The sequence below is a fragment of the Gopherus flavomarginatus genome, chromosome 2, assembly GCF_025201925.1.
Source record: "Gopherus flavomarginatus isolate rGopFla2 chromosome 2, rGopFla2.mat.asm, whole genome shotgun sequence".
Classification (NCBI taxonomy): domain Eukaryota; kingdom Metazoa; phylum Chordata; order Testudines; family Testudinidae; genus Gopherus; species Gopherus flavomarginatus.
The window spans coordinates 63,952,739-64,241,096 of NC_066618.1; the positions used below are offsets into that span (position 1 = coordinate 63,952,739).

At 42.9% G+C, this 288,358-nt stretch overlaps 4 protein-coding genes across 10 annotated transcripts; all 4 read right to left on the reverse strand.

Moving 5' to 3' along the window:
- Positions 1-15,731: 15,731 nt before the first annotated feature.
- OSBPL3 (oxysterol binding protein like 3) lies at positions 15,732-151,334 on the reverse strand. Of its 6 annotated transcripts, none has more exons than XM_050938600.1 (23): positions 151,237-151,334; positions 101,327-101,571; positions 88,383-88,499; positions 88,162-88,215; positions 87,826-87,939; positions 86,469-86,636; positions 77,098-77,224; positions 76,256-76,359; positions 75,459-75,551; positions 74,533-74,683; positions 70,371-70,501; positions 63,287-63,394; positions 56,860-56,994; positions 56,035-56,128; positions 50,018-50,268; positions 45,982-46,119; positions 42,144-42,207; positions 30,048-30,126; positions 26,282-26,426; positions 24,670-24,814; positions 23,870-23,996; positions 20,059-20,181; positions 15,732-17,498 (listed from the first exon to the last, which is right to left on the reverse strand). In XM_050938600.1, exons 2-23 carry the CDS (start codon positions 101,447-101,449, stop codon positions 17,402-17,404), a joined length of 2,688 nt encoding a protein of 895 aa, XP_050794557.1. In that variant the 5' UTR covers positions 101,450-101,571; positions 151,237-151,334; the 3' UTR covers positions 15,732-17,401. The 6 variants fall into 6 exon arrangements, with proteins under 6 accessions (XP_050794557.1, XP_050794556.1, XP_050794558.1 ...); XM_050938599.1 differs by lacking the exon at positions 151,237-151,334 and adding an exon at positions 149,983-150,123; XM_050938601.1 differs by lacking the exon at positions 151,237-151,334 and adding an exon at positions 149,685-149,773.
- A 46,848-nt stretch (positions 151,335-198,182) lies between these two features.
- On the reverse strand, positions 198,183-200,887 carry LOC127044200 (cytochrome c). 2 transcript variants are annotated; one of them, XM_050938779.1, is made up of 3 exons: positions 200,782-200,887; positions 199,785-199,961; positions 198,183-199,550 (listed from the first exon to the last, which is right to left on the reverse strand). In XM_050938779.1, exons 1-3 carry the CDS (start codon positions 200,819-200,821, stop codon positions 199,402-199,404), a joined length of 366 nt encoding a protein of 121 aa, XP_050794736.1. In that variant the 5' UTR covers positions 200,822-200,887; the 3' UTR covers positions 198,183-199,401. The 2 variants fall into 2 exon arrangements, with proteins under 2 accessions (XP_050794736.1, XP_050794737.1); XM_050938780.1 differs by having other exon boundaries at positions 200,712-200,825.
- An 11,403-nt stretch (positions 200,888-212,290) lies between these two features.
- Positions 212,291-250,618, reverse strand: C2H7orf31 (chromosome 2 C7orf31 homolog). Its single transcript, XM_050938632.1, has 9 exons — positions 250,485-250,618; positions 243,343-243,519; positions 239,060-239,131; positions 229,155-229,184; positions 223,061-223,245; positions 219,776-219,864; positions 217,833-218,007; positions 217,485-217,576; positions 212,291-213,149 (listed from the first exon to the last, which is right to left on the reverse strand). The coding sequence occupies exons 1-9, from the start codon at positions 250,616-250,618 to the stop codon at positions 212,319-212,321; spliced, it is 1,785 nt and encodes a 594-aa protein (XP_050794589.1). The 3' UTR covers positions 212,291-212,318.
- A 22,926-nt stretch (positions 250,619-273,544) lies between these two features.
- NPVF (neuropeptide VF precursor) lies at positions 273,545-279,048 on the reverse strand. Its single transcript, XM_050938751.1, has 3 exons — positions 278,911-279,048; positions 276,519-276,901; positions 273,545-273,803 (listed from the first exon to the last, which is right to left on the reverse strand). The coding sequence occupies exons 1-3, from the start codon at positions 279,046-279,048 to the stop codon at positions 273,707-273,709; spliced, it is 618 nt and encodes a 205-aa protein (XP_050794708.1). The 3' UTR covers positions 273,545-273,706.
- Positions 279,049-288,358: the final 9,310 nt, after the last annotated feature.

Below are 288,358 nucleotides of genomic sequence, written 5' to 3' on the forward strand. Positions count from 1 at the left end.
ACCAAACTGTGACAAATTTCTGTTACCAATCTATCCCTCGTGTCAGGTGATCAGGCTGACACTACAGGATCGTTGGGGGAAGATAAAGAAAACACACCATATAACTGAATTTTAAAGCTTCATTAATAAAATAATAAAACAACAGAGAGTGTTGGGAACGCTCCCTCATCACTCGGGAAAACATTAATGCCCAAGCCCCTTTCATACCCACACACGTACGTCCAGACTGGCCACTTCTGTGTATAATGTTCAGAGGAGGGGGAGAGGTGGACAGGAGATTATCCTGTATACAGCTTGTCCAGAATTTCCAACATGCTTTTGCTCTTGGGAGGGCTGTTCTCTTACACCCTGGAATCTCCTGCGGTGTCTCTTTCAGAGATTCCAGTGCAGGTTGGCTGCCTGTGGCTTCTTTGGTGTCACCAAGCCACACCGACTCCACGGTCACAAAGGCACACTTACTGGACAGTTAAGCTTTGCAAATGTAATCTCAGTTCTGTAACTTGTATTGCCTTTGGTTCGCCTCTGTCTATATTTTTTCACAGCCAGCTGGGGCCGAAAGCAGCCCCTCCCTGCACCAAGCACAGTCTGCGCTGATTCCTGACCCTGAATGCAGAGCAACCCCCCCACCCTTCCATCCCTGGGCCAAGATGATTTTTAAATTAACCCATTCCTTTCCTCAATAGACAAATTTGCTCACGCTGTGTCAGGGCTTTTTGGTGATTAAATGCTCCTCTTCGATGTATGATCTTATCTAGATTGAAGTACCTTCTAATGGGCATTGTTTAGATGGATTTTCATGCATGTAAATATTCCAATTCTCTAAATACCTGCAGGTTGTTGAACCATAATGTACGTACATGTAATATGCTGGGGTACTCTTAGGGGGTAAGATGGAATGTTTAGACTGCCCCTCACCCATTTTCCACTTACAAACACAGGGAGGGTGCCCTGTCCGCGCTAGCGGCTCATAAACTAAGGATTTTTCCCTACAGGGTACTCACACAGGAGAGGCTAACGAGGATGGCCACGACCCTCCTACACCTCCCTTCAGCAAAGAGCGTCGGCTAGTCTCTGGGAGACGGCGCCGCTTACTCTGATTGCATCCAGTGAGATGATCAGACTGTCAGTAGCCCACATGGAAAGGAAAGGGGAAGGGAAGATGGGTACACACACTCCTAGACCCAGGCAGCTTCCTCACCGGACGATGCCAGGCCGAGTCAGCCCACCATGGGTCGGACCTCCTAAAGATCCGCTAGTTACTGGGCTTGCGTTAGAGTAGTCCTGGTCAGGAGCTTTTGCTTCACAGGGTACTCTGGGCGTCTTCCGGTAACAGTCACTCATACTGCCCCCCTCCCCCCCCCCTTTTTTTTTTTTTTTTTTTTTTTTTAACCAGAGCTTTTCATACAAACAGTTTCAGAACCTACCTGTTCACTGACAAAACAGAAGTAATTGTACTGTAATTTACTGATTCTTCAGGTGGCCACCTTTCCTGACCCTTTATTTTGTACTGAGGCCAGTCCACTGTACAAAACCTTTGTAACCTAGTTTTGGATAACGGATCCGATCCAAACACCTTCCAATTCTCCAGAATGCATTCTAGGGGGGAGCACCTTGCCTTCCCCACCTTGCTCTGCCCCTGCACCGTGTCGCAGGTAGATGCTGGGCGTCCCCAGATCCTAACAGAGAGAGTCCGGACAACCGGACTGTTCCTACCTTATCCAAGGGACCGGTTCCTCACCGTCGCCCGGGACCGGTTCCACACCGTCGCCCACAACTGCTTCTCCACTATTTGAGCGCGTTGCACCGTTGTGCCCTCTGGGGTCGCTCACACCGCGTCTCCGCCGAGGCCCCCGGTGAAGTCACCGGTGTGCACTGGTCGTCGGTTGTCACCGCGATCCGTTGACCTCCAGGAGGGATCCAGGCAAGGCTAATTTTTGCCTCAGCCCACCCAGGGACGCCAAAAACTGTTGCAGACACAGCAGTGCCAGAGGCAAGCAACAGTGGTTCGTTGCCTAGAGTGCTTAAGCGCCAATAAACACACTAGGGTGGAGAAGCAAACAACCAAATTTATTTGAGCTCAAATAAGGTGCCAGAGAGAAATAACAATCTCAGATCCTGCACACAGCACACAGGCAGGGCAGGAATATTTATACCCTTCTTCTTGTATTCCTCTTCTGATGCTGACTAGCTGATCTTTCACTCCCCTGTACTTTCCCATCCAGCTGCAGTATCCTTTCTCAGTCAATCTTTTGACTTCTCCCTTCCTCCCCCCTCTCTGCTGCTGAGACATGTACACAGTATCTTAAAACGGCCTTGAGCGGGCTTTAGCCGAGCTTCAGTGTATTACAGCAGAGAACTGGCTGTTACAACCAAAACTAACTGCTAACACTACATTTTTGCAGCTGTTAGTACATTAGGTTACACAAAGTGTTTAACATGGAGCAACACTGGTTCATTGAGGCCTAAAACAGAAGGGCTTCACTGACACTTGTGGTCTATCACCTTTCCGAGTTACCTAGGGTTATGCCAGAGTGACACCAACACCCTTACATAAAAATAACCATTTAAAATAATCTTTAATACATGACAACTGTTTACACGTGGGTTCAGCTAAACTTGTTTTATTCTCAAAATTAGAAGCTGCAGGAATTCTTTATAACAGCTGCAACATACAATAGTGCAATTGATGATATGTTTAGGCATTTATTAAGTTTTAACAGGAAAGCTAGTTAACATTTTGGCACAGATCCGCAAAGGTTTCAAAGGAAGAGGGAGCCTACTTACCTTTGATGATCTAGGCCTTTCTAACTCCTTGCTGGTTTAAGATCTTACTCAATGGAGTCTTGCCCTCAGTAGCAGCCTGGGCGGTACTGAGAATAACACAGTAATGGATGGCTGAGAAATCTATTTACAGCAAGTATATTTAACTCATGAATAAAACACCCATTAAATGGAAAGGAACCTTCCATTTTAACTTCACTCATCTTTACCACTAACCCATAGTGATTGCAAGAGGAACCAGATTCTGTTGAGGCGATGGCTTTCATCAGTTTGTATTATGGGCCAGATTCTGCTTTCATTTATATGGTTGTAAGTCCCAGATAACCTTACTGAAGTCAACTGAAGTTAATCTGGAGATACTGGATGTACTACTCAAAGCAGGATTTGGCACTGTGTATTGATTATTTGTTAAGCACTAGCAACATACCCCAAAACTAGGGCCATGTCTACACTTACCGGGGTTGATAAAGCTCTTCGGTCAACTCTGGTCAGGGCAGGTGCAACCCATTAGGCGATATAGGCGGTCGCCTAGGGCGCTAGCATTTGAGGGTGGCACTTCGAGTCCTTCGCTGGCCGGATCTTTGGCCACCCTAGTCGTCGTCAGCATTTAGGCAGAGGGACCTGGGGTGAGGGGCACGAGGAGGGCCGCCTGCAGCAAGTAAGGCGGGGCACAGCCCGCAGGAGAACCACTCCCTGCCGCAGCTCACCTCTGCTCCGTCTCCTCCCCTGAGCACGCCACCTCTGCTCCGTCTCCTCCCCTGAGCACGCCACCCTGCTCTGCTTCTCTCCCTCCCAGGCTTGCGGTGCCAAACAGCTGATTTGGCACCGCAAGCCAAGGCGGGAGAAGTGGAGCGGCGGTGGCGTGTTCAGGGAGGAGGTGGGGCAGAGGTGAGCTGGGGCTGGGAGCTGCTGCACGGCTCCCTGGGCCAGGGGGAGCTGCCATGGGGGGGAGGATGCCTTAGGGCGGAGGGAGGGGAGAGCTGCCACAAGGCTTGGGATGGGGGAGGGGCCACAAGGTGGAAGTTTCGCCTAGGGTATGAAACATCCTTGCACCTGCCCTGACTCTGGTACTCCACCAGAGCGAGAGGAGTAAGGTAAATCGATGGGAGAACGTCTCTCGTCAGTGCATCATGGTGTAGACACCGCAGTAAGTTGACCTAAGCTATGTGGACTCCAGCTACATTATTCATGTAGCTGGAGTAGTGTAACTTAGGTCGATTTACCACCTTAGTGTAGACGAGGCCTAAGAAAGGTAGAGTCCCTGCCCTGAGGAGCTTATCCCCTAAACAGACAACACAAGAATGTACTCAAAAATGCAGGTCAGAGGATGGTGCTAACTTAGGACCCATTTCTGCTACCCTTACTCACTATGAACAGTACCTTACTCATTCCTGGAGTAGTCCATTGGTTTTGTGACTACTCTAGAAGTAAGGAAATACTCAAAGTGAGGGACAGGGTCAGACGCAGGTCTTCAGGCATAGATTGCTTGTTTTAAAGTAGTACAGTGATCACTTTTACTAACGTAATTTAGCATTTGTGGACTTCTGAACAGTGAGTTTTGGGGAGGATTTTTAATGGAGAGAAAGAGTTAACTACGGGTACACTGGGATAGGGGTGGGTGTCCAGGCAGATGGGGCACCAGAGAGAAACTAAACTGTATGAGAGACAACTGTAATTTGTGTCACTTTGGCCATGTCTACACTATTTGTCTACACTATTTGTGGGCCTTTAAGCAGTGAGTTTTAGGGATGATTTTGAATGGAGAGAGAAAGAGAGTTAGCCACTGGTACAGGGATGTGTGTCCAGGCAGGAGAGGCAGCAGAGAAAAACTAAATTGTACAACAGACAACTGTATTTTTTGTCACTTTGGCCATGTTTACATTACTGACTAAATGGGCATCACTGCAATTGATGGGTCTGGATTTAGTGGGTCCGGTGAAGACATGCCAAGTCAGAGAATCATAGAACTGGAAAAGACCTCGAGAGGTCCTCTAGTCCAGGCCCCTGCATTCACGCCAGGACTAAGTATTATCTAAACCGGTGGTTCTCCAACTTTTTTTTTCCACGGACCACTTGAAAATTGCCAATGGTCTCGGTGGACCACTTATTAAGCTTTCCAAATGTTGTTTGTACTATTAGCTAACTATTGAAAAGCACTTTGGATAAAAGTGCTATATAAAAGAAAAACTTTTTTTGTTCTACAAATAAAAGTGCACACCTCATATTTTAATATCAGTAGTCTTACCTTTCTAATGCGATGGATGAGCCCTCTCTCCTCCGCCATGGCAGCTCCCAAGCTGGGGCTGGGAAGGAGGGAGGTCTCTCCCACTCACCCCCCTCCTTCCCAGCCCCAGTTTAGGGGCTGCCTTGGGAAGGGAATCTCCCCCACCACAGCAGTCACAGAGCTGAGGAAGGGAAGGAGGGCCATCTCTCCCTGGCAGCTGCAGTGCTGGAGCTGGGGAAAATCACCTCTTTCTCTGGCCACCACAGCCCTGCTCTTCCTACATTCCCCTCACCCCCTCTTTTCACCCCACGACCCCCTCCAACTCACTTGCTATTCCCCCCAAGGCCACCAGGACCTCACCTTACATGTGCGTCTTCTCCAGGGTCCAGGCACCTAATTAGTGGAGCCACACCTGCATGGCTTCCCTAATTAGGTGGGTGGCCCTTCATTGCCTCGTGCACCTGTGGGGCCACACATACCTTAGTGGGAACTATCCACAGACCACCTAAATGGAGCTTGCGGACTACTGGTGGTCCACAGACCACAGTTTGAGAACCTCTGATCTAGACTATTCCTGACAGGTGTTTGTCTAACCTGCTCTAATAATAGAGACTTCACAACCTCCCAGGGTGATTTATTCCAGTGCTTAACCACCCTGACAGGAAGTTTTTCCTAATGTTCATCCTAAACCTCCCTTGCTGCAATTTAAGCCCATTGCTTTTTGTCATATCCTCAGAGGTTAAGAATTTTTTTTTCTCCTTCCTCCTTGTAACAACCTTTTACATACTTGAAAACTGATGTCCCCTCTCAGTCTTCTCTTTTCCAGACTAAACAAACCCATTTTTTTCCCCTCATAGATCATGTTTTCTAGACCTTCAACCATTTTTGTTGTTCTTCTCTGGACTCTCTCCAATTTGTCCACATCCTTCCTGAAACGTGACACCCAGAACTGGGCACAATACTCCAGCTGAGTCCTAATCAGCACACGTAGAGTGGAAGAATTACTTCTCACATCTTGCTTACAACACTCCTGCTAATATATACCAGAAAGATTTTTTCTTTTTTTGCAAGTGTTACACTGTTGACTCATATTTAGCTTGCGATCCACTACAAACCCCAGATCCCTTTCCGCAGTACTCCTTCCTAGGCAGTCATTTCCCATTTTGTATGTGTGCAACTGATTGTTCCTTCCTAAATGGAGTACTTTGCATTTGTCCTTATTGAATTTCATTCTATTTACTTCAGACCATTTCTCCAGTTTATCCAGATCATTTTGAATTTTAATCCTATCCTCCAAAACACTTGCAACCCCTGTCAGCTTGGTATCATCCACAAACTTTATAAGTATACTCTCTATACAATTATCTAAATCACTGATGAAAATATTGAACAGAACTGGACTCAGAATCAATCTTTGCGGGACCCCACTCGTTATATCCTTCCAGCATGACTGTGAACCACTAATAACTACTGTTAGTCTATAAAGTGCCACAGGACTCTTTGCTGCTTTTACTCTCTGGGAAGGATTTTCCAACCAGTTTTGCACCACCTTATAGTAGCTCCATCTAGATTGCATTTCCCTAGTTTGTTTATGAGGTCACGTGAGACAGTATAAAAGTTTTACTGAAGTCAAGATAGACCACATCTACCTCTTCCCCGCTATCCACAAGTTGATGACTGGAGAGTGCTTTCCCATGGATGTCTGCAGTCCACCTCCTCGAGAGGCGGAAGCTGTGTCGACGGGAGAGCACTATCCCATCGACATAGGTTGAGTTACAGTGGTGTCTATGGTATAACGTGCATAACTTGGCTAGACTTGCAGTGTAAGTGTAGACCAGCCCTTTCTTTGGTCACATTATATGTGAGGCATAAGTTTGTACATGCTGCTAGTGCATCAACATTATAATACAACATATAAAGCAGGGTGGTGTAATTTAGTCTTTATAGAAGATATGGAGAAACCCAAACAAGCTGGATGTATTGTGACATGCTGAAGTTGCACACCTTGTGATGTGCCTGTAGAGAATCTGAGCTGGAAGAGTCTTAGTTCATAAATTTGCTAGAAAAACTCTAAACAAAGTGGTTAGTTTACTTGTGCCAAAATTTTTCACTCCTCTCAAAACAAGAGTGATTTATAAGGCTACCCAGTAAGAGTAGCCATACATATACTGCATCAATGCTACTGTTATACTCCTGATTTACAGGTTTTGTTTAAATAAAAATAAATAAATAAATTTACTCATAAAACCAGCAAAAATATCACTGACTATTTACTTCCAGGAAGATTTTTTCCAGGTCAGTTCTGATTGCTCTATTGCCCAACCTGAAGGTATTTGCTGGGTAACAACCAAGGAACAACATGCTACATGACTAAGGCTGTATCAATGAAAAATAAGCTGTTGAAATTCTAGGGTGCCAAATACAAGTGTGAATGAGGTCCATTGATAACTTATCAAGAGCCATAAACAAATTAAAGGTGTCTATTTTGTGGGGGGATGTGGAAAGCAGTGCCTGAACATTTTCTACGTAGTTAACACTGTTAAATCAATACAGAGCTATGGACCTTTAATCTTACTTCCTTCTACTACTATATCTCAGCTTAAAATAGTCATCCTTAAAAAGTCAGCATTTGCTTGCACAATGGTATTTGAGATACTGAGACTAGAAACCTATGGCCACAGTTGGCAAATGTCTTTTTATAATGACAATCACTCTACACCCAATAAATATACACAAAGTATGTTAATGTATATGGCTGTAAATTGTGAAATTAACATTCAGTAAATTAGAACCATACAAGTGTTTACCTGGTCTTTATTTGCACTCATTAAAATAAAAAACATTAAAAGGGGACAGAAGGGTGGATTTGAGGTGTGTCATTGTTCAAAAATCCTGCTACACATTGGAACAACTACAGGAGCAGAAACTGGCCAGGGTGTGCAATGGGAAGGCGTCTCAAACACTGTAGCCAGACTATATTAGGTAAAAACTAGAGATGAGCTTTAGGACTTGTGAAACCCTGCAGCCACTCCCTCCCCTCTGTCCCAATATGGGAAACAAAATAGTTTCTAACTCTAGTTTCAAAATAGTTTCAACAAAAAGTTTAACAAATGCTGTTGCATTTTGGTCTAAAGTTGGAAGTTTTCCAACCAACTGTAATACAGTCATGCTAAATTCCATTAGAAAAGCCATGATATCTTTCAGTGGCTGAGAAACCTAGCAGTCCCTTAGTCCCTAATTCACTTGAATGATTGCCTCTGGGAATTTTTTTTTTTTTTTTTTTATTTTGGCAGCTATAGCTACATCTAGGGATGCAATTGCCTTGCGTGTGTACCTATGCTTGCACAGTTCTCACTGAGCTAGCACAAGTGTAAACAGCTGCATAGCCCTGGCAGCACAGATAGCAGCAGCGGAGGGATGGCTTAGCCATACTGAGTACAAACCTGCCTGAAACCGGTGGCTCGGTACTTGCTCCACTGCCGCTACCTATGCTACCATGGCTACACTGCTGTTTACACACATGCTAGTTCAATAAGAGCTAGTGTAAGTATGAGTAAGCAAGTCGGGGAAATCACACCCCTAGCAGGAAGCCAAGTTTAGAGGAACTGAAAGTGTTCCTACCCGCTCCGCAATACCAACCCTCTTAATGTAAGTTAGCCCATTAAGTCCAGTATATAGATGCCAAAGAATCATTTTAGCAACTTTCTCTCACATCTTCAGGCCAACCCCATGTCCAGATATGGTCAGTTCAGATGGGAGTTGGTTACATCTGGAGAAGCAACTGTTTCACAGGCCCACCCAAAAAATGCCAAGATATGCTCTGATCAACATTTCAACAGATTAACGAGATTCTGTTTACCAAGAATAGTAGGGTGGATTGATTTAGATCAAAGTGATTGAAATCGCCAGTTTTAATCAATTTAAAATCAATTTTTATGATTTCAATAGATAATCCATTTTAATCTTGTTTGCATTTGTACTTTGTTTTCCTAAAGAAAGGTCTATTCTCTTAGTTAAGTAACCATTAAAACATGTTCATCTGCAACTAAATATAGACTTTACATTACATTTAGAGCTATACTATAGCTATGCTATATCTATACACATTTAAGCAATTACCTCGCTAAACTCACATTTATTCAGATTCTTAACTTGTACATTTTTGTATTATGCATTTCTTACTTACTAGATTTTTTTTTTTTTACTTGTGATTTGTGCCGAGGTCTATTTGGATAGAAATTAAAATTCGATTTAAAATGCACAAAACAGCTTTTTTTTTTTTTTTTTTAACAAAATAGTTAAATAAAACCCTTATGTGCTGGATACAAAAAACTCTTATCAAGAAGGTTATCAAATCTTTTGCATTTTAAATCAACTGAATTATTAAACAAAAGTACACCTCTACCTTGATATAACGCTCTCCTTGGGAGCCAAAAAATCTTACCGCGTTATAGGTGAAACCGTGTTACATTGAACTTGTTTTGATCCACCGGAGTGCGCAGCCCCGCGCCCCCGGAGCGCTGCTTTACCACGTTATATCCAAATTCATGTTCAGGGCCGGCTTTAGGAAGTGCGGGGCCCAATTTGAACATTTTCGGCGGGGCCCTGGCAGGGATGATTAAAAAAAAAAAAAACTTGTAAAAAATAAAAAGCCTTTTATATCTTCCATGTATTATTTACTTTCCATAACTATATGAATAATACAATTATATATTATGTACATTGCATCATATATGCTGTTGATTGCTTATTAATGACCGCCATTTCACATGAGTGGGTCCCTGCCACTCTCTGCGGGTGTGCACATGTGTGGGTCCCAGCTGCTCCCTGCCCCCCTCATTGAAGCAGGTGTGCAGAGTTACTGCCCTGGGAACTGCAGGTCAGCAGTGGACATGGGGCTGGCTGGAGGCAGGGCAGGGGCTGACTGGAGGTAGGGTCTAGCTGCAGGCAGGGCAAGGGGTGCAGGGCTGGCTGGAGAGAGGGGGGTGTGGGGTGGGCTGGCTTCAGGTAGGGCCACAGGGGGATGCAGGAGGGGTTGAGAGGGCTGGAGACAGAGGAGTGCGGAACTGGCTGGCTTCAGGCAGGGGGGTGCAGCAGGGATTGGCTGGAGACAGGGCAAGGAGTGCGGGGGGTGGGTGTGGGCAGGGCGGGCAGGGTGTGCAGGGCTGGTGCGGGCAGGGCTGCGTGTGAAGCTGGCTGGCTTTGAGCAGGGCCACAGAGGTGTGTGGCAGGGGTTGGCTGGAGACAGGGCAGGGGGTTTGGCAGGGGCTGGCTGTGGGCATTGGGTGCAGAGCTGGCTGCAGGCAGGGGGGGCAGGGCTGGTGCGGGCAGGGCAGGGGGTGCAGCAGAGGCAGCTGGAGCCCCTGCCCTTTAAATAGCCCCCAAAGCTCCCGCTATCCCAGGGCTCTGGGGGTTATTTAAAGGGCCTGGGGCTCCCCTGCTTCTGCCCCACCCCTGACCTTTTAAATAGCCGCGGGAGTCCTGGAGAATACATGGGGGCGGAGGGGGGCTCCGGTGGCTATTTAAAGGACGGGGTGGCAGAGGCAGCTGGAGCCCCCCGCTATCCCAGGGCTTTGGGGGCTATTTAAAGGGCCCAGAGTTCCAGCCGGGAGAGCGGGGTTGTGGGGCGGCTTGCCCTGCTCTGGCCGGGGCTCCAGCTGGGAGAGCGGGGCTTGCTGTGCTCCGGCCGGGGCTCCAGCTGGGAGAGCCAGGCTGTGGGGCAGCCGCGCTCCCGCCGGCGCTTTGGTTAGGGGAGCGGGGCCATGGAAGGCTTCAGAGCAGACCGCAGCCGGGGTAAGTAAAAAAAATTTAAAAGGCGCTTAAGGTGCAGGGCCCTCTTAGGCGCGGGGCCTGATTCCGGGGAATCAGCTGAATCTGCCTAAAGCCGGCCCTGTTCATGTTATATCTGGCATTGCATCGAGGTAGCGGTGTAGTAGTATCTAGTGAATTGAATGGATTGTTTCGGTTCACTAGGCCCTTCAAGTTTTTAGAATTAATAGTTCTCATCCTCTCACACCCAGTCTTTTATTCAGAGCTTGGAAGTGGAACATAAGCTTTTTACTTTTTCAACTCCCATTTGGTTTCTTAACTTTGAATGAATTAGTCATTGAACTGAACTAGTTGAATAAACCGAAATGAAGAAATGTTCTCTCTGTACTGCAGAAGAAGCTATTGATGTCAAAACTGGTTTAAGCAGCAAAGATCCTGTGGCACCTTTATAGACTAACAGACGTTTTGGAGCATGAGCTTTCGCGGGTGAATACCCACTTCGTCAGATGCATGTAGTGGAAATTTCCAGGGGCAGGTATATATATGCAGGCAAGCTAGAGATAATGAGGTAGTTCAATCAGGGAGGATGAGGCCCTGTTCTAGCAGTTGAGGTGCGCTAACCAAGGGAGGAGAAACTGGCTTGCCAATTACAAAACCATTCACAGTCTTTGTTTAATCCTGAGCTGATGGTGTCAAATTTGCAGATGAACTGAAGCTCAGCAGTTTCTCTTTGAAGTCTGGTCCTGAAGTTTTTTTGCTACAGGACGGCCACCTTAAGGTCTGCTATAGTGTGGCCAGGGAGGTTGAAGTGCTGTCCTACAGGTTTTTGTATATTGCCATTCCTAATATCTGATTTGTGTCCGTTTATCCTTTTCCGTAGCGACTGTCCAGTTTGGCCGATGTACATAGCAGAGGGGCATTGCTGGCATATGACGGCGTACATTACATTGGTGGACGTGCAGGTGAATGAACCGGTGATGGTGTGGCTGATCTGGTTAGGTCCTGTGATGGTGTCTATGTACATCGGCCAAACTGGACAGTCGCTACGGAAAAGGATAAACGGACACAAATCAGATATTAGGAATGGCAATATACAAAAACCTGTAGGACAGCACTTCAACCTCCCTGGCCACACTATAGCAGACCTTAAGGTGGCCGTCCTGTAGCAAAAAAACTTCAGGACCAGACTTCAAAGAGAAACTGCTGAGCTTCAGTTCATCTGCAAATTTGACACCATCAGCTCAGGATTAAACAAAGACTGTGAATGGTTTTGTAATTGGCAAGCCAGTTTCTCCTCCCTTGGTTAGCGCACCTCAACTGCTAGAACAGGGCCTCATCCTCCCTGATTGAACTACCTCATTATCTCTAGCTTGCCTGCATATATATACCTGCCCCTGGAAATTTCCACTACATGCATCTGACGAAGTGGGTATTCACCCGCGAAAGCTCATGCTCCAAAACGTCTGTTAGTCTATAAAGGTGCCACAGGATTCTTTGCTGCTTTTACAGATCCAGACTAACACGGCTACCCCTCTGATACTTAAAACTGGTTTAAACGTTCAATGAACTCTGATTGCAGATGCTTGGACATGTTAGTGATTTGACTTTCTGTAAAGATTGGCAGCACATGTGAATTGCTTTTTTTTAAATTCAAATTTTAATACATTTAGTAAAGTTAAGCCATAACAAGTTATCATAATTTCAAATTATAAATAGGCTTGTTTTTTAAAAATAACTTTTACTTAATGTAATTTAAACAAAAAATCTGATTTTTTTTTAAGAAACATTAATTTTTATCCAACCTAAAAAATAGTGGTTATTTGTGAATTAGGACCCTGATTCAGCAAAGCACTTAAGTAGGGTTTAAAAATGCAGTTAAGTGCTGACAAGATAACTGCAACATCAAAGAGATAATCAGTGTGGGGATTAAGAAAGGAATGCAATGACTAATGATATTGTTCACTTCCATTCACAATACAATGGCTCCAAAGTACCTCTTCTACTTCCAAAAAGGTTGTCCTATATAAGCTAGACTGCAGTTTAATTCCCCTAAAATAATTACATACTAAAAGGTGTGAGTGTGAGGAAAAACTATTTAAAGTCTAACAAACCCACAACTGCAAAATGGCCAGTTAAAACTTCACTCCTGAAATTCTGCAAGTATTATAATTAGATATTTTGGTTTGACGTTTACCGCTTTTCTGAAATTCAGTGTTTGTTTTACGCAATTGATTCATTTCAAAATGTCTATTATTACAATTTTTTAGAAAATAGAAAGGCATGCTTCCCTATTTTCGCTCACATTTTTCTCCCAGTTACAATGTTTTAATTCAGGAGTCTGCTGTCAATTAGCATTGAAAAGTCTGCAAAACTGAAGTAGTGACAGCTCCTAATTTCTCATGAGCATATTAGGAGACTGAATCAGTTCTTTTCAGCGTTCATGTTCAAAACACCACCACAAGTAGCTTCAGATAGTTGCAGGAGTTAAAACAGAAAGCCAGAATCCCTATCTATAGCTCATAAGATATACAAGACCAGCTAAAGCCCTAGAATAGAGGATGGTAGCAATGATACTTGCTCTTCATTTATGTTAAAGATGGATGTCTATTTTAACAGCTTCCTGGGTTTTGTGTGCTGATGTCAGGGCCTTTTCAGTTCAATGCAGTTTTTTTTTTTAAATGGACAATATGAAAGGAAGAACCAAAGTTTTATTCTTACTATGCAGGGAGGAAGTGTGACTACATATAAATCTAAATTAAAACAAAATGTTATTTGTTTAGTCATTAAAAAGAAAAGCTACATTATACTTCAGGAGACTGGTGTGAATTGCATGTTCATCTTGCCATGAATAATTGCTTACACATATGGGCCATGAATGTGTTTGTGTACACAATGTTTTCAAGGAATTTTTCTTCCAGATCTGAATATATTTGTAATTAACTAAAGTATCAACAATTAGAGTCAGCTAGCTGTATATATGCTGCAGTGGAAATGTGGTGTAAGAGAGAGACCCCACAGCTCTAATTTTCTCAGTAGCTTTACCTTTCCCAATAGTTAACATTCATGCTGCAAACCTGGGAAGCATACAATGAGGAGGGATTGCCAGGTGCAATTGTTTTGCTTTGATATACAAGAAATATTCTTGATTCCTTCAGTACCACAGTGACAGGCACAGTGTAAGAGCCTGAGTAGTACAATATTAACCCACCTTCCTGATCCGGGAGTTTTTCCTGAACGAGGAGTGAAGGATTAGGCCTGTGTACTGAGTCATTGGCAAAAAATGAATTTTTGCCTCAGCTTAGGTCCTAAATCATCCAGGGGGGTCCCAAACTGTAGCACATTTACCCTCAGGGTACACAAAACATCTCTGGGAGGCAGTACGTGGGAGAAATTGGTGGATCTTATTTATTGTATTTTTGCAATAGACTAATCAGACAAAGCTTTAAAAAACTCTATGGGAATTTGTTATATACACTACGGTAGTTTACTTCAAGATGTACCAGTGAGAACACATACACAGAACCCTCACCTCTAATCACCATACAGCATGGGTTCAGTTGCCTAGCAACTGTCAAGTCTGAGCTCATAATTTAGGGTTTTTACCCCCCTCCCAGTTGGACACATTGCACTATATCTGTAAGTAAGAGTGAAATATGGACAGATGGCTAAAGACAGGTTGTCTTAAGAAGAACATACAAAGTATCAGTGATGAGAAGGGTAGGGGTCCACAGGCAGCTGGTAGATCTGGAAGGGGATACGCACTAAGAAAAGTTTAGGAACCTCTGATCTACACTAAAGATTTAAAATGGTCAAAAATATCCCAAAACAGTATTGTCAACCCACAGTGCTCAAAAATAATAAGTCAAACCTCCCCTGCCCCCAATCATGAAATTCTCTTATGAAATCATGGGATTTTAAAACAATGACACATTTGGGGTTTAGTTTGCCTTCTGGAGTCTGAATCTTTAGGAGTTTGTGAGAAAAGCTTGAGAAAACAATCATGAGAGCTAAAAATATTCCTAAGCAGACTCACGATAAAATTGTAAGAGTTGGCAACACTGCTTAGTTGTATAAACAGCCTGTTGCTTGGACTCCATTAACTTACGGTTCTTGAGCCAGCTTTTGATTATTAATGAATTAAACATATTACACAGATTTGGAAAAAGCCAGACAGCATGCAGAAGGTACAATAATGGTCACATCCAATAGCTATGGTGACACTTGTTAATTGTGACACTGAAACACCACCGTCATCCCCTCAAATCTTCCTTGAGAATTTTCTTTGTTAATTTTGTAGGAAAATAATAGTGATGGAAAGATTCTATTTGGAATGTTTGATAACTATTGACGGCAGGGACAACTAGAACATGGAGACGACCTGGCCTGCTGATTGGGGGGCAGGGAGAGAGGGCATTTCAGCAGTGTTACTGAGCATGCTCGTTCTGTGAGCAAGCCCAGTACAAGCCAAGTAACTAATCTGGGGGGGAGGAGGGGTATGTGACCCCCTATGCCCTCCCCCCCAGGCATATCCTCTGATCTAGAAGTAGCAATGAATTCTTGAGCCAGCTTTTGATTATTAATGCAAAAATAAACTAAGATGGAGATGCAACAGGGGATTGGACTGCGCAATTCCCGCAACTCTCTCTCAAAACAATCCAGTGTTATGCCCAATGGACCAGTTTTCCTGTTGAGTCAGAAAGACCAGGTTTCACCTGCCTCAAGCTGAGCCTGTATTATTTCAAATTGTTGACTTTAAACAATTATTGTGTCCTGCATCTTTAAAGGCCAGATTAAAATAGAAGAGAATAATGCTTGAGTAACACTGTGCAAATGAGAGAAAGGCTGATTTGCAAAAAGAGAGTTAAGCTCCTAAGGTAGCAGCTGTGGCTATGAAATCAGTGGAGTTTTAGAGGTACTACCAGGCAAAATTAAATAATACATTTAACTGACATCACAGAACAGTTTTAAAATGCAGTTTTATATCACTTGTTTAATGTTATACATGATACAATAAACTTGCAGTAAACAGATCCACTATTTAAAGAGTTTTCTTTAAGACTGCATCAGAACACAGTAAATTGGAAGTTTTTCAAAGCTGTTGATCTCTCTTAAGTCTTCATCTCCCTTAGCTGCAACTTACACCAGTAATAAATTGGTTAAACATAGCAACAATTTTTGACTCATTTCGTGTTTTAATTTGTACAATCTCAAAACCTCCACTAATAATTTACCTTTTTTTTTTATTTTGAAAATTTAAACCAGTTGAAACCTCTCAGTGTTGTTACCACAGAGAGTCTCGCACAGGGTTTGCATGCAATAGATCTAGAAGAGGTGGATCAGGCTTGGGGTCTAGTTTGGCCAGGAATGTAAATGGTTTTGAGAATACAATTTGTTTTGCTACATGTGCTACTGTATTACTTTGATTTTGAGGGAAGAGGGAACACCCCACCACCTCCACTCAAATGTGTAATATTCTATACATCTATTTTCTGCAGTAGTTTGATAGACATACTTCTGATATGCATGAAAATACTACTTATGTACAAAGAGTACAGAAAAAAGAGATACAACCAATTTAGTGCAAGACACTTAAATATTTATCTGAACACAAGAAGCAGTTAAATGAAGATCAATGAGTCCATACATGTAATAAGGCAGATGATCTTTTTTTTTTTTAATACAAGATCTTAAATACACTGCTTATAATAAGAGGTAGAATGTATCAAAAATTTATTTAAGAAAACATCTGTTAGTCTTAACACAACAAATTTACTAAGTTTTTAAAAAGTATCCCTGTTGTGATTTTTTTTAGATAGATAAAAGAAGTCCAGCTATGGAAGCATTAGATTTCGTTCTCTATGTCGATTTTATTTACTGGAAAAGAGAGAAAGGTCTTCTTTCATCTGGACAGTGCTCAAGCATTAACCAAGACCTTTTTGGGGCTGTACATTTGAAGATTCCTGATGAGAAGATTTGGTGGTGATTCCTGATCTTCTAGTGTTACGAGTAGCAGGGTAAAATTGTCTAAGTAAGGCAGGAGAATCACGAATACAAGCTCACTATTATCCCTTTCAATAGTGACAAGCAAATAAAAACAAGAATTTATTTAATTTCTACAGAAAAAAATAAAAAAGTTTATTCAGACTCCAGCATGAGCAGACTCGCTTTGTTTCAGTAATTAAAAGCTGTCTGAGGCAAGAGAGAGCTGAACTACTCATTCCAATCTTAGTAGCCCACTTAAGTTCACGTAACCATGGCTTCCATTCATGTTTCTTAGCACAGCCAAGAGAGGCTGATATTTTCTCCTTTATAATTCAATAAGGCATACATTAAAACTGAACTTGCATTATTACCCTTTGGAAAAGTAGTGTTAAAGCTTCTTTTTCTCTCCTTCCCAGCCCAGCCACTAACATTCAATAATGTTTATTTTATTAAAAAGTTTATAAAAAACAGTTTTTTATACATTTCAGACAATCATGGTAACAATCAAATAGTAAAGAAATCAAATGAGGAAAATATATGTGTCAAATTCTAAATGAAGCACTATTATAGAAGGTACGCAAGGTGTGAAGCAGTACACACACACACAAATCAGAAATACAGCTGAGCCTCTTCTAAGGTCCTCTTTCACCAGAGAACAGGATTGTCCATTTTGGAAAAACCAGGGTCTTTTCTAAGATCCATGTATGTTCCATTGCTCACCCAGGAGTCATCTGTGGATTTCCTGTCAAAAGATTAAAGCAATTTCCTGAATGTATAGTTGAAGCCGACTTTGTAGTTTTGCTGCCCTTTGCTTTCTTGGTCCTGCCACCCCATGTTAGGTCTTAAGTTACCTGATTTTCAGAGGGGGTAAGCACCCATTGTTGGCTGGAATGGTGAGTGCTCAGCACTTTTTAAAATCAGGCTCTAGGCTTCCTCCTTGCCTCCAGGTGCACAGCCAACTTCCTGGAAACCCTTGTGAGGATGGTCTTCCTAAATGATCCAGGATATTACTTTTGTCCCCATTCTGACTGTCTGAATCTGGAGGAGTCTTTAACTTCACTCCAAGAATGGCTTATAGCACTAGTTTTTACTGTGGTAGTTCTTAAAGGCCTCAGTCAATGGTCAAGGCCCATGGAGTTAGGCATATAGACAGGTCCTGCCCTGAGAAGATCACAGTCTAACTTTGGTTATAAATGTTCTACATTAGATTAAACAGCCATTTATTCTAAAATTATTTTAAATAAAGCCAGGTTTCCTTATTTTAGGAGAGAGAGAAAATCCAAGTAATCAAAGGTAAATCTATATCTGATCTAGGATTCGGGTAACAGCCTTGCTAGAGATTTTAGCCTACTGATTTAAACCAAAGCACATGTCCCTCATACTCTTAGAGTGGCTCTACCTTCACGCTGACCTGCTCTGGCTCTCTGTTAGAGCTCACTGCCCTCATAATTACACTTCTACCAATATACATTTTACATGATATGATCCACCTTACTCAATATTTAACCAAAATTTGTTTCTCCAAGTCAAGGGGCGTTCCTGCCTGCAATCTGCCTTTGTGGAATATTGAATAGATCAACAATGTCTTCATATTAAAGGATCTGGGGCAATGCACAATTAAACAGTACTTGGGTATCTTATCTGCTATACTGACTTGTTAACCTGCTGGAGGCAAAGTTTGCTTCCCTTTAGTCAAAATCAAAGTTACCATCTGATGGCATGGCTACACTTGCAGATGTAGAGCGCTGGGAGTTAAACCAGCCCTTGGAGCCAGCAGCAGGGAAAGCTCTGCTGTGTGTTCACACTGTGCAGCATATCCACATTAGCAGCTCTTGCAATGCCGCAATGAGCAGTGCATTGTGATAGCTATCCCAGTGTGCAAGTGGCTGCAGCGTGCTTTGGAAAGGGTTTGCAAAGCCTGGGGGGAAGTGTGTGTCAGCATGCTATCTTTTAAGTTCAGACAGTGGCAGGGGGAAACCTAACATCAGCCCCCTCCCTCCACACTTACCTGCTTCTGCAGCAGGAGCATTCCACACTTATGGTTTGCTTTGTTTCCCGGAGCAGATAAGCATATGGGCTGTCAGAAACAGAGCTTTGAAAGGGGATATCCACATGCCTGCAGCCGAGTTCAAAACAATGACCAGAGTGGCCACTTGACTTCAGGGGATTGTGGGACGTTTCCGGAGGCCAATCATAGTGCAGTAATGCAACATGTCATTCACACTGACACCCCGGCACTCCAGCCAGGGTACAGAAAGCTCTGTGCTGCCTGTGGAGGTGGATTACCAGGGGCACTCCAGCCACAGGGTCCGGGTGCTCTAAGTGCCTTGCCAGTGTAGACACCTCAGGAGTTAGAGCGAATTAAATCAGCCCCGGGCTCCCTATCTTGCAAATGTAGCCAAGGCCTTAGTTTAGTAGTTATAATTGATATTGGATGATCAGTGGTTAACTCATCCCAAATCCTCATACACACAAGGAATTTTTTTTAGTCACCTCTTTATATGTACATTGTAAATGTTCCTACGTCTCTCTCTCAAATTCCCCCTCTGAAAGTAAGACACCTAACCCCACTGCAAAGAATTAATTCCTCATGAATCCCCAGGCCTTTTGCCTAAATATATACCAGTTCTACTCTGAATCTGGCCTCAACCTTCTTACTAGACCTTGAACCAAGGACACGGCAAGTAAGCGCAACGTTCTCTCCAACATTCACTTTTAAACTTGTAGTCACCAAAGCCTGCGTTAGCCATTTTATGTTATGAACGCAAAGTTTCTCTCTCCCCCCTTATATAGACAAAACACAAAATGATGTAAGTGACTTCACTGCCTGCGTAAAGTGTCAGATTGCTAACCCAAGAAAAACTTGCTGCACATGGAACTCCTGTGAACTTCATTGGGAGGGCTATGCACAGAGGGCTTACACAGAGCAGGTGTCAAGTTTAATCCTTCCACTTCAACTGTGCACCTTAACTCTTACTCAGAGAGATGAAAAGGCAAATTCATTCCCTAGGCAAATTCAATCTACAGCTTCGGTATGGAGGCTGCCAACTGAGATTGTATTTGTAATCCCAGAAAACAAAACAAAAAAAGGTTTAGAGATGTCATGGAGAAGGGCATATTTGTTCCTTGGCTACTAATCTAACTTTGAAGCAAGTTTATATGGCCAGGTTCCAAAAAAACATGACTGTAAAAGTTGACTCATGGAAATAAATACTCACCCCCTGCCCCATGGTGGAACAAAGCCAGTGCTGTGACACAAAAACTTCACTAAATTACAGTATCTGAAATTTGTTACATAATACCTGAAAAATCTAGGTTGATGCTCCAGGTTGTTTTCTTCTAGAACCTTTCGCCGTTCTCTCTGCAACTGTTCAATCCTCTGCTTTTGCATTTCAGCTCCTTCAATATTCCCTTCCTCTAAAAACCTATAGTACACAATGATATAAGAGCCAATTGGTGCTTCTACTTTGTTTTTGCGATGCCCTCCCATTGACTCAAAGTTTCAGAATCTGAACTCTAAAATCATGCAGTTTGTAGTTCAGCTTTTGGGAACAATTAAATCAGCAGAGCAAGATTTTTCATTCACACAAAAGGAAAGTGATGCAGCAAACTGGGAGGGGTTGCAAACGCTTTGGAGGACAGGATTAGAATTTAGATTACATTCAATAAAAGACAAGTGCAAAGGACCATAGACAGGGAGGAAAAATCCAATGCACAAATAAAAAAATGAAATAAATGGGTAGGCAGCAGTATTGCAGAAGAAGATCCGGGTGTTATAGTTGATCACAAATTGAATATGGATTTCCACCACATCTTCAACAATCACCACCCGTCCATCAAACACTCTCTAGAACATTCCCACACCAGCGTCATCTTCAACAACAGAACCCTACAAACAACTATATACAAGAAACCCACTGATCACCACACTTACCTCCACAGATCGTACTATATCAAGAAATTGGTTTCTACAGCCAGATACCACAGAATATGCTCCAGAAAGAAAGTCCAGGATACACACCTAAACATACTTAAAACTGCTTTCCCCAAACAAGGACACTCTGCCAGAGAGGTAAATCGCATCATGGAATGGGCCACCCAAATACCCTAGGAACACCTGTTTCAATACAGAAAAAAACCCTCACTAACAGCACAGCCCTAGTTGTCACCCAGCACATAGGGGTTCCAGTGTGGGTGGTGTCACACAATTACAATCCATATTTGATGGGGACCACATACTGAGGAAACCTTTCCTGAATCCTCTCTTCTGTTCTTCAAACCACCACCTAATCTTACTAAGCTCAGCATCAGAAGCAAGCTCCTCACAGGCCAGGACACATTAACTCAGAGTGGCACCAGATCCTGCCAGAACAATAGACAAAACCTGCAGACATATCTCCACTGCTATGATAATTAAGGCTACAAGTCTTTCATAGAGTTCGGGGAAGTCACAGATTCAGTGACTTTCTGGGACCTCCATGACTTCCGCAGCTGCAGTGGCTGGTGCAGATGACCCTAGAGCCGCCTGAGCACCTGGAACAGCTCGCTGTACCATCTGCTGCTCGGCGGCCCCAGGCAACTGGTCCCAGGTGCTGTCCTGGAGGAGCAGCAGCAGGGCCACGGGCCACCCCGCAAGCCTATAGAAGTGCCAGTGGGTTCACGGGCCATCCCCCAGCATCCACTGGAGAAACACCCCCACCTCATAGCACCCAAAATTTAGTTAGGAGTATTTTTAGTAAAAGTCATGGACAGGTCACTAGCCATGACTTTTTGGTTATTGTCCGTGACTTTTACTAAAAATATCCATGACTAAATCATAGCCTTAATGATGATCAATACCCCCTCCCCAACACTCTGTTCAATAACCATGGGTTCTACACATGCTTATCATAACATGTGGTGTACCTCATCCAGTGCATCAAATGCCCCAACAACTATATGGGTGAAACCAGACAATCACTACACTCTTTGATGAACTCACACAGAAACATGATAAAAAGACAAAACACCGTATCACCTGAGGATGAACACTTTTCACAAAGCGATCACTTCGTATCTGATCTGACAGATCCTCAAAGAAATCCTAGAGAACACCTTCAAAAGACAAGCCTGAGAGCTTAAATTCCTAACCAGGGCCGGCTCTAGCCATTTAGCAGCCCCACGCACGGCGGCACACCGCAGGGGGCGCTCTGCCGCTTGCTGGTCCCGTGGCTCAGGTAGGCCTCCCGCAGGCATGCCTGCAGACGGTCCGCTGGTCCTGCGGCTCCGGTGGAGTATCCGCAGGAGTGCCTGCGGGAGGTCCACCGGAGCCGCGGGACCAGTGGACCTTCCGAAGGGACGCCTGCGGCCCTTTTGGCAACCGGCAGAGCGCCCCCCGCGGAATGCTGCCCCAAGCACGCGCTTGGCGCGCTGTGGCCTGGAGCCGGCCCTGTTCCTAACTCCACTAGACTCTAAAAATCATGGACTCAGATACTGGCTCCTTACAACACATGTATAACACCCCTGACTGCAAACCCTTAATTGCCTACTTCATTTTAAGTGGTTTCCCATAGCATGTGTGAATCCCATATGCTTAATCCGTCTCAATTTCTTATATTTAGCTCAGGCACTCTGGTCATCTTTCCCAGACCTGAAGGAAAACTGAGAAGCTGAAAAGTTTTGTCCCTTTCACCAATAGAAGTTGGTCCAATAAAAGATTACCTCACCTATCTTGTCTCTCTCAAATTGAATATGAGTGAACAATGTGATCGTGTTGTGAAAAGGAAAATGTCATTCTGAATTTATTACCAGGAGCATCATATCTAAGATGCAGGAGGTAATTCCTGCCCCTCTACACTCATCAATGGTGAGGCCTCTGCTGAGGTACTATCTCCAGTTTTAGCACCATACTTTAAGGAGGATGTGAATAAACTGGTGAGAGTCCAGAGGAGAGTAACAAAAATGGTAAAAGGTTTAGAAATCAGTGTCTGAGGAAAGGTTGAAAAAATTGGGCATGTTTAGTCTAGAGAAGAGAAGACTGAAGGGGAACATGATAATTCATGTATGTAAAAGGTTGTTCTAAAGCAGATAGTGATCAACTGTTCTCCATGGCCACAGAGTCACAGTAGTAATCAGCTTAGTTTGCAGCAAGGGCAATTTAAGTTAGGTATTAGGAAAAATGTTCCATCCATAAGGGTAGTTAAGCTCTGGAATAGGTTACCTAAGCAGGTTGTGGGATCCCCATCACTAGAGGATTTTAAGAACGGGTTAGGAAAACACCAGTGAAAAGGTAGTGTAGGTATACTTAATCCTGCCTGAGCTCTGGAGGACGGACTAGACCAGTAGTTCTCAACCTTTCCAAACTACTGTACCCCTTTCAGGAGTCTGATTTGTCTTGCGTACCCCTAAGTTTCACCTCACTTAAAAACTACTTGCTTACAAAATCAGACATAAAAATACAGAAGTGTCACAGCAGACTGGAAGATTTCTGCATACCCCCAGCAGTATGCGTACTCCTGGTTGAGAACCACTGGATTAGATGACCTCCTGCAGTCCCTTCCAGTCTTACATTTCCATGATTCTATGAAAACAAATTCCGTAAGGCCATGTCTGCACTAGGTTCTCTCCCCCCGGCTCTTAAAATTACCCATTTTTGCAGTTCTGCTGGAAACTCAGACAAGGCACTGATGGCTGTCAACATTTTTAACACCATAGCCAAGATTTTTCAAAAGATTTTAGGGCAAAGTCTCAATTTTGGAGTACAAATAGCAACATTTTAAAGGTGCCTAACTTTCAGAGAATGCCAAGCACTCATCCACTGAAAAACAAGACCTTTTCAAAGGTGCCCAAAGTCAGGACCCTCAAATGAAGTCATCCCCCCCCCCCCCGAAAAAAATCACATTGGAAAATCTTGGTCCATAACAACTAGACCCGCTCAAAGCCAGGGGTTAAAATGCTTAAATCTGATCTACGTTAGTGCTTCCACCACTGCTAGTAGTAAGTGGAGCAGCACTGGTGCAAGCAAAGGTGGGAAACAGAAGAGTCTATTCTAACGAGTCCAAGTGTGGAATAAAAAGCGACTCCATAAGGAGTAAAGAATATTGTATGAAAAAATGTATATGCAAAACATGTTACCTTTGGTCTGGCCTAAATCGTGTGTCAGTAGGTGGTAGGAATGGCCTACTCTGTGGGTCCAGTTCATTTAACTCTAATGCAAACTGTGTAAATCCATAACACTGCTCATAATCTTTAGGCATGGGATCTAAAAAGAAGCATGTATAAAGAATGCAAATTAGGCGCTTTTTTTTTTTTTTTTTAAAGAAGTCCTGCTATTTTAACATGTTAAGGCTTTAAAGCTCACACCACTCCAAATAGCTTCCTGGAATCTCAGTCAAAATAAAAAAAAAATGAATAAATTACATATTGCAGAAGGGCATGACTTTATAGCTTGATACCATTTTGGAGAGAGATGGGTGTAAACCATCAAACTTTGTGGGAGTTCATATTTGAATCCGATTGCAGAACTGAACTTTTTTGGGCTCATCTTTAAATTTTTAAGTACAGGCATCCATTAAACATCTTCAAAAACTTAAAAATATTCCTTTTATTTTTCAGAAATAAACCCCTCACACCTTACACTTGCCCAAATGTGGAATCGAGACCCAAAACCTGGAGAACACAGTGCAGAAAGTGAAAAAAATAAAATCCATGATTAGTTTCTTTACCAAAAGCAATATCTGAGAACTCTAATTACACAATTTAGCTTTTCAGATTTAAGTTTTACACATTAGAAGCAGAACAGCCAATTTGTGCACAATAATAATAAACCTGGGCCTAACATGTAGCATGAGATGAAGTATGAACATAGGGGTAAATTCATTCTCAAGCAAATTTAAATTCTGCACAAGAAAGTGTTGATTATACTGGTTACTAACTTGCTCGCCATATGCAGGTTGGTGAAGACTGGGTCCCACAGTATATACTCTCGTGCCATTTCCCAAAAAGCCGATGCACTACTTTCCCATCTCTGTCCATGACACTGCCTTCAATCTCATGCATATTAGGATTCCAATATTTTGCCTATAGTTAAAATGAACAGAAACAATATTGCTGCAAAGATAGTAGGATGAGCTATTTTGCCATTTAGATGTGTTATTGTGTAGGACTCACGTAAGGATGCTTTTTCTTAAAGAATAGCTATATGTAAGATCTGGGAGACACATCCATTCATTTTCATCTACACTACACAGTGTTACTGACATCAAGCAACCCCCAGTAATTTTAACTAGTTGACTTGCAAAACTCCTTTAAATGTTTATAAAAATCTCTGAAAGTTCCATTTTTTTTTTAAAAGGAAAAGTTAAGGTAAAGCAGGGATTGGACTTTGATTTTACAAAACCCAAGGCAGAACCAGAGATGGGTCAGATCCATGGCCTATTTTTCTAAACTCCTTCACTTCTACAAATTTGAGAGAGGGGTTGATGCTCAGGTAAATTGTCCCACTTTTAGCCAGTTTACAATGTAGAATACTAAGATTTCCAGTACAGCTCAAACTTTAAAATCTCAGCTCCAAACACTGTATATAGTGTCTCTGTAATTTTTCAATTAAAAATAAGCATTTGAAAATCATTTGAGTGCTACCTAGAAAGTGACATAGACAGTACTCCTTGGAACAAATCAACAAAAAAAATGAAATTTCAAAGGATGTTTTACAGTAGTTTATTTTCCCCTGCTGCAGATGCATGCAACTGCACTTACCATGTGGATAAAAGGGATGAAACAAACACTTGCTCCAAGAAACTTAGATAAGGAGAACCAGGATTTAGGTAAGTATCCCAATAGGATATGCAAAAGTCTCTCTCAGGTAGCAACCAGCCTAGTCACTAGATGCCTTACTGGGTTTCTAGTTGCTATGGGCTTCCAAGAAGTCATTTTAATCCACTGTTAATATAATTTTAAATTGGATGGTCAGGAGTACTTCATGTCTCCTCCTGAAGCACAAGCCTTACACAACAGCCCAGCTAAGCTAGTACACAGTGTACACAAAAGGCAGGCGCAGAGTACAGACTGCTCCCCTTGGACTGCGAGTGCCAGTTCTACAGCTGCTGGTAAAAAATAACTTGAGAGCAAACAGAACAGACTGCCCCACAGGGCTTTAGTGAGAGGTATGTGGGGAGTCCCCACTAGTGGATACCTAGTGCCTGTCTTTAGTCAGAGGCAGCTGGAAAGTACCCACTCTTCCCTTATCCTTGTAGTTTCTTTCCATATCTTAGGAGTCTCCTCATACCAAGCAGCAACTTTTACTTTCTGCCTGGCCCTCCCTAATGAAATGCAATTCTTTTAGCGTTCTATTCTCCTCTCGATGGACAAAAATCTCCAACACACCAGTGTCAATTACAATTAGATCCAAGTGACAATGTAATCCATAAGCAGTTCAAGGAACAAGAGTACCCTGCTGGACATGACTCTACTATATAGCATCCTCCTTACAGCAGCGCTCATTAGAAAAAGTATGATCAACAACGCTGCGGTGAGTGAAAGTCACACCTTTAAGAAAGTCAGTTTGCAGAGACAAGTGTCGTCATTCAGGTTTTTGATGATGATCTCTCCGTAGTGTTCAATCCATTTTTGCCCACTTAAGATGTTATGGATACAAGAAGTCACCTTATTCCACTGAAAATGGTCTCTGAAACTTGAAGCAAGATAGAGAGGTGAATGATGCCATCCCTAAAATAACCAATGAACTCATAAGAATGACTAATGGAGGAATTCTCTTATTAAAAAAAAAAAAAGTAAAATTAGTCTTTCCAAATGCATCAGTCTTCTTTCCCTTTCCCCTCTTTCTCCCCAGCAAGCACAATGACAACAAGAAAATCCATTTCCCTGAAAAACCTTTGCACTTCTGGTGTAAACCATAGCATTGAATTCAGATAGTTTTCTTAGCTCATCCAAAGTTAAAAAAACAGTGCTCATATTGCATATAACAATTGGTTAAGGGAAGGAGCATTAAAATGCCCATTTCGTTAAGTGTCCACTGTTCACAGTCCCTCACCAACATCCAGGGCCTGACAAAGCCCGCTGACGTCAAGGGGAGTCTATTGACTTCAATTCACTTTCAGTCATGCCCTCACAGCTTGACACTAGGTAAGAGCATAACACAGACTTCATTCCTGAAGAGGCAGTTGCATATGATAGCAAGAGCAAAAGGAAAAAATATTAACAAAAGAAAATAACTAACAAGGTAATTATATAACATTAACATCAATATTCCAAGGAAATTCTCCATTGTTAAATGCTCAGCATTGTTTTTAAAAATGTCTGAAAATGAACAGTTAAAGGAAGGTTGATAAGTGTTCAAATATCCTCTCAGTTCTTATGGTCTCCAATATATATGCATATTTAAAATACCACATTGGACACTCCAAAACCAACCTCAATTCTGCCAATCTTCAACCTATAGAAACCTTCCTGCAACCAACACTACACTGAATACCATTTTCATAGGGTCATTACCTGCAAACTGCATAGGGCCCACAGACTACCTTCTAGTTCCCCAGCCCAAAACCACTGATATCTTGCCTCTTACCCTCCAGCCCAAAACCACTGATATCTTGCCTCTTACCCTCCATCTACAGATTTCTCTCTCGCCAATTCAGACTTTCCACTATAGACAAGAGACCACGATATATCATCTCCTAGTCTCCATATACAGTCCGGAAACATCACCATTTCCATACCCATAATTCTACTATGAGGCAGAAAGTCCAGTTTATTTACCTTATCTCGCTCTGTGGAATGGAACACCATTACCCTCTCTATTTACCCTCAAAAATGTGAGGCAAATCACAGCCTTCTAATACTATAGAATGTCATATCTTTACCCAATCCATTGTACACAAACCTTCATGTACTCCATTCATTACAACAAGCTAGTACGCTAATAATCAAGGAGTGGAAAAAGGAGTTGACATACCTGTATCTGTAGAATAGATTCAGTTTTAGTCAATAATTGCAAAGAATTTGAAAGTTCCAATTAAGATATAAACTTATTCCAGATCTGCAAACACAACCCGAGATCTGAAAATCAAACTGGATTATATTGTCCCTCACGTACCAGTATCATCGCTGGTAATAAAGTATCTGAGGGCCATATCATGATCTCAATAGCAACAATGAAGACTTAACCCCACCTGGGCTCTCAGATACCAGGCTGAGTTTACAGTTGTGGTAGTTTGGTAAAAATATTTTAAAAATTCTGAACTGAGCAAATTTGAGACAGCATCATTGAGACTCCATAAACCTGGAACTCCAGAATACCATTTTATGCAATAGCTTTTCAGACTAGAAATGCATTTTAAGTGACTTTCCCCAAATCACTCAAAGTGGAGAGAACTAGGAATATTACCCAGTTATCTTGATTCCCAATCCTGTGCTTTAACCATTACACTATGCTTCCTTATCTAATGTTTGCCCAAACTCCTTCCCTTTCCTCCAAATCTCTCTATAAATCCACCTGTTCCATTAATCATTTCAGTGACAGTGATGCATGGTCATGAGTTTGCTTTACATGACATTATTCAGGATTGTCTTTAAAATAGAAGCTTTTGGGACAGGGACCCACGCGGCAAAATAATGAAGAGGATGGCACAGTATGCCAGTTGGACAGCATCATGAACATTTACAGTGATATATAAATTATGTTCACAGATTTTACAAGTTGTGTTGCCAAGGAAATCTAGGACATCAAAAGACAAAGAAGAGATGAAGAGGAAAGAAAGTACACAGAGGCAGTGTGAAGAGAGGAACTTGGTAGGAGTACACTTGTGAATATTTCTCAGGGAATAGTGTTGGGGAAAGGAACCCCACCTTTAAGTCTTACAGTAGATTGCCAGACAGAAAAATGGCTATTGCTGCTTCTATAGAAACCAGGGAAAGTGGGAATGGTGTTTGAGGGATCAATTCCTTCCTTTTTGCCCTGGTCTTTTCAACTCCTCCTGTATTCTCTCTCAGTTTTAAAATAATTCTTCAGATTAAGATTTTCTCTCTCTAGCTCTTAAGAGTCCTGTGCGCTACTGAGTCAGTAATTCTAGGACTCAGAAGAGAGTCACTGCTTCCCAAAGGTGCCAATTCAGCAGAACAGGGGACAAACAGACTAGCAGGGGCAGCAAAGATAAAAGGACCTTTCAGTATCAAGGATACTTTTTAAATTACAATGAGAAGAAAGGAGATGGCGGCCATTCAAATAACCCTTCACTGGGGCTGTTTGGCATAAACAAACCAAACTACATGGAATCAGGGTAGGGAGCAACATCATTTTGCTAATGAATTCAGGTTATGAAGAACAATTTGTGAGAATGATTTTAGGCTTTACTTTTGTGGGTTCTATTTCACAGATCTATGTATACTCTTCTTTATGTACCACACAGCACAGAGTCAACTTAACAGGAATAAACTAATAAATGTGGACTTAATCATCTCTTCAGGATAAACCTAATCTTCTTACTTCACCACCCCCTGAGCCTAGACAGGAACTTGATGTAGTGTTTGCATTGCCAGCTAATAGATACACATTTTGTTTAATCTGTATATATGTACAAGCTTTGTCTGTCTAGCCAGAGCTTTTAAATGGCTGGTTAATTCAGTTTTATTGTTTAGGGAAATAGCAGGTTTAAACGGAACACTGCTCAAAACTTTAGACCCCTGTTGTGCAACAAAAGATTGCAATAGGCCAGATTCTAGCATGGCGTTTTAATCTTTTGATCTAGTAAATGAGTACTCTGTGCCACAGCAGCACAGGAACACCTTGTCTATTTCTTTTCTTTTTAATCAAGATATTAATTAAGCACTGAAGCTGTGTAATTCATCACATTAGCTGTTGATTTCACACACAAGAATATGCTGCTTTTGCTATTTCTTAATAATAATAATAATAATAAATTATTATTTATATTGCAGTAGGGCCCAGAATGATATTGTTAGGCACTGTAGAAAACACAGAACAGAGTCCCTGGCCCAAGGAGCTCTCTCATTAAGGGCAGTTAATATAGCCAAAGAAAAAAAGAGCCCATGACCTCCATATACTACAAGTACGAAGCCTGCAGCCTTCCCTTAAAAAAAGGATGAATTAATTTTCTCACTAAGTATTTGTTAAACAATTCTAATTGTGTATGGACAGAAGAGCTGCTAAAGGATTTTAGACTTTACCGATAGCAAAGGCTCTGAGAGGTATACTACTGTACTGTAGTTGGGATTCTATTTTGTAAATGCAGCCCTGCTTTGTGTGTGGATAGTAACGTGTTGATGCAGCACTTACGCTGGCAGAGTTACATGTGTTGTACCAACTGGAACGATTTCCATGGACTTTCCCCAGAATTTGTTTTTCCATCTCACATCTGAAACAGAAAAACATGGACACATTTAGCAGTAAACACAGGTCAATAAAACTATTTCTGAGCGGAATTATTTTGAAAAAGCCTGATGTAATAAAGTGTTTGAGATACTAACCAAAGCGTCAGCTATTGACCTGCACAGCTCCATATAGTTTTGCATTTTTCCAAGGGATGCATGTCTAATATTTCAACCAGAAAGTCAACGCCAGAAGTAGAAGAAAATGAAGATATTCTTTATGAGATTTTGTTCAAATGAATGGAATTTGAATGAACAATTCCTAGATAACATATACTTCATTCACACTTAATATTTTATTAGAACAAGGCCATCTCCAAAAGCAAAGCCCGTATTTCAAGGAGATTGACTTGTGAAACACACACAACGATATGGCTTCTGACCCAGTGCAAGATGGTGCAGTTCTGGGGTGCAAGGCTGGAAAGCTGGTGGGGGAAACTGGCTAGAGCCTCTCTGTTGCTGGTTCATGAGTGGCTGGGAGATCATTCCTATAACTCAGTTTGGTGTGTCCCTGCCTGGGGGATGTGTGCAAGTGCAATACATGTCAAAAGGTTTGTAGCTTGGCAACAGCATCACAGAAAGAGGTATGGCCTAGGGTTCCCAACTTTCTAATTGCACAAACCACACACTCTTGCCCTGCCCCATGCTCCGAGGCCCCGCCCCTACCTTCACTCACTTTCACTGGGCTGGTGCAGGGAATGCAGGAGGAGGTTCAGGATGCAGGCTCTGGGAGAGAGTTTGGGTGTAGGAGAGGTTTCCAACCTGGGGCGTGGGTGCGGGGTCTGGGAGAGAGTTTGGGTGTAGGAGAGGTTTCCAACCTGGGGCGTGGGTGCGGGGTCTGGGACAGAGTTAGGGTGCAGGAGGGGGCTCCAACCTAGGGTATGGGGGTTTGGGATGTGGGCTCTGGGAGGGAGTTAGGGGGTTCAGACTGGGGCAGAGGGTTGGGGTGCAGGAGGGGGTTCGGGGTCCAGCCACATGGCGCTTACCTCAGGCAGTTTCCAGTCGGCGGTGCAGTGTGGCTAAAGCAGCCTGCCTGCCCCGACTCCGTGCTGCTCCTGGAAGCGGCTGCCATGTCCGGCCTCTAGGCAGAGGTGCAGACAGGCAGCTCTATGTGTTGTGCAATGCTCGCCCCCACAGGTGCCGCCCCTGCGGCTCCCATTGGCAGCGGTTCCCAGCCAATGGGAGCTGTGGAGGCAGCGCTCGGGGTGGGCGTAGCATGCAGAGCTTTCCCGGTCACTTCTGGGAGCTGCATGGAGCCAAGGAGCCTGCCTTAGCTCTGCTGCACCGCTGACCGGACTTTTAATAGCCCGGTCAGCAGTGGTGACCAGAGCTGCCAGGGTTAGTTTTCGACCAGGCACTCTGGTTGAAAATCAGATGCCTGACAACCCTAGAGATAATCCCAGGTTGGTGGGACAGAAGACTCAGCAGTCCACAGTCTAGGTTGCACCCGGGAACCCTGTCACATTTAAAGACCAGTATATACTGGAAACATCAAGAAAAACATAGCATGAGAATCCAGAAAGTTTGGATAACATTTGTACCAAATGAAGAGTTAACTGGAAGCTATACCTATGGTAGTCAAGGCACAGATACTGCAATGGTAGGTGCTTTAGAAGAATAGAGAGCTCCAGCAGATATCAAAGGTCTCCTTAACATGTGACAGTGGAATAGGCAACCAAACGTTTCAGTTTCATAAAGGGGAAAAAAAATGGTTCCCACAATACACAGCATGGTCAGAACCCACTCCCCTGCCTCACAAAGTTTTAGTGATGTCATTAAGGAGAAATACGTGTCAGAGTCAGCTTAGAGGACAAAGTTACAACAGAAAAGGCAAGGTAAGGTTGAGTGGGGACAGAGGAGCAGAAAGAGGGAATAGTCTTCAGAAGACCCCTCACACAAACTGTCACTCAGTATCCAGTTCCTCCAAAACACACGAATGACCAAATCCCAGGAACCATTGCTTTCTCGAGAGGAAAGGAGTCTCTTAAATTTAGAAACCCTGACATACTCCATCCTGACAGCCTTGCCAGGCTCAGCAAGCTTTGGACTAGACCAAAGTTCCCTCCTTTTAGCAAAGGAGGATGTAGGATTGGGAAACATTCACACCATACAAAGAACTTTCCTCACACACTAGCTGCTTTAAAATTAAATTTCTTGGTGTTTAGAGTTCCACACATGATGAGGACTGTCCTGTGGAAAGAGATGGCAGCCTTAGCCCCTGCATTCTCCTAGCAAAAGTCAAAGTGTTGTCAGAGTTCTCTAACAGCTCATCCGACCACTTTTTAATGAACTACATGTGCCCTGGTTTTGTCTTCTCAGGTACCCAAAAGGAAACTTTAGATTCTCAGTTACAAGGCCAGATTCTTTCTGGAGGAGCATTTTGTTCTCACAATGCACAAGATGTTATCATAGCCAGAGATGGTATTTAACAAAAACACAGTCAGCCACTTGTATCAGTGTCTTCAGTTTTAATAGACAGTTTCTGCCTTGCCATGATGATACTATCTAGTCTTCCCTGTATATTGTCCGGTCTCTTTTGCCTGAACTTTTAACCATTAGCTATTTCAGGTCAAGAGACCCGTGCTCCATGCTGCAGAAGAAGGTGAAAAATCCCCAGGAGTTCTGCCAATCTGCCCTGGAGGAAAATTCCTTCCCACCTCAAATATGGTGATCAGCTAAACCCTGAGCACGTGGGCAAGACTCACCAGCCAGCACCTAGGAAAGAATTCTCTGTAGTAACTCAGATCCCACCCCCTCTAGCGTCCCATCACAAGCCATTGGGCATATTTATCACTAATAGTCAAAGACCAATTAGTTGCCAAAATTAGGCTATCCCATTATACCATCCCCTCCATTAACTTATCAAGCTTAGTCTTGAAGCCAGATATGCCTTTTGTCCCCACTATTCCCCTTGGAAAGCTGTTCCAGAACTTCACTCCTCTGATCGTTAGAAACCTTCATCTAATTTCAAGTCTAAACTTCCTGATGACCAGTTTATACCCATTTGTTCTTGTGTCCACACTGATACTGAGCTTCAATAATTCCTCTCCCTCCCTGGTATTTATTCCTCTGATACATTTATAAAGAGCAATCATATCTCCCCTCAGCCTTCTTTTGGTTAGGCTATAACAAGCCAAGCTCTTTGAGTCTTCTGTCATAAGACAGGCTTTCCATTCTTTGGATCATCCTAGTAGTCCTTCTCTGTACCAGTTCCAGTTTGAATTCATCCTTCTTAAACATGGGAGACCAGAACTGCACACAACATTCTAGATGAGGTCTCACCAGTGCCTTGTATAATGGTACTAACATCTCCGTATCTCTACTGGAAATACCTCGCCTAATGCATCCCCAAGACCACATTACCTTTTTTCACAGCGATATTACATTGGTGTCTCAGTCATCCTGTGATCAACCAATACCAACCAATCAACCTTCTCCTCCTCTGTTACTTCCAACTGATGCCTCCCCAGTTTATAACAATAGTTCTTGTTATTAATCCCTAAATACATGATCTTGCACTTTTCACTATTAAATTTCATCCTATTACTATTACTCCAGTTTACAAGGTCATCCAGATCTTCCTGTCTGATACCACGGTCCTTTTCTGTGTTAGCAATACCCCCCAGCTTTGTGTCATCTGCAAACTGTATTAGCACATTCCCACTTTTTGTGCCAAGGTCAGTAATAAAAAGGTTAAATAAGATTGGTCCCAAAACCGATCCCTGAGGAACTCCACTAGTAAGCTCCTTCCAGCCTGACAGTTCACCTTTTAGTATGACCCACTGTAGTCTCCCCTGTAGCCAGTTCCTTATCCTCCTTTCAATTTTCATATTGATCCACATCTTTTCCAATTTAGCTAATAATTCCCCATGTGGAACTGTATCAAATGCCTTACTGAAATCGAGGTAAATTGAATCCACTGCATTTCCTTCGTCTAAAAAAATCTGTTACCTTCTCAAAGAAGGAGGAGATCAGGTTGTGTCATAAACAGATAGTCAGGGGTTAATGTCTCTTTTACCTGTAAAGGGTTAACAAGCTCAGTGAACCTGGCTGACACCTGACCAAAGGACCAATCCGGGGACAAGATACTTTCAAATCTTGGTGGAGGGAAGTCGTTCTTTGTGCTTTTTGGGTTGTTCTTTGTTCTCTCTTCGGATTAAGAGGAGCCAGTTGTGCAACCAGTTTTCTCCAAGCTTTCTGAAACAATCTCTCAGGTTCAAAATAGTAAGTAATAGCTAGAAGGCGGAACAGTCTTTTTGTTTGTTTTCTTTATTTGCAAATGTGTATTTTTGCTGGAAGGATATTTTACCTCTGTTTGCTGTAACTTATACTTAGGCTAGGGGGTAAGGAGTCCCTCTGGTCTATGTAAAGCTGAGACTCTAAACATTTTCCATCTTGATTTTACAGAGATAATTTTAACTTTTTCTTTAATTAAAAGCTTTTCTTTTTAAGAACCTGATTGATTTTTTTTTCTTGTGTAAAACCCAAGGGGATTGGGTCTGAACTCACCAGGGATTGGTGGGGGAAAAGGAAGGAGGGGGGGAAGGTTAATTCCTCTCTGTTTTAAGATTCAAGGAGTTGAATCACAGTGATCTCTCAGGGTAACCCAGGGAGGGGAAAAGCTGGGAGGGAGAAGGAGGGGGAATGGTTTATTCCTCTTTGTTTTAAGACCCAAAGGGGTTTGGGTCTTGGGTTCCCCAGGGAAGGTTTCTGGGGGACAGAAGTGCACCAAACACTATATTTTGGTTGGTGGCAGCATCATCAGATCTAAACTAGGAATTGAGCATAGAGGGGTACATGCAGGTCCTCACTTTCTGGGCGCTAAAGTTCAAAGTGGGAATAAGACCTTGACATGGTGGCACAGCAGTGGGAAGTCTAGGACCCAAAAGCCAGTGAGTTTTTTTTTGTCTCTCCTTTCTAACTGCTTGGAAAGCAGTCTGAGAGGGGGTTCAAGTTGAAAGCAAATGCCAGTAGCATTTTTTTTCTCTCCCTGCTAGCTGCTTGAAAGCAGGCTTAGAGAAGTGGGTTTTAAAACTAAAGCCAGTGAATTTTTTCTTCCTCTCTCCTTTCTGGCTGAGGAATAGCAGCCTGAAGGCAGAAGGTGTTAAGTTCTTTAACAAAGGTCTTCGTTAAAAAGGCGGCAAGCTGTGAGCCAACAGACACCAGCAAAGGGCATTTGCAAATGAATTGTTATTTTTCTTTCTAACTCTTTGGGCATAAATAGTTAGAAAGTTTCTGTAACCAAGCAACCCTGAGCTGCAGCATTTCAGGCAATAAGCTGCAGAGGGCACAGCCAGCACAAGAAAGCAGGAACAATGAGTTCCAAGGAATGGGCAAGATCGGATGCAGAAGAACAAGCCAAAGAAGCTGCCCACAAGAAAGACATAGAAAGGAAACAAAAAGAGATAGAGATAAGAGAAAGAGAAGAACAAGCCAAAGAGGCGGCCCACAAAAGAGAACAAGAAGCCAAAGAGGCGGCCCACAGAAGAGAAATAGAGATCCAAAGGGAGTCCCACCAGCGGGCCATGGACTTAGCAAAGACTAAGCCAGATGTTCCAGCCAACCCTAACAACCCTTCTCCAAGTACTGTTCCCCATCCCAGGAAATTTCCCACCTACAAGGCAGGTGATGACACTGAGGCCTTCTTAGAAAATTTTGAAAGGACCTGCCATGGGTACAACATCTCTGAAGACCAGTAGATGATAGAGCTGAGGCCACAGCTCAGTGGACCCTTAGCAGAGGTGGCGGCTGAAATGCCTAAGGAATACATGAACAATTATAAACTTTTTCAAACCAAGGCCAGAATCAAAATGGGGTTAACACCTGAGCATGCCTGTCGGCGGTTCAGAGCCCTAAGGTGGAAAACAGAGGTGTCATTTACCCGACACGCCTACCACATTGGAAAGAATTGGGATGCCTGGATATCAGGAGCAAATGTTAAATCTCTGCCAGAGCTGTCCCTCCTAATGCAAATGGAGCAGTTCTTAGAGGGTGTTCTTGAGGAAATAAAAAGGTGCATCCTAGATGGGAAGCCCAGAACTGTCACCGAGGCAGGGGAGATTGGAGCCAGATGGGTGGAAGTGGCAGAAAAGAAAACAAGCTACTAGCAAGGGGAGCGAATATCACAGGGGGCAAACAGAAAATAAACCCTATCAAAGAGGGCAACATAAGACTCCACCTACAACCCAAGGAAAACCCCAGACTCCCTATTCTCCCACCTCACCAGTCTCCAGCAACCCACCTCAGTCCAATGACCAGTCAGCTGGGCGATGCTTTAAATGTAATGAACTGGGACATATAAAGGCCAACTGCCCAAAGAACCCCAACCGAGTGCAGTTCATTACACCACCATCACACCAAAGATGCCCAGGCCCAGATGCCTCTCAAATACCCTCGGAGCGAAGGGAAACTCTGAGAGTGGGCAGAAAGAAGGTTATCGCGTGGAGAGACACGGGGGCACAAGTGTCAGCTATCCACCAATCCTTAGTGGACCCCAAGTTCATCAACCCAGAGGCCCACGTGACAATTTATCCCATTCATGTCAAAATCTGTAGACTTGCCTACAGCTGAACTGCCTGTCCAGTACAAAGGCTGGTCAGAAATGTGGACTTTTGCAGTCTATGACAATTATCCCATTCCCATGCTACTGGGGGAAGACTTGGCCAACCAGGTAAAGTGAGCCAAGAGGGTGGGAATGGTTACACACAGCCAAGCCAGGTAAACTTCCAGACCCATCCCTGTTCTCGAGCCGTCCACAAGGGCCCCGTCTGTGTTACCAGAGACCCAGACCCCCTGCCAACGACTGAAACAGCCACAGTGCCTCCAGTCCCAGAACTGGAACTGGAAAAGCAACCAGCACCAGAACCGTTACCAGCACTGACGCCAGCGCTTGCAAATCCATTTGCAACCCCAACGCCAGAGGGCGCCAACGGGTCTGAACTGGCAGAAGCAGCAGACAACCATACCCAAGAGTCTCTCAGCCAGAGCCTGAAATACCACCTGGTGCACCAGTGGAGAGCGGTGCACCAGCAATGAAAACAACCCCATCACCTACATTGCTTCCAGAGGGACCAAGCCCAAGTCCATAGTCTAAGGAGAAATTGGTGTCTCCAGCCTCAAGGGAACAGTTCCAGACTGAGCAGGAAGCAGATGACAGCCTTCAAAAACCTTGGGTGGTGGCACAAAGCACCCCATCGCCTCTCAGCTCTTCTAACCGATCCCGATTTATTGTAGAACAAGGACTTTTATACAAGGAGACTCTTTCTGGTGGACACCAGGAAGACTGGCATCCTCAAAAACAGTTGGTAGTTCCAACTCGGTACCGGGGAAAGCTCTTAAGCTTAGCCCATGATCATCCCAGTGGCCATTCTGGGGTGAACAGAACCAAAGACAGGTTGGGGAAGTCCTTCCACTGGGAGGGCATGGGCAAGGACGTTGCCAACTATGTCCGGTCTTGTGAGGTGTGCCAAAGAGTGGGAAAGCCCCAACACCAGGTCAAGGCCCCTCTCCAGCCACTCCCCATAATTGAGGTCCCATTTCAGCAAGTAGCTGTGGATATTCTGGGTCCTTTCCCAAAAAAGACCCCCAGAGGAAAGCAGTACATACTGACTTTCGTGGACTTTGCTACCCGATGGCCGGAAGCAGTAGCTCTAAGCAACATCAGGGCTAAAACTGTGTGCCAGGCCTTAACAGATTTTTTGCCAGGGTAGGTTGGCCCTCCAACATCCTTACAGATTCAGGAACTAATTTCCTGGAAGAGACCATGAAAGATCTGTGGGAAGCTCATGAGGTGAATCACTTGGTTGTCACCCCTTACCACCATCAAACCAATGGCCTGGTGGAGAGGTTTAATGGAACTTTGGGGGCCATGATATGTAAATTCAACAATGAACACTCCAATGATTGGGACCGAGTGTTACAGCAGTTGCTTTTAGCCTACAGGGCTGTACCACATCCCAGTTTAGGGTTTTTACCGTTTGAACTTGTGTATGGCCACGAGGTTAAGGGGCTGTCATAAACAGATAAGAAAAGTTAATAGCACAAAAGTACTTTATATCTCTGACTGTAAAGGGTTAACAAGTTCAGTAAGCCTGGCTGTCACCTGACCAGAGGACCAATCAGAGGACAGGACACTTTCAAATCTTGAGGGAGGGAAGTTTTTGTGCTGTGCTGTTAGTTTTGGTTGTTGTTCGCTCTAGGGGCTCAGAGGGATCAGATGTGCAACCAGGTTTCTCTCCAATCTCCCTGATACCAGTTCTTATAGATTCAGAATAGTGAGTACTAGGTAGATAAAGCGAGTTAGGCTTATGTTTGTTTTCTTTATTTGCAAATGTGTATTTGGTTAGAAGGAGTTCAAATTGGTATTTTGCTGAAAAGATTTTAATTTGTACTTGTATACTTAGGCTGGGAGAGTATTCCCAGTGTCTATAGCTGAAAGACCCTGTACCTATTCCATTTTTTTAAATTTACAAAGATCATTTTTACTGTTTTTCTCTTTAATTAAAAGTTTCTTGTTTAAGAACCTGATTGGTTTTTTTTATTCTGGTGAGACCCCAGGGGACTGGGTCTGGATTCACCAGGGAATTGGTGGGGAGAAAGGAGGGAAGGGGGAGAGGCTAATTTCTCTCTGTGTTAGGATTACTTTTTCTCTCAGGGAGAATCTGGGAGAGGGAGAGAGAAGGAGGGGGGAAGGTAAATTTTCCTCTGTTTCAAAGAGTTTGAATCACAGTGATCTTCCAGGGTAACCCAGGGAGGGGAAGCCTGGGAGAGGCAACGGTGAGGGAAAGGGTTTGCTTTCCTTGTGTTAAAATCCAGAGGGTCTGGGTCTTGCGGGGTCCCCGGGCAAGGTCTTGGGGAGACCAGAGTGTACCAGGCACTGGAATTCCTGGTTGATGGCAGCGCTACAGGTTCTAAGCTGGTAATTAAGCTTAGAGGAATTCATGCTGGTACCCCATATTTTGGACGCTAAGGTTCAGAGTGGGGAATTATACCATGACAGGGGCCATTACAGTTGGTGAAGCAGCAATGGGAGGGGTTTGTGTCTTCTCCAGGAACTAACATTCTAAACTTTGTAAGCAACCTACAAAGCACCCTCCGACACTCTTTAGCTCTTGCTAAAGAAAGCCTAAAGGATGCTCAGAAAGAGCAAAAGGCCTGATATGATAGACATACCAGAGAGTGTTCCTTCAAGGTAGGAGACCAGGTTATGGTCTTGAAGGCGCAACAGGCCCATAAGATGGAAGCGTCATGGGAAGGGCCATTCACGGTCCAAGAGCGCCTGGGAGCTGTTAACTACCTCATAGCATTTCCCAATTCCTCCCTAAAGACTAAAGTGTACCATGTTAATTCTCTCAAGCCCTTCTATTCCAGAGACTTAAAGGTTTGTCAGTTTAAAGCCCAGGGAGAAGATGACGCTGAGTGGCCTGAAGGTGTCTACTACAAAGGAAAGAGTGACGGTGGCGTGGAAGAGGTGACCCTCTCCACAACCTTGGAACATCTGCAGCAGCAACAGATCAAGAAGCTGTGCACTCGCTTAACCCCATTGTTCTCAGCCACCCCAGGATGGACTGAATGGGCATACCACTCCATTGACACAGGTAATGCTCACCCAATTAGAACCCTACCCTACCGGGTGTCTCCTCATGCCCAAGCTGCTACAGAACGGGAGATCCAAAACATGCTACAGATGGGTATAATCCACTCCTTTACCAGTGCATGGGCATCTCCAGTGGTTCTGGTACCCAAACCAGATGGGGAAATATGCTTTTGCATGGACTACCGTAAGCTAAATGCTGTAACTCGTCCCGACAACTATCCAATGCCATGCACCGATGAGCTCTTGGAGAAGTTGGGACGTGCCCAGTTCATCTCTACAATAGACTTAACCAAGGGGAATTGGCAAGTACGGCTAGAACCTGCCAAAGAAAGATCTGCCTTCATCACTCATGCAAGGGTGTATGAATTTAATGTCCTTCCTTTCGGGCTGCGAAATGCACCTGCCACCTTCCAAAGACTTGTAGATCATCTCCTAGCAGGATTGGGAGAATATGCAGTTGCCTACCTCGATGATGTGGCCTTTTTTCTGATTCATGGCCCGAACACCTAGAACACCTGGAAAAAGTCTTTGAGCGCATCAGGCAGGCAGGACTAACTGTTAAGGCCAAAAAGTGTCAAATAGGCCAAAACAGAGTGACTTACCTGGGACACCAGGTGGGTTAAGGAACCATAAACCCCCTACAGGCCAAGGTGGATGCTATCCAAAAGTGGTCTGTCCCAAGGTCAAAGAAACAGGTCCAATCCTTCTTAGGCTTGGCCGGGTATTACAGGCGATTTGTACCACACTACAGCAAAAATCGCTGCCCCACTAACAGACCTGACCAAAAAGACCCAGCCGAATGCGGTTAAGTGGACTAATGAGTGCCAGAATGCCTTTACCCAGCTTAAGGCGACGCTCATGTCTGACTCTGTGCTAAGGGCCCCAGACTTTGACAAACCTTTCCTAGTAACCACGGATGCATCTGAGCGTGGTGTGGGAGCAGTTTTAATGCAGGAAGGACTGGATCAAAACTTCCATCCTGTCGTGTTTCTCAGCAAGAAACTGTCTGAGAGGAAAAGCCACTGGTCAATCAGTGAAAAAGAATGCTATGCCATTGTGTATGCCCTGGAAAAGCTACGCCCATATGTTTCGGGACGGCGGTTCCAGCTACAAACCGACCATGCTGCGCTAAAATGGCTTCATACTGCCAAGGGAAACAACAAAAATACTTCTTCGATGGAGTTTAGCTCTCCAAGATTTTGATTTTGAAATTTAACACATTTCAGGAGCTTCTACCAAAGTAGCTGATGCACTCTCCCGTGAAAGTTTCCCAGATTCAACTGGTTAGAAATTGTCCTTGAAATGTGGAAAATCTTGTAGTTTACACAATTAGTAGTATATGTAAAGGTGCATGTGTTTTATTAATCTGTTTATTCTAAAGTTTTAGGAAGAAATCACAGCCAGTGTGGTTCCACACTGTCTGAGATTTGGGAGGCGTGTCATAAACAGATAGTTAAGGGTTAATGTCTCTTTTACCTGTAAAGGGTTAACAAGCTCAGTGAACCTGGCTGACACCTGACCAAAGGACCAATCCGGGGACAAGATACTTTCAAATCTTGGTGGAGGGAAGTCTTTGTTTGTGCTTTTTGGGTTGTTCTTTGTTCTCTCTTGGGATTAAGAGGAGCCAGTCGTGCAACCAGTTTTCTCCAAGCTTTCTGATGGTTTGGCACAATCTACCTTTTGTAAAACCATGTTCTATTTTGTCCCAATTACATTTTCCCCTCCTTTCTTAAAGATAGGAACTATGCTAGCAATTGTCCAGTCATACGGTACAACTCCTGAGGAAGGTGGGGTCTTTGCACTCATGTTGTTGTTTTTTTTTTTTTTTTTTTTTTTTTTTTTTTTGAAGAACTGGGAATCCCATGACAGGAGCTAAGGAGTCAAACCACACAAACATCTGCCAGGTCGTAATGATTTCTTTCTCCCCTTATGGTCTCAGTTTTAAAAAATGGTACATAGGTTTCTCCATTGTCTTGGACAAATTTCTTGGGCTTGGGTGGGGGTGGGGGGAAGAGTAGAATTAAAATGTGGCAAATCCTGCAAATGAATCAGACCAGGCCAAGGTCCTAGCCCCTAGTTTCTAGTTCTAATCACATTTTTCATTTTTTAAAAAACTTGAGATGCAACTTTTCCCAAAGCTTTATTTAAGCTACAGAACAACATTTCCATATTGTTTTAGAAATGCAGATGTTTGTACTGGTAAAATATCATTGGTTATTGTTCAGGAATGATTACACAAACACTATAAAAGGCTTGCCACAGTCTAGGGGCTGAAATTGCCTAGAGCAGTTCTAATATTACTTAACAGCTGGGGAAGCCTGTCTTTCTTGATCTTCTGGATGTTTAATGTGAGACATAAATGAAGCTACTATGAAAATGACAGCAGTAAATTAAAAACTAAAGAATTACCTTGCCAAAAAGCAAAATTCACAGATTCAGCATGACATGCAGATATTGGTGGGTGATGACTGACCTAATTGGAAGAAGGGGAAAAAAACGCATTAACATTTACAAGTTCATTTCAATCTGCTTAAATGCCTTGTTTTCCTTTCATAATTTTGTCCTCTAGGGGAGCTAGTAAAATTAACCAATAAGCACTGATGATTACAAAGGGTTGCGGGAAGAGGGATCTCAAGCAAATATTAAAAAGAAAAGACCTGTGACATTTGTGGGTTGGGTGAACTGTTAACTGCATGTGTTGCACAGGGTCACTAATGTGGTAATTACATATGGCCTGAGAACCCAAGAACGTATTACCAGTAGCCACAAACAGATGTGCAGAAACAAAGGATCAAGTTCACCTCTGGTGTACGCAGAGTAAAGGGAAAGTTGGCCTCATTTTCAAAGGTGCAGATACCCAAAAATCCCATTAAACTTCCATGGAAACTGGTGCTGCTCAGGACCTCCGGAAAAATTAGACCACATAACCCCATCTCCTAACAATAACTGCTACAATAAACAGCCTTCTGCATTTGTTCTTCCTAGCATAAAACCTCAACCACAGCATTTCCTCAGTATTGGGCTTGTGCAGTTGCGTAGACCTGAATTAGGGAAACCGCCAAATAACACAGCCAGTGTTGGGTGGGGAGGGAGGGAGGAGGGGGAAAGTGACGTAGCAGAGCATGAAAGAGAGGAGTGTGGTAAAGCAACCACACAGAGTAGAAGCAGCAGCCATCACCCTCACATTCATTTCTCAGTAGATGCAAGTAGGAACTGTGCTAAATGACAGACATTCAATGCCACACAAGTAACAGGAATAAGACAAAAATGTATTTTCTATCAAGAGTAAATGCACGCTACTTGGAGTCACATTTATGTTTTAGCTGGACATGTAAATAATGCAATTTATTTTCTCCCGTTACAATTTCTCTTATTCCTTATTAAATCCTTCTCTGTTTTTTCTATAAAGGCATTCAGGTCCTTACTGAATACCCTATTGTGGTGAGTCTCATATATAGCTAACCTTTAGCACTGTCCTAACCCACATTGGGGTGATAGTCTCCTTCTCAGATGGCACTGCATTCCCCCAAGTTTTTAGCCCCTCTATGGGCTAAATATTTACACTAGTTACAGAGCAGAATTATCCTCATTTATGATCTGTATTATAGTAACACCTAGAGGCCACAACCAGGGGCTGGCAGACACACGGTAAGCAACAATCCCTGCCCCAAAGAACTTTCAATCTAAATAGATCAGACAAGAAGTTGGCTGCCCTGCTTGCTGCATGTTTTGTTCTTCCTGTTGTAAGCAGAGTCAGGATAAGCTCTACCCTGACATCTGGTGGAAAGAATTTCAGAGAGTGTATTTGCATAGGCACGCCTACCCCATCCCATGCTGCCGAGCTGTGGGACTGCTTGGTGACAAATGACTCACCCTCAGTTGGGTGGTACTTGCTAGACAAGGGACATGGGTTCCAAAACCCAGTGAATTGAGAGAGGCTGGGGACAGGTATCTGTGCCTGGTGGTGCAGTCTCCTTGTGGAGCCATAAGCACCAGTTCCACCCCCTCCTCTCTCCACTGTGGAATGTCAGAGTTGATTTTTTTTTATTCCCTCAAGAATCTAAATACAGGTTACTGAGCTGAACTCACTTTGGGCTAATGGTGCACTAGCACTGGGGCTCCCCCACTAAGAGCTGAGATCACTAAGAGTTGAAATCACTGAAGAGCTGAAATTACTGACCTGAGAGCACTGAGTACTGTGCTAACTAGTAGGGGAGCCTGAAGCTATACTGCGGAGCAGAGCAGCTGGCGGAGTGGAGCAGTTGTGGGGACGGCTGGAGCGGATCACGGGACAGCTGGTGGCAGCGGAGCAGCTGGCAGAGCGGAGTGGCTGTGGGATGGGTGGAGCGGCCCACAGAGCGAGCGGAGCCGAGCAGTTTGCAGAGAGAACTGGAGCAGCTCATGAAGCAGAGCAGCTGGTTGAGCGGAGCAGCTTCTGAGGACGGCTGGAGGAGCAGCGTGGAGCGGCTGGTAAAGCGGAGCAGTTCGTGGAGAAGGCGGAAGCAGAACCCACGGAGAGGCAGGGCAGTTGGCCCCGGACCACGTAAGGTGCCCCTTTCTACCCAGGCTGGGGGGAGGGACCTCTACAGATAAACTCTCGAACTCTGGGGTGGCATTGACCAGAGACTTTTGGGTTGTTGGACTTTGGGGTGATTGAACTTAAAACCCTAAGGGGAAAAAGGACAGTGCCAAATGTACTTGAGGTGGGTTTTTGTTTATGGGTTGTGTTATAACCCTGTTTGTGGTGTTTCTCCAATGGGATGCCGCATTGATTCCTTCCTTTATTAAAAAGATTTGCTACACTCAGACTCTGTGCTTGCGAGAGGGGAAGTATTGCCTCCTAGAGGTGCCCAGGGGGGTGTGGTATGTAAATGTCCCAGGTCACTGGGTGGGGCTCGAGCCGGTTATGCATTGTGTTACTGAAACGGAACCCCTGGATACTGAACCCGGCCCTTGTTGCTGCCAACTCAGAGGGGCAGAAGGGTTACACTGTATTTCTCTGTATCTGCCAACTGCTCCCTCACCCTCTTGCGAGTAAATTCAGTGTATTATCTTTCATTTATATTTAACATACTGCACATAGTGGGGTGTTTCTGTCAGATAAAGCCTCCATGATGGTTCTTAGATTCCTACCAAGTTCGAACAAGCAGTTAGTATTTTTATTACTTGCCTTATTAGGGTTGCCAATTTTGGTTGGATGTATTCCTGGAGGTTTCATCACATTAAAATCTTCAATTCCTGGAGGATCCAGGACAATGGCAACCCTATGCTTTATACATGGTAGCAGGGCAAATCCTTCCACATTAACTCAAATTACTGTGACATTGCAACAGCAGGCCTGATTCACTGCTTCATTACTCTAGGCTGGTTTTATGTCAGTGCAATTTCCACAAATCAGTGGGTTTCATCACCATAAAACTGGAGAACCAGGAACACTAATGGAATTTTAAATCTGATACTTGCCCTACCCATTCCCATATTTCCATCTCAGTAATGTCTGTGACTCATCTCCTGAGGCTAGGTTAAGATTACATAGCACTTTATTTTATCCTCTGTTTAAGATCTAGTGTTCAGGTTCTGCTTTTACAGTTTAAGAAAAAACTTGTTTCGTAATGGATTGTAATTTAGGGTTGCCCATGACCAAAGTCCTACAATATGCACAACTTTTCCCCAAGACTTTTTAATCACATCTTGATGAGCTGAAACAGTTTTTAACCTGTTACTTCAGTGAATACCATAGTAACCAAATCCCTTCTCCTCTTTTAATTTAGTGCTTTAATAACCCCACCTGCTTTTGATAATGCCCAGTTTTCAACCTGGTATTATACTTCCTATACTTTAGTCATTTTCCTGTCTGGAGATTATTTGCAGAAATACTCTCATTGCCCAGCCGTATATGGCCTAGTCCAGGCCGGTTTTCAATAAGGGCAGCTGGATTTTTCCTAGAGACGTTCTTCTATTACTTCAAGTAGATAAGCTTTTATTCCTTGCTTCCTGGCCATAAACTGGTGTGTAATGTTAGCACTTCTATAATGGCTGCTACCATGTCCCACCCCAGAGGTAGCTACATTTTAGCAGATAGTGAAGTGCTCTCTAGAGTTTATAATTCTGCAATGTCTTCTGAAGATGCTATATATTACTTATGCCCACATTCCGAGGGGAGCCTCAGAGGACTGCTGCCATGCACACAGAATTAAACAGTCTGTCAAGTGACCAGTGAGACCGTTAAAGGCACAATATACAGTACCTGTTCTGAAAAAAATTGGAAGCCCTTATCTTCCCGGACACACTCATAGGTTTCTCCAAGCACCGGATTAAATGGCTTACTCCCAGCCCTGTAGTAACTGGACGCATATGCAGATACTGCAAAAGCAGCCACGTACACCTGAGAATAAACAAGATTTTGCTTAATTGGTCACTAACAGTTTTCATTATAAATCTTTCTCTTTTGATTTTATGCACAAAAGAGGCCTCATACAGATGCCAGATACACATATTTGCAAACTGCAGAAAAATGTAGTGTATACCTATTGCAAGTCAACCTTTAACACAAGCATTGAGGTGTGACTCAGAGTCATTTCAAGGCCTTTATTAAAAATAGGAAGGATTCAAATCCATAAAAGATTTAAAATATACTTCAATTTTTCCTTTCACAACTATGCAGGAAAAAATGAAATCAGAGGCACACACCAAAAACGGGGAGGGAGGGAGAGAGAGAGAGACTGAGAATGCTGGATCAAAGAATACTAGTGCTGCTAGTTTGCAGTGTTGTAGCCCTGTTGGTCCCAGGATAAGAGATACACGAAGGCTGTGTCTATACCAGCACTTTTGTCAGCAAAACTTCTGTTGGTCAGGGGTATGAAAAAATACCCCAACTGACAAAAGCACCGGTAGCTATGTCAGCATGTCCCACTGACATAGCTACCACCACTCATTGGAAGTGGTTTAATTATGCCAGTGGAAGAAATTTCTCCCACTGGCTTAGAGCAGCTATACAGGAGCCCTTACAGCGATGCAATTGCAACAGTACAGCTGTGCCGCTGTAAGTGTAAGAACATAAGAATGGCCATACGAGGTCAGACTAAAAGTCCATCTAACAAAGCAGCCTGTCTTCCGACAGTGGCCAATGCCAGGTGCCTCAGAGGGAATGAACAGAACAGGTAATCAAGTGATCCATCACCTGTTGCCCATTCCCAGCTTCTGGCAAACAGATACCATACCTGCCCATCCTGGCTAATAACCATTGATGGATCCCTGAATTTATTTAGTTCTTTTCTGAACCCTGTTATAGTCTTGGCCTTCAAAACATCCTCTGATTATGTCTACACAGACAAACTATTAGTCCATGGGTGATAGAGTGTTTTTGCCTTTTATCATTTTGCTGTACGAGTTCTTTTGAAAGCATAGTGATTATCTGGTTTCACCCACATAGTTGTTGGAGCATTTGATGCACTGGATGTGGTACACCATATATCTGACCTCTCAATCCTCATCTTCAAAGGAAACCTACATGACATCTTCAGAAGACAAGCCTGGGAAATTAAATTAATAACTATGCTGGACATTAAAAATCATGGGCTTAACAATGACACTGCTTTTATGGCTCATTTTATGGCCAGGACTTCATTTTAATTGTTTTTCTACAACATGTGGCCCCTTAATGCTTAACAATCTGTCTGTCTCATCTTATCTTCTCCAGAGCTGAGAAAGCTCTGTGAAGCTCAAAAGCTTGTCCCCTCCACCAACAGAAAAAGATTGGAAAGCAACTCAGACTATGATGCCAATTTAAAATGTACATAAAAATGGTACTTCTAAAAAATCTCTTTAAACAAAATACCATTCCAAAGAACAGAATCCAGTAAATGAGAATCTGCTTAAAAATCAATTTCAAATTTTATATTAGAAAGCGTCTCAAAACATTAACTCTAAATTGTGGTCCCTAGACATAAAACCATATCCTTTGTACCCTACCCCTAAAACATGGGGAAAGGGCTCATCCCTCTGTAAGGTAACAGTTTACTGGTCTGTTTAGGTTTCTGTGTGGGGTCACTAAGACTATGTCTACACTAGAAAGCTGACAGAGCGGCTACACAAGCTTTGCCGCTATGCCAATGGGGGAGAGAGCTCTCCAGTTGACATAATTAAATCACCCCCAATGAGCAGCAGTAGCTATGTCGGCGAGAGAAGTGCGTGCAGTGCACATCATCACTTATGCGGCTCGGGGGGTGGAATATTCACACTGCATAGCAACATAAATTTTGCCGACATAAGTGGTAGTGTAGACATAGCTGGTATGCACTATCATTTGTCTATTGTGTGCTAACCTTTATCTTGCCAGTTTCCTTTACAATAGCTGGAGATACTAATCCCCCCAGAGAGTTACTAGCACCTCTGCAGAATTGAACAGTCTGGGGAATGAAAACTTGGGAGGTTAGTCTGTAGACCTTGACTTATCTCTCCTTTCCTTCACTGCCTTCCTCCAATGAAACTTCCTCCCCTTTTCCTTTCCTTGGGAAAACCCTAGAACGTGCTGTAGATGTGCTCCCTCTCAAATCTCAGCACCTCAATCCGTAAACAAAACACTCAGAAGTGGACTACAAGGTAGTGGGATTTCAGGACAGTCATTAACATTAACTCTGCTTTTGGGGTTTCTCATGCTGGAGAATTCCCTCTCTTTCTTCCCAAATGTAATTTCTCTGAAACCCGAGGATCAAAAAAAAAAAAGGGTCTTGCCTTTACTTCCTCCTAAAAAGGCAATTACTTATTTCCCTTTTAATACACATTCTCAAGCAAAGAGAAGAGAGAAAAGAATGTCTATTGATAATGGACCTTAAGGCATTATTTACTTTGACCTAGACTCAAGAATACCTCTAGCAGAGACAGCAGAAATGAGAAAAGATCTTTAAAATGGGATTAAGTTTTTGTTATATAGAATTTAAAAAAAGTTTCTGTTCAGGATTGTTTGGATACAGAAAAGAACAGTGACACTTCACCACAAAAGCCATTGAGCTGAAGTGTTTATTCACTGCAAGGGACACGGCAAAGAATTAGTTCCAAAACATTAAGAATGCTAATAAGGGATTTTAAACCAATCAGAATATATTTATAGACTTAAACATTAATATGAGATTACACTTAGAAACAAGGTACGATTGAAAGCAGTTTCTCCCTCCCTTACCTGCCAAGTTCTGAATTCAGAGTTCTGTCTTTTCAGTAGCAGACAGCACATGCACACCCTAGCCAGCCCAGCAGTGCTGAATTAAGTGGTTAGCCCAGGAAATGAAGAAATGTCAAGTCCCATCTTGGCCGATAAGTAAAAGAGAAATGTCTCTTCAAAAATTTCATTTCAAAAGGGTATTTGTGTTTTGACCAAATATGCATCTCTTTCCCAGTCTGAGATCTCAAATACTTTATGGAGACTCAAAAAGCTTTACACAACAAGTCTGATTAAAAAAAAAAACAAAAAACAAAAAAAAAAAAACACACAGTTGCTCATTCTGTTAATACTATTGTACTTAACATTGTGTTGGAAGACCTAGCACGTGTCCTCACAGAGGTGATGCGTGGGGGGAGGGAAGGGGGAAAGAGGGGGAGAACATGCGGGATCACAGGCATCCCCCCCTCCTGATTTGCTGTTTGACTTGTACTGAGCATGCTCACACGGACTGAGTATGCTCAGGTTTCAGCTGGTAGCCGTGTATCAGCAAAAAAACAAAAAGAACAAGGAATACTTGTGGCACCTTAGTGGCTAACAAATTTATTTGGGCATAAGCTTTCATGGGCTAAAACTCACTTCACTGGATGCATGGAGTGGAAAATACAGTTGAAAGAAGAAAGCTGCCCTCACTCTGCCTCCTTCCCCTACTAATTGGCAGGCACAGGTTGTCTGTGTCCCCCATGCACGGAAAAAGACATTGCCAAAGCAGAATAGATTTGTGCCATTTTTGTTAGTTGGGGAAGCATATTAGTTCCACAACAAAACTAAAAACACATTTTAAACCTTTCAGAGAGAAGACAGCAACACAGACCAGAACTAAGCTTCTTCCTTAACTACATTTGCAGGAGAATCAGATACCTGAGAATGGCTACTCTGTTACGAAAGTGGAAACAGATCACAGGAGCTAGTTATGCTTTCTTTTAAAAACCTGCCCTTCTCAGCTGTAAGCACAAGAAATGAAAAAAAGTAATTTCTGGTTTCTTAGGCTTAAGAAAATCCATTGTGTTCTATTTCAGTTACATCTCATGTTGCTCAGTATTGGAGAGGTTTTTTTTTTTGTTTTTACCATCCTTTCAAATGAATTCGAGGTACGTGCTGCTTTATCCAGAAGTTCGCTGTATTCCAGTTCTTCACAAAGTCGCTGAAGAGTGTTAAGTGGCTCATTTAACTCAACAGGCATGGCCACTTTGGAGAGATCCTTCCCTATATTGTTTTTCAGGATATTCCATAGGCTGATGTTACTGCTGTTAGGACACGGAGCCGGCAAACACGTTCTCCGCTTGGAATGGCTTCCCATTCCACTTTCAGGAATGCAATCTGGAAGGAAATACCAGGAGCACATTAAGCAATTCATTGTTTTCTTACAGTATCATCTCTTGAAATCACTATGGCTGTATTAAAGCATCAGCAATTTCCTTATCTTTCAGACAACGCTTCACTCCCCATCTGACTCAAATATTGACTTGTGGTTTGAAGATATCTGCTGTACACTGATCATTTAAAACAAGGTTTTAAACCGAGCAAGTTTTACTGAGATATACATGAAGCATAAATGATTGAAAAGAATCCCTTGAGATGCTCTGGAAAAGCCTAAGAGTACATCTACACTGCAATAAAACGCTCACTGCTGGCCCACGTCAGCTGACTTGGGTTGTGGGGCTCACCCTGGAGGGCTATACAATTACAATGTAGACATTTGGGCTCAGGCTGGAACCCAGGCTATGGGACCCCAGGAGAAGGGAGAATCCCTGAGCCCGAATGTCTACACTGCAATTTTATAGCCTTGCAGCCCAAGCTCCACAAGTTTGAGTCACTTGCCATAGCCCAGCCACCGGTGTTTTAGTGCAGTGTAGACATATCCACAGGCACTTAGAAGTTACACCTCTATAGAGCACATATTAGAACTATCTTGTTTTACAAGAGACGGATTTGTGTACATTTAAGTAACATAAAAACGCCTTCCTGAGATATCTTCAATTAAGCTGACATTCTTTTCAGAAGACAAAAGTGTGCTTTACAGAACCGAAGTGTGACACTACCTCCCCCATCATCTCTTTATGCTGATTTGATGGACTCCTCATATCAAGAAAAATCTGTTGCTGTAGGCAAACACCAGATATTTGTTGGCAGGCTTTTCCATGATGCTCATCCAAGTACCCAAATACCTCAAACACTACTGAATTTAGCTTCACAACACACCTATGTGCTGGAGAAGGCCACAGGAGGGCTATGAGCTTACTTGACATTCAAAAGGATAACTCGCACATCCAAGAGAATGTGTTGGTGTCAGAGCAATCTGGGCACAATAAATAGTTCCAAGTTTTATAGTAAACGACTTGATATAGATTTAAAATAAAGCCCCACCACAGGGATAAGCCTTAGCCCAGGGGTGTGTCAGAATATGAACTGGCCCAGGTAGATTACTTGACTTAGCTATACCCTCATCCCAAGCCATTAGGTATATCCTTCTCTCACCCCTCCCGCTATCTTGCCATCTTATTTTCAATCACCCTGAACAGTGTCTGTGTTTCTACAGCACCCATCTCTGATCCTGGGACATTTGGGGGCTGCCTTAGTACATCATTTCCTCCTTTTCCATGTTGTCTTCCCCACATGAGTCTTCGAGGCCATGTCCCACTCACAGAGGGATGGATACCACTGCCTCCGTAGCCTGTCTACATTTTGCCTGAAATAGCCAGAGAAGTGTTGTCCATGAAGATAGAGTCAGTTCATTTTTAAAAAGTTTCCCCACTTTGTACTAACACCAATAAAACTCCACTGGTGCCTGCAATAGCGAGATGGTGGTAAAAATAATAGTGGCCATCTACATTACATTTTCTAACTCTGCTTAGAGCATGCCAAAAATGGCACTGTAGAAAAGCGGCACCTGTCTGGGACTAAGCTATTGCTGCCAACTTTGCCAGCACTGTTCTAAGGGCATCAGTGAATTTCCAGAAAATTGTCAGTGCACACAAAGGTCATAGTGCTGCACAGAGCATTCTGCCTCTGCATTTCTCCCAGACACCGATTACCTAAGAATGAAGGACCAAGTTTGAACTCTCATCCCTGCATGGTAGCTATGACAAACACCACACGACAGCTGAATTATAATTTATTGCACATTATTTTCCTGCCTACATGCAATCTGTCATAATACTAGTTTGCATAAAAAACTGCAAGATCCAGAATCTGAGAGCCCACCTGGGGTAAGGAAACAATTAACATACTTGTATGACTTCCCTTTCAGAAAGCGGTGACTCAGACGCTTCCCTTTCAGAAAGCGGTTGACTCAGACGCTTCCCATGGGAGAGGAAGACAATTAACATCCAAAAAGAAAAGAAAAAAAAAACCTCAGCCCAAAGGGAAACTGTTTTCCTAGACTCCAGCAGGGAGGCGATATCCTTTGAATAGGTAACAAAAGTGCTAAAAATGTATTCTGGTTCAAAACAGCTCTTTGAAATGGGATGCTATCACACCCTTTGAAATCCTCAGATTACATAGCAAGGACTAATCAACTGAACTAAATAGTTTGGGCTACATCCTCAGCTGGTGTAAATTGTTGTAGCTCCATGGAAGTCAACAAAGATGTGGCCTATATAAAGCAATACAGACAACTGTAAATACATCAGGGCATACATAATCTGAGATAAACAGCAGATGTATGGTCTAACCACGCTAATGAAGGCTTGACACCAAGGCTAGCTTTTTCAGTTGGGCACTTACATCCATACTTTAGGCGCCTACATACAATGTTCTATTTCCAGAAGTGCAGATTTTTCAGTGGCCACTGGTTTTCATTTAGAGTTGTGGGTGTTGAGTACCTGGGATACTCAGGAAGCTTCTTTCAATGTCTAACTTTAGGAATATACATTTGAAAAGTTTGGTGATGGTTTTCTAGAGTTGTAACACACGGTTTTGCTACACAGTGAGGGAGATAATGGACATGCTGAGCTGTCTTGAGAGCTAGATTTTAAGATCTGATGGGACAATTATGATCAGCTAGTCTGATCTCCTGCAGAACATAGGCCACTGAATTTCATGAAGCATCTCTTGTATCAACCCCATAACTTCTGGTTCAGCTAAAAGCATATCTTCTAGAAAGTCATCCAATCTTGATTTAAGCTGAAGTGGCAGAGGGAGAACAGGGAACCAGGAACTCGGCATGCACAAAACTGCTAGTATAAAAGTTATAGTTCCAACTTCTAACCTTTGTAACCAAATAGTAACTCCTTAGTGCAGCTTTCCATGGTCCAGGACAAGAGAAAAGCGTATGTATATGGATTTTGGTTTTAGGCATTTCTTCCAATTCTCTTTTTTAAAAAGAATCATTTTGAATGAAAAATGCAAGGCCCTCCATGCAATCAGCAAGCTACTTAAAATGAACATAATTAGGGCTGTCAAATAATTAAAATTAAATGCAATTAATTGTGTGATTAATCACACTGTTAAACAGAATACCATGTATTTCAATATTTTTGGATGTTTTCTACATCTTCAAATATATTGATTTCAATTACAACACAGAATATAAAGTATACAGTGCTCACTTTGTTTATTTTTGATTACAAGTATTTACACTGTAAAAAACCAAAATAAATAGTATTTTTCAATTCACCTAATATAAGTTCTGTAGTGCAGTGGTTCTCAAAACTTTTGTATTGCTGACCCCTTTCACATAGCAAACCTCTGAGTGCAACCCCCCTTATAAATTAAAAACACTTTAGAAATTTAAACACCATTATAAATGCTGGGTGCAAAGCAGGTTTGGTGTGGAGGCTGACAGCTTGTGACCCCCATGTAATAACCTCACGACCCCCTGAGGGTTCCCGATCCCCAGTTTGAGAACTCCTGCTGTAGTGCAAACTCTATCATGAAAGCTGAACTTATGAATGTAGAATTATGTACAAAAAAACCTGAATCCAAAAATTTTACATTGTTTTATTTTAGATCCTGCAAGTCCACTCAGTCCTACTTCTTGTTCAGCCAATCACTCAGACAAACAAGTTTGTTTACCTTTTCAGGAGATAATGCTGCCTGCCTCTTGTTTACAATGGTACCTGAAAGCGAGAACAGGCATTCTGATGGCACTGTTGTAGCCGGCATCACAAGATATTTACATGCCAGATGCGCTAAAGATTCATATGTCCGTTCATGCTTCAATCACCATTCCAGGGGACATGCATCCATGTTGATAACGGGTTCTGCTCGATAACCATCCAAGCAGTGCGGACCGACCCACACTCATTTTTCATTATCTGAGTCAGATGCAACCAGCAGAAGGTTGATTTTCTTTCTTGGTGCTTTAGATTCTGTAGTTTCTGCATCAGAGTGTTGCTCTTTGAAGACTTCTGAAAGCATGCTCCACACCTCATTCCTCTCAGATTTTGGAAGGTACTTCAGGTTCTTAAACCTTAGGTTGAGTGCTGCAGCTATCTTTAGAAATCTCACACTGGTACGTTCTTTGTGTTTGTGAAATCTGCAGTGAAAGTGTCCTTAAAATGAACAACATGCGCTGGGTCATCATCCAAGACTGCTATAACATGAAATATATGGCAGAATGCAGGTAAAACAGAGCAGGTGACACACAATTCTCCCCCAAGGAATTCAGTCACAAATTTAATTAACACATTTTTTTTTAACGAGCCTTATCAGCCTAGAAGCATGTCCTCTGGAATGGCATCTGAAGCATGAAGGGGCATTCAAATGTTTCGTATATCTGGCACATAAATACCTTGAAATTCCAGCTACAAAAGTGCCATGCAAATGGCTGTTCTCTCTGTAAATAAGAAGAGGGCAGCATTATCTCCTAAAAATGCAAACAAACTTGTTTGTCTTAGCAATTGGCTGAACAAGAAGTAGGACTGAGTGGACTTGTAGGCTCTGAAATTTTACATAACTGCACTCAAACAAAACGTAAAAAAAAATCTACATTTGTAGACAAAATTTCAGGACAAAAATTGCACTAAAGTACTTGTATGAGGTGAACTGAAAAATACTATTTCTTTTGTTTATCATTTTTACAATGTAAATATATGTAATAAAAATATACAATTTGATTTCAACTACAACACAGAATATATGTAAAAACAGAAAAACATCCAAAATATTTAATACATTTCAATTGAATTCTATTGGTTAACAGTGCAATTAAAACTGAGCTTAATTTTTTTGAGTTAATCTCTTAAGTTAACTGTGATCAAATTGACTGCCCTAAACACAATCATTACCACTGCAATCAAGAGAAAACAAAGGCTACGTCTACACTACAGACCTTAGAGCGATACATCTGTACTCCTGCAGCTGCATTGCTGTAAGGTCTCCTGTGTAGCCACTCTGTGCCGGACTAGAAAGCTCTCCCACTGACCTAATTAAACCAACCCCAATGAGCAGCGGTAGCTATGTTGGTGGGAGATGCTTTCCTGATGACATAGTGCTGTTCACACTTCTATGTGTGTGTGCGCGCGCATGCACACATGTATGTGTATGTGTGTACATATATAATTCATATCAGTCCGGGTTGTGTTTTTCACACTACTTTCCGACAAAGGTTTTGCTGATGTATGTGCTAGCGGGGACAAAACCAAAAAGAGAAAAGTATTATGGTCATACACCAGGCCGATCAGTGTACAGTTATTCTCACATAACAAAATGCAGCTTTTATTAACTGTAACTATTCTTTGGATTTGAATGATATGTAAGGGGACAAGTTCGTACTGAAGATTTAGAGTGATGAGAAAATATTTGCCTTTCAGTGAAGAAGAGATGCCCCTGGGGTTAGCTACTCCACAGGGTCCCAAGGTCATGGAATGAAGCTTGGGAGCAGCTGCAGGTCTCTGCAGAGAGGTGACACAGATAGCAGACAAGTGTCTGTGCTGATACACAGCAATCCTCACACCTTAAAATGATCCGGGCACAGTTGACTGCACAAAGATTATCCAAACTACACTACTCCAAAAACTGTTCAATCTGGTATCACAAATTTCAAGATGTAGACATTGGCTAGTTTTTGCTTTTCTTTTAAGATTTGATTTCTGGTAAGAAAATGCCTCTTTTCAGAATAGGATACAACAAAACAAATCTTACCCAAAGTCTGCCTTTCATTCTCAACGTCGTTACTTAGGTTATCCTCAGAGATGTTATCACTTATATCACTGGCATATGAGTCATCATCTGATACCTGGGGAGGGAAGGAAACAACGTACATTTATATATATAAATAAGTTTGCAATATGCTACTCTTGACAACTGTTATGATCATTTGTGAAATTAATGGAAGAAAGATCTGTATTGTTTGCACTGTTTCTGTGTTGTATAGAAGCAATAGGTAAACCTAGAAATACGAATAGGTGTGCAGATCAGAGATCCATCACTAAAAAGATTTCAATAAAATAATTCAGTAGTGATTTATGAAGGCAAAACTTGTTTTCTTTGATCCTGAAAATTTAGATCAGCCTTTCTTGAAATCTAGTCTTATCAACTTTTTGGAATTTCATGAAACAGAAAAAGTTTAAAATTGTATGCTGCAAAGTAGCATCTGCCACAGGTCAATCTACAGGTGCCGCAAGAAAAAAAAAACAACAACGTACAAATGCACAATTGTTTGATAAAATTTCTTGCAACTCCTGTAGGACGACTCAAGACAGACACTGCAAAACTACATTCCTTATACTTTCTATTTTAAAATCAGGCGTGCAAGCTACATTGCCTGTTTTCCCTCTTCAGCCACCTCCCTTATACTTTATTTTTTTTAAGAGTAGCAAACAATTAAGTGTATGTGACTTTGAAATCCTCCAAAATATTTCATTTGTGGTAGATCAGCAAGTTTGCAATTACCATGCAGAAAGATGAAAGGTTAAATATGTCGAAATAAGCTACATCAGAGAGATAGTCTGATATTTGTTCTCAGACCTCGTTTTCTGAAGAACTTGCAGACAGAAGGACTTCTTGAGCATCAAAAAACTCTGACAGCGAGTCCGTGACAGACAGTCTACTTTCATTGGAGAGCTGGTGAACCAGGCTTCGACTTCCTTCTCTTGCATTTTCCTGTTTAAAATAAACGAACAGCTTTTAGGGAAAATATGGTAATTAGCAATGTGCACATGTAGGTACAAACCAACAGATACACGACTCAAAGAGGGCTTTAAATGTTGCCACAGATGAACGCATGCACCCTGCACAGTTTACTGTAGGAAGCATGCATTGCAGAGAGGGGACAAGCTACCAAGTGCAGAAGAATCAGACACACAAATGACAAAGTGAAGCTCAGTAATGTGTATTTTGCAGAATTAGTTACTGCTCTAGAATATGCATTCCCCTCCCCGCCAAGAACAGCTGTTAAAATGTTACAATAGTCAAGTGATATGTTGAGCTAAATGTATGTGCGTACAAGCCGTACATAGCTTCCCCATGAAAGGAAAGCAACTACAAAACCTCCATGTTTATTGATGTGGACACAACAGCAAATGGGGACAGACATATGCATGGAATTAAGCAGCAGCCACAACTTCTATTAAACTTTAACACAGGAGAGGGGCACTAGCCAACCATCACTCAGACTCTCCTATAGCAGGCACCTATTTGGTTCCAGTGCAGGGGTTACAGGGCTCCTTACCAAATAACCCACAATGTGGGGTGGCTCTCTCCTCAGCCTACCCTCCACCCTCTCCCTCCCCCCGAGGAGGCAGCTCTCTCAGAGTCCTAGCAGCCTCCCTACCACAAGGGGGAGGGACTTTGCAGCAAGGTGGGGACCTCAGCCCACAAGGTCTCACCCTATTACATGAACCCAAGTTCCATCACCAAAATCCCAGGACCTTTACCTCTGGGAACTCTTCATTTTATTCTCAACTGCACTAGAAACCAGCCACAGGGGGCACCAGCAACTAGCCCCACCCAGTCATGCAGCCTGTTATCACAACCGCTGCCCAATCCATGCTTGCACATGTTGTAGCCACACGTCAGCGTCTCCATCTGGCCATTATTTCCAAAAACTCCTGGTTGATTGTAATGCATGTGACACTAAATGTAACAGACTCTCCCCTAGCCTCTGCAAATTAGTCATTTATTTCCGCTCAAGCCTTGTTTAAAAACAAAATGTTCAGTGCATTGGCATACAAAGATTTACAGGAGCCAAAAAGTATTCTGAGGGTCTCTCTTTCCTAGCTCTCTTTCGGCTGCTAGGCCACTTATGCAGTGGTAGTACTACACCCAGTCTTCATGTGCAGCATCCCGTTAATGAAGAATATCATATTACCAAGGCTACTTAAAGGAAATAGCCTTTGCTGTGGGATTCATAGCAGAATTTATAGATTATAATGGGGATTTGATTGTCTTGTACCACAGCAAGTCTTAAACAGTCTTTGTGTACTTGGCACAGTGACGCTATTGGCAAGCTAGCGATGGCAGGAGAAGCACCAAGAGACTCATTATTTTAGACTATCTACTGGGTATAGAGAGGGAAAAGAAGTGGGTAGGAACCAGTGTCCTTGTTCTCAGCACCTCCACAGCTATTGGAGAGAACGGCAAGGGGGCTCACTGAGCATGTTACTGCCCTCAAATTTCATTCTGCATATACCTATGATTATTGTAAGACCCAATATAGTGGAACCTACTTAACTAACTGGTAGCCTAATAAATGACTGTCCCTGCTTAGATAACTGTCAGGAAATACACTCAGAGCAATGAGTGTTACTGACTGAGCACAAGATAAATAGCACCCATCTTCCCCTTATTCCATCATCTACCACCTTCGTCTGACCAGGGCAACACCAATGTCCAACACCAATGATTACCACCTTCTTCGATGCAATTCAACCATTGCTTCCTCAGGGTCTCTTTTCCTACTTCCCTCTCCTGCTATGCTATCTTCCCCAGGTCCTCTTCATTCCCCATCGATATGTATCCAAACCAGCAAAGCTGTGCTCCCTGGATTCTGTCAGCCACATCACAGACTTTGTGAAATGAAAGCATTAGGATGGAAGTCAGTCACTCTCTCTTTGTGTGACTCTTTATTGCGTGAAAATCTCATTTCAAACACCTGTAGCAATTGGCCCTGCCATCTCTTTACAACCCATGCTTCTGAATCAAGTAGCACTGCACGGCACACCACTGTTCTATACAATTAGGCTTTTAGTCTCAGTGGCCTGTGCTTGTCATTCACGAGCCAGCACTCTCCAGTCTGGACTGTATCTCACGTTCAAGCTTGCCATCTCCTGTAACACAGCCACCAAGGTATCTGAATTGGGCAGTTTGGTTTAATGGTACTCCATTAAACTCTATATCCAGTTTCCCTGTGGCATTTTATGGATCCAAGTAACTTCAGTCTTAGGCATGGGATGGAAATGAACATGACTGCTTAGCTGGTCATACCAACGGTTTACTATTTCCCCATGGTCTTATTTTGAGGACGCCCTTATTGATGCATCATTTGCATAAAATAGCTTCTCACCTTTTCCCACTGGGATGCTTTTGCTGACGTAGTCCATCAATATGGTAAACACGAGCAGACTGAGGGGTCAACCCCCGACGCAGTCCAACTTTCACTTCCAAACATGTTTTTGGAACAAGCGCCTTTTGATCATCATGCATGCGCCATAATTATTAAATTATCAGAAACTCCGTATTTCCTCAGCACTGGTATGAGCATCGTTCTGTCCACTTTATCAGGTGCCTTTTCTAGGTCTATAGAAGCCCAGAAGTGATCCTGTTGGTACTCTAGCCCCTTCTCTATCACTTGCGGAATGACAAACATGGCATCTATGGTTTCTCATCTTTTCCTAAAGCTGAACTGTCCTTGTATGAGGATGGCTTCCACCATTCTCCTAATCCTAGCATCTAAGATATGCTCCAGTATCTTCATACCGTGCAGCAGTAACTTTAATCCATAATAGTTTCCACATTCACAGATGCTTCCCTTCTTATGTATTGGGATCAAGATAGACTTGCACCAATCTTGGGGGAATATCTTGTCTTGCCCAGACTGTTTTTAGCCACTCTGCTCATCTATTTTATGCCTCTCTCTAACCCAAGATTTTCACCAGGTCCACAGTCACCTCATCAGGTCCCACTGCTTCACCGTTCTTTATTTTCTGGACTGCATTTCTCACCTCTTCATTATGTCAGGCTCAGGCACCACATTAGGCTCACATATGGGCAACTCCACTGAAAGCGGGTTGCCTCATTTCATAAAGACTCAGGGTATTGTTTCCACCTCTCCTTTGCTTGTTCAGGTGTTACTAGCAGTCTCCCACAGTTATCATTTACAAATGGCGTTGCAGCACCATCTTCCTCCTCTCTGAATCTCATTTTTGCAATGCTACAGTAGTCTTTTTGCCAGCCAACTGCAGGTCGTTTACAAGCTCATTTTACAGACTGTCTAGGGCACAGTCTTTGGCCTTCACTGCCTGCTTGGCAGCTTGCTTTGCTTCTCTGTATTCACTTTCACTTGTACTCTGGATTCGTTTCTTTTTCTTTATGCACCATTTTCTTATTTCTGATTGCTACCTGCACTTCAGGAGTCCACCACCATTCCTCTTTCTCCCTTCTTCCCTCTCCACACCCCATCTTCATTGTCCACCTCCACAATCCATGTTCTTTTGAGGTGGTTCCACTCCTCTTTGGATGATGCCAAATCTGTTTCCAGCTACCAACCCTGTACTGCTTGCCCAAACATCACTGCTATACTCCATTATCTCCCCACACTTACTTTGTTTCTTTTGAGCTGATCCTCCTTTTGAGGATAAAAAGTAGTACTAGCCCACTATTATCTGCAGATATATTTGCAATAGTTTCCAGGGGTCTGACAGTATGAAGTTTTCATTCTGCAGCTTCCCTATTTTGTTCTAATAATCAAATCTCTTATGTTTAAAAGAATGTTTAGTGCTTTATATTTTTAAAGGAATGCATTAAGAACGTGAAGTGCACTAATGCCACATATCCATGATGTCCTGATGAATTTGGAGGAATGCTTAATTGAGGTGTGTTGCCATGGGAGCTTATGCCAGTCAATAAGATTCTACTGTACTATGAAATTCTGTACAATATCAGTGAACTAACATACAAAACAGCACCGATTTTACTTATACAATTGTGAATAACAGAAAAAAGGGTATAACTTCACAATAGTTAAAGCTTCATAATCTTCTCCTTTGTCAGGAGGTGGAAGGTATCTAATAATCAATGTCTTACAGGAAGACTAGGAGAACTGTTGTTCCTGGGACTGCGTACATGACTGAAAACAATATAAAAAGCAACAATATGAACTAATTAGTCCCATCTGAGAACATGGTAGTTTCTTACAATTTACTATGTTGGAGTTTTATTTTCTCTTCTTTACTTCATAAGACTCCAAGATGAGCAATAAAGTCATGAGCTGCTATATGGACAAACTAAACTTTTACTCTAAGCCTTGAGAAACTAGTCCCCCGCCCCCACCCACACACCACTGGTTTGATTTCTACAGGATCTATCATCATAATTTGTTACCAAAGTGCCATGATTATACTGGAGAGTGTAGAGAGCATAGAGAAGCTGTCACTGAGTCAAAACCCAGTGACACCATACAGTCAAAGTAAAAATAAGTGCCATATTTCTGGAGTACACCTCTACCCCGATATAATGCTGTCCTTGGGAGTAAAAAATAAATCTTACCGTGTTATAAGTGAAGCCACATTATATCGAACTTGCTTTGATCCGCAGGAGTGCGCAGCCCCACCCCCTGAAGCGCTGCTTTACCGTGTTATATCCAAATTCGTGTTTTATCAGGGTTGAGGTGTATAACCATGGCCAGAGTGCAACTGGAGCTTGAGTAAGACATCCTGCCAATTTCTGGCATCAAGAGACTTAGGATGAATAAAGTTACCCATGCTATGAAAATTCAATACTTCTCAGCAGGATATCATCAATTAGCACCCTCCAAATAAGTTAGATTTACCCTGAAAAATGACACAGGAAGCTTAGAATGGCAAAGTAGTAATATCTTTGAGTGCACTTAAAACCAAATTTTGTACAGTGGCCCTTTCTTACCACTCCCACTGCTCTAGAGTTCACTGATCTAACAGTCTTCCAGAACACATTTAACTAGAAAGGAAACAGGTCCAGTGTAAGTGCCTTGCTCCTTGAGCTAACTAGAACAAAGCCTGAGCCAAGTTATGGACAATTTGTGAATGAAACATTACATAAATAAGAAGAAAAAAACCCAAACTTATTTAGGCATCTACTGCATGGTACATACATTGCTTCAGCACTGACCCACTGTCATGGCAAGGCCTTTTATGTATTAATAAGAAAATCTTTTCAAGACTAAGAGTTGGTCTGAGATAACCAACTATCCAGAAGAGCTATTATACATTTTTGAACCACTGTTCAAATTCTCAGGGGGATAAAAAGCAAAGGCCACTAGCACAATCAATTACACTTTAAAATCTACAAGCGTGACCAAAATCCAGCTCAAATAGTACATTATACCAAGACAATGGAACCGACTGAATGATGAAATAAATGTCTTAAAAAAAAAAAGAAATAAATACATTGCATTTTGTTTTATATCCTCTGTAATCTCTCATTCAACTTCTAATGAAACATTCACTGTACAATCACTACAGAAATTTCTTTGATGTATCATTTAGGAAATCCACCAGAAACAGAACAGGAACACACATGCGCGCACACTCCGTTTCCTTCAAGGGGTAACTTTTTGATTTATAAGTGACATTTGAGACATGTAGGGGACATCCTAGCTACATACAAGGAAAACTAAATTGCTAAAACTGCTCAAATCTCATTTTTTCCATTTTTTTTAAATAATGACCCATTTTTGCATATTATTAGCACTTATTTAAAAATATAACTAGCCCTTAATGAAACACTCTGGCAGCTGATGTTCTGTACTAACAAGGAGTCAAACCAAATTCAATAGAACAAAATACATCCAAAGCACAATACTTAATGTATTTTATAGTAAAGTTACCCTTCCCCTCCTAAAATTATTTGGCTTCTGTGTTAAAGCTGCTATACAGGTATCAGTAGCAACTAGGGACCATGAGATTGATCAAGGAAAACAGACAGCTTTGAGAGAAAATAATGCCAGATAGAATGATGGGGTGACTTTGCTCATGCTTAAGGCACCAAAAAGCAATGGAAGTGTTTAGGAAAACTGTTCTAAATTAATACTGCACAATGCCACACCATGTGAGCCACACACAAGGGAAGAGGAGCTCCTTTTGCTAATACAACTCACTGTATGGGGAACAAAGGAACGGGACAGTCCACAGCTATGCAACAGTCTAAGTATAAGAGTTTGCAGTAACAGACACCACTGAAATAGGAAATCCATACCCACCTTCACCAAATCGGGACTTGATTTTGCATTAGCTGCTGAATCAAGGAGCATAGATTCGGCGTGTATTCTTTGTAACCGGTCTTTAAGATCTGTGTTTTGTGCTATGGCCTGGAACATTTAACAAAAAATATGGGGCCATAAAGTTTTCTTAGCTAATGTAGACAGTGGCTTTATTATGTAAAAGGGGCAGAAGAAAACTTTGAATGAAGCAGAAAAAAAGAAAGTCACTAGATACATGACCTGTTCTTGATCCTGCATTTAATAGATCACAAATGCTTCAAACATTGCTCCTCTCTCAAACACGAGTTTTTTTTTTGGGGGGGGGGGAAGAATTCAAATAAACAGAATGGGGAGATGGGAAATCTTAGGCCACCAGAGGCTATATGTTGTTTTTTTAAAAAGTTTAGATGTTATTTTATGGGTTATTTTTCCCTTTGAGGTCTCTTCCTCTATCCCCCTCTACAACCAATCCTCTCTAATCACGCACTGTTAACTCAAACTATTTTCCCCAGAACTATAAAGCTGTGCAATTAGAAACATGCATTTCCCTTTCAGTCCGACATAAAACACTTCCCTTCACTTGCCACTGCATCCAGACTACTGGCACTTTTCCTAAAATCATCCTCACAGCAGCCATACAGTTGGCTTTGCTCCTATAAAACTTCCCCAAATCAGCTTCCTTCTGCTGCATCTCAGCCTGTGGGTTATAAAAACTACGCAACTTGGGCAGGGATGGAGCAAGCAGTGTTACAGAGCACAGGACAGCCTTATGCACCAGAGGCCAAGTGTGTTTCTCCAAGAAAGAACTCTAGTGATGGCAGAGGGACAGTTCCACTGGCAGCATGGCTAGAACACTGGGGAACAGAAGTGAAAGTGAGGAAAGGCACTTTTAATATTTTAACACTTAAATTCAACAACATTAGGTTTTGTTCATGTAGTTTGCGCAAGATCAAACAGGATGATGAAGGAAATGGGAGTAGCTCTGTCTTCCTCAAACTGAGAAAGATACTGTGACTTTTAGTGCAATTATTTTATTACCAAACATTTTGAAAACATATATACAGTATTTCATTTTTGAAATTCGTTTTCACTAACAGTTAAAACACAAATTTCTCCATAACAGTGATAATGGAATGCCCCATTCTATACTCCATTTCAGAAGCAGATATCTCTTCAAATAAATAGATAATAAAACAAAGGTGATCTATTATCCAAAGAGATCTGAAAAGAAACTGCTTATATAGCATGACAACACTATCAAATGAGAATGTTTTCTTTACATTTAAACATGAGTTGGTAGTTTTTAACTACTGAAGTAAAAACAGAAGGGGAGGCTAGTTCACTTGTTTCCGTCAGGATGCCTCAAACAAACAAACAAAAAACCTTATACCAGGTACCTAAGACTCTGACAAGTATTTCCTTACCATTTCATAAACAAGCTAAGTTATTAATTTTAGGAAGGAAACATTAAAAGGTTTGCAGAGGCAGTGTGAAACATTTCCTTCCTGATATTTACACTTCTGGTAATAGAGCCTTCATTAGTCATGACTTCTGAGTGTGTGCTTTCGCTGCAGAAACTGGATGCCATTGAAACTCAATACCTGGCAATCACATCTTTTTGGCCATGGCCCTGGTTAGTTCCCAAATGAGTGCTTTTGAAGCTGAACTTACAACACAAAACCCTGTAAACAACTTCACTAATAAACTTGATAATTGGAAATAAACTTTCCCTTAAACAGCACATAGAACATTTAAATAACTAACTGCACAGCTACCTTGATATAACGCCACCCGATATAATATGGTAAAGCAGTGCTCCGGGATGGGAGGGGGAATTGGGCTGCACACTCCGGTGGATCAAAGCAAGTCCAATATAGCACGGTTTCACCTATAACACAGTAAGATTTTTTGGCTCCCAAGGATGGCGTTATATTGAGGTAGGAGGTGTACATAGAATTGGTTTTGAGGGGTTTCAAGGGGAGCATCAATGCCAGATAAAATGTGAAGTCTACAGTGTAATCTAAGTGGGTTTGATGGACTAGTGGACACACCATTTCCCAGAAAGGAAGTTTTCAGCTAAGAACATTCAATTCTAGTTCTTAGCATTTCCACTAGCTCTGAACTGTCTGGGGAGTAACAAACTAAGTAATAAGATAGGGCAGGTTCAGATAACAAAAGCATATATTCTATATATTAGTGCAACCCAAAAAATAAAGTCATTTTAAGGAGCATATGTATGGACTGCCTCTTGGACACACTCACTTTCAAAATGTGGAAGACTGTATATCAGCTGCATAACGTGTGGTGAATGTAGACATGGATAGCTAGGTGGCCTCTGCATATATGTGATGTTGCCCAAGACCTCCCAACCCCGGTGGCTGATACTCACCTAGTTTAATAGTTATGATCCTTTTGGGAACTGGATGCACAGAGATGATTGCAATGGTGTATAAAAGAAGCTTCCATCATCACAGATACCAACATTTTGAGACATGTCTGACAACTGATCTTTTGGGGAAGCTGAATGATCTGATTCTGGAGTCTGATTAACCCTTCCTCTCTTAGTCTGTAAGTATTATGAGGCCTCCTGTGGTGTATTTCCATTCTGAGGCTGGATAGTCTCTTTTAGTGTCTTGTCTTCAGGTTTGTGTGGATACAGTACTCCGAGAGAACAATTAAGGCTTTGGCTGTTGGTTCCCTGGATTCTTGAACAGCTTTGGTTCATCCTGAAATTGATAGAGCAGAGGGCCTGACAATGTCAGCTTAATAATGACTGCCACCAGTGCTTAATTTGTAATGAAAGAGGTGCTAGGGCCAGGGCTGGCTCCAGGCCACAGGGCATCAAGCGTGTGCTTGGGGCGGCACGTCGCAGGGGGTGCTCTGCCGGTTGCTGGGAGGGCGGCAGGTGGCTCCGGTGGAGCTGCCGCAGGCGTGGCTGTGGACAGTCCGTTGGTCCTGCGGCTCCGGTGAACCTCCCGCAGACACACCTGCGGCAGCTCCACCGAAGCCGCGGGACCAGCTGACCGTCCGCAGGAACGCCTGCGGGAGGTCACTGGAGCTGTGGGACCGTGAGTGGCAGAGCGCTCCCCGCGGCGTGCCGCCGTGCTTGGGGCGGCGAAATTGCTAGAGCCGGCCCTGGCTGGGGCTCAAGCAAGTTTTTTATATTCATAACTGATTTAGCAAACTGAGGTGTGTCGGGATGCTGCCCTGGCAAAAATTCATTACTGTCTGCCCCTCAGTAGCTTTATGAAGCTTTTGGGGTTTTGTACAGGTATAGGTCTAAACTGTATGAGAAATAGAATCTCAATGACCTCCCTGAAAACTGGAAATGCTTCTGGCAGGTCCCCTGCAGCAAGGTAATAGTCTCTTGGGATCTTGCAGTTTCCTATTTTGAATCTGGATTTCTTTATCCACTTAATAAAGGTATTGGGAGTTTAGTATAACCATCACTCTCCTGGGTCTCTTCCCATATGAAGAAGGTGGAGCAATGCCAGGAGACTCTTCTGATCAGATGGGTTCTATGGCCCTTAGAGGAATAGAGGCCATTTATCTTTTGGAAAGTTTGATGTTTGTCAGGGCTGAGTGAAGTATGGAGAGGGAGCTGGGAAGAAGTCTAGCACATATCCTTGCCACAAAATCTCTAAGACCCTGGTGTTTATTGTTGAGGCTGTCCAGCTGGATCACAAAGAGAATTCAATTCTGTGTTTAGCCTCACTCATATTCTCCAGTTACTGTGCAGCATTTTTTAATCAGGAGGAGGAGGGGGAAAGACAGGGGGAAAGACTGGTGTTCTTGTTCCAGGATTTTCATTATTGGATATCAAACATTTTCTGGGGAATCTCTGCTACAAATACAGCCAAAGGACTGTTTTCTATAACTGAGTTTGAAATATTTCCGTTGGCTCTTAGAATAATTTGACAAGGATCATTTGCATGTTTCTATATTCCTTGCCAGCACTTTCTCCAGTGTTTCCTGGAGATAGCTGTCTCTTTTCAGTATCTCATCCAGGAACAGGTGCAGCTGAATTTCTGACAACCCTATTATGGAAATGACCACCAGGCAAACCACCTTTCATCTGCAAGCTTACAGGAATAATGACTGGCTTTTTCAATGAGTCTCTGATGTTCATGGTCTCAGCCACAGTAGCCTCCCCTAACCACTGTTTTGCAGACCACAGCCCTGGGGTGAAAAACACTGCATATATTTAGTGTCTTATGAAAAATGTGGACACTGACATTATCCATAAAAGGGCAAAAAAATCTTCTGGGTTGATGAGAGGTCTGTATTTTTGAGATTTCACCAGTACACCACCACTCTTGCAAAGCAAGTAGATGTCAGTATTTGATGATGAAGGCCTCAGAGTCCTTAAAAAGCATATTTTCAGTTCTTGCGTGAGTATGTTTACTAGAAAGAAAAATCACCTTCTGATGGGAGCACTATGGCCCCAGCTACGGAAACCATCACTGAGTCTTCTTTCAGGATCTCGACCAGATTTTTCCCCCTTTGATCCTGGATTTCGGACACCTCCCTTGTTTACTCTTCTCCTTCCTCTTCCACCAAGAAATTCCTCCTCTGATCTATTCATGATCTTTTGAGGGGGGAGGGGGGTCGGGAAGAAATAATGGAGGAGAGAAGACAACACAGACACCACCAAGAAGCAACGAGTTGGAATTCAGAAGGTAGGTATTTATCTTTCCCTTTCCCCTTCAACTGGCAGGATATAGAGCACTAGCTATTACTAGTCTACAGTGTCACATAAGCAAGGGACAGGAAGAAAAAGAACTGACATCTTAGCTATGTATTCTCTTCCTGATTTTCATGGTCCGCTGCAGAACGTTGTCCTTCTTGTAGTGTTCAGCCTAAGGAGAGGGATTTCTCTTTGATTATTTGCTCTTCTTGGTCTGTTTGTGAAGGACAGGATCATTGCCTTCTCAGCAGGAGAGAGTACCTTCTGTTTGTGAGCGGAGTGCCTTTTATAGGATTTAAGGTAGGAGTGAGTTTGTCTTTCAGCCTTCCTCTCTCCGGAGCCAGGAAGAAAGTAGAAGTGATTTCTCTCTCTCTTTAAATCTGTCTGATCACCTTTAGAGCCTACTACTCTGAGCACCAGGGGCAGCTCCAGTCAACAGCACACCAAACGCGTGCCTGGGGTGGCAAGCCACAGGGGGCGCTCTGCTGGTCGCCACGAGGGTGGCAGGCAGGCTGCCTTCGGCGGCATGCCTGTGGAGGGTCTGCTGGTCCCGCGGCTTCGGCGGACCTCCCGCAGGCAAGCCACTGAATCCGCGAGACTGGGGACCTCCCGCAGGCAAGCTGCCGAAGGCAGCCTGCCTGCCTGCTTGGCGCAGCAAAATACCTAGAGCCACCCCTGCTAAGCACTTAGCTCAGGCTGTCCAGAAATCCCTTTCAACATCTTGGTAAGGACTGTGAGGATTTTGGCTGGTGCTCTCTTTAAAAGGAAGAAGGTCTTAGCCAGGAAGAGTTTTGGTACTTCGATCATAACTGCTGCGCTCTTGATGTGTACATCCACCCTTCCAAATGCTTGTAAAGGAAGCACCTGACTTCTTCCTGAACATTCCCTGCTGCATGGGATGATCAGGTTACTGCTGTAGCATCACTTTCTCTGGCTTTACAGGCAGAGAACAGATCTCAGTGGATTCTGAGCTGAGGAGTGTGGAACTTCACAGACGGAGCACTCTTTTCGGTGCAGCATTCCTTTCTTTTAGCCCTATTATGCAACAGCAGGGGATGGGAGCTGGTAGAGTGTGTTTCACAGGGAAATCCAAGAGGAAGCAGCTGAAGATCAATATTTAGCCTTTTAGGAAAAGGTTACACACTCAACTGACTGTTCACTCTGCACAGAGAGCCTAAACTAAGCATTCCCCCCGCCCCTTACAGATTTTAAAGTAATAAGAAAATAATTCTGGACAAAGACAGCTTGTACAGCTGTGACCTATCTAGCTGTCAGAAGCAGGTCTCATGGGAGCCAAACAGAAAGGTGTGGTCAAATGAACACAGCTGGCATGCAAGAAGCTTCAGCTGCCTCTGGTTTCTGTGGAGAGAGGAAGCAGCTAGCAATGATGCTATGAGCTAGAAATTCTTTCCATAAACAGAGATTCTGGAAAGTGAATGGTAGTTATCACCTATGCGAACTCTAGCTGTGCACCTAGTTCTATCAGTTCACCCACAGTAGAGTTACCACTGCCTCCAATCAGAAGACTGCAAGATAAGTTACAATCTAAAAGAGTGATAATGACAACTCCCCCTTTTCTGAAGATCAACCACTGTGAATTTCAGGAGTTTGATCAACAGTCTTGGGAGCGGAAATCTCAAAATCAATCTCAAAGTGACTGCTTGAGACTCAGCTGGTGCTAGTCCAGGGGTTGTATTTTATAGTAGCCTCTTCTTCACCAGAATCCAGTGAAGAAAGTTGATCAATGCAAAATTATAAACAAGCATTAGAGAAAGCAGAACTACTGTTTTTAGTTGCATTTCAATTCGTTTAGCATGGGCAGCCAAAGGCTTCAGCTGGCCAAGAAATGACTTTAGGCCAAAGCATGGTGTGCAATGCCTGACTGCTGTAATACAAACCTCCCCACACCTTGGTGGTAAAAATAAAATAGAAATTCTAAAATTAGAGTCTGCTCTCTGACCGTTCTATTTATAATGCCACACGGCTTCCTAATTTCACAGCTAGGATTATGAATAATTTCACAGCTATGATCAAATCGGGTTATGCAGTTTCCAACTGCTATTTATATTGTTAGTATAATATGAAGCACCAAATTAGAGAAAAAACAGTAACTCTGGATCACTGTCAAACAGCAGATCTGATTTAACAGAATATTTCCAATACTTAATAAAATACACAATAGATTAACTCTTCACAGTAACGTCCTGTTGATTTGAGGGCACTATCCACACCTCCAAGGTTTGGAATAAGTGGATTATATGAAACACCAAATACATAGTTTGTTTGCTTTAGTATGAATAAGATACGAATGTAACGCAAGATACTGAAGAATGAGAGATTTTATGAACAGTTACAGCCAATCCCTCTGAATTTCACTGAGCTTGACATATTACTTACGGCTGATAAGGCATTCTTCAACCCAGCTATTTGTGCAGATGGAGATGAGGCTGCATCATGTTCCAGCAGCTGCTTCAGTTTCTCTCTTTCAACTGAGATTGTACTAAAAGCCGACTTTAAGGTGAAGTAAGCTTAAAAAAATTAAAACAAAACAAAACAGACAGTTAGAAAAATGCCACCAGATGTACAGTAAGTTGTGAAACATTTCAATGCAGCTTAATATACAGTGACAAACAAGACTTGTGGGGACAGAGCACTAAAGATAGGCAAGGTTACCCAAGGTTAAGACCTGGTTTTTTACTAGGAAAAATGCTTATTATTAAGGCTCTACTTGAACTGGATGATTGTCAAATAATTACTGCTGAGTTATGGACAAGACATAGAAATAAGTAAAGTAATAATGGACTTTTATTAATTGTGGTCATTTGGAAAAGCCAGTGAAGACTTTTTTTTAAGAAAAAATTTGCTGGTACAATAAAACCCCTCAAATGTTATGTTATGCCTGCTAATTTTTTTTGATAACCAGACATTTTGCTGCAAGTATATTACAGTTAATGCACGGGGTTGACAATGGGAGCCTTGGCTGTCAGCTGCCTGGGATGGCCAGGGTTCCCGCCATCAGCCAGCTGGCTGGCAAAATTGCCTGGGTAGAAGCCTAATATTGAAGAATCTGCAATTTCCACAATATTGCAAATTAAGTATTTATTAGATGCCAAATGCCCTGTGCTCCTGTATTTTCAGAGTCAAAGTATTATGATTCTTTATTATAAATGGTAGCATTGTAACTGCAGGTACTACAATAACTTGCTTCCCTTCCTCAGTATGGATTTAGTCTCCAAACACTTGAGGATCTATCCTACGTTCCTTGAAGAAGTAACATTTCCAGTGGAAAAAAATCAAGGAGACATGCTAACCTGGGCTAACTGATTCACAGGGGAAACAATCCAGCTGTGGACAGGCTATTAGTTTGTTCAAGAACAGGGCTCGGTGGTGTTGGGCCATGCTGTATTTATCGGTGTGGGGATATTTCAATTTAAATTACAAGAACTAAATGGACCAACTACAAGATATTGAATTTGTTTAGTAGGTAACTTGCATGCTATGGAAACTTCACACTTCTATTTCCATTCCTACCCCTGTGTTGTTAACTTCAAGCGTTCACAAATCATGAGCAGGCCCCAAAATTTAATGAGATCAGCTTAACAAGCATAAGACTTCAAGTAGTAATACATTTTGGAATCCTTTTATTTGCCTTCTGTTTTTTGAGGGTACATGGGTTAATTTTTTTCAAGCTTCTTTTCAACCGGGTTGGCCAGAAACTTGTTAAAAACACTGCATAAGAATTACGGCATTCATTTGACTCCAGGAGCTGGGGATTTATGGTAGGACCAAATTTCATGAGACTTGCAACAAAAGTGTGAGAGTTGGCAACACTGCATTCACGTGCTCACAGAGGAGGTGGGGGCCTATGATTTGAGAGAAGTGAGGATGACAGAGCCAAAGGAAAAGATAAATGGAGAGGAAAGAAACTAGCTCTATCAAGGGTACGTCATCACTGCAGAGTCAGCGTGGGCAAATCGGCACCCGGGCCAGCCTAGCTCATGTGAGAGTGGTCACATTGCAAAGTTGTACTTAAGTTACTGAGTCAAGACTGGTGCTGCACTCATCTGTATGTATCACTAGGACTTCTGGGCACACATCCCATGGTTCTGAGCACTGCAGTACATTAAACTGCTGAGTGAATCGTAGGAGAACTTGTCTGTCCTTCTAGGCATATAGGGGTCGGGGAGGGGGAGAGAAACTGTGGGAGACATTGGAGAAAAATCAGTTCTTGACTGGCTCAGCCTCTGTCCTCACTGAAAAGTGGACAGGTTACCATCCCAAGTTAAAGCTTTACCCAGGCCTATACCACTGGCTGGACCAGTTAGCTGGTGGTATAAGACACCACCTCAGATCAGGGGTGTGGATGGGAGAGATGTTGGGGCAACACACGAGTAAGAGCCCAGGTTTACACTGCAGTGAGAAAAAAGCTCTAAAAGGGCTTGATCATAAAAGGGGATGAACGTTCACAATTCCCAGTGACCATCAAAACAGTATGCTGTACGCTCAGCCCCTACTGGGAGGAAACCTACAGTGCTGTACAGCCAGCTCTGTCTATGCTGTCAGTGCATTTTTTGAGTTAAAACCAAGGGATCAGACTTAGGTACTGGGTCCAAGAGACTTGCACTCAAGATTTACAAAAGGGACTAGCGGTTATAGGTGCTTAACTTGAAAAATCTTTGCCTATAGTTATGACGAAGAGAAGATACCCTAGTCATAATTCTAACTACTTTGTGTGTCATATGCAGTGCAAAGCCTATGGAAGCCATTTATGAAATACCACTCAATTTTATAGTGGTAACTAATAGCAGAGGAATAACTTATCACATGGAAACAAATGGAATGTAGTGTTCTAACAGCACTGTGCAAATCTGATTTCCAACCCCTGTGAGATATACCAGAGCAATCTTCTTAGCATATGCGCAGTGTGCCTGAGACGGTTCTGTTTGATATTAAAAATCCTCTCCTCCATTTAAAACATTATTTTCCTATTGCAGAAGTATAGATGAGGCAGTGTGAAATAAAGCAGCATTAACATAAAAGTGTTACATACCCTTCATAAAAAAGGGTATTAAATGACACTGAGCCAACAATCACTCCAGCAAAAAAACAGGTCTAGCACTTGGGTTTCTAGCATAAAGCCTATAGCCATGATACATATATTTTTATTTCTAAGAGGGCAATATTTCTGCCCCAATTATCTCAAGGAAGAAGATTCTTAAAACATCTTATTTGGTGCTACTGCATTTTAAAAAACATATCTAATTTTGACCCATTTTATTTTGCAAAGCTCAATGGTGAGAGAGTTCACTTATGTAAATACAGTATCTAAAACATACCTCCACCACAGGGGAAAAACAAATGAGGAACGTTTATGATAACGTCACAGCATGGCCAGGGAAAGTGGGTTTTCTGTGAGATGTCCTTATTAATGGTGGAACACTTCAAAAAAAGTTATTTAATTTCTCGTTCATAAAATACTAATAAAATAAAATGCCAGATCCTTACAAGGACTTTCCTTACCCTCTGCCAAATAAAAAGATACTGCTAGGGTTGTGACAGTAGATGGGAGAGAGACAGAGAGAGACTGGCTATTTCATGTTAGTGAAGTATAGCTATGGAAAAGAGTTTTGGCAGAGAAGGCTGTTCAGTGGCAGCTTGAGCTAGCCCTCTGGTTGCTTACTATGATATTTTACTCTTCTGTATTCACTAAAAATAGGTTACTACCACAGCAACCCTTGCATCACAAACGTTAGCTCTGAAATACTGAGAATCACCCTGAATGCATACTGTGTGTGTACACGCGAGTGAGAGAAAACACACGCACGAGAGTGAGCAAGTTGGCACTCTCTTGCTCATACACACAGGTACAATATACTGCCGCATTTATAGAAACTGATTTTATGACAACTGCTTCTTCCCAGGATAACAGTCTCGAGCAACTACATATGAAACTGGGGGGAAAAGGCAGGCCACCATCATTCAACAAGGAGTGAAAATTCCAACAATTCCATTTAGACTGGCTTATTACTCTGAGGTCACTGGGTTTGATGGGGATCTGCCCTTCAAAAGAGACCACTGGAGTGTATTATGAACTGAAAAGCAGCTAAAGGAAAATCGAAGTCAATTTAAAAGGAATCAACTTAAAAAAAATATATACATGAAATGAGTTTCAATTTATGTATTACGTATAGAACGCTGCAGATCTGCGAATATTTGCTTTACAGCCACGGATTGTAGATCAGATGTGGATATATATTTTGCATTGCACAGGGCTCTAATTATGTGAAACCATAACATTTTCTGGACTTGGACAGGGCTCAGACTGTACTCTGGTTCCAAATCTGAAGTTTTGAAGAAAAAAATTTCATAGTTAAGCTACTATTTTAATGATCTGAACCCACCGCATTTCAGTGCCTATCACATCTTGGGAAGCAGGGGGATGGGATGCGAAGTTATCCAGGACTCAAGAATTTTTACATAAGCCAGCCTCAGATATATCACTATTATTTTAGCTGACACTTCACATAGCCATAAAAGAAACACATAGAATCTCACTCACCTTTATGTGCAATGTGACACAAGTCTTCTTGCATTTTAGAAAATTCTGATGTTTCACAGCCAGAGTAATTTTTCTCTTCCCCAAAATCTATTGTAGATAAATTAGGATTGGAAGCATGCAGTCGCATGGGGGCAGAAAATACTGTAGGTACCTACAAGGAGGATATTTACAGTTGGTAAAATATGACAAGTCAAAGTTTTACATTCACTTTGCAGACAATGTACAATTAGGCCTTAGACAACAGCATGGGAGGAACAGCTGTTGATCAGCAATGGTTTTTTGCATGCCTCCAAGAAGATGGGAAGATGACATTGTTTAACATCTCAGACGAACGTGGAGAAGAAAGGCAAGAGTCTGAGAAGAATGGTGGACGTGTTGTGATCGGCGAAGTCTTAATGACAGCTGAAGACCGATCAATCCAACTGATCGAGATGAATACATTTGGCAAACTACAGAATAGGAGAGAGCATGCTCAAAGGTTTCAAACTTGGAGATGTGACAAAAATTTAATGGAAACATTATTTTTGGTCTGAGGAGTGTTGTAGAGAATTTTGTTGTACCATGGTTTAAACTTGTAACTCCCCAACAACATGGATTTGTGGAAGCCACTAGGTAAACAGACAGTTAAATAGTACTGTAAGATTTGCAATGGCTTCTGAACCCAGAAATGGAGGCTCAGTTGAGACCACGTGTGAAATCTTGACCACTTTGAAATCAATGGGAATTTTGCTATGGATGTCAAAGTTGTCAGGATTTTGCTCAATGACTATTTTGAGTCCCAGGGGACTGTGAAATCCAATCTCACATATTACGTGATTTAGAAGGATTCCAATTTCCTTACAAGTGCTAGAGCAAGAAAGGATCAATAAGCAAGTAAGTATTTTGAGAAAGTTGGGTTCAGGCAGGAAAAAGACTGTTCCCGTTACCTGCAACATTCCTTTAGCGTCTTTCCCAATTACTCTAGACCGCCACCTCCTCTGAGTTCTTTTTTCCTTTTTTGGACTTTCAAAAGATCCACCCTTTTAACAACACAGGGAACAAGAATAACGATAGGTGTCAAAATAATACTGCTAAGAAGAATCAACATCTTGACACCCCTCCCACTTCCAGGAAGTACAGTATATACTCATTCATAAGCAGAATTTTTTTTTAGTAAAAAAGGGAAGCCCCAGAGAAGAGGGGTCAGCTTACCAGTGGGTATAGGGAGGGAGAGATGGGACACAGCCCCTCCTCCCAACAGAGGGAGGAAGGAGAGGCAGCACAGCCAGCAGAGCCAGAAGGGAAGAGGCGGGGCCAGAGTCTGCTTTTGGCCACACTGCTCTCCCCGCAGCCTCCAAAGCAGCTGCAGGGCCGTGCCGCCCAGCGTGCCAGAGTAGCTCCAGCTAGGTCAGAGATATCTTTCCCTGGCCCTCCCTAGATAAGGTGGGAAGGGATGGGATGGTGAGGGGAGAGAGTGTGGGGGTCCTGCCTAGGGGTGGGGTCATGTGGGGAGTGGTCACAGGGTCCCCTGACCCCCAGCTTCTCCCCCACAAAAAAAATTTCCCCACCAGTTGCTGTCCCAGCCCATCAGGAGCCAAAGTTTGCTGATCCCTAAATTATAGGGTCAGCTTATGAACGGGTCATAAAAAATTTCCATTTTTACTTATCCATCTTTGGGCAGGGGGGTTGGCTTATAAACAAACCAGCTTATGATCAAGTATATATGATAATTTTCACAACTGACCTGCATGGCATTTATAGCAGGTGCTGAACATGTCCTATGGAGAACTTCCATGCTCTGTAACAGCTGGCTCATTTCCATTAAATATGTGTGACAATACGAGAGATCTGTTTTGAAAGAGAAAATATTTTCAGTTGCTCCCAAGAAATGGAGACATGGGAAATAAATTTTTTCCATGCAGTTAAAGTCTTACTTTGATTCACTTGTTTTTGCAGTCTAGTTTGTAGAGAATTGGTGTCAGCAGCAGAAAGATTGTTACCACAATTTGGTATTAGTCAGCCCCCTTAGTGGAGAGGGCAATGATGTCACAGGCTTGGAGACCGTACCCCTAGAGGTGGGTCCTTCTAGGTCAGGATAGAGGCATATTGATGGGGCAAACTTAAACTGCTGCTTTTCACGTATTTTTGTTCTATAGAGAAATAACTTCAAAAGAACGTCAAGCTCTTGGACTGTAAATATGTCTGGCACTTGTGATGTTCACTAAGGCCCAAATTTTTAAAAATGGCTAGGAATTCTGGATGCTTCAATTTCTGGGTGCCTAGTTTGAGACACCTCAAAGCCTGATCATCAGAAGATTGGTGCCCAAAACTTTCTGAAGAAGTCAGGCGCCTTTAAGAGGTCTCATGTTGGCTACCCCAAAATGGAGGTACTCGAAAATTACTATCCCTTTAAAATGTGGACATAATTCACTTAACCAAAAAAAACAAACAAAATAAGAATGCTACCACCATCATTTTCAGAGGTAAACACTACATGAGACAGTCCTTACACAGTCAGTCAATTCCAGTTACATTCAGGAAATCTAAAATAACCTAACAGTTTAAAGTTCCTTCAGATAACATTACCTTTTGAGCATTTTTCCATATCCTCAGAAGACTGTAGCCAAGGGGGAATCCTGGCCTCACTACTTGGACAGGAAAACTGTAAGCTACTTCCAATTTGCAATGAATTCTGTTTTGTCATGCTGCCTGCCTGTTCCAAAGAAACAGAAATGAATTATTAATACAAAGACAATCTATTATTGTGGTGAAGATACATTATGGCATCGAGATACAGAGGGCCAGGTTCAGACACTGGTGAAGATTACATGCACCAAAAGGTGTCACAAATATATGAGCCAACAAAGAAATACACATTTTTTATTTAATACCACCCCTTATGGATATGTGAAAATCTGAATAAGGGAGTAAGCTGACTAGCAGCTAACAGCAACAGAAAGCCAAATACAGACGAAAATCAACAAGAGTGAGGTTTGCTGAAAAGTAGATTTAAAAAGGTTTAACACTTGAAACCAGAGTAGTAAATTGAATAACACATCATCTGCCTTTATATTCTCCCCATTTCCGACTCAGCAAAACAAGGAACAAACCACGAATAGTTTAAATGTTAGGAAGATTTTAAAGAAAGGGGGGCAAGTTTCACCAGATGTTATCTGAAGAACTGACTAATGTTCATATTCCTATGTTTAAAGGTGGTTGGTTGATAATACTCTTATCCTATCTAGAATAACTGCAGAAGAACTTATTTATACAAGTGCCTAAGCCTTTTTTGGATCACAGTAAGCTTTTTACCCTCAGTAGAATCTTGGAGGAGCAAGTTCCCCAGGCTAATTTATAAGTTTCATAAAACATTTATTTTAAAATCCATTTTAAATATGTTGCTTCCTTTGAAATTTCATCGTGTCCCCCCGTTATTCTAGTATTATGAGAAAGGTTAATTGGAAGGGCCTAGAGGATCTCTATCACCTATTTTATATTCTGCTTTCATGTTACCTCTTGCTCAGCCCCTCTCTAAACTAAGCAATACAAGCCTTAAATCTATCTTCATATGAAAGTCTCTTCCATGCCTTTATATTAATAAGCTTGTTCCCTTTCTTTAGTCCTTTTTACTTATGTGGGTGGGAAGAAAACTGAACACTATATCAGTTGACACTATTGATTTCATATACTGGCATTAGAATAAGTATTAAATACACCTTGTTTAGTCAGAACCAAGACAGTAAATATCAATTAGTAACTTTATCATTAATTCATGTTTACAGCTGCTCTAGTTTTTTACATCACTGAAGAAAGCTGTAGCCAGCCATATGTATTAAACATGTTACTCACCTTTTGGAATGTACAGATGGAGTTTATAAAGATGTACAATTTAGAACAACTTTGTACTTTTACTTTCCACATTTACTTCTCCAAAATTTGTAACATGAAACTTACTTTTGCCCTACAATTCAAATACAAATGCGGTGGTGGGGTGAGGGGGAAGTTGCCAAAAGGAGACAGGGAAGAAAGAAGCAAGCGCTTTTATAGCTCAATCTAGCTGGACACACAGACTTGCAAAGAGAACGTTAACCCTAAGGGCTGGTCTACACTACGGGGGAAAATCGATCTCAGATACGCAACTTCAGCGACGTGAATAACGTAGCTGAATTCGAAGTATCTAAGATCGAATTACTCACCGTCCTCATGGCGCGGGATCGATGTCCGTGGCTCCCCATGTCGACTCCGCAACTCCGTTCGGGTTGGTGGAGTTCCGGAATCGATATAAGCGCATTCGGGGATAGATATATCGTGTCTAGATATATCGATCCCCGAGGAATTGATTGCTACCCGCCGTATCAGCGGGTAGTGAAGACATAGCCTTAGAATGCAAACATTCTACAAGCTATTAAAATGTGTAACATTAACATTGACCATGGGCCAAATCTTCTTGGCATACCTCCACTGACTTCAAAACTGGGTTAATAAATTGGAAGTACACTATAGTATTTCATATTAAAAACAAACAAGTTAGGTTATTGTACCTCTGGTTCTTCAAGTTGTGTTAACCATGCAAGTTCCACTCTTGGTATGCATGTGATCGGATTCTTTCAGGCAGCAGCGCCTGTTGGAGGAACCTCTGTGCTCTAGATATCCTTACATTTTCCCCACCCTGCGTTCATAAAGGGTGGAGTGGATCCTCAGTTTCTTTGCCAATACAGAATCCCAGAGGAGTAGGTTTCTGCAGCAGTGGGGAAGGAGGGCAGTTCGTAGAATCCACACAGATAACACACTTCAAAGACCCACAGGTACTGTAAGGTAAGTAACCATTCTTTCGAGTGATCGCCCATAGCAAGCAGTTGTCTCTGCTCAGAAGTGGGTAGTAGGAGTCCTACTTAAAAGAAGTGATTGCAGGATAGCCCTGCCAAAGCAGGAATTTGATCTTGACATCGCTACAAAAGAATAGCATCTTGTAAAGGTGTGGACTAATAAAAATAAATAAATAATATAGAGAGATATCTATGTCATAGAACTGGAAGGGACCTTGAAGGTCATTGAGTCCAGTCCCTTGCCTTCACTAGCAGGACCAAGTACTGATTTTGCCCCAGATCCCTAATGGCCCCCTCAGAGATTGAACTCACAACCCTGGGTTTAGCAGGCCAATGCTCAAACCACTGAGCTATCCCTCCCTTCTGAGTTCCCTGTATCTGCCTTACAGATTTCAGAAATAGGGATATTCTTCAAACATGTAGCAGAGGCTGCATGAGCTCTAGTGAAATGAGCTTGAATGCGCTTAGGGAGTTGGCTCTAGCCTGGCTAAACTCATAACTCGTCCTCATGCAGTTGGAGACCCACTTACCTAGCCTGAAATGACCCTCCCTGCAAAGGCTACAGACAGTCTAGGTATGTTTCTGTATGGCTTTGTCCCATCACTGTAAAGAAACAGTGCCCTTACTCCATCAAGTGAGTGAAGATTTGCTTCCCCAGAGGTGAAGCGAAGCCTGGGGAAGAATACTGGGAAATGAATGAATAGGTTCACCCAGAATTCTGAAATCGCTTTGGCTCAACGAGGAAGGGGAGAGGAGAATCCAACAACCCTGCTAATAGTATGTTGAGGTCCCAAGGGGGAGAAATACATGAACGAGGGTTCTTAACGAACCTGACCACTGTAAGGGGAAAATACGTTCCTATTCAGGGTCATATCGTAAGTGCAGCTATTGCTACCGCATGTAGCTGATAGAAAGTCAAGATTGTTCCAGGGCTAGTAAACAGTCCAATATTGCTGAAATGGGTGTTGTCAGGGGAGAAAGCTGGTGCTGAAATGTCCAACTGGAATACCTCCTCCACTTTGCTTTAAATCAGTTCAGTGGAGGCTTTTCTACTGTAGAGTAGATTGTTCTGAACTCCAGCTGGACAACTTCTTTCTAGGCTGCCAGATGTAAGGAGGTTGGGTCTGGATGCAGGATCTGACTATTGTTCTGTGAGACCATATCAGTCACAGCAAGTCATGTGCTTGGTGGCTGTGTTGAGAGATTCGTCAGATCCAAATACCAGAACTGCCTGGCTCATGCTGGGGCTATTCTAATCCTCAGTCCTACCTTTTGCCTCAGTTCCTAAGAATCTTCCTTATCATGAGGATCAGCAGAAGAGCACAGACAGGTCCTGATGTCCAGGGGTGGGGAAAAAAAAAAAAGCCTCTGTCATGGGCACTTAAGCTGAAGCCCCCGCTATGAAACAGAATGCCTGACACTAGTCACGGTCTGTGGCAAACATCTACTTCCGGGAATCCCCACTTGTGAGAGATGTACTGTACCACTAGTTGTCTGAGAACTGTCTGCTGAGTTGATCTGCCAAGCTCTTCTGAAGGCTGGGATGGTATACAGCCAGTGGTGTGATTTGATTCAAAATGAACCAATTTCAGAGCTGCATGCTGTCCTGACAGAGCAAACACACTCTTGCTTCCCCTTGTTTGTTGTCATAGGCAGGGCCCTACCAAATTCATGTCCATTTTGGTCAATTTCATGGTTATAGGATTAAAAACAAACAAACAAACCCATAGATTTCCATGATTCTAGCTATTTAAATCTGAAATTTCATGATGTTGTAATTGTAGGGGTCCTGACCCAAAAAGGAGTTGGGGGGACAGGGGGAGCAAGGTTATTGTAGGAGGGATTGCAGTACTGTTATTCTTACTTCTGCACTGCTGCTGGTGGTAGCGCTTCCTTCAGAGCTAGGCAGCTGGAGAGCAGCTACTGCTGACTAGTAGCCCAGCTCTGAAGGCAGAGCCGCCGCCAGCAGCAGCACAGAAGTAAGGATGGCCTGGTATGGTATTGCCACCCTTACTTCTGTGCTGCTGCCTGAAGAGCTGGGCCTTCAGTCAACATTTGCCACTCTCTAACTGCCCAGCTCTGAAGACAGCAGCGCAAGAGTAAGGGTAGCATTGTATGGTATTGCCATCCTTATGTGTGTGCTGCTGCTGGCAGGGTGCCACCTTCAGAGCTGGGTGCTTGGCCAACCGCTGCTGCTCTCCGGCTGCCCAGTTCTGAAGGCAGTGCAGAAGTAAGGGTGGCAACATCACAGCCCCCCAAAATAGCTTTGCAACCCCCCTGCAACTCCATTTTGGGTCAAGGATCCCCAGTTTGAGAAACACTGGTCTCCTCCGTGAAATCTGGGAAATCTAGGAAAAAGCACACGAAAGACCAGATTTCACAGTCTGATGCATTTTTCATGGCTGTGAATTTGGTAGGGCCCTAGTCATAATGTATAAATTGTGGTATTTATCTGTCAGGAGTTAGATTGTGGAACTCTGGAGAAGAGGCAGGAATGCTTTGAATGCCAGGTAGATGGCTGTGAGCTTTAAAACATTTTGTGTGGAGATCAGCTTCTGAGGGGACCATAGGTCCTGAATTTGAAGGTGATCTAGATAAGGTCCCCATCCATGAGTGGAGGTGTCCATCCCCACAGTCTGAGTAGGTAAAGATGCAGAGGGTCTTTCCACCAGTTTAATGAGAAGAGGGCTTCTTGTGGGACCATGACCATTATGTCTATGTGATGACTGCTGTAGATACACAGATTTCAGATACTCTTGTATAGAGTGGAGATGAAGTCTGGCAAACTATATAATTTAGGTTCATGAGGCCATAAATCCCAGGTAAGTTCTCATGGATGCTCTTGTGTGAGCTTGAAGCTGGAAAGGTAAGCTCATTAACTGGAATCTAACACTGCTCCTATAAATGCTATGCTTGTAGTCTGAGTCAGTGTGGATTTCTCTCCGTTAACTTTGAGGCCCAGTAAGGCAAAGAGCTTTAAGGTTACTTGGATTCAAGTTGGTCACCTATTGGGGTGATCTTTCTTGGATCAGTCAGTTAAGATGTGGGCAAATGTGGATTCCTTGTCTCCTCAGATGAGCAGCCACAACTGCAAAGCATTTGGAGAATGCCCTCTCCTGTGTTCCTACCAAGACTCTAAGCCATTACCTGTGAGCTGGATGATTAGGTGTCTTGCCAGTCAAGAACCACAAACCAATCTTGAGGCTCTGATGAGGGAAGTCACCATCCTGAATCTGAAACAAAATTACTTTGTTCAGACATTAAAGGTCTGAGGCATCCCCTTTCTTCTTTGGGATGAAAAAATAGAAATAGATCTCTTGTCCCTGAAGGCACCTCCTTCACTGCTCCCAGTTGTAGAAGGCAGTCCACTTCTTGCTTTAACAGTATCTTACGAGACAGGGCCCTGAATATTGACTGGGGAGGAGGGAGGAGAGGAAGGGGTAGGAAGAGTTTGGAACTGGAAAGAAGATCCCTTTTTTGCAATCTCTAGGTGCCACCAGCCCAAGGTGATGCCAGTCCAGGATTCAGAAAAAGAAGATGTGGTTTCCTTTTATACCCCCCTTTGGCAAAGATTCCAGATGATTCTGTTGGGCTCTGACGTTGGCATCAGACTTGCTGCCTGGTGGACACCACAGTGTGTGCAACAGTAAAGAGAGGGGCAAAGGGTCATCTCTAGTGGAACTTCTTCTATATCTTTCTTGTGTCTGAGGTCCTCTGGGGCTGACAACAGTATTAGGCAGAGAAGTACTGCTTGAAGGATGATTGTTGACATGTTTGCTTCCTTCTTTGGGCCACTGTGTTCCAGTCTCAAGAACACAGAGTTGCCCTCAAATCTTAAGGAATGGAGGGTCTCATCCATCCTAAAATTAAGAGATTCACTGCCTGCCAATGGAAGGTCCTCGATTGTTGTTTAGACCTCCCAGGGGGTCCCTACAAAGCCAGGAAAACCTACTCATTGCCACCAATGTGGCCATATTACATTATGTCAAATGTGTTCAGCACAGTCTGTCAATTGGTCCTCTAACAAAAGGACCTTCATCTTCTCTTGATACACTTTTGGATGCTTATCTACAAGCTAGACAATTTATCCTATATTTGGAGAGGAGGGCCTGATAATTAGTTATATGCATCTGGATACTGACTGATGAGTATACCTGACACCTAAAGAGGTCGAATATCTTTGGGGTCTTCATTTGGGAGGTCCCTGTTTTTATGTTTCCTGGACAGTGGCCACTGCAAGCAAACCCAGTAGTGGGAATGAATGGAAATATCTAAATTCCCTGGAAAGGAACTAGTATCTGAAAATGATCTATCGGTTCGCTTGGGTGTGACCAGAACAGATGTTGGGTGCTCCAAGAGTCCCTCATTTTATGGGCCTGGTGAGCCTGCCAGGTGTGGAAAGGTGTTAGATGTTCATGAGTTGATATGGTTTCTCCTGTACCACTTCCAGTAGTATATCCAGGGTCTCTGCCACGTTCCTGGAACACCCTGAAGTCATCCACTGAGGAAGACATAGTAGGATTCACTGCCTTGTCTAGGGAGGATGCGGAGATGGCACAAAGGACCAGATGTTTTCCCCCTTGCAGCTAACGCTCTTCCTCACTTTCCAACTCTTGCCTTACCAGTATTTGAGATCGCACTAGATAGCATGGCTGGATCGACCTATATTGCCTTTTCGGGAAGGAGGATCTAGCTCTGGAGACAGTAGAAGATGCAGGCTTTCTACAGAAATGCTGGAAATGCTTTCTTAACATGATGAACTGATAACTCAGAAGCTGGTGGCTTGAAAATCACCACCTTCAATCTTTTAAAGAGGAGTGACTCAGGTACTGGGCTCACAGTCAAGTCACTTGGGTACAGTGTATGCTTTGGGTACCAAGATAGCTAGCACTGAGACACTCTGTTTTGAGATGACTGGTATGGAGATAATAGGTACCAGGCCTCTGGGTACTGAGACACTGTGCCAAGGCTCTGGATACTGAGGTACCCAGTGTTGAAACTGATGCTGAAGAACCGGTAGAGAGAGAGATCCATAGAGTCTGGGAGTACTGATGATGCTGTCTTGGAAATTGGTACTAGGGTACTTCAAGAGGTTTGTTTATGCTTTTGGCTCTTAGGAGATTGAACCTAAACTTAAGTCTAAACCAAGCCAAACCAGAATTTTGATGGTTTACGTCTCTGCTTGCTAGGCCTGGGAGCAGGTGACCTGCACCTAACTTGGCCCTGCAGTGGTGCTCTTTTCTGCCCATCAGAAGTTGTCAACCCTGGAATAGCAGGCGAAGCTCCTTAGAAAAAGTGGTGGTGCAGATTAGAATCTTGGCTCATCAGTGCACTAATAGAAAGGGGCTGCCCAGAAGACATTGGTCCAGTTCTGCCCTTCCTTCAGTGTCCCAGGCAGAGTGGATCGAACTCTCAAGGTGGAACAGCTCCAGATGGGCTTCTCTAGTTTTCCAAGTGTAGCTAGAGAAAGAGTGACGCTTCCCCAAAACACTCTGCATGTCCCTATCCTACACAGAGTAGGCACCAGAAGTGTCCAGCATTGACAGGTCTTAAAGTTTCTGCTATATTGGTAGGATGGGTGCATCTAGCCTAAACTGATTTTTTTTTTTTAAACAAATAAGGCAATAACTCACTAATTATTTACTAGTTAGAGTGCTAGCTAATTAACACTAGCACCGTATACAGAAAAGCAGGCAAACACTGCAGGAGTTTTGACTTGCTGCCACAGGTGGTAAGAAGGAACCGAGGGACCCATTCTGTCCTTTATTCACGGGGAGTGTGCGCCTATGGGGCGGTTAGCACAAGGATATCTACAGTGCAGACGGGACCCTAATAGCCACTGCTGGCCAAAAGAATCCAGTCTCTTGCACACAGGGTGCATACGTGTGAACACTAGAATCTGTGTGGACAACTCATCTTAAAGACGAAAATTTAGTGTCAAACACATTGGCAAATTTATGATTTACAGCTTTATCATCACTGCACATTTTTAAAGGAAGCCTAAATATTTATCATAATATTGGATTGCTAATGTTTTGCAGTTTATAGATACTTTATGAAATTATTTGCTAAGTTTTAATGTTAAACCCACAAATTTTCACCACTGTAGCATGAATGGACAAAGCTTAAATTTAAGTAAAAAAATCTAGAGTTACTTTTCCCATTCTGACAGCAAAACTCATGTGTACCAAAGATATTTATTATGCAACCATTAACAGATTATAACTTTTCCAATATTGGTCTTGTTACTGTTTAAATGAAGCAAAAGAAAATTATATTTTAATAAAACTTTAAACATGATATTAAAAAAACAGGATAACTTTACAGTATTCTAGAGTAGTGGTTCTCAAAATAAGGACCTGGGGTGCCCTGGGGGGCTGTGAGCAGGTTCCAGGTGGTCCACCAAGCACGGCCAGTGTTAGACTCACTGGGGCCCACAGCAGAAAGCCAAAGCCTCACCACATGGGACTGAACCCTGGGGCCCTGAGCCCTACCACCTGGTGCTGAAGCCAAAGCCTGAGCAACTTAGCTTCACAGGAGCCCTTGTGACATGGGGGTCCCAGGCAATTGCCCTGCTTGCTACCCCCTTACAACCCCTAACACTGATCCAGGCTTTTATATGCAGAAAACCAGTTGTGGTGGGACAGGTGGTCTATAGAATTTTTCTAGCATGTTGGGAAGGGGGGCCTCAGAAAGAAAAGGTTGAGACTGCTCGCATTAGATCATTTTACTGTTTACATCTTACATCAACCTTTACCCAACCAAAAACTTAATTACGGTTTTTACCAGGGGCGGCTCCAGGCACCAGCACACCAAGCGCATGCCCGGGGCAGCCTGCTGATCGCCTGAGGGCAGCAGTCAGGCTGCCTTCGGCGACATGACTGCGGGAGGTCCGCCAGTCCTGCTGTTTCGCTGGCAATTTGACAGCGGGTATGCCAAAGGCATGGAACTGGCGGACCTCCCGCAGGCATGCCACCAAATCCACGTTACCAGCGGACCTCCCACAGGCATGCCGCTGAAAGCTGCCTGACTGCTGTGCCTGGGGCAGCGAAATAGAGCCGACCCTGGTCTTTACACAAACGGATAGAGGAAATCAAGCTACAGTAATCCTTGATGAAAGCTCATCATTACCTTTCTACTTGAGACAGAGTCGAACACACTGGGTACAGAGTCTGCAGTGGAGGACGCCAGGAAGAAATTATTGATATCATGCGGAAACATAGCAATTTCATTTTGACGATACATTCTGTGGTGCCGCAGTTTTGCTACCCATTCGTCAAACAGTTCCTGAGACTTCACCTACAGAAAATATAGTTAAGTTATATGACATGAAGTCAACCTTAAATTACTAGACAAAACTAGGTTTTATTTTTTCCCCATTTCTTACAATGTGGCCACAAGGGGTTCTGAATTCTTGACAGAGCATCAATAAAGTGTGCCTGTTAAATAGTACTCTTCACTTGCCTCAGTACAACATAGAAAAAACTTCATGGAGCAGCTTAAGAGGAAAACTATGTTAGCTGAAGTTTCTCTCTAAGGTCCCAATTCAGGAAAGCACAAAACAAATGTTTGAGCCCATCTCTATTCAGGGCAACACTGACGCACCGGCTTAAGTCTCCTTGACTTCAATAGGACTTAAGCACACACTTAAGTTCTATCCTAAAAAAGGGGTACCTTACTAAATAGGGCCTAATATTGTGAACTTAAATACAAGTCTTGTAAGCCTGTCGTCCAGAGGACAGGCTCACCTTAGACCCACAGAAGCATGGCAGCATTAAATCTGAACACATGCCATAGTTGTGTATTTTCAGTTTTACGTCCAAACTTATTTGCTTTTAAGGTTAAAAAAAATCACTTAATCTTAGTTAAATATAGGCTCTGTGGCTTTTACACATTTAAAAAACAACATTAGCTATATATTTTAAGTCAATTTAGACCATTAAATCAATAGATAAACTTAACTTTCAAACTACAGAATATAGTCACAGATAATTAAGAAGGAATGAATTTATTTTATGTTCTATTAATAGATTAGATAAGTACAAGTACGCTCACATAATGGAAAAGATACAAGAGCGCACAACAGCAGCATGCAATTACTCTGGTCTATATTTTCTCCTCACATTTGTCTCACAAAAAGGAGTAACTAAATTTAAGTATAAAAAATTGCTGCCAACTATGAGACTGTTTTTGACAAAATTTAAAGTTAGAGAAAGATTTTAAAGAAATTATGAATTCCAGAAACCAAACTACAGTAAAACAAAGGACAATTTGCTTCTCAGCAAACTATAAAGTTTGGCCACATTTGACAACTGCTACAGAATTTAAAAATGTTTTTCCTTTAAGTTACCCAACATTTCCAGCACCCTTTATTAAGAGGCCAACAGCACACACCCACGCACCCATCCACCCTAGGTGCATCACAATATTTTAATATTTTTACAATTTAATTGGTAAGATACAGAATATAATTGCCTTGAAGAATTACCTTTAAATGGTATATGTATTCTTCGGTATCTAAATCTATACATTTTGTTGATTTCTTTACAGACATCACTGAAAGTCCAACATCAATGCAGCCATGCAGCTTCTCTCTCTCTACCTGCAAAAAAAGAAAGATTTTACATAGAAAATTAGCATTAATGCCTGAGGCAGGGTAGGAGAAGAGATGCATTGACTGGCAGGACCAACATTTTTAATTCATCTTGTACGTTAGAAATTCAAAATCGTTCCTCTTCACAACATGACCCAAGACATGGTATTCATATAAAACACCACAATATCAAGGGAGGGGAAAACAAACTCCCCCCAAAAAACCACTTACATCAGTTTGACACTTGGCATACTTCAAAATTCCTCTGTCCAAGAAGAAGTATCTCTGTAATCAGAAATACAAAGAAACCTTTTATAGGAGAGCAGGAAATGATACAATATATTCCACTAAAAGGGCATCTTCTGCAGTTAACTTTTCAACAACAAGGACAACACATCAAGTGAGTTAAGTTTAATCTGCAATTAACCCTAAGATACACAGTTCTTTCCTACCTTGTGCCAGCCTTTCAGAGGCCATTTCCTCTTTTTCAGCAGGTAGCCTTCCTGTTTCTGTGGTTCCTGGATATAATTCATGACTCCTCGCAGTCCTTCTACAACTTCCCAGCTGTCCTATTAAAACACAAAATCCAAACCTGATTTGATTTTTTTAAAAAAAGGAACAGAATTAAAACATTTCTCTGAATAAAACCCTGTGAGACCACAGTCTCAGACTGAGACACAACACAAAGTAAATGAAATGCAATTTTTCCTGTCACCATGTCTCATTGAATGTATGTGCTTACCAGGATTATTTACATATAGTACATAGCCACAGGGTATGCCACAGTTTAGTATAAAACCTTTATCAATATGGGCAAAAACAACCCCTACTGAAAAAGATCTCATCAGTGCATCATTGCCTGTAAAGTTGACCATAAAAACCTAGATTTCTGGCACATTCTTCAGCACACATGAGCAATTCAAGTCTCCCCTCGGCCCCACCCCGTACACACATGCCAAAAAAAACCAAACAAAACCAAAAGCTAGATGAGCAACAAGTACTGAAACACGCAAAAGGCCGGTGCAAAGGAGGAAAAACTATATGAAAATGCCAACAGAAAACGCTTTCTTCTTCTGCATGGCAGTACTAAAGGAGTGACCTTGAAGTAATTTGACGTACAGGCGGGAACAGAGCTGCTGCTGATTGTATAATTTTTGTTCATGATTTTTTATTTATAGGAAAGTGTTAATGAAAGTATAACAACTTCCCAGATTTCTGGCCAGAGGATCCTCCTATAAAAGTAGTGACTTTGGTTCAACTATCATTGGACCAGACATTTAATCTAATCTTTTTGGTTAGGTGTTTATGTGAAAAATATTCTTTATATGGGGGGAAATTTATTTTTCACAGTTGGATATGCTCTTTGTGTCATAGCCACACATTTGGCAGGGGTGGAGGGGGAAAGAGGAGGACGGAAAAAAGAGAGGGAGAAAAAGTCTAGATAATCTTACCTTTACCTGCTGGCTTTTAATGATTTGGGACACTACTGTAATGGAATACACTGACCCTATCAAATGACAGCAGGAAGGGGAATATTTAGGTACCTGACTTCCCTACTTAAGTTATACAAAGGAGTAACATGCAGAAGAGTCACATAGCACTTCCCTGACCCAAAAATATCTTAAAAAATTCAAAAAACTGTATTTGTTCCATTCCTCTATTTATTCTGGAGTTCAAACAACTCTGGGTTGCAAAAGATTTTATATCTAGAATGCCCAACGAGAGTTCAGTCTGAACCATCACACTGCCCCTTTGATAGAGCTAAACTAGAACAGCATATAGAGACAAGAGGTCAACAAATATAGAGGTATACTGATCCTTAATTTTACGCAACATTAGTTGACATGAGAGCTGTAGTAAATACAAGTCTCAAGATGCAATAACTCACTCTCCACAATCCTTGGGAACCTAAGTAAAGCAATATATTCATTAATAAAGTAATTATGTAGAATAGAAAGATACTGCAAAATAGGCATTCCATAAACAGTTTAAGCAAAATGATTACCCCGTTTACCTGTGTCCCTAGTGAGGATTCCTCCATTTGTTCCACTATTTTCCCTGTCTTGCCCTTCAGGACAGTTTCCTGCACTGAGAATCAGTACTCCCAGCATTAAACAGTCCACAAGAGTTAGAAGGGTGGTGCTACTCAGTTTTCATCATAACACAACACATTAAACTCTCAGTGGGATTCCACAAACCAAAGATGAGCTAAAATGTCCAGTTTCCCTAAATTAAATTCCTGTTATAGGAAAAAAGTTTTGCATGTTGCCCCTTGTTGGTTCTGGCTCCTTTTTTGGCTGCATTACAGAAGACTATTTTCCTCACCCCTTCCAATCTGGAATATTTTTACATGATTACTTAAATATTTGTAATAAAGACTTATAAAAACATGGTTTTCCTTACTAGAAATCAGAAGTTATGCTCCATGTTCTATCCTTTTAATCTTTCCTCATTTGGGCTAGATTGTAGCTTGAACTATACATCCACAGGAGACCCTCTGCCCCCTTATCCTTCTAAGTAAGTTACCTAGACCTTTGATCATGGCACACAGAGCTCACTTATACCCACCCAGAGCAGGTGGACATGGAGTGGGTGGTGAATTGGTGAACCCTTTGTTCCGTCCTCCAATGAACCAACCAAAATTGAGCCAGAATAGTGGGCATTGTAGTTTGCTTCTGGGTGAGGATGACAGCAAATTACTACTCTTCTCCCCTGGAGCAAGGATGAAGCAGAGAGATAACTAGGCCTCAGATGGGTACCCCTGAAGCATAGGGCCTCCCAATCAAGCAAGCCAGCCCTTAGTTCAGTGGCTCTCAACCTTTCCAGACTACTGTATCCCTTTCAGGAGTCTGATTGGTTTTACGTACTCCCAATTTTCACCTCACTTTTACGTACTCCCAATTTTCACCTCACTTACAAACTATTCGCTTACAAAATCAGACAAAACACAAAAAGAAAAAAGTGTCACAACACACTAGTACTGAAAAATTGCTTACTTTCTCATTTTTACCATTATAAAAGAAATCAATTAGACTATAAGTATTGTACTTACATTTCAGCGTATGGTATATAGAGCAGTATAAACAAGTCATTGTCTGTATGAAGTGTTAGTTTGTACTGACCGTTAGTGCTTTTTATGCAGCCTGTTGTAAAACTAGGCAAATATCTAGATGAGTTGATGTACGCATACGCAGAGGTCTTCCAGGGGGTACTCATGGTTGAGAACCAGGGCCTTAGTTGAATATTTACTGCTGGAGATATATGCAAACACTAAAGCAGACTATAATTTCATAAATAAAGGTGTTGGGTTTTTTGGAATTTTTTGCAGCACGTAGAGGTAGGTCTCAGAGGGAATCCCAACGTGTATTAACATATACTCTTAAAAGTCAAAGAAAGTGTATGTTCCACCATCTTTTCTACACTAAAGCTGATTGAGTCTATAATGAAAATGACTCCATGGTGACACTGGATGCAATGCTCCAACCTCTAAAGATGGTCTATTGACTCTTACATAATCCCAACAATTTTAAATCATTGAAGAGGCAGGATATTAGGAAGCAGTCCCTGGGAACCTTAGCAGATGCTGTACAAGGCCATGAAGCTGGAGATGATCATCTGCTGTAACAGAGTCCTGTAACAGACTGTCTTTCCTACTTAGTCTTGAAGGTTCTTTTGCCCAGTGAAGTGGTGCTACACTTGGTTTGGAAAAAAGTCAAGGCTTTTTTCATGTCAACATCATTCTGCCCAAAAACGTTCTGATTTCATCCAGGATTTTTCAGTAAGTTTCTCAGGCTAAAAATTGAAAGCAACTCAAGAAGTTGCTAAAGAGCCCCAGGCGCAACCCCAGAAGAAAGTGCTATGTAATCCTGGTACCATCTGGACACTAGTCTGGCCTGAGGCTGTTTGGCAGCTGGGTATAAGGAAGTCCAGCATCACACTGCACCACTCAAGGTTTAGTGACTAGTCCTAAACCTAAACAACATCTCTGCACCACTGGAGCAGCTCCAAGCTGCCCTCATCATATAACAGTGAAGTGGACATGCGTTACAAAAGCGTTCAATCATTTAATTTCATTCTAGCTTCATCATTGTAATCTGACTAGGCCACTGTTTTGCGCAGTAGCTGGACATAAGCCCATGTAACTGGGCAGAAAGCATTCAGTTATATAATGTAGTTAACTGAAACACTGCATGCAACAAGAGTGTAAGTGTAGTAGATGACAGCAAGTGCTGTTTTGAACTGGAAATCAGTGATTTTCAATTTACATTAGTTAAGTAACGGGAATACATTAAAATGTCACAATTATATTAACTGTTGCAAAAGGTTTAGTGTGTGGATAAGGAGGAATTTTCCACCAAGTTAGGCTTGACAAGGGTTGCTTTCAGATTTGGTGCTCAAGAAAAAAACCTAGAGAAAAGCTGCTGGATTTAACTGAAGTTTTCCTTGGCTGGAGAGCCTACCAATGTAGCTAAAAGATTGTAGAAATATCAAGTACATTTTCAGATTTTTATTCTTGGAATGAGCCAGTTGCTTAAGAATTTTATTGGCTTTCCCATCAATCAGATTACTCCCATCAGAGAAAAAAAATTCTCAAGCAAGCATTATATATGGCAACCGTTACCCACTGCTTTAGCCAAACATACTGGATAGCAGCCTATAATAAAAAAGAATAAATCTGATAACTGAATTACTACTGAAGATGGAGTCTTCTTAATGCACTACAGATTGTTTGGGGTTTTTTTTTGACAAGTGTGGGGAAGTCATCACCTGGGTTCAGTCCTCATGCATTTTTGTTAAGCATAAGCAGAGAATAGATCTGATAGGTCTTCAATCTTTTGGGTGGCAAATAATTTCCAAAGTGTAGGAGGTTTAGAGTACTTTCTACTGATCTAATGGTCATAGAAGAAAACTAACCAAGCATGTTCACATAAGCTCTTTAGCAAACCACAAACATCTTGACTTGGGATGGTTGGGAGAGAAGCTGAACCTTATAATTTCAAATTAGTTATTCACAGTTAAATCTGCACTCCTCTCAACCAACAAGAACATATTGAAAAGGATCAGAGCATAATAGAGCTTGTGCCTGATATTTTCCTCAAAACACTATCCAATTTCCAGGTTGGAATACATCTGAGCACATTCAAAGGGCTAGGAAGGGAATCAGGACACTTGTATGTGGTGGGGGGGAAGGTTACAAAGAAGTGGAGTCCACAGGTGAGGAGAGGGTCATATTGGATGGGGGCACATGAGGTGATAAGGAAACAATAGAAAGAAGGGTCATCAAGCTGCATCAATTTGGAGGCGTAAACTTGTTTGCAATAGCTCAAGTAAATGCCTTAAGGGACATCATACACTTCTTGGCATGCTCTTTGGGCTGAGGGTGATTGTTTGAAAAGCTGAGATCAGGAGAGGGGTCTTCTCAGATCTCATTTCTCCAAATCTGAACAGTTAGAGCTGGCATCAGCGCCAATAGGAATCTGGATTGGAAAATGCAAGAAAATGCTTTTAAGGTCACAAGACTTCTTGTTTGAACTTTCAAAGATATGTAGGGTGACTGGATGTCTGGTTTTTAAAGTGACAGTCCCGTATTCAAGCCCTTCTGCAGGTGTCCCGACTAGTGGTTCCTGCTGCTTGTCAGATCCCTGCTTGCCAGCCACCTGCCCAACAGGGCAGAGTAGCAGGTGGGGATGGGGGTGGGTGTGTAAGGCTGGTGGTGGGGTGAAGATGCAGCATGTGGGGCCGGCTGCTCCCCCTGCCAGTCGGTCAGTGCAGCTTGCACTGCGTGCTGGCTCTCGGCCAGCAGGGCCCTGCCCCCGCCCCATTTCTGGCTGGCACTGGCTGCGTGCTGCAGTGGCTGGTGAGAGTGAGCCAGCACCAGGCAGCAGCTGGTTATGTGTTGCCTATGCTGCTCACCCATTGACCGTTTATATGCTCCCCCTCTTGCTGCTCTCTCCCTGCTTTACCTCCAGTCCTGCTGCTCCTCCATATCCCACGTCTCGCTCCCAGTGCTGTGCAGAGAACCAGTCCCTGGTCAGAGCATTCAGCTTACAAACAGCTTAGCCAGCAGGCTCCTTTCTTCCCCCACTTCCTCTGGCTGGGTTGGTGCCCCGGGAAAACCCAAGACCTTCTGATTTGGGGCACTGACCAGGAGAAGCCCTGCATGTGCCAAAGCCCTGCATAGTGCTGGTACAGAGAAGCCTCTCCACCCCTCAGCTAAGCTCTGGTGTGGTGGCGGGGACAGGGAACGATTTCTAGCCTGTTCATACCCCGAACCTGCAGGCTCCATAGCAGCTCCCAAGGCAGGGGCTTATCACCATCTTTACCCCCCAGCCATCCCCCTCACTGCTGGGTCCTGTCCTCATGGAGCATGGGGCTGCTCCATCCCCTGGGCACTCTCCCCCGCTGGGCCATCTCTCTGGCTGGGTTCACTGAAGCCCCTGCAGTTAGGCTCCCTGGACCCTGGTGCACAATGCATCCTTAGGCGTTAACCCCTTCCTGCCCACACTGTAGCCAGGAGATGACTAGGTTATGTTGGTGGCCAGCAACCGCCTGGAGATGTTAGTTGCCTTTCGACACTGTGTAGCCAGGAAGAGACAAGCTGCTCCCAGCCACACGGGAGTGGTGGGGTGGGGGAGAGATGAGCTCTGCAAAGACACAGGCCAGGTTATTCCCCCCACTCCCTTCTCCTCCCCTGTCGCTGGATGTAGCTCCCATCCCTTCACACAGTGCCGAAAAGCTGCTGCTGGCCACATTCTGGTGGAACTCTGGCAGAAATCGGAGGGAGGGGACATGTGACCCTGTATGCCCCCCACGTGTTGCCTCAGGAAGACCAGGTACCAGAAGAGGTGGCTCTTTTCCCACAGGCCCAGCCAGGCATGGGCAGGGATGGTCGGTCACTCCCATAAACCTCTCTTACACAGCAGGAGTATGTGTGTGTCACCCCTCCCAGTGTGTGCACATGGGGAGGGGACGTAGGGGTGTGTGTCATCCCTCCCCATGTGAGCCCTAAAGTCTTAAAGATAAGCAGGTAAATAAAAAAGCCAACTACACAGTATTTCTTTTTAACAGAAGATCAGTCAACTTAATGTTAATTTGAATGTTTGTACGATTGCCATTGAACTCGCATGAATAGAAGTGATTTTACAGGTGTCCTGTATTCATCACTGGGAAATATGGTCACCCTGGTGATATATGGCAATAGGGAAGGGCAGCTTCAATATGGTTAGGGTGAGAAGTGGGTGATCACACAGGCACTAGCAGGTTCTTGTTCTGCAGTAATAATCAACACTTGAGCAACTGTGCAAGACTTCAGACATGTAGAAGGTCCAGGAATCCAGTAAGTCCCAGATGAACCCTTGATTTCCTTTGTCTCGCCTTTCCTTTTGGAAGATGCTGCGATGAACTGGGACTGTGCTTACTGCGGTCTGTGAAAGCTGAGTGGGGAGTGTTGGCCTGGGAGGATGATCTGCATGGGGGGGATGGCAGACTTCAGGGAAGATACCTGAGCATGTAATGTGAGAACCCAGGAAGCGGTTAGGGAACAGGTGACACCTCTGCCGGGAAGCTGAGCAAAGGCTGGTGGGAGGAGACACTGGGGAGATTGAGTTGCAGGGGCTGGCTCAGGGATGGAGGGAAGCACAGACAGGGCTCTGACCCCCCCAATGGGGCTGTGGTGCTCCTGGAACCCCAAGATGGACCTAATAGAGGAGGGTCCTGTTGTCTGTGCCTGCAATACCTGTTTTGGACTGTGTTCCTGTTGTCTAAATAAACCTGCTTTACTGGCTGGCTGAGAGTCATGGTGAATCGCAGGAAGCCAGGGGTGCAGGGCCCTGACTCCCCCACACTCCATGACAGATGCAATTTTCCCTTGATCTGAATCTTACGCCCCTTAAAGAGCATACCATGCTGAATAGAATGGACCTGATGTCTGCAATTTATCCACAACTTGTCTCATCTCAAGAAAAGAAAAGAGAGAAAAGAAAAGAATCTGTGGTTGTATGCTGCTAGAAGGAACTAGTGCAGCTAGACCAGGGTGTGTCAAACAGGCATCGCCACTTGTGCAGGGAAAGCCCCTGGCGGGCCTGGCCAGACCAGTTTTTGGTTTTTTTGTTTTTTTTTACCTGCCCCGTCCATGGGTCCAGGTGATTGGGGTTCCCACTCACCGCGGATCGCTGCTCCAGGCCAATCGGAGCTGCTGGAAGCAGCGTGGGCCGAGGGACTTACTGGCCACCGCTTCCAGCAGCCTCCATTGGCCCAGAGCAGCGATCCGCGGTGAGTGGGAACCGCGATCAGCCAGACCTGCAGATGGGGCAGGTAAACAAGCTAGCCCAGCCCGGGCGGCGACCCGTTTGAGAAACCCTGAGCAAGACAGATCTGCTCAGCTAATGATCTTAAGACAAAGGCAAATAAATCAGTCTGGCTTCTGCATGTCTGTTCTAATCTGTCTGAAATAGTAGAGGGGGAGCGTAAGATTTCTTCATAGTTGCAGGTAGAATTTATAGCACGTTCTCTTGCTGATTCTTACCCGTGCTGGGGACTCAAAACTAAGGTTAAGTTTGAAGAAGCTCAAATACATTTAAAAAAGTCAATAGCAGCAGCAGCACAGTCCATGTCCAGCCAGGTGGGGTGCAAAAGTGAAATGCTGCTGCAGAAAGCGACTACAGTTAGAACTAATATTGACTTCCTTGTGGATCAGCATCAACACAGAACGAGCAAAACCACTGCCTCTGATAGCAGCGACAACTAAGGCCAAGAACTGAGGAGGCCAGCACTGGAAATCTGCACTGCTGCAGTCTGGGTCAGCCATGGAACAGGCATAAAGCACTTTGGTCTCAAGGACTGTTAACCTGGCATTAAACTAACTAGTCAAATAAAAGCCCTTGATTTTCTACAACACAGCGCACCAGAAACTCCTCAAGGCTAGATTTTTGTTTCTGTGAAAAAGAATGAAGTAACAAGTTTGAATAGCTCTCAGATAGATGCTTGAATATAGCTGATAACAGTGCCAGACTTCCTTCTAGTATAAAATGCAGTCAGATGTACTGCATGTTTTAAAGTGCCAAAAATAGAAAGCAGCTTTGTGGAGGATAAGGTTTTGCTTTAGTTGCTGCTGATGCATGTTATGGTTCATAAATTTGGCAAGTTACTGAATTTTCTTTCTAATACAAGATTTTTTTTAATATAGCTCTCTGTGCCTTTCCTTACTGTATCTGCTTATTTCACAAGTTTATTTATTGCTTTCCCATCCACACTATTTATTTTGAATGTGTCAATTTTAAACTTTAGAGATAATGAAGTTTTTTCCTCCCTCACAAATATTTAGAATTATGGCCTAGTGGCACATGTTATACTGCGTTACTGGGGGAAGGTGTGGAAATGGAAATCACTTCACACCAACTACTGAGCCTTAAAGGGTGAAGGTTGGTCCCATTTCCTGGGAAGGGATTAATTGTCAGTGTTTTCAGGGTAATGCTGCAAATGTATTCAGGCTGCCAGAAACAGGGCACTAGAATTAGCGACCGAAGGAATGGTGTCCTAGACCGAAAGTTCCACAACCCCACTTGAACCAATCTCTCAAGCCATAACAGTCTCTGGCCTGCATCATGGCGATCTTTACATAAAAGTGTTGCCAGTGCCATATGCTGCTCTGTGGGAAGGAGCAGTCATGCCACATCAGACTAGAATACTTTGATCCCAGGAGGTGCCTGTATTCCACCAGTGGCACAATACCTATACTCCCACACAATTTCCCTTTCTCTGGGGCCCGAGTGCACTTGCAGTAGCACTCCCTGCTTGCCTGAGTTTGAGAAACTGGTAACACATACCCCACTACTCCACAAAATATCTACCAAGATCCCTTTCTCCCCTGCGCTTTGGAACAGTTTCTTTCCACTTATCTGATTAATGGAATGTCCTGCCCTGTGAGATCAGCTGCAGAGATTCTGAGGCAAAGGGGAAAGAGGTGGGCAGCCAAAACTGTCTTGATATAGCAGATAAAAAAAGAACAGCTCTGACTGAAGCAGATCAGGAAGGAGCACATGGGTGTACAGGGAGGAGGGGGAATAAATTCCTTACTGGCATGGAAGAAGGGGAGAATACCAGATGATTAGAAACAATATTCTTCACCTCCCCACAGAGGATCTGAAATTGAAAGCTACAGTTTGGGGGCTCCTTCTAATAAAAATAGTGGAGTGTACTCTATTTGTCCCTCTTGGGCTCTGCTGGATCTTTTCTTTCAGCTAGTGTGGTTTTAGTTCCTATAGTTTTATGAAACTACTTTGGTAAAAAAAAATTGTTTTACAAAAAACAAGCAATGTAAATGCTGTAATTTAAGCAAAATTGCATCAGTGATGGAGACGAAACCTAAATGCCTAGTAAAAATAACCAGTCTCTTTCACTTAAAGGATTGATATTCTCTCTAGAGATGGGGGAGGAGGGGAATGTCTAACTGATGTCTGGACAGTGGCAGGGATGGGAATGCACCAATTATTCACCAGTTAGAAGGGTTTGGGGAGAAGAGGGCAATTAGTTAGCAATGTGATGTGTATTCTGTCAAATCCAATTGATAGTACCATTCATGGGGAAACTCCCCAAATAATCCAGCCTCATACATTTCTACTCCCCGACAAGTTACCAAAAAACCCACCAAATAACGTTCAGGGTGGCTATCAGCAGCATCACGTTAAAGGGTGAATGAGCAGATTTTGTGAAGACTCCTAACTCCTTTTCTTTTCTGGGCGCTCTCCCTCTCTCTGCAAGAATCAACCTCAGAACCCATTTAAATTGAGCTATATAGGGATTACTCTCTCTTCACTAGCACCGAAACAGTTAGAGAACAGAACATATTTCTATTTAAACTTGAACAGCAAGTAATCTAGCAGCATACCTCCCCCTTCTCAGTTGCTCTACAATGTGTAGAATACTGCACTGTTTGGTCCAAAAAGTGTCTGTCTTTTTCATAAGCAACAGAAAGAAAAGAAATATTTTCCATAACATTGCATTATTTTTTGAATTTCATGAACACTTGACGGTCCTACTTAATATGTTAACTTTTAAGAGTTAGATGTGATCAAGCCATCTTAGTCAAAGCAGATGTCTGCTCCAATTTTATATTTCTTATATTTCACACTTATTGGTTAACAGGAAGATATACAAATGGGAAAGACAATGTTTGTGTATAATCAAAAAATGTTTAAAATATTCCACACCACAGATCTTGATTTGTACAGTCTAATGTAGAATCAGTCATTTATGGCACACCATCATTGTGGAATTAAACAATGCGCACCAGTAACATAGGAGTCAAACAAGCTCACTTCTGGGAACTCAGACAATTGATGCTGAAAATCCACCAATTCAATTCAAAGTACTGCATTTTTGACAGGAATAGACTGTACTGGGAGAAGACCTCCTGATCTTCTGCTTGTATCTGGCAGTTGAGTAGAGCTTTCTCTCAAAGTGTCAACTCTACAAAAGTTATTATATTTGCTCCCCCTCTCCCCCAAAAAGGGAGAGAAATTATATAAAAAATATCTGGCAAATTCATTTTTTTTTAAAAAAAAATCCTTCAGAAAAGATTCACTGCCATCCATACTTGATAGAAATGTATTCCTAAAGAGCATGTTAAGAAATTAACATTCTGCATTTCAACTATATAAAACACAGTATAGGCCCCAGCTTTCAGCATTCATCTTTCACAGCTCAGGTTGATAGCATGCTTTAATGGTCACATGTTCTACCAATTATAGCAAAAAAAATTCTGTTTCTGACTCTGATATTAACTTTCTCTGAGGTTTCGGGCAAGTCATTGAACTCTCATGCTCCAGTTTCACCATGTGTGACATTGGGATAACATTCACTTGCAGTGTTGTGATGATTAATTACACTTATCAGACTCTTTGGAAGAGAAAAGGTTTAAGTATTAATCAAATGAGGAAGATGGTATATTATAGAATTTCAGGGTTGGAAGGGACCTCAGGAGGTCATCTAGTCCAACCCCTGGCTCAAAGCAGGACCAATCCCCAGACATAATTTTTGCCCCAGATCCCCAAATGGCCCCCTCAAAGACTGACCTCACAACCCTGCGTTTAGCAGGCCAATGATCAAACCACTGAGCTATCACTAGGTCTCATTCTCATGAGGAGGAAACATGAATTGTGGTGCCTTCTGGATGCAAGTGGCATCCAGCTTTAAACTTCCATCTCACTTGACCTGATTGCTGCAGCTGAGCAATTTGGCCAGTGTTTAACAGACATGTCTTGGGTGAAGGCTAGATGGCTAAGACAACCCAGACAAAGGTTTGTAGACTGAAGGTATGCTCCATGTGCTAGACTTGTAATCTTTCCACACTCAGCGCTAGCTTCAACTATATGCTCATATACGAAACACTCCCTTCCCCAAATTCCTGTGTGCAGGCTACCCAGACTGAGTCAGTAGACACAGGAGTAAGAGTACACAGCACCAACTCCCTCACAGCTACACAATATGCTACCACTGGGGTGACTCTCTCTATGGGAGATTTAGGGGTTCTAAGCACCAAACCACAGAAGCCAAGCATTCAGCAGCAGACTATAGGCCAGGAGTGAGCAAACTACAGCCTGGGGGCTACATCTGGCCCTTCAGACATTTTAATCCAGCCGCTGAGCTCCTGCTGGGGAGCGGGGTCAGGGGCTTGCTTTGTGCGGCTCCCGGAAGCAGCGGCATGTCCCCCCTCCGGCTCCTACGTATACAGGCAGCCAGGGGGCTCCGGACGCTACCCCCGCCCCAAGTGCTGCCCCTGCAACCTCCATTGGCCAGCAAATAGGAGCTGCAGGGGCGGTGCCTGTGGATGGGGCAATGCGCAGAGCTGCCTAGCTGTGCCCCCACATAAGAGCCAGAGGGGGGATGTGCCACTGCTTCCCAGAGCTGCTTGAGGTAAGCGTTGCATGAAGCCTGCACTCCAACCCCTTGCCCCATTCCCCCCCCTCCTGCATCCCAGAGCCTGCACCCCCAGCCAAAGCCCTCATCTTCTCTCACGCTCCAAACCCCAGTTTCATGAGCATTCATGGCCCACCATACGATTTCCATATCCAGATGGGGCCCTCAGGCCAAAAAAAGTTTGCCCACCCCTGCTGTAGGCACACTGCATCTGGAGAGAGAGCACAGCATTAACTGAATTCCTGGTTGCCCTTCCCAATGTTATAAGTATCTGCTACTCAGTAATGTGTGTTTATTTCACTTCACTGAAGACAAGATGCTGCCACTGGCAAAAAAGTGGAAAATGGAAAACAGAAACAAGTGCACAACAGACCCTTAAACACAATTTTGTTCAAGGCCACTAGAACTGACCATTTCTCCTAATACTTTGAAGTCCCCCTCCCCACCCTAAACAAACAGGAGCTAGTGAAGTTTACTCTACCTGTCGACTTCCCTGCTTAGAGGAGCAGCTGCTGGTACTTCTTGAAGGTGACACCACTTTCTGGGACACACCCAAGCTCTTTTCTTCACTCATGATCCCAGAGACGGATTGTTTTGTGTCCATTCAGTTAGAACACCATCCGAAGGGAATTAAGCAAGTGTATTGGAAGACATGGGAGAGAAAGGCAAGAGTCATTGTTTTCCCATAAGCATTCCAATGGCATCCTCAGGGCCCCAGGGAGATTCCTAAGAGAAACAAATCAAAAAACACATGAGCATCAGATATTGTCCATGTTATTTGGTTACATGAGTCAAGAATTCATAAGACAGCCTGTGGTAATGTAGTTGGACTGCACTGCTATACGTTATTAGAAATTAACTTAACTGCTTTAGGATAATTTTCAAATGTCAGAGAGAAACAAAACGATGGGTTTTAACTACTTGTTTGAAAGTCATACCACCATCCAACTGCCGATAAAGAACACAGTTTAAATGCAGCATCAAGTGTCTCTTTAAAGATTAAATAATCCCATTCCTTGAGAATTTAGATACAGAGTACATTTGCAATTCCAGAAGTTTCTTTCATTTTAGCCAAGAATTGTGCAAACTTAGCTATCTACAGGTGGGCATGACTAACTGTACCTGGCGTTAGAAATTGGTAACTATGGGCTTGTCTACATCACAAAGTTGCAGCGCTGGTGAGGGGGTTACAGCGCTGCAACTTAGGAGGTGTACACATCTGCAGGGCATCACCAGCGCTGCAACTCCCTGTTTGCAGCGCTGGCCGTACTCCCGTTTTGTCTCGGGTGTAGAGGATCCAGCGCTGGTGATCCAGCGCTGGTAATCAAGTGTAGACACTTACCAGCGCTTTTCTTGACCTCCGTGGAATAAGCAGGTATCCCAGCATACCTGAGGAAGCCTCTGGTAATCAAGCTGGTCTCCTTCCCCGGTTTGCTCTCGCGTTCCCCGAACCCCGAGCAAGCAGGTCTCCTTCCCTGCGGTTTGCAGGGTGGTTCGGGGAACGCGAGAGCAAACCGCGGCGAAGCTGGTCTCCTTCCCCGGTTTGCTCTCGCGTTCCCCGAACCCCCGAGCAAGCAGGTCTCCTTCCCTGCGGTTTGCAGGGTGGTTCAGGGAACGCGAGAGCAAACCGCGGCGAAGCTGGTCTCCTTCCCCGGTTTGCTCTCGCGTTCCCCGAACCCCCCTTGAAGCCGCCCAACAGCGCTGCAGTGTGGCCACATCTAACACCACTTGCAGCACTGGTTGCTGTAAGTGTGGCCACTCTGCAGCGCTGGCCCTATACAGCTGTACTAATACAGCTGTAACAACCAGCGCTGCAAAATTGTAGATGTAGACATACCCTAGGTCACTTCTGTAACTAAGTGAGTGGCAGGAAGGTTAATTAATAGTTCATCTAATAACAGTGGTGGCTGCAGTGTGCGCAAAAAAACTTGATGGAAATCCTGAATGACGGATTTGCAGTGTTGGCAACAGTTGCCATGGCAACAGTTTTTCACCCAACAAAGGAGGCAACAAAAAACAATCATTTTTCAAAACCTAGGGGGAAAAAAAAGTATTATGCAAATTGTATATCACTTCAGACTTGACTGCTCATAGACAAAGCAGCCTAAGAATTTCCATGGTAGGAGGAAGGGCTTACCAAAGTAAGGCAGTTTCTACACCATGGAGGATGATTTTATTACTGATGTAAATGCATGTGACTCCAGTGCCTTAAATAAATAAATAGTTGTGCCAGCTTACAGTAATGTTTTAGCCTCCTCGTGCACTGAGCAGGGTTTTTTTGTTTTGTTTTAAAGGCTTGAAAAACACATTCATTCAGAGAAAAGATGGATTAGAGCAACCTGAGGAAATGGAAAGGCTTAAGGCACACATTTTTAAGGAATTCAAGTTTCCTTTTTGAAAAAGCTAGTTCTTTAAAATAAGTGTCCAAATATAACCTAATACAGTGTGGTCTTCCCCAGATCTTCAGACAACATCTCTCTGTGCTGCTCTAAACTGGAATTTAGATGTTCTTATCAGAGGATCTTTACAAAGATCAATAATGTATTCTCTCTGTAAGAAAGACTTACTATAAAGATTCTACCAAAATATCCCGCTTTCCATCTGAAACACGGTATTTTTCTTACCTAATTCACCTTTAAATGAGATACTTAGCTTAAAAATAAAAGTTACAGCAAAAATAGCCCTACCATTCTTTAAAGTCAAATTAAAACAAACCCCACCCCCTCCCAAGACTGGATGGCCCAGGCATCTGATAATAGTCGGGGGGGAATTTTTTTTTCCCTTTTATGTGACTACTTCATATATGAGCCAGATTAATAGCGACTGAACATTGCTACCATCAGATTCTACAATGAGTGAGGTATAAGAAATAATATGGCATATAGAACAGCTGTGTGGTGAACTACATGACAAATTGGGCCTGGTCTATACAGTTATTACTGATTTAAACAGTTTTGATTAGGGATGTTGCATTTTGAAGAAATTAGGTTCTCCTGCTCTTATTTTGGGTGACATTTCCCTCCTTTGCCTTTTCATCAAGGTTAGTGCTTTTAATATCTATAAAGCTCACTTTACCTTGGTTTTAAATAGTTGACTGAGTTCACACAAAACATGTCTCTCTCGATCAGTTTCCAGCTCCTTTGTAAATCTTTTAAATGGCCATTTTACAAAGATGACAGTCTCTCTTTACAAGCAGATGCTTAAAAAATATTTTTTTTCCATAAAAGGAACTTGAAACTGATTTAGAAAAAGTTAATCAATCATTCATGCACCCTTCTACCCACTCCAAAGTCCAATGCAGGAAATGCTTTTGTAACACTGTTAGAGGGTGACTGCTCCCCACTTGAAGTTTCCCACTCTTGTGGTTTGAAATCACCACTAACTTCTCTGTTAGTTGGCTAACATACTTGCAAAATGGCAAAGTTTAACAGTTCATGACCACAAGCAGGCTCTAATTTACAAAGTGCACTGAGAGTCTATTGAACCATCACTGTCAGGACCCAGCCAGGAGATTGAGGCACATTAGACCTAAATTCTATGGCAAATGCTCCCAGATTTCTAAAGCATATTACTAAACACAGCCGTGCTGAATTCTGGGGCAGCTTCAGAAAATGTTTTTTAATTCAATAAGAAAAGGGATAAGATAATCAGTACCATACTCCTATTATTTGGTTTGGAGTAGGATTGCCAACTTTCTGATGGCAGAGTTGTTCAGTTTTGTGCTATGCCCCTTCTCTAAAGCCCCATCCCTGCTCACTCCATCCATCCTGCCATCACTTGCTCTCCCACACCCTCACTCACTTTCACTGGCCTGGAGCAGGGGTTTGGGATGCAGGAAGGGGTGAGGGCTCCAGCTGGAAGTGCGAGCTCCAGGGTGTGGCCAGAAATGAGGGGTTCAGAGTTCAGGAGGGGGCTCTGGCCTGGGGCAGGGGGTTGGGTTGTGTAAGGGGGTTTGGGCTCTGGGGTGGGGCTGGAGATGAGGGATTTGGGGTGCAGGAGAGAGCTCAGGGCTGGGGCAGGCAGAGGGGGCGCAGGAGGACTCTGGCTGCGGGTGTGGGCTCTCGGGTGGAGCTAGGGATGAGGGATTTGGGATCAGGAGGCTCTGCGTGCTGCCTGTCCCCACAAGTGTCACCCCCACAGCTCCCATTGGCCGTGGTTCCCGGAGCCGGCACTTAGGCAGAGGGGCAATCAGGGGAACCTCCCTGCACTGCCCCTGCCCCAGGGGCCAGAAATGCGCGCCGCTTCCGGGAGGTGTGTGGAGCCTGGGCAGGCACGGAGCCTGTCTTAGCCCTGCTGCACCGCCAACCAGACTTTTAGCGGCCCGGTCAGCAGTGCTGACTGGAGCTGCCAGCAATCCTTTTTGACCAGGCATTCTGGTCGAAAACCAGATGCCTGGCAACCCTAGTTTGGAGTCCTGAAAGAAATGAGAGACTCTACAGCAGTGGTATTCCTCAAACAGCAAGTTTGTTTTTATCCTCCTTAAATTTCCCAATTTTATTTATTGAGAAGAAAAAACCCAAACAATGCCATCACACATAGCAAAACAGGAGCAGGCTTCTGTGATCAGCTCTGAACAAGGTAGAACTGTGGGGAAGATTGGAAATAAACAGTGCCCTCTGCCCCAGATTTTTTCTGTTCTTTGACTGGTGCTTCCAAATGATGCTTCACAATGTCATCGACCGGCTGAGGAATTCCAGATTTGTGCGTGAGAGATTGCAGAAACCCCTGCATCTTTTGGTAATCTTTCTGCATTCTTTAACTCTCTCCTTCATGAAGTTTATGATTAGTAGCTCAAGGTCTTGTATTTACAACTGACGTGCTCTTCCTCCAAGACTTGGCAGCCGCTGTGAAAGCATGAGGAAGAGAGAAATCAAACATGCCCAACAACGACAGGGCTTTTCTGTGATGTTTTGCTTTAGATCACCGCCTATGAAACTTACCGCCACAAAAATATTAAAGAGCCAAATTGTCTTACTAAACTGTCAATCAATCCTTCAGTTACACTAAGGAATTGTCTATACAAACAGTTATTTCACAGCAGGGAGGCGTGCAAGCTTTGGGTGGACAGAGACCTTGGGTTTTGTTTTTCTTTTTTTTGGGGCGGAGAGGGCGTGAGGCTTCCTCTACAGTAAGGGAATGGGTCACTTGCTGGTTTGAACTAGAATAAAATGGTGGATTCCCTGTAACTCGAAGATCTTAAATCAAGATATGAGGACTCTAGTAACTCAGAGATTATTGGCTTATTACAGGAGCAGGAGGGTGAGGTTCTGTGACCTGTGATGTGATGTGCAGGTGGTCAGACTAGAGGATCATGATGGTCCCTTCTGGCCTTAAAATCTACGACATTAGCCTACCATGGAATAACTGTGTGGACCCTGCTGATATGCATTAAGAGTTTGTCCTGTTTCAGAGGGGACTCCTCTATCTGCTCCTAGAGGTTATGAAATAATTATAATTTAAAAATAACCAGTCTAATTTTTCCTATATTAAAACTAAAGCAACTGGTAAAAATATGTCAGCAGATACAGTTGATAGACTTCCACTTCCCTTAAAAAGGCACCAACTTGGAGATTCTAGTTCTACTGCTGAAGGGTTCACTAATTCAGGACAACAATTTAACGTTTGGTTTTATTTCTTGTATCTCTCAATGCTACAAACTCACTGCAGAGTCTCAATGTCCTTATAGCTCATGGCAGAAGAAAGGGAGAAGAGATGAAAGTTAGAAGAAGCTGGAAAATGGTAGTGTGAAATCACTGTCATTAAGCAGGGCCGCCCAGAGGATTCAGAAGGCCTAGGGTCTTCGGCAACGGGACCTTCACTCGATCTGGGTGTGTTCAGCAGCACTAAAGGACCTGCTGCTGAAGACTCACCAAAAACTCATTGAGGTCCCTGTGGGCCCCGGGGCAAATTGCTCCATTTGCCCTCTCCCTCCCCCCGGGCAGCCCTGTCATTAGGAAATTTTGTTATTGTTTTGAAAAATGGAGACTTGCAGCTGGCTCAGAGTTAATTAGGGTAAAAAGTGCTATTGTGAGCATTAAAATGTGGAGACAGAATAAGATGCAAGTTTTGTCATTGAAGTCCACTTTATGAATGGAGGAACACGGAAGACAAAACAAAACGCCACCAATGGAAGTCATTGCAGCACTCCTAGTGCACTAACCTTTGAACATTAAGTCAGCAGTTTTCTGTGTGGTATTATTTTAAAATAATACATTTAGCTCGCAAACAAAATTCTCAAATTATTTTGTTGGATAAATGTTATACTGGAGATGAAAAAACAAAACAAAAACCAAATTGATTTTGCCCTGAAAGTCAGTGTTAATCCAATTAAAGTGCTTTCATATCTACCTAGCCTATTTGCTGGAAAATGTGTTTAAACTTCTTTAGTTAGGTGTTTGTACAGCATTTAGAACACGGGGGTTCTGGTCCATGACTGAGGCTCCTGAGTGCCACTGTAATATAAATGTACTAATTCCCCTTGCCTAAACCCTTCCTTCAGTCCTGGGTCAGGCTTTCATAGTACCTAGGCACACTATTTTAATGAGGAAAGTTAGTTTGTAAATAACCTACTTATCTTCAAAAAGCAGAAATCATTTAAAGCCCATTTGGTAGCTGATAGATAATGCTTGTAGTTAATCACCCATGACAAAAGAATGAATCAGGAGAAATTAGAACCTAAGGAACATCCTGCTAGAATAAGTCATAAGGAAAATATCAAAGAAAAAATTTCCTCAATGCCAAGCTTGTTCAGCATCTCGTGGAGTCAGACAAGCATGTCTACTGTTTCCTTAACCCTTGGGTTAATGGTCCTTCATACTAGCAAGATATTACATAAATTCAAAAGTAAGTCAATGTGTACTCTAAAAATATTTTTAAAATTACCTCCTTCCGCCCACCCCAGAAACTGAGTATTCAATGTATGGTGTGACAAGGATAATTGTCATGTGAATGCATCAAACTGGCATTAATTTTTATCCAAGGAGACATCCAGAGTATATTTGTATGAAATATATTACATATATAGTCTGCACTTATAAATATGTAAATGAGGAGGGGTAGGAGCCATGACATTAGTGACATACAAAATTGCAAGTGGTAATGGCTGTATCATACATCTAATCAACTCACTCATACTAGCCATGTGATGCAATTGATAAATGTAGCTGAAAATGAAAGCATGTTAAGTAATATCAACAAAGTTACCTCCAGCCAGTCTAAATAGGCCTTAAGAGTTTAAAATAGCCTCATGGCTACATTTGGAATTTCAAAGCGCTGCCCTGGCAGCGCTGCGGGAGCGCTGCCGCGGCAGCGCTTTGAAGTGTGAGTGTAGTCAGAGCGGCAGCGCTGGGAGAGAGCTCTCCCAGCGCTGCATGTAAACCACATCCCTTACGGGTGTCGCGTGCAGCGCTGGGAGCTGCTGCCCTGATTACAGCGCTGTAAAGCGTCAGTGTATCTTGCAGCTCTCAGGGGGGTGTTTTTTCACACCCCAGTTGCAGCGCTGTAAAGTGTGAGTGTAGCCAAGGCCTTAAGACTCTTGCCTAGCAGTAGGCACCACACTGCACATAATGTAGAAGGCCACCAGAACTCAAGAGAAGCCTCCAGACAATCACGTGACAGCTGATACACAAGATACATGCAGTGCTCAAGGCTGTTACATAAATAGGGAACTCAGACAGAATTATTCTGAAGCACTCCCTTGCAACCAATTAACGCAGAGGTACTAAAGATAGCTGCAGCAGAAGGTGCATTTCTTACCCTCAGCTAGAGGCAGTGCCTTCTAGTAGCAAGAAACAGAGAAGATAAAGCAGCATATTGGAGAACAGTATTTGTAGTTTTCAGTGAGGAAAGCAGCATTTGAAAGTGATGTTGTAACTCTTTATGGCATACATCCACTACATCTCATCTCACTTCTTCATCTACAGTCAGAATGCTCTGAAGTGATCACTTACCATACTTAATGATTAGAACCCAGAGATGGGGTTACAGATGTAAAATGTTTACCACTAAGCTTCCAGATTTCAACAGTGGCTGGTTGCTCTTTTTTTTTTGTTATCTCTTACTGTTTAAAACGTTGTTCTGTTCTGTTCATTAAATACACATCTTCCATTATTTCCCCAAGGCCTACTCCTTTTTAAAGCAACAATCTCTCCCTCATCCCAGATTTCTAAGGGGTTATTTTAAACACATATCCTCTAGCCCCCATTTCAATATGCACAGTCTGATGAAAACATATCTAAACTTTGATGTTCAGTGGCATGACTTCCCATGGCCAGATGCCAGCAAAATAAATCAGCATGTTAAGCTGGTAGTGTCTGTGCATTGAGACAATGCCACTTCTCTGCCGCTTAGAACTCTGGAAGCATCAATGTCTTTTTATCGATGGACAATGGAACAGACTGCCTACAGAGGTTGTAAGCTCCTTTACTGGAGATTTTCAAAAGGAGGCTGCACAGCCATTTGTCTTGGATGGTTTAGACACAACAGATCCTGCATCTTGGCAGGGTTAGACTTGATGATCCTTGTGGTCCCTTTTAACTCTATGATTCTATCATTTCACATCAGAACCTACTGGAAAGCTGTAGAGAAAAGGGGGTGAGGAATTCTCTGAAATTCTTCACGAAACTCCCCGTCTACACCTTGATGTGCAATGAGAAAAAAAAAAAGAAGGGGGAAAAAGCAACATGGTGTGCTTATGACACACGTAGTTCCAGGGTTATTAAAAGGTAAGTCAATCACAGCCTAGAGATGCTTCAGCCACTTCAGGGAATTGCATATACACCGCTACCTTGATATAATGCCACTCGATATAACACAAATTTGGATATAACATGGTAAAGCAGTGCTTGGGCAGCGGGGGCTGTGCACTCTGGTGAATCAAAGCAAGTTCAGTATAATGCGGTTTCACCTATAACACGGTAAGATTTTTTGGCTCCCAAGGACAGCGTTATATCTAGGTAGAGGCGTACTTATGAAAGGGTTCTGGGCTCTTCGGTAACTTGCCTAATGAGCCCCTCTCTTAAACAGTAATATTGGGCATCACTCTCAGTAGCACTGTTTACTTTTTCCAGCATGTCTTCTGGAGGCAATAATTCGGAAATAGTGAGGGAACATGAAGGTTTGAGAAGATTGGCTATCTATCCTAGGAATTAAATATTGCCAGGAAGAATGGATTTTCTTCCAATTCCTACTGGAACTCTGCTACGTATCTGTTGAGTGGGCATCACAGGAAATTTTTGAAAACGTTGGAATTTCAATGAAAATAAATTAGGAAAAGAAAAAACTGCACTTTTTGCAGATTTTTAGTTTTTCCATTCTTTGAGCAGCTCTATCACCACCTAGGGTTTTAAAACCTACCACCAATGAGTGTGATAACTAGACACAGTTCTTCCTTTGATTTATAGAAGAAATATTGAGTTGTGGATCAAACTGTCATGGTTTCATTTCTCTTTGCTCTGCTCACAGTGAGGGAGTTACTGGAGGATCTCACCACTTCAATCAACTGCACTCATATGTGGAAAAGTTCCACAGCTCTTCCCTTAATGCCAGGAAATATTTAAAAAAACCCTCTAAGAACTCTAGTTCAGATACAATGATGATGAGCTAAACATGACATAAAATGGTCTGAAAGAGTTCTTGAACTTGTATCTGAAAATTTCCCCCCCTCATTAAATTAATTAGTGGGCCATGGGACAATTGCAACAATACTGCGTTTACAAAACGGGCCACGGTGGGAAACAGGCCAGCATGCACAAACATTTACTTGCTGCAAAGGCCCAAATCACGCAAAATACTGAAACACATGCTTAAATGTGAGTAGTTGCATTAAACTTACTGCAACAGAACACCAAGGGATTTCTCATATGCTTAAAGTTAAGCATATGCTTAGGCTTTTGTGGGATTGAGGCCTACATTTTTTTGGTGTAGTTATAGGTGGAAGGGAGTTGCCCAGAAGCGTACTTCAGAATAAATATATATTCTGTAAGCTCCATTCAACAGCACTCAGGCAATGAGAAATGGCGACAGGAAAACATTTTCCCCTCCTCCTATCTAATTATGGTCCTTCCTTCCCACCACCACACCCACTATCAATTTTCCCACTCATCAGTTTTATTTTAGTGTGATTACATCTCTCAAATTATGTTTCATAAACTGAAATAAGAACATAATTATACCCATTACATAGCCTTGACTGATTCTTTGTCATTGTAACCATGATGAACCCTCTTGCTGGATTGTAGGATTGCTAGATAATTCTGTACTATTAAATTAATGTGCTGTAAATATAGTAATTTATTAGATAAGGGAACTAAGTTCTCTGGCCCCCATCTCATCTTTAATTTTGTAAGAACACTGGAAAACCTGCAAAACTAACAGCCACAAGATATAGAACTGCATATATATGTTCAATTTACAAATATTGCCTGATGGAGCAAATATGATCTTAAACACGAGATAGATGTTAAAAGGAAGGGAAAGGTCACAATGACTGTTTTTATACAGTGCAATACAGAACCCATTCCAGCTAAATGATAAACATGTTCCTGCACACCAAATTGTTTTACATCCTCCTTGTCATTAGGCAAAGGGAAAACGGTGTCACTGCCTCAAAAGTCTTCTAAAGAGCAGTTGCGACCTCACATAGGATTGAAATTCACTCTCTTCTAAAATAAGCAAGGAAATGGAAGGCAATTCCATTTTATTGATCCAGAAGATCTTTCACTCGTCTTCATTGTTTGTGACAAGACTGCCCACTGATATATAGTTACAGTAATTTACAAGTCTGAAGCCTTGGTTATAAAGTCTTTAGTTTAAGCAAAGGTTATATTAAGTGATGCTGTGCTGTTTTTTAAAAATAAACTATTCAAAGGTACGTAAGTGACTTGGGAGCCTAAGTCACTTCTGAAAATGGGAATTCGATGCCTTTGAAAATTTTACTCAGAATTTTGTCTCTGTTAATGAAGGATCTGCCTTTCCTGAATTTGAGAAAATGTGTTAGTGTAATGTAAAGAGATTTACTTAAAAAGAAAAAGAAGGACCCCTCACTGGCACTGTCCTTTCCAGGATGCCTCGGAGTCCCACTAAGGAGATGCACTATTTGAAAAGATGATGGGCATTGTTAGAATTGAATTCAAGTCGGATACTCCTTTTTATATTGAAGGTGGCAAATTCCATGATTTTGAGAAGCAAAAATTTTTTTAGCTAGGTCAGTTTAATATCTAGATGTCTGTAAATTGTAGATAGGAAATTGGCCAACAAGGAAGGACTGGACTTAATGAATAATTTAGCACTATTGTAGACAGACCAGAATATGAAAGATTAACATGAGCCTTAATGGACTTGACTTATTCCCAAAGAGTCAATCCTTCCAACTACAATATAGCACTCAAATGCAAATCACGGCACCACTCCAGGAAGAGGTGCCAGTGGTACAAATCCTTATTCCTATGAAATGTTTCATGGGTTTCCATGAAGGCCTACGGTCTGCACTGGTGGCTCACTATGCAGAATCAAGATCTGTATTGGTTATTGCAGCCTACTGGATAACTGCCTTTTCTTTAATTAAGTGTAAGTTGAAGCTGCAGATGCGCTCCCCATTTCCAAGTATTTCTAGAAGTTAAGATTTGAGTTACTCTAAAATGAGTTACCAGCACTGGGTTAGAACAGAGAATTTACAATGCCCCTCAACTGAGTTGGGTGCGTCAGTACTATAATTTAACCATCTGTCTCATTACTGCTAGGGAGCGCGCTCTCACTTCAATTCCAGCTCCAGTCACTGCTGAATGGGAATACTGAGAAGACTGGCAGTACAGTTCTCATGGACACTTCGTTCATGCACAGTTTACCATTTTTCTCACTGCTTAGCATTTCCATGGCGGTTTTAAAATTACGGTTCTACTATAACTCAGTTATCTGGGGTTTATTTTTAGATTATATAAAAAGAGGAGCTATAAATGCAGCCTGCCTCATAATTCATATAATTCCTGTTTAAACTTGCACCTGAACACCAACAAAAAAACAGAAGTCCCATCAATTTGTTTTTCCTTCCTCCCTCCTTCCCATTTTTCCAAGTGTGTGTGTGTGTGTGTGTGTGTGTGTGTGTGAGAGAGGAGGGGGGGAGATAAGCAAGATGGCTTTCTAGATAATCAATATTGTTGCCAGGAAGATAGTTACACCTCTGGTTTCACACTTTTCTAAAGCTTTAATCCTGACTGACTTAAAGATTTTCCTTTAATTTGTACTAATCCATTTGACTAATTCATTAAAATATGCTTTGACAAAAAGACCTATTTAATAGAAGCAAAGAGCTAAAAGCACAAAAATAATTCCACACAAGAGAAGACCAGGGTGCAAAGTTTAGGAAACATTAACATAAAAAGTATAAGCAGGTGCTGATTGTATCCATTCTAGTAAGGACAGCTACACATTTTTCTATCACCTCTTTTTTAGAAAGACAACGTTCTGAAACATTCGTGTTTGGTGATTATGTTTTCTATGCCTGGTCTTTATCTGAAGAGATATTTGTTTATGTAATAAACAAAACAAAAACCCCCAAACCCAAAGTGTGAGAGAGATTTAACCAAACAAATCTCTCTCTCACACACACACACTTTGAGCAAAATCTATTCCAGTATTTAAAAAATAATGGAAGAGTGTGTAGAAGGAAAGGGGGGAAGTGTTTTTAAAAAAACAAACAAAAAAAAAAAAAAACACATTGCTGATTCATGTAACAAGTTTTTCAGACAAACATGACGTTTGAAACTTGTTGAATACATATAGTTTCCACTGAGGGTTATTGCCTTTGCTTGATTTAAGGGGAAAAAAATGAAAGTTCCTCTCCAGCAAACACTTAAACTTATGCATAACTCTAGCACTGACTTTGTCAAGAACAGACAATATTACACATGCTGTTGGAACCTTAGCTTTGCATTTCTTGGAGATCTGTTATTTTAAACAATGTGATATTAACATATTTAATGTAATGTATATTTAATTCAAAAACGTTTAATTGTGAAAAAAATGAAATTTCATTTTCAGTAAGCAAAGATACTGAAGAGTAAATGTAAAGAGAAAATTACTATAAATAGTAACATAAGTAAACAGAATTCAAAACACCAGTATTAAAAGCCACTCAATTCTCCTTTCAACACTAAGCTCTCCTTTAAGACACTTACAAGTGTCTTTGAAAAGACAAATTCAGTTTTGCTTAACAAAACTTGGGCTGTACTGTGTTGGGAAGATATCACAAAGTATGCCAAAAAATGGCTCTGAGCTTTTATTTTTATCATCCCAAAATGACAAGCATTGCTGCAGGAAGCTTGTTTAAATATAACTGTTGAGAGATGAGCGATCGCTGAAAAGATTACATTAGAAGTTACATGAATCAGCATTTGTAGTTTCACTAGATCTTCCCACTTGAGTTCAAACGGAAGAAAAAGTCATATGCTTGTCGCTGCAGCAAAGCAAAGGGTGGGGAGTCCCACCAAATTCAGATATCCGATTGCCAACTCCCCCACACTACTCCTCGCCACTACCCACCAAGATCAGCAAAACTGGAAGAAGTTTGAGCAGATTTCCCTGGTTCATCTTTCTGGGCTTTCCTTAAAGATGAGAAAAAAGTTCACTTTGACTGATTTCTATAGCTGACATACACCAAACAAGATTTGTCATTAGCAGCATGCGGATGTTGAAAGGGTACCATATGCATAGCAAAGAACACAGAGTGTATCTGTGTACTTCAATGTGAAGGAGGAGAGGGTCTTTAATTACACTAGAATGACAGGCCAAGCAGTTCTGCTGATGACCAAAGGCCACGTACATCCAGAACTTTGTCAGAATGACATTTTGTGCTTTAAAACTGGCCCTAATCTGGAGAACTACCAGACAGACTGCTGTTGCAGCAACTACTACTAAATTGGTCAGCAATTTAGAGCCTGAAAAGGGAGGGTGGATTTACAATGTCAACTGCTAAGAGAGGAGAGGATAAGTAATGAGACAACTCCTGCTAAATCATTCAGTGGCCAAGAAGCTGGACCATAAAATTGATGAAAAGCACAACAAGCAGCAGGCCTCCTGCACCACTCTGGCTCAGCATTTCTCAAATGCAGCCATTGTGACCGCATGTGGCCAGCAGCAGAGTTTATTGCGGCCATGACAGCCTTCAAAGGATGGCGGAGATTGGGGGAAGGGGAGGCAAAGCTGTGGCCCCTCCCTGAATCACTCAGGTGTTGCTCTTGGATACACTGCCTTGGTGTTTGCACTGGTGTAGCCAGCAGGGATCTGCGCCCTGCCCCACACAGCCTCTTAGCTGGCTCTGGGCAGCGCCTCTGGAGACACAAGGGGCCAGGGTGTGTGTGTGGCACCAGAGGCAGCTCTGGTGTTCAGTCGCCAGGGCGTTCCCCTGCTCCTGTCTGGCTGTGGCACAGGGCACTTGGGACTCCGCAGGTAGCCAGTGAGTTCCTGAACCCACTTTTCTGGGGCAGTGGGGCTCAGGCTGGTGGGTGCCCACTTCTCAGTGTCAGAGCAGCCACCAGCAAGAGTTGATGGCTGCATTCTGAGACCACCAAAAATTTTGTTGTGAGAATCCCTGCTCTAGTTCCATCTGTGACTTCTGGAGGAGACAGTTAAAGTACAGGACATTTCATCACGTTATTGCTTTCAGCAGTTTACAAAAGCTAATAAAAATTACAGACTGCTGCAGGAGACAATTCTTGAGAGCCACTTGCACAATTTGGTGCCTTTGGTTTGGAGCCACCTTAGTAAATGGACTTGTGTCAACAACAGTAACCTGGCTCACCCTGAAAGCCTGTGATTCAGGAGCAGGAAGAAATAATTGTATTCTGCCAAATACCTGGACTGAGAGATTCTGGTATTTCACACTGAACTTTTGTCTTTGTAGAATTAGGGTTTGTTTGTTTGTTTTTGGCTGGGGGGGAGGGGAGGAGATTTTTCAAAGGCATGAATAGGAGGGAGTTGAGTGCCCAACTCCTGATGATTTTCAATGAGAGCTGGGCACCTGTCTACCCGCTGTACCTTTTTGAAAATCTCCCCTTAATTCTAGCTCAGTTTTTAGTTTGTGTTAAACACTCTTCTGACCCAAGAACTGCATTCTCTTTCTCACTTTGATTTTTAATATGCTGTAAATGATACCATGTTCGTAGGCACCCAAATTCTCATCCATCTCTGCATTATATATATGATTTGTTTCTAGTGTTTGAAAGCAAGAAAAAGTTGCATTTATTCATCCTGGTGTTTAACAAGCTGGTTTTTAGAGCGCTTATGTCAGGTCTTGCACATTGTTTATGCAATTCCGGTACATAGCCCTTCAGGATAATAAGCCTCCAGTAAATGCTGTAACTTACTGCCTGTGCTTCATTCCACAAATTGTCCGTCTTCCTGTTTGCCTGAGGACTCCACATGTGATTTTAACAGTTTCTTACATCTGTTACTGCCAGTCTGTACATTATCAGCCTCATTTTTCCTCTTCTCCAAATACCTAATTTTTTTAATTCTTTTCTACAGCTAGGCCAAAACACTGGATTAAAAAAAAAAAAAAAAAAAGCGTTACAGGTGAGTGTTACAGGTAGCTACATTTCCCAAGTGGAATAGGTCAGACCACTTTCCCCATACTTCCCAGGCAAATCTAAGAAGCTAGCAGCACTTGCACAAACAAGCACACGAGGATTGTCAAATAGTTTTGATGCCACACAACGTGCATAGGAAAGTAAATCAAGCATGGTAATCCAATTATTGTTCATTCCATCTTCTCTCTCTCAGTAAATGAAACCGAATACACATAGATTGGCTACATCTACACCTGGAGAGCAATAACATGTGTTGGTATGTTTATAATTTGCTAGATTTTGTACACTGCAAAATCAGTTCTAGAAATGCCATGGGCCTGGTTTTCCTTCCTTCAACACTGATATAAGTAAGGAGTTACTCTGATGTAAATGAAAAAGGACAATCAGGCCTCATGTCTTTATGCAAAAACATAAAAGTTTCTCCTCTAGGTAGCGAGTAAAATACTAAGGTCTCAAAATTGTCTACCATTTAGTCCAAATACAATAAATAAATGGCATTGTATCTGAGCTTTTGTATAACTACCTTGCACAGGCTAGGTGTTACAAATTTCAGTAGCAAAATCAACATCCTGTGTCTCAAAATTTCAAGGGTGTACTTCATGGTGTAGATACAGAAATGTTGTTTTGTTGGCAGCTATGAAATATTCCCTACAAGGAAAGAGGGGCAGAGAATCCTTACATTGCATTAAATTAGCACTGTAGGATAAATATGAAATTAGAGAATTAGGGTTATCTTAAGTTTAGTTAAGAAAGTGTGTGTGTGTAAAAAAAGGCCCTGAGTAGAAAGTAGAAGGAAGGCCTTGAAAATAATGAGTTACATACAAGGTCAGAAGGAAAGACACAGGGAGAAAGTCTAGTTCAGGGGTAGGCAACCTATGGCACAGGTGCTGAAGGTGGCACGTAAGCTGATTTTCAGTGGCACTCATGCTGGTCTGTGGGAGTGCTGCATTTTAATTTAATTCTAAATGAAGTTTCTTAAACATTTTAAAAACATTATTTACTTTACATACAACAGTTTAGTTATATAATATAGAGACTTGTAGAAAGACACCTTCTAAAAATGTTAAAATGTATTACCGGTACGCGAAACCTTAAATTAGAGTGAATAAATGAAGACTCAGCACACCACTTCTGAAAGGTTGCCGACCCCTGGTCTAGTTCAAAGATTAACTAATGAAATATGAGGAGTCTGGTGAGACTAAGGGATTTATTTGGGCATATGCTTTCTGGAAATATGTGGAGGTTTCTAAAAAGAAGGCCTCTGACCAATAGAGGTAACTGCAGATTATTTTAAATTAAAAAAAAATCTGTTTAAAATGAGCCAACATGGTTCTACCTACCCCACATACCAGTGTTATCTAAAAAATTAGGGCCTATGTGAACCTAGTTGAAAAGGAAAAACTGTTAATCAACAAAGAGGAGAAGAGATAGCGAGGAAAGGAGGTTGCAAATCTTATCTGTGATTAAGTCTGGAAAAAAGGGTCAACTGTCTCAAATAGGTTTTTAGCTGAGGTCAGTACTTGGCAATGACATCACCTGTTTGTTGAAAGGTATAAAAAAAGTAAACTCTTAAAGGGTTCATTGCCAATACCTGACTGACCACTTTGGAGCAAGCCAATATGGGTCTAAGCACCCTGGGTTTCGCCATTTGTAAGGATCTTGATCAGATTTTTTTTTTTAATTTAAAATAATCTGCAGTTACCCCTATTGGTCAGAGGCCTTTTTAGAAACCTCCACATATTTCCAGAAAGCATATGCCCTTTCAAGATACTGTTCGGATGTAGTAAATTGCTTATTATTTAGGCTTTTTATGCATGTTTACAGCAATTGCATAAATCCATTTGGCCTTTGGGTTTAATAAAGGTATTTATGGTTAAATTAGTGTTGTAGCAATACCTTGCATCATAAATACACCTCTACCCCTATCAAGGTTCCTTCCCCACTCTGAACTTTAGGGTACAGATGTGGGGACCTGCATGGACACTTCTAAGCTTAATTACCAGCTTAGATCTGGTATCACTGCCACCACCCCCAAGCATTACTATTCTTCCCTGGGTAGTCTTGAGAGACTTCATCAATTTCCTGGTGAACACAGATCCAAACCCCCTGGATCTTAAAACAAGGAGAAATTAACCATCGCCCCTCCTTTCTCCTACCAACTCCAGGTGGATCCAGATCCAACCCCCTTGGATCTAAAAACAAGGGAAAAAATCAATCAGTATTTTAAAAAAAGGCTTTTAATTAAAGAAAAGAAAGGTAAAAGAAAACCCTCTGGGAGAGATTAGCATACCAGCTACTCTCACAGACAACAGATTCAAAAACACAGAGGATGTTCCCCTGGGCAAAAATCTTAATACACACAAGAATACCCAAATTTGATAATTCCCTTAATGGTACCAAGACAAGTTACAAAGAAAACAGACAAACTTATTTATCCCTTTCTAAAACTTACTGCTCTGATAAGAGGCTGGTTTCTGGATCTTTTTCACTCCGGCTGAAACTGAAACTCTAAACAAAGGAAAAACTTCCCTCCTTCCTTTTGAAACATCTTGTTCTCCCATTGGTTCCTCTGGTCAGGTGTCAGCTAGGCTAGGTGAACTTCTTAACCCTTTACAGGTAAAACAGGCATTAACCCTTAACTATCTGTTTATGACAACCCCTATATAACACGACCCGATATAACACGAATTCAGATAGAACACGGTAAAGCAGTGCTCGAGGTGGGGAAGAGAGCTTTGATCCACTCCGGTGGATCAAAGCAAGTTCGATACAACGCGGTTTCACCTATAATGCGATAAGATTTTTTGGCTCCCAAGGACAGCATTATATCCAGGTAGAGGTGTAATTCCAACAAGAATCCTGTCCCCTGTTATAACAGCCACATCCTAACTGGAGATCATGTTAAGACTCCTAGCTGGATCACAAATAAAGCCAATCTTTGAAAAGAAAAATTAAAAACATTAATGTTCTCCATCTCCAGGTCAAAGACTAGAATTTCATTAACTAAGCAATACTGAAGTCTTGCATTCAGTCCCATTCCTCAGGGCCTAAAGACAATTAAATGTCACTGTACATTAGATGATGCTGGTCAGATAAAGTAGCACATACTTCAAGTGTTTAGCTAAAAGGCAACCAACTTATGAATTAAGACTGTTTGTCATTGAAGAGTCTGAACATTTTTTAACATTTCACTGAACATAGAATCATAGACTATTAGGTTGGAAGGGACCTCAGGAGGTCATCTAGTCCAACCCCCTGCTCCAAGCAGGACCAATCCCCAGATTTTTACCCCAGTTCCCTTAATGGCCCCCTCAGGGATTGAACTCACAACCCTGGGTTTAGTAGGCCAATGCTCAAACCCCTGAGCTATCCCTCCCCCCTATAGACATCTATGAAGTCTGTTCCAATTTGGACTCAGCTCAAGCAGCCGCGCAAGAACAGACCAAATGGCAAACAATTGTGACGGCTGACTGTTCGGCTAAGCGTGGAAAACATCTGTATCAATTTTTTCATATTTTTATGGCCCTGACCATTGCTCTTTCAGATCTGCCACACACTCTTACCCCTGCCTACAAGAGAGATAACCTGACACTACTCTTCCTTTAGGTCAGCTTTTGGTTACCAGAGGATTTTGATGGTGCTACGTTCTACCCAATCAACGGGAGAACTTTTGTAGTAGCACTTGGATGAAGTTAGACGGTCAGCATAAATCAAACTGGCAATAAAGAAACTAGGTGTGAATTAACATTCACAATGGTTTGATTCAAAGTGCAGTTAACCCTTTCCAAATCAACAGTAGCTACTCTACACTATGGGGTGGCACCCTACCAGAGGGCCATAGAGGAACATTTTGGGGGTGGTGGTGCAGCACAGCATGGGACAGCCCCAACAGAGGGTGGGGAGGGAGTACCACACTTCCAACCCTGCTCACCCCCAATCCTGTTCAGCCCTCAGTCCTGGTCCATCTCCAGGCCTAGTTCCATCCCCCAATCCCACTCTGCCCCAAACTCAATCCCAGTTCTCCTCTGCCCCGAGTCCAGCTCGGTCTTCATTCCCTCCCTGCCTCTAACCCAAACTCCTCCCCCAGCTCTGCCTTCAGCCCAAGCTGCACAGTGGAGGAAGCCTTCACTGTGCTGTAATGGAGAAGGGCACAACTGGAAAAGTTTGCGCACCACTGACTTACACTGTAAGCGGTTAGTGGCAGGGACAGTCTTCTCTTACATGTATGTACAGTGCCTGACACAATGTGACATTAATCCTAACTGGGACCTCTCGATGCTGCCACAATATTTATAATGTTGTATATTACATTACATTATATAGTCAGCGTCTACCTGAGGGGGGTTAGGGAATAACCTGTCCCTGGGAAAAGTTTCTTCCTAACTGTCCAGTACAGGCATTCTTCTGAAGTGTCTGTTATTGGCCACTGCTACAGACAGGATCATGAAATAGATGGGCCACTGGGATGATCCATTAGGATAGTTTCTATGTTCCTGCAGCAAAGAATCCTGTGGCACCTTATAGACTAACAGACGTTTTGGTGCCACAGGATTCTTTGCTGCTTTTACAGATCCAGACTAACACGGCTACCCTCTGATTCTATGTTCCTGTGTCACTGCCCTCCCACCAAGAAGTTCATAACCTAGGCTAGGCAGAAATCTTCACAAAAGATGACAAAAGGGAAAGGGAGACTGAACATTAAAAAGGAGAGACCCACTCAGGAGCTATCACCTGTTGTCTCTGCAGTTTACAATTATTTGTTCGTTTTTATTATTTCATTTTAAATGGTCTGACCAGGCACTAGATCATGGGAATTAATGGATTTGAAGGAAGAAAGCAAGGGGATCCAGGTGCACGGTGCAGCACAAAAGGTGGTGGTGGGGAGGGGGAAGTACAGTTTTCACATTTTATAGATCAGAAGCTCAAAACAAAAGTTTCAAAATTACTGATTGAAAGGACTTTGCTCATTTTCATTCAAAGTCATGCACTAACCACGCCCACAAATAAGTGCAGCATCCACTACTACTGAGTGGATGTGTCAAATAAAAAAAGATTACTTTGCAGATATAGTCCATGGATCAGAAAAACAAAAAGGAGGAATAGCGAGACAATGCATTTCTAGCAGATATAACAAAACAAAATGTGTAGACTTGGCCACACAAAAGCAACAACTGGTCTCCTTTCCACTTGCTAATTTTCTAAGGCAACACACCATGCTGTGGCCCCGCATTTCAAATTAAGACAAACATTTTCATTCACTCATTGTACAGAGCATATACATACACACCGTATATCTGAGAAAGCATGCAACAAATCATTCTTGTGCCCATTAGTTTGCTGTAAGAGAAACTTCCCCATAATCTACAGTTCCATTTTTCTAGGCTCACTCATCACCATTCTTTAACGAAACTCATTGTACTCACTAGCTCTGCCTCCAAAAACAACAATGCCACTTTATATCACTTAGATCTAACTAGCTCCAATGTAAGAGCCTTCTATAGTTTCCACCATTATAATATATTCTTGGAAACCAAATAACTGGCTCATTCTTTTATTTGTGTGTGACTGTTATAGCTTTTGCATATTTTATGACCTATTGTTTTCCCTGGTCATGTTAACAGAAGAGACACAGGAAAGCTTGTGTACCATACGTCTCAAAAACGAGCAGATGCTGGCACCCCAATCTCCTCCCTCAAATGCCTCCTGTTACTGTGACCCTCCATCTGGATATGACCATTCCTAAAGGGAGACAACAGTACTTGACATTTACCAGGAGGATGAAAGGAAGAGAGAATGGGAGTCACTAGAGAACAACCAAATGTATTTCTTTCACCAACCAATGTTCCCGTGCCAGGGGCAAAAATTTAGTTCTGTCCCCACACTGCAGTACCTGCATCACTACTAAACTGCAAGGGGAAATCTAGCAATTGCACTTGTTTCTAAATCTAAGGCATGTTTTCTTTGCTTCTTTAAATATCTTGTACAGTCCAATAAGAGGTCTTGTTTTTCTGAAAATTCCAGTAAGACACTTATTCACTGTTGATATTTTTCTAAGACCTACACACCTAGAAAAGAAGAGATTTGCCACTTTCTAATACATCCATTCTTGGTAGACAAATAAGGCCAGGTCTACACTATAAACTTACATCAGTATAACTACTTCACTCAGAGGTGTGAAAAATCCACACCCCTGAGTGATGCAGTTATACTGACCTAACCCCCAGTGTAGACGGCGCTAGTTGATGGGAGGCCTTCTTCTGGCAGCATACCGACTACCTCTCGCAGAGGTGGATTAACTACGCAGACCAGAGCAGCTCTCTCATCAACACAGTCACATCTGCACTGAAGTGCTACAGTGGCACCGCTGCAGCATTTTAAGTGTAGAGCTGCTTTAAGCAGCCCCTCAGAATCTAGGCAGATGTAAAAACATCGAAGGGTTGGGTAAATTACATTCTAGCTTGTTTTATTAGAATGAATTTCAGTCTACCATGCTTACTAGGATGCAAACCTATTGAAGACTGGGGTTCAACCACATGCAAATAAGGACATCTTTGCACTACTCAATGTACAAGGATCACAAGTTGTTGCTATTTATTTGTATTATCACAGTGCCTAGATATTGCTGGCTTCTTTAACCACAAAGTCTATCTAATCATGGGGCTGAATTAGAGGATAAGCTCAAGATAAAAGAGAATCCACAACTTCAGAGAGAGGAGGAAGAATTTTGAGTAGGAACAACTTGGGCTGCCCCCAAAGCCTTTAGGAAAAGTGGTGCCCAGTCCCATGTTGCACAAGTCCTACTGTAATGTTTTCAGAAGTTAACTAACTCCTGTTCCTAAAGTGCAAGCCAGCCAAGAAAACTTCCTTTTAAAACGATCAGACACTACTTTTCCACAGTTTTTCTTGCACACAAACTTTACTGCAGGAGTCTGCAATGCAGTACACAGGGCTCATATTCTTTATAGATCTATTATGTTTAGTTACGTTAATTACCGCTTCAACCATGCTGTTACAAGCTCTTTGTTCCTCCCTACCTTGTGACAGAATATAAAAAATTGTAGGGCGCTGAAACAGGAGGGTTTAGCCCAGTTGCCATCCATCCTGAATCTAGGCACTAGTTTGTTATAGTGAAATATACAAGGATCAAGAAAAAAAAAGTGTTATAGCCTTGATTAATTACACAGGATCATGGGCATTGGCAGCAGCAGTAAACAAATTTAAAACTACCCAAAAATCTTAGCCACTTGTTCTAGTTAGTACCAGCCAAGAGAAACAACTGTTGATAGAAGAGTAGCAGCTATTTATATACAAACTCAGGAATTAAAATTTAGATTGTTTGTTTTTAAAACAGGCTAAAGATAGGATATTAGTGACCCTACTACATCAGACCTCTTACAGTCTGTCTATTTTCTTTCTTTAAGGTAAAGAACTGGGGGCAGAAGACTTAGGGATTACCTTGGCTCTGTCAGAGACTTCTTGTGTGACTTTGAGTACAAAACGCAGTCTATTCCACATTTCCTCCCATCTGTAAAATGAGATCATTTACTTGCCTCATAGTTGAGGGAGGTTATTATTAAAAAGATGTTCATTTAAATTCTTGATTAAAAGGCATTAGACCAACACAACATTACTTCTTTCCTGCTAAACCAAAAAAAATCTGATTAATACTAAATGCTAGTATCACTTTCTGTCAGGGTAAAGCACTCATGCAGCACCCAGACATTTCCCTCAACAGAATCAGGGTGTGACATTCTCACTGTGTGACTACACTTTACTGGACTAAGAGTAAAAGCCAAGGCACTCTCTGAAAATAGGTCTCCGGTTGCACAAGCCAGTGGGATCTTGTAGTCAATTAATTTGATTTTACACTGTAATTTTAACTTAATATAGTTGCTATTAAAATTTATTGAAGCAGTGTTTTAAAAACAGTCATGCATTTATGCCAGACTGAGCCCTGTACTTTTCAGTCTCACTAAAAACCACTGGGCACTTCTTGAGATGAGAATTCTCAGTGCAAGATGAAGAGAATTGTCTTTGCTTTAGAGGTTGAAATCTTGATACTGTGCATCAAACTTGGCGAGTCCGAGATACTAAGTGTCCTGTTTGCTGTAGTCCTGGAGAAGAGTTTTTATATGAGGAATACCTGATACTTAATCAGATAAAAAGTTCCAGGCTGTTTGATGTTATGAGTGCATTGGAGGGAGAGCCAAGCCTTAAGGGAATCAGTAGCTCAAGGTAGCCAGTTCTAGCTAAATAGATCCCATTAGTGATTGGGTCTGAGGAGTCTTGTCTTGTCCCCCTGAACTCAGAAGGTTGGTGGCTGATGGCTGTGACACGGGGGCCTAAACCAGACAAAAAGTCTCCATCGAGTATATTGGGTATAAAGTAGGTGCCCTCCTTAGAAAATAAATGTATAGCTGTAGATCATCACAGTAGGGAAGCATGGAGGAGAAAAACCCAGCACCTACTCATCTATTTCCCTTAGACCAGACAGCTGAGATTGAGGCAGTCATCACAAATTCCTGAAGAAAATGGGGATGATGATACCAACCTTCTTTGTAAAAAGCTTTCCTATAGCATTTAGATCTCAAAGCAAAGTATTAATTCTTAGTATTATAAGAAATAGTATTGGCAATCTTCACATGCCTTTCCTACAGCTAGCAATAAAATTGAAAATTCCTGGCAACATCTAAAAACAAAATATATGCACAATTAAGGTTTCCTCTCACCCCTCCCACACGCACACACACTTCAATTCTCAGAAGCTACAAGACAAAGAATAGCTGAAAACAGACTCAAGTCGTATTTTCCTTAGATGGGCTGTTTCCAGGAAAGATGCAATAGCTCTGGCATAGCTGGGGGCATGTTACATATTTATGTTTTTCGTTACTCTTATCCGAAACTATTGAGGACAGAATGTGAAATAAGCTCTGCCAGCTCAGGTAGGGGATAACAGTCCTGCACATGTTCACAACTCAAAACACATTAAAAAGACAGGTTTTGCACACCACAGAAAAAAATTGTCCCTTATTCTTTCATTTGCTGAACTTCAGAACCATTGGGCAATATGACAAAAACACTGAAATAAACTAGCTGAGAAACTAGTGAAACAAGACAGAAGTGTATACACATATGAGAAGATGATACATGGAGCTATTGTTCTCAAAGATTCCAGAACACTATCCATATGCACAATATCTTCCTAGTCATCTCTGGGAAGTAATGAATCTTAGAAGATACCTTCATGGGTGGGAATTGAACAATTTCCCTCCCACTGGCAGACCATAAAATACACCCAGTGTGCCCCAAGGTTACGAGCAAGCTCATTCCTCCTCTCTAGACCAGGCCTCCATTTTAGGCAGCACCACTAAGTATAGTGCATCATCCCAAAAAGAAAATGAAAGTTCTCCCCATGTCTGTAAGATTTTCCTCCCCGTGCCTATTTTTGATGGTGGAGAAAATGTAAAGCCTAGTTGTTTCCAACTCTCTATATATGAGGAAGTTTTTCTATATGAAAGCTTGTCAGAGCAACGAAGTCCATCCTCTGGGCTGAAATTAGGCTCCCCAATACCTTGCCTTCTACTTAAAGTCTGGAGAGAGAATTCACTGGATCACTTCTCTCCTTGCACTTGTGCAAGTAATCTAAACATCTGCTTTCTCTAGCTATTCTGAGCTCAAGCAACCCCGTTGGGAAAGTCTGAACCTCACACATTAAACTGATTTTAGCCTAGAAAGATGCATTATAGGAGAAGAAAAGGAAAGTTGATTCTCACATCTGACCTTTGGGGCCCCATGAAGCCTGTGACCCACTATGACTACAGTGGAGGAGTAAGAGGAAATCTACAAATATCAGTATCAGCTCTCTTTTTATATAAAGCTTCTAGCTCTTTTCCTCATGAATATCGTTTTGCATTTTCAAGGCTATCACCAAGGCTGAAAGTACATTTCTGACTTTTCCTAACATAGTCTGAATCTTTAAGGTCTCCTCTCCAATCACAATGTGTCAAAGCACCAAATTAGCAGAGCACTGCCATGAAAGACAAAGAAATTTTAGCCTGGAGTGAGATTAAAGTCAATAAAATAAGTAAGTAATAGATTTCTTAATGGAAGTCATCCCTGCCCCCAAGGTTCAAGGACACTGTACAATGGCTTCAGAGTTATATTAATAAGTAGAACAAACAAGAGGGAGAAATCCACATAGGAAAGAAGAAAAAGGAAAAGTGACCTATGCTGACCTCCATCTATTATTAAATTGGTTATCTTAAAATATAACCAAGGTTTTCAGTGCTGACCTTTAGTTAAAGCTACCTCTGTTGACAAGGCAATCACATTTTGTAGCTTTACAGGCTTGAAGAGTGGCACCATTGGGTATAGCTTACACAGGGATAAAAGACCCACGGCATGGCCATGGGTGGCCTGGGTCAGCTAACTTGGGCTGGTGGGGCTAAAAATATCCATGAAGACATTCAGTCCTGAGCCTGAGCTCTGGGACTCTGCACCCTCAAGGGGTTCCAGAGCTTGGGCTCCAGACTGAGCCCAAACATCTACACAGATTTTTCACCCCAAGAGCCTGAGCTCCAGGAGCCTGAGTCAGCTGACTCAGGAATAAAAAGCCTGTGGAGACATACCCATAGACACACCTGTAGAGTAATAAAAACCCTGCGCCAAGAGGCTGCTTCTGACAAGGTCTGAGGTTATTATAGCATTCTCTCTCAGATCTGAACCTTAGAGTTCAGAAAATGAAATACTAGCACCTGAATCCTCCAAGCTTAATCATCAGCTTGGATCTGATAGCCCTGCCACCACCCAAAAATAGTGTTTTGGGGCACTGACCTCCCCAACCTTCCCTGGGGACCCCAAGAACCCAGATCCCTTGGGTTCTTAAAACGAGAAATAAACTATTCCCCCACCTTTCCCCCTCCCAGAATTTCCCTCCCTGGGCTATCCTGAGAGATACTGATCCAACCTCTTAAAATCACCATACAGAGAAGCATCTCCCTTCCCTTCCACAAAGAGGCAAACAGATTCAAGCAAAACAAAGAGATTCTAACTCTCCCCCTCCCGTCTCCCCTCCCACCCGTCTTGGTGAGTAATCCCAATCCCCTGGACTAAAACAAGGGAAACGAAACAAAATCAATCAGGTCCTCTAAAAAGAAATCTTTTAATAAAAGAAAGGAAAAGTAAAGAATTATGTCTAACTTCAAGATGTAAATATTACAGGGTCCTATAGCTTGCAGACACCAGAAAGAGACTTTCTCCCCAGTACCAATACAAATCAAAATATTTCCAGCAACTACATATATAAAAGTTAACCAGCCAGATTCACAATTGCAAATAGAGTAAAACAATTAAAAAGCCTAAACCGTCTATTTACTTACTATTTGAAAAGAAACTTAGAGAGCCTGTAGTAATGTCTGGTCTCTCTCAGACCCTCCGAGAGAAGAACCCACAACAGACAAAAACACCCCCAAAAACTTCCCTCCACCCAAATTTAAAAGTATCTTGTCTTCTGATTGGTCTTCTGGTCAGGTGTCCAGTTCCCTGCATCTGAGGAAGTGGGTATTCACCCACGAAAGCTCATGCTCCAAAACGTCCGTTAGTCTATAAGGTGCCACAGGATTCTTTGCTGCTTTTACAGATCCAGACTAACACGGCTACCCTCTGATACTTGACAGTTCACTGCTTGTAACCCTTTACAGGTAGCAGAGACATTAACCCTTCACAATCTGTTTATGACACTGGGATAGACGTTCGACTGGAAAGCTTAAAAAGTTAATCTGCAGATTGAAGATAAATAATTTTAGGTTGCGTCTATATCCATAGATTTTAAGGCCAGAAGGGCCATTATGATCACTTTGTCTGACCTCAGTAAGACAGACCATAGAACTTAAGTGCTTCCTGCATGAAGCCAATAACGTTGCCATCCTATATCAGCCTTTTACCCAGGATCAACATCAAGCTAGCCAATCTACCTGAGTCATCCCATTTACCCTTTGTAAAGCTTAGAACAACATTTGCTTTTATCCTGTCCTCTGGGACTTCCCTAGTATTCCAAGATTTGTTAAATATTAACATCAATGGCTCAGAGATCTTTTCATTTCTCTAGTCCAGCAGACTTGAAATATTTAGCTTTAGCCATTGCTGTTTCTATTTTGACAGAAACGAAAGAAAATATTAAAGTACTTCATTATCTGTGAATAGTTTCATCTAGCTTCTTCCCAAATACACAATGGAAGCATTTATTGAGCACTTCTGCCTTTTAGGCATCATTATTGATATTACCATCCCAGTCTAGTAATCGGCTTACATCATTGCTGAAGGTTAAGAGTTCTTTAAAAAAATCCGTATTGTCATCATTCTTACCAGTTGTCTACACTTCATAACTGCTAATTTATAGCCATTGCTATCAACTTCTCCCTTTTCCCATTTGTTAGGTTATATTACTGAAGTTACCACCACCACTGAGTCATGAGCTGCCTGTGAAGCTAGACTCCTCAGTATTTTTATATTAACTGTTTTACTTCATTAGTTCTTAATATACTTTTGATAAAAAGCAACAGTTAAATACCAGGGCTGGATGTTTTAAAAAGGTAGATTAAAAAAAAAAAGTGATGTATGACAGGATCCTAGTTATAAAATGTTATCAATCCAAACTTTGTGTCATTGTGTTGTGTTGCTTTACAAGATTAAATAACTAAAATTGCTAACAAAGCAAAATCCCACCGGCATTTTTCACTTGCAGGAACTTGCAGTGTGTAGGGGTGGCTGAAATAGTGTGATGTAGAAGTTATTAGTCAGACACTCCTAAATCCATCATTTAGCATTTTTTCCAAATGACTCTCAAACTAGACTATCCTATGTTAAATATTTTTCACTGTTTAGGTAATAAAATTCCTTCTTGAGAAACCAAGAAGCTGGTAGCTTCAACTCCATGTACCATTTATAGCTGTAAAAATTAAAACAAAAAAAATTCTGATTAGAAACAGGCTATTTATCAAAACATAACTGAGATACATTGTTGCATTCGTTCCATTAGATACTCTGATATGGATCTCAGCAAAGTGACACACATGCAGAAGAGTTTTAATGCACTAACACAGAACTGTTTGATGAATTAACATGGCTAGTGAAAATGGTCAAATTTCCCACAACCAAAATATGTAGACATTTGGTGTGATTCGTTTAAAAACAAAAGAATTAAATAATGAGCAGTTGGGGGCGGAGATCTTTCCTGCCAAAACCTATTAGTAAGTCATCCCTAAAACAAAACAGGGGAAAAAATGGGAGAGGCTTAAGCCAAAAAACAAAAAAACACAAAAACCCCACAACCAACCAATCAATAATTGCAGTTTTAGCAGGCCTACAGGGTCCACACCTTAGACAGTAATTTCATGGTTCAAGGGAATAGAAGGGAGTTGCGAGTAGAAAGCTTCACTATTTTGTTCTCCAAAAGCTGCTTTTCTGCCTTAAAAATGAAAAATCCCACTTTACTAAACGCCACGTAAAACAAAATTGGATAATTTCCCACAGCCCTACAGTGGTGGCTTTCTGAGCAGACCTATCTGTGTAGGAAGCACTGTTCAGCCTTGTCTTTACTGCAAAGTTCACTTGAGTTATAACTAGAGCATTGCTCCTAATTTGAGCCTTGCGCACATCCAACCACCAGAACTTGAGCGTCTGGGTTCTTTTTTACTGGCCCATCGGGGGGCCACAGGCTAACACTTGAGTAAGGCTATGTCTACACTACAGACCTTACAATGGCACAGCTGTACTGCTGCTCTGTGCGGACAGGAGAGAGCTCTCCCGTCAGCATAACTAAGCCACCTCCAACAGGCGGCAGTAATTATGTTGGCAGGAGAGCTATGTCCACACTACCACTTCTGTCGATTAAATTTATGTTGGTCAGGAGTGTGGGTTTTTTCCCCACACCCGACCAACAAAAGTTTTACTGACAAAAGTGCTAGTGTAGACATAGCCTTATTCAGCTACTATCACAACCACTCTGTACCATGGATGCTGGCTAACACCACATGAGTGCAACTAGTTCTCCAATCCACCCCTACCCCTCGCCAGTATGCTCAAAGAGAACAGACAAGTTCTCCCACAATTCACTGGGACAGAATTCACAGAAGAGCTCACCTTACTGCAGCACAAAGAACCATGAGACAAGCCTCAGAAGTCCTAGCAACACACACAAGTAGTGCAGCACCAGTGCGGACACAACAACTTGAGTGTTGCCCTGCAGTGGAGTGATTCTCATTTGAGCTACACTAACAGGAGAGGAGTAACTGAAGTCTAAATCACTGCAGAGTTAACTCCATAGTGAAGATAGATCCTTTGTCAGATACCTCAGTGCACAGTGCATTTCCTCCATTCAGCCAAACTCTGCTCTCTTCTTGGCATTGTAAGCAAGACCCCAAAACTTTAGCCTGTAACACAGAACATGCCTGTGTGACACACAAGTTAATTGTTGATATACCAGACAGCCTGATAAGGCTATAGAGCTTGCTCTTCATCTCCTGAATACTTCAGCAAGTTCTTTCCACAAGTCACTTGGCTTGTTTTTTTGTTGGTCCAATTGATAATCCACATTTACACAGACTGAATTCCTGAATACTGTTGCAATGCAGTGCACTTCTGGATCTCCACTGAAATATACAAACTAATTTGACCCCATCCCTCTCCAAACATTTTGCAATTCTGAATGGCAGACAATTTTTCATTTAGTTTTAGGAAGAAAGAATTCCACACAAGTAGTCACTTAAGTCCTGTATCTCACCTCCCAAAACAAGACATCTACTCTCAGCTCACATATGGTCAGAGATCCTGTGGTGGACAGAGGAAATGCTACAAAGACACACTGAAAGCATCTCTCAAGAAAACTGATACGGACATCACAAGCTGGGAGGAGCAAGCCACCAGCTGACCTCAATGTCACCACATCATCCATCAGGCAATGGCTTGCTTCAAGGAGAAGCACCTGGCTCTAGAAGCTGAAAAGAGAGAGAGAGAAGGAAGGAGGAAAAAGAATTTTCTCCCAGCAGGCAGCTGCCCGGCCATGAAATGTCTGTACCTACTGCGAGAAGATCTGTGGATCCAGGATTGGCCTCCTGAGTCATCTCAGGACCCATATGTAAATCCGTGGTAAAGATCATCCTCGAATTGAGGGATCGCTGATGGCATACAGATGTGTTTAATACAAGTTCAGAAGTTTCCAAAAAGATTTCAGAAGAATTTAAAGGTATGAATAATTGAAGAAGGGAAAGTTAAGAAATAAAGTATGTTTGCCCGTGGGTGACCACAGCCAAGGAAAGAGATAAAGGAATAGTTTGGCACCAAAGAGGAACCAGCAACATAACTGATCATTTCACAACCACAAAGCAATCAAGCTTTTTTCTACAGTGTCAGTTTCACAGAAACTACACATTCCTGAAAGTATTTCTGGGGCAAAAGAGTCATCCACAGAGCCCAACAAAATGAAGTCAACATTAAAAATTAAACACTGTACATTCTTCAACAAGTACCTAGAGTAATCCAAGTGCATTCTTAAAAATCACACTAACACTCATGTATCAAAGCCATAGGTGGACTCAAATTTATTTTTAAGAGAAACTGGACATTAAAATAGCTTGCATGAACTGCACCACCAAGCAGCTATTTACAAAGAGTCAGTATATAGCACTACCCATGCCACCCTTATTTCTGTACTTCTGCTGACGGCGGCACTGCCTTCAGAGCTGGGTGCCCAGTCGCTGCTCTGCCAGTCCAGCTCTGAAGGCAGCACAGAAGTAAGGATGGCAATATCACAACCCCCCTCCCCCCGACAATAGGCTTGGGATCCCCTTTTGGGTCAGGCCCCCCAGTTTGAAAAATGCTGGTCTACAGGTTGCACAGCAATGTACACACCTGTCCTTCAAACCTAGTCAATCATTCGTCTGCTCTCTTACTTAATGGAAAAGCACTAAAGAGACCCTTGTCTCACAGCATGGAACAAAGATTTATGCAAATTCCAATGTTAATGATAAGTTTTACACATCAAGCTCTAGTTTCCCCATCTCAAGAATTCATAACCAATACCGAGCTCTGAAGATTTATTTCTAGCTGTCAGCTAACAATATATGGGTTCATCAGCATTTCTGGTCATCTAATTAAAATAAAATAAAATTTTTAAGAGTTGAAGTGAGGCAGCAAGATACCCTACCACCACCTCTTCGGTTTTTCAAGAAGCACTGGCATCCAATGTTTTTCTTAAGACCCCTAGTGACCAACAGATAGGTACCCCTTGTATTTCCTCTCATGCAGGCATGCATGCTGCAGCACAGTTGTCACCAACTTCTCTCCACTGCCTATTTTCTCTCTTGTTTCACCAACCCACCTCTTCTTTAATAAGAGCAAAAGAACAAAAGTAAGTCCAACTTGTTTTGTGGCTTCCGCTCTTTGTTCCCCACTCACAGAAGGCGGAAAGCTACTTGAGGTGGATGGGGACATTCACTGAGGGCTCCATGAGCTTAGTTGCATACAGTTTTAGCTGAGTGCCATGGGAGCAGAGGAAAAAACATGAATTTGTGGGTTGCTTAAGAGTGCAGCTCTGACAATGCCATAGGGTTGTGGTCATCCACCTTGGGGACTACTGTGGGAGCAGCAAAGGAAGGAAGGTGGCTTTCAAGGAGCTGCCAGCTGCATTACACACAGTAACAGCAGCATGTTTGCATTAAGAAGAGGTGGATCCAAGATGCTACAACTTACTCCATTCACTGCCCTGGCCCTTCCCCCACTCACATACCAGTCTGGCAAAACATTCAGAGGAATGTTGTTTATTCTTTAATTTCCCTTTAAAAAGAAGGAAGCCAAGGACACACATTGAGAACTTGTGCAAAGTTCTGCATTAGAGCATAAAAGGCTACTAATTGTTTAGGTCAGAGGCTCTCAACCTTTCCAGACTACCTTCAGGAGTACCTCCGTCAGGAGTCTGATTTGTCTTGCATACCCCCAACTTTCACCTCACTTAAAAACTACTTGCTTACAAAATCAGACAAAAATACAGAAGCGTCACAGCACATTATCGCAAAATTGTTTCCTCTCTCATTTTACTATGATTATTTTATAATCAAATGGAATATAAATATTGTACTTACATTTCAGTGTATAGTATAATAGAGCACTATAAACAAGTCATTATCTGTATGAAATTGTAGTTTGTACTGACTTCACTAGTGCTTTTTATATAGCCTGTTGTAAAACTAGGCAAATATCTAGAGGAGCTGATGTAACCCCTGGAAGACCTCTGACAGCCAATGGTTGAGTACCACTAGTTTAGGTGGACTTTGTTATCTCAGTTTATTCTCTGAATAAGGAAATTATTACAAGCAGCTAGGACGGTGACCTAGTAGTTTACTTAAAATATTTAAACAATTCCGCAAAATAAGGCTCAGTATATAGTTCATGAGCTCTGTAGGCTTCTTCTACACCAGTGGTTCTCAACCAAGGAGTCTGTTGCCCCATGTCGGCCCCCAGGCCCGGTGCTCTCCCCGGGACAGAAGCCTTGAGCCCATGTGTGGAGTTGGAGGGCATGGGGAGCGTTGCCATCCCAAACTGCAGTGCCTTACCCAGAGCAGGCAAGTCCTGGGAGCAGCTCCACCCCTCTCCTCCTCTCCTCACCCCTGCCCCTGCTCCTTGGCCAGGTCAGAGGCAGGAAGCCAGAGCTGGGCAATGCAGGGCAGCTGCTGCTCTGTCTGGTGCCATAGAGTGGGTAGCCATAGCATTCCCCCGTATTCAGCTGCTGCCCAGGGTTGTGGCTGCTCCTCAGCTCCCAGCCTTCTTTGACTGTTCAGGCAGTTGGTAAGAGCCTCCCGGGAGGGAGGACTTGGCTCCAGTACTGGCAGAGCCCTTGGGAAACAGCAACCACAAGAGGGGACCCTCCCAGTACACAGTCCCTAGCTACCCCTTTTCTGCATCATGAGCTACTCTCTTGCCTGCACACAGCCCCTAGCTAGCCTTCTCCCTGTACCCAGAGGTACATCCTTCTTGCACAGCCCCTAGCTATCCCTCGCTCTGTATCCTGAGCTATGCCCCTGCCCACACACAGCCCCTAGCAACCTTCTCCCTGAGGGATTTTCAAACTTTTTGAACTGTGCCCCCATACCCCACTTTGAGTTATAATTTTTGGCTGTGCCCCACTCCACACACAACCCAGACAGGCTGGGTGGCCTGCTGAAGTGAGTCGGGAGTAGAAGTGGCACTTCCTCCACGGATCGCAGCATGCAGAGCTGGCTTGAGCCCCTCTGTCCCCTGCTCCTCTCCCTCGCCCCCCCCCAAATCCACTGAGGAGGGAAACAGGTGGATCTCAGCAGGAGTAAAAGAAGAGTAGAGTAGAGGCCTGCAAAACAGCAAATATCCGCTATCTATCCATGTGTAAGGGGACTGTTGCCCCCTTACTGACATTCAGTGGGGGTGTTTTGGCTGGCTAGCTCCCAGCACTAAAAGGGGAGGGGTCAATGGGAAATCAGGACCCTGAGACTGATAGTCCCCAGGAACAATAGGGAGAGGCCAATGCTTCAGGTCAGCCTGATTGACAGGGCAGACAGGCTAATGAGGGATGCAAGAGGCTGGGGTCCTATCCTCCATGTGTCCTGGAACTGCCTAGGTCAGACAGAGTGGGGCCAAGCTAAGAAGAAAAACAAGGGCCCAAGCTGAGCTGAGGAGTAGCGCTGTGCCAGATCCAGAGGGGCCAGAAAAGCAGCCCAGGAAGCAAGTCAGAGTTGGGAGCAGAGTCACAGAAGCAGCCCAAGGAGAGAGCAGATCCTGTGCTGGGAGCAAAGCTGCAGTCACAGAGCCAGGTGTGGTGAGCAACTGGGGCCAGCCAGGGGGGAACCTTGGGTAAAGGGCCCAGTGCAGAAAGACACCTCCAGCCAAGGGTCCTTGCAGGCCAGACTGGGAGGGGAATCTTAACCTGATGGAGAGCTGACACTGGGAAGAAGGGTTCCACCACCCAAAGCCCAGAGGTGTGTGGCCACCACCATTGCAAGTGTCCAGCCCGCACCATCCCTGCAGCACAGCCAGGGCCTGAGAAGGAGACCTGGGACCTACAAGGAACAGACTGTAAAGTGCCCTGACATTCCAGAGACACTGTTTGTAATATTCCCTGCCACAGAGCAGGGTGATGTGTTTTCCTTTAACTTTTCCCCATTTTTCCTTATTCTTTTTTTAAATTGTTAATTAAAATAACTTGTTAATTAAACTATTTGCTTTAAACTGTATGAAACGATCAGTGGGTCAGGGAATTGCCCAGTGCAGAGAGAGTACCCTGGAGTGGGGACACCCTAGCCCCTGTCCTAGGTGACCACAGCAGGGTTGGAGGTCAAGCCCCCCAGGAATCCTGGACCCAGCCTTGTCGGAGTTACGAGGACTTTGCCAGACCGGAGAGTGGAAGGGAAGGCCTCAAGGGCAGGGAGGCCTCTGGGTAAAGGAAGTGGGAGCGAGGACTCAGATCCTTTCACTAGCCCACTTCACCGGGGTAGTGCAGAAGCCAGGAAAGTTCCCCACAATAGCGGGACCATTTCCCCCGCTTACATATGGACCATATTTGCGGATTGCAGTTCAAGTACAAATTTTGTACCCACCAGGGCTCTAAAAATGAGGAACCCCCACCAGGTAAGTAGAAACTGATCTGCTGTCCTGCCTGTGAACACACCAGAGAGGATTTATCTTCCTTCTCCAAGTTTGAGTCAGAGAGTGGGAAATGAATCTTACAAGTCCAAGCTCCGTAGGCTTTGATAAGCATCTGGAAATCTGGATGATTCCCAAGACTTTATAGAACCTCCCCCCCCGCCCCCCATTTTTTAACAATGTTAAAATAACCTAAATTTCACCAGTAACCTAAAAACCATCCTCCTGTAACTCGGGGCTACTGATATTAAGTTTTTTCAGAAAATTGTTCCTGGGTGAAAAAACAAACAAACAAAAAAACCAAAGAAAACATTTAATGTTTTCTGCAATAATACATACATATCCCAGAAGTTGTTCACTTTCCAGTTCCTTTTCTTAATATTCTTACAAGAATTCCTAAATTGTAGCAATACCTGTTGAATGCTCCAGCAACACCTATTACTATGTTTTGAGGCCATTGTGGAAAATTTATAGGTCATTTTAAAGGAAAATTTACCATTGAATTAAATAGCTTGCATGTAGTTCAGAAAAACACACACACTAAAAGAGTCCCTCTAACTAGGTGTACAGTTATTTCCCTCCCACCTCCCCCGCCCCCCCCCCAAAAAAAAACCAATGTGTGTGTCTTGTTTGGTCCAAATCATCAACTAATTAATTCTACAGCCCTGTTCACGTGCGTGGTCATAGCTACACCATGCTCATTACGTCACAGCTCTAGAAGTCACATGAATTCCTTTCTTCCACTCCTTAATGGAAGAGTTCAATACACTAGAGGGTCATATCCATAAACTATCTTCTGTGCACCTCCTTACAGTCCATGTCTTGACAATATACAGTTGGATGACCCCAACGTCCCTTGATTCATTGGTCACATGCTTTCCATACTGTCACTGGATATTTTCTGTCTTATAAATTTAGATTGTAAAGGCTCAAATCTAACTGCTGTTCTGTCCTAAAATTATTTTTATTTACAGTTCCATATGAGTTTTTAAAAAAAACAAAACTCATCCATATTATAATTAGGGCTGGTTTTTTTGGGGGAGGGGTATTAAAAATAAACCCTGAAAAATGAAATTAATGATTTTTGAGTTTTATGTAGATGTAAAAGAATTGGGGGCTTTCGGAGCTCATTGAATATACTGTAATGATTTATGTATATTATATACACACACATTACAGTAGTGCATATTGTAATGTGTAATCTTGTTGTAAGGTTCTCTAGTGTGCTTTAACATACTATTGTTTCGAACAGCACTATGTTCAAGTGCTCTAATGAATCTTTAGTGCACACTAGCAGGGACTCCATGGACCAATCAATGCACGTTAGTGTGCTTTAAAAAAATAATAAATTACACCCCAGTAGTCCACATTACTACTCTGTGTAGACAAACCCTTAGATGCAAGTAACCATTTCCAGTGTTCATTGGATAAACACTGATTTCATTTTGCGTGTGTTTGTTTTATGGGTGTTTTATCAGTTAAAATCAAAAGTCAGACACCCTAATTGTAATACACATTTCTTTATATCCACTAGAATACCCTAGGGCAATTTTAGCATTGGCATCAGAGAAATACTTCATTTTCCCCTCCATCACTAGCATAGTTTTTTAATCCGTCTCATGATTCGTATCTGTTGTCTATGTGCTCCCTAGCACCACTACCATTGTCATTTTCATGTTGTTGCTCCTGGAAGGGCTATGTGCAAAAGCAGCTGAGGCATTCAGATAGTGGGAAAGAACCATACAGTTATCTAGATTGGCCAGAACATGTGAATGCTTGCAGAGAGGGAGGCAGAGCCGTGGGGGAGTGGAAAGAAGGCAGTCAAGCAATATGAAAAGTACATTTTAACAGAAGACAACAATTCTAAAAATATTCCATTTTGATCCCTTGCTCCTGCCTTCCCCATCTCCCTCATTTCAGGAATATCAGTCCACAAATACAGAAGCTAATAAGTTTCCAGTTACATAGGCAAGCAAGTAAAGAAGCACAGTTCTCAACATATGCCCACATGTTCCCTCCTACAGTTCAGAAACATCGTCTCATAGTTGGGCAAGTGGCAACAAAGCTTGGCCACTGTTGAGCAATGACACTAGGATAGAAATTCCCTTCAGAGTTCAACCTTAGTGATAAGGTCAGCAGATAACAGACTGCGCTAAAACAGCATTATATCCTTGCCACCATGCAAGAGAGAAGTAGAAAAGCTTTCAGCCAAAGCCCTAAAGAAATAAGCATTCCATTCTGCAGTGAGTTGAGAATAATGCATATGGAATTGCTATTCAGATTAAACTGTTTAATAGTTCCGTTTGAGAGTAAACATTTGTCTTTCTGCTTTATGCTACCCCTATAATCTAATCATAGGAAAATAAATAATGCAAGGTCATTTTGCAAGGTATGGTTGGTAACATAATATGAATGGCCATTATTGTAGTGATGTTATATCAAAGTTATCAAGGCTGTGAGGTGGAATCATTGGTTAAGAATCTTCACAGAACATCTTCCATCACAGACACACTTCATCCTTCTTGTAACTCTGCAGTGGAGAGAACCTGTTGTCTCAGGCAAGTGTCATACTACTTCCAAAGATGAGAAAAAAATTCAACTCATGGTGACATCAGGATATCAACAATACCTTACAATTCAATTGCAGTGAAACATTAATGAGGCTGTATGTTTGAAAATAAAGATGGCTGAATCCACAGCTAGATCTTAAATAGGAAGTTGTACTGCTATCCAGTTACATCTAATCAAGCTAATCAACTCAGACTGAAAGCAGCTTTTGTAAAGCCTGACTGAAATTTTTTTGATGCAGAAGAAAACATTAAGTGATGCCCTAGTACTTGAAATTTGATTAATTTTCTCTTTTAAAAGATCAACAAGAGTTCTTCAGTTTACTAGGAGTTACATACAGAAGTCATGGTAGCAGGCAACCAGCGTATACACGTTGTTACTTAATACAGGGGGAAATGTTTCACACATTTCCCTTATCAACATTCTGTATTCCACAAAAGAAAAGTGACTGCTACTAGATTTTTTAATTTTCAAGAAGTTTCATGCAAGGGTGCAGTCCTGGCACCACTAAAATCAAAGGGAGTTCTGCCACTGACTTCAACGGAGCCAGGATTTCAGTTTAGGACTTCAAGGTGTCATTCAAAAAAAAGTGTTACAATATATAGAAACGTTAGCTGTGAAAGGCCGTGAAAACACTGGCACAGATATCACACATGTAAAATTCTAATGCCTTATCTAGGAGTCTGAAATTAAGTTATGTTTACTCAGTTAGTATATTTGTAAAGAGAAAAATCAGATTAAACGCTCGAACTACAGTAGTGCAAGCTCATAATTTACAATAAAATATTTTTGATTGGAAAAAATAAAGCTGATTCCAGTGAAACAGACTTGCCATCAATTAGTGCAGGGATATACTGTACTATAGTTACTTGTGCAAAATTATAGTTCCCTCCCTTCTCCCTATGCTTTCCCCCCTAGTTATGGCATTCCTTACCCTCATATTGCAAGTGGGAGTCTGATATGTGAGTGTTTGTGCTCAGTGATTTATGGAGGTTATTTGTAATGAGGAATATTTTTCTTTAAAAATAAATAAAAAATACTTTGCAGACAAGATAAATTGGTCTGGTTGGGGGGAGGGTAGAGCTGTAGCAGAGCTCTGAGGCTGCACATCTGTGTGGGGTGAGGACAAGTGCGTGGGTTTGGAATTTCGACAGCTCTGGTGGTACCAAAGAAACTTCCAACGGCTACCTGTGAGTACAGTCAGTGTGCCACCAGTGAAAGTGGAGTAGATTGTCAGCACCACAGTGCCTTCCCTGCTTCCTATCTGGAAGCATTGGTATACCCTGGTTCAAGAAGCCATCATTTGATGCTGAACAGTTCTCTAACTGTTGCACTATTTCAAATCTTCGGTTTATAAGTAAGATTGAGAATGTTGTGGCAAAGCAGCTCCAGTCTCCATATTTTGAGTTCCCAAGTCTCTAAACTCAACCAGACTCATTAACCTCTGTCAAAATCAGGTTTCGGCTAGATCTGGTACTGAAACTGCACTGGTTTGGTTGCTTGATGATGTCCTTTTAGGGCTGGCAGAAGATGAGGTGTCCATGTTAATTACTGATTTCTCTGTCCGTTGCCTCGGATACCATTTACCAACAGTATTCCTGACCTGCCAATGGATCATAGCAAGGGTAAATTATGTTGCTTTTTTGAGCTTCTAGAACAGTTTCCTGAAGGCAGGCACCCTTCACAACCTGCCATAAGAGCACAGCCCTTACACTATGTAAAATCCAAGCTCATCTCCTTCCTGGAGCTTGGCCGTATCAGTCAAGAAATCAACGAGTAACTTTCAGCTCAAAATTTTCTTCTCAGACTTGGACGTTTCTAGTGTTCTCTAGATGGTCTGGTCTGGTCTGGTCTGCCCACAGCTTGATCTACCCTTCCCTTAGAGAGTCACACCTACCTCTTGGATATCTAAGTAGGGTAATAAGGGACCTGCAGCAGTGAGCCAGCAAAACCCACTTCACAGTTTTCTACAAGGATCAACATCTGCTTTCAGGCAAACACCCCTCACTACCCTGCCACTATCTAAAGCTGTACCCAGGGCATGCACTCTGGTTTCTTCCTCCCTGTGCAGTCCAGCTCCTATATTGATTTAGATTGAAATACTAAGTACGTGTAAGGATGCCTCAAGCCTTGTAATACAATAAAATCTCAGTAGCACTAAAAATAAGTCATTTCAAGGAGGAACTCAGCCAGCCAACCACCTACAATAAAATCCTTCCATCTTCCTGGAAAGAATAGTCTCAGGGGCCTGATTCACATTTACAGGAAGGCTCTGGTAGAAAACAAAACAAAACAAAACACATTCACTCTATGGCTTCTTTACACTGCCAAAACAGTGTAAAAGGGCTTTGGGGGTAAATGAGAATCTAGTCCCAGCTGTGCAACAGACAATTGATGGAGAAACAGAAGATAAAATACACAGCACTTTAAAAAGCCTTTGATTATTAAACAAGCTTTTTTGTAGTAAGATATGAGCCTCCTTCTTTTCTTGCTATTCTCAACCCTTTGCAACATAATGGCTCACAGGACATTTCATTCAGGAAGCTAACAGAGAAGAGAAGACAGAGGGAAAGGAAACTCACAAAGGTTCCCACTTCATGGGAATGACAGGAGATGTGTGCACAAGCACAGATGAGTGGAGTCTCATCCATACATGTGGCTACACTTGTGGCAGACGTGATGTTAGAGAGTCTGTGTTTGCATATGGGTGCCTCTACTGTTTGAGCAGAAACGTGTACAAATGTACGTCAAGTGAGAAGCGACAGTGTGGGTATGCTTTGTGTGGGGTTTGTGGTAGGGCTTGCATGACGGAAAGCATATAATTAACTATAACATCCTGGAACTTAACACAACTCTACCAGCAATTAAAAAAAATAGAAGCAAAAAAAAAATTGTTTTTTTCAAGTGAGAACAGATTGAGGTCAGAACAACAATACATTTATAGAAATTGGGATGAGGAAAAGCTCTAGAACAATGGAAAAACTGCATTATAATAAATCACCAAAGAAAGGTGATCTATGCAATTGCAACAACTGGCAAAGTATAACAGTCCTTTCGAGTGACAGGTAAAGTTTTCTGGAGTATCATAAGCAGAATAGCAAGTAGATGAGACAAAGCTAAGGGATGATTAGGCTGGATTTCAACCCAGAAGATCATGTGTTGACCAGATTTTCACCCTAAGAACCATCATTGAAGAGGGCATTGAATGGCAAAAACGATACCAACTTCATAAATTTCAGGAGAACGTTCAACAGCCTCCATCAGGATTCACTCCGCAATATCCTGCAGTGTTACAGTATGTCAACAAAACCCAACACCACCATGTAGGCTTTAAAAGAGTATGTGACATGTTGATAAAGTAAACAAAATTGAGCGAATGGTTCAAAATAAACACCGGTATCAGAGATGCTCTCTCACCTCTACTGTCAATAGCAAAATCTACTTCATTGATTTTGCAAAAAGTGTAGACAGATGCAACAGTCTTTGAATTAGCTCAGCAACAGCACTAGAAGATCTAGATTTTACTGAGTATGTTGGTCTTATAAGTGAGAGCTTAGTGAACATGCATGAAGAGACCCAAAGATAAGTCCATCGCTGCAAAAGAAAAGGAGACAGGTTAATGATCAGATGATCGGTTATGCTAAAAGAAATCTAATGAGAAACTCAGCAACTCACTACTCAAACATCATGTCAGAAGACAAAGCAATACAAGAGGCAAGTCCATTCACACATCTTGGCAATAATGGACAAGCCAATAGGGATGTCAAAAAGGAATAAGGTGACCAGATAGCAAAGGTAATAAATTGGGATGGGGGTAATTCTTGCCTATATAAGACAAAGCCCCTAATATAGAGACAACTGGCCACCCTAAGAAGGAAACAGTATCACAAATTGGCAAGGCAGCAGCAGCATTCACCAGCTGAAACAAGATTTGGTGACCAAAAATCTACAGCTTAAAGATGAAACTAGAAATCTCAACTCAAATGTTATTTCCATCTTAACACATGGATGTGAAAACTGGAAATCTCCTGAAAGTAAGGACTGTTGTCTAAATACCTTCAAAAGCAAATATCTTAGAAAAATGCTATGTATTACTTGGAGTTAAATGTATAATAAATGCTGAGATTCATCAGAGAGTTCAACAAACCTTCTCTCTAAAGTTATCCACAAAAAAAATGGAAAAAAATCTGGGATGTTGTCATAAACAGATAGTTAAGGGTTAATAGAACAGGAGTACTTCATGTCTCTTTTGCCTGTAAAGGGTTAACAAGTTCAGTGAGCCCGGCTGTCACCTGACAAGAGGACCAATCAGGGGACAGGATACTTTCAAATCTTGAGGGAGGGAAGTTTGTGTGTGTGCTGTTAGTGTTTGGTTGCTGTTCACTCTGGGGGCTCAGAGGGACCAGACGTACAACCAGGTTTCTCTCCAATCTCTTTGATACAGTCTCTTATAAGTCCAGAATAGTGAGTACTAGGTAGATAAGGCGAGTTAGGCTTATGTTTGTTTTCTTTATTTGCAAATGTGTATTTGGCTGGAAGGATTTTAATTTGTACTTGTATACTTAGGCTGGGAGGGTATTCCCAGTGTCTATACCTGAAAGACCCTGTAACATATTCCATCTTAAATTTACAAAGATAATTTTTACTGTTTTTTCTCTCTTTAATTAAAAGCTTTTCTTGTTTAAGAACCTGATTTTTTTTTTATTCTGGTGTGAGACCCCAGGGGACGGGGTCTTGGTTCACCAGGGAATTGGGGGAGAGAAAGGTTAATTTTCTCTCTGTGTTAGGATTACTTTCTCTCTCAGGGAGAGTCTGGGAGGGGGAGAGAGAAGCAGGGGGGAAGGTGGATTTTCCTCTCTGTTTTAAGATTCAAGGAGTTTGAATCACAGTGATCTTCCAGGGTAACCCAGGGAGGGGAAGCCAGGAGAGGCAACGGTGAGGGAAAGGGTTTACTTTCCTTGTGTTAAGATCCAGAGGGTCTGGGTCTTGGGGGTCCCTGGGCAAGGTTTTGGGGGGGACCAGAGTGTACCAGGCACTGGAATTCCTGGTTGGTGGCAGTGCTACAAGTACTAAGCTGGTAATTGAGCTTAGAGGAATTCATGCTGGTACCCCATCTTTTGGACGCTAAGGTTCAGAGGGGGGATTATACCATGACAGATGTGTTAAGAATTAATCCAGTGTCTGCCATGACAGGCATGCCATTGGGCAGTTAGAGGAACACAGAAAAGGATCTGACTGAAAACTGTATTCGGAGAGGGAAAAACATATGGGACTTAACACAGAGGACATGCAAAGATCTGCCCAGGATAGACAGGGACAGCAGAACCGTGTTTGTGCCCAAAGCAACATCTGGAGATGGGGGAGGGAAGGGGAGGAAGACTGCGATTCCGTTTAAACTGATACTACATGTGACTTTTTTGGCTTTTAATCATCATCATCATCATGCATTCCTTCCTATGTCTAACAAATGCTACTGTTGAGCCATTCTTGAAAGCACAAGGATCTTGAGACAATAATGAAATGAGTACACATGAGATTTACTTTGAAATCCAGAAATTCACAATGGGGCGAGCTACTCTATTTCAAGTGATGCTTTAGATCTCAATGAAAGTTAGCTTCCAAACGTATTCTAGTTTCCATCTGTACACACCACAGATACACAAGATTTGATGGGAATATGAACTTCTTTAGAAATTACTGAAGATTGCATAGTAGGGGTTTTATAGCTAAGGACTGAAGAGCATTAGCAGAATTGCACAGTAAAGCTTGCACAGTACCTGCAATACTAAAACTGGATCAAGTCACTAGCTCTTTACTTTCATTATTAGTATTGTGGTAACACTCAGAAGCTGCAAGAAATGTAGCATTGACTCACGTCTCAATCTTAAGTACATCACAAGATTATTTATTTATATAAATTAAATAAAGAGAGAGAGACTGAGATGAGCAGCTTCAAGAACTCTGCAAGAGTAGCCGACTAAGAACTGAAGCCGAATCAGTAGGAGTTAAGGAAATGCAGCATCTCTCAGGATCAGGCCAACAGTAAGAGGCATATTTTCTGTTCTGTCCAGATATTTATAGCACTCATCACCATAATATCCCAGTTCTTTTACTTGTGTTGATCTGTATGTCAGTCTAGGTGCTCAAGGTTAATTTAACCAAATTTCTCTCAAGTTATTTCTATATTAACACACACACACACACACACACACACACACCCTTCCTCCACTCCCAGAGAAGCTGTTGTTTCATTATTTTAGCTTCCTCTTTACTTCCAAGCACTTCTGTGGTATGTTGGGATTTAAATGCCTCCTCCACAAATGATTAGCTGCAAAGTCTAAATCCACACAACCTGAAGAATATACCCCTTCCAAATACCAGTAGGGGTCAATTATATATATAAATAAAGCATATATATTATATACCAACACACTTTCAGGCAGTTGTATACGTAACTGACAAAGTGCCAAACCAGCTAAGTTTTGGTCTGGTAACATTTTGTAAGAGACAAAATTAGTTCCAATGCCGAGTTACAGACTCACTGAAGCTAGATATGGAAGAGACCTCATTTCTTTGTCAGTGCAGGATGGTTCTCTGTGGTCAAGGTCCTGTGAACTCCATATCACACTGGCCCTGGATTCTGTGCCAGTTTGGTGCAACAGATTGGAACTTTTGTAGCTTCATTTATATTGAAAAGCAGCTAAGTATTTTGTTGACTTACATATGAAACAATTAGTACTGTAGCCCCAAGTTTTTTATATTACATTTAACATATTTTACAAGCTATTGCCAAATCTTTAAATTTTCCAAAAATCACAAAAATATATTGCACAACATAACTGCATCCTAGAATCTGTCAAGGGGAAGCTGAAGCTGAAGCTTTTGGCAGGTGCATAGGAGACAGCTTGAGTTCTTGGTACTCGAGAAAGCATGAGAAGCAGCATGGAATTCTGGGATAAGTACATTAATAGGAAACTAAAATGATCAACATTGAAATAGTTAAGTGACATTCAATTTGTCCTCTTTAGGTTTCAGAGTTAACACCGCTTTGAAATGCATTGAGCATTTCACATTTCTGAGTTACCATTTCATGCTATCTGCAAATTTCAGAAGATGACAAATTAAAGAATGAACAAAATGTGATAAATTAAAAAGTTTTCTTTGCAACAATATTTTTAAAAATGAACGCTTATATTACAGAGCACAATCTGTGATACAGGCATGGATTCTGGGTCTCTGCACAACAGAATATGTGCTACTGTTTTATATAATCTAATTCTGCATTAATCACATGATGGGCCACCTTCCCTAAAGCCCTGAATAAAGAAGGTTTATGAATGGAAAATAGAATCTAATTATAAGGCCCTTTACGCTAACAGTCCATACAGCAACAACACTAATTCTACATATGACTATACTGCCGTGTTTCAAGGCCTTTAGCACTAACATCAGAGCCTAATGCCATTGAAACCATGGCAAAAGTTTCCACTGGCTTCAGTGGCCCCAGGTGAAGTAAATACGCCTCTTTAAGAGAAAAGTTAGCCATAATTTTATAACTTACTGCAGCCATATTCTTCATAGCATTCCTTTGAACTGAACACCACAGCAAGCTGAAATTTAGCTAAAAGGTTAATTGCTACAAACCAACAGAAACCTTGATACTCAAAACACTAATTAATATATAAACTGCTAACAACACTGCAGCAACTGAGAACTCATTTTTTACCATTAGAATCCATGAAATCTAAGCGTAGCAGAATAATGCAGCCTTTCATCTGTTCTCTAGATAGTATGCAACCAAAGTACATATAATACAGCAAATGTATGCAGGGGAGGCCCAATGTGGAATAAAATGTACTCCATTTATACTCATGTGCTTTTAGGTACTTAAGCTCTAGTGAAAGAACAAATATCAAATACCTAGCATTTATATAGTGTTTGCATTTGCAAAGTGCACCACAAAACTATGTTAATCATTGTAATAAATAAACCCCACCTGAAGTCTCACCAGTGTTTCCTGTCTTTGGTAAGCAAGCTCATAATTCTCAGCTGTGACATGCTTGTTCTGGGCCTGATTCTGCACCAGCCCCTAGCATCGACATAGAAATGCACCACTAAGTCATAGTTTATTCCATGAGTATGCTCACCTTCCCTGTGGAGTAAGGTGTGACATCTGCAGACCCAGTGCCAGCTCATGCCAAGGCCCCCAGGCCTCACTGACAATACACAGCTAGAAACTAGTCTGGCTTATCAGCACATTAGCATTGTTAGAATTGATGTTAAGTTGTAAGAATGTGTTTATAGTGTTATACGACACCGCATTATTGATCTCACTTATAACCTTGGTAGCCCACAGTATAAGGTTATATTAAGTGTTTGCACTGTAAACCTCAGTAACTGTGGAACTCAAACAGGAGAGAAGTCTTCTCTAATGCAAATGCTGGCTTCCTCCAGAAGACTTTAGGCCCTGGCCAACAAGATGGCTCATTTGGTTTCAAAGGCCTATGTGAGGGTCAAAGAACAAAGACTGTTAATTGCATTCTTCAGCCCCTCCAGGAAGAACCTATTCATGAACTCATCACATCGGCTTGGACTATGGGGAGAAATGGATAAAAATCTCTGACAAGGAGAAACTGGGTTCTTTTTGTCTACACTGCAATTAGACACCTGCAGCTGGCTCACACCATCTGACTTAGACTAAGGGACTGTTTAATTGCAGTGTAGATATATGCAGGCTTGGGCTGCAGCCTGAGGTCTGTGACCCTCCCACCTTGCAAGATTCCACAGCCTGGGCTCCAGCAAGCCCAAATGTCTACATCATAAACAAACAGCCCCTTAGCCCAAGTCAGCTGGCCAGGCCAGCCACAGGTGTCTAATTGCAGTGTAGACATATCCTAAAGGGGCAAGAATTACTAAGCATAAGAACCACCCCCATCTTCCCCAATTTAGTCCTAGAGGACATATGGAGTTTGCTTATTAAAGAAGTTTCTATTATCTTTTGGAATCTAAGATTGTAACTCATTTGTGTGTGTGTGTGTATGTCACCTGCTTTAACCTTGTAAAGCACTCATTTCTTTTCTCAGTTAATAAATATTTAGTTAATTACTGGATTGGCTACAAGATTTGTCTTTGGTGAGAGATCTGGGTGCGCAATTGACCTGGGCTAAGCGACTCCTCCTTTGGGACTCAGAATAGCCTGAATATTGTTGTGATTTTGGGGGCAAGGGATCAGCTAGGACACAGGCAGGCTTGCCTGAGTTGCAAGATAGACTGAATTGCCCCAGGAGTCTGTCTGTGACTCCATGGTGAGGCTGTGATAGGGCTTGTGGAGTTTACTCTTGCTACTTGGTTGGTGAAATCTAATTACAGAACATTCAACCAATTCATTTAACAAGAACTACGTTGATTTATTTCCTATTCCAGTAAGAACTTTAAAAAAATTAAAGTGTATTTGTTAATGATTGTTACATTCTTCAACCAGGAGATGGTCCTAATAATTACATTAAAGCTCATAGAAATTAGAATTGTGGTTTCCTGTTTGCCTGAGTATTTCTTATACTTTAAATACTGAATCACACCTACATGCTCTTCTGAAATTCAGTAGGGTCAAAATTACATTATAAAATCTGTGGTTAATCAATGAAAAGATGAAACAAATATAAACAGCCTCCCACATCCTTCATCTCAAGAAAGCCGAGGCTGAACAGCACTCTCACAATCATTAGGGGAATGGGGGGAAAAACAGGGAAGCCAGACACATGACCTCCCAAGGAAGAAATGGATGTAGTTAAACAGCCTTTTCTATACCCATTCTAAATGGTGCACAATATTAAACTACTGGAAATCAGCAAGTGAGAGCTGAGAGTACCAGATGGATTTCATGCAGTAGAATACTTAAATGCTCATTTACTAATTTGGACTCAGTCCCGATGGAAATTACACTAGCTTGGAAATTGTACTGAAGTGATTGGATTTAATTAACCTATTTTCTTTACGGGTGGACAGGAGAGAAGAAAAATCATGGCAACTTTGTTTTATACTACTAAAGAGAGTCAAAGAATTAGCTGAGTGAGGCACTTGCAAATATCTTCAAGATCTCTGAGGTTACATTTAGCAGCCAACTGACTTCCAGTTATATTTTCCAAAGCACACAGCAAGACAGAAAATCTGCAGTGGCTCCCTGCTGAATGACTCCTGGGGAATTCACCTCTCAACCCTGAAGACTTAGTAATTGACACAGGATTATGTTTTAGAAACAGATGCTTAATACTGTATATCAATTAATCTAGAATTAGGTCTATTTCAATGCTACAAAGAAAACACCATGAATCCACCAAATAATGAAAATCTCGAATGGTGCAAAATTCAAAGCAGGTCACTTTTTTTTTTAAATTGTGTAATCAAAACAAAATAAATACTCTGTACTGTAACAGCACATTTAAGGGATCTCAATGGATTTCAAGAGATGACTTAAACTGATATATAAATCCTATTTCTTTTTAGGACATTTTAGTACACGGGACAGAATATACATAGACTGACATGGTAATATGTTTTGTTTATAGTACAAGTCAAAATTCCCTATACATCAGAGGAAGACAGTAACTATTCTACCTTATTAGCTGTATTTCACAAGAGGGCACAGTCTCTAAACCTTATTCAGACATTTGCACTGAAACTTACAGGAAAGCGGATAGGTCTCGCAATGCAGCGACATGAAGGCTGAGCATAAGTAGCTCACCCCGAGGCCATTATTTTCTCCCAAGTCTCCAACTAACCTTAATCCCCAACGGCCTCACACTGAAAAGTGTGTGTGTGTATGAGTGTGAGTGTATGTGTATCTGTTTTTTAAAAGCTACTTTGTTGTTACAAAGTTTTCTTGGTGCCTCTTTAATTTGGCAACGGGCTGGTAGGGGACACCCCAAAAGGCACAGCTCCTCTTTTCCCAAAAAGCCAAGCGAGCTCCTCAGCTTGGGGACGTAGGGGAGCACGAAGCAAGAGGGAAATCTAACCAGACCCACTTACCTGTACCGTACGACTGATCCCCCGCGCGTTGTGCTCCTCGGGAGTTAGCAGCAGCATCCCAAGTCCCTTGGAAGCCCCTCGGTTCACATCCCCGGAGGAAGATGCAACAAGCCCCCACCCCAGGAAGACCCCCCCCTCGGGACAGCAATGCACCCACCAACCGGCTGGGAAGGGGAACAAGGTCCCTTCGCTCCCAGAGCGCCGAGCCCCACGGGCGGGCAGGGGCCACGGGTGCCAAACCCCAGCCGGGTGCCTGACCTGCCGCAGGGTCACAGCTGGGTGGGAGTCGGGCACCTACCTGAGCGCTTGCCCGCAGGCAACAGCGGCGGCGCCCCGGTCAGAGACAAGCAGCTCAGCCCGTCTCCCCAGACGGCCGCTACAGGCGCCAGCAAAAAAGGAGGTGGGCGGGGGATGGCAACCAGAATCATAAACTCAGCGGCTCCACCTGGGTGCCTGCCGGAGCGAGGAGTAGAGGGACCGGCTCTTCGGGTCTCTCGACTCCAAGGGAGGCTCCAGAGCGGGCGGGCTTCATCACTTTGATTGACAGCTGGACTGACCAAAGAGAACCTCTACTCTGGGCCAACCAAAGAGGCGCTAGCCCCCGCCTTCCCGGCCGGGTCTGGGGAGGGCGGGTGTTTCCATGACGTCAGCGAGAGGCGCCTCTCGCACAGGTGGAGAGAGAGGATGGGGTGCGGGCGGGGAATACCCTGCTGCCAGCAGCGTGGGGAGCTGTCACTCAGGGGGAGCAACCGGAGGGCCGAGTCTCCAGCAGCCCTCTGAGCAGCTGGAGCTTTACAGTGGAAACAAGTGCGGGGTAGGTCAGCTCCACCGGCAGCACAGCAGAGCCAGGTGCTTAGCAGGGTGCTGGATCAATGTTTACATAGGGACTGCTAAGCGCCATTGACTCAAACTGTAAGCCCTGGATATAATAGAAACCTCTTCAGGCTGAGGGTGCGGCAGCACCCCTTGTTCCAGCACTTGTGGTGCTCAGCACCCAGCTGGCTGGGTCTGGGGCCCCTAGCAGCAGGGCGCTGAAGGCTGCAGAGCCTGGATTTCAATGGACCAAATTGATTCCGAACTCGCTCTGTTGCACCTTTTTCGGAGCCAAGAGATGGGGGTTTCCACAACTGGTGCGGTCTGCCCGTGGCCGAAGCATGCCTGCTTCCTATGGGGTAACAGGCAGATCTGAGCACCGCGCCACGTGTGTGGTGTCCTTCCTCCCGTGCAGCACCCGTGCCCCCAGCAGGCTGTGCACGCCCGGGGACGGGGCTCTTCCCCAAGGGCGCTTACAAGAAGTGTCACGCGAGCTGTCAGGGCTCCGGTCCCACCCACAGAGCAGCTGCGGACAGGACCCGGCTATCCAGACACTGCCAGGCAGCTCCATTTACAAACACGCCCCGGAACGTTCAAACTACACCAGGAAGGTCCGTGCGCTGAATTACCCATGTCCGTTCACACGTGCGAGGATCGCACCCCGGCCTTACTGCGCACACCAACAAGTACAATGCCGAGATAGACAAGAAGAACGTAGGGGAAGGAGTCAAGATTATACCTTAATTCTTATAAAGAGGAAGGCATGGTCCCCAGCCCCTGTTAAACTGTTTCAGGCATAGATCTAACTTCTGTCTGCCGTTCTTTGAACAGGCTCCGTCCTTGCCCATCCTGTGGTTTCGCTCGATGCACTAACAAAGGACAGCCTTAACCAGTCCCTCCTCCACTGGAGCGGCTGCCGCTACTGGCTGTTCGGAAGGAGGAGGAATTGTTTGCAGATTGCATTTTTCTAGTCATCGTATTAAATATTTGGCGTCTTTAGTGACAGGCCATAAATATTCCATCATCCCACATCATCATGTTGGATGCTAAGGTTAAGATCTGCTCCGTCAATTTACAGATTTAGAACTGCTAGGGCAACAAGGAAACTGAGCTGTATGGCTCTGAAATCTGAGTTGTATGACTCTCCCTACAAGGCATTAGAATCAATTAAGAAAAAAATCCAACCTCCCCCGCACCGAAAAAAGCCATTAACACCCTAAAATTAACATGCTTGTCTGAGTTGTATTGAAAAGCAAGCAACCCGAATTGCTAATGAGATTTTTTTTTTTTTTTTGCTTCAAAGATGGTTAGAAGTGCTAAGCTGATTCTATGTGCTCTTTAATGTGTGCTTCAAATCTTTCCAAAATTGTTAGCTCAAGGCTTCTAGGGATGTAGGCAGGTGTGTGCCATGGCACACAATTTTTATTTTCAAAGTACTCGCTACGCCCTTGCGTACTCAGCTTTCTTTGACCAAGAAATCAGATACTTTCAATTTATGTTCTGAGCTTTGTATTTTCCTTAACTGAGATGATTGTGGTAAGTGGATAAAGTTCCTGCTCATATGTGCCACTATACAGGGGTCCAGGGCCGCATGTGGGGAGAGCAAAAGGCCAGTTTGCCCCAAGGTCACCTCGTTTGAGAGGACCCCACTGGCATTGTGACGTAGTGCATGGTGGTCATGATGCCACTCACTCAGATTTCGACCCGCCCTCCTCTGTCATGAGGCAGAGCAACTGGGCCAAACGCAAGTGGCCCTGTGACCCCGTATGCCAGGTCGCACCACCCAGAGCTGGGCCCAACCCCACAGGAAAGGAGCAGTCACTATAGGGTGAGTGAGTGGCAGACTTGCTCTCCAAGCCCCCTCAGTGGTAATTTTTTCTGGAGGGGTGTGGGTGGGCTCAGTTTCAGATTTTGCCTGGGGCCCTCAAACACGTCTGTGCAGCCCAGCAGGGCTCAATGCCAAGATGCTAGGGAAGAGTAAAGACAGGCTGACAAAATGGGCTTAATGTGCCCCAACATAGTGTTGTTTAAGTTAAAGAAGGATGGAGAGAGAGGAGAGGTTTTCAGGGACAGGACTCAATGCAGGTAAAAAATGAGAGTGAGGCAGTGCCCCTAGTTTTTGGGGGAACCTTGCTGACCACATGAATGTGAGGGACCCAACTCAGAATCATATTTATGTCAAATAATACAGCTTACCTATTTGTCTGCAGTTTAATGGAAAACCTATGCAGCACTGTCCTATGTACCTTCTGAGTTTGGTTGAAGTACATACATTGGAGAATGGTGGCACTTTAAAGACACAGGCAGCTGAAAAACTATGTTGTAACACAATATATATTTACCTATGCTACTAATATCACCTTAGACTATGTAGAATATGAGCTAGAAATAATTTTTAGAATCCTACTTATTTATCACTTCTTATGGCCAATTTTTACATTTCTTGGCCAATGAAAAGCAATGAGGTCAGTTTCACTTGTGTTTATATTATTCCACTTTTAAGTTGCAAGTGCTGCAGTGTATGGGTTTCAAACATTGCAAGGAAATGTATATTGGTCTGAAAACAACTGGAATTTTAAAATAATGAGTAAACATTTCTATTGGTTTTAGGTCATATAAAAGCTTGTTTTTTCCCCCAAATAAAAGTTTTGGGGCACATTAAAATTGGCAATACCTCTTTAAAGATTGCCATTACTGCACTGAAGTTATGATGGCCTCCAGCTGCAAAGTGGTTAAGGAAACATGAGGTAACAAACATAGTAAACCATCTCAGTGGCTATATTATAATAACAACATGTTATATAGCTGTGTGCACATAGGGTCTTATCACACTGCCATTGAAATCAATGGCAGAACATGTATGGACTTAAGAGCATGATTGTGCCGGTGATATCTGCAGTCCCAGAGCTCTACAATAAGAAATAAATCAAAGCCAAACGCTAAACAAAGACAAACTGAATTCCAGTCTAAAATATTAATTTTCAGTCTTGTTTTAAAGGCAGGGATATTCAGAGTTCCAGATATTCCTACCAAGATTTAGTGTTCTCTTACTCATCATGGAAAAAAATCCATGAATTAAACACATCTTGGGTTCATGTCACTGCATTTCTACCAGGGAGGAATGTGGCCTACATGCATAAATCTGTCCCTTTGGACAGCAATAACCTTGGACAAGAAAAAGCTCTCTGAGGGCTCAGGTGTCTGTCTCTTTCTTTTGTTCTACCCTACCGTTTGACAGAAATAATGAACAGATATTTTAGGTGATCTCTTTTGTGGGACTAATTAAAATAAACACTTTCAAGAATCATATTGTTATCTCCACCAGATATAGGAGCATGGAGATACAATAGCAGTATCATAATTCAGACCACAAAATTAAAGTTAGATGTATCTATCGTTCATTAAAGGAAACTGCGTGGACACATAAAAATCAGATACACATATAGACTGGTGCTTTTCTTCTTAATAGGTCTGTTACCACAAAACCATCTCATTTATAATAATGAAAGGAAGGCTGTGGAGGTATTCCTTGGTCTTGTGCTCTTAACCTTCACTTTATCCTCATGCTTTCACAGAGCTGTATGCCACTTTAATTCTTACCGAGCTATTAAGAGGAACTTCATTCTACATATTCCTTGTTCAGTTTCCCTTTGATCTAATGTAATTCTGAATTAAATTATATGGGCTGAATTAAGACCCTGACACTGTGTGTGTCTCTCTGTCTTGCTCTTTCCCATGGTTTGATAATGATTCTCAAAAGCACACAGTTAAATTCTAGTTAGTTAGTCCAATGAAAGAGACTGCCTTTTGATATTCAGCCTTTCCAACACTAACACAATTCGCTCTCCTATATCCTACTCAATGCAATCGGGGCAGCTCTAGTTATTTTGCCACCCCAAGCACGGCAGGCAAGCTGCCTTTGGCAGCTTGCCTGCGGGAGGTCCCCAGTCCCGTGGATTTGGCGGCATGCCTGCAGGAGCTCCGCCGAAGCCGCGGGACCAGCGGACCCTCCACAGGCATGCCACTGAAGGCAACCTGCCTGCTGCCCTCACAGCGACCGGCAGAGCTCCCCCCATGGCTTGCCGCCCCGGCACACGCTTGGCGTGCTGGTGCCTGGAGCCACCCCTCAATGCAATGTTATGATTTTTCATTTTTGTCAGACTTGTGTGTTACTAAGTGGGCCAAAGACAGAAAAAGGCATGGTCTGCCGGGTGCACATTACGCTCCTAAGTGTAAGTGAGGCAACCAAGAGAAAGAAAAATGCACCAGTGCAGAGCATCTACACTCAGTGCAGTGTCCTGGTGACTCAGGCAGTTTGAGTAGTAGCAGAGGTGTGTGAGCAGTGAAGTGACTGGCTTCATCACTGCTTATTGTCTGAGAACTTTGCATGTTACCCTTTTTTATAGCCTCCCTCCAGGCTCACTGTCAGAAATCTGTTCACCCTTCCCTAGTAACAGGGGCAGCTCCAGACACCAGCTCTCCAAGCGTGTGCCTGGGGCAGCAAGCTGCAGGGGGCGGCCTGCTGGTCACATGAGGGTGTCAGTCAGGCTGCCTTTGGCAGCATGCCTGCAGGAGGTCCGCCAGTCCCGCGGTTTTAGCAGCAATTCAGCAATGGGTGCGCTGAAGGCATGGGACCAGCGGACCTCCCACAGGCATGCTGCTTAAAGCCGCCTGACTGCTGTGCTTGGGGCAGCAAAATACATAGACCTGCCCCTGCCTAGTAATTCTCCTTTTCTCCTCCTTCTCCTCCCTGAGAGTCTCATCTTAACCACCTATTAGTAGCCTCTCTTTCCAGTATCTGTTGGTGACCATTGGGAACCGGGAAGGATAACATCTTATCCACACTGTTGTGTTAAATGGCTGGACACAGTAAGGTATGTGGTCACTCTGCTGTGGTTACACACTGGTGCTGTGGAGAAGTCAGTGGTGCCAGCTCTTGTGATTTTATCAGGTAAATCACACCATGACATTTTTCTTCAGACTCTAGCACCTGGATCAAGGGATTTTGTGGGAGTCACAGCTTCCATTTTAAAAAGGAGTTTTTAACCCTCATAGTTAAAGAGAAGAGCTGGCAAACATTAACTGAGAGCACCCTGAAACCTCAAAACTGAGACAAAAGATGCCTTCCATCTCCCCAGTTTATTATTTTTAAAATCCAGTTATTTAGACCCCAAAATCATGAGATAGCTTAAGTCATGATTTTTGTATGCATGGCATTGGCAATGCTGCAAACTGTTGGCTAATGCTGTCATTGCCTAGACTGCATGTTGTGTGTGTGTGTTGTCGAAGGCTGCTCATATGTCTCACATCTACTCCTGGCTTGCCATTCTGATGATACCCTTTGTGTTGTTCAGTACATCGTGACTTTGTGCAACCTGGAGACCTGTGTTTACGATTGGGCCTGGAGAACTGCTGGGCTACTGAATGCTTGCTTACCTCTGCACGGTGTTATGTATAGCTAGTCCCTATAAGCAGCTGAAGGCTGTGTACTTGGCATTTGTTCCACGCTCGTGCACATGCAAAGTCTTTGATACTTTCTGGTAAACAGTGAACTGGTGCAGTCACCACGGCTCAGTACATAGTAACTGGGCTGGAATTTGCACTGCATCAGTCCTCACTGTTTCCCTGATTTTTGTTGATTAATTGTGGTGGTTACTGGCAGGTTGGGTGAGTTGAATTCATGCCTTTGCTGATGACTTCTGTGATGGGAATGTAACTACACCCCTGCTTCGACACTCCTTCCCTTCCTCCACCCACACCAGCTCACCATTTTTTTTTTTAAATAAAAGATGCACTTTCTGACTTATATTTTCCCCCTTTCCCCACACAGACCATTTATATTCCCTTTAGACCAGGGCTGCATTATAGAGAGTCTCAGCATGCATGGGTCACTCCAGCTACATCATGACACCCAAATAAAAGATAATACTCCTTGCCCTGCCCCCACTTTTGGACCCAGCCCTCATAGAGCACCGTATAAGAACCTCACTAGAACAGAAAGGTTGCCCACAGCTTAAGTAAATGAGTGGAGTGTTCTCTTCTCCAGCTGAAACAAACCCAATTTTTTTCAATCTTCCCTCACAGGTCACATTTTCTAGAGCTTTAATCATTTTTCTTGCTCTTCTCTGGACTTTCTCCAATTTGTCCATATATTTCCTGAAATGTGGCACCTAGAACAGGACACAATACTCCAGATGAGGCCTAATCAGTGCAGAGTAGAGTGGAAGAATTAATTCTTATGTCTTGTTTCAGCACTCCTGCTAAAATGATCCCCAAACATCCCAAAATGTTAGCTTTTTTTTTTTTGCAAGTGTTTCACTGTTGACTCATATTTAGCTTGTGATCCACTATAACCTCCAAGTCCCTTTCTGCAGTACTACCAGTCATTTCTCATTTTGTATGTGTGCAAGTGATTGTTCCTTCCTAAGTGATGTACTTTGCATTTGTCCTTATTGAATTTCAGACCATTTCTCCATATCATTTTGCATTTTAATCCTATCCACCAAAGCACTTGCAATCCTTCCCAGCTTGGTATCATCTACATGCTTTATAAGTGTACTCTTTATGCCATTATCTATATCATTAATGAAGATATTGAAGATAATTTGATCCAGAACTGATCCCTGCAGACACCACTTGATATGCCCTTCCAGCTTGACTGTGAACCACTGATAATTACTCTCTGAGAATGTTTTCCAACCAGTTTTGCACCCACCTTATAGTAGCTCCATCTAGGTTGCATTTTCTTAGTTTATTTATGAGAAAGTCATGTGAGACAGTATCAAAACCCTTACTAAAGTCAAGATATACCACAACTACCTCTTCCCCCTCTATCCCCATGGCTTGTTATCCTGTCAAAGAAAGCTATTAGGTTGGTCTGACATGATTTGTTCTTGACAAATCCATGGTGTTACGTATCATATTATCTTTTAGGTGTCTGCACATTGATTGCTTAATTATTTGCTCCATTATCTTTCCGGGTACAGAAGTTAAGCTGACAGGTCTGTAATTCCCTGGGTTGTCCTTATTTTCTTTTTATAGATAGTTACTATATTTGTCCTTTTCTAGTCCTCCAGAATCTCACCTGTCTTCCATGACTTTTCAAAGATAATTGCTAATGGCTCAGATACCTCCTCAGTCAACTACTTGAGTATTCTAGGATGTATTTCATCAGGTCCTGGTGACTTGAAGACATCTAACTTGTCTAAAGTAATTTAGACCTTGTTCTTTCCCTGTTTTAGCCTCTGGTCCTACCTCATTTTCACTAGCATGACCATTGGATTAGGCACCTTATGCTAATGGATCAAAACAGTTAACAGCTGAAACTTCATCAGTTCTCCTTGTGTCTCCAACCCTCAAGGAGAAACCATCTCTACAGTCAGGTATTGGAAGCTGGACCTCCCATTGGTGACAATTCAGCCAAGCCCTTCCCTGGCCCAATACCATACAAAAGAGGGCAATTGTGCAGGCACACCTCCATCCATGTTTTACTCTGCAGATACCATTTGTGCAGCAGTGTGGGCTGCAGAGGGATGGGCCTCTGAGTTGCTCTTTGGAGGAAAGCTGTAGCAGCAGAGCCGCAAACACCTCCAATTGTACAGAAAGACATTTGTTGGTGGAGAGGAGAGATAAAGTATACATGCTACTGTGAAGGGAATACTCACTGCCCAAGGGTCAGGCAAGGGCACCGCAGACTCTCTCTTCCCAGACACTTCCCTTTTCATGGCTGCTCTGGCCCTGCAAAGATCTGCCCCTTCAGCCAGGTCCTGTGTTTAAGTCCACCTCTTTCAGGGTATTAGTAAAGAGCCCAACAACGGGACAGCCTTCTGGGTTAGGCAAGGGACCCTAGGCTTCCCCTTCAGTCATGGTCTCATGAGCTGCGCTCTTCTAGTTGGGGGAAGGCCCTGAAACTAGATTCCCCACACCAGCGATAGGCTTCTATAGTCAACTCTTCCTTAGGGTTTGGTATGGAACCCAAGCCCAGCCTCTTCACCAGGTTCCAACCCAAGGCCCAATGGTAAGCAGATGGGTCCCACACTCTAGAGTGCAATGCACTGCCTCTCTGGATCACTTCCTACCAGGCTTCTCTCTTTCCAGTGGGTAAAGATCTTACAGAACTGAACACAAAGATAAACCTTCAGAGAGCCACAGGACCCTTCTTTGTTGGCTTGGCAAAGTCACTACCGCCAGGCTTCATGCAGCAAGAGCTCCTGTGGGATTCCCTCCCAGGAGCTCAGAGTGCAGATCAGCCCACCCCCAGTCTCTACCATTATTGAACCACACTGTTTGCTCCCCTTTTAAGCTCCTCCTCCAGTCTGTGCAAGCTTTGCACGTGTAACTCGGCGAGTCACCTAGACCTGGAGCTGCTCTTTAACCTCTTCCTTTCCATAACAGGCACATTGTGCCAGAATTTGACACAAGTGACTGACCAGGCTAACACAGGAGCAGAGCAAGCAAAATAAGCCTCCCACATCCTGCCACTGGTCCAGTATGTGAGCAAGCAAAGATAAAGGTCACTGCTTACAGGTTTGAAAGGGATTCATTCACCTGCAGCCCATATAGAGTCAGGTCAATGTGGTCATCCCAATCCAGCCACTCACTGACCTGGCAAATGGTTGCTTGGAATGTGTCCAGCCACACCTCCCTACAGGCACAATGGTATGTATGGTGGCCTTGCCATTCTGCAGTCCCTTGGACAAGGGATGGAAAGCTTTTGAAACTATTAGCTTTTGAAGCCCAATCATTGCTTGTTCAATCTCAAATGATACCATTTGAAACCACATGAACATAAAAAAACCTACCAGCAGGAAAGTCTTTAATTATGGGAAATGTAATTTTCCTCTGGCATTAAACCCCCTCAATCCCATTATGCAGCTATTCTAAATCCCAGGGCAAACATTTGCAATGCATTGCTTTGTACATATTTAAAGAATGCAGTAAAGAACAAGTACATTTTTAAAATTTTTAAAATTGTGAAGTTCTTCAAAACACCTCCATTTACAGTCAGTCAAAGAGGAAAAATAAACAGAAGGAAAGCCAAATCATTTATTTGCACTGATCTTCACCCCCATCAATAGTAGGGGAGAAGGAGGCAATATCTCCGCAGAGGTTACTTTTTTACAGGTAAAGAAGGTGACACACTGTCAGAGGTATGTGTTTAAAAAGGTAATGCAAATGTTAGTGAGATTAAATTCCATTACATCACCGGGAGCAGGTTATATGAGAGAGTTCTCTGAGAACTAAAGAACGAAGTAACTAAACTTCTCACTACAGTCCTGAGCCAAAACCAAGTTAAAACAGTGGAAAAGTGTTTTGGATCAGGCCCTGTACTATGTAATTTAGAAGGCCTCACAGGAAGGTGAAAAATATATAGTGCTCACTTTTAAAAGAGGAGCCAAGGTTAATTGTTGGAACCAGAGACTTGTGAGCCTGACCTCAGCATTGGGAGAAATAGTGCATTTCTAAGGCAGGTAGAGGAGTATATTAGGATAGAGACAAAACCATAACATTTATGATGGCAAATCAAGTCTAAGCTGTTAAAATTATTTTTAAAATAATGGATAAAGGAAAAATGTGGCTATAATTTATTTAGACCTTCAAGCTTTTGATAAAGTCCCTTTCAAGAGACTAAACAGGAAACTTGATAACCAGGGGTGAGCGGTACAGTCCCGTCATGAATTAAAAACTAGTTGGAGACAGAGAAAAGGAATAGATTACTAGTTCTCAGTGTAGAAAGAGGTTATTAATAAAGTGCCCCAATGATCAGTGCTGGAACCAATGTTCAGTATATTATTTCTGGTTTGCAAGTGATAAGGAGTGAGGTAATAAATTGCAGAGAAAGTTCAAGAAGATGCTCATTAGAGGAACTTACTTGAACTACAGCACACTGACACAGTGAGTTCTGATTTAGCTGTAACTCTCAAGAAAGAACTGTTACCATTTTCAATGAGCTGTCAACATCTGCTCAGCAGATGTCAAAGAATGAGTGAGTGAAATGTGGAAATGTAGAAAAAAGGGAATCATGAGTAAACCCCCCCCACACAGAACAATGCCATTCAGTGCTCCCCTCTATTTTCTTCCTAGGAGAGGAACAGAGAACTGCTACAGAAAGAGTTTGAAACAAAAAGGCAATTCCGGAAAATATCCATATGCATGAAAGCATTCAAGCACAGGCTTAAGTGCTTTCCTGAACCAGGGCCTATGAGGGGGGAGGGATAGCTCAGTGGTTTGAGCATTGGCCTGCTAAACCCACAGTTGTGAGTTTAAACCTTGAGGGGGCGATTTGGGGCAAAAATCTGTCTGGGGATTGGTCCTGCTTTGAGCAGAGGGTTGGACTGGATGACCTCCTGAGGTCCCTTCCAACCCTGATATTCTATGAGTTTCTCCCACTCCTTTCATTCCATCAACCCCTGCAATCACTGATTCCCCATCCCCCCCACCATTCATTCCATAACCACATTCACTGCCTCCTCTCAGACACTCTCTCCCTCACTTCACTTTGAAAGACACCTTGATTTAACAGGCATGTGAAAAATCCTAAACTTTTAAATGAAGTTAAACCTCTACACAGAACAGATCTGCAAAGCAGACATTACAGATGTATTGTCAATTGACTATATTCAATAATCAAGGTGGTCATCTGAAGTGTTGCCAAGTTATACACTTATAAAATCCATACTCTGTGTTTATTCTAGTTATAATTTACATATGAAATATGCCCTGTATGCCTTAGATCCTGCTTATTTTTTCCTTTGCCATGGCAAAACTACCAGTTTAGCCTAAGTGCAGAATTGGCTAAGCACAAAACGTGTGTGTGTACACACATGCTTCCAGAAGCAAGGAAGAAAGAGGCATGGACGATCAGAAAAAACAAACACAAAAAACAAACCCAAAAAAGGTGAAATATTCTATGCGGTCTCCCCCAGTGCAGTTAGGGAAAGGGCGCAGGTAGAGGTGGCTTTAAACAGCTTTCTGCAGATAGGAGATGGAATCATACAGGGACAAATATGTCCGCTAACAAGTAGTAAGGAAATCTTTAAGCAATGGATAATGCTGTAACATTATACAGCCACAAAACTGTCTCTTCCTCTTCTAAGATACGTGTACAGTCCCCATTGCCATAGTATCTGAGCACTTCACCGTCTTTTATATATTTATCCTCATAGCCCTGCTGTGAGGTCAGGAAGTGCTATTGTCCCGTTTTACAGGTGGGAAATGGAATCACAGAGAGACTAACCCCCAGATCCTCAAAGATATTTAGATGGCCAACTCCCATTGAAATCAATGAGAGTTAGGTGCCTCTCTCACTGAGGATCTGGGCCTCAGTGACTTGCCCAAGGGCACACAGGAAGTCTGTGGCAGAGCAAGAAATTGAACCCAGGTCTCCATAGTCCCTGGCTAGTGCCCTAATCGTTTCCACTCCATTGTTGGAGATTAATCTTGTCCACTAAGGAAGAGTAAACTAATGAAGGAAAACCAGCATCCTCTCTCTGTTAAAATATTCCTCTTGAAAATATGTTGGAAGAACTGAGTAGCCTGTGGAAGATTTTATCCAAAAAACAAAGATCTGATCCCTGTCTGAACAGCAATGATTTCCTCCAGACTTCCAACCTAAAAGATCAAAGTCATTCACGTGAGATAGCCTTGCTAACCCAGCGTGAGTAAAAACAGCAACAAACTCTATAAGGCCATGTCTACATCTAAAATTTTGCAGCGCTGGTTGTTACAGCTGTATTAGTACAGCTGTATAGGGCCAGCGCTGCAGAGTGGCCACACTTACAGCAACCAGCGCTGCAAGTGGTGTTAGATGTGGCCACACTGCAGCGCTGTTGGGCGGCTTCAAGGGGTTTTGGGGAAGGCGAGAGCAAACCGGGGAAGGAGACCAGCTTCGCCGCGGTTTGCTCTCGCGTTCCGCGAACCACCCTGCAAACCGCAGGGAAGGAGACCTGCTTGCTCGGGGGTTCGGCGAACGCGAGAGCAAACCGGGGAAGGAGACCAGCTTCGCCGCGGTTTGCTCTCGCGTTCCCCGAACAAGCAGGTCTCCTTCCCTGCGGTTTGCAGGGTGGTTCGCGGAACGCGAGAGCAAACCGCGGCGAAGCTGGTCTCCTTCCCCGGTTTGCTCTCGCCTTCCCGGAACCACCCAGCAAACCTCAGGGAAGGAGACTTGCTTGCTCGGGGTTCGGGGAACGCGAGAGCAAGCCGGGGAAGGAGACCAGCTTGATTACCAGAGGCTTCCTCAGGTATGCTGGGATACCTGCTTATTCCACGGAGGTCAAGAAAAGCGCTGGTAAGTGACTATACTTGATCACCAGCGCTGGATCCTCTACACCCGAGACAAAACGGGAGTACGGCCAGCGCTGCAAACAGGGAGTTGCAGCGCTGGTGGTGCCCTGCAGATGTGTACACCTCCTAAGTTGCAGCGCTGTAACTCCCTCACCAGCGCTGCAACTTTCTGATGTAGACAAGCCCTAAGGGAAGAAACCACAGAAGGTAAGAGAAGAGTAAAAAACAATGCTCCTCTGAACGCTATGGGCTGTTGTATTGCAGGGTCTCTTTTCAACCTGAGTACATGACAATGGTTTCCAGGCATTTAGAAAATTCTGTTTTAAAAGGGTGCAAATTCCTGCTATCCAACCCACTGTTACCCTGTGAAATAAGTGTTTAAATCAGAACCCAGCAGGACAGAGGAAAGAAAAGGCAAAAGGAGAGTGTAAATGCAGCAGCAGAGCAGACCGCAGGTGAAATGCTGCCACCCTCGCAACTGGATCAATCAACTCCTGTTTTCCTTTAGCCAATGTCAAACACAGCAAAGTGGGTTTTAACCAGTAATAAACATTAGAAAAAGAGTAATGCGCTTTTGGGTCTGTCCCAGCAGCCCCCCACCTCCGAGGATGGCTTACATACACTCAACTGTGCCCCAACATGCAAGTTGTCAAATTATTACTAGCTAAAGAGCCAGCAACAGTTCTGCAATCAGATCTTCATTTTTTCCATGGCTCCTCCCAATTTTCAGTCATAAGCTGATTGCAGCCAAAGAACACCCCCAGCAGTTGCCCTGGGGAGTAGGTGGCGAGCCACCACCCTGCCAAGAACTTGCTAAAAGGTGTCATTTAGTGCTTAGTTTGGGCAGACAGAATAGGCTACATCTGGGCCTGTTTGCAAAGAGCCTGCACACCACTCTGTGGAAATTTTTAAAAAGTGACATCATTACCCTGACAAGCAGATGTGCCTATTACCTATTGACCTACCTGGCACGGAAAACAAATGCATTAGACACACTGCCTCTCTTAACAGGGAGACACTGGCCAAGACCTTTATTAATCTTTAAAACAACTACTTACATTGTGATACGTGACTGTAACACAAGAGGTAAAAACTAGTACAGTTCCAAAAGCTTGTAGAGTTCTAAGCAAATATTTCCGATCAACCCCATAAAGCGCTTTTTCCAGATGTACTGAAATGAGCTGAATAGTAAGAAGTCTGCAGACAGTTAAGTCATGTCAGATTAAAAACAATTTCTCAACAACTGGATTTATAATGCAATAAGATGGATCACACTGTGCTGCTGAGTCCATGTAATTTCTTTTGCTTTAACAATTTGCTAGCGTTTAACAATATTTTGTAATTGGAGCAAAGTAAAGTATTAGGTCTCTAGTTCCTTAAATTATAGATCTTCTTTCTCTGGCAGCAGTGAAGAGGCAGCTCATTCTCCTGAATATGTTCCAGGAGAACATAATAAAAGTCGTTACCAGTTATGTCCAAAGCTGTTTAGAGAACATACTGGACCAACTTTCGCTGTCAGAAGCTCTCTGATTACATAGATGAACAAAAACAATTGATAATTCAGATGGGAATTACAAACCATGGCAGGATAATTCTGAGTGCAGCTCCTCCATTGCCAGTGCTTCACAGTCATGAATCAGCATGGGAGGCTTTTGTAAATTCTGCAGCACCAAATCTCTCTCTTGAGCACTGAGCAGCTTTCCATGCTTTGTGTTCCAGACTTTCCAAACGAGTCAAGAACCCTGCTGCAGCACATCTTTCAATTTGGTAAAATGGGCCCTACGTGGAGCCTTTGGTATCTCTCCAACAACAGACTTTCCCAAAGTGGTTTCTTCTCTTATAAGGTCTGGTATAGCCTCATACTATTCTCCCTGTTTAGGGTCTTGTCAAGTTCCAGGGTACCCCATTCCAGACCTTGCATGGCATGAGTCAAGTAGATTTGTGAACAGTCCATCCAGCTTACCACAAACAGTTGCATTTGCAGTTTCCCTACAGCCCACCACTGTCTCAGAGACTCGTAGAAATGTTTCTGCTGTTGCCAGTTCTTCCCCAGAGTGTGAACACTTCTGTGAAGTTGAAGTCCTTAAACATCATAACATTGACCTGCCAAGAGGGAGAAAGACCACTGACCTCTTATTTTCAGAAATACAGAGCTGATCCAGTCTAGCCCGATATCTTACTGGAATTAACTTTGAACCACAAGTACTGTCAGGTGAGAGAACCGCCACACTTCAAATAGGAAACAATTCTGTGCTGGAATACCAGTGTAGCGCTTCAGCATTTCTGTCTTATAACTGCACTGATGCTCATGGTTTAGTCTTCTGGAGAACAGTATTCTCAAGGTCAGCGCTAGACAAGACCTGTGCGAATTTGCAAAAAACCTACACAATACGCATCATCCTAACCCAGAGTAGGAGAATGTGCTAAATACACTACCGGTCTCTATTTCTACCTGTAGGAGGCAGCTTTGTACAGCCTGCTGTAAGAAAAGGAACTGTGCCTCTATACCAAGATGAATAGAACCACCCCCCCCCCAGTGCTCCCCTTAGAGTCATGGATCAATAATACTTTCTCTTCCCATTCTCTTAGCCTATTATTCTGGTTTTCAGGATGCAAAGTTGTTTTCTGGCAAGAAAACATTGGCTTTTATTGTGTTAAAAATTTAAACAGCTTTGCCCTTTTGTGTCTGTCCCTCCCGCTACTGCTATTAAAGAAACCAATATAATAGGACAGAAATCAGGATTTGGCAGGGGGGACAAGAAAGGAGAAGTCATTAACAGGTGCATTAACACACTGTTTAGCATGCAATCCAGCTTCTTTAAAAGAGAAGTATTTGGGGCATTCAGGACTGTCAAATGAAACATCTTTTAAAATACAAGAAACACCACTATAAATTTTGGAAATAAAGCCTCAATCTCAACACTATTTCTTCTTACCAAAGGCTGCAGACATTGTCTCAAGGGCCTCAAATATCAAAGCTTTATTAATGTTAATGGTACCGATCAATTCTACTCACCAGGGTCCATCTCTACTAAGTACAAGTAATTGGTGTATACTAGGGAGCCCCTCCACAAGAACTGATCCCAGACTTAGTCCCACTAGATAATCTTGCTAAGATGTTTCTCTTAGTATTAAGAAAAACATTATAAGAGAGACATTATAGGAGTGAGTGAATCACCTCCAGTCACCCTAGCTAAGACCAAATTTGCAAGAGTTCTCAGTCTTTATGCTTCACAACTAATCTTGATAGCATTAGCACCACTACATCCACAATTCATTGGAGCTCTGCACAGTAAGGTCTGTCCATACAGAACATCCGACAGGGTTGGGGTCTAAGCCTGAAATTCATATGCCAACACAGTGAGAAATGAACCTTTGCTCCAACACTGGTAGCCAGATATACTCCAATAATGCAGAGGCAAAGAACAAAAAGATGGGACTCCACTGCTGGCAGAGATATAAGTCAGGGCTGGTCTACATTACCACTTAAGTCGATGTAACTTACATCACTCGGGGGAGGGTGTGTGTGAAAAAGACATCTTCCTGAGTGACAAGTTACATCAACCTAAGAGCTGTCCACAGGCGCTATATTGGTAGCAGATGCTCTCCAATTGGCATAGCAAATCTTTACTAGACACTCTACAGTGGTGCCAATATAGTGCCTTAATGTAGACTTGCCCTGAGCGCTAGGAGCAAGAATAGGCAAGGATCACAGTGTATGTTTATAAACACTACAGATAAGCACATAGCAGTACTGTCAGGTTTTTAATACAAACAAATCAGTGAACTCATTTCCAATATGAAAACAAAGAATGCACAATTTTAATTAAGTCTGTAAAATTGGTGAACAATCAGATTATTGACAAAGCTCTCATCTGGTGCTCCAATTCAGGATGTTTACACGTGGATTACAATATGCAACTTGCAGAGCTGTCATCAGCCAAAGGCAGTAAATACACTAAAGGCAAAAAGAACAATATGTGGAATTGTCATAAAGGAGAAAAAAGGCATGTCTTATGGCGCTGCTGAGTAATAAATACTGAAGTGCCATGACAAGAGCATCCTCTAGATCAAGGGTCGGCAACCTTTCAGAAGTGGTGTGCCGACTCTTCATTTATTCACTCTAATGTAAGGTTTTGCACGTCAGTAATACATTTTAACGTTTTTAGAAGGTCTCTTTCTATAAAAGTCTATAATATATAACTAAACTATTGTTGTATGTAAAGTAAATAAGGTTTTTAAAATGTTTAAGAAGCTTAATTTAAAAATAAAATAAAATGCAGAGCCCCCCGGACCGGTGGCCAGGACCCGGGCAGTGTGAGTGCCATTGAAAATCAGCTCTTGTGCCGCCTTCGGTACGTGTGCCATAGGTTGCCTACCCCAGCTCCAGATGCAACAGCTGTCGCTCAATCTTTTGACTTTTAGAAAGATGGGAAAGACAAAATGTACCTGGAAAGGCCAGTGTAAATAACTGGATTTAACAATGTTTTACTTTCTCAAATGGCAAACAAGTGGATATGGATTTCTTTTCAAGAAGTATTTCTAAATTTTAGAAACATGTACTACACTTTGAAGTAAGCCCACACAGACCTGCTTTGGTTCTGTTAGTGCAAACAAAATGAGAACAAATGTCGATTTGAAATGTCTCATTTTATCTTCCACTCTCAACATAGGCTCCTGGCAGCCCTCACCAATTTGCACCAGCTGAGGATCTGTCTGTCAGATGCCATAAACAAATGCTACAGCCTGGGAGAATTCTGATATGCAGTGGATAATGGTAAAAGTTTCAAAGAGTTGCTAAGTGATTTAAGAGCCCACCACTTTTCAAAAGTGGCTTATCTGCTTCTTGAATTTTTTACTTCAAAACTTAATCCAGGAAAGGCAGAGAAGTGATATTAGTAGAAAGAGAAAAACATTTGGGAAAATGTCAATATTCTTACCTCACCAGTGATTAAGGGCATATGACTGCAAATTATGAGGCCTCGGGCCATGCTTGAATCATCACCGTTCCTGGATGTGCAGATTAGCACAGTAGCAAGGCATTCCTTTATGAATCTTCAGTGTAGCCCACTCTAGGATTGTACTGCAAGTCATGCCATGATTAAGGGGAAAAAAAAGCAGAGTCCCAAATCCTGGAGTCCTGTGATTATGTGAGAATCAGCATTCATCAAAAAAAAATTTCTAGTTCTCGTGATTGTGAACAAAACAATGAAGATGTGATCCAAGACTGTCTGAAAGGCTCAAAAACTATAAGTAGAATGACCCCAAATGTGCTTTTTGTTGTTTTTTTAAATCTCAATTTTTAAAAATTGATCTCATGAGTGTGGCATCCTGACTCACAATTTGTGAATGTTTAGGGTTGATAATGCTGCATCTTCCAGTGGTCTGGAAACTGCACTCCTGTCTAAGGAGAAGAGCCTAACCACTGTAGTGATGCTTTTATCCTTCACGTTAGACTCCAATATCAGGTAGAAACAATTGCAGTACCTGAAGGGAACACAAGAAAGCAGATACCTGGGGAGAGAGGCCAATGAGAATACACCGAACCTAAGTTTAACAAATCCCATTTCCTCCTTATCCATTTCAAGAGACATTTCGGTGACCCAGTCTTAGGCCTTGCCTACGCTAGAAAGGGCTTGCCAGAATAGCTGTGCCAGTATATCTATACTGGGGGGCCAGAGGGAAAAAGAGTGCTTTCACCAGTGTGGCGTATACTAGTTCCCCGAGCAAAATAAGCTATATCAGCAAAAGCACTTTCTTGCCAGTATAACTGTGTCTACACCAGGGCTTTGTCCATTATAAAAATGTTGTTAAAAATGACATTATACCAGCAAAAATTACTAGTGTAAACTAGGCCTAACTCTCTCCAGCCTTTAATGCAGATGTTCAGTGTGGACCACATTTTAATACAGAGCTGGTCTCACTGATGCATTTTCTCTGAATTGTGGTCACACAGGCACGTACATGAAGGAGTAACATCAGGAAAGTATTTGGCTGTATTAAAAGAAGCTAAAAATACGTTAATCTCCTGAAAAAGAGGAGAATTGTACCTTGTGACCAGTCACTGCCCCACAGACCCTGAGCAAATGCTCCATCATTTGTAAATCTCTGCTTCAATGGATTGGGACCTAGTTACCTCAGACATCATCATCATCCATGACCGTCTAAAGCAGCTACTCATTGACAGTGCAACGAGATATCCAGAGTTCAGATGATCAGGCCAGGAGGCAGCACTTGCATTGGCAGGACTCCAGCTGTAGAACTCCTTGCCAGAAGAGGCTTCCACTGATATCTATAATTATCATTTTTACACCATTATCACAAGGGCACCATAGATGCACAGCTGATGTCAGCTGGTGTATCTCCCCTGAAGCCAATGGAGTTATGCAGATTTACACCACTTGCAGCTCTGGCCCCAAAGCCACAGTTCTGTCTGACTGTCCACCCACTTGTTTTATATCATAGCACACAAAAAAATAAAACTACCATCTCTTGGCCATTTATTTTCAGATGTGTTACTTTTCTGTCTAATTATAGTGAACGAGTTAATTGAGTCTTCAGTTCTACGTGAAATATGCTAACTATAGCAACCTCTGAATAACTTCAGAGAAAATGATCAAGACTGAATAAGGGAACGAATGAATGCAGGAGAAAGACATTTGGCGCATACAGCTGTCTCAAGCCATTACGTAATCCCTCTACGTCACCAGCATGCATCAGTCTTTTCAGAAAGTTTGAAGGGTTTGGTAAATTGTTCCTAAAGCTGAACTAAAGAACCAAAATAAAACAAACAAACAGCCTGTTTGCTAGTACACTTCAGTACGATTGGTTTACTTATATAGCATCCAACATGTAAAACTATTCAGTGAAAGCCAATGGCTGAAGAGAGGAATGAATCAGTGTCTTAGAAGATGGGAGAGAATTTCAGACAGATGAGGTAGGAGGAGTGACACAGGAGTCCTTAACTGTGCATGCAAAACAAGCAGCCCCTCTGTTCACACCCTACTGCAGTAATATTGTAAAAAAAATATGCCAGAGTCAGGCTTATGGGCTGCTGTTGGGGTCAGAGCAGTGGACCAAAGCTGCACAGCCACAAGACACCCTGGGTTACAAGGCAAATGCTGACTGAACCCTTTACTGGCCTGGGTGAACCCCCAAATGTCACACTGCGGCACAGGGAGGCAACAGAGATTAAGGGTATATCTGCACTGCAGACTACACCTGACTCATACGAAGGCAGGCATATGTTAGCCAAGTCCGCTTCAGAGCATCCACACTGCAGAGCGGCACGTGTCTCATATCCTACATCCACACATGCATTTAAGGGCTTTGAGTGTGGATGGTAAGCGGGTTTGGGCAACACCACTTGGCAAGCCTGCAGTGTAGATATACCCTAAGTTTGAACAGGATGTATAGATGTGGTACTCAGAATGACAGGGTAGAGCAAGTCTCTGGTAAATTACACACATGCTTTTTCACCCAGTGCTAGAGTAAGGAACCCTGGATACGGTTTAACATTAAATAGCCATTCATAGAACAGGTACAACATGGGCAGCAATCATCTTAGCTTCCCCACTCTGCCTCCTGCTGATGTGTCACAATCCTGACCTGAGAGGGAAGGACAGGGCACTTCAGTCCCCAGGCACATCCAGTTTGTGGGCCTCACAGCTGAGAGCAGATGAGGGTGCCAATGAGTGTCAGTTATGTTGATTCCTGCATATGAGCACCTGTCCACTAGAAACTGGACTGACAACACATGTTAATTTCACATAGGCCAAACAGCTGTCAGGGGATAAGGACTGTCTCATGAGCAGTAAGCAAACTGAAATGGACAGAATCCAAAAGATGAGAATTCCAGGCCCTTCTCAGCCACCATGGGCAGAGGCAACAGGGGACTATACCTGGGCCACAAACACCCCCCTCCCTCTCAGAACAAACCCAGCCTCCTGCGTTTTGTTTTGGGTACAGTGCAGTCTAAGAGTTGCGTTTTAAAGACTACAGACCTGGGCCCTCGTTTGGAAGGGTTGATTGTTTCAAAACAGTCCAGTGACAAGAAATTAACACATTATTTTCTAATGAAGAGTGACCCAAATTTGGGGCCTGTCAGCTGTGACATTACAAGAGTTGCAAAGGCCCAGATCTTTACTTGTGGCTAGGGAATTTCACAGAGAAACTTTGGAAGGGGTTGGGATGCAGAGTGGCATGAAGTCATCTCAGCACTCCCCAGATCTGGGCTTGCTGTGCACCAGGCCAGTTACCAAGGGGCTGTTATGGCAACCAGGGATTGCTGAGGTACAGGAAAGCCTTGGCGGTGCCCCTGTTTCCCCATATTATGTCCCCAGTGCTAGCCACTGATCAGTTGTGGGGTGTGTGAATGTGGAATATTCCTGTGGCTGGCCATGCCAATTTAGTGTGCTTATAGTGCAAAGGAGCCCTAAGGCAGAGGAGAATCTGGGTCAAAATCTCTCAACAAGTGATTCCAGCTACAAATCACAACCACTCTCATCTCATTATATTCTGCTCATCACTGAAGAAGAGACTGTCTGGAACATTTGGTTTAAGTTTCACAATGGAAGTTGTTGAAGGTCAGGCAGGACTGTATATGTTCTTGACAGTGGGTTTATGAGATGCACAGATAAACATATTGCTCCCTTATGAAACTGGCTGTTACCTGTATGTCTAAACATTAATTGTGGTTGTCCAGGCGAAATTGAATCATAAATCTAATTTGGTGCTTGGGAAAACTAGTACGGCCTGCAGCCCCACATTAAATTAGATTTTCAAGATGTTTATTTCTGCACTGCAAAACTTGCATGGTAACTATCCCATTGCCCAAACAGAATTTCTATGTGTTTGGATGTATGAAAGTAAGTATTCCTCAGAAATGAGTTTCTACGTTGAATCTACATATGGTAAAGCAGTAGTTCTCAAACTTTTGTACTGGTGACCCCTTTCACATAGCAAGCCTCTTGAGTGCAACCCTTCCTTATATAAAAACGTGTTTTTAATTTATATTTAACACTATTATAAATGCTGGATGCAAAGCAGGGTTTGGGGTGGAGGCTGACAACTTGCAACCCCCCATGTAATAACCATGCAACCCCCTGAGGGGTCCCGACCCCCAGTATGAGAACCCCTGTTGTAGAGGCCATGTTTGGCATCACATGCCCTAGAATTTATATGGTACCTAGCAATACACAGAAGGCAGGGATGTCTGTCTTTCCTGCCCTAGATCTTGATCCAGCCAAATAATTATGCCACTTGCACCACTGTATACACTTACGAAATTTGGCATGATACTCAATCTTTCTCAGAAGAGGTTCTGACTGGAAGTGGAGTGATTCAGGCAAGATGGAGGGGGAAGAGAAAGATTGTACATGATTTCCCTGCGTAAGGCCTGGCAAAAGGCATTCCTATCAGTTTGATGAGCACTGCACTAATTTCACTTCATTGGGCCTAGACTGGAGCAGATCTGCTTATTTTATTTAGTGTGTCTTTGAGGAATCTTGACTTGGCTTTATGATGTCTGTGAACAAAAACAGAGTAAAAGGTTTTCTTAAAATTTCTAATAGGAAAAAAAAGTTGACAAAGAAGGTAAACCAGTTTTTAGAAGAATTTGAGTTCATGTTGCTACAGGGGGAATATTTAGACACTATGAACATTGCGTCAGTGCTCGGAACTCACTCATTATGGGCCAGATACTGCTACCCTTACTCATGCTGATTAGTGCTTTACTCCATGAGTTGGTAGTAAGGTACTATCAAGGCTGTCTCCAGCTTTTCTGCCGCCCCAAGCTGGGGGAGAGGGGGGAAGGGAAAGACGAGCAGCGGGTCCTTCACTCCCTCTCCTCCTCTTCGGCAGCACTTTGGCGGCAGCTCAAAGAGGAAGAGAGGGAATGAGGGACCTGTCGCCGAAGACCCAGACATGCCGCCCTGATACTGGATGGAGTGCTGCCCCAAGCACCAGCTTCCTTAGCTGGTGCCTGGAGCCAGCCCTGGGTACTACTCACTAGGAATGAAGATGACCAAATCTCACCCTATACATTCGCAAAGCTCTTGAAACAGACACAGGTCACTTATGGCTCTGCAGAGCCAGTAAAGGAGAGCTTACCCCAGCTCTGCTCAGTCTTACCACACATAAACAATGCCCAGATTAAGGTTGTCAATTTTCACACCCTCTAGCCCCTCTTCCCCTGGGATAGTCAGATAGGGCACTTAGGAATTCCAAGGTCTCCCTGCATTCCCCACTCTCTTGGAACACAGCTAGGACCATATACACTTGTTCAAAAGGTAGCTTTCTCCACCGTTATACATGGGTTGCTAACATATGCACTGACCTGATGCCTCAGAGGGAAGACTATGGAAGCAGTCAGCAGTGTTTTCCTCCCAGAGCAATATTTGGAAACAAAAAAAGAAAATACATGAAAAGCAGACAAGATCTCCCAGTTTGGGGTTCAAGTCAGAGCCCAGAGCCCTATCGTCCCAGAGGTATTTTCCTCTGTTTCTCTAAGTAACAATCCTTAGATTCCTTCCTTTAAGCATCTGTGCCAAGGCAGGGGGAGAAGCCGAGCTGGCATTAACCCACTGTTCACCAGATACCTCGTAATGGCCCTGCACTGTGTAACATCCAAGAGTTTCTTTAAATAATTTCAGATGGGAATAAAAATAACGCCCACCAAGATCACCTCACACAATACACATTAATCAGGAGACATACAGCAGCATACAAACTGTACACACATTTTTACTTAATGTCTCATTACTGGCCTATAGTGTGGTAAGTACTTTTAAATAGGGATAATGACACAATTTGTTGCGTCATTTCTCCCTCCCCTCTCCCCATGTTTTTCTTAAATTTTTCTAATGAGACTTTAATTACAGTAGACAATTGCTAATTTGTACCAATGGTTGGAAGATCCATTGACAATTACTAGATTTCTACAAATTTGCGAGGAAGGCTTTAATCCTATAGGGCAGTGGTTCTCAAACTGTGGGTTGTGACCCCATTAAAATGGGGTCATCAAAGCTGGCATTAGACTTGCTGGGTCCTGGGGTCAAAGCCCAAGTCCATGGGCTTTCACTTTGGGTAGGGGGTTCAGGTTACAGCCCCCCCCTTGCCTGGGTCTGAAGCCTGTGGGCTTTGGCTTTTGTCCCCCCCCCCCCCTTTCTGGGGGGGGTGAGGCTTGGGCTCCCCAACCCAGGGTGGTGGGGCTTGAGTCCTCCCTCCTAGGGTTGTGTAGTAATTTGTTGTCAGAAGGGGGCTGCAGTGCAATGACATTTGAGAACCCCTGCTATAGGGTGTTGTGCACCTCAAGATATCCAGCATGCTCAATTTCTGATGGAGAAAATGGTGTCAGGAGTGATCAGCACCTTCCAGGAGTGATGAAGCAACTTAAGGATCAAACCTTCTGTGAACAAACATGATACAAAAACAAACTGCATCAGCAAAATGTAAATTGTTCGTTTATTTTGACATTACTCTTGGAGTTCAGTGTGCTGGTAAGTATTCTCTTGTAGTATATTTTGTAGAAGTAATGAAGCTTTATAATATTAGATTTCTCCATAGTATTCAGCTATTCCATCTTTGCTGACAGGCAGGGTAAGGCCACAAGTGTCTGAGACTGATCACATATTCAGATAAGCAAAGTGAGAATTAGGCTGCAATCCTACAGTTCATTGCTTGGGGGCTTGAACTATGCTGTGCCCATGCAGAGCCCTTTTTCCTTCTATGGGACTCTGTGAGGGTGTGGCAGGCCACCTGCACACAGCAAACTGCAGGATTGGGGCCTCAGCTGAGGGCTGGTGCCAGCTGTTGCCACCACAGTAAGAGGTCTCATACAGCAAGGAGCATCTCAAAAGCCCTTTACAACAGAAAAGAACAAGTACAGTTCAGAAGCTGTATTTCAATTTGAGTTTCCTCTGTAAGCAGTGGGGATCTGTCAACTTTTCAGAATGAAAAATGAGGCTGATCTATATGGGGTTTAAAGCAGGCTGAAGCTATGGAAGGAAACAACCAATCAGCCATTAAGTCACAGGTGTAGAATGTTGAATAAAACAAACATTTAATAAAACAAATAAATAACTTACTGAGGCATTGTGGGATCTTCCTTCTTTGTGATTGTCAACCTCAATTCTTCATTCCCTTTGAAGATTTATTCCTTTTCTCTCTCTACTCTTTCAGGAAAAAACACCTTATCCTTTCTTTAAAGCTTTATTCTCTTTGATGTGACATTCTTCAGTGCTGTCCCCCATTAACAGCACCACTCACTCCTTTGATTTCTTAACTAGTTCCCTTGTGGTTTCTTTTCTGCTCCATGTCCCTTCTCCACACCCTCTGGTCCTTTCCTTCCCTTGGATCCCCTTCTTCCTCATGTCGGTCCCTAGCCTTTCCCCACTCCTTAAGCCTGCCTTTGCTTCTTTGTCCCCTTGGTCCTGAACACCACCTCCCACTTCAGCCAATCTCTCTCCACCTTGGCATTTGTGTTTCCCTTACTCCTGTTCCTCCTGCCACCACCACAACTCCTAGCATCCCTCTCCTCCACACTTGCCTGCTGTCAGACATTTAGCAGATTTCTCAGGCTCCTAAGGACAGCCTCAGAAAAATCTTGGCTGTTTCAATGGTGCCACTGCTATGGATGTCACAGGGGCCATAGTCCAAAGACATTCATTAACATATAGAAGTCAGAGAAAGGGATTGTGACCCGGTAAGCTGCAAAGACAATTCTTCAACAGTTCCTGATAGTGCTGCAGTCCCATTATTGCCCATATCCACTAAAAGATGGGAGATGATATTTCCACAGTAAGGGACACTTTAAAATGTATTTTGTCCATTTTTATTAGTAGCAGCAGGAAATTGGATGTGAGAGGGAAGTTAGCACTGAAAACACAAGTGAAGGCATTTCAATTTCCCAATGGAGATGCTCTCCTCCTTCCATGGATCTCTGCCTTCTTACTCCTGTCCATCCCCACCTCACTGTAGCTAGCCTGCAAGAAGATTTACTTGTACCTTTCATGTATTCACATTTCAGCACTTTTTGCTTTACTCCTGTTTTACATAATTTTTCACTCCTGTCTGCATGAGTTGCAGAAGCCAACTCTGCAAAGCGCTCCAGGTGGGACTGTCACTCCCCAGTATGGTCCCTGCAAGTTGCTGTGGCAGCAGATGAGGACCATCCAAGTTTGTTAACTGAAATAGGGGGAAGACTGCTCTCAGCAGGACCCTCACAAGCCCCAGCCTAAACGGTTTGTTGGGGAGGGCAGGATGTGCGCAGCATTATGGGGATGGTGGATGGCGCAGAATGGGGTGTGTGCCAGAATGGACAACAGCCCCTAGGGAAGCCTCAAGAGCCACCCAGAACCAGAGAGGGCACAAAAGGTTCAAGTTCTGAGCTGCACCTCCTGGACACGCACCACAAACTCTCCAGCTATTGCTCTACCCCATTTCCCTCTGCCACATGCTTTTATAAATAGCTGGTCTGATGGCAGAGGCTGACTTGGAACATAAGATCAACCACTCACCCCAGCCTAATTTGGGAGGCTTTGAATTCAAATTCCTGTATTAAAATCCACCTTATTGTTCTGCTTCGTAGGTTGGGTCCGGAATCAGAAGTGTCCCTTGTTCTATCTACGGTTCAGATCTAAAAAGCTCGTATGGTCTTACAATATTTCATCAGCTTCAGGCCAAGATCCTGCAAAACTGGCTTGCAAGATTTTTGTACCTGCCAAGCCCCAACCCTAGGTCTGGCTTGGCATTGGCCATATTTTAATCTAAACCCAATACTGATTCAGTACGGCCTCCTTGACTCCTCTTGGGGGCTGATTCTTTTCAGACTTTATACCATTGTCATTAAAGTTATGCTGGACAAGAAATCTTCTGAGCTACAATACAGCGCTTATTAGCTGTTATTCATTCACAGGCAAACGTTAGGTGGAAAAGGTTAGCTGAAATTGATGCTAATTTTCTCAAACACTGTTGCCATCTTAAATTAAAGTTGTTAAAACTACCAGTGTAACAATTATACTGAACTGAAAGAAAAAAAAAGAGTCACTTGACAAACAAAGAGACATTATCAAAATCACTGCTACAATGGCTGGAGATGGTGGCAGCCTCTATGGGCACCAGAGTGGCACAGCAATAGGGCAGCTGCAGTGCCCTTCTAGCACCACAATGTAGACACTTCGTAGAGTGATGGAAGGGTCTTTTTCCATCACTGTAGCTAATCTACACCTCCAAGCAGTGGTAGCTTGGTTGACAGAATTCTTCCATTGACTTAGCTGCATCTACATTGGGAGTTAGGTTGGCTTAACTCTGGTACTCAGGGGTGTACATTCACACACACACACACACACACACAGACACACACCCCCCCCCCTAATTTTTAAGCACAGACGAGCCCTGAGCTGCTGTGTGAAATATCCAAGTGGTGGAATGAGATTGTAGCTCCAACTCTCAGTGCAGAGGAGAGTAGGGGGCTGCAGAAGTACAAGCAGTTTGTCCCCAGAAGGGGGGACAATGCCGTGACAGCTAAACTTCAAAGCCGCAGTAGCAGCGAGAACAGCCTTGGAGAAGGCTCTCCACTAGCTACAAGTGAGAGATCATAACCTAGGTCAGCTAGCACCACGGGGAAGCAGATAGGAAGATTATGTAAGTATGGTGTGTAGAGATGGGGACCAAACAGGAACAGAAAGTAAACAAAATTGAGAGATGACCAGTACCCTGTGGTCACAAACTTGAGTCAACCCACAGTAAAATGAGAAGAGTTAAAGAGCAACAAAGCATGTGTGTCCTTTTAATATTGTTCTCAGGGCATTATTTTAAATAATCTTTTAAAAAGAACTATGACACTCAGCAATATGATTAATGAGGATGCTTATGTTCTTGCCTATGGTTTAATTATAGATCAACATTAGTGATATATAATTAAAACCACAGGCAAGGACATACGTCTCCTTCTGTGGTTTTAATTATACATCAACATTAGAGATCACACTAGATGCAGAGATGTCATTAGCAGATACGATGGACAGCCAGCCATGCATAGACATTAGTAATACTGAATACTCTGCAATTTGCCTCCTTTAAGTGAAAAATGAAAAGGATAATGGGCCCTCATATCATTTAGAGAATAATGTCATAATTTTACGACTTGGCTTTTAGAAGAGATGTTTTGAGCTCAATTCTGCTAGAACATTTCATTTGAGTTTCATAAATAACTAAAAAGGTGTTCATTACAGAGACAAGGTGGGTGAGGTAATACCAGAGTGCCATAGCTAAATGCAAGGTGGAACAGATTAATCTTATATTTAATTGAGAGTACCTTTCCGAGACCTGAAGAACTCCATGTAAGTGCGAAAGCTTGTCTCTCTCACCAACAAGGTGGCCCAATAAAAGGTATTACCCCACCCACCTTGTCCCTCTAACATCCTGGGACCAACACAGCTAAAGTTTTACAGGTTCACTGACATTTGCCAATCTAATGCTTGTCTTCCTGTATATACTATTTAATGCTTCTGATGAAGTCACAATTTGCTAATGCACTTTCAGTCAGATACTTGGAGCTAATGCCACAACTTTTTGGTATTTCAGTCTATACGTTTGCTGCCACAGCTTTCTATTCTAACAGCTATGCCTAAGTTTTAAATTAGCCATGAAACTTGAACACCAATGACTGCTTAAGAGAACAGTCATACTGCATATTGTATATGATTTCTAAGCATCTGAGCAATAAAGGTTTTGGTAAAGGGTGTGGTGTGTAATGACTAAACCCCAGAAAAGCATATTTATTTTTCCCTTGAGCATCAAAGACAGATCAAGAAAATGGAAATGAGTAATTATGAACTGAGTGACACTAACAGGGGAGTCGATTAACAATCCCATTGTATGGATATTTTTATTTGAATACATACCCTACCCTACTTATGTATGGGCATTCTGAACTAGTACAGGCAATTTTTAAAGAAATAGTAAATGAGAGAATTTTACATATAAGATTTCAATGTATACCCATGTTTTTGCAGACATTTACTCTCAGACCACCTCTATGTATGATGTAAAGCGCCTATGTAATGCAGCCATATCTGGGGTAGCAATCCCTGAGCATACAGCACAGCAGTAGGGAGGGGAAGTTGTAGCCAAAGATACTAGAACAAACCTCAGTTCTTGCAAAAAGAGACACATGGTTTGCAATATCCATTGAGAGCAAACAGGATCTTATTTGGCTTCTATGATCTCACCTAACAGAGTAAACTGTATAGGATTCCATGAAGGAAGGATGAAGGTCTGAGCTGATCCTTCTAGGATGTTAACCTGCAGTTTCAGGTACTCTTGGTGATTTTTAATTGCTGCTTAACTACCCTTCTGGCTAGAAGGTATGTAGGAGAACAATAAAACATTGACCAGTCTGCTGTATCAAGATGATTGGGTCTTCCTCACAGTTCAGTGGGAAATATAAAGTACATAATCCTTTCAAGGTACCATCTCCTGGCTAAACCTCTGTGGATTAACACTTGTTTTATTTTTCTAGATTTGGCATCAGAAAAGGGGGTTTAGAGAAAGCACAGATCAGAGAAGACACTCAAGCTTAATGACTAAGGCCTGGTCTACATCAGGGATTCTCAACCTCTTTCTTTCTGAGGCCCCCGCAACATGCTATAAAAGCTCCACGGCCCACCTGTGCCACAATAACTGGTTTTCTGCATATAAGAGCCAGAACTGTTGTTTGGGGGGTAGCAAGCAGGGCAACTGCCTGGGGTCCCATGCCACAGGAGCCCACACAAAGCTACAGTGTTTAGGTTTGGCTTTAGCTCTGGGTGGCAGGGCTCAGGGCCCTGCACTTCAGCTTTCTACCCTGGGCCCCAGCGAGTTTAATATTGGCCTTGCTTGGCAGCCTCCCTGAAACCTGCTCACAGCCCCCCAGGGTGCCCCAGACCCCTGACTGAGAACCACTGGTCTACGCTACAGAGTTAGGTTGACGTAAAGCAGCTTATGTTGACCTAGTTGTGTCAGTGACAGTGTCTATACTTGCTCCCGCCGATGTAAGTGCCCTACTACACGGACATAACAAGTCCACCTCCACGAGAGGCACAGCGCTTATATCTGTAGACACTGCGGTACTTACATTAGCTTTCATTCTTGTCAATTTCACACTTCCCAGTGGGGAACCAACCTGAGACCAAGAGCTCTAAGCTCCTCCCACAGCCCCTCTTAAGTTGGTGGAAGCGTTCTGGTGAGCATGCGCACCGCTGACAGAAGAAGAGCAGTGTGGACATGAAAAAACTGTGGTTGCTGTAAGTCGACCTAAAATAGGTTGACTTAAGTTTGTAGCGTAGACATGCCCTAAGGCCGCAGTCATTTTTTATTTTAAGCTTGGGTACCTACCAGTGAGCCCCCACATAGTAGAGCACCTTAAATGGATATAGAGGCCTAACTTTAGGCCAAATCTTTCAAACAAACACCTAAGCAGATGTCTAGTTGAGCTTCTGAAGCTTTTCCCTTGGTTCACTGTGACTGACAAGCAAGAAAGGTAGTCAGTTCACACCAATATTTTTTACACACTGTCTGTACCTGGTGATTCCTGTTTCTTAGGAAGTTCATTATTTGACCTCTTTGGCAGATTCACACCTGTTTCAGACATACGCCACAGCATTAAAAAAAAAAAAATCTCCAAACTTCTGAACGAACTCAAACCTTTTCAATATGCAAGAATTGTTAGCTTCATGGAGCTCCACATTATAATGGCTAAAAAATGCTGGCTAGGGAGTAGAATTACACAGACTTTGAAACAAAGAGAGGAAAAGGTGAAATTTCTTATCAGTGGAGAGTTATTGAAAAAGTGTATTGGATTTATGGTTTCAAGAGATAGCCAGCTGTGATGTTAATGAAAACTTGACCTGTATTTGGTCCTTTAAATATATATTTTTTAAACTCATTTTCAAAGGAGAGCATAAATGGTGCACACCCAACACATTCCTGTCACCTTACTAAACACACATACAAATTTGCGCATGTAAAGATGTGCTAACAAAATGGATATACTTTCCTTTGAAAATCTGGGTCTAGGACAACAAAAAAGGATAGGGATACTTCTGAGAAGTGGATAGATTTTATTTAGCAGTAAATCAAAGACAAAAATTCCCAACTGGAAAAAGCCCCAAGAACAGGGCCGGTGCAACCAAGAGTGCTGGGATTTGTGGGGCGCCATTTTCTTCGGGGGTGCCATTTTCTTCAGCAGCGACCGCGGTGGCCGGATCTTCGGCCGCCCTGGTCGCCGCCAGCATTTAGGCAAAGGGAGCTGGGGCAGGGGAGTGCTGGGAGGGCTGCCTGCAGCAAGTGGGGGGGGGGCAGCATGCAGGGGAACTCCCCGCCTCAGCTCACCCCTGCCCTGCCTCCTCCCCAAGCACGCCGTGGCTGCTTCACTTCTTCCGCCTCCCAGGCTTGCAGTGCCTAAGCTGATTGGCGCCGCAAGCCTGGGAGGCGGAAGAAGTGATGGCATGCTCGGGGAGGAGGTGGGGCAGGGATGAGCTGCTTCACTTCTCCCACCTCCCAAGCTTGTGGCGTCAATCAGCTTAGGCGCTGCAAGCTTGGGAGGCGGGAGAAGTGAAGCAGCGCAGCGTGCTCGGGGTGCTCGTGCGCAGAGCAGGGGTGAGCTGGGGGGGTGCCTCAGGGCACAGGGGGGTAGCTGCTGCAGGTGGGCACGCCTCAGGGCAGGGCACGGGGGGGGCACAAGGTGGAAGTTTCACCTAGGGCATGAAACATCCTTGCATCGGCCTTGCCCAAGAAGGAAGTGGTTAGAATTAAGTAGGGGGTGTGTGTCAAGACTCCCCCACCTCCCCATCCTAGTACCACTAACTTTAGGTTCATAGAAACAGATCTGGCATATACAGGAATGTTCTCAACAAAATATATAAGTTTTAACCTCTGTAAACTGTTTGCAGTTTCTACAGCAAATATTTCATTATATAAACAACTCTGGAGAAAGGTTACCTGTAGAAGCAAGAGGCAGAGCAAGAGTTGAGAGGGGCACTGGAGGTTCTAGGTTCTTGGAATCTAATGAATATTTTCTTATTTTTAGGTGAAAAAAATCAGAGTTGTGGATCTCGCTCTTCTGTGGCCCAAGGATTTTGTTTATAATGATGCACCTTCTCCACTGAAACCATTGTGAGTTCTCCCTTTCAGTCCTACTTAAAACAAAGTTCTAGCTGTATGTCTGTTGCCAGCAACTGGGCCAATTTGACTTCAGGCCTGGTTGTTGCCTCAGTTTACCTTTCTTCCTCAGTTAATCAGATTTCACACTGCATGTATTTTCTCAATAATCCTTCCATTTTAGAGGCTTGGCTCAAAACAGCCCAAATCTTCCACTCAGCCTTCCTGGCTGGCTCACAGTCTCAGGGGTCGTAGGCCTGTCCCTGCTGAGATTTTTCTTCTCAACACATACCAGCCCCTTGAAGTGTCTCTTCTAATGACTTCAGGATGCATCCACATCCCCCAGCAGGCCTGGATTTTAGTCACATGCTTCCTATCACATGAAGCTTCCCTCTACCTGCCACAGGTGAAGCTGAGCCCCAATCCCCTTGAACGGCTAGCTTACCCTGTGACAGTTGGCCTCCAGACATTAGCAAGTGCCAGAGGTGAAACTCATGCAGGGCCAAATCCTGTTCTTCCACACGACTGAGTACAAACCAAGTAACGACCTCAATATGGCCCTCAGCATTTGCATACATCATTAGAAACCATATGACTCACAAGGCAGTATTTTGTGTTCCGGAAAAGTTCTCAAGCGGATATGTAAATCTCAGCACAGCAAAAAATGTCTAGGTCTTGAAGTACTGTGCAAAAATAGTTGGCTGAATGACAGATAAAAGGAAAAGAATTTGAGAAAATTCTCTCATTGAAATCCCTTTATTTTGAATGCTATAGACAGATGTATAATTGACTTTAGTGAAATAAGGAACTTCAGGAGTTGTATTAGAAGCTTAATTTCTTTCAATTTATCTATCATATCATGCTCGCTGCCAAAATGAAATCCTGCAAATTGAAGAATGGCAGTTTCTTACCTGATAATTTGGTTTCTTCAAGTCCCTCTTTGCAAAGGCTGATAACAGGGGTTCTCCTACCACCACAAAGAAAAAGAAATAAGTCTTAACAATATAATTCCTTTTTATAGGGAGATTTGGCTGAACCAGATCACGAGTATGTCTATACTGCAAAAAGTGTGCTTTTAACTTGGGATAGCTAACCTGCATTAGGTAACTGGATTTAGAATAGCAATGATGATACAGCACTTAACTCTGGTTAGCACCTCAAGCGAAGCCTGTAGGGTAACCTAGGGTTGAAATTCAGCCTCTAACCAAAGTTAAAAACCAAGTTGCCATATCTTCACTGCTATTTTAACCTAGATTTGCTAACTCAAGCTAAGAGCACACTTTTTTTTTGCAGTCTGGACATATCCTTAGAGACTGCTCAAACAAAACAAATTCCATTAATTTTAATACAATATTTCAGGAAAAGATGGGCTAAACTCTACCAATATGTGACAGGGTTCACTCACCAGAGTGGTGCCTCCTGCTGGTTCTCTCAGGGATTAGATCTCTGTCATCTGCATGCCCTTTCCTGGGTGGTGCCTTTCCTGCTGCCTTCTCCACCTGCAGATCAATCTCAGCCCAGGAACTACAATGTCTTTTTCATGACTCGGCCCTCCAGCCATGCCACCATCTATGTTTTCCCCCATTCAGGGGCGGGGGGGGGGGAGAGGGAGTGTCTCCTGGTTCTGTAGTCCAGATACTTCCCCTGTGGCAAGGGGAGGGGGCGGCCCACCCACCGCTCCGGGTCCCAACCCAGGGACTTTGTAGATAGTAGCCTCCTGCTGCCTTTGCTTAACTTCTCCACCAGTGCTGCTTCAATTTCCTGGGCCACTTCACCGCAGCTCCAGCACCTTCTTTGCCCCCTTCTCAAGGCCTCCAGCCCACAAGTCCCAGCAGCCAGCCAGGAGCTCCCTCCTGCTCCCCCAGTCTATGCCAGCAACTGCTCCGTCAAAGGTGTTACCTTCCTGCAGCCCCCTAGGAACAGAGTCCTTGCTCCTTAGATTCCCTCAAGCAACTGCCTGTCTCTGGCCCTGCAGCTCCTTTTATGTAAGCCCAGTTGGCCCTGATTGTCTGCCCTTCACAGCCCTTCCCTGATTGGCTGTGGCTCACACAGCCTCTCTAGGCAGCTTGGAGGACTCACCTCCACTCTGGGGCTAGGACAGGGTTAATCCCTTCCACACCTGCATGGGGAAAACATCCTATCACACAACAAAACAAAAAACAGATGGGAGTGAGGCTGAGAAATCTTTGCTGAAGCCCATATTATCAGATTAATATGCAGACCTCTCTTCAGATAAAGGGTGTTTCTCATTTCAAGATGACAGACAGAGTCAGGAAAGAGCCTTTGGGGAGGAAATGAAAAGAGGCTTAATTTCAAGTTTGTTCTGAAGACAAGACCAATGGCCCTTGCACCCCACAGTAGCCTATATGGCTTCCTCTCCCAAAAGACTCATTTCCATCATGGTGGACCAGAGCGATCCAAGGACAAATCCTGGTGAATATTCTCATCATGTAAACCACAGATGACAGCAGGCTTCATCTCTAGAGGCAAGGAAAGGTGAGCTAGTGAAGCTTGGTTGAAGAGAAACAATGGCTGAGATGCCAAAGCAGGACTGGTTGCATATACCCGGGGCAGTCTCACCAGAGACATCCCAATGTAGCCCAGCACTTGAAGACACAGCCAGGCTCTCAGATGCTTCTTGAATTAAGGAGATGACTTCAATCTTTAGTTTCATGATGAGAAGCTCTGGAAGGAACCCCTTGCTGACCTGAGTATTGGACTTGGCTCCAAGACAGTTGAATACCTGAGACAGGGAGAGTTCTTGGCTTGATTTATCACCCCGTTCTAAGATTCCAGAAAAAATGGCACCCTTCTAACTGCCAGGGTTGCCTTTCTTTTTTATTTTAGCTGCCCCAACCAATCATCCAGGGCTGAGTAGACAGTCGCTCTCCTGGAGAGTAGTGACGAGTGCCACCTAGTTCATTGTGTGGAATATTGTGGCCATGAAGAGAAAGCAGGGTCACAAATGGAGGCTGCTTGCTCACTAGTTGATCTCTGACAGCTGGAAGAGGTGGGACATATAGGCCAACTGTCTCCATTTAGATGACATAGCTTCTATTTGCTAGTAAAATACTGATCATTTTCCTACTCTTCCCCTCCAAGATGCTCATTAGTCCAAATGACTGTGATGGAAGTAAAGAGTATGTGCCTGTTTCTCCCCGTACCAACATGGCCCTATATTTACAGTGGTCAAATGTAAAAAGGCCTTAAACTTCTTAGAGTACTTTGAGCAGAAGGAAAAACAACAACAACCTCTTCTCTACAAGAGTAGCCTACTCAAAACCTAAAAATAAAAGGGTTAAGGGAAAACATTTTTTAGAGAGAAGGGTAACATCCCCCCCATAATCTAACCTGATTAGCCAAAAGAGCTGCCTTAATTTCTTGGCAATGGAATAACAACTAAGCCGAGCCAATTGGGAATTGAGCCAGACTCTGCTGTTTTCGAGAGTGAATTCACAAGAGTTATGGTGTTTTTTGTCTTCACTTATAGGTAGGAGGACTTATATCTAATATCTGGAAATGGCACAAAAGGACATTGGAGGATTGGTATTATAAACATTGAACTTGGCAATAACAAGGTATCCTTTATCAAGAACATGGAAAATAATGTTTGATAAGAACCACGGGTTATTTTTTATATTAATGCTAATGTACGACTCCTTTCTACTGACTTGTGTTCCCTCTTCTGTCAACTATTTCCTATAAACTAATGACAGCCAGTGGGTATCACCATCTGCACCACACAGGTAAAGATCTGATCCAGAAGAGAAATCTAAAAATTATACCATCAACTGTAATGTAACTCAATCATGGGGTGTAAATGGGGACATTAGACTCTAGCATTACAGAGGAAGGATCAAAGTCTAAGGCTCTGCAAAACATCATTTGATACATGTAGCAAGTAATCCTCATACTATCTCTAAACCAGCTGATTTACTAATGTGGGATATATATCACCAAAACGTGGGATAAAAGGGAGTAAAATATGAAACACTGAGCCAAGATGGCTGATTTCAGAGGGAAATCTGAACATAAATTGAAACAGGCAACTGATAGAAGGAAGATGTAGGAATAGAATCAAACTTTATTTTACCTTGAAGTCCGTCTCTTTTGAACATGGGTTTTACCTTGATTTCAATCTTTTGATCCCATTCATGTGCAGAGAACCAACGTCCTCCTCTTGATTGGCTTTCTGACTTAGCACTACATTTACTGAAAAACTTTCCTTCTTGGGGGGTGTCATAAACAGATAGCTAAGGGTTAATGTTCTTCTACCTGTAAAGGGTTAACACAGGGAACCAAACACCTGACCAGAGGACCAATCAGGAAACAAGACTTTTTCAAATCTGGGTGGAGGGAAGTTTTGGGTGTGAGTTCTTTGTCTTGTGTCTGTGCCCTCTCAGCTCTGAGAGTGATTTTTCTATCTCCAGGCTTTCTAATCTTCTGTTTCCAAGTTGTAAGTACAAGAATAGTAAGACAATAGGTTTATATTGTTTTTCTTTTGTATTTACATGTGTGTAGTTGCTGGAATGTTTTAAATTGTATTCTTTTTGGATAAGGCTGTTTATTCATTTTTTTCCTTTAAGCAATTGACCCTGTATATTGTGGCCTTATTACAGAGACTATTTTTAATGTCTTTTTCATTCTTTTTATATAAAGCTTTCTTTTTAAGACCTGTTGGAGTTTTTCTTTAGTGGGGACTCCAGGGAATTGAGTCTGCAGCTCACCAGGGAATTGGTGGGAGGAAGAAGTCAGGGGGAAAAATCTCTTTGTGTTAGATTTACTAAGCCTGACTTTGCATACCCTCTGGGTGAGGGGGAGAGAGATTAGATCTCTCGGTACTTGTGTTTCCAGGACTGGAAGCAGGGAATCTCCTAGAGTCATCCAGGGAGGGGAGCCTGGGAGGACGTAACAAGGAAACAAGGGGAGGGGGTTATTTCCCTTTGTTGTAAGACTCAAGGCATCTGAGTCTGGGGGTCCCCCAGGGAAGGTTTTGGGGAGACCACAGTGAGCTAGGCACTGTATAATTCCTGGCTGTGGCAGCAATTACCAGGTCCAAGCTGGTAACTAAGCTTGGAGGTTTTCATGCTAAACACCCATATTTTGGACGCTAAGGTCCAGATCTCGGAAAAAATGTTATGACAGGGGGAGGGGAGGAAGGTGATTTTGTGTGTGTCATAATATTATACTGAGATGTCATATCACTTTCACGAGGGCTCAGGTTAACACAAGCACATGTTAGTGCTTGATCTTTCCATGTGCGGAGCACAGTGGCCCTGATCTAGTAAGGCACTGAAGCACATCATTAACTTTAAACAAGTCAGAAGTCCCAAAATGTGCTGAGTACTCCTTCCCAGATCCATCAAAACACTCAGAATGCTCAGAATCTTGTCGGACTGAGTCCTTAAGCATTGCAAAAGGTGTCTAGAATACATAATACAGTTTAATAGAGAACATGCCTCCTACTTAGCATACTTACATTCAGAACCTTATTTCTAGTTTCAATTGTGTATCAACTGATAGAAGGAATGGCGTTAGTCTTCTAAATACAGCAGAATGTGTTACACTTTGCCTTATGCTAGAATACCCATACATAGAGTGAGATAATATAGCAGGAGACAAATTGGACACACCTAAAATAAAAGGCTGACCCACAATTGCAACTATTACATATTCTAACATCTTACTTTGTTCTGCCAGAGTTTAAGGCCAGAAAAGATCATGAGATCAGCTAGTCTGACATCCTGTATCATAGGGCACCAACACTACCCAGCACCCACACACTAAACCCAGCAACTGAAATTAGACCAAAGTATCACAGCACAGTAGACCAGGCTGTCATGTACCATTGAAAGAGAATAGGAGGAATTGAGGTGCCTGAGGCCTCTGCAATGGCAGGGAAATGATTAAGGTAATCCTTGCAACTGACCTGCACTGAAATGCTGCAGAGGAAGGCAACCTCCCATAGGGTTGCCATACATCTGGTTTTTGACCAGAACGGCCGGTCAAAAGGGACCCTGGCGGCTCTGGTCAGCACAGCTGACCAGGCGGTTAAAAGTCTGGTCAGCGGCGCAGCGGGACTAAGGCAAGCTCCCTGCCTGCCCTAGCTCTGCACAGCTCCCCAGAAATAGACGGCTTGTCTGGCCCCTAGGTGCAGGGGTGATCAGGGAAGCTCCACATGCTACCCCCGCCCCCAGCGTTGGCTCCACATCTCCCATTGGCCAGGAACCACAGCCAATGGGAGCTCTGAGGGCAGCTCCTGCGAGCGTGGGCAGCACGCATCTCACAGAAACCCCAGTCCCTCTGCCTAGGGGCTGGACATGCTATCAGCTTCTGGGAGCAGAGCGGAGCCAGGGCAGGCAGGGAGCCTGCCTTAGCCCTGCTGCACCACCAACCAGGAGCCACTTGTGGTAAGTGCTGCCCAGCCGGAGCCCGCAACCTGAACCACCTGCCCCAGGTCGGAACCCCCTCCCACACCACAACTTCCCCCTGGACTCTGCACCCCTTCCTGCACTCCAAACCCCTTGGCTCCAGCCTGGAGCCCCCTTCAAACCCCAAATCCCCTGCCCAGCCCCAGAGCCCACACCCCTTCTCAAACCTCAACCTCCTGCCCCAGCCCTGAGCCCGCTCCTGCACTCCAAATCCCTTGGCTCCAGCCCAGAGCCCCCTTCTGCACCTCAAACCCAGCCCCACCCCAGAGCCTGCACCCCCTAGCTGGAGCCCTCACCCCCTCCTACACCCCAATCCCCTGCCTCAATCTGGAGACCCCTCCTGTGCTCCAAACCCCTCATTTCTCACCCCACCCCAGAGACCACACCACCTCCCACACCCCAGCCCCCTATCCCAGCCCAGTGAAAGTGAGTGAGGGTGGGGGAGAGCCATCAACAGAGGGAGGAGGGCTTGAGTGAGTGGGGGATGGGGCCTCAGAGAAGGGGTGGGGCCTCCGGGAAGGAGCAGGGCAAGGGTGTTCAGTTTTGTGCAATTAGAAAGTTGGCTATCCTGACGCCTCACCCAAGGTCTGACCTGGTGGAAATTCCTTCTTGACCCTGCATCTGGCAATAAGTTAGGCCATGAGCATGTGAGCAAAAGAACCAGCCAGCCAAGCAACACACAGAGAGGATACTCGCTGCCACCTCAGAGCACTGGTCCACCTTGTGCAGTGTCCCATCTCCAGCCATGGCCACCTCTGATGCTTCTGAGGAAGGAGATCATCGTTGTTATATGCTAGCATTTTATTATAGTACATTACTATAAGCCCCAATGCATTTTCCAAAAGTATTGGAGCCTATCATCAGATACTACTCACAAGATATTATTAAAAATGATATCAAAGTGCGTTTTTAGCTACAAAAGGCAACATTCTTCTATCTAATCTGCAGTTTGTCTAAACTACATTACAGTCTCCGTTCCAGGCACAAAACTTCAACTGACGACATCAGTGTAAGTTCTAGGAGGGGAACAAAAGCAGAGTGTGCATTAAAGATCTGCTGTTTAGATAAGAGACCCACAGTGTAGCTCAGATAGGTAAGTGTTGCTTTCCGATTAAATTACATTAGCTCCTAATGTTCAAATACTTTTAGGTTTATATAAGATTGTTTCAAATCAGTTTTAACATGATGAAATATTAAACACTGATCAGTTCAAGGGCCTAGAACATTCCATACTATCCACACTATATGAATGCACTTTTCTGTTAGTCTAGTGACGATATAAAGTGTTTTTTCTTGTGCATTTTGTAAAATTGTCACTTGGTAAAATCAACTGTGCACTACTCTACTTTAAACATTCAAAGGTTGATAAAAATGGTGGCCAAAAGACTGTTATAACTTTCACATGGAGCTTTTTCAGTACTTTGGCTCCCCCTTGTGGTCACTATGTGCAAACTGATCAAATGTGACTTTCGGTCAAATTAGAGAAGCAATTTCTTGATATATTAAACAATTGCATTTTAGAACAGCTAGTTCTAAAGCACACAAGGAGAGAGGGTTATTCCACATGCAGTTCTATGCAACATACAATAGTTGGTTCAAGATGTAATTATCATAGGGCAACAAAATAGCAGAGACCACAATATAAGTAAATTCAACATTCCTGCCAAGGGTGCTGATAGTACCAAACACAGGAACATAAGAGTGTCCATAGTGGGTCAGACAAAAGGTCCATCTAGTCCAGTATCCTGTATTCCGAAAGTGGCCAATGTCAGGTGCTTCAGAGGACATGAACAGAACAGGGAATCATCAATCCCGTGTCGCCCAGTCCCAGCTTCTGCTAAACTTCAAAAAGAAAGAATTCAAACAATGAGAAAGCTAGTCAAAGAGACCAAAAGCAATTAAATTAAAATCTTTTGGCTCCACATGGAGGCTATTAAAGCATACCAGAACAAATGAAAAAAGGAAGGGGGGAAAAAAAAGTGTAAATAGCAAGGTGTTATTCAAATCAAACAGCAAATAGAAATCCATCCCTAGTTAAGCCAACAGAAAGACCTGTAAACTATAGCAGATAAAATGGAAATGGAAAATAAAGAGGGATCCCCTGGGCTACCGGAGAGCAAAAGGATCAAGTAAGATGGTTAAGAATGTTGCAGAGAAGATAAATTGTTTCTTTGCATCTGTTTTCATCACAGAGCAATTGGGGGCTCTCTCTATCTTAGACTTACTCTTTTGAGATAATTAAGATGTGGTACTATCAGAGACTGAAGTGCCAAAAGAAGAGTTCTGTGAAATGAGTTGATAAATTAAAGAACAGCAATTCACGAAGACCAGAGGGAATAATATCCAAGAGATCTGAAAGAATTAAAAAATGAAGTGGATGAGCTGCTAATAAAAATACATACTCAGTAAATCAATGACTACATGGAAAGACTGAAAAGTAGTAAATGGTGTGACCTTTCTGTAAAAAATTCTGCAAGAGAGGATCCTAGATCTATAGACCAGTGCATCTAACTTCAGTCATTGGTAAAATAACTGACACAATAATTAGAAATAAAATGATTTAGAACACCTTGAAGAGCATAGTATGTCAGGGACAGCCCTGCATGGTTTCTGTAAAAGAAAATCCTCCTCCTCTCTTGTTTGAACAAGAAGTAGTGGGTAAAGAAGAACCAGCTGAAATACGTGGACCATCAAAAAGCCTGTTGACAAAGTCCCTCTTAAGGTAACTAAGCAATCAAGGGGTGAACAGTAAAGTTCTGTCATGGATTAGAAAATGCTTAAGAGACAAAAAAAAAAGTAGCAATAAATGATCAAATTTCAACTATCAAAAGTTTAACTATTGGGCACCCAAAGTTCTATAGTAGGGCCAGCATTGTTTAATGTATGTATTAATGATCGGGAAAAAGGAGTACATAATGAGGTGGCAAATTTTACAAGTGTCACAAAATTATTTAGGTTAGTTAATAGCGAGGAAGACTGTGAAGAACTCCTAAGGGAACGTATGAAGCTCAATGATTAGGCAGCACAATGGCAGATAAAATTCAGTGTTGAGAAACGCAAAGTAATGCAGATTGCAAGGAGTAATTTGAACTCCTATACATTTCTTGGTTCTCCATTAAATAACCTGGCATTGGCCACTGTTGGCTGACAGGATACTGGGCCCAATGGACCATTGGTCTGACCCAGTATGACGGTTCTTATGTTCTTAACCGTGCAGGAAAAAGATGTGGGTGTTATTAGGGATGATTCGATGAAAACTGCTGTGCATTTGTGGTCAAAAATGAAAGAAAATGGCAGCAGGAAGAAGAACGGAGTGGAAATACTAAATATATTGTAATTAAGGTTAAGATTTTGTCACTATTATTTTTAGTAAAAGTCAGGGACAGGTCACAGGCAATAAACAAAAATTTACAGAAGCCAGTGACCTGTCCCTGACTTTTACTAAAAATTACTGTGACAAAATGGGGCTGACGCGGGGGATGAGAGTTTGAGCCCTGCTGAGGGAGGGAAAAGAAGGGTCCAGTACCCACTGCTGCTGCCAGCTCTGGGGGCCCCCCACCTCCCATGGCGGCTTTGAGTTCTGAGACCAGCACCTCGGAGCTGCTGGGTCCCCCCGCCAAATGTGGTGGCTGGGAGCTGCAGGACCGGCAGCTCGGAGCTCTGGGTCTCACCACCCACGGCAGCTTGGAGCTTCGGGGCCTCCACCAGCTGACAGCTCCAGCCCCACTGCCCCAGGGCTGACATAGAGAATGTCATGGAGGTCTCTGGAAGTCACAGATTCTGTGACTTCCATGACCTAATAGCCTTAATTATAATTCATTATATATCAATGACACATTCTCATGTGGACTATTATACTCATTTCCAATCATCCTATCTCAAAAAAGATCTAGCAGAAATACCTGAGGTTCATAGGCAATTGAAAAAAGTGATTAGCTGTTGGGAGTCTTCAATATGAGAAGAAACTGAAAGGACTGGGGCTGTTAAGTTTAGTGAAGAGATGAATAGGGGACATGATATTTTTATACAAAACGAATGGTACTGAGATGGTAAATCAGGCACTTCTACTCACCCTTCCTCATAATCAAGTGGCCATACAATGAAATTAAAAGACAACAAACTTCCCACTGATAAAAGGAAATACTCTAGTCCTTCCATGTCTTGCACCTTCCTCTTAAGCATTTGGTACTGTGGCCACTGTCAAAAAAGGAAACTGCACTAGATGGACCACTGAGCTAGTATGACAATTCCTACATCCTTAACAATCCAGATCACTATATCATGCACTATTTATTTCACCATTAGAAATCATATTGTGCTCATTAGATCTAACACTGATTCTCTAGTACCTGTAACTTGAACATATTAATAAACAGATTTGATTAGATTCACTCAATTAGAAACCAGCAACTTTACATGGTAAGCACTTCTTCTCTTCCAAGTTTTGTGTAGCTGACTAGATCTGCTAACCCTCACACATTATAGCGGTGTTGCTGAATGTCATAGGTAAAGTGTGTTACTCATCACAAAACTATGAATTAATTTGTATAGGACAGTGGGAGGAGTGAATTCAAACACAGTGCAGGATTGACTTCATATGTACTGGGGTCATAAGTGAAGTTTTTCTTTTCTTAAGTGTCAACAATATTGGTGGAATTACATATATATGAATATAGATGTAGATCAGTAATTGACTTTTGTAAATTATAAAGCTTATACTGAGAGTCACCCCTAAAACTGGACTAGGAATAATACTAAAACTGGTTTCTAAAAGCTGTTATGATCTTTTCTGCCTTTCTTCCCCGTCATCAATTTTTTTCCTGTCCTATATTCCTAGTTCAATTATTTCTTCTTCCTCACTTCTTTCTCTCCCTTTTCTTTATTTTCTTCTTTTCCCATTTTTTTTTTTGGACTGGTTCTCATACTCTCCTCCCAACTGTCCATTAGAAGAATCTCCCTATTTAACAAGGATCAGTACTAGGGCTGATGTTATTCAACATTTTCATCAATGATCTGGAAGTAAACGTAAAATTTCTGTTGATAAAATTTGCAGATGATACAAAGATTAGCAGAATGGTAAATAATGATGAGAACAGGGTAGTCATATAGAGCAATCTGAATTGCTTGGTAAACTGGGCTCATTCAAACAAAATTATTCTTAATACAGACAAATGCAAAATTATACATCTAGAAACAAGGACTATAGGCTATACTTACAGAATAGGGAACTGTATCCTGGAAAGCAGTGACTTTGAAAAGAATCTAGAGGTCATAATGGACAGGTAACTGAACATGAGCTCCCAGTGTGTTGCTGTGCCAAAAAAGGCTAATGCAATCCTGGGATGTATAAACATGAGAGTAGAGAATAGGAGTAAGGAGTTAATTGTACCTATGTATTGGGCAGTGGTGAGATCGATAATGGAATACTACATACAGTTCTAGTGTCCACATTTTTTAAATAATGACAATTTGGAGACAGAGAAAAGAGCTACAGAAATGATTCAAGGGCCTAAAAAAATGCTTTACAGTGAGATTTAAAGAGCTCAACCTGTGTAGTTTATTAAAAAGAAGATTGAGAGGTGATTTGATCTGTGCATAAGTACCTTCATATGGAGAAAATACCAGGTATTTATAGCTCTTTAATCTACTGAAGAAAAAAATATGTAAGAACAAGTAGCTGAAATTCAAAGCCAGACAAATTCAAATCAGAAATAAGAATTTTTTAACAATGTAGGTGGTTAACCTTGGAGCAAAACCACAGGGAAGTGGTGGATTCTTCCATCTCTTGATATATTCAAAATCAAGACTTCGTGAGTTTTGGAAAATGTGCTTTCGCAAAACACAAATTAGGCTTTAGTCAAACAAATTATTGGGCTTGAGACAGGGGTAACTCAATGAACTTTAACAGCTTGTGATATGCAAGAGGTCAGACTAAATGATCTAATGGTCCTTTCTGGCCTTAAACGCCACAGGTGGGATGCACAAAGTGATCGACAATGTTCAGCATCACGGCACCTAACTTTTAGGCATGTATAAAAAATCTCAGGAAGACACTGATCCATAAAGCCAAATTAGATGCCTAGGCTCTCTATACAATGCATAGGAAGCATTAGGCACCTAAGAATGCAATCAATAAAAGCCAGCATGCTAAGGGGGGAGCTGCCTAAAATAGCCAATGGGAGATGCCAGTCAGAGGGGTGTGTGCTAAATCCTGCCTCTCTCACAAAGCCAGGTGCCTAAGGCCAGGACTATATCACAGACATCAGTGTAACTACATTATTCAGGGATGTGAAAAATCCACATCCCCGAGCAACACAGTTATACCAACCTAACAACCAGTGTAGACAGTGCTATGTCCATGGGAGGGCTTCTCTCATCAACACAGCTACGTCTTCTTGCAGAGGTGGATTAAATATACTGATGGGAGAAGCTCTCCTGTTGGTATAGTAGCACCTTCACTCAAGCGCTACCAGCTGTGTAGCTGCTCTCTTTAAAGTGTAGAGCTGCCCAATATCTGGGCTACAGGGAGGTGCCTATCTCTGCTTAGCAATCCATGAATAGGAATCAACTGTCTCCAGGTGACTTAGGCACCTAAGGCATTTTTTGCAGGAATGAGTTAGACCCCTGCCTTGCTTCACATGCAATTATCAGAGGAGAAAAAGGTGGTAGTGGTAGGTGCTATTGCCCTGATCTTTTAACCCAGTGGTTAGAGCACTCAGCTGGGATACGGGAGACCTAGTTCAATTCCCCACAGAGCGGGAGAAAGAATTTAAATGTGGATCTCCACCCATCTCTCCCAGTGATTAAAGCATCCATGAGCAATGGCATATTCTGATGCGAGGCTCCTTCAGTCTCTCCCATTGACACTGTTCCATTGCAGAGTAAACAACAAGAGCGATTGGAGCATCGGTACTGGAACAGGGCTCTCCATCTCCCAGATGGGTACTCTAATCATTGGACTACTGAGTTATTTTCACTTGCTCATCCTCCCCCCACCTCAACCACTGACTGTTTCACTGTGGATAAATACTGAAATTGTCAATGGGCCATTTAGAATTCAGCAGCAGTTTTGTGAACTACAGTGGAGCCTAAAACTGGGATTCAGGCAGCTACCTTTTCAGATTTAGGCTAGGTCTCTGCATCTGAGCCACCACAGTAAAGGACAGAAATAGATTAATATGGGTGTTTCTTCAGCTTCATTAGTGCTACATTTTGTACCAAAAAGAAGAATGCACAATAACCCCCAACACAAGTCTCTTAAGGCAAAAGAAATGTTGATTAAATTCCAATCTTTCATTAACTGACAGATTCTCCTCCCCTCCCCCCCCCCCCGAGAAGTAGAGTAGTAAAAGTCAGGAAATATCAAAAATTGTTAAGTTAAACATAGTGAGAGATTATTTTATATCAACGTTTCATTAGACTTCATAGCAACCTAATAGTCTTTGTGGGGTCCTAATCTATCCCTATATGCTATTATTTGCTTAAAGTGAAAAGCCTTTTGACAAGAATGGTGTCTTAAAGCTTCATATTTAGACCATCTCAACACATGAATTAATTTATCATTACATACAATTTGCTTATGTACAGGGTAAGGGCAGTTTTAAAGTGCAACATATCAAGAGAGTTCCTGCCTGAAAAGTTTACTATCTTTTTGTTATTGGATTGTAAAGTGGCTAGCATAACTGGGGCCTTGATCCCTCATTTGGAACCCTAGGTTCTACTGCATTACAGATAATTGTCCAGGATGACATGCATTTCAGGGGAGCAGGGGGATTAAACATTAACCGCGAGGGGGGGAAGGATATAACCACCTCACTGTAAGTAAGTAGCGTACGATCCTAAATAACTATAAAAAAAAAAGGACCATGATGGGAGACATTCACCCAGATTGGCAGGAATGCACAACCTGGTATATATGTAACTGCACAAATAATGAAATGGCCTCATTTGTGCTCCAGCCTCTAAGCTTTTATTTTAAAAAAAATAAACCTACCCTCACACTTGTGAAGACAGACAGTAATTCAGCACCAAAGCGTGAAGCTGCAGCCAGTCTGAAACAAATTAAGACTACATTTACATTAATCTCAGTGGAGTATTAACTGAAATCTAATGACATCTTGAGGTCACCATTGCTAATTTCATTACTGATCTATTTGGTAAAACCATTAAGCAAATGTGTTTATCCAGCATTGGATATAGCAGTAAATGGTGGGTAACATTCTAGCGGAACAATTGTGAAGGATTTGTTGGGGACTGTGTATGGGAGATGATAAATTCCAGCCCATCCATCCATATCTTCCCAAAAGTGGTGACAGTAATAGGGGATGCATCTCTCGCCTTAGTATCAAAAACATCAGCTTTCTCCAATCCTCCCCGACAACTTTAACAATGAAAGTGTATAAGCAGTTCAAACTCAATGGAGCAGTTTAAGAGATATTTTACTAAGCAAGCACTAGTTCTGAATATACCTACCTGACCCTTCTGCCACATTACCCATTTGCTGAAGTATTTAGTTCCATCTGGCTGCAGAGTACTAGGCATTATTGCAGGAAAGTGTACATAATGGTATGCACAGGTAGGGGCTACAAATCCAGTAAAAATGCTGTTTGGTACTCTTCCAGTATTTTAGTGCCCAGAAGGAGGAATAGGTTTGTAGGTAAAGCAGAGATTGGAATAAATTCCTAGCTCTAACAGACTTCCCTGAGCACATTATTTAGTATCTGTAGAATGGTACTCTTCCAGTATTTTAGTGCCCAGAAGGAGGAATAGGTTTGTAGGTAAAGCAGAGATTGGAATAAATTCCTAGCTCTAACAGACTTCCCTGAGCACATTATTTAGTATCTGTAGAATGGGGGTAGTTCCCTGCCTCAGAAAGGTGATGTAAAATAACTTCAGAGATGTATGAGGCATTCATGCTACACAGAGTGCTAAAAGTACCTAGCTAGAGTGCGAATACAATGTGTGTTCAGCAGCATTTGAGTAGTCTTAATGAGTAAGTTGGTGCTACACTACCTCTGAAGTGGAAGGAGTTGGTGTCAACTGTCATTTTAGATAGTAATTACTGAACAACAAAGTAAGTGGAGGTATTTTAAATGAAGTTTAGTGTGTGTCAAAGTTACATGTTAATGTTGTAATAGCTCTAGATGAAGCTATGTCTCACTAAGCATTGCTGCTTTACTGAGCACGCTTTATGATAAAAGTACTAACTGGTACAGGAGTGCATAAAGGGCTAAAGTGAGCTTTCCCCTCCTGCTCCATTAAGTTTTAATAATTCTTTAGCGGTTACAGAAGTTAAGCCAGCATTAAGAGGTAACCACATTTACTGTAGGCCAGCACTGGAAGTCTGTAGCTTCTCAACCGTTGAGTTCTATTAGCATTTCCATTAGCATGAGGAAGACAAGATTTTGTTACTTATTTAAACTATATTCCATGAAAACTAAGGAATGGATCATGGTAAGATATAAATAAAGTTAAGGGGTACTATAATGGGAAAAATCAGAATTTGAATATGTACCATAAGGAATTAAAGCATCAGAAGACTACATTAAAATATACTGCAAAGTAAATCATCACTTTGTTGTGGAGAAAAAAGAGCTTTCCAGTAATGACCTGTTACCCTGCCTAGGTGATGGCCTGGTAAACTTTTTTCCATACACTTCCTTGTCACATGGATATTTCTCATACCCAACCACTCAGTGGTTTGCTTTTTTCCCTCCTGCTGATCCCTCTATCACTCTTGCTTCCTGGAAGTCTAGTGCCATAGTGCAGCCACACAGCTTTGAGCTATGACCCCATCACTTCTCAGTTAATAATTTCAGACATTCAGGAAGTATTCTGCTGGGAAAGTTTTTTAATTTATAGTATCAAGCACACTTAACCTCATCATGTGTCTGATAAATATATTTATCTTAACAATTCACAATAAATACATTTATCTTAACAATTCAGTTTTATCTATGGAGAAAACAGTTGAACCTTTTAAAAATTCCATTTTACACTGTGCAAAATCAAGTTTTCAGAAGTGAGCAAATAACAGCATTTGCTAAAGTGAGGCAGATGGAAAGACTTCATTTCCTTCTTCAATACTGCAAATGCAATTCCTGCACCTGTTGAACGAAAATTGCCTCTATCTAATTGAGCAGAAGTATTAATGAGAAATAGCTAGATAAGAGTCCTTACTCACAGCTTCAAACAGAGTTGTTACATTGTATCTTGCTAACTCCCAGAGCACTTGTTAATAACCTTTTCACAACAAGGTGGGTCCTTTTTTCAGGAGCCATAATAAATATTTAATATCTAGGACAGTCACTAGGCTCTGAGCTGTTTTAAGTTAACTGTCCGTTAAAAAAGTTCCTATGAAGCAGAGCATTTCAATCATTATTAAGAAATTTTTGAAGACAGGGCATGTGTTGTATCATGCAGAATGAAATCAGAACAATTTGCATAAGCCAGGTAAGGCTTTCCAATAGCAGACACTATCAAAGTAGGCCCAGTTTGCCTGTTAGACTATGAAATCAAAAAAAGCTGCATTGCTAGTTCCCACGAGAAACAAATGTCTCTCTAACTAAGTGATATCTATATTAAGTATTGTAGTCAAATTAATTCCCCTGTGTGATATTCTTTGTGAGGAGAGACATAATGGAGAAGAGGATACGTGGGGAATGCCAAGAAACTGCTCTTCTCTTTTTTGAAGAGTTGACCTATGTCAGAACCACCATACTATTGACTAATATCCGGTTATATTACTTAGAATGAAAAAAGCACAAAAAACTTTTCTTTTTTAATTGCATGATCAGGAATGACTACAAAACATAGAATATGATTGTATTCATTCAAGTCCAATCCAATTTACATGTATTCCCATAGGTTATGGCAGCCAAAAAATGTATTCTTTAACAATCATCCACGAGCAACCTTCTCTAGATGATGAGACAGATTTTAAGAGGTTTAATATAGTGCATGTAAAAATAGAAAATTTAAAAACCAGTCTCATCACAGAGACGCTTTCATTTCCTTCTCTGTTGTGAAATAAATAAGGCAGCAGATAACTATTACTTAGAAGTGGCATCTTTGAGATATGCTATCAAGTCTGCCCTCTCAGTCTTCTTCTTAATGCCAGCAAAAATCATCTTTGTTCCTGGGATGTACTTCTTAGGATTTTCCAAGTACTCCATCAGTGTTTCATCACTCCAGGTGATTCCTAAAAACAAATTAAAGTTGTTAATATAGATTTATAAGATGAGCCATCAATTACACATTTGAAGTGATTAACCTTTTCCTCAAAAATCACTTCTCTAAAAGGCAACCATTTTAAATTAAACCAAATATAATACTTATAGAACTACTGCCATTGGCAGCTGGTATGGTGGAATGGTAACTGAGTGATAGATGACATCTTCCAAGTTACATGGAAGACATAACACTTTAGTTTTACCTTTATTCTTGTTTGCTTCTGTGTAAGAGAAGCCCTCAGCTTGGCCAGTCTTCCGTCCAATTAGGCCATTCAGGTTGGGTCCAGTCTTGTGCTTTCCTCCCTTTTCGACTGTGTGGCACTGCGCACATTTCTGAACAAAGATCTTCTTGCCCTTTTCAATGTCTCCCATTTTCAGTGCTGACAAGGAAACAATACCAAGGTCAGGTCGGTTTTGGTGCTCTTTAGAAGAGGCAGGAAAGCATACCTATGTTCTTAAGCCAAGCGGTTCTGGATAGGACCCAGCTGTCTAAAAAGCCTCAGCTCTCATTTCATACACCCGACGAGAAAATCAGCAGGGCTTGACAGCACTTCTCTTGGTTTCGGGACTCCGAAGCTACAAAGCTACCTCTGACTAGAAAGCAGCTGCATGCAGGGCTCCGTCTGGCCCCGAGGAGCGACAGAGGAGACGCGTGAAACAGCTCCCCATGGAGCGTCCAGGGATCTGTGCCCCCAGGGACCCGACAAGCGCCCCAGGCAGGGATGCCGGGGGTGGGGGGGGAGGCTGTAATAGAACCGCTCCCCGCCCAGCCAGCCGAGGCCCCGCGCGGCGGTAGAGGGCAGCCCCGGGCCCCGCAGCGTGTCCGGTACCATCCCTGGGACTGCAGGGTCCCGGCCCGCCGCGCCTCCGGCTGACCTTGGCGGTGGCCCCAGCCAGCGGCCGGGCCGCAAATGGAAACGGCGCTGCCGCTGGGCCTGTCACCGTGTGCGGTGCGGGCCTGGGCAGGGGGCGTGGGAAGCGCCAAGGTCGAGGTGATGCTGGGGTGGCGCGAAGCGGCCGCTGCAGCCCTGGCCGGACCCCTCTCCCTCCCTCGGGCAGCTCGAGTCCCGCCCGAGACCAGAGCACCAGCAACCCCCTTCCCCACGGAAACCCCTCCTCGCGGCACCCACTTGCCGGCCTCCTCCGACCGCTATTGTCTCTATCCCACGCTCGCTGCTTGAGCCCAAGGACACGCCGTACCCGAGCCTATGTAGCCGGTGCCACTGCAACCAAACCGCATCGGCACTCGGCCCGCCTATTCGAAGCGCTGGCCAATCGGGTGCCGCTTTGGGAAACTTAGATTTGTTTCCCTACGTGTCCATCAGAACAAACGTCACCCAGCGTTAACAGCAGGGTAGGTGGCTTCCACGTACACCCGGTCTCCTCCTTACCCTCGGTACGAAATAGCGCATGACGTATGTCAGGATACGTAAGAGATTCGAGGGCGCGACTAGGAGGTGAGGCCTTTGCGCACGCGTACAACAGTAAGACGCAAAGGTCAACGGTGCAAGGTGAGGGTTTGTCCTCAGCGCGTGTTCGGGTAAAGTCACGTGCTGCCTGTCCCTACGGGTCCCGGCGGAGGCGCCTAAGCAGTGATGCGAGCGGGAAGGAAGCTCCCCTAGCTGCGAGCCCACAGCGTCCGCCTGGCTGCGGAGCGGGCTGCCCAGGCTGGTCACTTGTACCACGTGCTCCCCAGCCAGGGCCGTGGGGAGCCTGGCCGGAGAGCACGTGATGGCCAGGCCGGGGCCTGACTCCCCACTGCCTTGCAGGCTCCAGCTTGCCAACATGACAACCTGCATCGGGTTTCTTTAACTGGTTGAACCAAACCCAGGCAAGTCCCTGTGTGAAAAGGCTTCCCTTGGTCTAAAGGGGATTATGCTGGGTTAGCACGCTGCCGGAGAAGCTGATATCGATGTTGGTGTCCACACACGAAGTTGCCCTGATTTCACTATGTTGGGTTAAAATTACGCCTGTAGTTAAACCAGTGCAACTCTGTGTGCATACCTGAACTGTGTGTTTTACATCTGTGCAAAAAAGCTACTAAGGGCTGGGCTACTCAGAAAAGTTAGATCAGTGTAGCTGTGGCTCTCAAGGGTGTAATGATGGGAGACTCCTTCCTATCATTGTAGTGAGCATCAACACTGACACTTTACACCAGCGCAGCTGCAGTTTAAAGGTTTAAGTGTAGATGTAGCCTCTGCAGAGGTCTGAATGGTCAGATATGGTGCAAGACAGAGGATAATCATGGCATTCATTTCCACACGCTGATCTCTGGCACATTCATGTGAAACTCTGATGTCTACGCTGAGAGGAATTTTTTAAAGAGTTTTAACAAAAATTGTGTTAGTTCTTTTCAGTTAAAGCTTTTAAAAAAGAGTGTCTACTATAAAAATAAAAATATTGCCACTGTTTTTCCAGACACAACTTTGAAACTCAGTATGTAATGTTCACCAAAGAGCATATCATATCTATGCTTGGAGGCCAAAACACACTAGATATGAAGTAAGTTAGAAATATTTGAGGACTGTGTCCTAGGCAGACAAAGAAGAAGGCACTTTTGAATGGCTGTCAGTGGGCACCAGTCCACTTCAGAGATTTAGAGCAGCTTAAGACTTTATGCCACTATAAATTCCTAAAGCAGCTTAAAGGGTGTTTTTAGCCCTTTCCTCTTTTAAGGACATAGTAAACTAGAAAATTAAAAGCAAAACCACTGTCAATACAACACAAAGGTTGAAAAATTAAACTAAAAGGTCATAAACAGTGTTGCCAAGTCTTGGGATTTTATTGCAGTTTTTATGGTATTTAGTGTATCTCTTGAGGGCAGCTCTGGAATTGTGATTATGTGGGAATCTCAATTTTAATAATAAAAAAAAGTTATGTGGCTCTAATTGTGACAGACACCTTGAAAAATGACCCATGTGGATCTTAAACATTCAAAACCAGCAAAAATGCAAATAAAATGTAAGGGTTTTTTTTTAAATCATGATTTAAAAAACCAACCTAGGGATATATTGCGGCCTAAATCATGATTTTTGAATGGCCATCATGATGTTTCCATTATGCCTCTGGCATTTAGGGCAGCGACCTTCACTCCTGTCTTTCTGGCAAGTCTTTTAATGGTTCCCCAGCTGTGCCCCAGGTTTTTCAGGTCAGCTTCCACAGCTCTTTGCCATGTTGTTTTTGGGTGCCTCATTTTCGCTTGCTTTCAGGTATTCATCTTATTGCTACTCTGGCAATGGAATCAGTTTCTATCCAAAGCACGTGGCTAATCCATCTCCAACGCCTCCTGGCAATGATGGTGCTCCTATCCTCTTGGCTGCACTGTGTCAATAGATCTTGGTTTGAGATTGTTCTTGGCCATAAGATACGGAGGATTTTTCTGAGGCAGGCTGTATGGAATGAAGACAGTTTAGACATGTCATACTTTCTCATTCCCCAGCGTTCTGCATTATAAAGTAATGTTGAAAGTATGCAGGCGTGGATGCATAGACCAGATCTTCATGCTACAGAACATAATAGAACAATGCTTAGAGTGGCAGCAGCAGCTCTACATAAACTTCGTAGACTTTGAGAAGGTTTTTGACAGCATTCACAGGACCAGCCTATGGTGCATTCTGGGGGCATATGGAATCACTCTCTGTATAATCAACATCATCAAAAGCTTTTACTTCAACTTTACATGCAGGATTGATTACAGTGAGCTTAGTTTTGAAGTAAAAACAGGAGTATGTCAGGGGTGTGTCATGTCTACAATCCTCTTCAATGTTGCCATTGACTGGGTAATGCAGCATACAAGACATGCCAAGAGGCATTAAATGGACATCCTTCTCATTCCTTGAAGACCTGGACTTCGCAGATGATCTCACTCTCCTATCTAACACCAAATATACAAGACAAACACAACTTGACTCAATGCATTCAGCCAGCAAAATTGGACTGAAAATCAACTGCAATAAGACAGATATCATGACCTTTAATATTGCCTCACCATCACCAGTACGAATAGAGGATTATGTTTTCACCAATGTAGAAACATTCACATACTTGGGCAGCACCATCAGCCAGGACATCCGGAACAAAATCATTAAAGCCAGGAACATCTTCAGGAGCTTAAGTACAGTCTGGAAATCATTAAAATACAACACCAAAACCAAACTCAAGAGTTTGAATGGTAGAGCTTGGCAATGATGGAGATGCACAAAATGAATATTCATATAATTAAACTAATATGGCCATGTTACATGCATGCTATATTTTTGTGATGAGATCCCTGGGGTACAACCTGGAATTGTGCAACCACTGTGCCCCCTTAACTCTCCAGCCTGGGTTGTCTCTCACAACGCTTTGCCAGTGCCAAGCAGCAAACCCCTCCAGGCGCTGTTACTTAGCTGGATGCTGGTGACTAAGTTGCATGAATACCCTCTAAGCCACTCATGAACTATATATTTGGAAATATCAGCAAATTTCTCAAGCCCCTAGCCTGACATCCTAGAAGTATACCATCTTACTGTGTTCCAGACCTCTTGAACAGTGCAAGCTCATTTATTAGTATGCCAATTCGCCAAAGGAACGTGGATATGCACCAGTTTTGTAATCTGAGCAGATTCCTCAAGCATTTTAGACAAACTCACCAGTAAGGATAAAACATTAAATTACCTTTATTAACTACAGAAAGAGAGATTTTAAGTGATTATAAGTGGTAGTCATAAAAGGTCATAATTACCATAAGAAAATAAAAAGTAAACACACATTCTAATGCCTAAACTTTTAGACTAAGCAAAAGTTGAATCAATCAGCTTTTCTCGCCTCACTGGATGTTGCAGATAGGTTGTAGTTCTTAATACACCGGCTGAATTTCCTTCTTATTCTGGGACCAGTCTCCTCAGTTCAAAGTCTTCATCTTCCCAGGGTTCTTCTTGCCTTCAATGTAGGCGGGGGATGAGAGAGATCATCTCATGGTGCCACTGTCCATTATTTTATACTCTTAGTCTATGTCCTTGGAAAGAAACTGGCCCAGGCACATCCTGGAGGGCCTTCTTGAGTCACAGAGTTGAGCAATCCTCATTGTGTGGTGCTGGCACAACGATCTCTTATTGGCATAAGAGATGACAGCATCTGCCATACGATGTTCTGAAACAGTCCAATGCAGAGCATTGTTTCTGGGCGTAGGTTGAAGCCTGGAAGTTGTTTTATGGGGTTGGTAATGGTGGTTATTTAGGAAAATAGCATTATCCCAGAATTCTTTGCAGTGTGCCTCGAGTCTGAAGATGCTGTAAGAGCTTTAGCCTGATCTCAAAAAGAGTGTAGAAGACCTCATAAAATGGTAAGTTCAAATTGGCCACGGGTTGGTTATACTCACAAGCTGTGTGTGTTCTTCTATGAATTTTGTTTGGTAGTATGTACCACTGAATATGTGTTGATGTTAATATTCCAGTTATGATTCTCACTGCAGCATTAGGGACGATGGTCCTGTAATTTGTGGAGAACTGTCCTGGCTTCTGTACTCCCCCAGTGGAATCAGATAGTGAAAGGATCTGAGTCGTTGCCCCAACTCCCTTTACCCAGATGCCTTCCTCGCCTTAAGGACTCCTTTTCTATTTTCCCATGTGGCGGAGTTCTTGTAATCCCAGTAAGGCTGGCCCAGGATTCCTGGAAGATTTAACCCTCAATCTCGTCATGGTCACTTAGGACAAGGGCTAGGATGTCCCCACTCTGCGATACTTTATCCTTATTGGCTTCTTCCCTGACCCACTGATCAGTACATTGTTTAAACCAAATACAATTTATTAAACAACATCAGTAATAAAAAAAAGGACAAATGGAAAAGGTTAAAGGAACAAGTCTCTGCAATTGAAGAAAAGTTCAGTTTGTTCTGTCCCAGACTTCATTCCTTCCTTCCCAGGACCTGGTTGCACTGCGGTGAGACTGCAGGTAAGACACCTGCCCTGGGGGTAGCCACATGCCATCAAGCTCTAGGTGGCAGGAACCTTCCCCTTCCCCCAACCCTCCCAGCATTGGCCCTCCTGTCATGTCTGGTGATGTCTCCCTCTGCTGAGCAGTCGCTGCCTGGGGTCCCACCTTGCTCTCCCCAGCTGCTCACAGTGCTTGGCTCTGGTATTACTTGCGGCACGGCCAGCATCTGATATCCTGGCTCTGGCCCCGCAGCTCCTCACTGAAGCTCCGATTTGGCTCACTGTCGGTGTGCCTACAAGTTTTCGGATTGATTTCAATGGACTACTCGCAGTAATAAAGTTAAGCATATGCTTTAGGAATCAGGCCTAGAAGAGAAAAGCCACTTGTATGTGAGAGAAAAATGGGAAGAGTTAAAAAATCCCAAGATAAATATAGTAGAAATAGGTATATTTCTCTTGGAAACATCAGACCTTAAATATAATTAATGAAAACTATGTAGCCCTTTGTTCGATTCCTGCAAACTTTACAATACTTTTGTTAATGCTGTACATTTAGTACAAATATCCATATAAGAAATTGAAACAGAATATCATTGCTTTCTGACCCTGTATAGTGTGTTTTTAGTAAGAACTTTGGATAATGCTTTAGTGGTAAATTATTGGATTAGATATGTGTGGGACTTGAGAGGACTGCTTGCTGGAGAAACATCAGACAGCATTAAATTCAAATCCTGCACATAGGATGTGGCATGCTTACAAGAATTTAATGTGTACACTGTGTGTTATTTTCCAGAGCTGAAGAGAATAAAGCGGTGGCTTTCTGTGCCAGAATCTGTGTCTCCCCCAGTTGTAGGCATGGGTTATCATTAATCAGAGTACATTTACAACGTAGTATTCATTTGTTCCCATTGTCTGAATTTTAGCATCAGGGTGGCATTTGTTTATGAAGTTATTGTTTTAATTTTGTAACTATTTTCACATTCTAGGTACAACTGAAATACTCCTAAAAAAGGACCCTGACTGTTTTTCCAACACCTCAAACCATTATGCAAGAATGATGCACCTTTTTTGGAAACAAAATTATTTTTATTGAATTCTTTTTTTGAAGGGAAAATAGTGAAATCAAATAAATATGTACAGAAGGTTAGGTCCATTTACTAATTTAAAAAAGGCAGAAATATATTCACAGTTCTTTTAAGCGGAAAACGTGTAGCTAAAAAAGGAAGGATAGTTTGTGGAACCAGGATGGGACTCAGGCAATCTGGATTTAGTTTTCAGCTCTCTACAGCCTTTGTGTGTGACCTTGGGCAAGTCACTTCATCTCTGAGTCTTGGTCACCACCTGTAAAATGGAGATTAAGTATACTTCTCTACCTCTCAGAGATATTATCATCAATGAGGTGCTTAAATAGTATGATAAGGGCCGTAGAAGTACCTAATTGGGTAAAGTATACGGAATGTTATATATATGAAATACAGTATGAATGGAAGTTGGTCATTTTGCTTCTGATACTTATTTACTAATGAATGTGACTAAAACTTCAGCCATTTTGAAAGAGGAGGATTGTGACATCTGAAAGTTGGTAGTAAAAAACTCAACCCTGGAAAGTGTTCACCAGTGCTTGAGCAGGTCATATTCCATCCATCAGAGGGCACAATACAACTGCACTAATTGCAGTTGGCCTACCTTGTTTCTGTATAGCTGGTCAAATCTGCCACTTTTTCAGTTTACTTTTTAATAATTTTTTTTAATAGATAAATTAGGAATAGGCTGTTCAGAGAGTCTCCTGCTGTGATTAGTGCCTCTGCAGTTCTGTTATGGTCAGAGATTATTATCCTGCCACTGTGTTATCATTTGGTGGCATGATCTAAAGTAAAACTAAGTTATAGCATTGTAAGTAGTTGTAGCAAAAGAGGCTGGCTGTCAAATTATTCTCCAGGACATCAGCCTACCCAAGAAAAGCTTCAAATTAAGTCTCCTTTGTAAGGAGATTTCTATGGTTGGGTCTCTTTATGTAATGATATCTTAATCTAATGTAATCTATAAAGTCTTTGCAGTTCTTATATTAAACTGCCCAAGGCATGAAGGTATTTCTGAAAATAAGAGCACAAGGATGATGCTACGACTCACATTAAGAGTCATTAAAAAAAAGAGAAGCCTGAAGTTGACCTCAGATTTTTCTGCGAAACAACCCCAATGACATATTTAGGACCAAGTCCTGTCCCCTGCCATGGAGGGCCACATGTTACAACCCAGCAGAAATAGTGCTGCTGTGCAGCAGAAAGAGGGGTGGTGCAGAATTTGGAAACTTTGTGCTAGTGTGCATACACCTTGTGCCCTGTAGAGCTCCAAAGGGACTCCCTGTGTTGTGTATGCAAAGGGCTTGGAGCTGGAGACTGACCCACATGAGATAGTGGATACAGCCCAGTCACTTGCTGTATGTTAATTCCAGGATTTGGGGCCAGATCTGTAAAGCACTGCAACATCCAGCTCCTTAGGGCCTGCCGCTCAGTGAAATCCTCAGCTCCAAGTTAGGTAACCAGACTCACAAAGCATCCTATGGGGGAGAATTAGGTGTTTAAGAAAGAGATTTATTGAAGCCAGCAAGCTGAGCAGGGAGATGCCTCAGCCAGCCAGTAGAAAATGCCTAGGCAGTTAGGCACCTCCTGCCACTCAAGATGCACAGCTGTGAAACCTCTCCTGGAAGTTCAGCTGCTTAGATAACCCACACGCAAGCAACGGAATGAGCAAGAGCAAACCAGCTCACTATAACCAATAGTTCACTGTTCTCCTGGGACGTGGGAGAGCTGGGTTCAACTGCCTGCTCCAAACTACAGATTCAAACATGAATTACTCCTGGGGGAATTCTGTGCATGCGCAGAATTCATGTCCCACGCAGATTTCTTTGCTTCCTCGCAGAAAAATGACTTTCTGACAGGGAAGCAAAGGGAAGCTGCAAGAGCAATCATGCATCACTCCCTAGTGGAGCAGGTACATTGTTTCAGGCACCCGGAGTAGCCGGTGGAGAGGTAAATCACCGCAGGGCTGTGAGACACCCCAGTCAGTGGCTCCTTCCCTGAGCTGGGATCAGCTGCTAGTCCTGGCTAGGCTGGAGGCAGGAGAGGACTGGACTTCCTCTTCCCCTGCAAGGAGTGGCTGCGGCTGTGTCAGACCCACCCCCAGAAACCTCCTCCCCGCTGCAGGAGCTCAGCATCCTCCCCTGCTGCCTGCCCCCATCACAGGGAGCTCCTCCCCATCTGCCCAATCCTCATGCATCCGGACCTCCAATACCCAGACACCCCTGCCAAGCCTCACCCCATACACTCAGAACCCCCGTAGCCCTCCATACCTGAACTCCATCCCATTGAACCTCAATCCCTGCATCTGGAACCCCCTGCACCCAGACCCTTGCCTCTGGACTCACACCTCTGCACCCAGACCACCCCACAGTGAACTCCTTGTACTCAAACCGCAACCCCGATGAGCCCCAACCCCCTGCACCACTCTGAGCCCCCACATCCAGATCCCCACGCCACTGACCCCCAATGACCTGCACCCAGACCCCCACCCCACTAGGCCCCATTCCTCCAGCACGCAGACCCCCGTCTGAGACCCCTACACTCAGACCCCTCCACTGAGCCCCAAGCACTTTCACTTGGAAGCCCCTGCAGAGTCCCATTGCCCCTGCACTTGGAACCCCCACAACAAACCTCTGTGCATCCAGATCCTGCCACACCTAGACCCCCTGTTGAGTTGCCTGCACCCAGATTGTCCCACACAGAATCCTCTCACCCCACACCTGGATCCCCCCACACTGAGCCCCTCCAGACTTGGATCCTGCCTGGTTGAGCCTGTCTGCCTCACACCTGGTGCACCTGGCACAGAGGGGCAGGCCCACGCCTTGTGCTGTGTCAGGATCGGATGCAGTCTCATCACTGAGTCCGCGTCCCTGGGATGGGGAGGCTGCAGGGTGATCTTCTACCCTGTGCTGCCCACTGCCATGCTGGAGCCTCTGTATTTATTTATTGACAAATAAAACTTGCAGAATTTTAAAATATTGTACACAGAATTTTTATTTTTTTTGGCACAGAATGCCCGTAGAAGTAATGAATTCCCAGATGACTGCCCTAACTATTGGGCATACACAAGCTCTCTCTCTCTCTTACTACCTGACCTGGTCTCCCTCAACTAACTTCAGGGTGGGTTAGGTGTGCTCAGATCACATCTACCAGATGGGGCCCTGCAGGTGAGAGAGTTTGAGAATTCTGTTGGGGTTTAGGTTGAGCAGCAAGTAGAGTAGTGGCATCAGGATGTAGGCAGCTTTGCGCTTGCCAACCAGCAGAAATTTAAGCACCTCCATGGTTAGGTGGCAGCTTAGGGAGTTGTTTTTGTGGATCTCAGATGTGCCTAAAAGTTGGATGTAGGCACCTAAAGTAGCAGTTTGTAGCTCTCGCCCCTAGTCCATAATGAGACTTTTGTGATCAAACTACCTGCCTGGCAGATAGTTTAACCCATGTTTCAATATCATGGCTACAAAATTAACTGCTCATTTTGTCTTGTGAGTCTAGTAATATGGGAAATGTTATATCAGAAGAGATCTATAGTCCAGTTCTGTCTCTGGCAGTGGTCAATGCTGGCTGCTTTAGTGGGCTCTTAAATCTGCCCATGATCAGCTTATATCCTGAAGCGTAAGGGCTGATAGCACTTAGAATGTTTATTCAATCTACTGGAACTGCAGGTGCTGTTCTTATGCTCTTAGGATTTGTGTCTAATCCTTTTTTGAATGCTGCTAAGCTCTTTGCCTTAATAGTATCCCAAGCAGCAAGTTAAACAAGTAAATTAGTACACAGTTTACAATGTGCTTCTTTTGATCTGTTTAATTTCACTGAGCAAAAGGTCTTGTGGTTTCTCATTATAGGACTGAGAATATATTATAGGAATGGGTGATAGGCCTTTTCTATATATGAAGTATGTTATGTCCCTTACCAAACTAGTTCTTCTCTTTCCAAATGAATAGTCCCCGTCTTTCAAAATATCTCCTAATATGTAAATAACCCTTTCAAGTCTTATATTTGTTGCCCTTCTCTGGACCTTCCTTATTTCTAAGATGTTGCTTATGAAGTGTGGTGAACAAAACTGAAGGCAGTAGACTGAAGATTTTTATGATAACATAACATTCTGTATTCCTGGTGGTTTACCATCTCTTTTGAATGCTGCTGCGCCGTTGAGTAGAAGTTGTCACTGATTTTGAAATCTTCTCCCTGAGAGGTTACAACTAATTTAGAACCCATTACTGTCCAGGAGTTGTTTAAATTGTACCACCTTGCAGTGTGCACGACGTGTCTCCGTTAAATTTAATCTGCCTTTATGTGGTCCAGTTAATAGTGTGTTATATCCTACAGGAGTTCCTCACACTCATCCTTAACCTTAACAGCTAATTTAATCACCCCTTGTCTTAATAACCCAAGGCCTGATTTTGTCCACATATAGACAGGATGCTCTGTATGCTGGTCTCCCACTCCCATGGACAAAGGGGGCTCAGCTTCCTGCATTGCATCATTTCCCCTGTTGCCTAGAGAGTCAGAGAGCTCTTTGTGGGTCTGGGGATCTGTGCAGGGAAGGGGGCAGGACTGGAAAACACAATCCCTCTTCCAGTTGGCCCTGTAGAATTCCCACACATAGATATTATAAGTCCCTGACTATATTATCTTCCAGTCCCCATTCAATGCCTAAGGAAAGTCCCAAGGCAGCTGCTAGCTGCAGGAAGCTCTGCGCTGGGATCATGCAGTCCGAGAGTGGAAAGGGACTGCCAGGGGCATGTACTCAGTGTGGATATGATTCTGATATCCTGCTAATCTGTGGGGAGCAAAAAGGCAATTCCTGCTCCTTCAGTGGAACAATTCAGCAGACAAAAGTGAAGAAAGCCTTGTGGCATCTTCCCCCGCCTTCATGTCCTCCTGGAGGCCTAATTTAATAATCCCTGGTTTAAATAACTAATTAAAAACCTATATAGGATTGTGTCATTAGCAAATGTTGACACTTTACTAATCCCAATCTGCCTCCTAGCTCCTTAATAAATTCACTGGGACCATACTTAACCCAGGACCAGCACTGGAATATCCCACTATTCACCTCTCTTGGCAGTCAGCATAGCTGATTAGTCTTAAATTTTGTGTCCTTATTTCATAGCGAGTCTTAACCTGCAATAGGGCTTTACACTAAGTTTCCTTAATAGCTTCTCATTTTTAGGGGAGGCCACTATCAAAATGCTTCTGAATATTTAAATACAGTCTGTCTAGCAGCTTGCAATTAGCCTCTATTTTGTTAACATTGTCAAGTATTCCTAAACAGGTAGAGATGCACAATCCAGCTCCCCACAACAGTGCTGCTCTGTTTCTATCATATACTCTTAAGTCCTTTATACTTTTCTCAACTGTTTTTCCAACCACTGAGCTGATTCCCATAATCATCCTTAGGCCTTATTTTTAAAACAGCTGCTCTAGTGGCTCCTTGCAGTCCTTTGGTGATTGTGCTTAATGGCAAATTACACGTTTGGCTTACCTGTTAATTCTCGGGCTCCTTCAGAACTGTTGGGTGAATGCAGTCCATCCATGGTGATTCACTACAATTAAATTTTGTGTTCCATCACCTTTGTTTTTTAAACATATCTGTGTATCAGACTGTGGATGTTCTTTTCATTACTTTACCAGTAAAAGAGAGAAAAGAGTCCAAAATATAAGCCACAAAACATCAGATCATAAATACAAGGAGAGTGATTGATTAGGTCTTCTTTTTTTTTTTAATTTAAAGCGACAAAGGCACGTGTCAGTTATAGAAATAAAATGAATTGAAGCCATAGAATGTGTGCCTCCTCCCTTCATGGATATTATCCCTGAGGTCTTTTGCTTCTCCTGTAATAGAATTATGAAAACGTTTGTGTGCTCCTGTTTTAGAAAAGGAATCCTGAAGCTCGAGTAATGATGTCTGAGGTCGAGGCACCCCAGAATTAGGAATCCATTCAGGCAATACCATGTTGGGCGGATTGCCGTCCAAACTCAAAGCATATTGGGTTTCCTCTTGATCACTGCATTCAGGTTGAAAATTTCCACCTTCTCCACCAGTTTGATTCTTTGGTACACCTGGCTTACTAAGACTAACTGGGTTGTGCCATACAATGTATTGGTCTAAATGGCTGGGTTTCAAATCTTCGTAGTAAAGGGAATTCCAAGATGGTGCGGGAGAAGGTTCAGATTCAGGTCTAACTGCAAGCTGCCTTCTGTACAAAGCTTCCGTTTTCAATGTATCTGTGATTTTCTGAAATTTGTTTACTATAGGTCTGTTATCCTGACTCTCACCTCTCTGGTAACATGCTTGAGGCAGATGAAGAGTCTTCAATGAGTCCTCATCCCTTTTCTTGGCTTCGTTTTCTGTATGTTTACATTGCTGATCCAGATTTGCTGTTTTCCTATTGCTTAGTATCACACCTGAGCAACTGGGTATGACAGCATGAACTGTGTACAAAACTGGAGGCACATGGATAGCTGAGGAATCCTGTTCTTGTAAAATTGATTCATGGGGACGCCGACTTTGGAGGAGACGTGCAATGCGCCCTTCTAGGGGCCTCACTTGTGAGAGACTAGGCAGAAATGTTTCTTTCTGTGGGAGGAAAAAATAGGATTAGGGTTGGCATCTAAGCCTATGCATGTCACAAAGGAAGAGTGTCATGGCTGGTGGTCCTGATCATTTGCTTACTCTGCTGAAAGAGTTAAAGTGTGAGGGTATATCTACATCTACAATTTTGCAGCGCTGGTTGTTACAGCTGTATTAGTACAGCTGTATAGGGCCAGCGCTGCAGAGTGGCCACACTTACAGCAACCAGCGCTGCAAGTGGTGTTAGATGTGGCCACACTGCAGCGCTGTTGGGCGGCTTCAAGGGGGGTTCGGGGAACGCGAGAGCAAACCACGGGGAAGCAGGTCTCCTTCCCCGGTTTGCTCCAGTGTTCCCCGAACCCCCGAGCAAGCAGGTCTCCTTCCCCGCAGTTTGCTCTCGCGTTCCCCGAACCCCCCTGCAAACCGCGGGGAAGGAGACCTGCTTGCTCAGGGGTTTGGGGAACACGAGAGCAAACCAGGGAAGGAGACCTGCTTGCACGGGGGTTCGGGGAACGCGAGAGCAAACCGGGGAAGGAGACCTGCTTGCACGGGGGTTCGGGGAACGCGAGAGCAAACCGGGGAAGGAGACCTGCTTGCTCGGGGGTTTGGGGAACGCGAGAGCAAACCGGGGAAGGAGACCTGCTTGCACGGGGGTTCGGGGAACGCAAGAGCAAACCGGGGAAGGAGACCTGCTTGCACGGGGGTTCGGGGAACGCGAGAGCACACCGCGGGGAAGGAGTCCTGCTTGCACGGGGGTTTGGGGAACGCGAGAGCAAACCGGGGAAGGAGACCTGCTTCCCCGCGGTTTGCTCTCGTGTTCCCCGAACCCCCCAGCAAACCGCGGGGAAGGAGACCCGCTTGGGGGGGGATTCGGAGAACACCGGAGCAAACCGCGGGGAAGGAGACCTGCTTGATTACCAGAGAGGCTTCCTCAGGTATGCTGGGATACCTGCTTATTCCACGGAGGTCAAGAAAAGCGCTGGTAAGTGTCTACACTTGATTACCAGCGCTGGATCACCAGCGCTGGATCCTCTACACCCGAGACAAAACGGGAGTACGTCCAGCGCTGCAAACAGGGAGTTGCAGCGCTGGTGATGCCCTGCAGATGTGTACACCTCCTGAGCTGCAGCACTGTAACCCCCTCACCAGCGCTGCAACTTTGTGATGTAGACAAGCCCTGAGTCTTCATCCACAGACCCACACTGGGGGTGGTGTGGAGGCATGCTGCCAGACAGGGGCACAGAGTCATGGGGAATATGCCACTGCTTCACTCTTTCAGAGTAAGCAGTGAGTGCCCTCCCACAGACAGGCCAACTCTGCTGGGTGAGGGGAGGAGCCTAGACCATGATCCCACCCCTACCCAGAGCATACTGGAAGGCTAAACTCAAAGACCTGCTTGGAAGAGGACAATGTGCCCAGCATCTATGTACAGGACACAAATGGGAGGAGGTTTCTTGTGCCCTCTTCTCCCACTTTCTATGGTTACCATCCCTCCTATTTGTGATCTTATGACATCCATGTTGCAATGCCAACAAATTCTTACGTTAATGTATATTGTTTAGCTTCTTTTAATGTTGGAAACAATGAGGATCATTAACACCATATGGCCAGCCAGCTCCCTGCAGACCATAGTTTGGAGAACCACTGATCTATCTTCATTATTAATTATTTGTACTGCAGTAGCACCAAGGAGCCTCAACTAAGTCAAAGTCCCATTGTGCTAGATAGTGTACAAACAGAGTAAATGACCATCCTTACCTGATACAGCTTGCAGTCTAAAAATTACTCAAATAACCCAAATGTTTTATTTCTGCTATTTATTTTAAAGTGCTAATGGAATAATATTATTGCAACAAACAGGTCTGTCCCAGAGTGGACCTTTTACAGACACAAGTTCTGAGGCCAGACGGCAAGAAAACCTAACCTATGTTTGAATTAATGAGAGCTGCTATTTTGGATTTTCTCTTCTAGAAGCAAGTTGTTGAAAATACACTTTTCAAGCCTTCTTTATATATCATAAAGGAGCAGAAAAAGGACAAAAACTATTTTTTCCAAGTCACCTTTAAGAGAAAACTCAGCAGCTTTTCTGTTTAAGATATGGGGCAAAATTATTTATTATTATAATTATTATTATTATCGATCACAATTATTTGCACTGTAAAAAAAGAAAAACAAAAGAGAATGCAATCTACAAGTTAAAGCATGAAGGAGCATATGAATGTTTAGCGTATCTGGCACGTAAATACCTTGCAACGCCAGCTACAACAGTGCTATGTGAATGCCTGTGCTCACTTTCAGGTGACAATGTAAATAAGTAGCAGGAAGCATTGTCTCCTGTAAATGTAAACAAACTTTTTGTCTTAGCAGTTTGCTGAACAAGAGGTAGGACTAAGTGGACTTGTAGACTCTAAAGTTTTACACTGTTTTGTTTTGAGTACAGTTATATAACAAAAATAGTTATTCAACATTTGTAAGTTACACTTTCATGAGAAAGAGATTGCACTACAGTATTTATATGAGGTGAACTGAAAAATGCTATTTCTTTTGGTTATCTTTTTTAAAGTGCAAATATTTGTAATAAAAAATAATATAAAGTGATCACTGTAAACTTTATATTCTGGGTTGTAACTGAAATCAACATATTTGAAAATGTAGAAAAACATCCAAAATATTTATAATAAATTTAAATTGGTATTCTATTAATGTTTAACAGTGCAATTAAAACTGCAGTTAATTTTGTAATTGAGTTAATTTGTTCTGAGTTAATTGTTTGAATTAACTGCAATTATTTGACAACCCTAAACATTTTCAAAAGCATCTAAGGATATGTCTTCACTCCCTAAATACTATCCTGTCTCAGCCCTGAGCATGTATGCAGGTGACTAACACGTCCTGCTTCCTGCACCGCTGCAGCGATACTATTATTTTTGGCATGCTAGCTCAATCAAGACTAGTGTGTGTATGTTCACTTTACCTAGAAATTACACTTCCAGCTGCAGTGTAGACATATGCTATATCAATAAGTCCCATTTTAAAAAGTGACACAGACACTTAGATATTTAAATTCCATTGACTTTCACTTAGTGACTAAGTCAGTTTTAAAAACTGGATTTAGGAGCTCAAGCGACTTAAATGCTTTTGACAATGTTATCTGTTTCTACTCTTAAAATTGACTTTGTAAAAAATGGTACCTTCTCACTCAGCAGATCGGCTTCGTGTGTGTACTCAAAATCATCTGGATGTTTTTGTGACAAAAGGAGTTTGAATTACTTTTTTGACTCTTGCTAGCACTGCACAGCCAGCACAGCTGTGGGAAAGTGACTTGGAATCAGTTCTTTCTTGCACCTTATTAACAGAATACTTTACATAGTTCCAATCAATTACACCTGTGCAAACTCCTTGAAGACAATGGGACTGCACGGGTGTCACTGAGGGCATAAATTGGCCTGCAGAACATTTATTGTAGGTAATGATGCATGAGAAGAGAGCAATTCAGCTTGATTTCCATATCCAATGTTGAGATTGCATGACTGGCAGTTACGAAAACACATTTTTACTTGTATTTTGAGCACATTTAATATTAAAATTATTGAGACAATAAACATGGAACCTCCCAAAGCCAGTTTACCCATTGCAGAATAGAACTGCACTTTAAAATAGAATCAGAGAACTGTGAAGGAATTGTACATTCTTGATGCACCTTAAAATAAAAAGGCAAATAACTCACATGACAGTAGCAGAATGGAAAACTATCTCAGAAACCTCAGCTGATTCTGCGTGGTAGACAAACAATAACCTGTGATGCTACATGGACTTTTACCAAATGGAAGCCACGTCTACATGTTATCAAAAAAGACTGAGTCTGATGAAGGCAATAGGCTAGATCCTCAGCTGGTGGCTTCAATGGAGATTTGCTGATTTACACTAGCTGAGGATCTGACCCAATGTGTTTCAGCCTCTGCACTGTTGCACCACTCACAGGAAACCTCCCTTCTGATTTTAAGGGTGGCATTACTAATGTTTATAGAGGCAAAAAGTACTGTAAAGTGCTGTCGTGCTGGCGACAGCTTTCAAAGAAAAGAGAGAAAATGCAACTAAGCAGAGTCACGATCAAGAAAATTAGTAATTGAACAAATCTTTGATACATTATACAACTTCTGTCTACAAAATAGACCACCACTGATTTTAACTTATGAATAATTTATTTCCAGTTTAGAGTGAACCTGATCTTGTAAACACACATTACTAGGGCTACTACTGCAAGTCAGATCTGGGGCTACTCCTGTTCGTGAACGCTACGTCTGGTTGCAGGATGAGGTTCTTAGTGATTGCAGTACTTACAAGTTCCACGTCTTCCCCTAATTCTCCAGTTACTCTGCCAATTAGCTTCATGTTGTAATCATCCAGTATGAGGGGATTCATGGGACCGCTACCTTAATGGAAAAATATTTTATTTTCTAGTCTTCTCTGGTTAGACAAATGAGAAGAAATGCTTAGTCATGGGTGTGGAAAAACTCAAATAACTGTTACCCCATGTGACGTTTATCATATATGCAGCTGCTTTTTAAAAATACCCCAAATCTTGAAATAGGACTCAAAAATGGAAAAATAAATCCATTGGCTAACCTCTTTTGCTGACGTTACCTTTTCTTCTTTATCTCTATTCGTTCATATTAAAATAATGCATACCTGTGAAATCACGGTTATATGTTGTTATCCACTGGGCCCTTTCTACATTTCGCAGCATATTGGTTGTACGTGGAGAGAGATTAGGTTCCAGTGGGTTGCATGTAGTGTTAGGAGCCACAGTCTTTGGTGGCTTTGGATAGTATATCTGATTGCTTCCCTCAACAAATTTAGGAAACTGGAGGAAAAAAATAAAATAGGTGAAGTGTAAAAATCTTGCTGCATCTAGGTGAGGTGACTTTAAGACATGGGGTATCTGTATGTATTTTAAAGTTCTGATATGAAAAAGATTAGAAAATATGGTCTTTTTAGGAAACATTAAGTGGTAGCGTGGGTGAGTTGGACATACATATATTTCTGTAGTAAGGGCCTATGCACCCCTTACTCTTGTGAGCAATCCTTACTGATTTAACTCAGCATCAGCCATTTTCCCCACTCCTCATCCAGCAATCTTTCTGTTAAGTTTATCTGATAAATTACTCATGGGGGGTAGTTCGTACATTCTGCGCCACTGGAATTCAGCCCTGCAATACAGTCTAATTAGAATATTTAACATCTGCATAATTCATCTGAAACAAGACACTTTTATTAAAATCTTCATGTGAGGCTCTTCCTTGCTCTCATATTTTCAAGGACACAGTAGACTGGACCCTATGTACCATTCATAATAATAGGGTGTTTCATAGGGATTGTCAAGTCAACAGGCTTGTATCTCTCAATATTCATAGGAAACTGCATCCCCAAAAGCTGTATCTATATCCTCATTTTGTTTACTACTGGCCTGCCCTATACTCTTCATCTTGTCCTAGGTATGTCTTTCATCTAACTGAAGCTGAGCAGAGACCTGGTCTTTCTATTCATCTGAAGACAAACAATAGCAGAAGCCTTAACACGAGTGCTGAAACAGGAGGGGTCAGGGGGCTATGACCCCATCATCTTTAAAAGTGGGAAGGCTAAGCCTCTCCCACTGTTTACTGTCTGTAAGTGCAAGCGACAAGGCAGAGAGGAGTAAATGGGGAGCAAGGTCTTGGGGGAAAGAGGCGGTGTGGGAGCAGGGCCTCTGGGGAAAGAGGCAGCACAAGGGTCTGGGCTACAGTTGCCAACTTTGGTTGGATGAATTCCTGGAGGTTTCATCACATGACATAATCTTTAATTAAAGATTAATCGTTAAGTCCTGGAGACTCCAAGACTATCCTGGAGGATTGGCAACCCTTGTGTGGGCTCGGGGAGAAGGGGCGGTGTGGGGTTGTGGCTTTGGGGAGAAAGGTTGGTGTGGGGTCGCGGGGCAGGGCCATGATGCCTCTGCCGTTCCTGAACCTTAACATTTAGGGGCAAATCCATCCACTCATTCTGTGTTCATGCAGGAACCCCCGCAATGGAACCAGTGTGCTTCAGCTGTATGAGGCAGAGCTGGATTCAGAGATCTGTGTAGAGGAGGTGCACTTCTTGTACGGCATGGAGACCAGCACTGTGGGGAGGGGCTCCCTGTATGGCAACATAAGGACAGGACTAGGGCAAGGCCAAAGAGTATCTGCTGCTACACAGAACCTCCAGTCATGAGGGGCTGCAGAGAAGTGGCTCAATGGCCACTTTGTTAATATAGGATGAGAAATTCCTTCTCCTACATGACTCTGGGGTACTACATTGGGCACTGGGAAATGGGTTTTTACCCCTTACATCAAAAAGAGCCATTAGCCTGACAGCCCCTCTTAGCTTCTGATCTTATTTACATGTTTTTTTTGGTGAATGAAAGAACTCTTCTAAAATGACCGCTGTTTGTTTTGACTACACTGTGCTCTATTCAGGGCTTGAATGGGTTTGTAACAGCAATTAATTTGAAACGCAGTCAGGCATCTTTATTTCTTCTAAATCAGTTCTACAAGGGTTCGGTTTTGTTTAATTAAAAAAAAATGTGAATTTTCCTAATCACAGCAACAACTACCTACATGAAAGTATGCATGTTGTCCTGGCCAATGCAAGGCCTCCTTCTTGGAGTCAGATGGAAAGTTGATCACTTCATGTCTATATAGATTACCTAAATGGTTCAGGGAAAAAAAAAGGCAATAGTATAATATCTATCAGGCAGAGCCAGGGACAGAAGAAGAGAGAAAAGTTCATTGCTGGCTGAGGTTTGTACACAAATCATCTTCTCTGGGTTGGGTTTTACTGCAAGTGCTCTTGTTTAATAAAATTGACACCAATTTGGCAAGACTCTCACTGCATTCTCCCTGTATAGTTTTACAAGTACAAAACGCTACAGGATAAGTAAGAACTGGTGAATTATAAAGTTGGCCCTCAGCCCATAAAACCACTTCCAGAGGTGGAACTGAATGTCATTGATGAATGAAATAGCCTAACTGACTGAGCACAGGCCTGGAGCAACTGAGCCCTGGTCTACACTACAAATGTATGTTGCTATAATGACATCACTTGGGGGTGTGATGCAGTTATACTAACTGATCTCCAGGTGTGGACAGCACTATGTTGATGGGAGAGCTTTTCCCGTCAAAATAACTACCGCCTCTCAGGGAGGGGAAGTACCTACAGTGATGGGAGAAGCTGTCTCGTTGGCACAGGTAGCATCTTCCCTAAGCACTACAGTGGCACAGTTGCAGCGCTGCAAGCGTAGACAAACCCTGAGTTCTGATCCTGGCTCTGCTGTGTGGCCTCCCTGCCTCAATTTCCATCTGTGCAAAAATGGGAATAATGTCTACCTATCCACCTCACAGCAACATTGTCAGGCTTAACTAATTAATGGCTGCATAGCGCTTTGTAAATGTAAAGTGCTATATAAAGGCACAAAGGGTGGGATTTACAAAGGTACACAGGCACCTAACTCCCCCCGAAATCAAGTCAAGTCAATGGGAGTTTGGTGCCTAATACCTTTGTGAATATCACTGTAGCAAGCTGCTGACTCACTGGCGCGGCACCTCCTGCTGGTCATCTGGGAATTAGCTCTCTCCAGCCTCAGAGCGCCTCCTGCTGGCTGGTTTCTCCCTACCGGTACCTGCTTCCTCATCACTCTCCACAACTTATACTTCAGGCCCCCTTATCTGGGTCTCTCCTCCCCGAGGAATCCCCTCCCCCTATGCCCACTTTGCCTCAGTAGCTACTGCCAGTCGTCATCTAACCCCCTTTCTCGAGGGGGAACTGCAGTCTGCAATGGCCACTCATCTTTGGCAAGGGGGTTGGACCTGCTGCCTTTCTAGTCCCCAGCTGTCTCCCTGCAGCCTCAGTACCTCCTTAGGCCTTCCTGCCAGGCCTCAGCTCCCCAGCTCAGCCTGCCCCTTCACCAGCACTGCTCTGCCGAAGGTACCCTGTCTCTCCCAGGCAGCTAGGTCCTTCTCACTCCAGGGCTGGAGTGGGACTCTCACAGCTTCTTACTCACAGTCCTCTCATCAGGGCCAGCTGCGGCCAGCTACTTAACCAGCCTCCCTCAGCTGTTCTCACTCCTTTTATCCCGCCACCATCTCCCAAAGTATTCTTTATATCATTTAAGTGAGAAAAGCCAGTCTAGGTTACCTGGCCCGCAATCTAGATTTCCATCTCCTCAAATAAAAGCAAACTGAAGTAAATAAGCTTTTGTCTCGGCTTGCCCACATAAGTTAGATCATACAGAGGGAACAACAAATAAAGTCAAAGAATTTTCGAAGAGCCGTCATTTGCTGCTTCTAAAGTAATTCTTAACCCGATAAGCTTTGCTAGGAATAGACCATGGCCTCCAATGATCCCCTGTTGAGCAAAAATAGGTTTTGCAAACCCACCTCCACACATCTGCTTAGCATTGTTTAGTGTGAATGGAGAACAGTAAAAAGCAGAAGAGAGATTTAAAAAAAAAAGTACTTCCAATGTTATATGCTTTGTGAAAAAGTTTTGTTTATGGCTGACCAAAGTAGCCCCATATCATACAACCCTCTTAAACATCACTGTTTAGCACAGTGACAGTGACTAGGGAAGGTGGCTGATTGATGCAAATTGACCTGCTGCTTAATGTCAGAAGCTCCTACTGAACTGAAAAGCTTCTTATCCCTCCAGCATATGCTGCTTCTCTTTTAAACTGTGCCTGGCTCACACAGATGCAGAGCAGAGATGCTGGCTGCTGCCCCAAGAGTCCTGCTATTCTGGAAAAGAAATGTCCGTCCAGCCCCCACACCTAAATGCCATGGGGAGCTAACGACAACATGTGTGCTGGTTAACCCAGACAGGAGAGCTGCAAAAAACATACACACTTCAACAAAGAGATTGTGATCTGGAGAAATGGGGGCAAAGCCAGAGCTCTACATTTTACCAGAGCACTGGGCCAGATTCTGAGCCCATTACTCATCCGAATCCCACTTGGACCACTTGTGGAGTAAGATGCTACTCAATGTGAGTAATGAGTGACAGTAATTTACTGCTTCTCTAAGCAGCATTAGTTTGCTGTTAGAAATGATTTTACCTTGGTGGGGTAAAATATAAACAGTTCACTGACTGTTTAAACATACAGGAGTCAGCCGCAAACAGTGAGTGTGTGGGTTTCATCTCAGCCCTGGTCTACGCTACAAACTGATGTCAGTATAACTATGTCATTCACCCACACTCCTAAGCGACGTAGTTATACCAACCGAACCTCTGGTGCAAACAGCAATGTGTCAATGGGAGGGCTTCTCCTGTCAACATAGTAGCTACTACCTCTCAGGGAAGTGGAGTACCTACGGCAATGGGAGAAGCTCTTCTGTCAGCTTAGGTAGCGTCTTCACTAAGTGCTACAAGGGCTCAGCTGCGCTGCTACAGCGCTGTAAGTGTAGACAAGTCCTCAGACTGCAAGGGATGTGGAAAAGTTTGCCGCATGTTTTTGTACCCCATGACCTCTCAAGGCACATTCTGCCGTTTGTAAACATCTGGATCTCATCCCTGCTGTAACTATCATGGTCAATGGAGCTACTTCAGGGTGGAATTTGTTTGGGCCAAGATTTGCAAACTTTTGAACTCTGCCATGGCTTTTTCTAGATCCTTTCACTGACTGTTACTACCAATAATTATTCCCATGACTGGAGGACATCATAAACTAAATTTTATGCCTCACCTTTGTAGGAAATCGAAATGATGGCAGCATGCTTGGAACCAACATGCAATGCTCCAGCTTAAGCCAAGCTGCTTAGCTCTGTCACTATTATTTTCACACATTGGCTTCATTTCAACAAAATCACAAACATTTGAGAACACCAAACAAATGCCAAATGCTGCTTTACCTTTGGTTTTTCTCAAAACAATCACATCATAAGCCTTTGTAGGGACGTTGGGATGAAAAGGTCGATGGCTGCTTGCTTGGATGCCAGTGTCTTGATCCTCTGGTGATTTAAAGTTTGGGAACATGGCATATCTGGAGATGTGTGTCTGGTAGGGGTGTGAAACTGGAAATGGCAGGGATAATTGTCTTGGATTGATTTTAGATGGAAAGAAGAACAGAAACAAACAAAGTTACCTTACTTTAAATAAATAGAGATTTGTCTTAATATTAAAATGTATTGTATATCCAACTGGGCCAAATTCCTCCCTGGAATAATTCTGCTGCAAGTCACTGGAGTTACACCTGGGAGGAATTTGATCATCTGTGTTTAAAACAGACATTGGGTCATTGCTTGTCAGACACTTGTAAGGAGATGCAATAATTGCTCAGCTGAGAGGAGGCATGAGAGGCAAAAGGAGGGGGTCCTTTAGTTTCTTTAACCTCTCCTGCCCTTACCTCATCAAGAATTCCCACTGCTCACCCCCAGACCTCTGAGGCACTTTCCCTGTTCCCTGTCCTTCTTCCTATGTAAAAAAGATACATTTCCTTTGTAGTTGCAACCCTTGGGGCCAGCATTTGGGCCACGGAGGTGTCTCTACAGGCAAAGGGGCATCAAATAAGACTGTGTAGTTAGCATGTCTCTAGGCCAGCTCTGCAATTCTGGGGGCATGAAGACCAAGACTAGTATCTCATATCTACTTGCTAATTAGAGATGGACCCAAATCAAGACTTTGGGAGAGGGTGGTGGTGTTTGAAATCAGAGCCCAGATCCAGATCAGAATTTTGTAAGAGGCCCCTACCAACATAACCTTCATGCTACCGACAACTCTACCTGGGCCTACGCTGCCTTCCTTGGGGCGGTCATCCACAGCTTCAGCCTGCAGAGTAACACTACCTTTTTAGGTTCATGAGCACATAAACTTTACAACCATCCTCTCTGTTAGAAAGGTGCTCCTGTTTCTATATTAGTACATGACAGGAGGTTCTGCAGAGACAGGTACACACAATAGGGCAAGTAAAAGACTGAAGAACTCATGTGAGAAACTTTCAGGGATAGTATTTTCCTACAGACTCAAGAACTGGCATAGGAGAAGGTGGAGCAGGTGGTGGACAGCGTGACAAGACAAAACCAGACACAAGGAGCAGTGACAGAAAAAAGTATGGAGGGAAGGAAAACAGAGAGGAGAAAAACAATCGCAACAGAAATAGCACCCTCCTGCCTCACGCATAAGAAGTGCAAGCTTCAGAGAAGCAAATGCAAGCCATAAGAAGTGTGTAAGAAGAGTGAAGGCACGTGAGGGGAGATGCCATCTAATGTAGGAACACTGAAATCAACTGAGGTTCTGTCAGACAGCCAAAAGAAGGATGGAGAAGTGGAGAGTAGAAGGGAAGACAAGGCCTGTTTAGTGGCCTAGTATAGTAGTAATGCACTGCTCTGGCATGTGTGAGAGCAAGGGGACTGTAGTCATGCTGACTGCGTCTTGTTGGGAGAATGCTACCGCTTTCGCCCCTTTCAGTAGCATTGTCTAGGCACATGTAGGCCCCAATCCAATAAAGCCCTTAACAGAGGCACTTAAGAGTTAAGCATGAGTAGTCCCATTAAAGTCACTTTGCTGGATCAGGGCATTGGTCAATATAGAGGCAACATCAAAGTGCTTAACTGCTTTGTTGGCTTCACATCTTAACACTACAGTCAACTACGGTAACTGGCAACTATTTTATCGATGTAAAATAAAAATCAAATACAAACTGAACATGTCTTCTAATATTAATTTTACCTCAGTACTGCAGAAAAGATCATACACATTAGTAAGCAGAAGAAAGCTAGTAAATAACATTTGGTCTAAAGACTTGGAGCAACTTACATTAAAATAAAAAGGCAGGAGGAATGAGGAGGTGCTTCTTCCTTACAGGCTATAATGATCTTTGGCAATAAATGATCTTATGACTTCTAAACCCAAAGATCAAATCTTTTAAGTGCATGGACTTTGTACTTGAGTCACATTTACTAACGTTTACTTTTAGGTGGAAAAGAGGGGCAAATTCTAGCCTCAGCTCCTAGCACAGGTCCCACTGAAGCTAATGGGTACTAGGCCTGTGCATCTAAACTCAAAATTTGGCCCAAAGAAAATGTTTTTTCTGGCTGGGGGTGCTAAGAGAGAGTGGCACTCTGGACACCGAGAACTGGGATTTTACTGAGTCTTTCTCATATTGCTGGGGCTGCTATTTGCAGCTTTCAGTTATTGAATGGTGAGGAAATCAAAGAACTAAATAAAAAATCCTAAAACATTGTGACAAATGCAATAACAGGGATCCAGGGGTCTGTCCTGAGGGAAAGAAACACTGGGATTCTATTTTAATATGAGAGAATAGCATGATCTGGGTTCTCTAGAAAACTCTAACACGAAAGTTTACAGCATTTTATTGTGAGCAGACACTTTTTCCAAACTGCTTTAAAAAACACAGCCCACGCACTATGTATAGGCCAACCTCACCCTGTTTCTGGGGCTGTACTCCACTAACCAAAATATTGGAAATAAGCTAACAAAGAATAGCTTGGCCAGGGGTTCTCACAACAAATTTTTGGTGGCCTCAGAGTTCAGCCATCAAATCTTGCTGATGGTTGCTCTGACAATTGTTCCTAAAATACTTAGTTAACTTTAGGAAAAACAAATAAATATGCACCTGCCCTTGTCCAAATCATAATTTATTTATGTAGGGTTTTTTTTAATTTGCAGATTTAATAATAAAAATAATGTACAGTTATCTCTATTCTTTAATTGACCTAAACAGAATACAGGCACAAATAAGGTGCTTTGTATGCGCTTGTCTTTTTTGTTGCTGTTTCTTTTGCTTTTTTGGTTGCCTTTTTTTAGACTTGCTAGCTAGTAACTCTGCTGCTGTGAAAAGTGATACACCTCTACCCCGATATAACGCAACCTGATATAAAACGAATTTGGATATACTGTGGTAAAGCAGCACTCTGGGGGTGGGGCTGCGCACTCTGATGGATCAAAGCAAGTTCGATATAACACGGTTTCACCTATAACGTGGTAAAATTTTTTGGCTCCCAAGGACAGCGTTATATCGAGGTAGAGGTGTAGCTGTACATTAATATCACTTTCCACAGCCTCTCAGCCTACTAAGTCTGTAGTAAAAAGTGATATTAACAGCCATACAAGTATCACTTGTCACAGCAGATTTACTCAGCCCCAGCAAGCCTGGGGATAAATTAAGCCTTGGGTGGGGAGGTGGGTAGGAAGGCAGCATAGGCCAGGGGCAATAGCAGGAAGAGGTAAGCCCAGGGCCGGAGCCTCGAACCTGGTGCCTGGGGGATGGAGCCCAAAGTCCTGTAGCCATAGTTTGGGGCCCGAGGCCCAAGCCTGAAGCCCTGTGGCCAGGGGATGGAACTCACTACCACACAGCTGGAGCCCAAGGGCCGTTTCTGGAGCCTGCTGCTCGCCACCCAGGGGTGAAGTCCGACCTCATTGCCTCCAGGAAGGTGGGGAACTCATTGGCTGCCTGATCCTCCAGTTTGTGTCTCCAAGGGGGGGCGTTGGGCCCAATCCCTGCTGAGAACTCTCGGGGAGGGGCTGCTGCTTACCTCCCCACACCCCACCCTGTCATAAACAGATAGCTAAGGGTTAACGTCTCTTTCACCTGGAAATAAGTATCTGAAGCACCTGACCAGAGGACCAATCAGGAAACAGGATTTTTTCAACTCTGGGTGGAGGGAAGTTTGTGTGTGGGTCCTTTGTTCTTGGTCTTCTGCCTGTCCCTCTCAGCTATGAGAAGGATTTTTCTATTTCCTGCTTTCTAATCTTCTGTTTCCAAGTTGTGAGTACAAAGTTGGTTTGTTGTTTTGTACTTACATGTCTATAGTTGCTGGAGTGCTTTGAATTGTATTTTTTTTGAATAAGGCTGTTTATTCAATATTCTTTTAAGCAAATGACCCTGTATTTGTCACCTTGATACAGAGAGACCATTTTTATGTATTTTTCTTTCTTTTTATATAAAGCTTTCTTTTAAGACCTGTTGGAGTTTTTCTTTAGTGGGGAACTCCAGGGAATTGAATCTGCAGTTCACCAGGGAATTGGTGTGAGGAAGAAGTCAGGGGGAAATCTGTGTGTGTTAGATTTACTAGCCTGACTTTGCATTCCCTCTGGGTGAAGAGGGAAGTGCTTGTGTTTCCAGGCTGGAAATGGGGGAGGGTGGAATCCCTCTGCTTAGATTCACGGAAGTTGCTTCTGTGTATCTCTCCAGGAACACCTGGAGGGGGGAAGGGAAAAGGTTTATTTCCCTTTGTTGTGAGACTCAAGGGATTTGGGTCTTGGGGTCCCCAGGGAAGGTTTTTGGGGGGACCAGAGTGCCCCAAAACACTAATTTTTTGGGTGGTGGCAGCTTTACCAGGTCCAAGCTGGTAACTAAGCTTGGAGGTTTTCATGCTAACCCCCATATTTTGGACGCTGAGGTCCAAATCTGGGACTAAGTTATGACACACCCAATCACTGCCCAGGAGGCTATGGCCACAAGAAAAGTCCCTGGTGGCTGCATGTGGCCACAGCGGCTGCATCTGACAAATGAGGGTTTAACTTTCTGACCACGCTTGGCTTTACCTAGTCTGCTGTGCCCATACCCTAGGTACTTTCTTCACTAAACAGGAGCTTCCCCTCCTCCCTGCCCATATATCTAAGTGGGGTAATGAGGCGTGCCCATAAAAGCCCTTCCGTGCCCACTGGCAAAGGGTTCAATGTCATGTAACAGCAACTTCTATCAACCCTGACAAACACACTGCTTTCATGATATTTATCTGTAAGGAATGTCATGTCAGATATTATATGAAAGCTGGTGACACAGTGGTCATTCATATCATTGTGAAATGTGTCCCTTGACACTACCTCAGGCATTATGGATACTTACTGATATTATGCTTAACATCTGTATCCAAACAAACGGAGAAACAGGTTTTCTTCCAGAGAAGAGGGAGGCTAGTTACCTCCCTGTCTCTAATGTAAATCGAGCATGGTGATGCCAGAGTCAAGGGACTGTTCATTTGCATGGGAGGCATGCAGGAGGAGCAAATTAATGCAAGGATGTGAAATCAGGATGGGAAGACACTGAAGTCTGAACCCCAGGGTTTCAACCTGACTTTGCTGACAAAAACAATAAACTTTGAGGAATTTAAGGAGAAGCCAAATGACATTTTGGATCCATCCCTGTGGAAATAAAGAGGTCAGCACTCTTTGCATCTCTGAATGATGGATCCCAGCCATGTGGGTTGGTGACACTGAGAAATGGCTGTAGGTGAGAAACTGCTTTCGACGACGGCTGGAGCCTGCTACGGTTACATGTAGTCTCTTAGAAGTGAGTTATACTTTTGTTTTATTTGTTACCATTTCTGTTTCTATTATCTTTGCTTAGTGTCACGTAAGTCTCTGTTCTTTATTAATAAACTTTCTCTTGTTTTATTATCAAGTCATCTCAATGCTGTTATATTAGAATAAGGTGTGAATACTTAGTTGAGTCAACAGGCTGTGTATTTTGCCTCTTTGGAGACAGCAGACTTGACAGGCTCTTCCAAGAGGCTTTGGGGCTAGGGTGTATCAAGTGTTAGCTGCAAGGCAAAGAGGGTTGGGAACGGCCCTAGGGAGTTTGTTTGGCTGGCTAACAAGCTGCGGTGACAGGGAGTTGTTACTCAGTTTAACACCAACAAATCTCTTTTGCTAAAACAGAGGAGTAACAAGGTCATTCATAACCCAGAGAAAGTACCATATGTGGCACAAGCAAGAGTGAGTCAGCAAAATGCATTTAGACCTTAGCCATCAGCCAGCAAGATCAACACCTGCTAAGAGGGCGGGATGCTTTGGATAAGAACTAATAAATTTACCATTGTATGTGTTCATTCTGTAGTGAGAGCTCTCTTTTTGACTAGTGCTAACTTCCCCCTTATCTATTGCCAGAGTACTTAAACTATATCAGTGTGGATATCAAATAGAGGAACTGCCTTTCTTTTCAGGCACAAAGAAAAAGCTACAATATAAGTGAAATAAACTTACTCAACTGAATTATCTGGAGGTTTAGGAAGCCTGTATTAGAGAAAAGAAAATATTAGGTGATTAATTTGGAGTGATCCACATACATTGTGATTTCCTCTCCCCTTTTTATCTAAATCAGTACAATCAATAAACATTAGAGACAAATTAATATGTAATAAACACAGATAATACTCTCACTGATATCAGTCTCTGGGTGTGAAAGTCCTTTACATATTTAAGTGCCAAAATATGAAAGCTCAATGGGCAGTAAGGTGTGTCATTTTAGAAGAAACAGGAAAAAAAATAATCAACCTCTGACATTTCCTTGTAACGAGCTCTGCCTTAGTAAACATCAGTCGCTAGTACTTTTAATAAAATGAACCCTTTTTATCAGTAATGCAAAACAGAAAAATCTGAAAACATATCCACTCTAGCCACAGTATTCGTGGAGAAATTATATACCATTTTTCAATGATACATTTTTGATTCTTCATGGTAGAGACGTTTTTTTAAAGCAGTAAGGAAAACACTAATTCTAGAGAGCAAAACTTTAATCACTAAATCTCTTGGCTCTACCACCAAGCTAGAAGGAGTCCCAGACTTATTCTGCAAGAATCAGAAAGTCTTTCAAAACTAGAGAATGCAATAAATATACTGTATATATGATACAATCTAGCATTGGGGACCTCTGGTCAGTGTCTACACTACTGTCTTTCTCCTGCCGATGTAAGTGCCATTCTACACTGACATCATACCTCCACCTTCGAGAGAGATAGGGCTTATGTCCGTGTAATTAGGGCAATGCAGAGTCTCTATAGAGCTCCGTAAAATTGACAAGAAAGCTGGCTCCCAGCTCCCAGCCCAGCTGCTATGGGGTCTCCCTCCAAACTGGGCTGCTACCCAGGCTCCTGGCTTGGACGGCCACCTGGGTTCCCCAATGTCAGCCCTGCTGCCCCCGCCCCGTGGTCCTGGCTCTCCACTCCCCCCCGGGAGCACAGCAGCTGACCAGACTCCAGGTGCGGATCTCCCTGCTGGAGGTGAGAAGCCCCAGGTGTGGACATTACCAACCACAGTAATTACAGCGGTGGCTGTAAGTCTATCTAACATAAGTGGACTTAAGATTGTAATGTAGACATGCCCTTAGAAGTGCTACTAACACTGGCTCTTGTAATTAGACAGCATGCCTGCTGTCCCAGAGCTATGTCATAACTTCACATCAGTCACTATGGGGGTACCCATAGCCAGGTTCTACTCCTGGCTCTGTCTCTGGCCTGCTGGGTGACCTTGGGCAAGTCACAACCCTGCTCCGTGCCTCAGTTTCCTCATCTGTAAAATAGGGATAAGATACTGACCTTTGTAGAGTGCTTTGAGATCTACTGATAAAAAAGTACTGTGTAAGAGCACTGTATAAGGTATTAGTATGAATTATTTTTTATTTAAATGAAGAGTTGTTTGTCAGGCAGTACAAGATCTAAAGTATATGGATTTGACTTTTGCACAGGGCTACTGATCTCTGTAGAGGAAAAGGCAGAGTGAGAGCACTGGAATATTATGGACATTCCTTGTGGTGCATGCATACACATGGGCATGTGTATCTAGAGGGGTTTCAGGAGGGATTCCTGCTGTCTGGGCAAATGAAACTCTTTTTAGGGTTTTCTCTCTGTCCCAGAAGGACAGCCAATCATTAAAACCCTGAGTTTCCATATTTCTCTTTTTCAGATAATCTCGGCTTCCTGTTAAACCTATGAATTGGAGAAGCCTGTACAATTCATCTCCTTGTTAGTTCTGTTTCATATCTTAAATGCAAAGCATGATCAGTTTTGGATCTGTTTTTAAAGCCATTACACTTTTGATCACTAAACAGAAAATGTGGGGAGAGGGTCGCGTCACATAATAACACAGTAACACATTTAGGAGTTGGTAACACACAGTAAAGTTACACAGTGACACTCAGTATAATCACTGTGTGATGTGATATCTCACAAAATTTCATCACAAGCTAACTCATGACTCCACTAAAATGAACAAAGATAATTGCTTTCCTTTTTATGTGCGATAGTTACAGAGATCATAGGACTTAAACAAATGTCAAATTCTGACAATCATTTACATACTGTTATTTTTGTAACCACTTAGATTTTCAGGACATGCTTGGTAATTACAGCTCAGAGCCTGACACTGTGCCTGCCTTGGGAATCTAAACAGTTATAGAAATAACTGCATTTACACAAATGCAATTTTTTAAAGTTTATTCATTCTACTAATACTTATATTTAGTTTTCCACCTCTTCAGTTAGATAAATTAATTTTCTGGCCACAGGCAGATGGAATTGTGTAAATACCAGCATAGGGCTTGATTCTCCTTTCAGGTGCATTGGTTCTACATGAGTGTAACTCCACTGACTTCAATGAAGCTATTTCTGATTTACTCCATGTAAGCAAGAGGAGATTCAGTACCATATGTGCTTTGGGGAGGGAGGATTATTTATTTGTAGATGTTCCTATAGCACTCAGCACTGGAATATCTACACTCTAGGTGTCAGGGGTCGGCAACCTTTCAGAAGTGGTGTGCCAAGTCTTCATTTATTCACTCTAATTTAAGGTTTCGTGTGCCAGTAATACTTTTTAATGTTTTTAGAAGGTCTCTTTCTATATGTCTATAATATATAACTAAACTATTGTTGTATGTAAAGTAAATAAGGTTTTAAAAATGTATAAGAAGCTTTGTTTAAAATTAAATTAAAATGCAGAGCCCTGGTGGCCAGGACCCGGGCAGTGTGAGTGCCACTGAAAATCAGCTCACGTGCCACCTTTGGCATGTGTGCCATAGGTTGCCTATCCCTGCTCTAGGTAGTAAGAAAGTAGCAGTAAACTTGCACTTTCAATAGCAGAATGTACTTTATAGAAGCTTTTAGAGCCTGAGTACATAAACAGCCAAAAAAGCCTGAACCTCACATTTTCTGAAGTGTCCATAATTTGGGGTGCCTTCATTTTAAAAAAACAACAAGGAGTCCGGTGGCACCTTAAAGACTAACAGATTTATTTGGGCATAAGCTTTTATGGGTAAAAAACCCACTTCTTCAGATGCAAATCTCAAATTCAGGAACCAAACACTATGGGCCTATGTCTTTACAAGACAAGGGCAGAGGATAGTAATTGGGCCAAATTTGGCTGTCACAGTTACATCAATATCTTCACTGGAGTTGCTTTGGGTTTATGCTAGAGTTCACAAGCATTATAACAGATTTACGCAGGTGCAACCAGGAACCGAATTTGGCCTTATGTATATATCACGTGTTATAGTCCTTCAAACTAACCAGCTCTCTCAGAATATTAAATGCAATCTGTAAAGAAAAGTACAGTGTGCCTATTTACTCACACTTATAATAGAGGAATGATAGTTATGGGACTGTCAACTTTTACTTATATTTGTGTGTTTGTGGAGTTTATAGTCAGCCTAAAATTTACCCTGGTCTAAAATTTTTGTTTAAAAAATTTCCCCTTTTTTATATTATAAAAGTGCAGAACATAAGTTTTGCCGTCAGATCTTATTAGATTGTATATGCCTTGGGATACCATATGTTTGTGTAATCCACTGCTCGGTGCATGTTACAGGTTCCCCTCCCTCTATGAGCAGGCCACAACAGCTATAGGTCTGTTACAGCCCCCAGCTACTGGGCCTGGCTCAAGCTGTAAAGACTCTGCTTTTTAGCTCTAGAAGTCCTCAATTCAATCCCTGGTTGGTCAAGATGAATGCTGTCATATGTGTACAGCAACAAGATACGGGGGGCAATCAGCTAGTAGTAGCCACACCAATTTTTGTACATCAGGGCACAGACATGGTTTCTTTTCAGAGACAATTAGTCTATTCAAAGTATTAGCTTTGCGTACTTTTGCAATTTTTGGAAACAATAATTCCTTCAGCTCACTTCACTGAATGGTGCACACTGGGGTCGCGGCTTAACAGTTCAGAAATACTACTGGGGGACACAGCTCAAAGGCAGCTTCGTGAGATGTCTGCCCCCAAAGCCTCCATGCACTTTGAGCACCTCTGTAGAAAATGGGCTGCCTGGAGGCAGTCAGCTTAGTGTGGTAGGAAAGGGTCAGGTTGTGGTGATGGGGGATGGACCTGAGGAATGGCTGCTCTAAGTAGTACATTCCACCACTCCTGCACACTAAGTCAGTGTGAAAAATCTAAATAGATTAGAAATGGCATTTACTCATCCTACGCATCCAGTGACCCTTTGGGATGGATCACAGGTAATAACTGGCAGCCAATGGTGCGACAGTTGCAAGCTTGTGAGGCTGACACTGGTGTGGGGGCAGGACCAGAGAGGAGTTTGGTTGGACATACCATTATCTAGTGGGTCCCGGATCACTGGCATGAGAAGGATTTTCTACAAGGCCTAGATGGATTTTTGTGGCCCCACCCCTTGCACAGCATCCCTGGTGGCCTCTTGGACTGGGAGGGTAAATTTGGGTCTCTGGTGGCACATCAAAGCTCCCACGAGGGGCTGATTAACTTGTTCTCTGTATGTTTTTAACTGAGAGGGAAGATAGGGCCCAGTGTTCATTCATTTTGAAAGGCAGTTCCTGTATATGCAAAGCCATTCATTGTCATGCAAAACTACATAAGGATTTGTGGTTATGACAAATGCCCAGTAATCCCATTATGGTCTATGACATCTAGTTACTGCAAATGCACAGTGACTCATTTTCCATGAGAGACTGTCATGGCTCAAAAGAGCCATCACAAGCTATAATGTCAATACACCGAGTATTAAGAGCTCCCTAATAAGTCTCCAGAGCAGCACTCAGCCAGTGGTTTTCAGCACAGATTTCGCAAGGTTATTACCATCTTACAGTTTGATACCCCAGGGAAAGTACTGAAAGTTACATAAATGTCTTCACTCTGAAAGACCTGTGAGTATGAATGTGACACATTTTCTAGGCATTTTAAAAAAGATCTGTTCTTTCTTTACAACATAAAAACAATTCTTTCAAGGATGAAATATGAGTAAATATGATCTTATGGAAACGATGAACAGAGATTGAAATATTAAAAGAGCATAGAAGCATTGGAAGCCTTCTCTTTCAGGTTACATTTTAATTTTAAAAATAATTAAGAAAATGTATCAACGCACTCTCAACTAAAACATCCCTGGGCCACGGCAGCGTTCTAGCCAGATATTGAGCTGTCCCTGTGGCCACATGCCTCCTCCCCTCATGTAACCTGCCCAAAGCAGTCCCTGGAAAGGGGTCATGTGCCAACAAGCATGCAATGTGGGGCTAGTACACTAAGGGAAGCAACCTCACTGCCTGCACTTGGGGTGGGCCAGAATAGGAACAACTGAATTTGGGCTTATGAGGATACAGTAGAAGAGGTGGAAGAAGCTGTTGCCTGAGTAGCTGTTCTGTGCCTTGGGTTGGGGGTGGATTTCGCTCCCCAACCCTCCCATACATCACCCGTTGTCCTAGCCTTTGCGCAGGCAGAGTGAATTCTCTGCAATAAGAATTATAATTTACAAGGCATTCATCTGGCCATCAAAATATAAGGGGCCAAATCCTTGCCTGGTGTCATTCTCGTGAAATCAGTGAAGTTACATCAGAAATGGATTAGGCCTATGAAGTATAAAATAAAACCAAGTCAGCGGGCTGAACAATCCAGGTGAATGAGAGGCAATCTGAAAGCCACTCAAAGAAAAAGACTGAGTTAAAGATGAAACTCTTATTTATCTTTAATTCACTGGGCCTGATCCTGCATTTCTTGCATACCTGCTGGGGTATAGTGCAAAGGTTGGCAGAGCTGAGCTCAGTATGCATAGATACTTGTATCGCACCAGTATCCAAATGCTCCAGCAATTATAAAACCCCACACTAAGGACAAATCCTTGTCATTTGAGCAAAGCTCAAGCAAACATGCTTTGTGTGTGTGTGCATGGGGGGGGGTATTAATATGCAGAACTTGTAAGGTAAGATTTCTCCCCATGACCTGCAGTCACAGTTCGCAAGAGCTGCATAGCCAATGCCTCTAGGCTGCATTATCGGTCAAGGCCCAGTAAGGGTCGGCTCTGGCCAACACACTCTTTCAGTTTACCAAACCCACCCTCCCTTTGCCTACTTTCAAGTCCCTGTTGCGTGGTGCCATGGAGGCAGCCAGCATACAGCGCTACACGCTGGGGCTGGGGCACAGGGCTGCAGATTCATGCTGTGCAGTGCAACTTCTTTGTGGCCTGTCTTCACCCTCACACAGCAGAGCTGTGGTAGTTCTGCTGCCTTTCCAGCCCTCGTGGGCTCACACAAAATGCCCAAGGGGGTAGCATGCTTTGGAATCTGGCAGGCACTATAGATGGGAAGGGAGGGTTGCTTGCCACCTGGCTGGCTTTTAATCAGCCTAGCTGGTTTTTGTACTGCATTGCCAGTGAAAAGATTCAGTGTGCTCCCCCCGCTCCTTGGGACCAGCATTCCCTGTTCGCTACAGGCACGTGGCCATGCAGTGGTTTTGTAACTACTGCACATCACCTGGCTGGGAGAACAGCTGGCACCATCCTCTGTGTGCTGGCCCCTCAACTTGCTGAGCTGTAGCAGCTCCTCCTGGCACTGGGGACCAGGAAGCAAGATGGACTGAGGCTTGTCATCACGAAGGGATAAGGAATGGGATATGGGAGACAGAGGCTCCTGACAGGGGACAGTAGTGTGGCTCCCTCAAGGACTGAAGCTCCTGTGAGTGGGAGGGTGTAGAAGCTCATGCGGACAGAGGAATGGGCACCTGTGTGTCTAGGTGACCAAAGAGAGGGCTTGACCCAGGGCCGGCCTTAGGATTTATGGTGCCCTAAGCGAGATTATTAAACTGGTGCCCCTGTGCCTGATCTGCTCTTAGCAACACAAACATAAGCTTACAGTATTGGAAAACTTGCCACATTCATGTTATTAAAACCAGTTTAACTTAATTAAGCACACTGTAATGCTGATGGACTAGCACTAAAGAAGCAGCACTATAGAAAAAATTCTGATGACAGAATGATGCAAATTTTTTTTAATTTATCAAAATTTTATTGGAAATTTATATGAAGAGGTATTGAAACAAAGATTTGTTTTTAATTAAAAGCAATCTTTCTGGCTTTTTTGGCTGCAAAATCAGTAATAATGTCATCGTATGACAAAGACAAAGTCGTGTCTTGTTCAATTGCAAGAATAGCAAGACCAGTTAAGCGTTCCTGACTCATTGTAGAGCGGAGATAGTTTTTAATGAGCTTTAGTTTTGAGAAACTCCGTTCTCCTGATGCTACTGTTAAAGGAATTGTCAGTAGAATACGAGTGGCAATGTACACATTAGAATATATGTCAACAAGTTTGCGGGTATGAATAAACTGTAGAATGTCCATCACCGATTTTGCATGTGGCAACATTGATGACAGTGTACTCAATTCTTCGTACAGTTCAAGTCCATTTAAATCAAAACTATCACCGTGCTTCAGGAGGCTCTCTAGGTTCTTGCATTTTGTCATTAGTTGCTCTTGTTTTCCTATTTTGTTGAATTTAGTTATGTCATACAAAAATCCAAACTATTCATGGTGTACTTGCAAGGTATTAAACCTTTCATCAACAGCAGATACTGCTTTATCCATCACAACATTAAAAAATTCAACCTCAAATTTCTTTTCTGGGTCATCTATGGGCATGATCTGCTGTACAGATTCTTCACAAAGAAGTGTCCCTGGCCTTTTTAACTCATATTAACTATGTATTTACTTTATGAAAGTTGGAGAAAACATTGTGAAAACGTAAAACATTGGCTGCCCAACTTCTGGGCTGGCAAAAGTTATACTGACTCACAGGGAAAAAAAAAGCAGGAGAATCTTAGTACAACATATGGTCACTCTATACCAGGGGTCGGGTCGGCAACCTTTCAGAAGTGGTGTGCCAAGTTCACCGTAATTTAAGGTTTCTCATGCCAGTAATACATTTTAATGTTTGTAGAAGGTTTCTCTCTATGTCTATATTATATAAATAAACTATTGTTATTATCTGAGGTCTTGGCCACCGGTCCTGCTCAGGCCACTGCCAGCTGAGTAAATGAAACCCCAAACCGGCAGCGGGCTGGTGGCTGGAACCCTAGACAAGGATCCCAGGCCCTGCTCAGCCCGCTGCTGGTCTGGGGTTCTGACCACCAACTCCTGCCAGCCAGGATCCCGGCCGCCAATCCCCCCTCAGCCCGCTACCAGCCTGGGATTCTGCTCACCCAGGCTGGCAGGAGGCAGAGTGGGGCTGGCAGCTGAGCTCCTGACTGGCAAGGGGCCGGCAGCCGGAACCCTGGAGTAGCAGTAGGCTGAGTGCTGCTGGCACCCCAGACTGGCAGCAGACTGAGCCACTCAACCTCCCATCAGCCCTGCTCAGCCCGCCACCAGCCCACTCAGCCCACTGCCGGCTGAGTGAATGGAACCCCAGGCTGACAGCAGGTTGAGTGGTTCAGCTGGCCTGCTCAGCCCACTGCCAGCCTGGGGTTCCTTGGGGGTCCCGAGGCCAGCAGCAGGTGCTGAGTGGGGCCGATGGCTGGTATCCCAGCTGGCAATAGGGCAGCAGCCGGAACCCCAGAGCAGTGATGGGCTGAGCCGCTCAGCCTGCTGCTGCATACCATCAAAAATCAGCTCACCTGCCACCTTTGACACGTGTGCCGTAGGTTGCCGACCCCTGCTTTATACACTAGTAAGGAGATGAGCATATTACAGTTGTTGGAGGGCTCTTATCAGGAGTAACAGGCTATAGGAAAGTCAGTCAACAGTTTTTGTTTCTCTGATGAAAACTGGCCCACTCCCTGCCTCAAACCAAACCTGTCACTAATAATTGTCAACAACTTAATTTTCTGTTTTTGGCTAAGATATTCCCAGAGACCCCAGCAGCCAATCCCGTCCCTCAGACTGTGCTGCATTCGGCTCTCTCTAGGACCCAGCAGCCCTGCTTCTACACTGTCTGGGCTGCCTGCAGAGTGGTGCCCCTAGGCAGTGTGAGGCCCTACGCTGTTGCCTATTCTGCCTATGCCTAAGGACGGCCCTGGCTTGACCACTGGTGTGGGGTAATAATTAGCTACTGTTGGCACTACCTTTGTTGGTGGTGGTGGTGGCATGGCCAGGGGCTAGTTTTTCTGAATCTTGGAGATGGCAACCCTGCTGAGGAAGGGGTGAGGGTGAATCACACACTGTTCCCATGGTTACCTGGCCTGTGGGGGAAAGTTAATACAGCCTTAGCCCTAACTACATAACTAAGCATATAGGATATGCAACACTGCTAAGTTAATGTTGTTGTGAGGACCTTAACTTGTTCATTTCCTGACTTTTGAGTGTTTAAACTCATAACTACTGTTACATTAACCTAAACATTTTGTTTTGAGCTGCAAGTTTCAGTGTTTTGTTGGTGCCATCAAGGGGCAAAACGGTGTACTGCAGATCTAACTGGCAGCATTCAATCTCAAGGAAACCAGCTACTCTTTTAAATAGTAGCAGTGAAAAAAAGGAAACATTGTCTCAGTCAGACCTCCTCTTTAAGTACACCTAAAGATACCAGAGAAAACTTTAATATGATGCACACAGGATGTCATGGTTAGCTCAGTGCTATTCTTTGCTAACTGGGACTTCGCCCAGTAGGAGAGAGTATTTCTGAGTGACACCGGTTGACAAATCAATAAAACCAATTAAAATCTCATTGCTTAAGAGATACTAAACTGAGTGGGGGCACTAATACCTCATTCTGAACTTCCTTCCAAACTATGTGTGCTTTTTGTAGTCACTGACCAACCACATTTTATGAAAAGGTCATATTTCATCATAAACATTAATCCACGAGGTCATTAAGGAGGAATTAATATTTAGCTTGTCATTACATTTGCCACACTAAATAAATTATCTGATCTATGCTGTAATGAAACTTACAGATCATCATTCATACGGACATCACTTTTTTTCATTTGGGTTACATCATAATACTGTTCAATGGGAAGACCTCTGCATAAAGAAACACAAAACAACATTTTACTTATTGGTTTTAAAAATCCCAGGAAACACATACTAATTTTTTTCTTGTAAGAGATGTAGACATGGTATGTAATTTTTGCCTGCAGTCCATAGACTGCCCTTACCACCAAATTCAGAGATACTGGACATGTGGATACTTACTATCATTCAGACCTTCACATTTAAGTTACACAGGGCCTGATTTTCAGAAGCGTCAAGCCCCTTTGCCAATGATTTCAATGGGCACAGAATCAAGCCCTTAGAGCCTGATCCTATGAGGGGTTGAGCGTTTAACAGAAGATGCTGAGCATCCTCTACTCCCATTGAAGTCAATGGGCTGGCAGAGTCAAGACGCTTAGTGTGCAGAAAAATGGGACCTTTCTCAGTGATCTTTGTTGCTGCTGAAAAGACACACGACCTCTGACTGAGATGACGGCATCTTAGCTGCCTCTGACAGAACAGATGTTGGTTATCAGCAGCTAGAATGGGGCAGGACAGAGAAAAGTAGTGCTAGAGGGACAGCCAAACTGAAGAACATACAGTCAGAGTAACTTTTAACTGGTAAGGTTATCCCTGGAGTTAGAACAGCCTTGGGGCTTCTGACCTTCACCTGCAAAGGCTAAGCTTGCATAGAAGAAGAAGAGACATTGCCTGGAAGAAGAGAGAGGAAAATGTTGGTTCAGAATAGCAGGGCATGTGTTGGTGTGTTCTGCTTGGCTTAATATGGTGTTTTGGGTTGTTGGAAAGTTGACAATCGTCTCTTCATGCAGTGTTGTTGTAGCCATGTTGATCTCAGGATATTCGAGGGACAAGGTGGGTGAGGTAATATCTCTTATTAGAAGTTTGTCCTATAAAAGCTTTTACTTCACCCACCTTGTCTTGCCAGGAATCTTTCCATGACATTCAGAGTGCTCTGCACTCTCTCTTTCTTTGCCAAAGCCAGTCTGGATTGGGTCACTGACTTCCTTCTTTCCATTTAGCAGCCACTGCTGACACCTGACATCTATCTCAGAGGCAGGATGCATATTCCCGTCAGGCAATGCTTTCAACACTATTAAGTGGACTACCTCACATGTGGGGGACTCTTACGGAGTAGTGATGTTTGCATTAGCCGTCCCACCCGCCCACCTACCTACAAGTTTTTTCTGATAATTGGCCAAGTTGCACTCAGTGTCCTGGGAGATGTTAGACTTGAACACAGATCTCAATGAGAACACTGCACATAAACTATCTCCATGATGTGAATTCTGTTTCCAACTTTAGAATAAAAATGTTATGATGACCTGGAACTTTTATTTTTTTGTCTTAATTACACTTCAAAAGTATTATGCTGCAAAGATGCATCTTTAGATACACACAGCCTTTGTAACTATTCCAGCCGAGTGGAATAACTCAGTAAATGAGATATGGTGTTAGGGATCAGAATAACCTTTGGTTCAATGCATCTGCAGAGACTCATTACTTTTGTCTGTAAAGGGAGACATTTTGGCTTCCTATGCATTGTGAGTCAGTTGACAACTGAACATTTTGTATTGGAAACTGTATCCCCCAGCACTAAGAGGATAAATAATTGTAAATAATGCAGTGCTTCTGAAATATGGTCTTCCCTATATTATTAGCGCACACTGACATCTGCTGGTGAAAACTGCACATTACCTCAGTTCTTTTCCCACATAAAACCAGCTCTGCCAATACGTAGTTTCTCAGAAACTTAAATCTTCCTTAAAAAGGTGTGCTCCATTTCACATATCAACTTCATTATAAGGAACCACCCAGAATATTTAAAAGCCAGAGATATGTTGGACAGGAGTGTGCTGGAAAAATACTTTTCCCACTTTTTATCCTTCATAAACTTTCTGTTGAAATTTTATAAATTGGGTTGGGAAAATGAAGCATTTTGGTTATAACCACAGATTTTGGAACTACAGCACTTATACTGTTCACTATACTTCCCTATCAGTAGACCAAACAAATGTATAGGAGATACCAAAGAAGAAGTATACTCATTTACAAAAACAAACAAGTAAACCAACCCCTAAATATGAGATTTAAAAAAAAAAAATCAAGTAATTTTGTATGTGGCTCATGAACAGACAATAGCTCCACTACCAAAATCAACTATCACAGGCTCTAAATAATTTCGCTTGGTATTTTAAATACAAGCTGCTGAGACAGAGACAGAGACAGAGAGTGTGTGTGTGTGTGTGCGTGCGTGTGACATACAGGCTTCTTATACCTCCAGTGCTGGCATTCACTCCACTATGGACACAGTCACAGATTTCTAAAGTACTTCCCTTGCATCTTTACTACTTTCCGCTTTCTGATCCAGACTAAACTGTACTGTAATAAGTACTTAATACACTTCTAACTTGCCCTCCTGCTAAGTTTAATTGGAATCAACCTGCTAAGGTAGCTGCAAAGGGATGCTGCTTCAACAGCCAGAAACCAATACTCTTGGCCCCTACAATGTGGAGAAGGCTATAGATAAAAGGACATAAATACAACTTTCCAGGCAATGCAGAATTAACCTTTAGGTTTCATTGCTTCTCTGTTTGGATAGCGATATGAATATTTAGGGAGAATTTTTCAATCTGAGGGCCAATCCTCAGATATATTGTAGCTCTGCTGGGCATTTGGGGGCTACTTGGGCTCCTCCTGTAATTCAGAGCAACCTCAGGGCTGCTCTAATAGCACCTGTAGTTATGGCCCCCAAGGGGCCATTGAACTGGCCTACGACCACTAGCTCTCCTTCCACCTTGGTATGTTTCTGAAACAACTCTTATGCTGGAGGCTAAAAGCAGGTGGCTATGCTGACCAGATTACTGTTAAAGCTAGTCTTCTGTCCCCCTTCCACCACCAGAGTGGAACAGAATGAGATGAAGCATGGGCCAGGATCTAGCCCAGCATGTGTATACACTGAATAAGTCTAGGATTTATATATTTTAAAAAAAACCCCAAAAGCAATAAAAATTCTTGTCTGGAGTCATTCCAAGGACCTGTCACCATAAAGTCAATTTCTATAAGGAAAACTGATTCCATGATGGGGGGACGGGACAATGGCCTTGTCTTCTCTTTGTCCTCCCCACCTCATTTGGCAGAGAGTAGTACCGCTGAACATTACTTCATAATTCCTTTACAAAAGGGTTGAGATCTCTGAAGTCATATCTGTTTGCCTAGGCTCCTCAGCTGGTGCTGCAGATCCAGAATGTCAGTGAGACATTCAGGGTGGATAATGCAGTTTACTTATCTTGAGTTTAGTTGGATTTTCAGAGATTTCTCTTTTTCCTCTGTTTTTGAGTAGGATGAACCTGGTGCTACTTGTGTTGGAGGCACTAAGCTCAATGAATTTCACCACACACTTCTTGGAGGTTATGCAATTTTTGGAGACACCTGTGATCTCTCTATCTCCTTTGCATTGCACACACATATACCTGTAGGAAATTGCCTTTTTGAATGGTAGGAAGGATAGTCTAGGGCTAGCAGGGCCAAGGGAATGTACCACCAAATATTCTGAGCCTTGTTCAATTTGACTAGGCAGGGCTGAATGGCAGTTTTCAGATAAAGCTAATGGGCCACATTCTGGCAGTGCAATGCAGCCAGAAAGCTAGCCTCCCCCCACTACCTGGGTACTCATTTTGCATAAAGGGGAATTCCTGTATGGTGAAGAGCAGTGTATAATTTTCTCTCTCTCAGCTTTGGGTGCAGAAGGCATGCCCTGTCTATCCTTGATCCCAAAATGGCTCCTGGAGTTGGGAGAAGCTGGGTGTAAGTCAGAGCAGCCTTCAGAAAAATGCCAAGAGCCTACAGTTCCCATTGACTTCAGCGGGATTTGTAGATACTGAATGCGTCTAAAAAATCAGGCCACGAGTGAGACTTATCTAATGTCACAGAGTAAGTTTAGGACAATAGCTAATAAATAGTACACCATTACCAAACAATAGAAAAAAATAAACTAAACAAAGAGATCCAAGAGTTTCAGTAAATACACTGAAGGTGATAATGGGCAGTATAACTCAGACACACTACAGGTTAGAGCATTGTCCAAAGTGGGGGTAACAAAGTCTATCTCCAGAATGCAAATTATCTACACATATCAATCTGCATTGCTGTCCAGACTGTCCAAATACATTGCATTCCATTAGCTGTTTCTAGGTTACAACACTTAAAAAAATTGGAATGTATGAAGCATGCAACTAATCTACCTGGGCCAGGAAACTCCACCATAACCATAATGTTGATGTCCTTTAGCAAACAAACAAGGAGGCTCATTCTTTGGTCTATGATCTTCCGGCAATGAAATCGGTGCAATTCCTCCATATTCTCTCTCGGTTCCCCACGGAAGCCTGCACCACTGAAGTGAATCTCTTAACTCCTCATATCTGAAACAAAAAAAGAATAGTCTTGAACAGCAGCAGCTTTTTGACCACAGCTGTCATAATAAGCCTGCCCCAGTTGGGAGCAGAAGTAAGTCCAGTATATTTTGATTGGCTGGAAGAAGAAGATAGGTGAATGCTTATGCTAATATGCTGCAGGCATGTCTGACCTCTTGCAATATACATTGAGTGAATGAGCTGCTGAAACATGGATCACCTCTCTTGTCCTCTAGGTGCTAAATACCACTACACAAACTCATGTGCTGATGGATTTTCAAAGAGCCAAACTGTAGCAAGGCAATTAATTCACATTGACTGTACAAATTAGATGCCTAAGTACAATTGTTCTTTTGAAAATCTTCCCTGACATCTCTAGAGAGTGGGTGAGAGATGTTACTCTTTAGTATCTGCAGCCCACCAGGGCATACAAGCTCTATCAGATATGTCACAAGTTTCTGCCAACGGTTGAATAGTTCCAGCATAATTCAGTGTGCCTATATCACCAACAGTTCTGTAGTACTATGTGTGTCATTTACTTCACTTGTTTCATGAGGATGAGCACCAAGCAGAGTGAACATTTTACACACTTCCTTTTCCTCTTGGTTTTTTTCATCCGGCAGGAATTTCCCAGGTAATAATGCAGGCATAAAGCATATCCTATCATTCTGACTGATGGGGAGAGAGGCTGGAAAAACATAGACTCAGTTTCCCCCAGGTATGGTGGCTTCCTCCAAAACCTCTCCATTGAACAGACCCATAAAAATACTTCTAAAATTGCAGCAATAAACAAATGTGTGTACTGACCCTGGGAGTAGGAGTCCAGAGATCCCTCCCAAATTCAACAATGATTGGTTATACTGCTGTTCTAAGGATCAGCCATCATCATCTTTTGAGTTTATGTTAAGATATGTCCAGTTGGCAGGGCAAAGTACTCAGAACCAGGTCTCCTGGGTCCTATTTACTGCCCTGTTGCTAATGAGGTGGACATGATTCTTCTCTCACAAAGGCTACGCCTACACTACAGACTTCTGCTGGCATAGCTATGTTAGTCAGGGGTATAATTGTGACCAGGGTGGATTGATTCAAATCAAAGCAATTTAAATCATGATTACATCACCAAATGGAAAGTCTGGATTTAAATCAACTTTTCCATTTGTACTTCAGTTACTTTCTAAAGAATGCTGCATTCTCACTGGTTGATATAACCATTAAAACATGTTGATTTAAAACTAAATATAAGCTTTACACTAGATTTTGTACATGCTTTTGCTGCCTAGGACGGTACACGATAACAATACACATTTATTTAAGCAATTATATAGCTTAATATGGTCAGATTCTTAACTGTACATTTTAGTATGTTAGAAAATGGTGAATGATCTATTGCTTATTTACTAGATAATTAACTTTTTGCTCAGGATTTGTGTCAAGCTGCATTAGGGTGGTAACTGGAATTTAATCAAACACAAACAACAGCGCAGAAAACTTATTGTTATTAAAAAACCTGAAATATTTTGGATACCTGAACTTCTCTTATCAAAACATGTTTCACTTTAACAAGTAACTGTTTTATTAAACAGAGGGATTAATGCAGTCAGTGAATAAAACTGATTATTTCAGATCAGCCTGGGAAATTTTCAAATATGCCTAAGGGAAAGGGACTGGAGCTTAAGTTCCTACTTGTTGGCGGGAATGTCCACTGCAATAAAAATCCTGCAGCACCAAGTGTCAGAGCCCAGCCAACTGACTTGAATGCCTAGTGCTTGAGCTGTGGGGCTAGACACTGCAGTGTAGATGTTCAGGCTCAGGCTGGAACCCAGGCTCTGAGAGACCTAACCCATGCACAGGTTTTCAGAGCGTGGGCTCCAGTCCAAGCCTGAACATTTACACTACAAATTTCAGCTGTGCAGCCCAAGCACCAAGAGCCTGAGTCAGCTGATCCAGGCCAGCTGCAGCCATGCCATAGGTCTGTTATTGCAGTGTACATATAGACAGTATTTGGTCCTGCCATGAGGGCAGGGGACTGGACTCGATGATCTCTCGAGGTCCCTTCCAGTCCTAGAATCTGTGAATGTTCTCTAGGTCTCTGGACCATAAGACAGTCTCGTAAGTTACTTAGGCTGTCCTACTATGCCATATTTATAAAACTTGGTCTCAAAAGTTGGATGTTTTTCCCTTGATTCTTTCTTTACGTTGAAAGGCAGCCTTTAAATCAAAGTTGTGAACAGAGGCTCATAGATTCAGCATATTTATTTTTATTTAAATGATTTAAGAAATTAGAATACGTTTAGGCCTAACATATTTTGTGTTAAATTCAAGGCCATTTTAAGCAGGTTTATTTTTTCAAAAGAAAAACTTCTTATAATTTAAATAACAAAATACAAAAAATTAAAATTAAGAAATCTGCTTTTTTACATTTTTTCAAGAAAAATAATTGATTTTTATCCACCTTGATTGTGACTGATATCGCTGGCAAAAGCCCCTAGCATAGATGCAGTTATACTGGCAAAGATGCCCTTTTGCCAGTATATCACTTGGGGAGGTGTTGTGGGAGGGATGCTGGAATAAACTATGCTGGCAAAAGCACAGTTTTGCTGGTATAAGCTTTGTCCACACTAGCAGCGCTTTGCTCGTATAGCATACTGTAGCAATATACCACAAAACGCTCCTAGTGTGGACCTGGTCGTAAACTGGTGATTCAGAAATAACTTCACTAAAATCACTGGAGTTACACCAGTGTGAATGGCAGGAGAAACAGGCCAATTATTATGTAACTTTGAGCACCTCACTTAATCTTGATGTGCCTTGGTTTGTCCACCTGTAAAACAGGTAATAATAATACTGATTTAACTCAGAGCTTATTAATAAGGCTTAAGTAACTAATGTTTATAAATTATGTTGCAATCTTATGATGAAGAGCACCACAGAAGTAGTAAGAACACAGTGTACTTATTTATTGATGGAATAAAATACACAAACACGGGGGGAATAAAAAGCAATCAGTTCTTCACAGAAATGGAAAATATATGCAAAGAGTTTTTAAACAACTCAGCACTTCCAAATAAAGAAATTTTAAGTGCTTTCCAAGGGGAACTGATATTCTTCCCAAAGTGCACAGGATCACAGTGAAACCACAGAAAGTTCAGTAGGGTGTACAGTACCTTGTAATATAAGGGCCAAATTGCCCCCTTGCACATTTAAACTGGGAGGAGGCTTTCAGGGAGGAAAATTTCTGCAAGGATTCCCTTGAAGAAATTCCCTCAAATCATCCAATTAGGAAAGGCCACGAGATGCTGACTAGAAATCTGGAAGATTCCTAGGCATCTATATAGATCCCGGAAGGGTAGGGGAGATCTCTGGGAGACCAGAGCCATCAGTACAGAGAGCCTATACTTTGGTCTTCACCACACATCATTTCTTGGCAGTCCAGCTCCGTAGCATCACTTGTTTCCCAGAATTTCTCATCTCCCTTCATGACACCGTGTCAGAACATGATGCAACTTCATGAGGCAATGAGTTTATCTTGCAGGACAAATTAAAATAACCCTCTGCATTTATCAGAACCCTGTGGGTTATCAGAGCATTTTTCTATATTTAATAGTTGAATGAACGTTAGCATCTAATTTTTGAACAGCTCTGTTTAAGGTTTTTTTTTTCCTCTGAAGGTTAGAAGCCAGATATCAAATCACTGTGTATGCTGGCCATGTCAGTAGGTGGTAAACTGGACCCAAAGGAAACATTAATGAATCATTCATGCTGACTTCTATCTACCTGTTACTAAGATGCAGAACAACCACTTAACCCAAGACAGAAAAGACAAACATGGCACACAAAGGTGCATGAATCTGATTGCCTACCGAACCAAACAGGGCTTTGTTAAGCTTCTACTTAACGATTTCTCAAACAAAGGAACAGTTATAGTCAATATCAATCCAATGGGATTATGGACACAACAAAACTGTGTCTCTGCAAGAGAATATCAAACTAAAACTATACTGGACAAACTGATGTAGAGTAGGAAACAATCCTGCACCAGCAGAGAAATGAACTAGATGGCTTAACAGGGATTTTCCCTCCTTGACTTCAATGATTCTAGAATTATATTAAATTCTAATTGTCAAGTTCTGGAAGAGTAACACATAGAACTAAAAATTACTTTCCTTGCTTTTGATCAAATGAAATTGCCAAGTCAGCCATCAGTTTACTAGTGCATCGTTTATTTAAATTGTATTTTTGCCTGAAAATTTCTCTTGTTTTCTGGTGCGAGCTCATCGAATCTCATAAACAAAGCAGGTTCTGACTTGAGCCATACTTGAAACTGAGATCTCTAAGGGAAACCCAAGTGCTGCAGGAAGCTGTGTTGGTGGTGAGTCTGTCTGGGGTAGGATTAGGGCCCTGGCCTGGGTGTCATTCACATTGACAGCCTTTTATGTCCAATTTGCACTGTTGAAAGGGCGTGGTGAATCAGTCCAGTGGGTGTGAAAAACTAATGTAACTTATACACTGAGATGCATATGAGGGGCAAAGTAAAATTTTTCAAAGGCTTATAACTTGGCCAAATTTGGACTTTCCCCCCCACAGTAACAGCAAATGGCACATCTATGGGACCAGGGTGACCCTTCTTATCAAATTTCAAGTTCCTGCTCCAAAACATGGCTGTGATAGAGCTTCTCAATGAAATGGCTGAAATAATTTTTTTTAACATGGACAAAACATCATATTTTTCTCTAATTTGCCAAAAAAAAAAATAAAAAAAAATCAGCCTGAGGAAGACACCTTGGCATGGAAAATTTTAGACCAAATGGCTAAAGTTTGGCAAAGATATAAGCAACTGAGAACAGGGTCATACAATGGCAAGTGTCAGCCAACCTTAACTATAGACAGCGCTACCAACTCTGCCTATAAAGACCTGCTTCGTGTCCATTAATCCACTGAATTTATACAACAACACTGAATTAACCCTATTTAATGCCCAGTACACCATTACTGAAACTGATTATTTCATCACAAAAGGAAATCCTCAGGTTCTGGTTTCTAGGGGGATATGATTTGTCCATTAGTTACGGTAAACATACAAACACAGCCTTAGAGTGTTTAGAGGCAGCTTATTAACCCAAATATTGGTGACAAACATTAACCATAGATAACAGTACACTAAAACTACTCAGCTGCAATAGACGTGTAGTACATATATTGATATACATGAAGTTCAACTCAGTAAAGACAGCAGACTTTTAATAATGATTAAAATTCAGATTTATTACGTATTATTTAAAATAGTTGAGGCCAACCATTTTCTAAGATTTTTTTCTTGTCAGAAAATACCTATTTGCATCATTTAAAAAAAAAACTGTATTACAACCCTGACTGATATCTAAGCTAAGACTTGGTGCCAAATTCTTTTCTGGTATAATGGGTGTAGCTCTACTGAGTTCAGTGAAGTCTGCACATCTATCTCAGCAGAGAATTTGACTCATGGTCCCTTAGTGTGGACACAACATAGTTTTTTCTATCCACAGAAAATGACGTATTATAACATGGCTGGGGTCACGATCATGTTTCTTTTCTATGCTTCAGCATTGTAATGTTTTGTAGTGTAGAAGAGGCCTAAAAATGGTGCTTATTTTTAACAGTAAACGTTACTTGCTTTTATAGTCTGTGTGCCCTTAGTTTTTTGGCCTTTGTGACCAGCCAACTCATCCTATTGTGGGGCACTGTCCAATCAATGGGCGTCTTTCCTTTGAATTCAGTGGGATTTGGATAAGGCCTATCATTCTCCTAGATTTTAAGTACGTCAGCCATTATAACATTTCATAGGCAGATTCATCTAACCTTCTAGAATGTTTTACATTTACAATGCAAGCCATGATGATAGTGAAACAGCCAGCACCTTGACTAGGGAAGATACCTCAATGAGATGACTCAGCATACAGTTTGACAGACAGGAATAACCCAATTACATCAAGTATCAGAGGGGTAGCCGTGTTAGTCTGGATCTGTAAAAGCAGCAAAGAATCCTATGGCACCTTATAGACTAACAGACGTTTTGGAGCATGAGTTTTCGTGGGCGAATACCCATTTAGTCAGATGCATGCAGTGGAAATGTCCAGGGGCAGGTATATATAGGCAGGCAAGCTAGAGATAATGAGGTTAGTTCAATCAGGGAAGATGAGGCCCTGTTCTAGCAGTTGAGGTGTGAAAACCAAGGGAGGAGAAACTGGTTTTGTAGTTTCACACCTCAACTGCTAGAACAGGGCCTCATCTTCCCTGATTGAACTAACCTCATTATCTCTAGCTTGCCTGCATATATATACCTGCCACTGGACATTTCCACTGCATGCATCTGACGAAGTGGGTGTTTGCCCACGAAAGCTCATGCTCCAAAATGTCTGTTAGTCTATAAGGTGCCACAGGATTCTTTGCTCCAGTTACATCAAATATGCTCCTGCTGAAGACTTAATAGGGGATGCTAGCCTTCACAGGACAAACTCAATGAAAACTAGTAAAACACAAAGATCTAAGTGATATGGGAACTATAATTTAGTTTCCTGTTTCTATAGATAAAATATTATGTAGAGGAACAGTACAGAATGTGAGGACCTGTGTAAAGGTGAGAAATGAGGATCGAAAAAGGATCACTGTCCTAAATAATGAGCAGCTGAGATGTATGACTTTCTAGAATTATAGAGCCAAATTTTTTTTGTGTGGCACCCCAACTAAGGCTATAATTTGCCCCATAATTTATCTCTGTAAAATACTGACTGAGGTAAGACAGTTTTGTTACAGAATTTATGGCAAGCCACAAAAATTCAACCTATGCAATCTATTTTATAGATACAGATATTTAGAGCCAAATTTTGTAACTTCATTGAAAGCAATGATGTTGCATTAGTGTAAGTGGGAGCAGAGTTTGGTGCCAATACTTTAAAATTTTCAGCAAAACACATTTTCCTTTAGTAGCTATTTCTTACCTATCCTGGGACACAGTTGGGCGTGAAGGAATTTGCAGCGGAGTCAGTGCCTCATTAGACTCTAAGGTTTTTGATAATATGTCTGTTCCCTCCCTTTCTCTATAGTAGTATGGCAGGCTGTGTAACAGCTCCATGCTTCATATTTGTGCGTTGAGGTCTGCAGGGAAGCTACAGAGATAAAAGATTAAATTATCAAAAGAATTAGTCAGTGCATCTGGATACAGTCTGAGCAAGTAACATGGGTAGCTTCTGCTGAACTCTGATACCTTTCAGCCGAGGAAATAGTGGCCACTTTGATACTGTAACTGATCCCTTGTATCAGATTACAATGTAAAACAAGAACAAAAAGATTGTTTATAGACAGATGTATAGCACTATGGCTTTATTCAACTAATGAACAATAGCTAGAAATACATTTTAACCAAATGGCAGGGAAAAGAAAATCTTCCCATGGAATATGGACTAAAAAGATACAGTTGTTATTTTTCACATTTACCCTTAAAATCCAAAGTGTTGCTTGCTGTGTATAGACATTAATGATCCCATGACACATTTCACAACAGGAGTTTGCTCCCCTGCCAAGCGTTTCCTCCTATTACTTCTGTGCAATGTGCTGAGTGGAAGGGGTTTTGCACCCTGCATTTCAGTGATGCTGAACATACCTTATAGACCGGGGTCAGCAATCTTTCAGAAGTGGCATGACGAGTCTTCATTTATTTACTCTAATTTAAGGTTTCGCGTGCCAGTAATACATTTTAATGTTTTTAGAAGGTCTCTTTCTATAAGTCTATATTATATAACTAAATTATTGTTGTATGTAAAGTAAATAAGGTTTTTAAAATGTTTAAGAAGCTTCATTTAAAATTGAATTAAAATGCAGAGCCCCCTGGAATGGTGGCCAGGACCTGGGCAGTGTGAGTGCTACTGAAAATCAACTCTCGTGCTGCTTTCGGCACGTGTGCCATAGGTTGCCTACCCCGGTATAGACTATAGAGCATGGAGAGCACTTTGGGATGAAAGGTGATGTAACAGAATACATACAGGATTCTCCACTGCCTGGAACCTTGTGCAGTCATTTACAGAGAGCAAAGCACTATGACACTGATTTCATAGGAGCAACTCAAGCATGCAGGAGAAGATGGCAGGGCGTAAGCACTTGTGCTTCCCTTCTCCATCCAATGAAGCTCCTCTGGCTCACAGAGCAGGAATCCCCTCTGAAATCCAACATGTCCTTCCCCCCTTTCTGCATCATAAACTACATGAATGTCCTCTCCCTACCTGGACTCTACTGCTCCTGGCAGAATCCTCATGCCTCTCAAAAGATCTCCACTCCTCTGATGTTCCTATGCCCTTTACCCCAAGACCAATGCCAGGGTGGAGGTACTCAGCGGAAGTTCAAAAGCACAAGATGGAGGAAGCTCTAGCATTCCCTCCCTTCTCCACCTTATGAGCCCTCCCCCCAGCTAACAACAGAAGGTTCATTGGGTGCAGAAGGCTGGGAGACACTAGTGTTTCCCCTCTTCCACCTTCTGCACACCTAAACTCTGCCAAACGCCCTTTCCCCATCTGCACCCTATGCTTTTGGAAGCCCCCCAACCACTGGGTGTACAGTTCAAAAGGGGAGAAGGCATCTGAAAGGGGACATGGGGAGGAGAGAGGATATATGCAGCATATGAGAACTTGAGGGAGACTATATCTCTAGGTGGGGATCAGAGAAGTTGGGACTATGGCAGACATGAGGGGAAGTCGGTGTTTCTTGCTATGAGGAATGGGGGAACTCTGGGGAGCAGAGGGATCCAGGCTGGAAAGGAGCAGCTCAGGCACAGAAGGAGAGGACATGGGGGTTGGAAAGCATTAGAGTTTCTTCACCTTCTCCACCCATTGTTTATCAGAGGGAACTTCTGCTAGTGAATACAGCAGGAGCTTTGCATGTTACATAAGACACGTATGTGCTGCTTCCCCACCTTCTCTAGCAGCACTGTGCTGCTCCTCAGCTGTTCAACTGTGCTCTTTGTACCCCAGGAATGTTCTACCTTCTTACTCTATCGTGCTCCAAGGGCTCACAGGACAAGCATAAGACCCCAGGGAGACTTTGTGGGGTTCCTGGAAATGTTAGAAGGCTCTGCAGAGGCACTTATCCAGGCAATGCCATACTGCTGCACACCTCCTAAGCTCCACAGGAGATGGACTGCTCTCCTAAGGAAGCGTACATTAGTAGGGCTCCCCAGCTCAGATGTCAGGAATTCACAAAGAAGTGTGGGGGGAAGAGATCCCTTAAACTTTGCTCCCCGCTTGTATGTGTACTGGGTAGTCATAACATCAAAGAATTTCACAAATTCCTGATTAGACATACAGGGTACTGAAGGCAATCATTCATCACCCTTCTTTAAGGGCCAATTTTTCTGAGCTGCTGAAGGCGCTGAGTATCTGACAGGATTAGGCTCTGACTCCATATAGTAACCAATCAACCAAATGTCACTAGACACAGAGCTAGCTGTCTCTGCCCAACAATACTATCAGAGAACATACAGGAAAAAGAGTAACATTTAGTGCTCAAATCATCATGCTTACTGAGATGTGTGTGAGATGAATTACTAAACCTGTGTTCTATGGCCCCCATTTTTGATACTCTATATGCAACACAGGGGGAATATGTTAAACTGGCATTGTTAGGGGGCAGTTAGGATGCCTCGTTTGAGAGGTGCAATTGTAACTGCATTTTCTGATTTTCTCCTCTTTGGGAGGTTTTAACACTAATATTCTTGAAAAGCAATATGCATTCACACTACAGACATATGTCTACCAACCTTAACTTCAATTTAACAAGGGTTATTGTGGGGTTTATTTTTATCAACATGTCCTCTCTTATTTCAGCATTACTGGAAGTTAACGAGAACCAAATATTTCACTCTTCTTTGTGAAAAACATTAGTGCTTCTCTTGTGTCTAGACAACTTTTACAATATATTATTTTTGTCTGTCTTATGGACTAGAAATATAGTGTAAGAACTGCCAGATCATATTCATAGTTTGATATCTTTCTTCAGATGGTAGCAGATATGGTAAGCTTCAAAGAAAAGCTGAAAAAAATTCTCCTGTAATACATGTAGGGAGTGCTTGGTGTGCAGACTGATTTGGTGCTGTGCACTTCTGTTTGGCATTCATGCATGAGGACCTACTTGATCATTACTGTGACCCCACGTTGAAACATGAGATTCATTACTACCACTTTGCAAAGGAACCAGTGATCATAGTTACAGAGTCCTTGTTGCTTTGAAATTTGCAAAGAGGTAAGAAACAGAGGCCTGATTCTCCTCCAAGTGATACTGGTGCAACAAGTCTGTAACGATCAGATAAAAGTTAATGAGTCTAAATTACCGTTGGGGGAAAAATCTGGTCCCCACTTACTAGAAACAGACCGTAGCTGAACCACCCAATGTGTCTAACTTCCATGTCTTTTCTGGGGAACTGTATGAACGGCACTTACGTGCCCCGCACGGGCTACCACATGCTCACTTCTCCCCACTGTGAAGACTGGTCACTCACAACCTTACTATACCCAGGCTCTTGCTACCATGCCCCACCCCGCCCTGCACTCAGCCTGGGCTCCGTGACTGACAGCCAGTCCCACAGCAACAGCCCATAGCACCAAACTCCTTGATCGCTACCCCCGCCCAGCCTCTTACCCGAATCAAAAGCACCAGCCCCATTCCCACTTCCCCGATCCCTAGTCATGCGGCCTCAGATCCCCGGCACCGAGCCCGCCACATGGCGGGCTGGAAACCTCAGCGGCACCCCCTGTGATGCACCATCCCTGGGGCCCGTTCGGCTCACACGAGTCAGAACCCGCCCAGCCTGCCCACCCCCTCAACTCTCGTTTCACAGGAAACTGGACCCGCCTTCCCCAGTGGAAGAATCCAATCAGATTTCAACGTGGTGAGCCACCACGGCCAATCAGAATCAAAGGTTTGTTATTGACGGGCAGGCAAGGAACCCGGAGAGAAAGGGAGAAGCTGGTACTCAGTCCGCATGTCACTCGCTGACGAGCAGGGGTGGTGATCCGGGAGCACGCCTCAATAATAGTGCGTGATGGAATTAGCATCATGCTCCCGCCCACAGAGGGGGAATCCCCGGTCCGACCGCTCCAGTCCCCATTGTCCGTGAGAAATCCAACCCCAGCAGGGCAGCTGCTCCATCCCCCAGGCCCTATTGTCCCTGAGGAAATCCCCCAACACTCAGTGTCCCCCCTGCAAGGCCCTGTTGTCCCTGGGGAAATCCCCCAACACTCAGTGTCCCCCCCAAGGTCATATTGTCCCTGAGGAAATTCCCTAACAGTGTCCTCCCAAGGCTCTATTGTCTCTGGGGAACCCTAGGGTGACCACCTGTCCCTAATTAGGCAGGACAGACCCAAAAGGTACATTTCAAGTCCTGGTCCTGGGGGCTGAATGTCTCTCTGGAACAGCAAATGTCCCGAATTCCCTGCAGTGCCACTCTGCATGTGCCTGAGGCTCAGGGGTGGTGCCAGCCTTTTCCTGTTGGGGGTGAGGTGCACCTTAGGTCCCCTCTTGCCATGAGGCCCCACCCCATGCTTCTCCTCTTCCCTCCAAGACCTTAACCCTGGCCCAGCCAGAAGCTGGATCTGGGCAGCAGAGAGAGCCGCCCAGGGAGCCAGGGCCACTGTGTGGATTCCCAGATTATTCACCTGCCCTGGGTGGCACGTCCTGGGGGCTGGGGACACTGGCTGGGGGCCGCTCTTGGGTACCCTGGCCTTCCACCCAGGGCAGGTGGAGGGTCTGAGATGCCACACAGCAGCCCGAGCTCCTGGGCGGCTCTTAGCAAGGCCTGGCTCCATCATCCAGCCTGGCCTGGGGTCAGGACTTTGGGGGAAGAGGAGGGACTGGGGATGGGGCTATGGAGGGGGGTGGGGCTGCTGCTTGTGTCTTGCTTGTCTGTTTGGAAAGGTGGTCACCTTAAAAGAACCCGCCGTCAACATTCACAGGATTCCCAAAGGCCCTATTGTTCCTGGGGAATCTCCAACACTAACAGGGACCCTCCAGGTCCTATTGTCTATAGGAAGTCCTCTAACACTCACAGGTTTCCCCCAAGGTTCTATTCTCTATGGGGAAGCCCACAACACTCACAGTCCTGTTGTCTGTGGCAGTGGTTTTCAACCTGTGGCCTGCAGACCTCTTGGGGTCTGTAGACTGTCTAAGATTTCCAAAGAGGTCTGCACCATTTGAAATTTTTTAGGGGTCTGCAAATGAAAAAAGGTTGAAAACCACTGGTCTCTGGTGCCCCCTCACACACAGGGTCCCAAGGCCTGTTGTCCATGGGGAATCCTTCTCCCCCACACACATATACTGGGTCCCACCAAGGCCCTATTGTCCAACGGGGCAGCAGGGTCCCCTCCAAATCCCCATTATCTGGGAGGAAATCCCTGGGACCGCAGCCCCCACTCCCAAGCCTCTCTAGTCCATGGGGAATTCTCAGCAAGAGGAATTGGGCCTTGATCCCAGAATCTGTGTAGAAGCCCCAGTAGGGGACAGCACACTCTCTACCCTGTATGGTGGGGCCCAAGGACCTTTCACATTCCCCTTTTCTCTCTGCTCCCCCATTCCCTCCCCCCAGATTCTCATTCCTGTTGCTGAAGACCTCCCCCATTTACAATATTGCCAACCACAAGGGTTCAAAAATCATGTTAGGCTCTGCAAATCATGAGATTGGCCTAAACTTTAATGAGATCTTAAAAAAATAATGTTGGGTGCTTTATATTTACCTTCTGGCTTTGCACATGAGTCACATGACCTCCTCTCTGCAACTAGGTGGACTAGAAGGTTACTTTTTTGTTACAATGAAGGCTGAGATTCCCACTTAACAACCTTCCTCCAAGAGCTGGGACTTCACAAAATCACCTAACATTGTGAGACTTACGATAAAATCACGAGAGTTAACAACAACTGTTTTAGCTCAAGTATCAGAGGGGTAACCGTGTTAGTCTGGATCTGTAAAAGCAGCAAAGAGTCCTGTGGCACCTTATAGACTAACAGACATATTGGAGCATAAGCTTTCATGGGTGAATACCCACTTCGTCAGACGCAGCTTATGCTCCAATACTTCTGTTAGCCTATAAGGTGCCGCAGGACTCTTTGTCACTGTATTAGCTCAGTGTAAAGTAATACTCCAAACCAACTCCTTTGCCTAATATTAACTCCCGCCTTGTGCACCCATTTTGAGTCACTGAGCACCTGTTTCTTGCTCTCCCCCAACCTCTGAAATCCTGGAGAAATCTGGTAGTGTATAACACCCAGTCTACCTAGTGGGGATGAAACTAGCTTTTTCCCCAGCTCCCGGCAGTTTCTAGTGACTTTAGAGAGGAGGATAGTATCTTAGGGTTAGGCTAGTGGGCAATGGAATGGGGCACAACTGTAAACTCAAGCCTACCTTTTGGCTCAGTGCAGTATCCTGTGAGCATATTCTGGCCTGCATTCAGGGTAGGCTCTGACGTCACAATGACAGATGATTGCAGTTTTTGGATATATACTATAGTACAGCTTGTGATGTAGGCAGCATCACAGTACCAGCCCTTGCAGTTTGAAGAGGTATGTGTTGCAGCAGTCTTTCTCTAGGTGGTTACTGGTATCCTCTGGATCTGGAGAGAAGAATGTAAAGGAAGGGGTAGCTGATTACCTGCTCCACTTCTCCTGAGACAGTAAAAGTTATGATGTTTGAACAAATTGAAAGCATCGAGTGGACAGACCTGGTGCTGACTGTGATTAGCAGTTAGTGTAGATCAAAACAAAATCATGTTCATTACAAAATTCTACCATGTTTGAACATGACTGAAGAATCAAATGAGCTGACACAAGGCGATTCTTCACAAATGGAATCAGGTACACAACATTAGGCAAGCTCCAAGACAGTAAGATTTCTGATAAGCATAATTAGCCTGGCCCCAGAAACAGCAGTGTCCTTTCCTTCTGCCTACTACAGGAATCTTATGCCATCCTCTGAAGGACCGTGTGTTAGCCACTGTCAGAGACAGGATACTGGACTAGATGGGCCCTGTGTATGGCAATTTCCTATGCTTGGCAGAACTCCAGTGGTCTCTTGATCTGCTTTGCTTGTTTTCTTCAATATTTGTCTTGTTGGAGTTGAAGAACCAGTAGCCGGTTCACTTCACTTTGTGGAACATTGTATTACTTTTCACCTGGATGGATTGGTGAACTACATTATAATGTTTACTTGGTAGTGAATGCTGTAGTTAAAGTGACTTGAGACTTTCATTATATATTCCCACAATTCACGTTACTTACTTTCTGAAAAGTCCTTATTTGTAGTGCCAATTTTCCATGCTTCCTCTGAGCCTAAAGGTAAACTTGTAGAAAGTTGGAGCAAAATCTCTTCACCCATTTTTCATCATACAGTGTTGAAAAACTATGCTTTTTCTACTATAAAGAGATTAAAAGAGGTTTAGACTTGATATTTAAGATATTAAGTATATAAACTGTACCATTTGTTTTTGTAATGTGCATGTTGTTTTGAAAAAATACGCCCAGATTGTGCTCACTTCCTCCCTCCCCGATCCAGATATAAACAAGATCCTCCACATGTGGATCTCCCCAACTCCTGCACAGAAGTGGGGGCACAGCTGCCTCCATGACGCCAACCCCTGAAGAGACCCCAAGGTCTCTTCAGGGATTATCAATCTTCTCATAGACTCATAAACTCATAGACTTTAAGGTCAGAAGGGACCATTATGATCATATAGTCTGACCTCCTGCACAATGCAGGCCACAGAATCTCACCCATCTTCTGGGGGATGTAACTCCTCAGGAGTCAGGTCCAGGGGAGAAGTGAGCAGGGCCAAGGGGATACACATCATTCCCATGCCCACAGAGAATCCCCGGAAAAGATAGCACAATCCAGAGCTCCCAGGGAAAACTCCAGCCAGGTAAGACTCTGGTAGCGGTCCTCCAGTGGAGGAATGTTACCTGGGGGTGCCAGGGTCAATCAGTCTCTAGAGTCTCATGGATCTCTAGGTTTGTCGGTGAGCACTGTCTGGAACCTCTTCTAGGGAATGAATGGATGATGTGAGGCACTGCTACAAAGAGATTTGTGAGGACTGCAGATAAATTGCTTAACCTACTCTAAAACAAGCTTCACTTATTGTTTAGAGTCAAAAATTTGTTCCCCTCACAGGATTTTTCTATTGGATTGTTATTTCAGGGGAAAGGTTTGCCTGCCCATAAATGACCCTGGGGTTCAGCTCCTCAGATCCCCCTCTGCACTGCTTCCTGGCCCCCTTGGACTTCATCAACTTTCCTGGCAGCACAACATTGGTGGTTATTCTCTGCTAGATTGGCAAAGGAATGCTGCCACAGAGAACACTGGCTCATGCCATCCCCAGGGAAAAATCAATCCTTTGTAGGTCTTCCCAGGATTGTGGGGAAAAGATTTTGATGCTACCCCATTCTGGGCCTCACCTTTCAGATCTGCTGTTTTTTTGCCATCTCAACCATCTCCCCTTCCAACTTCTTCACGTGGGCACCAGTGATACTACCAAAAATGACCTTGTCACTGCAGACCATGTGGCTCTGGGAAGAAGGATAAAGGAGTCTGAGGCACAAGTTGTGTTCTCGTCCATCCTGTCTGTTGAAGGAAAAGGTCCAGGGAGAGACCATTGCATTGTGGAAGTAAATGTGTGGTTGCACAGGTGGTGTTGGAGAGAGGGCTTTGGATCCTTCGACACTGGGATGTTGTTCCAGGAAGAAGGATTGCTAGGAAGAGATGGGATCCACCTAACGAAGAGAGGGAAGAGCATCTTCACAAGCAGGTTTGCTAACCTAGTGAGAAGGACTTTAAACTAGATTCACCGGGGGATGCAGATCTAAACCCTTAGGTAAGTGGGGAAGTGAGATACCGGGAGGAAACACAAGGAGGAGGGTGCAACAGGGGTGGCCTCCTGATTCATACTGAGAAAGTAGGGCAATCGACTAGTTATCTTAGGTGCCTGAACACGAACGCAAGAAGCCTGGGAAACAAGCAGGAAGAACTGGAAGTCCTAACACAGTCAAGGAACTGTGATTGGAATAACAGAGACTTGGTGGAGTAACTCACATGACTGGAGCACTGTTCAGGAAGGACAGGCAGGGGAGGAAAGGTGGAGGAGCTGCACTGTATGTAAGAGAGCAGTATGCTTGCTCAGAGCTCCACTGTGAAACTGGAGAAAAGCCTGTTGAGAGTCTTTGGGTTAAGTTTAAAGGCAAGAGCAACAAGAGTGATGTCATAGTGGGCGATGAGGATAATGATGAAGTAGGCTTTCTTCGGATCACAGGCCCTGGTTCTCATGGGGGACTTCAATCACCCCTGACATCTGCTGGGAGAGCAATACAGCAGTGCACAGATAATCCAGGAAGTTTTTGGAGAGTACTGGGGACAACTTCCTGGTGCAAGTGCTGGAGGAACCAACCAGGGTCATGCTCATCTTGACCTGCTGCTCACAAACAAAGAAGAATTGGTTAGGGAATTAGAAGTTGGTGGCAACCTGGGCAGCAGTGACCATGAGATGGTCGAGTTCAGGATCCTAACAAAAGGAAGAAAGGAGAGCGGCAGAATATGGACCCTGGATTTCAGAAAAGCAGACTTTGACTCCCTCAGGGAACTGATGGGCAGGATCCCCTGGGCAGGATCAAAGCTAATATGAGGGGAAAAGGAGTCCAGGAGAGCTGGCTATATTTTGAAGAAGCCTTATTGAGGGCGCAGGAACAAACCATCCCAATGTGAAGAAAGAATAGCAAATATGGCAGGTGACCAGCTTGGCTTAACAGAGAAATCTTTGGTAAGCTTAAACACAAAAAGGAAGCTTACAAGAAGTGGAAACTTGGACAGATGACCAGGGAGGAGTATAAAAATAGTGCTCGAGCATGCAGGGGTGTAATCAGGAAAGCCAAAGCACAATTGAAGTTGCAGCTAGCAAGGGATGTGAAGAGTAACAAGAAGGTTTTCTACAGGTATGTTAGCAACAAGAAGAAGGTCAGGAAAAGTGGGAGAGGCAACCTAGTGACAGATAATGTGGAAAAGGTTGAAGTACTCAATGCTTTTTTTGCCTCGGTCTTCACAGACAAGGTCAGTTCCCAAACTGCTGCACTGGGCAGCATATGGGGAGGAGGTGAGCAGCCCACAGTAGTGAAAGAATAGGTAAAGGACTATTTAGAAAAGCTGGACATGCACAAGTCCATGGGGCCATATGCAATACATCCAAGACTGCTGAGGGAGTTGGCTGATGTGATTGCAGAGCCATTGGCCATTATCTTTGAAAAGTTATGGTGATTGGGGGAGGTCCTGGACATCTGGAGAAAGGCAAATATAGTGCCCATCTTTAAAAGAGGGAAGAAGGAGAATCCGGGGAACTACAGACCAGTCAGCCTCACCTCAGTTCCTGGAAAAATCATGGAGCAGGTCCTCAAGGAATCCATTTTGAAGCACTTAGAGGAGAGGAAGGTGAGCAGGAACAGTCAACATGGATTAACCAAGGGCAAGTCATGCCTGACCAACCTGATTGCCTTCTATGATGAGATAACTGGCTCTGTGGATACGGGGAAAGCGGTGGATCTGATATACCTTGACTTTAGGAAAGCTTTTGATACGGTCTCCCACAGTATTCGTTCCAGCAAGTTAAAGAAGTATGGATTGGATAAATGGACTATAAGGTGGATAGAAAGCAGGCTAGATCATCGGGCTTAACCGGTAGTGATCAATGACTCAATGTTTAGTTGGCAGCTGGTATCAAGTGGAGTGCCCCAGGGGTTGGTCCTGGGGCCGATTTTGTTCAACATCTTCATTAATGATCTGGATGATGGGATGGATTGCACCCTCAGCAAGTTCGCAGAGGACACTAAGCTGTGGGGAGAGGAAGATATGCTGGAGATTAGGGATAGACCTGAGTCAGTAGGTCTGCATAGTGCAGTATGTGAGATCTGGGTCCAGCAACTTTAAACCCTTCATGAATGGATGGCAGGTATCATAGCAAATAGCCAGGCATGATCCCGCTTACGCTCCGCTCCCAGTCCTTCTCCTGCTTTTGGTTCTGCAGCTGCCTTTGCCATGGCCCCAGCTCAAGCTGGGGCCACACTGCTCACCTGGCGCTGGGGCCGCATCACCCACCTGCCCAGTGTTCTGGGGCTGGGGGTGCTGGGGTCACACCACCTGTCCTCCCAGCACGCGGGGCTGGGGCCACACTGCCCACCCTCCTGGTGTTCCAGGGCTGGGGCCATGCTGCCCATCCTCCTGGCACTCCAGAGTTGGTGGGGCTGGGGGCACTAAGCGGAGGCTGGTGGCTGCAGTGGGGGGGCTCTGGGCTCCAGTGGGTATCCCAGAAGGGGCGGGGCCATGGGAAGAAGGGGCAGGGCTGGGGGCTAGCCTCCTCAAGCCAGCAGTTCACATGTCACCCATGCCTGCACAGGTTTGGAAACACCAAGTCCACAAGTTTGAGTTTCCAATGCAGTGGGTAGACATGCCCTAAGAAAACAGATAGTGAACATACAAGCAAATGATTCAAGTTTTTAAACCCTGGGAAAAGTAGAGGCAAAAGTGACGATGAGGCAGCATTTTCAAAGAATATGAAAATTTGAGGATATCTTCCATGCTATTCAAAAGAGTCGAGAAATCATGCCTTCCACATGATTTTGAAACAGTGCTGAACAAACTGACAGCTGTACCACAGGCAGTGGGATTCCACAGCTCTTACTTCCACTTAGGCTCACTCTGGGGCTTTCTCATTTGGGGATGTTCCATTCTTGTGGATTACTTTAGGGGATGTTTTCATCCTTCATCTCAGGGCTTTGCAACTTTTGTCTTCCCACAACCCAAAAACTACTGCCAAATTGCTCCCCATACCGGGTGCAACTCAGTGGAAAGGGGAAAAGAGCAGAGCAAAGAAAAGGCAAAACCATGGCTCCAAAACCCCAGCAGAGCTGACTGACCACTCTGGGCAGTGGGGAAGGAGGAGCCCCATAAGGAGATGTTGCAGATTGCTCTGCCCACAGCCCAAGGAGGCATTCTGCCTCTCTGTGCCATAATGCCTCCTAGTGGCTTCTCCACGTTCGTGTAGCTCCACATCACCCCTTCCTATTGGCTCTGGGCTATTAGCATCATCTAGCCTGTAGTGCTGAAGTGAAGCAATCAGGACAAAAATAAAGAGTCTTAGCCGATCTGAATGGCAAGTAGAATAGTCATCCAAGTAGCAATAACTCAGGCACCCTGGCAGATGTATCTTCTCAGGTCCCAGCCATTTCAAACTCACCATTATCTAATGCAGAAAAGATCAAAGATTGCCAAGGAAGGAGAGGTGGCAGAAGTTAAATTGTCACCCACCCCGATTAAACTGAACGGGTTTAATGTAGCATAATGTATTTTAATCAATGGAAATAGAAAAAAAGCATGATCATTTCTCATCAAACAAAAGAATGTTTCTGTTACTTAGAAGGAAATGACCTAATGGGGAAAAACGTTTCTTAAATTAAAATGTATTTTGCAAACTCAGACTTATCCCCACTTACGATAAAAGAAACAGGTGGAGGTCGGGATTTAGATGGGAAACTATTGAAATGTCATTATCCTACCCTGGTGCTGATTTTTTGCTTTCTTTATGTGGAGAGAATCATACACACTTCAGTGTTCAAAAGGAAGCTGAAACAGACGGCTTTTTAGCAAGAATAGTGGGATTGTCACACAAAGGTGATATGCATTATTCTACTTACGCCAGAGGCAAAAGATAGAAGATAGACAGCATTGCTGAATAATCTCTACAGGTATGTAGCCAAAAACAGTGGTTCTGCAGCCTATATTTTTTCAGTTCCAGGTTTTGGGAAATGGTTTTAAAGTGTAAGAATGTAAAGAATAATATAACTAGACTTCATTTATGGCAAAGTTTTAAGATAGCCAAGGTAAAAATAACTTTATATGTATTTGCATTTTCTTAAGTCAGGGGGCCTCCATCAGCAGTCTTCTATTCCAATCTAGAATATGGGGTGAAAATGTTTTAAAACAATACTTCATTCTGTCTGAAATAGTAACTGGATGCTTCAAAAGCATTTCTCATGTTTAAAAATAGTGTGACTTCTGCCCTCCTGTGGCAGTAGACTAGTTTTGCAGATGGCCTGGAATCATGACTGCAAATGTCTGTATTAGATTTTATAATCACAAAGTCTTTTATTTTTCGTTGTGGAACAGACATCAAGAACTGTGTTCACAACCCACTCTGCTTTATACTGATTTGATTTTAGTCCAAGCTTCTGGTATTTTATGTTATGAAAAAGGGAAATTAATTAAATAATTCAATACCATTTTCTTAACCTTACTATAAGAACACAGAGTCTGAAAGCATGAAGATCATATAAGAATAAATGGTTTGGTGTAATTTTTTGTGGTCATTAACATAATTTTAGCTTGAATGTCTATGCCCTATTGGATAATTTGCACAAAGAATAGGAGCAGCTTCTATGCTATCCTGTTTAATCATTCTATAGTTTATTTAATGTAAAAGCCTTTTCCTTTAGAAAAGATGTCCAGTATTAATGTTTGGAATACTAGGGTCTGATTCCTATCTTGCTTTTACACCAAGGCCACTTCGTTGATTCCAGTAGAGTTATTTTAGCTTTACCCATGTGTACAGGAAGAGTCAGTCCCATGCTGTCTATTTATGTTAAAAAAAATCATTAGCTGTAGCCTGATAGGCAGTTTTAAATGTATGGATTTATGCATAAGGTGAATCAGCCTTTCACGCAAGACTTGCACATGGCTTGACTTTCAGAGCTTCTGAGCACCTGAAACCTCAACTAACATCAGTAGGGGCTGCAGCTGCTCATCACCTCAGCAGATCAGGCCCATTGAATATATTCATTGGGAAAGAGAGTGAAAGCAAAAATTTACAGAAATGGATGGCAGTGGTCACCTGAGGGACCCCAGGAAATACATGCTGACAACTGTTTCTGTTTTCTCCACCCTTTGTTTCCATGAAGCAGCTCTTCTCGAACACAGCACAAACTTCCAGCCAAGGCACAGATGTTCAGCATCATCTGCATTCATATTTCTCTATTTCAAGACCCAAACAGGCCAAATTAAAGCCAGGGTTCACCACAATGAAGTACAATTTACCCTTGTTTCAGAGTAGCAGCCGTGTTAGTCTGTATCCGCAAAAAGAACAGGAGTACTTGTGGCACCTTAGAGACTAACAAGTTTATTTCAGCATGAGCTTTCATGAGCTACAGCTCACTTCTTCGGATGCATAGAATGGAACACACAGACAGGAGATATTTATGCATACAGAGAACATGAAAAGGTGGAAGTATGCATACCAACAGGAAGAGTTTAATCAATTGAGATGAGCTATCATCAGCAGGAGAAAAAAAAACTTTTGAAGTGATAATTAAGATGACCCATAGAAGGTAAGGATAACTTAACATAGGGAAATAGATTCAGTTAGTGTAATGACCCAACCATTCCCAATCTCTGTTTAAGCCTGAGTTAATTGTATCTAATTTGCATATTAATTCGAGTTCAGCAGTCTCCCTTTGGAGTCTGTTTTTGAAGTTTTTTTGTTGTGAAAGTGCCACCTTCAAGTCTGTCACTGAGTGGTTAGAGAGGTTGAAGTGTTCTCCCACTGGTTTTTGAATGTTATGATTCCTGATGTCAGATTTGTATCCATTCATTCTTTTGTGTAGAGACTGTCCGGTTTGGCCAATGTACATTGCAGAGGGGCATTGCTGGCATATACCATGTTGGTAGATGTGCAGGTGAATGAGCCCCTGATGGCGTGGCTGATGTGATTAGGTCCTATGATGGTGTCACTTGAATAGATATGTGGACAGAGCTGGCATCGGGCTTTGTTGCAAGGATAGGTTCCTGGGTTAGTGTTTATGTTGTATTTTGTTGTGTTTAGTTGGGGGCTCTAGGTGGTGGCTAGTAGTGTTCTGGTATTTTCTTCGTTGGGCCTGTCCTGTAGTAGGTGGCTTCTGGGTACTTTTCTGGCTCTGTCAATCTGTTTTTATACTTCAGCAGCTGGGTACTGTAGTTTTAAGAATGCTTGATAGAGATCTTGTAGGTGTTTATCTCTGTCTGAGGGATTGGAGCAAATACGGTTGTATCTTAGAGCTTGGCTGTAGACAATGGATCATGTGGTGTGTCCTGGATGGAAGCTGGAGGCATGTAGGTAAGTATAGCGGACAGTGGGTTTCCGGTATAGGGTGGTGTTTATGTGACCATCACTTATTAGCACAGTAGTGTCTAGGAAATGGACCGCTTGTGTGGATTGGTCTAAGCTGAGGTTGATGGTGGGATGGAAATGTTAAAATCACGGTGGAATTCCTCGAGGGCTTCTTTTCCATGAGTCCAGGTGATGAAGATGTCATCAATGTGGCGCAAGGAGAGTAGGGGCGTTAGGGAATGAAAGCTAAGGAAGCATTGTTCTAAGTCAGCCATAAAGATGTTGACATATTGTGGGGCCATGCGGGTACCTGTAGCAATGCCGCTGCACACATAGCAGTACCAATCCACACAAGCGATTCATTTCCTAGACACTGCTGTGCTAATAAGCGATGGTCACATAAACACCACCCTATACCAGAAACCCACTGACCGCTATACTTACCTACATGCCTCCAGCTTCCATCCAGGACACACCACACGATCCATGTCTACAGCCAAGCTCTAAGATACAACCGTATTTGCTCCAATCCCTCAGACAGAGATAAACACCTACAAGATCTCTATCAAGCATTCTTAAAACAACAGTACCCAGCTGCTGAAGTGTAAAAACAGATTGACTGAGCCAGAAGAGTACCCAGAAGCCATCTACTACAGGACAGGCCCAAAAAAGAAAATAACTGAACGCCACTAGCCATCACCTACAGCCCACAACTAAAACCTCTCCAGCGCATCATCAAAGATCTACAACCTATCCTTAAAGATGATCCCTCACTCTCACAGATCTTGGGAGACAGGCCAGTCCTTGCTTATAGACAACCTCCGAACCTGAAGCAAATACTCACCAGCAACCGCACACCATACAACATAAACACTAACCCAGGAACCTATCCTTGCAACAAAGCCCGATGCCAGCTCTGTCCACATATCTATTCAAGTGACACCATCATAGGACCTAATCACATCAGCCACGCCATCAGGGGCTTGTTCACCTGCACATCTACCAACATCATATGCTATCATGTGCCAGCAATACCCCTCTGCAATGTACATTGGCCAAACCAGACAGTTTCTACGCAAAAAAATGAATGGACACAAATCTGACATCAGGAATCATAACATTCAAAAACCAGTGGGAGAACACTTCAACTTCTCTAACTACTCAGTGACAGACTTGAAGGTGGCAGTTTTGCAACAAAAAAACTTCGAAAACAGACTCCAAAGAGAGACTGCTGAACTCGAATTAATATGCAAATTAGATACAATTAACTCAGGCTTAAACAGAGACTGGGAATGGTTGGGTCATTACACTAATTGAATCTATTTCCCTATGTTAAGTTATCCTTACCTTCTATGGGTCATCTTAATTATCACTTCAAAAGTTTTTTTCTCCTGCTGATGATAGCTCATCTCAATTGATTAAACTCTTCCTGTTGGTATGCATACTTCCACCTTTTCATGTTCTCTGTATGCATAAATATCTCCTGTCTGTGTGTTCCATTCTATGCATCCGAAGAAGTGAGCTGTAGCTCATGAAAGCTCATGCTGAAATAAACCTGTTACTCTCTAAGGTGCCACAAGCACTTCTGTTCAATTTACCCTTGGTGTATCTTCATTTTGGTTTAACTCATTTCTTCATATGCATCTAAATCAAACCGCTTTCTCTTGTAACACTACTGACACTGGAAATCAGTGCCCAGTTTCATTTGAAATGCCCAACAGGAGAAATATCAGGGTTCCTTCTTGCATTTCTGGTGGCCTCTTATTTCCTAGCAAAATTCCAGCACTCAGAATTTGATTAAAATCCCTAGTAGCGACTATGCATACACTTCAAAACACAGCTACAGCCAAAGTATAAGTCAGTACCAATCACATACTTCTATCTTATTTTTGATTCCCTGATCCTATTTTTTCTACCCCATGGTTCATGGGAAAACAGTCCCACTTCCCCTTTCAAATCAATATCTATGTGTTAGTATTACAGTGTAGCTTAAGCTATGCACTTCTAGGAACCTTTTTAATCATCAGATCAATTTTCAGCAACCAAAGAAGAGGTATTTCTTATATCAGATGTTTTTAAAACACTTCTCTCTGCACTTGCTCATGAACTCCTGCAAATAAAACTCATCATCAGCCCAATTCAGCCCTACTGTGAGTGAGTGCCATTCTAGGGATACATTTGGTCCCATGTCGCTAAATCATTGCCTCCCTGAATTGCTAATACGTTAGTCTACTACCGAAGTATTTCTTATTTTAAAACCCAAATCAGCTATTCTACACCAGGGATAAAGGTGATGTGCATACATCTGTAATGTGGTCCTCAGTAAGGTGAGATCAGGATGGTTATGGAGGAACCTCTGTAGTTAAATGTCAATCCTGCCAGAGGGTTTCTAGGGATTCCCCTGTTCCTGCTGCAGAATACTGTGGGCTTGATCCAGAACTGCATTACTTCAGTTCTATGTTGGTGTGAGACCACTGATGTCACCCCTTCTGTGATTAAATTAATCACACTGTCTCTCCCCTGCATTATAGGGATCTGAAATTACCTTCCAGTTTTGGCTGAAACTTAGTAGCTCTGAGATGAAGCTCAAGGAGGAGATTTTTCCTGGACATAGCATTTTCAGTCCTTCTGTTAGGTGGTTTATAAACTGGCTTTCACCCTACTGAATTACACTGCTCCTTTTCAGTCTGTTGCAGAAAGGAGTGTAGATGGATGCCCTTGTGGAGAAGATGGGAACGGTGCTTGATACGTAGTACACTGGCTCAGCACATCACCTTTTATTATCCGGAGCACAGAAACCAGGGTAAATACTCTGAGCACAGAAGCTTCAAAGATAGGTTGAGTGCACACTGTTCTAAGTGTCTCAAAAAGTGGATGAACCCATTGATAACAGTCAGTGAATTCCTGAAGTAGAGAGTAATTAGATTACTTTACCTTCCTACATTAGAGCTTTTCTGTTCATTCTGTTATTCAGTCTTCTGCTGTAGAGACTGAACCATACCAGACTGGTGGGGGAGGGAATGGAGGCGGGGGGAGAGGGAGGGGAGAGAGTTTAAGGCCTATAAAACTGTTATGACACAGAGATAATGTAACATTCTTGCTTTAGTGGCACATTTTCTAAGCATAAGAAAATGAGTAGAATGATCCTTCCTCTGTACGTTTCTCTTGACCTATATCTATACTAATCATTCTGGTGGCTTTGGGGCTTGGCAGAGAACAAGACTAACATAACCCATATCTATCTATAGCTATATAAAGGATAAATCAGACAACCTGTGGGTCAAAGGTTCAAAAGAAAGGATGGTGTGGCAGCTGGGCTGAAGCAGAAAAGCCTGTGCTGTGGAGCTTGGCCTGAGTCTTGAACAGTTATCAACAAACTCGAGATTTGTTTGTCTGCCCCTCTAAACTAACAAACACAAAAGGTAATTACTTACCTGCAGTGCTTAAGCAAAGGGCCTGGCCTGGCCTTGGTGTTTTGGGCTAATACTGCTGTGCTCTGCTCCTCCTCTGCCTCAGTCCTACTCAGCACTAACCTTCAGAAGAAACAGGCAAACTTTCTTAATGGGCCTGTTGGCTCCTTGTTGGTCAGTGTCTCTTCTTAGCCTTTCCACTCCCCTGGAAGCCTCAATGCCATTGGTAACCTGGTCTGAGTGGACTTGCCTTAAGCGGAGGGTGGTGTCTAGCACCTCTAGCTAGGGGCAGAGAAGCCCCTGATAGATCCCCCCCCAGACAGTTTCTTGAGGAGAAATGCCTTCTTGAGGAGACATTTTATGCACTCCCATATGTTCCCCAAAATGTGATTTAAAGCAGGGGCATAGGGCTGCCAGAATGGCCTGGGGTGTAACTCTAGCACCTGAAATCCAGGATGGAACAGCACTCCAGCACTTCTTCTGGCACATGAGGTTACAATGCCATTCAAATTTGGCATGGCCTTCCTCCCATCCCCCCTCCCCCATCATGATATCTGATGGAGGGGCTGCCAGGCCAAATTTGAGTGAGTGATGTTGCGACCTGACACACGAGGTTGCAATGCCAATCAGGTTTAGCCCAGCTACCCCTCTGTCATGATGGGAGGGTTAGTTGGGCCAAATATGAGTAAAGGCATTGTGGTCTGGTGCATTGGGTTGCACTGCTGCTCAGGGCTGGCTTAGCCACCCACCCATCATAAAAGAGGGACTACTACCTGCATCAAATCTGAGCAATGCTACAACCCTGTGTGCCAGGTTGCAATGCCACTCATCACTCAAATTTGGCCCAAGTTGTTTGAGTGCGGGGCAGGTGATGGGAGCAAGTGGAACCACTGGGTGGCCGTGATTGGAAGGCACCGCTCTAGCCAAGGACAGGACTGGGGTGCTGAGCCTGGGAAAGGAGTCGGTGAGTGGCCAGAAAGGTTGTGGGTAGTGAGCTAGGGGCTGGGGACAAGTTGTTGGTGGGCTACAGGGTGAGTGGGAAGTATTGGGGGGTGAGCTGTGCTGAGTGGGATATATGTCAGGTCTACTGGGATGTTGTGGGGGGCCATCCAGATAAGGGGGGGATGGTCTGATCAGCCAATTAAATTGGGGTTATGGGGTGCCCCAAAAGTAGCTGGAGCATACAAGCAAATCTTGCTCTTATTTGAAGTCTGCAGAGAATATTAATATTGTAAAAACAATATTTTACCTGCACCACCAATGGGCTTTTTGACTAATTACATGTCCGCTTTGGATGTGACTTGCTACTTAGTTTAAAGTTTGGCATATAATTGAGTTACAAATATTTTATCTTGATATGATATGTGTATTTATTATTAATGTGTGAAATCTCATATTTGCTGTTGCACAGATTGTTGATGAAGTAACATTTACTGGTAAAGTGTAAGGTAGGTTTTTATTATGACATCACTCATAAGATAGATTGTGGAAGCCCGTGTGATGGAATTACCAACTTCAGATGATTTTTGCAGGGCTCCTGCATTATAAAATTTAGCACTACATCACTTGTTAAAAGGATAATGCCAGATTAAAAAAAAACGTACTGTAAAAGAACCACGTGTTAGAGTAGTAACTGCTCCAATTAGTAGAAATAATTTTTAAAATCATACTTTCTTTTCACTGTTTTATGCTATTTGTTTACTTCCCCCCCTCCCCCCCTACACATTTTTCTTTGGTTGGACAAAGAAAATAGACTAGGCAATTTCATTTTTATGTTTTCTGTCATTTTCTAGTCAATTTCATGTTAAGGTTTTATGCAGTAGCACAATGTAATGATATCTGGGTTACAATGACAACAGTGTAGCAGAATGGTTATTTATTTAATTAAATAGTTTTGGCTGGAATTTTAAAATTCCTGTTGATTTCACATTTGGTGAAAGCTTATTTTTGTGAAACCTAAATGTTAGGCTGTGCCACCCTTTAAAAAAATCTAGGTTGTTGTATGCCAGCTTCTCAGCTGGTATAAATCATTGGGGCTCCAAAGACCAGAGGAGAGTGACTGGCCCTATGCATTTTGGGAAGTGTGAGAGACTGGTTTCCTTTCCTGAGGAAAGATACTTGGGAGTCTATGGCTTCTTCTGGGTACAACTGTTGTCTTTTTACACTCTGCTAAATCTCTCCAAACAATACATGGAAATCAACCACATGCTGAGGCCTCAGACCTTTAAATTTGGCAGTAAATTGTCACCTGTCCACTTTATCAGCTCAGGTAGGAATTTCAAGTGAGCATGTTGGTTTTGCCTGGTGAGTTTAATGATAAGCATAAATATTGTTTGTGCAGCATGAAAGGATAGGAGCTCCTGAACTCTACTAGAATTAATACCTGTGAGTTTGGCTGGTCTGCTACTTGATTTACTTTAATCCCTTTCTTGCTTTTTCCCAATTCATGAATAATATCAATATGTGGATAATAAATAATCTGGTGAGTAATAGCTAGAGCTATGTATGTAGCTCCTTCTCCTCCCTTTACACTAGCCAGTGACTGTTTTCCCGGCTCACACACTCTCAGACCAAAGCAAAATTTTGCATAGCATCACATAATTTCTCCTTTATATACTTTGCTTCTAGCTTTTTATCTGCTGGGAGGAAATAAATCAACATCCCTCCTCTCTCGGATCTGTGCTGCAGGGCCTGTAGTTAGAATGCATCCTATTTATACACTTCTACCTCGATATAACGCTGTCCTCGGGAGCCGAAAAATCTTACCACGTTATAGGTGAAACCGCATTATATCGCACTTGCTTTGATCCGCGGGAGCACGCAGCCCTGCCCCCCCGGAGCACTGCTTTACCCCGTTATATCCAAATTCGTGTTATATCAGGTGGCGTTATAACGGGGTAGAGGTGTACTTGTAGCAGGGACTGCTTTCAGACTGCTGCTTTGCTCCCATTGCAGTCACTATTAATGCCAATCTGACCTTGTTGCTAGGTGGTATGTCCCTTAAGCAGACAGTTGCTATTGCTGCTTAGGGATTCTTGCAAATGTTATTTGCTATTTGTTCACCTGATGTGCCAGAAGTGTTGAAGGATCAGTACACAACTCAACATTTGGGGAATTTCAGTTCCAATGCTGAAATCAGTAACACATTCCACGGTTTTCCTGACTATAGAAAGGGTGAAATTCTGGCCCTATTGAAGAGAATGGCAAAACTCTCTTGGACTTCAGTGGGGTCAGGATTTCTCCTTATGTATACACTTTGCTGACCAATGTCCTTAACTGTGAACATGGCGGAGTAAGTTCCTCAGACAACTCTTAAATCTGATACATTTCTGTGCTGTATGTCATGACCAAGATTTTGCTCTCCCAGTAGCTTATAGATATACTTCATTTTTTAAAAAAACACTGCAAAGATCAGAACATTTATATTCTTTGATCCTACAAGGAGTTCTACACAATTCCTGGGGACGATCCCCATTGACTTCAGTAGGAATGTTCAGCATAGCGCAGAAACAGAGGTGTCCAAATTGGACATAGAAGCCTGACTTTAGGGTCTTGCTTTTGAAAATCTCAATGTTTTGCCGCTGACAAAAATATCCACACCCTCTTTGACTTACAAAGAGTTTATTGAATTTGGATGAATTTCTATGTAATACCTAAATATTCCCCACTTTGCAGGGGCTCTGTTTGTTTAGGGTCAGATTCTGCCACCCTTAAGGTAAATAGAACTATACTCTGCAGGTAGCCCCATTGAATTTGGAGTGGTGCAAAGGGGCTGATTGCAAGTCAGAATCTGGCCCTAACAATGAAATTATCAGAGCACAAATAAAAGGGATCCATTCTTTTTTCTGTTCATATAATTAGAATGTTTCAACTGATGTTGTTCAAATGTGGCTCAAACTGAAATGTCAGGTTAAAGTCTAAGCAAGAAAATTTACAATGTGAAAAGGTGGGGTTTAGAAGTAATAGCTCTTTCCAACTGTGCGTCTGGTAGTTCTAATGTGATTCAGTCTGGCAGAGGAAATGGAATGTTTACAGTTCAGATTCCTCAGGATATTTGGGAGGGTATTATCTCAAAATATTGTCAAAATTGTAATTGCATTATGAAGAGACAACAATAGATGCTATTCCTCTGTGTAGATCTAAGAAACTAGCATTTAATTTATAGCAAAAATGTCAGTGGTCGCTTTAACAGTTATATCCAAATAAGTCTCAAACAACAACGATAGTTCCGTGTATATGTTTTTTTCATTCACTTCTTTGGCTACATAAGACACTAAGATGGCAATAGGCTTTTTTCCTTCCAGCATTGTTTCTGTTTGCTAGTCACACAGTAGACTCCTTCTAGTTGTAGTATACTTCTTTTTATTTGCTTAAAATGGTTCCAGTTATACAATACTACTATTCTTCAAAAACTTTACAACAGACAGAAAATCAACTAGGTAGCAGTCATTAAAATTTATGATATCCTGCCACTGAAGTGAACTAGTACAACAATCACTACCATTATCATTGCAATATACTGCAATTGTTTGCACAGCACCAGGCACGCTACAATAGTATTAATATTATTATGAAGGTAAGTCTGGATTTCTGTTTGCACCTCTGTTTCTTTTACATCATCTTTTGATTTAAATATAGATCCCAGCTCTTCTGGTTTGAGTCTTCATCATTTGATTCCTTTTCAATATAGTTGTTTGAATACAGATTCCTAAAAGATCAGAAATACAAATCAAAATCTGCTACAATCGGGTCAGACAATCACAGAAGAATGAAAAATGGCAGATGCAGATAATACTGGCTATCTCATTCTGTAGTGAATGCTTCTGAACTGGACTTCTCTTCTGCTTCATGCAGGCAAAATATGTGGTTTCAGAGCAAGACAACTGAAGCAGAATCAGGGCCCCAAATTAACGAATAGTTTGGATTATAGGTATTTTTAAGGAATTATTATTGTGTGTAAAAATAAATTTCATAGTAGAAAATAGTTGTTCCAAATAATAATAAGCATTGGGCAGAAAATGACTTTCCTGCCACAGGAAAAAATTGAAATTTTGAAAATAATATTTCCTGTCTTGAATCAGGATGAAAAGTTGAAATCTCAAAAGTTTTCACAAGCCACCAAACCAATCTTTTTATTTTTGGGTTCAGGTCAATTGAAACATTTCATTTTGACATTGTCAAAAAATTTTGGTTTTGACTTTTAAAAACAATTTTTATGATAATTATCTTAAATATCACAATAAAACATTGTTTCAAAAGGAAAACAATGGAATTTTTCATTTTGAAAATATTGCCATGGAAAGCTTCAACAATTTCAAAACATTTTAAAGTGAGAAATTCATCAAAATGGACACTTTCCTTTCAGTTTAGATGAATTGACATTTTCCAACCAAAAAAACCACAACATTTTGTTGAAAAATTCCTGACTGTAATAGTAATGCTTTTTAATTTGAAGAACTTTGGGCCTAATTCTGCTGTCTTTATTTAGACAAATCAAACTCTCACTCAAACACCCAGTTGAGATTGCTTGAGTAAGGCTGGCAGGATTGAATCCTGGCTAATTTATCATTTGGAGGGCATTCAGCATGCTTTTATAGACTTTAAGCTCATAGACTTTAAGATCAGAAAGGACCATTATGATCATCTAATCTGACCTCCTGCACAACGCAGGCCACAGAATCTCACCCACCCACTCCTGTAACAAACCCCTAATCTATGTCTGAATTATTGATGTTCTCAAATCGTGGTTTAAAGATTTCAAGGTGCAGAGAATCCTCTAGCAAGTGACCCGTGCCCCACACTGCAGAGGAAGGTGAAAAACCTCCAGGGCCTCTGCCAATCTGCCCTGGAGGAAAATTCCTTCCCGACCCCAAATATGGCGATCAGTTGAACCTGAGCACATGGGCAAGACTCACCAGCCAGCACCCAGGAAAGAATTCTCTGTAGTAACTCAGATCCCACCCCATCTAACATCCTGTCACAGACCATTAGGCATATTTATCTGTTAATAATCAAAGATCAATTAATTGCAAAAATTAGGCTATCCCATCATACCATCCCCTCCATAAACTTATCAAGCTTAGTCTTGAAGCCAGATATGTCTTTTGCCCCCACCTTTCCCCTTGGCAGGCTGTTACAGAACTTCACTCCTCTAAAGGTTAAAAACCTTTGTCTACTTTCAAGTCTAAACTTCCTAGTGTCAGTTTATATCCATTTGTTCTTGTGTCCACATTGGTACTAAGCTTAAATAATTCCTTTCTCTCCCTGATATTTATCCCTCTGATATATTTATAAAGAGCAATCATATCTCCCCTCAGCCTTCTTTTGGTAGGCTAAATAAGCCAAGCTCTTTGAGTCTCCTTTCATAAGACAGGTTTTCTATTCCTCGGATCATCCTAGTAGCCCGTCTCTGTACCTGTTCCAGTTTTAATTCATCCTTCTGAAACATGGGAGACTGGAACTGCACACAGTATTCCAGATGAGGTCTCACCAGTGCCTTGTATAACGGACTAACACCTTCTTATCTTTACTGGAAATACCTCACCTGATGCATCCCAAGACCGCATTAGCTTTTTTAATGGCCGTATCACATTGGCGGCTCATAGTCATCCTGTGATCAACCAATACTCCGAGGTCCTTCTCCTCCTCTGTTACTTTCAACTGATGCCTCCTCAGCTTATAACAATAGTTCTTGTTATTAATCCCTAAATGCATGACCTTGCACTTTTCACTATTAAATTTCATCCTATTACTATTACTCCAATTTACAAGGTCATCCAGATCTTCCTATCCCAGTCATTCTCTGTGTTAGCAATATCTCCCAGCTTTGTGTCATCCGCAAACTGTATTAGCACATTCCCACTTTTTTGTGCCAAGGTCAGTAATAAAAAGGTTAAATAAGATTGGTCCCAAAACCGATCCCTGAGAAACTCCACTAGTAACCTCCTTCCAGCCTGACAGTTCACCCTTCACTATGACCCGTTGTAGTCTCCCCTTTAACCAGTTCCTTATCCACCTTTCAATTTTCATATTGATCCCCATCTTTTCCAATTTAACTAATAATTCCCCGTGTGGAACCATATCAAATGCCTTACTGAAATCGAGGTAAATTAAATCCACTGCGTTTCCTTTGTCTAAAAAATCTGTTACCTTCTCAAAGAAGGAGATCAGGTTGGTTTGGCACAATCTACCTTTTGTAAAACCATGTTGTATTTTATCTGTTACCATTGACCTCAATGTCCTTAACTATTTTCTCCTTCAAAAAATTTTCCAAGACCTTGCACACTACAGATGTCAAACTAACAAGCCTAGAGTTACTAGGATCACTTTTTTTCCCTTTCTTAAAAATAAGAACTATTCTCCAGTCATACGGTACAACCCCTGAGTTTACTGATTCATTAAAAATTCTTGCTAATGGGCTTACCTGTTATTGCTTTGCTCAGATTCTTGAATGTTTTGTGATAGGTGGGCAGGCAGTGATTTCCCAAATCTTTGTGGCAAGTTGGTAAGTGACTGGATGGAACTTCTAACAAATGGAGATCTGCCGAACCTGTGTAATAAGTTAGGAGCACATCTAGAAATACTGCCTTCAAAAGCTCTCCCAAATCTCAGTGGCAAATTAGCCACTGGCTTAATGCTTCTGTTTTCTCGAACATTTCTTCCAAACCTCAGTGGTAAATTAGCAAGTGAATTTGACATCTTGTTGACTGTGGGAGTGCTCATTTTAATGATGTTTTTTGATCCCCAGTCTTTCAGTTCTTCAAAATTGAGACTTCTCTGCTTTTCTTCTAAGAAGTCTTCACTGGACTAAAAATAGAAATAATGACACAGTCACTTTTTTGCACTGATGATAACCTGTCTACATACAAATCACAAACAGTAGGTTGTTAATTTTCAGGTTTCTGTAGGCACAGACATGGAGGAGAAGAATATAACTTCCTAATGCTTTTAGAATGCGATTTCCTCAAACATTTTTCAGAATGTGGACTCTTCCTTGTAGATTGATTGTCTTGTAGACTATTTCCTCCCATTGGCTACCAGAGAACATCCCTGTGCCAACTTCAGCAGTTGTTTACATGGAAAAGTAAAATTAGGAATGCACTTCTGTGTCTTTATCTGCTTTAGTGATACCCATTTTTGCCCTAAATGTCAATCATAGTCTCCTTTTGCTCATTTTATCTTCCCCTTCTATCTGTTCTCTTCGTTTCCCTCTCTCCCTACTCCTTGCACTTGCGTTTCTGCTGTCTTGTCCTCTTCTCCTCCTCTTCCTGTACAGTTGTTTCCCTTCTTATTGGTCTCCTTTTCCTCTTATGTGATTCCTTTTCCCTTAGTTCCCATCTCCCCAGCATCCTGGCCACACTGCCCAGCCATTGGAGAATTCCCCTCACCTAAGGGAACTTCAAATTAGTGTAAAGCTAACAGAACCACTCCTTCATTCCTGGCATATGCAGTGTGCCAGGATCATGCTCTGTTCTGCTACACTGATTCTCCTCTGGCATAGGGGCATTTAGGACCTTGAGCTTTTACACTGCTTTATCTCATGCTTGAGCTGACCAGTACAGAACCACTTCTATTGCATCCAATCCCTGTGCCTAGACACAGTGGAGAATTGAGCCCAGCATATTAATTGTTTTATGAAATAATTAAAGTGCAGGTGTTCTCTGAAAAGTGGCTATATAAAAAATATTTTCTTATGCAACAATGTTCTCTGCACACAGTTAAAGTCATATCTTATTTTTGTGAATTGTGTTGTTAAGTTTCTCGATCTTAAAAGCAGATCACTGCAAATAAGGTATTAGAGTTAAGTTAAAAACCAAACATTAACATTGTCAATTCCAGCCCATAAGTTTTTATGAATGTTTATTTCTCTCAGCACTGCAGCTATTGGAGAGGGAGCTGGAGTCTATTCTAGTTTAGACAACATTAGCAGAATTGTTCACTTCTAACTGTGGGACCAAACTCTGTCTCCTGTTACACCTGTGCAACCCCACTGAAATGTGTAAATGAGAGCCTAATCTGAAGACAAAGGGGCTGCACAGGCAGGGATGCTGGAATAATTTTTATAACACAGGTGCTGAAAGTGGAAACCATACACCGTATTTGGTTGTTATTTCTACTTCAAGCCAGGGGGTGCTGCCACACCTTCAGCACCCCTGGTTCCAGGACCCCTGTGCGCAGATATAATTAAGGTAATATTTTTGCTTGCAGAATTTTTATAACTGGAGATGGTGCAGAAGGCAAAAATAATGTAGACTCTCAGGTCCCAGGGACTGCTTCTAGGGTAGACAGTTAGAAAAAAAAATCACTTTATATATATAAACTGTGTAAATATTAACTATGTAAATTTGATTTGACAGCTATTGAGACACAATAAATATGGACCCCCCAATATTTTATAGTCACTTTTCAAGATAGAACCATTTATCACATCAGATTTATAGTACTTTCCGTTTATCTTTATTATTTGAACATCACAAACATTCCTTTATTAATTTGGGATTAGTAATATATTTTTTATAAGAATAAAAAGCATGACAGTTTCTTACTGCATAAGCAAAAATCAATTTAAAATAAACATCATCCTGAATCCCAAGGTTTACAGTACGAAAATCAAACCATGAATTGCTTTACATACTACATATAAGCCAGTGGATAAACTTCATGAAAGTTGTCTCAACAAGCCTTCTTTATGCTGGTGATGTTATAGGACATGATCCTGTGCCGCTGAAGTCAATGGGAACTTTACCACTGACTTCAATGGGCACAGGATCAGACCTGCAGTTCTCAAAATAATGTCATACCAAGGCAAATCTTACCTCAGAATATTTATCACCATAATCTCTGCTCTGCAGACTGGACATTGCTGATTCATCTAAGCATGAAGTATTTGATGTTAAAAAGACAAATATGGCTAAAGTAAATAAAATATAACTTTTGATTGAGATGATTTTCATTTTCTCTTAAATTAAGTTTACATAGAGAGCTCAGAATCCATACAGCAAAGGAAATGATCATCTTTTTATACAATTAGAAAACAAAGAGATTCCTTAAGCTGTGACATCAACCCCAAATACTTTATTTCTTAATATTAATTAGTATAGTTTTAAATATATATTTGAAGAATGTTGGGCATTTGTTTTGTGAACATATTTAATAAACACTGCTTCCTGCTGCAAACACATTGCCTTTACAAATATTTTCCTGGCTATGAAAGAGATTTTAATTAGCTAACTTTGAATGCCTCACCAATCAGCACTCATAATAACCATATTTCATTGCTACATTTTAACAAAAGCATCTTGTTCCTATTTCTCATATCAGCCATCTGTTAAGGACGTAGATACAAGACTTTGCATTCTTCTGATTACATTATACTTGGAGGATGGTTATAATGCTTGTTTTGAGACAAGCAAAATTGCAAACATAGGACCCATTGAAATCAATGGTTTGTCTTTCTATTAACTTCAGTGGGCATTGGATGGGCCCTGAGAGACACTTAGAACCCACAAGTCCCACTGAAATCCATGGATGTTTCTTTCAGGATCTGGCCCATGTATTAAACATATTCATCCATATTAGAGCTAAACAAGGAGCATGCCATTAACTACCAGACTGATCTGTTGTGTTTTTAAAAAGTTTCAGGAGGACATGTTGGTTGGGTATGGTGTAATGATGTTTTAGGGCCAAATTTTTCAAAGCCTACCTTTAAAACTGCATCCATAGGTTTATTGCACACACTTGGTTGTATACACTCATTGAGTAGACATCCTACTACCCAATTTATGCACAGACATGACCATACCTGCAATAGCCTTGAGGCTGATTAAAATGTGGCCTGTATCCTTAAGACATGTATGGAATCTTCTAATAGACATTTTGACAAACAAGCATGCACCATAAAGCCTGCAAATATTTCAAGAGTTAGAGGCACATGCATGATAATGTGCCCAATTCTTGAATATGAGCTTCTATATAGATTGTACAAATCCTATATTTTTGGGGTTTAAATTGATAAATAGGCTCGTTAACTGAACATCCAGGTGCATAAGTACTATAAGCACCAATCTGAGGACACAAATTAGAAACTCACATTGGAGAATTGGACTCTACAGGAATAATTTTTGAAATTCTATGCTGTGGTTGTGAAGATGAAAAGTTTCTTCAATTCCGCCATAGTATCTGCAAAATTCTAAGAAGAGAAGTTGTTTTATGTTGTGAACAACCTGGATAAGCTGGACCAGAGGTGGGCAAACTATGGGCTGCGGGCCACATCTAGCCCATGGGACCTTCCTGCCTGGCCCCTGAGCTCCTGCCCTGGGAGGCTAGTCTCTGGCCCCTCCCCTGCTGGTGGGCCAGAGAGTGGGCGTGTGGATAGGGGTTGGGGCGGTTAGAGGGCAGGGAACAGGAGTGGTTGAATGAGAGTGGGTTCCTGGAGGGGAGCAGTCAGAAAGGAGGGGGAGTTGAATGGGGCATGGGTCTCAGGAAAGGGGGGGGTTGGATGAGGTGGGAGGGGACAGTCAGGGTCAGGGGTTGGGGGAGGTCAGGGAGCAGGGGGTGGTGGATGGGGAAGGTGTCCCAAGAGGGCCATTAGGGGACGGGGAACAGGGGGAGTTGGATGGGGTAGGAGCCCCAGGCGGGCTGTCGGGGCAAGAAGCAGGGGAGGTCAGATAGGGGCCGGGGGCTGGGCCATGCCTGGCTATTTGAGGAGGTACAGCCTCCCCTAACTGGCCTTCCATTCAAGTTTGGAAACCCGATGTGGCCTTTAGGCCAAAAAGTTTGCCCGCCCCTGAGCTGCACTGTTTACATCCACTACAGTTGTATGTTCTTCACTGGGAAGTATTTTTGAGTTTGCAAGTAAAATCACTCTGATTAGGACTAAGCTACTTGTTTTCATGGGCACAAAGCTCTGTGTGTGACAAAGACAGAGTCTTCTCTGATTTTAGTTTTTGTGGGAGCTTTGGATTATGACCTTTCTAAGAGCAGCAAAGAATGCTGTGGCACCTTGTAGACTAACAGACGTTTTGGAGCATGAGCTTTCATGGGTGAATACCCACTTCGTCAGATGCCTGTCACATGCATCTGACGAAGTGGGTATTCACCCACGAAAGCTCATGCTCCAAAACGTCTGTTAGTCTACAAGGTGCCACAGGATTCTTTGATGCTTTTACAGATCCAGACTAACACGACTACCCCTCTGATACTTGACCTTTCCAAGGCTTCAGTCCACAGGATTTGCATCTGCAAGACAGATGGATTTTCTAAATTCTTGTTCTTTATGGTAGCCATTCATAGTGGATTCTCCATCACTGGCCATTTTAAAATCAAGATTGGATATTTTTCTAAAGATATATTCTAGGAATTATTTAGGGGGAGTTTTATGGCCTTTGTTATTCAGGAGGTGTCATAAACAGATAGCTAAGGGTTAATGTCTCTTTCACCTGAAGCACCTGACCAGAGGACCAATCAGGAAACCGGATTTTTTCAACTTTGGGTGGAGGGAAGGTTGTGTCTAAGTCTTTGTTTTCTGCCTGCCTGCTTTCTCTGAGCTTTGGAGAAGCAGTTTCTACCTTCTAGTCTTCTGTTTCTAAGTGTAAGAACAAAGAGATCAGATAGTAAGTTCTATGGTTTCTTTTCTTTGGTATTTGCATGAATATAAGTGCTGGAGTGCTTTGATTTGTATTCTTTTTGAATAAGGCTGTTTATTCAATATTCTTTTAAGCAATCGACCCTGTATTGTATCATCTAAATACAGAGAGAACATTTGTATGTATTTTTCTTTCTTTTATATAAAGCTTTCTTTTAAGACCTGTTGGAGTTTTTCTTTACTTCAGGGAAATTGAGTCTGTACTCACCAGGGAATTGGTGGGAGGAAGAAATCGGGGAGATCTGTGTGTTGGATTGCTAGCCTGATTTTGCATTCCCTCTGGGGGAATAGGAAAGTACTTTTGTTTCCAGGACTGGGAACAGAGAGGAGGGAAGGGAAAAAGGATTATTTCCCTTTGTTGTGAGACTCAAGGGATTTGGGTCTTGGGGTCCCCAGGGAAGGTTTTTCAGGGGGACCAGAGTGCCCCAAAACACTCTAATTTTTTGGGTGGTGGCAGCAGGTACCAGGTCCAAGCTGGTAACTAAGCTTGGAGGTTTTCATGCTAACCCCCATATTTTGGACGCTAAGGTCCAAATCTGGGACTAAGGTTATGACATGGTGTAGCAGTGGTGGGATATAGACAGAATCCAGAAGCCAGTAGGAATATTATATTTTTCTTTTCTCTGCTAAGGGCTTTTTAGCAGAGAGAAACAGTTGGTTTTAAAAGGGAACCAGAGAGAATTTTTTTTTCTGCTCTCTCTGGCAGTTGTGGCTTGCATGTTAAGCGAGAAGCCATTAAGAGACTGTTGAGGGTCTTTTGTCATGCAATAGCCCTCCCATTAGGAGGCAAGTACCAGCACTTATATGCATGCAAATAAAGTGGTTTTTCTGGTTTACTTTCATTGAACATTAGCTAGAGAGAGAAAGGGAAACAAGCACTGTTGCTAGGCAGACTTCAGGAGGCAACAGAACCTGCAGTTCAGAAGATAAACACCGGAGGGCACCCCAACACAAGAAAACAGGAACCATGACTTCTAAGGCAAAAATTGAGGCCGAAGAACAAATCAAAGAAGCTGAACACAGGCGACAGATGGAAAAACACAAACAGGAACTGGAAATAAAACAAAAAGAGATGGAGATGAAAGAAAGAGAAGAACAGATCAAAGAGGCAGCCTACCAAAGAGAACAGGCAGCCTACCAAAGAGAACAGGCAGCCAAAGAGGCAGCCAAGGAGGCAGCACACAAAAGAAAACTAGAAGAAGAAGAGGTGGCCTACCGAAGGAAACAAGCAGAAGAAGAGTTGGCCCACAGAAGGAAGCAAGAAGAAGAAGAGGCGGCCCACCGCCGAGACATGGAAAAACAACAAAAAGAAATGGAAAAACAACAAAAAGAGAATGAAGAGAAGGAAAAACAGAGAAAACATGAACTGGACTTGGCAAAAGCTGGGCTGCCTGTGCCAGCCAACCCTAACAACCCGGCGCCAATTATTGCTCCACAGCACAGGAAATTTCCCACCTACAAGGCAGGTGATGACACCGAGGCCTTCTTGGAAAATTTTGAAAGAGCCTGTCTTGAGTACGGCATTCCCGAAGACCAGTACATGGTAGAATTGAGGTCACAGCTCAGTGGACCTTTAGCAGAGGTGGCAGCTGAAATGCCTAAGCAGCAAATGAATGACTATAAACTTTTTCAAACCAAGGCCAGATACAGGATGGGGATAACCCCAGATCATGCCCGTCGGCGTTTCAGAACCCAAAAGCGGAAACCAGAGGTGTCATTTCCCAAACACGCCTACTACATTGCAAAAAACTATGAGGCCTGGATAACAGGAAACAACATTCAAACCTTGGAAGAACTGAACCTCCTCATACAAATGGAGCAGTTCTTGGATGGTGTTCCTGAAGACATCACACGGTACATACAAGATGGAAATCCCAAAGATATCGCTGAGGCGGGGGAGATTGGAGCCAAATGGATGGAACTGGCAGAAAGCAAGAAAGCTACTGTCAAGGGGAACGATTACCCCAGGGGGCACACAGACCATAAACCCTACAACCGAGGACAGCCAAAGACCCCACATACCACCCAAGTAAAGCCACAGATACCCTACCCTTCAACCTCACCAGTCTCCAGTAACTCACCTCGGCCCAGTGATCCATCAGATGGAAGATGCTTTAAGTGTAATGAACTGGGACATATCAAGGCCAAGTGTCCCAAGAACACCATGCGAGTGCAATTCATGACACCACCATCACACCAAAGATCCCCAGGCCCGGATGCCTCTCAAATACCCTTGGAGCGAAGGGAAAATTTGAGAGTGGGCGGAAAGAAGGTTACTGCGTGGAGAGACACGGGGGCACAAGTGTCAGCTATCCACCAATCCTTCGTTGACCCCAAATTCATCAACCCAAAGGCCAAAGTTACAATTTACCCCTTCATGTCACAAGCTGTAGACTTGCCTACAGCTCAACTGCCTGTCCAGTACAAAGGCTGGTCAGGAATGTGGACTTTTGCAGTCTATGACAATTATCCTATCCCCATGCTACTGGGGGAAGACTTGGCCAACCAGGTGAGGCGGGCCAAGAGAGTGGGAATGGTTACACGTAGCCAAACCAGGCAAGCTTCCAGACCCATTCCTGTTCCTGAGCCGTCCACAGAGGCCCCGTCTGTGTTACCAGAGACCCAGACAGAGGTAGTGGACCCGGATTCCATGCCTACCACTGAAACAGCCACAGCATCTCCAGTCCCAGGCCCGGAACTGGAACAGCAACCAGCACCAGCAAGTGCAACCCCATCTTCAAACTCAACGCCAGAGGGCGCCAGCGAGCCAAAACTGGCAGAAGCAACAGACAGCCATACCCAAAAGGCTCAGCCAGAGCCTGAAATACCCTCAGGTGCACCAGCGGAGAGCGGTTCACCAGCAACGGAAACAACCCCATCACCTACATCGCTTCCAGAGGGACCAAGCCCAAGTCCACAGTCTGAGGAAGAACTGGTGACCCCAGCCTCAAGGGAACAGTTCCAGGCTGAGCAGGAAGCGGATGACAGCCTTCAGAAAGCTTGGGTGGCGGCACGGAGCACCCCACCGCCTCTCAGCTCTTCTAATCGATCCCGGTTTGTTATAGACCAAGGACTTTTATACAAGGAAATTCTTTCTGGTGGACACCGGGAAGAATGGCAGCCGCAAAAACAGTTGGTGGTTCCAACTAAGTACCGGGGGAAGCTCTTAAGCTTAGCCCATGATCATCCCAGTGGCCATGCTGGGGTGAACAGAACCAAGGACCGGTTGGGGAAGTCCTTCCACTGGGAGGGGATGGGCAAGGACGTTGCCAAGTATGTCCGGTCTTGTAAGGTATGCCAAAGAGTGGGAAAGCCTCAAGACCAGGTCAAGGCCCCTCTCCAGCCACTCCCCATAATTGAGGTCCCATTTCAGCGAGTAGCTGTGGATATTCTGGGCCCTTTCCCAAAAAAGACGCCCAGAGGAAAGCAGTACGTACTGACTTTAGTGGACTTTGCTACCCGATGGCCAGAAGCAGTAGCTCTAGGCAACACCAGGGCTAACACTGTGTGCCTGGCCCTAACAGACATCTTTGCCAGGGTAGGTTGGCCCTCTGACATCCTTACAGATTCAGGGTCTAATTTCCTGGCAGGGACCATGGAAAAACTGTGGGAAACTCATGGGGTGAATCACTTGGTTGCCACCCCGTACCACCATCAAACCAATGGCCTGGTTGAAAGGTTCAATGGAACTTTGGGGGCCATGATACGAAAATTAGGCTTGGCTGGATACTACAGGCGATTTGTACCACACTACAGCCAAATCGCTGCCCCACTGACCGACCTGACCAAAAAGACCCAGCCAAATGCAGTTAAGTGGACTGATGAGTGTCAAAAGGCCTTTACCCAACTTAAGGCAACGCTCATGTCTCACCCTGTGCTCAGGGCCCCGGATTTTGACAAGCCATTCCTAGTAACCACAAATGCATCTGAGCGTGGTATAGGAGCGGTGCTCATGCAGAAAGCAACAAATCACAACTTCCATCCTGTCGTGTTTCTCAGCAAGAAACTGTCTGAGAGGGAAAGTCACTGGTCAGTCAGTGAAAAGGAATGCTATGCCATTGTGTACGCCCTGGAAAAGCTACGCCCATATGTTTGGGAACGGCGGTTCCAACTACAAACTGACCATGCTGCACTAAAGTGGCTTCATACTGCCAAGGGGAACAACAAGAAACTTCTTCGTTGAAGTTTAGCTCTCCAAAATTTTGATTTTGAAATTCAACACATCACAGGAGCTTCTAACAAAGTAGCTGATGCACTCTCCCGTCAGAGTTTCCCAGAATTCAGTAGTTAAAAAGTGTTCTTAAAATGTAGAAGTCTGTTAGTTATATACTTAGGAGTATATGTAAAGGTGTATGTGTTGTATTAATTTGTTTATTTTAAAGTTCTAGAAGGAAATCGCCGCCAGTGGGCTTCCCCACTGTCTGCAATTTGGGGGGCGTGTCATAAACAGATAGCTAAGGGTTAATGTCTCTTTCACCTGAAGCACCTGACCAGAGGACCAATCAGGAAACCGGATTTTTTCAACTTTGGGTGGAGGGAAGGTTGTGTCTAAGTCTTTGTTTTCTGCCTGCCTGCTTTCTCTGAGCTTTGGAGAAGCAGTTTCTACCTTCTAGTCTTCTGTTTCTAAGTGTAAGAACAAAGAGATCAGATAGTAAGTTCTATGGTTTCTTTTCTTTGGTATTTGCATGAATATAAGTGCTGGAGTGCTTTGATTTGTATTCTTTTTGAATAAGGCTGTTTATTCAATATTCTTTTAAGCAATCGACCCTGTATTGTATCATCTAAATACAGAGAGAACATTTGTATGTATTTTTCTTTCTTTTTATATAAAGCTTTCTTTTAAGACCTGTTGGAGTTTTTCTTTACTTCAGGGAAATTGAGTCTGTACTCACCAGGGAATTGGTGGGAGGAAGAAATCGGGGAGATCTGTGTGTTGGATTGCTAGCCTGATTTTGCATTCCCTCTGGGGGAATAGGAAAGTACTTTTGTTTCCAGGACTGGGAACAGAGAGGAGGGAAGGGAAAAAGGATTATTTCCCTTTGTTGTGAGACTCAAGGGATTTGGGTCTTGGGGTCCCCAGGGAAGGTTTTTCAGGGGGACCAGAGTGCCCCAAAACACTCTAATTTTTTGGGTGGTGGCAGCAGGTACCAGGTCCAAGCTGGTAACTAAGCTTGGAGGTTTTCATGCTAACCCCCATATTTTGGACGCTAAGGTCCAAATCTGGGACTAAGGTTATAACAGGAGGTCAGACTAGATGGTCAGGATTGTCCCTTCTAGCCTTGCCACTTATGAATTAATGAAAGGGAATAACGAATGCACTTCAGGTAGTAATATCTAACATTTAGTGAGAGTGCCATCAAATTTTCCTTTTATTTGGCCATTGAATTTTGAACATTTCTTTCTCAAATGGTCTTTCACTTAACTGCTGAGGGATAGTCTGTCTCTTAATTCAACAGACTTGGCAAGAACCAAATGCTTCTGAAATACTTTGAGTGAGGGTCAGGTCCCATTTTCTCTAGGCAAGATAGTGACAGTTAGCCTGCTTTTGTCTATGCTGCAACAAATGTCTGTGAATCTCTCGGTTTCAGTCTCTCTCCTACCCTCTCTCTTATGTGTGAGTTTGTTTCTTAAATTAATTTAGAGGGGAGTTCTTAGTTATGTTATGTGCTGGACAATCAAGGAGTAGCTGGCTCCTAAGGGCTTAACTTTCCCCTCCTGGTTTATGTTATGTTCATGGCTTACACACAGAGAAGTTAGATGCAAAACAGAACATTTGTGCTGGGAGATTGGAACTATTTTATTTCTTAGAATTCAGAATGATCACACACAACTGAAAAACAAGCAGACTGCTCCCTAAAACAGAGCCACAACTCATCCTGCCTCGCTATAGGCTGACTTTCTGCAGACTGACAGCTACTAGGCCCCATCACACACTTCCCTAGAAACCACTCTATCCCCCCCACCCCCAGTCCTGCAAGGAGGAGGGGAAAACTCTCTGAAATGTTAAGTGACAGTTTACAATTTTAACAGTTTTCAGTACACCACTGTTTAGGCTTCCCTTTGACACCACCAATTCCTGAGCACATGGGGGCCACTAAGCATTTTTAAAAATGTTGATTGAGTTCCCAATCTCTTAACTGCTCAATTCACTCAGGCTCAGTCCCGAGTTGTAGGCGAACCCTCCCACCATCCATGCAGAAAAACTTCTGAGCTAGGTTTGGAGGTGCTTTAAGCATGGTGGATAAGTTTAAGGGTTGCCATCTGACTAGTTTTTAACTAGCCTGGTTGGTTTTTGTACTACCTTTCTGGTTAAAAGATTTAATGAGGCAGAGGTTTTTCATTTGGGACACCTTAAAGTACTCTACAATTCACATCCCCAGATGTTACAATAAGGTAAGAAAAATGATAAAATAACAAAAATACACATGGTAGGGGTTTTGCTGTGTGTGTGCGTGTGCGTGCGCACACGCGGAAAGAATGATTCTCCAAAACATTTTAGTAATAATTCGCTATAGTTAGCATTTAAGATCCATTTTGGTGGGAGGGTTGCCCGTTGCTATTTTTCAGCATTTCAGATGTGGCAATGAATTGGAACTCAGGCTCTGCTTTAACTCGAGCTG

Coding starts and splice junctions, on each gene's coding strand:
- OSBPL3 (XM_050938600.1), bottom strand. CDS start 101,449: ATGGACACAAAACAATCCGTCTCTGGGATCATGAGTGAAGAAAAGAGC. Junction 70,502..74,532: donor GTGTCACATTGCACATAAAG/GTGAGTGAGATT, acceptor AATTTTTTTAAG/CTTACTTCACCTTAAAGTCG. Junction 30,127..42,143: donor GAATTTTGCTTTTTGGCAAG/GTAATTCTTTAG, acceptor TTTCTGTTTCAG/ATGTGAGATGGAAAAACAAA.
- C2H7orf31 (XM_050938632.1), bottom strand. CDS start 250,618: ATGGAGCTGTTACACAGCCTGCCATACTACTATAGAGAAAGGGAGGGA. Junction 218,008..219,775: donor GACAACATGCATACTTTCAT/GTAGGTAGTTGT, acceptor TTTTTCCTCCAG/TTTCCTAAATTTGTTGAGGG. Junction 217,577..217,832: donor ATATAACCGTGATTTCACAG/GTATGCATTATT, acceptor TTTTCCATTAAG/GTAGCGGTCCCATGAATCCC.
- LOC127044200 (XM_050938779.1), bottom strand. CDS start 200,821: ATGCGGTTTGGTTGCAGTGGCACCGGCTACATAGGCTCGG. Junction 199,962..200,781: donor CACCGGCTACATAGGCTCGG/GTACGGCGTGTC, acceptor TTTCCTTGTCAG/CACTGAAAATGGGAGACATT. Junction 199,551..199,784: donor AGAAGCAAACAAGAATAAAG/GTAAAACTAAAG, acceptor ATTTGTTTTTAG/GAATCACCTGGAGTGATGAA.
- NPVF (XM_050938751.1), bottom strand. CDS start 279,048: ATGAAAATCATCTCAATCAAAAGTTATATTTTATTTACTTTAGCCATA. Junction 276,902..278,910: donor ATGGTGATAAATATTCTGAG/GTAAGATTTGCC, acceptor TTCTATTTTTAG/TCCAGTGAAGACTTCTTAGA. Junction 273,804..276,518: donor TCTGAGCAAAGCAATAACAG/GTAAGCCCATTA, acceptor CTGATCTTTTAG/GAATCTGTATTCAAACAACT.